Source organism: Centrocercus urophasianus, unplaced genomic scaffold (genome assembly GCF_019232065.1).
Source record: "Centrocercus urophasianus isolate 14NV4802_14NV808 unplaced genomic scaffold, USGS_Curo_1.0 seq_28, whole genome shotgun sequence".
In the NCBI taxonomy this organism is placed as follows: Eukaryota; Metazoa; Chordata; class Aves; order Galliformes; family Phasianidae; genus Centrocercus; species Centrocercus urophasianus.
In genome coordinates this window covers 2,969,503-3,257,860 of record NW_024884844.1, presented here as the reverse complement: position 1 = coordinate 3,257,860, position 288,358 = coordinate 2,969,503, and the positions used below count along the sequence as shown (strand labels likewise).

Below are 288,358 nucleotides of genomic sequence, written 5' to 3'. Positions count from 1 at the left end.
AGAGCAAAGCTGCCACCTCCTTCAGGCCTCCAGCTCAGGCCTCTCATGCAACTGACACAGCCCTGAATTGCCCTAGCAACAGGAGAATATTCCTTATAGAAGTGCCTCAACTTCTGAGGAAAAGCCACTGCTCAGAGATTTAATTCTGACAGCCAAAACTGGAAGAAACAAAATGGAGCAGAGGCCTGGTAGCTAATTGCAAGTTACAAGCTTTGGCTTCTCACAATTACCAAGGTTGGAAGTCATCCACCTACCACCAGTACACTAAACCACATCTCTTTGTACAATCTCATGCAGCCCAAAGAGGCAGTGTGAAGAACAAGACAACCTGGTGCACAACAAGGACAACTCTATCAAATTTCTAAGTTCAAGATAGTCCCTCACATATATGTTTAACACAAAGTCCTAGTCAGACTTCCTAAAAAAAGTAAAACAAAGTGTGCACCTTTTCATCACAGACCTAGTGTTCAAATGCTCCAAGACTATTTAATACCTTGTACTTCACTGGATTTGTGTCTCATGCTGAAAACTGTTCCCTCTGGAGCGTATTTCCCTTTTTCTTTCCAAAAAAGAACAAAAGATAAGTTTTAACTTGGTGTTGATGCAATATTCACCCCACCCAGAACAGTGTAACCAACTTTGAAAGCTCATGTAAAAAACATGAAGAGTAATTTTTTACTTAGCTCTTGTTATGAACAATTCAGAGATAAGAAACAAGGCAAGACACGTCTCAGCTGCAAGTGTGAACATGATCTCAACACTGCAACATTTTCCTTGCCCAGCTAGAGATGGGTTGGCAGCATGAGGTAAATGAAGGTAGGTTACAGGTGACAAGAAGGTAAAAAGCCTGTTATTAAGCTAGGTGTAAGCAGTCCTGAAGCTTCATTAGGGCCAGGGAACTCAACCCTGGACATTGCACCTTCTTGATTTTCTCTGAAAATTAACATTAAACAAATGCTGTAAAGTTGAAGCTAAGTTGGAGAGGATTCAGATGCATCTCTCCCTGCTCTCTGACTAGGCAGTGGCTGGGAAGAGGTGTCATGGACACATATCAAATTCTTTTCTTTAGCAGGGAAGCAAATTCCTATTCACCACCAGTTTCCCCAAAGTGCAGAGGGCACATCATCTGCTGTCCTCCAACCACAGCTGCAGATGATGAGGGAACTGCAGAACTGCAGCACATTAAGAGGTGCACTTGAGCACTGACCTATTTTTGTTCATCTACCACGGGAGAGACATGTGGAAACATTGTGGTTTGATGCGTTTGATTAAAAATATGCTAATGAATAAAGAAAATTAAGTGTATCCCTTGGGCTCCTGGCACGCTGCCAAGGCAAGCACTGGGACCACCAACAGGGGGTCCTTATGCTTCACCTTTTGCAAGCCTTCAGCTTCCAAGTGCAAAGGATGATGACCCAGCAGAAACAGGGCTTAAAGTTAAGCATTGTGTGTCCTGCCTCCAGTTCTCTCCAAATGCCACAATATTTGGAAGATTTATGCCCCAGGTGCTGGAATCAGCAAGTGTAAGAACATCTTTGTTTGCACTGAAAAAAAAAAAAATACTTCTGCCATCACTGCTTGCAGAAAGCAAGCTTGCAGACATGAAGCAAGTGCACTCAAAAGGCTTGGAAACAAAAGACCATGAAAGAGAACTCCAAGTTCATTTTCTAAAGCACCTCATTATTTTTAAACCAAGTGTAGTTTTGGAGGCCTGACTGCTGGTTTTCAGACTCCTGAGGAAAAGCTGCAAGCACGGCCTTCATTCCCACACAGGAGAACCTCTGCCTGCCCTCCTCTCTCTGTGCTGCTCAGGGAAGGGGGAAACTATAAAAGCAAACTCAGCTGGTCACAGTGTTACCCTCTTCTCCACAAGCATTTGCTGTGCTACCATCATCACTCACATGGATTTACTCAAGGTATCCTATAAGAACACTGTAATCTGGCAGCAGGGACAGGCAGATCACCTGCTCTGCTACTGCTCCTCAGGTAGGAAACTACTCTGAAGTCTGAGGTGTCTGGCCCTCCCAGCATTAGTAATCCTTCCATGGGTAGTTCTTCCTAAAAATCTGAGTCACTCTCCATCATACTGCAGCCATCAGAGCTGGAACTGGGCAGCTGGCAGTGCTTGGGAAACAAGTGTCCACAGTCTGGTGGCACTGCTCAGCAACTAGTTAGAGCAGTCACCAGCAGCAAAAGAAAAGGAAAGAAGGGCTCATGTCTAGCTAAGCTACCTCAACCCAAGTAGAATCAGGAAGATTTGAAAGTAAAGATTAACTTCCATGGACAAAAAATAAGCATCTCTATAAAGAAATAAAATTTGGGGCCCAGGAAAGGAATAGGTTCTCCCCCACAGCCCTGCCTAGGGTGGTAGCTAGAACTGCTAGATTTAAAACCACTTACTCCACCCTGCAGGCATCTGTTCAGCAACGGAGCAGGTCTTGGTTTTCGTAACTCCACCTCCCAGCAGGAAGCAAAGTTTAAACTTCAGAATGCTTCCATTCTGCACAAGGATCCTTTTGTCACATTTACATCTGACTTAAATCATTTATCTCGGGTTTTCTTCAATGCTGCTAGAACTGAAGAGCCAAACACCTGGAAGTGAAAGTGCAGGCTGTCTTCGGCGGTGTTGCAATGACGGTTTTCATTTAGAAGCAAGAATTTGGTTATTTTTAAAGATAATTACTCCTTCCCCCAGTCCATAGTTGTTTTCCTTGTTTACATGTATAGCAGTGTAATGGCATCATTTTGTGGGATGGGTAATCATGTTACAGAGCACTCTGAGACCACAGGTTGAGAAATGCTCATCTAAACAGCAAGTTCAGTTTATTGTATTTGTTTTCCTTTCAAATAAAAAACAGCATTATTAAGCAGTAGGGAGTTACTTTCCTTGTCTCTCCGTGCTGCATGTACATACAGGTTTGTCCTTAAATTTGAGTATTCGGCCTATGAAGCCAGCATGCATAAAGCCTCTGATATCCTGAACACTAGACCTTAAAAAACAAATCCTATAAACCCTGATTATATCAAAAACACAATCCTGCCTCAAAGCCAAATAACAAAGCTTATTGAAGGTAACTTGCTGTAAACTCTGAAAATTAATCAACCTTATCTGGAAGGCAACTGCAAAGCACATGGTCTCAGTCATACCTCTGCATCTTACCTCCAACCCCTTAGGAATCACAAGGCTTAGGGAGCTGCCAGTACCGCCCCCTTAGAACCCATTCCCACAGCAGACACTGAGTTTGCAGTTGGGAAGGGAAACTGGGGAACATGAGAATAAGTATTTTTATCTTGATATTCCCACCTCCAAAACTGAGGCTTTATACCAAGAAGAAAGAAATACCATCTTCACTTGACCACAGACACAAAGAGCTTTGTCAAGTACTGCACAGTCCTCTGGAACAACAACTATTCTCTGGCATACAAATTACTACTCAGTGAGCAGAGCATACTAACACTGGCAGTGCAAACAAGCTTAATGCTATTGAAATCACAAAGCCACTGTCCCTTCGAGAAACTGGATGTTCTGTTGCATACTAGAACACTTAGACAAGAGTTGGCTCTTCCATTTGCATGCAAAAGGAAAGCTTTAACTTAGAGCAAGGCCTCCTACTGTTCAAGAAAATAATAGCAGAGCAAGGAGAAGATTCTAGTTCACAGGGATTTCTACATATAATTCCGTAGCAGATAAATAGCAGCTACATATACACTCATCTGAGCATGCTGAACAGCCCTCTCCATGGTAGAGCTGCTAACTCTGAAAGCCACAAGATGGAGCCAACAGTTCTCAGGAAGAGGTTGCCTGTGCCACCCGAGCAGGTGGAGCGCTTAGCACACAGAAGAAACCACACCAGATAAGTGTTCTGATCAAGGCAGAGCACAGGCAGCCTGCCTTCAACCTTTGTGCTTATGTATGTGCAGACACTCACCAGTTTCACATTGCTTTAACTTGAGGAAGGCCACCTTCTTACGAGCACCTTGAGTGCCAACCTGACAGGGCTTGTTCTGGGCTTAGCGCACAGCGAGGCAGCAGCATCCTGCCTCCTATGATTCTTCATGTTACCCCTTTCTCTGCTAAAAAGTATTTTAGAAATAGAGTTAATTGGAAAGGAGAGCTACATAAAACCACATCAATCCAAAACACAGGGCAAACACTACACAAGCACAATATTAGCAAGATTATGTAAACAGCTGTAATCCTTGTCCAGAAGTCAAAAGGAATGTTCTACTTCCAACTTATAGAGCCATGTCAGAGAGTGCACTCATCAGCAGATTTACTGTAAAACCCTTTCAGCATTAAGTGGCATGACAGCACAGTGAGTCTGGCCCAGACCATCCTGTCTACAAGGCATCTCAGCTTAAGTTTGTTCATTACAAACCAACACAATAGCTTCACACTCAGACTTGGCACCAGCTCTTCTGCACAACACTGCTTATTTTGTTATTTGCTCATCAAGATCAATCAAGTAAGGTGAAAAAACTGTTTAGACAGTTGATGCAAGCTGTCTGATCTAGTCAGGTTGCAGAAAGGGAGCTATGGAAGTGAACAAACCATTGCAGCAGCTGAGTTCTGAAACATACATAAGCTATTTCACCAACGCTTACGTGAGAATCTTCAGTCACTTCTTCCTTCCCTCCTTCCTCACAGCCTGTAATATAGCCATGCTGCAACTTTGATTCAAAAACACTAGTTCCAGAAACTGAAAGTCAGTGGTTGTTTGGTTCAAGAATTTAGGAATCAAACTTACAAATACTGTAAAAATCAATAACAAACAAGTGTGGTGCCTGTTTTTCTTTTTATTATCAATGGTAATAAAAATCATTGTATTAGCACAATAATGGAGTGATCTCTTTTATAAACATTGGAAGTGTTTGTGCACATTAGAGACAAAGCTTTGAAGCTATGTAAGAAAAAAGTTGGCAACGCACATGATTTCAAAGCAGTCTTATTAAATCTTGCCATCACAATCACTTCCTCTTTGCTAAACCTCTCCCTTGGTGTTAGAGATAACACCTTCCCCTCCTAAGAGGAACACCTGCCATTCCTATGAAGTGTGGAGACCACAGTGAAAATCAGTTTTTTCTGTTGTTCTTCCTTCATTCTCCCATCTATGAAGTTAACAGGAGGTGAATATAGCAACATATGCTTATAGCAATTAAAGAGAAGCTTCTGTCTACATAAGATTTGCTTAAAGTGAGATGAATTGATGAACGGCATCATCTTTTTGAAGAATTGATAGACCTGTCAGCCTCAAGCACAGGTTTAACACTTTGGAAAGTTTAAAAAAAATATTCATGGTGAGCATTTACTTCATTCCTCCCCCACTGCATTCCAAACAGCAGCTTCGTGCCTTAGACCTAAAGTATTAGCCAGATAGATTTCAACAGGGACTTTGGGTAGGTACTAAAGTCTTGCTAAAGTTTAATACCCAGTAAATGCGTGTACATCTTTCCTCACCAAGCCAAAGGTTTGCCAAGAAACTGCAGTAAAGGAGCTTTGGTCTATATATAACACATGGTATGATGTCACTGTGGATGTTCTTCATGGTGTGTACTCTCATCTAGAGACAGCCTTTCTAATCAGGAAAACTCAGCTTTCACATTCCTGAGTTTAACCTGCTTTTTGAAGTTGCACTTCATAGTGACTTAGCCTCTGTTTGAATGGGAGGCTTGTCTCATACACGTTTACCCATATCTGAAGACTGGAACACTTCAATACCCACAGCTACACCAAATACAAGAAATTACACACCGCAGCAAACAGTGCCCTAACTTTATGTCAAGCCATTATGCAAGAAAAACCCTTGGCTGTGTGCTTGCATTTAGGCAAGCAAGTCTTGCATGACCTCCAGCCTCAAATATCCAGTTACTTGCCTTCAGCCAATTTCAAGGAAGATTCAAGGCAGATTACACTGATGAAGTGAAAACTTAGCTTTTAATTACCTAACATGCAAAGGCTACTAGAAGGTATCAGCTTCAGTGCCTTAAATTGCCTCAGCTAGGCAGCAAGGCTAGCCGGCAGCTATACACACAGAGCTTTTCCTGAAGACCTCCTTGTTCCATATACCTGATCTGTAAATATTTGTTTAGATTAGAAGCCAAAAGATACCTTTGTTCTGTTCACAGGAAACCCCCGAATCCAAAGGAAGCATTTCTTTGCCACTCCACATTCATTCCAGTCAACCCACCTCATAACTGATGTCCACTGAAACACACCTGGAAGTAATTCAGGAACCCACACAAGGGCAATGCACTTTTATAAGAACATGCATTCAGGCACATCCACCATACAAGGTGGAGACAGCAGGATTGCAGTTCAGGGGAACAGTTTTCATTGACTTCCTGGTGCAAGTCAAAGCTTGCTGCCTGCCGTTACAAAGCAGTCAGAGTAGCCACTCTGTTTACCATGTTTTCAGCTGTATCTGGAAAGTTAAATTGAAGCTTTTCAGAAGCACAGAAAAGGATACTGAAAAGCTGCTGAATTTAGCCGTTAGGCCTAGCACTTCTGGTAAGAATGACAAGACCAGAGCACTGAAGAAATGCAGTACCAAGCCATGAAACAGCAAGCAGCTTCTTCCAAGCAAGTCCACCTCAGCACTAGGGCTTTATCTGTTGAGACAAAGTGATCTGATTGAAACCAGCACACACAGTAAAAACACCAGTGGGAGAGTGACTGTTCTGAACAGAAGTTCATCTGTCCTATCCAAATACCGTCACGTATGTTATGATTAGAGAGGTCAAAGGTCAAAGCATGAAAGTCACTTGAGCTAACAGTTGAGGCACTCACTGTTAGCTGTGCTGAGTTCACTATTCATATAGCAAGGAAAGCTTATTCAGTTTTGTGACTCACATTTTACAATCGGCCTCAGAGGGGCTTGACCTAGGTAAGCTTGTAATGTGAACTCAGCCATTGTTTATCCTTTAGGTTAATTAAGGACTTAACCTTTAGGTCTCAACTAAAGCCAAACCTAAGTGAGTGGTCTGCCTCCAGAAGTGGACATTCATGTGCGGTAGATACAGCATACACACAAAAATGGAATCTAAGTTCAAGAGGAAGTTTTGTTAGAAGCTTTGACAGCTTTAAGCGTCCCACTGGGTGTTTAGGCTTCAGACACAGGTGGTACAGTTCATGCAGTTCTATAAGCCATCAGGCTCCCAGCCTCTGCCTCAAAAGCTACCCTCAGTTGGCTTCGTTATACCAATTAATTAAATTATTCAAAGAATTATTTCCAGACTTCCAGAACATTAACAGAAAACGAACTAAACTTGACATGAAGATTACAGCACCTTTTATTTAGTACAGTTTCCCCAGCCCAATGAGTTGCCTGACAAGTTAAACTAGTTATGGAAGACAATGAGCATGATAAATCCCTGTAAAACCTCAGACCAACAGAGGTTCTGATATCTAATGTTTTTTCTCCCCGAAGTTCAGAGGTGGAATGCACAAGAGCAATCTAGTACACGTTAAAAATGTTTTTCATCCTCAAATCACAATACTAAGTACTGAACAGTATTTGCTACTCCTTCACCTCAAGAAACGGTATTTGTTAATTTAGTGCTGCAGTGCGCTTCACTGAACAACCACATAGCATCACCATCATCCCACCAATAGTGCTTTAAGCATCTGGTTAAAAAGCAAGGTACAGTCACTACTTCAAGTCTGTCTACTCCTTTGAAATATCCATAATTCATTGAGAGACTCCACAAACAGAAGAGACAGTTACATTCTACAACAGCAACAGAAGTATTTTTTTTTTGGCAACCACACTTAGTTTAAACTGCATCAGAAAACAGTTCAGTGAGCTGACAAGACCTGCTGAGTACTGACTTCTCTTCCATTTCTAGGCTGGTTTTTGTTGCTTAAAACATGACCACCATTGCATAACTGACAGCAAAACTCAACATGCATCTCCATGTGCTAGGTTGCTATGCATCAGAAACAGTACATATAAAATTAACAGTGAGTAACAGACATGGCAACTGCTTAACTTCATTCACTTCTTGCAAATAAGACTCACTAGCCAATTAATCAGAGAGGTAGCATGTACGCCTCACCTATTCCAAGACATGATTGTGATGTGAGCCATCCTTACTCAGCTTTCATTTTCAGCAGGAAATGGATGCAGATGTTCCCACTTTTCCAACATATTACACATTCTCCAATATAAACAGAACTGATGAACACTGATTTTCACTGTTCCAGTACCAGGAAGGGGATGAATGACCAATGCAGAATGAGCATAACAGCCACAATACATGGAAGAAATCCAGGACAGCACTTCTAGGAGACTGTGGCAACTATTCCTTCTGATGAAAAGCTTAGGCATTTTCTCATCCCATAACTCTAATTTAAGGATGAGAAGACAGAACATCAGGGAATGCCAATATTTAAGTATCTTTTCTGTATTACCTAAATAAGTCCAAATTGAGGCTTGATTCATGAATGCCATATTGACTGAACAGAACATGGAAGGAAGTTTGTTTCAAGTTGACTCAAGTGTCAGTTGCTATTTACATGGAGCGTAAGAAGGAAACCAGCAAATTTCAATCTAACAACTCAGTAACCACTAACAGAAGACAGAGAAACTCTGACTAGTTGTCATCCAGCTTTTCTGCAGTTTGCAACATTAATAAGAGCAACAGTGAAAAAACTGTTTGAACCTGAACAGCTGTGCTTGTTAAGGCCAGGAGAGGTTCAAGAAACATATTCTGAAACATTAAACCAGGAAGTTAATATAAAAGAACTTTGTATAACCAAATTGAGGTTTCAGAACTACAATCATTCTATAGTTTCTAGTTTTGAAAGACACTGGGAAGACAGAGATAATTCAGTTTAAGTAGGCATAGGTTTTGTTGGATACCAGAAATGGTTTCGAAGTTGTTTTCACATTTTGAAGGTATGATATGCAAAGCAAAAGATAAGGGAGTCAATACAGACTTCCTTTCATGAATCCAGCCCTATATCCTTAGTGGTATCTTATCCATGGCATTTGTAGATAGATATACACAGTCTCCAAGCATCACAGTAAGCAACATCTTTCTTTAAAGCTTTTCTTGTTCTTTCCACTCTTCTTGCCATTCTTGTCTTTGTTTTCAGACATTTTCTTTGCTCTGATTTCTCTCATTAAATCAAAGAATACCTAGAGGGGAAAAACAAAAAGATAAAACAAATTCTGGCACCTGAAAACAGATACAGACGACTGTATTGAGCACATAAGTGATGTAGCACAACAAAGTACCTAGCAGCAGAATAAAATCTGGACACCTACCCCAGCAACAAACTCAAGATTAGAATTATGGTACCTAAAGCAGTGGCAAGAAGCAAGACTATTCCATGACTCTATCATAACTTAAGTCATTCAACGGCTCTGTTTCAAGAGCTTTTTGTTGAATATTGCTCTTGCACAAAAGTAGCATTCAGAACTCAAGATAATATTTCACTGTGCTTAGCAAGCATCTCCCAGCAAATAACTCTCATTAACCAAAATATCTAGTTTGGTCCTTCCCATGGGGTTACAAGCACATATCCTGCTGCATAATATTCTGTCTGTTTTATAATTAAAAAGAGCTGCAGCATTCAGAGTAGCAGTATCAGGTACAGGAAGTCCTGCTGCATAGAAGATTCTCAGAAAGTCATTATTCTGATGCCTTCACACAAAATCCTAGATAACCTGACCCACGCAGGTCCTAGACACCACCAGATGGAATAGCTGTTTCACAGAGTTACTAGGAAAAAAAAAAATAAAAAAAAAATCAATATTATAAGACAACTTTGTTTAAGAAGCATAACTGTATGAGGGAAAACAGGGAACTATGCAGATCTGAGATACTTAGAAACAAGCCTCTTTTAAGTTGCGTGTAGCATAGGACAAGGAGCTGTGGCCTAAAGTTTGAACATAGGAAGTTCCACACAAAGATGCAGAAGAACATCTTTATGGTAAGGGTGACAGAGGACTGCAACAGGCTACCTAGATAGGATGTAGAGTCTCCTTCTATGGAAACATTCAAGACCCATGTAGACACCCACCTGTGTGGCCTATTGCAGGGATTCTGCTTTAGCAGGGGGTTGGATTCAATGATCTCTTGATGTCCCTTCCAACCCCTGCAATTCTGGGATTCTATATCATCTATGAAGAAAAGGTCTCAACTCAAGAGAGTTCCATACACTGCTTCAAATCAACACTATGATAAATAAGCTTCTACTAGGTAACTTATGGACCACTCACACCTCTGTTAGTGAGCTAATGGACTAAAAGATCAAGAAACTGTCTGTAACACCTTTGCCTTTAGAGCTTAACAAGCTACATACATCCTTTGGCCAAGGGAAAAAAGCACCTTACACTTTGTAATCTGAGAACAAATGCACATTTCACTCAACTACATCCCTTAGCTCTTAAGAGGGACCAACACTAAGCCTAGGGGCATCTTCTGAAGAATATGGAAGTAAAAGGGTACTCTCTTCAATAAACTGCTTAACTACACAAAGGGAGATTTGAAACTGTTGATTTCTCCTGCTGGGTGAATTTATTTCTCATTAGGAATACCCCATCAATATTTAGTCAAAGCAGCAGCAGAAACACTTTAAGAATGGTTGTCCTAGACCAGCACATGCAAATCGAAACAGGACAGGAACACCACAAGAAGAGTTTTTGGTCAATTCAGAATAATCTTGACAAGAATGCAAGAGTCAAGTTTTTAACATCAACCACGTTACACAGCTTTGCAAGGAAGGATGGAAACAGTTCAACTATAGCTAACAGGCTTTATTGAAAAGCTAGTTCAGGTACAAACAGTTAAAACAACACTGTTAACTTGTACTTGCCCAAGCTGTGTATTTACTTCAGCACACACATTCCATTAAGTTACTTCTTTTGATAACCTATGCTTTTGGAAGCCCAAACGTGGATTTGCTTTTGTTCCAGCAAGAGTCAAGAATTCACTCAGCTGTTAAGCAAGCAGTACCAGTTTAACTGTAGTAAAAACAGGTTATTTGTCTTACCTTATCTACATTTGCTCTAGTTTTGGCAGAGGTCTCTACATACTGTACACCCCACTCTTCTGCCTTACTTCTAGCCTCTTCTACAGGCACTTGTCGGCGCTCTTCCAAGTCAGATTTGTTTCCTACTACCAGTAAAGGTATTTTATCTTCTTCAGCCTTCACACGCAGAATCTGTTCCCTAATGCATTGGGTATTAAAAATAAGCACGTTAGTGATATTAACAAAAACTCCACTCTTAAGATGAATACATCAAGTGGTCTGCACACTACTAGCATTCTGCACACTACTTAAGTCAGTCCCCAAACAGCCAAATACAGCTGAAGTGGTTTCAAGTTTAACACCATGGGCTTCACACTAAGTAAAAGCTACATCTTCAGGAAGGCTATTTCACCATTTAGTTAGAAGTTTTGCTACCCTGGCTTTAGAAGAAAAGTAATGCAGCAGAAGAACAACTTAATAGGAGTTCACATCTGAATGCAAAAAAAGCACAAGTTTGCCAGATTTCAGCCTTGTGTTTAGTTACTACCCTCAATTTCAAGTCTTTACGCCATCTCAGTACAGGTCCAGGCAGCATCAAGACTTTGTCAAAGTAGTAGGTTAAGAACAGGGGAAGTAACTGGCAAAGATTATTTTTAACGGCTACATCAGTCATTATTTACTAGCTCAATACTACACTGAAGGGCTAGCAAGTCTTCCCCCTTCAAAGCCTTCTAAGAAAAAAAATTGATCAATATTAACCTTGCTATCATTTTCCCATTCAAGAAGGGCCTATCAGCACCCGAGAAAGGAGACTGTGAGCACAATGCTATATGCAAGTCTCAAAGCCTGTACTATTACTGGAATAAAACAGGTTGAAACTAGACTGACACATGCTGCTGTCCATCTAGACTTCTGGAAGTGTCATACCAGTATGCAGTTATTTTTAGGCTATCCATTTTCCCTTCTTCCTGAAAAAGTGTTTTCTTCAAACCACCAATTCTTACATCTCCTCTCAACTAAATACCCCATTTAACTTATTTCCATTTTGTTCAATTCAGAACCATTCAGAAAAAACATTCTCCATCTCAAGGCTTTCACATCCTTTTTGTTCACCTTCAAGATTAGCATTGCTTTTTCATTCCTCTGGATGTGCTGGAATATTCAACCAACACACTGTTAATCCACTTACAGAAGTCTAATAAGAAACATCAACAAGAAATATACCTCTACATCTTCTCATCTAAATCCTTAAGCCTTGGGTTTAACCTTATTTCAGTCAAGCATCTAAGCCAAGAGTCAGACTTGGTACTCCTAGAAGTACCTAGTTTTGTACCTGCTTGATTGGTATTGACTTTTCCCCTCCATCTTCCATTATAAAAAGTCTTTGGACTTACTTTCAGCCCAACACCACTTCAGCTATTTCATTCCTTTAACACTCCAAACGGAGCATACCAAACAAAACAGCTCCTGTTGTGTCCCTTGTGACTATCACCCTTTGTCTCGTATGTGACGAAACACTCTTAAGTAACTATGCAGTTCCCTATTACTGCTGGAATGGTAAAATAAATTAAGAACTTGGACAGAAATCCTAGAATGTGAAGGAAATGTTGTAGCTATTATAACATCCTGGAAATAACTGCCTGCCTTGCAAGGTAAGCAGAAGTTTAGAGTGCTGATTGTCTGTTAATCTTGTTTCAACAAAGCAAAGTGAAAACAAATCAGACTGATAAAGAGCAGACAGAACTCTTAAGGAATCTCTGGATTGTCTTCTACACTGAGGCAACAGCTATTAGCAAAAAAAAAAAAAAAAAAAAAAGCCAGAATATCTGTCCTGAAGAACCTGAATACATAAGCTCTAGGACCAGAACAGTTGGTCAAAACTCTTTTACAGTACAGAAGTAGTTTCTGTGCTCAGTTTGGAACTGATTTTTACATTAGAATTACTAATCCTGAGAACAAAAAACAGAAGCATTACCACCACTGTGCGTCTTTCTAGGAACATGTCTGCCTACAATAGTGCTGCTCAGCTGCCAACCCTCGCTTGGCACCAATCCATACCTGAGTGTGGAGGCTAATCCTTCCCTCCCTTAGAGCACCTGCTTCTAGCAGTAAGCAACAGTGTCTGAAACCTGGCCAAAAGGCAGACTTAACTCCAGAACTACTGCTCTCACATAAACTCCACATCCACAAAGACTGAAAACTGGCTTGAATACATAAATTCATAATACATAAATTGAATACATAATACATAAATTGAAAAAATAAATTCTAAGAGTCCGAGAATCTGTTATTTTAGTTACCAAGAACAAAATGGTTGTATTGTCACTTTCAAAGACCAAACAGTAACGGATAAAGGAGAAAGAGCTACAGCTTTTATGAAGAATTGTCAGAGTAGAATATAAACGAAACATATCCCCTTGCCTGTGGGAAGAATGCTTACCGAAATTCTGCAGTAGCTGTGAAGGATTCATGCTCTGTTATTGAGAAGACTAGAAGAAATCCTTCCCCACTGCGGAAATAGTTATCTCTGATTGCAGCATAATCCTCCTGTCCGGCTGTGTCCAGAATGTCTATTTGAACTTCTTCACCATCTAGAACTACTTTCTTTCTGTAACTGTCAGCTTTGGTAGGTTCATAGTCTTCTACAAACTGAAGATAGAAATTAGTGCTTAGAATTATTGTCAGAAGGCCTCACTATTTGCCTATATCCATTCTCTTCCACTTCAGTGACACTTAAATTCCTGAAAGCCTCATCATAATTCAGTCAGTTACTAAGTTCCACCACTTTTTTTTTTTTTTTCTATAAAAAGCAAGCTATTTAAGTACTTAATACATCAAAGAGCCAATCTGCCTACTCAAGAGAAACTGTCTTCCTAAATAAAATACTGTTCAGCAATTTCAGCACAATTTAAGGGACATAGTGTAAGCTACCAGCTCACGAACAGGTTGCATTATCTAGATCTCCCACCTCAAGAACAAAGCATTTCTGATTGTACTTCAGTCACAACTATCCATAGTTTCAACAAGCCCAGATGACAGCAGCCAGTCATTGAACACAAAAAGTTGCTCCATAATTATATGAGCATGTAGCTAAACACATTCAATACTGACCAAACACACAAAGCCACTGACAATTCCACTTGTAATTCTATGCTGACAGTACACACCCAGCATAGGCTCCTTAGTCTTAACAACTAACAGAAGGTTGTGCCATAAGCCTGATTAAGTTGACTGAGTTTCTCTATGAGCCATGCTAGAGGAGGTGTAGCAGAAAGTTCATGCTTTCAAGCTGGTATTGCCACTGATTTCCTTACACCAAACTCAAGCCAGCTGATGCACTGAGTTACCTCAGCATAGGTACCACAACAGTACCTATGGTCATCTCCCCTCAACAATGGGGCCTGTTCAGATACATCACTGCAGTATGTTTGGACAGCCTGCAAATAATGGCCAGTTTCTAAATTAGCAAATCATGAGTTCAATTATGTTAATCTGGACTGCCTGATCTAGCTTTCCATACATCAGTATGGAAGAACTCTAAGCACGCACACTGCTCCACGTGGTTGAGAGCAAGACAGAATGCTTACTTCTGACTTCAACCTTACCTGGCCTAAAACAAATGGCAACCAAATGAATTTCAATTTTAACAGGCTCTGCACACACTCAATCACTGGCACATTTTGAATCTTTCACTAGAAAGAATCAATCCCACCACTCTTGGCCAGAAGTGCTCCTACAGGGCACCTGTCAGATTCCTCTGGTATTCTTGGCCAGTCACTAGACCTTTTCCTACTTAGATGCAGTCCCTTTGCCCCCACCACAAGCATTTAGTAAGCTGTACCCATTCAGACTCCGAAAAGCTAAACCAAAGCTACTTACCTCATCATACATGAACTGGAGAGTGAGCGCAGATTTTCCTACACCTCCACTACCAACCATGATTACTTTATGGAGTGCCAAGGAACTCTGGTTCTTGCCCTTGCTGGCAGCCATTGTCCTGTCTGCAACCGCTGAAGTACCAGACAACCAATCAGACCTGCTGAAAGAAAAACAAAACATCAGTGGCACAGTGGTACCATGCAGGTAAAGCATCTCACTGTTGTGGAAAGACCAGATTAAAACCCTATCAGGAAGCTTGAAGGTCATCCCCATGCACTGGAAATGAAGTCTAGACCCATGTCTAGAACAGAAGTATTTGTCCTAATATCTTGTATTAGGACAACTGCCCTCCCTCTGTCAGGAATAATAGAAAGGTCAAAGGCTTCTCACAGCCACATACTAACTAAGCAAGCTGTTTGTGTTTGTAAACCCATCCCATATGACTGCCACCTAGAGAAGTTTCTAAAGGAAACTACACTTGTACTAAGAGGAAGTTGTGTTCTTCTCTCTTACTATAAGGCTTTACACCTTTCTAAAATATTTCTTTAAAGTTGATACAGCTTAGTTTCAACCTACTAACAGAGCTATACCTTAGATCTGCTTATGAAAGTGACTTTTGATCTTTTCTCTATGTAGGCTAATACAAAAAGCAGAGATTCATAGTAAATTCTGGCAGGAACAAATTGCAAAAGCTTCCAGCAGAAAGTCTTATGACATGGCATTAGCATTTATTTTGATATTCTAGCCTTTGATGCTACAATTTGCTTTTGAAAACATCCTGCTTTACTGCAAGAAATACTCAGTACCTGCTCTTCTCCTGATATTGCAAATCCAGAAAGAGCGAGTTCAATAAATGGCACTTTTTAACAAGCTTTTGTTACATGTAATGCAAACTAAGTACTTAAGTGCAGTAGTGGTTTTTGTTGAATTTTGTTCATTTAGGAGGTCTCCAGCATTTACCAGCAGCTGGATGTAGCAATGCCAGACCCTGATTACCATAGAACAGCAGTTGTAAGAACAGCACGCTGGGAAACAGGGAACAAAAGATGAAGCAACTGAACCAAGTTGTCACCAGACATGATCCCCAGAGTGAGGAGAATAAAAGATGTGTGCTCCAGGCACAAATGCTATACAGGAGATGCAAGGACAGCAAAACCTGTGTCCTCACACAGCAGGACAGCTGAAGACCCCAGCTACTCCTATCCTAGCTGAGTGCTGTAGGAAGGACAGGAGATCACGCAGAGAACACTGCTACAAAAAGCACCTATAGTTGCCCTGACTTATAACAGTTCCACTATCACAGAACAGTAAGCATGAACAGGCCTACCAGGAGTCTCAAGCTAGCCTGACCTGAGATCAGCTCATGCACACAATCCACCCATCATACCATCAACTTCTACCAGACAAGAGTAATGCCTACAACAGAAATTATATAAGCACTACACTGGAAAAGGTTTTCACATGCCCAGCAGTCTTAAAACTAACAGAACTAACCAGGGACTAACAACTTGCCAAGCTCCAAACATTCTAGGATTAGATAGGCTGGGAAGGACCACTGAATATTGCTCAGTTCAAATTGCTCACTCAATAGCAGTTGGCTCCAGGCAAGCCAGGTTACCATGTGCACTGAGATTTGAGGTCAGTAACTCCATCACCAGACTGGGTGACCCATCCTGGTAGACACCAATGGCAAAGAATTCTTCCCCCTTTGCACAACTATGTTCTGAAAAGTAACACCTCAGACTAAGTTGTTGACTAGGATGTGCCATACAAGACCAAACACCCCAACAACGACGCACTCTCAGCAATGCTTTTTCAAGCATCTGAGTTACAGTACAGTCCCCACATAGAGAGAGCTACTCTTATCTGTCTGCTACACCCACTTCGGAAACACTGAATTTAGCCATTACCCTTGAGGTTCCAAACCAGGAGGATTGCAGATTTGGTATAAGGCAGAGGCAGTTTAAAGCAGGTGAGGGAGCTCACCCAGTCCTTTCTAAGGCAAAAAGGAGCAGCCGTGACCTGTGGTAAGGAAGCAGAACCACAGAAGAGCCAAGCAGAACAGAGAAAGACAAGGCTGAAACCATGCAGCACAGGACCGATCCTGACAGTGCCAGTGTGTCAGGCAGGACCAGACCAGTAGCGCATCACTGCTTCAGAAAGGGCACAGTAAGATTTTAAATAGTAATACAGTAATAAAGCAAACAAAACTCACTGAGATCAACTGCTCAGTTCCCTTTCCACCTCCATAGCCCAAAAAACAGTTTACTTTCCTCTGTCAAGGAAAACAATCCAGTCAGTGGCTGGACTTGCATTTCTATCTTATCTACCCTCAGGTGAAACAAGTCATACTGAACTTGGTGTGGAAAATGCTATGACCTGTAAGAATAAAACCTTTTGAAATACCTTTTGAGTTTCTCCAGGCTACTTTTCATCACGCTGTGGATGAAAGTTCTAGACAGATACCAGGACACAGACTTTTCCAGGCAGCCTTTTACGTTTCACAAATTAGAAGCAATTACCTGCTTCATCTGCTTCAAAAGAAAAGGACTGAGTAACTGGGTTTTTGATAATGGGCAACACAAAACTATATACACAGTAGAAGTTTTGTGGTACTATTGAAAATGGATCTTTAGACCAACAAACGAAGGCTCTATCAGACAGGCTGGCCACATGAAACAGTAAGAGTTGTAAATCAAGCCACAGTGGTTACTAAGAAGCTGATTTTATTTAGACCTCTGAAGATCCCTCCTGCGCTACAGACCTAATCCTACCAGAAGTTTTCGCAACCAAACTGTGCCACCCTCAAAATGTAGCCCTAAACACAACTATTTCAGCCTTCCCATCTTACCTGTTCAGATTGCAATTCCTCCAGGTTAACTAAGGCCTCCTACTATAGAGTAACCTGCAGAGTGTTGTTTCATTCTTGGCAGGCATCTGCAAACCAGAGTACTTCACAGCAAGCATTCATTTACAGCTTCATGAAATCCAAATGTAAACATAGCACTGCTAGTTCTTCTACTCTACTCTTCAACCTAAGCAGTCACCCTGCTGCAGAACACTATTAACACACAGGACTGGTTTACTCTATGCCCTGATGCACAGATGACTGCTGAATGGTTTCAGCCAGGTTACACACTCCACCCACAGTTGCAGTCACATAAAGGTAACAGCACTCATCACAAGAAAGGAGCCCCCTTCACTACTGCACACAGACATAGGTGGAAAAAACATGAGAAGCCGCAATAAGTCCAGTTGCTTTCCAGGACATATTCTGTTATAGCAGTAAGAAATTCTAGAGCCATATTGAGGTGTTAATTAGAATCACCTCTAGCTTTTCCAACTCAATTTGAGGTTTAAAAAAAAAAAAAAAAAAAAAAGGAAAGAGCTCTAAGCACAGAGTTGCTGAGACCAGCCCTTGTTCTGCAGTGCAGCTGATATCCTTGGACGTTTCTTTTCATTGCTACCCCACCACTGAAAGCAGCCATTCTTTAGATTTCAAAGAATGATTCTAGAAACACTTCACCCAATAGTTTGACAGAAGAGCTTTGTTAAACCCTTCAGACACCTAGTTTTAAAGGAAAATCTGGGTATTCACCCTATTAAAAAGGCTTAAATGTGATGTCATCCAAAGCAAGCACAGAAAGGACAAAGTTCCACAACAGTATTTTAGTGATCCTCATTTATCAGAACACGAATTAGAGGCTTTGGGGTGTTTGGTTCTGCGATACGCCTACAAGAATGCAGTCACAGAAATTCCCTGGATCACAAAACTAATTAACAATCTCACTGAGCTATGAACTGTGAGAGCTGCTCAGCTGTTCTGAGGTTATCCAGAAAATCTTTAAGCACTGAAATTCCATTAGCTTTCAATGGACTGTAAATGCTCCAACTGGTAGTTCAACTATAAAAACAAGTTCACTTAATCTCAAGTGGCATATTTAATGCTACTAAGAATTTTAGTATATGCACGCTAAAAATAAAAGTGCTGCTTTTTTGGCTGTGCTAATCTTACCTCTTGGAGAGTCTCCAGTTATTGGTTTTCATACTAAAAAGATTATGAAGCGTTCAAGACAAATCCCTTCTCAGGAAGCCCCTGCATCCCTCCCCACTTACTGCTGGATGCTCCTATCTTCAGTCACAGCTATAGATTTTCCAGGCCATGCTTTTATCAGATCAAGGACCTCTTCTGGCCTGAGATGTCTTGCAGAGCAGGATGGGGCAGCAGTTTCACAGTTCCCATTTATACCGCCCTGCCTCTCTCTCCATCCCATCTCCCTTGCACCAGCTGTACAAGCCCACCTCCTACAAGACAGCTATCAGCAAGACCTCACACCTGAGTAGCAAGTACTGATGTGATGGGGAGGATATTTGTAGAAGTAAAGCCAACTATAGCAGTCAGAAGGTTACATACACCACTAAGCAAGCAGGGAAACTTTGCAATCCTGTCCACCCCACCCTCCCTTGAGGTGAGCTGGTGTAGCCAACACCCTGCTGCAGCACAGGGGCTGAGCACTAGAGCTGAAACCCTAGCCTGAGATCTCCTTTTAGTAATTAGACATTTTCTTATCTGTAAGAAATCTATTAGCAGTTTTGTCGTTACTCAGTTAACGACATCAGATGAGAAGCTAAAAACAGATCTAGAAAACACAATACCTAAGAACCAAAGAAAAAGCAAGGTAATCCCATGCCTCAGGAATTCCCTCCAAACAAGAATTTATACAGACTGGATCACTGCAGGAAGAATTAGAAACACCACAATACTCAAAAGTTTGACAAATATTAAATACATTATTTGATGCACTGAAAGCTACAAGCTTGTTACAGTAGTTTCAATCAAAATACATCGTTACTTACAACCAAGAGTCAGAAATATACACATAATTAGCTTGAGTGGCTGTGATGGCCAGTGTCTTCCAGCAGCAGCTATACACAGACCACATATGTACAGTTTAAATCTTACTGTGCTCTCCACTGCATGCAGAAAATCTCAACTTTCACTGAAATAAAATTATTTATTAAAGAGCCAATTTGCTATAAAAGGACTGTAAGTATTTTTCTCAAGTGTACACACCTGAAGCAGTTCTACAGAATAAGAACTTGCTGTGGTCGGGTAATGCAACAATGAGTGGTAGGACCCAGCTACAAGAGCAATCTGCAAGTCCAGCCCCCTATTCTCTTCACCAAGTACTAGCTAGGCTTGGGCAATGCCACCTTTTAAGGCTATCCTCAGATCTGCAGCACCCAGTACTGGGATTAAAACAGATCACTATTTCTCATACACTCAGCACACTGCTCCCATCATCCCTGTCAAGCACAGCCCAGCTTCGCCCACAAGTTTTCTGAAGAAAGATGCATCACCACAGCTTAGAAAGCAAGTCTGAAAGCAGCACTTACTATACAAATTTATCTCATATCATTCAGATGACCCTTCTAACTCATTAACAACAAATAGACAATGCCTCTGCATATCAGCAATAATTTAAAGATAGATTCACTTACAACCATTCTGGTGTCTGAGGAAAACTCAAATGAACTCCAAATCCTACCCAGGCATTCCACCCTGCAGCAGTGCTGTGTATTGGAACAGTCTGTCAAAAGGGCAACATTTAAAATAACTTCAATCAGATCTTACACTGTACTAAAACAAGAACTGCACAGGTATCTCTATCTAAAATTTAAACAAGAAGTTCCTGCAGTGAGGTGAAAAAAAAAAAAAAAAAAAAAAGGTATTGATTAGGGACAAGTTACTCAGTTAAGCAAAGAAAAGACTGCCCATAGGTAGTACTTATAAGCTGCTGCACATCTGGAGAACTGCATATAGCTGTGATACATTAAATAAGGCTGTAAAGCTTAAGATATGAAGTTAATGCTCCAAACAGCCTGATAATGCAGCATACTATCACTGTCATCTTAGAAGTGCTGTTCTGCAGTCACATCTTCATAAAGCACTGCAAATCATTTTAATTGGAGCTCGAATGCAAACACTGGAAAGCAACTACTGCTTCATTTTGGTCTCAGAGTGTCTTTATACAGATCTGTATGAAAATCTCTATTGCAATTATTCTATTTTTGTCACAGACTTGAGGTAGGCATCTCCATTTCCCAGCTTAATAAAGCAATGCCTGTTTTTCTCCCATCAGTCTTCATAAATACAAAGACCAGTCAGCCAACAAAGAGGGATCAGTGAAAGTAGCATTAAGAGACACTGTTGAGAGATACACAGAGCACTTCCAACTCAGCACCAAGCTAGGACTAGCTATGATACCAGGTTCATTCCTGCTCTAAGTATACAGCTCATCTCAAAACTGAGATCATTAAAGGAAGTGCAGCTACTTAGTTGTACAGTGCTGCACCCGTAAATTGCAGCTTCCCAGTCACGCTAGTGGTTCTGTGCAGACAAAAGCCACTAATGCTTTTACTACTTAATTTATGTACACTGAATGCACACACAGTAGTGAAAATGCACGTAAGAACAAAAGTTATTGGTTGTTTCTACTGTTGTTCCACTTGATCTATTGGACCACGCTATCTGAAGGTGAACTCTTCTGGGATCTGATGCACAAGAGCAGTCCAGAGAGCAGTGCCCCACGGCACTCAGATGAGTCATCTCTACCCAGTCTTCCCCACAAAGCAAGGACATAAACTGACAGTTTCCTCTACAGTCCTCCCCACAGCTCTTGAGGGGGGGTCAGAATGAAAACAAACAATGTCATGATGGAAGCCTGCCAGAACTCCAGCACACATCAGTTTCCCAGGGAAAAGCACCAAGCCTGTCAGCAAGCCAACAGCAGCACTGCTTAGTTCGTATACATACAGAGTATGAAAGCACAGCTCCTGGCACCCGCAAGCAGCACAGGCCTAACACAACCCCACGTCTTCAAGGGATCACTGCTATTTGGGAGCTGGAACTTCTGCCTGGCTGCAGTGCTCCAGGGGCACTGAAATACATGGAGAGAACAGCAAAAAGACAGGAAGACCTGGAGTCTCTCTCCTGACTGGTGCATGAGCTGCTTGGTCGCCACAATGCTGGCAGCTAAATACAATCATAGAAGTCATTATATACAACCATCATAGAACAATCTGACTGCTACAGTCATTCATTGTTGTATTCCTTACTAATCAAAGGGGAAATGCCTTCCTCACAGCAACTGGAGCCACACCTGGTAAGCTTCTTTTATGTTCCAGTGGTTAGAGGCTTTTAGCATTATTTTCTCCCATTGGTACACACCTTCTATTTTAATCAAATGGAAGAATTGCTGTTTTAATATTATACTTACCCTTTTAGATTCTAGTAACAGCTCTGCATCCTTCTTGCTCCACGTGGTTCAAGCTGCCTACAAGTGCAGCAGCCTGCCACATGGCATCAGTCCCAAATCAATGAGGAAGGAGATAAGCACAGAACACATTGCTTCCCATTCTTAACAACTGGGATTATTCTTCCCCAGAAGAGACAGCAGGCACATCAGGATTACATTCACACCAGTAGGGACATACAGCATCATTCTGGAGTGAGCTTGGTCCTGAATGGGGACACCCAAAGGGAAAAGTTCTAGTTTATCACACCACCTCAGCTCTATCATAAAACCCTTAGAATTATATACCTGCAGTATATACAGTGCAAGGCCTTTACTAATACTTGAGATTGTCTGACTGTTTCACAGAAGCAAAGTTATTTGTTCCAGAAAGCCAGAGACCACTACCTTATTTACTATACTGCTGTGCAGAGTAACTAGCAAGATATTCTCTTTGCTTTTAAAAGGTAAAGCATTACCTGAAGTACGAACCTGAAGATACTAATGCCAATAGTGCTAGGCAAAATGTAGGAGTAACCCATCCAGCCTTCTCCATGTGCTTTTAGGATGCCAACAGGTCTAGCACCAGGACCCAGAAGACACTTTAGAAAAACTATAGAAGAGATTGATCCACTTCACTGCCCTTATCCTAGCAAGGACACTGATACAAGTCTCCTGCAAGCATAAAGACTGAGCTAATTTGCTCAGTATTGCTATGCAAAGTTTGCCACTGTAGTGGTAACTGTCTGGTTGCCTAATTACCTACAGTGAATTAAAGACAGTATCTCTCACATGATTCAGTGAGGCTCATACCTGATAAATGACACTGCGGAGTTGTACAACAGCCTCAGCTCCCGCACTGACTTGCAAGTGTTTCAGCTTCACTTCCTTGGAAAGCTTCTCAATGTAAGAGCATGCTCACCTTTGATACACAGCACATGCCAGGTCTGCCAGAGCACTGCTAGGCATAATGACACATTTCAGATGTTAATCTAAGACTGCCTTTTAATCAGACCTCTGGAAACATAGCAAGTTGCACAAGCAGAAAGTTTGGCTGGGGTATATCTTAAATAGCACATGAGATTTCAAAAATAATACAACAAATCCTATGTCAGTATGAGATTACAGTACATTTTCAGTAGATAACCTGCAGCAATGTAACCAAAAGGAAACAGATCTACTGAACTGCTATGAAAACACATTTAGTCATGAGGCTGCTACAGAGTCACAGGATTGACTTCTTCAGCCTCAGGAAGCGTTACCAACCCAAGTTCCCCATCCAAGCCAGCCCACTGGCCTTGCAAACGCAGCACAGCAGTCAGCAAGCTGCTTGTTCAGAGGATGAACATGACCATGTCATAGGAACTACCTTCAGGTTCCCCAGTGACTAGGTACCCAGGGGAATGCAGAAGCCCAAACACCATGGCTTAAGTACTACCTGCAGCAGCGACTGGTCCCAACTATGCGCCTGAGTGTCAAGTATTCCTTGCTCCTGAAGTGAAGTTAGAGTTCTGAGTGCTGCTCTCTATCTGTGGATGGGTAAAATACTTAAATACCTGCTAGTATTATTATAATATTATTTATAATAACAATAATATTATTATAATAAATGGATGTAGGTGGGTTATAACCCCTTACTCTAATCATTGACACCCTCCTCCTCAGGGGCACAGGAGAACCACCTCCCCGCAGCCTCTGAAAGCAATCACACTATTTGAACCACAGTAGGGCTCACAGGCACACACAGTCAGAGCTCCTTTTATCAGACACACTGCACTTCTGCTCCAAGCACCCAATTTCCCCATCTTTCAATCAGCACGTTTCCATCACACAAAGCAACAACAGCCACACACTCAGACAATTAGTATTTACCTGCAATTCGGAGGCTGTGTTAAAACTCATCTGAGCAGAAATATCAAGTCTCCCTGATCAGGAACAGCAAATTCCACACCCAGAAGCTACCTTTCTACTGACCTAAAGAGATACCTTAGGTATGTACACAAGTACATGCCCTCCAGCATAGTGCTCTCACATGCTTTGCCTCAAAGCCAACAGTAGTATTTCTACCCGTCTTTAAATGGGAACTGGACTGTCACAACAGCATGGGGCTACATGCAACTTCTTCCCAGCTTTAACAGGAACCAGCTGATTTCAACACAGAACTTCTCATATAGTGTCCAGAACACCTCCTTTTAATACCTAACAAGTGACAGGTCACATGAAAACCACAAAACCAGAGCAGTATGAGCCATACATTTATCCCTGCCTGCTCTTTGAGACATTTGCTCCCTTCTCAGAGCAGAAAACTATGATCTTGATAAATGCCAGCTCACCTCCTGCTCTGTCTTTCCTTGGAAAGAAATGCAACAGGCTGCTTCTATACACAAAAGCATGCAGAGTGAGAAACAAGCAGGAGATGCTGGGGGAAGTCCACATGTAGTCACAGGAACTGCAGTCCTGCCAGGAGCACAGAGACGAGCTAGGATCTCATGATAAGAGATGGATGGCTACAACTCTGCCAGGAAGGTAAGGCAAAGAACTGCGCCTCCATCAGGGCAGCAGGAATGCCTACAGATGGATACTAGGCTAGTAGAGAGATCTGGGGTCAGGATTAGAGTGGGCAGTAAAAAGCTGGACAGAAAGTCTCCTGAAGCTTCGTCCAGCCTCAGCAGTTACAATTTGAGTCTATGCTCCTGAAATACACTTCCCATACATTTTATCTCTGGGAAGCCTTTTCAAACCAAACAGTATTTCATAACTAGCAAAAGTACAGCAGAGCTTAAAATTTACAGTAAGTCCTTCTCAGCTACTTAATTCAGACCCTCATATGACTTTTTTTTTTTTTTTTAAAAAAAGAGGTAAAAAGCAGGCACGCTTACTATCAGAAGACAGTTGTGAACGCTTCAGGAGTGTAGTTGGACTAAACCACTGCTCAATGCCTGCCCTACAAACAAAATGAAGATGTACAGCATCACCACCAACCTACATCTAACAACATTTTAAATTAAGTAAGGTTCTTTCCTTTCCAGCTTCAGCCCATAAAGTCTACTTAAATTTTAGGTTGTCTTACACAGAAGAAAAATTCTCACTGAGCTTGCAGAATTGTGAGAAAATAGATTGGTTCTTAAACCATTTTGAAAATGAAAATAGAATGAGGAATGGCACCAGTTCCAAGCACACACAGGACAGGATGGAGCAGTTGCTCTAGCCTTAAGAAATCTACTCTATTTAGCTGATACTCTGCAATATGGAGTCCAAAGCCCAGGTGGCCCCAAGGGTCTTTTTTTAAGCACTCATGTTTTTAGTAATGCTATATTCTGTCAGCAACCCCTGGCTTACAAAAACCTGTGCCACTAGCTCTAAAAATAACATCCCCTCACTTGGCCATCTAAAGGATGATAAAACCAGGCCCGAAGTCAGAGCATGGCTGAGCCTGCACTATTCTTCTGAGAAGCAACCTTTACTCCAGCTAAAGACATATAGGAAGTGCCATAATCCAAAGCAATGGCAACATCAACAGAACTCAGCACGCTTTCAGCTTTCCAGCCCAACACTGATCAGTTCTGCCACATTCCTAATTTAAGAATATATTAAGTCTCCAGCTTCACCAATACACTTAGCAGCCTGAAGTATTTCATATTAATCACATCAACTGACAGCAACACTAATTCAAGAAGTAACAGCTGACAGGCTTAAAGCTTTAACAAATGCTTATAATCCCAGAACTGATTTTTTCAGTGTTTGATTTGCAATTCCATTTGAGTGAAGCTTTTAGTAGCTACTGTGTTTCCATTAAGTCTCACATTTCAGTAATCAACCATTATTTGCACCTTTCTGGGCCACTTCTGCAGCCATCAGAAAGGCTACTGGGTCAAGGTCCACCTACAAGAGAGCCATAGGTAAGCAGCTACCACCATAAAGCGATTCAAGAACCTACCAACACAGCAACTAAACAGCATTCTCACATTACGTAACTTACAGCTTTCTTTTTGACAGGTCTTAAAGAAACACGTGCACATCTCAAGCACAGACAGAACAGATCCTCTATTAACATTATTGGAGCAGTATTCAGAAGAACACAGACAAAGCAGAAGTTCCATAGCCTTGACTTGCCTAACTAACAAGACATGATATTTCTGAGGCAGGCAGTGATGGAAATTACTTAGTCCTGTACAGTGGGCTACAAGGAGCTACTGATAAAGTGCTCACTCTGAAAGCCATTAACGAATACTTCTTAGACATCTGCTCCTTGGCCTCTGGAAGAGCTAGGTATCGGTTTTATCATAGAACAAAGAGCACAAAATTGATGATTACCAAAGAAAGAGCTAAGGCTGTTTGCTGACATTCCCACTCCATGCAACAGCAGATAAGAAGCATGGGAACCTTATCACCACCAGTGATGGTGGCAGAGAAGTTTCTGAAGATGAAGTGGAAAGAACAAAAAGCCTGAAGTACATAGTTTTTTAACAGAGGAATAGGACATCAGGATAAAAAGTTTGAGAACACAGCTGCCATCTAGCCAGGCTTACAACTGGGATCAGCACCTTTCATAAATCAAGCATGCAAAGGTTAGGGGAAGCAACGCACACAGGGCGTAGGAGGCAAGCACTGGAGCAGTGCTCAACCATTTAAATGGCACCTCCTCCAAACACAGGAGGTCAGTCCAACTCCCACAGACCTTCAACCTCAGCTGAATGCCCCAGGCACAATGCACCTGCTGGCCATCAGGGCCACTTAAATGTTTTCATAGCTCTATGTACTTGCACTCCCTGAACAGTTATCGTCTGCACAGGTGACATGAGAAAAAGGCTCCTTCAGTACCTCTGTTAGCAGAGGCCGTTCAGATGAATTCACTGTGTAACAGAACATAATTTAATCAGTCAGCTGCGTGGAGTCTGGATCTAGTTATTACTGTCTAGTATAACATTGTCATGTATCCACTAAGTGGATAGCAGTTTGTAAACAGAGTTTACAAACCAACAGGATAAGATCAAACTACAAACCAGGTTCCTGAGTATGACAGGAGGGCTGCTCTGCTACATCACCTGTGCTCTGCTCATAGTGTTGCTGGTGAGGCCTGGACACTGACACTTCAAATGGAAGTGAGCTGCTTTATACAGCATTCAGTCAAATCAGTTGGCACTTACTCAGTAAGGACATAACAAAAGAAAGTTTAAAGCACAGAAGAGCCACTAGGCTGCGGAATCCTTGCACCACCCAGGAGGTCAGCTGTATGGGCATCAGCCCATCATTACTGCCTTCATTTCCTCAAAATGCCTAAACTCATCTTCTCCCCAGACATCCAGCACCACTGCACTGACAATTAGAGACAAGCTCAGGAGTTTCAGAGAATGCCTGAGAAGGGACATTGTCTGGTCAAATTAAGCTTTCAGGCAAGAATTTTTATAAAGCATTCCAACTAAGTTCTTTAAACTACACACTTCCCTGCAGCATACATATAACCCCAGTGAAAATAGGTCAGCTTCACCTTTTGCTATGCATGCAAAACAGAATCAAGTCAGCCCTCCCAAGAGGGGTATATAACAAACAATACGCTACTGATACAGCCTAATACAGGAAAATACTTGTTTAAGGAATGGAAAAAGCTTTCAGACTACTCCCCATAAATAAAAGCTATTTAATACTGCAAGTGAATGCAAAGAAACATACTATTGGTAAGCTAATATAATTTTAATCACAAACAAAAAAGTTAAGTTCAGAGTAGAGAGGCAAGAGGTGGCTAGAGCAGTAGATAAAAGGTATGCTAACAAGTCACTATAAGTGATCAAGTTGCAAAGACACTATTGCCAAGTGAAGTCAAGCCACTTGTACTCATTTTCCTGTCATAAGGAAATTACTTCCAGCCACCAAGCAAGCTGCTGGCATCAACCACCACACGTGCGGCCCGGCTATCAGTCCCTACTCTCGGCTTTGAGAAGCACAGCGCAGGTAACAAGTTTGCCTCAGAAGGACTACTGAGGAGCCGTGCCGCCAAGGTGCTCTTCAACAGCGCAGCAGTTCTCTCCCTCTGCCTCAAGGAATCAAGTTCCAGAATGAGGAAAGCAGCGTCGGGACAGCAAGGCCGCCCAGACCACAGAGTTCAGCCCCCCCCCCCCCCCCCTCAGGAAAGCACCTCCGGGACGCGGCCGAAGCTCGGTCAGGCCGCAGCACCGAGCGGAAGGGCGGCCGGGCCGTTCCCCGTCCTGCTCCGGGAAGGTCACGGCCGGCACCGCCGCGCTCCTCCCGCGGGACCTGTCCGGATGAGACCGCAGGGCGAGCGCAGCGCTGGGCCGGCAGCGCAGAGCTCCGCACATAGCCCCGGCTCACCCCTCGGCCCTCCCGCGTCCTTTACACAGCGTAACCGCTCACCTCGGCCCGGCAGCCCCGCTCGGTGCCGGCGCCTCCAGCCCAGCCCGCAGCTACGCGCGTAGCAGCAAAACCTACCCGAGGGACGGCCCCGCGCAGGCCCGAGGGAACGCGGTGACCGACCCCTTCCCCACAGCCCTCCTCGCGAGCAGAACCGGAACGAGTCAACCGGGCCCACGCTCTCACCTAGGAACTACGATCCGGCTCCGCGCCGCGGCTCCCGCCCGCCGCCCGACTTCGCTTTAACCGCCGCCGCCGCCGCCCCCCGCGCTCTCATTGGGGCGCCGCCACCGCCCGCGCGCCCCCGCCGCGCACTTCCGCCCTCGTCGGCGCGCCGCTCCCGCTGGGGCCGGCTCCCCGCGAGCGCGCCCCCGCCCCGCCGTCACGTGACGAGCTGGGGCCAATCGGCGGGGGAGATAGCGGCGGTGGGCGGGGCTAGGCGCGGGGCAGTGGTAGGCGCTAAGCGACCGCCGGCGCTGAGGCGGCGGTAGTCCGTGTGGCGTTGGCCGGGGCTGTGGTTGTGCGGGCGGTCTTCGGCGCCTGGAGAGAACTGTTGGTATATTTACTGCTCTTCTTCCCTCAAAACTTCCATCAGTCCGTAAATACGCGTCCTGTCTGCTCAGCTCTGACGTTACCGAGCAGTTGCACAGGCAGACCTAGTCCTCCCCCAGACCAGCAGTCTGTGTGGTGATGCTCACTCGGGAAGTGGGAAAAGCCATTCCTTCCCCTGACCTCTGTGGGCTGAGATCCTCTGGGGCAAATGTGGAAGAAGTAACAGTGTGAGCGGCTGTGGTAACTCCTGCCTTCTCCTTGGGCTTCCATGCAGCCTGCGACAGCGGAGGAAGACAGAATGACCTTCCACCTCTGTCTGCTAATGTCAGGGTGAAATTGTACTTGGAATAGTTTCCTGCTGTCTTGAAGGAAGCCAAGTACAATCATTTAGACTTGTTTCCCAGTTATTCTGAGTGTCTCCATGGCCATCTCCCACACTGTGCAGGCAGTATGGTGGGACTGATGCTCTGATGTGAGCACATAAAAGAGATTAATTGGGGGTGAAACCCTACCTAAGAGCTGAAGATACCATGCACCTGAGGAGCCAGATCTTGTCAAGCAGACCACAGCGTGCCTGCTGCCCACACCACAGTGCTGACACTTCCTCTTGCTCCATTGCAAAGAAGAGGCTTGAGAAATAAACCACCTTTATCCTGCATCTGCAAATTGTCTAGGGGAAATCTACTTCTTTGTAGTAATCCAGTCATGACAAAGAACATTTATCTGAGGCCGTGTTTGAAAGCATTATGCATATTGCCTGGTTTAATCTCCATGGTAACCATAGGTGTTACAGATATATTTTTGCTTCAATACTTAAGAAGAAAATTTCTATAGAACAATTTAGGGAACAAAATTTCTTTTCATTATCGCTCATATTGCATTTATTTTATTCCAAGTGCCTTGCAGACAATAAATGTTCACTCTCTAAACAGGTAAAATTTCAGCAGAGATGGAAAAATGTATCTCTGGCTGTTGCTTCTTCCTGACCTACTGCTTTAGACTGAAAATTCTTCAAGATGGGGACATCATTTTTGATGCATGTATTTATTTTCTAGTCCACTAAGGATGTAACAAGGCACTCTGATCACTGTTTGGTCATTATGAACATTAAGTGTGGTGGGTAACTGAGCAGCAAATGTTTCTACTTTGCAAAGATCAGGATGCATTCTTTTTTTCTGAGCAATTCTATTTTGTAAGTAGAAAGGTACTCTAGAAGGTTGGCTGAATTAGCTTAAAGTAGTTCTAGAAACTAGTGATGAAAATGATATAAAACCCAGAGAGACAGCTCTATTCAATTGAATTATTTATTGTGGAAGTAATTAGCAAAGAAAATCAAGAACTGAATAAGGAATTAAATGGGAATGTTGTGGATCCCAAATTTAGCTGGAGAGAGGCAGGGATGAGTAGAGCAATGCACAGATCTAGAGAGCAGATTAGCATACCCACTGCTATTGAGAGAGGCCAGACAGATAAAAACGTGCTGGATGGGGCTGGCAGTTGTCTTGAACAGGTTAAAGCAGCAGGAAGGTTTTGTCCCTCTCTGAAGGAACTCATAGTTATACACAGCCAGTACCTTGTAGCCCTGTGCAGCACGAAGCAATAGCTCAGCAATGGTAACCAGACCCTTAAGTCTTCTTGACTTATTAATTCCAAAGCTACGGTGTTATTTTTATCCTACTCATGGGACCACACTTCAATCAAAATGAATGCTAGCATAAAGCTGGGAAAAACAAAAGAAAACTGATTAGAAAAAACAGGAAAAAACAGTTGCATTAGTTAGAATGCTGCCATGTTCTTTTTGTTCTCAAAACATTTTTTGTATGTGAGAGTTCAGCCGTCGGAGTTAATCTAGGCTTAGATAAATTGTCAGGAGTGACACATGTACATAGAGTACACTCAGAGCTTGTACTTAAATGAAAAGAATTTAGTCAAAGACCATTTTCTCTTCAGGCATGGATCATTTAACAAGAACTACATTATATAGATTATTTGTATACTTAGGAGAATGAAAATGACCTCGGCACAATTTATCAATTTCAGCATTCATATACCATAAAGCAATAAATCAAAATGTAACAGAAATAAATGATAGAGAATGAAATATGACTGTGGCTTTGGCCTTGTTGGAGTTTACGGCGTTTTGATTGCATCGCGCACTTTATTTTTGTTGCCAACAGGAGGAAGTCACCATGCTACCGTTCGCTACAAGATCACCTTGCAGCTTCAGGTGCAGCTGAGATTTTGTCAGGATCACAATACAAGGTCATTTTTAAGGAGATTCTTACTGAAATTTTGTGAGGTAAGGAATTTCACATTCCAGTGTTACAGGTGTTGTTTCTATCATCATGATTATTGTCAGCATGAAAGATTTAGGGCCTGTCTTTGGAGCCTTTACAGAAGGAACTAACTTTACTGTAGATATTGATAATCTCAAAGAAAGAGAAAACAAAATAAGGGAGTCATATGAGCTAAGGTAGTCCTTCTCCATGGCCCAAGGCAAGATCAACTATGCATGTGTCAATTCTGGCACGTATTTGTTTTATCTACTGAAGATTGCAGTATTGTAGCAATTTCTTTAGAATTGGATTATTTTATCATAAGAAACATTTTAACAATATTTACCTTACATTACTTTAAATGTCACTCATTACAGTTAAAGCCTGTTAATCAATTGCACACTGGACAGATTTTTCTTTTCCTTTTGCAAGAAAAATCATTATTTTTTCACTCCTCAAATTCTTTTTTTTTCCTACAAAATAACACCTATTTTTTCAGTCATTCCCTGTAGGCCATGTTTCCTAATTGCCAGTCACTCTCCTTCTTTGGCCTTTCTCCAACTAGCCCACATTTCCTTAAGTGCACTGCTGAAGCAGATGCATTAAGGTTTCACCAGATAGAATACATACTTTAGTGTTTTACTGATAAAGTTCGATGTGATGATCAAACTAAAGCCAACTGTGTAAAAACTGGAATTATTCTGGAACAAAGCAAGGCAGGCCAGAATAATAAGGCAACTAACACTGAGAATTTTGCTGAGTTTAGCATTGCTACCTAATTGAGTAACTGCTGTTAGGAAGTGATTTCAGCAGTCATGAAAAAAAAATCAAGTTAACAGATCTCGTGTTACTTCTTTTTTAATCAAATTTTCCACATCAAATTATTGACAAATATATCAAATAAATAATGCAAATTACTGGCTTTGATAGCAACCAATATTCTGTCAGGATGGGATCAATACTTCAGAAAATGCTGTCAATGAAAAAGCTTAGGTTTTTTTCTTAAGTACTTGCTTCTGTTTGCAGTCTCTAACTTAATTTACCAAACTTAGAATGAGGTTAAAATGTTCTTCTATGAATTAAAACAAAATGTATTCTTATGCAATAAAGGTCTTTAACAATTAACCTGCTATTTTTGTTCTTATTAATGCAGCTTTCTCCTTTCAGTGTTTACTTGGAACATCTATTGTAAATATTCAGGAGTCTCAATGCTACCTTTCCACTTATGTGGCACTAGAATTTTTGTTTCCCAAACTACTTACAATCTATGAGACCTGAATTTTTAATATAGTTACTGTTACAATAGCATTTTATCCATGCATCTGTGCTATCTTTTATGGAATTAACCAACTGTGACCAAGTTTCTTGCACTTACAGCACAACTTTGTGAAATTAAAGAAGGTCTGAATGTGAACTTGAATGGGAAATCTCTTTTGGAAATCCAAGTACTGTTCAAAATAGTTTTGATGGTGAAACAAATGGCTACAGATTTCGCCTACCAAAATTTCTCTTTAGCTGCACTCTGCTACAGATTCTTTATTCATAAAAAAACACATTATAACACTGCATTGTTCCTTAGCTGTTGTATTTATACCCAGAAGTAAAAGTCTCAAAAAAGTGGATGCAGTGGTGATTGTAGGAAACCTGCATGAATCTGTTCAGTCAGCAGACGTTCTAAGGACGCTCGTGTGTCCTACAAATACGATGTGTAAGGATCATATTGCTTTGCATTACTAGATTCTCAGTTGCATGGCTTGCTAAGAACATAACGCAGCGATGCGATAATATTGCTACGGTGAGTAAGGTTCTCCCTGTTGAGCTGCATGTTTGTGTATTATTTTACGCAGCATTCCTCTCTTCTAGGAAAGATAAATTCCTTGTGGCTTATAATCCAATACAGTCTACAAACAGCCTCTCCTTTCTTTTCCTCATCTTATTTTTGATCAGAGTACCATGTGCTTTACATTAGAAGATTAAGGAAAGTAATTTCAAAATAAGCACACCCTATATCTCATCTGGATAACCTCCTGGCTCCTGTATTGTCTTTTATCTTTTCAGTCAACATTGCTGCATGTTTAGGATCTGTCAAAAGAATCAGATATTAACTTCTTAAGAAAAGACTATTTGCTAGAAAGTAATTAAGTCAGTAGTAACAATTTACCCTTCAACTAATTAATGGTTCAATTGATATGCAGTCTTTTAACTCATTAATAAGTGCATTGTGAATCAAAAATGAATACATTGCAAGTAATGCATTATTGATGTCTTATTATTCTGATGCTATTTGTGTTAAGCTTCATATTCCTTTGAAAAAGCTTGGGAGGAGCTATACTGGTTTCTGGGGCCCTGAGTCTGCCTTAGAAATGTACCTTGGCCAAGGTATAAGTGTGGGACTACATTAGGCACTGTAAGCCCACAGCTGAAGCATTTCTTCAGCCCCCAGGTTTTGTGATTGCGTTATGGTTTATCTCTGGAAAACCATGAAAATAAAGCAAAAGCATCACATTAAATTAAAACCTGAAATAATTAGCAAGAGCCTGGAAGTTCTGATTTAAAACATCTGATACTGTAGATAATGTGAGCAAGGGAAGGCACAATGTATGGAGAAAAGAACTTTTGAGTCAATATATATGTATAATTTAAAAGTTGAAGCCACTGTGATCACACACATCTGAAGTCACGTTTATGGCCAGAAATCCTGCTTTTTCCCAAATGTCATTGGAGCTGCAGTGATTTACAGCACAGAGAACTGCACTGGGGATTCACAAGCAAATCACCCTTCTACCTCATCTAGTCTTGAAATGACTGGAATCCTTCATTCATCTGATATTTACTGCTGTACAGCAGTGAACATTTGCTCAAACTTGTTTTTTTGTTGTTCTCTTGTTGTTGTGTGTTTTTTCACATTACAGGGCTGTGTTTTAAGACTTTACAAGCTGTGTTACAAGCTTTCTGCCCTAGAGCAGAATGGTGAACGAATGGCTCTTTTTGGCTGTTTTTTTGATCATTTTATTGAATGGAGCTGTATTTTGGCTTTCTCAAATCTTGTTTGCTTGATTTGTCATTATCATAGATGACAGCAGAATCCACGTATATCATACACTGCAAATCTGCATCTGTGCTACGGCTGTACAGACTGTGAATCTTTAATGCAAGTCTTGAACAAATTCTTTTAAGAAGCTCCATCTATTCAGACTGAAAAAAAAAAAGAAATTTACAGTAAATAAGGAACAAGCCCAAACAGTGTCTATATCTTCTAAGGGAATCATGATTGCCCTTAATCATACAGAACACTTTTGTATAACTTTGATATCTTCAGTAAAAAGCTTTACAAAACCTTTCAGAGCACAATAAATCAAACATCTGACTTTTCAAAATTGCTTCTCTTCATTCAGGCATGAATTTCAACCTCATGCTGAATTTCTTGAAGGGCAACAGTAGACCTTTAGTTTCTTTCTTCTTTTTTTTTTTTTTTTTTTTCCCAATTAGACTTTCAGCAAAAGAAAATGAATTTGATCCGACTCACATCACTTTATTCCCTTTATAACCCTTGTTGTCCCTTTATAAGGATTTCCTCTTTTATGCAATGTTCTTCAACATTTAAAATGAAATTATAGCCAGGTCATAAGACATACGAAGTCTGCTTTTCCCAGTATTTTTTTTTCTACCATAGCAATTCGTGACTGTGAAAACATCTGCAAAATGCCAAATGATATTTGATTCAGATATAAACTGTTCTGGAAATGGTCAGATTGTTGGTCTCAGGACAGTTTCTCCAGTGTAAAAATCAACTTCATATTGAATCATTGTGATCATCATCACTTGAACTGAGAAAAAAAAAAGGAAGTAAGGTCCCTTCAAGAAATGGTTTCTGTAGGTAACAAGTGGTAATTGTATATACATTGTATATGCATATATATATAGGGGGGGAAATAATGGGTTTTTTCCTTTCTGCAGATCAATAGAAGTCTTAAGTCTGCAAGTTTTGACTTTAGACTCTCATATGGGTCACCGTAAGTTATTAAAGATGGGCAATGCAGATAATCTAAGCCTGGCCATTTAAACTAGAACTGTGCAGGTGCAGATGCCAGCAGTGCAGTCAGTATAAATTGCTACGCTTTTATGAGAGCAGGGACTATTCAGTGTGTGCTCTAATCATTAGATTAAATCATTCTTGCTTCTACCCTCCTGGTTTAGTGAATATTATTTCATGCAAGCTGAATCAGCTTCAGCAAGAAGGACTAAATACATCCCTTGCCTAGCATAGACAAGGGCTTTATCTTTGGCTTTAGATGCTTGGGATATTTTCCTCCTTGATAAGAGCTACAACCACCTTAAAGGAGAAGGCAACTGATGTCTGGCTTCCTACATACTGTATGGATACTGTATCCCTTCAGACCTCTGATAGAAGGGATGTGTCTTCTTCCTGTGATTTGGAAGATAAGTCTGCTACTCTCTCCTTCCATCCCTCTTTCAATTTATGGAGAAGAGCAGGATTTACAAGATGCCCAGTTCATAAATTATTTCCTATCAGCTTCCCACTGAACCTAGCACAGATTCAGAGAAGGGGTCTGAGAGTCTTACTGAATTTGACTGTAAAGGCTTAAGGTGCTACATGCCCCAGAGTCCTTTTGCCAAAGGTTGTTTCTCCAAAGAGAATGGCAGCTAACGTTTGTTCTGTAACAGTTACTGTTAAAAGGCTGTGAAGCCATTTGATCCAAAATGTGTAATGATTTGTTTTGTTTGTTGTTTTTTTTTTTTTTTTTTTTTTTTGCAAATGTTTTAATCAAACAAGTTATTTTCTTGTAAATTTAGAAAAGATCTTTATATAGAGTAAGCCTGAGATATTATTATTGTAGTCTCATGGCAGATGAAATTTTCCTTTCAAGAAAAGGCAGCCTTTCATGTTCTTTGGAAAGCAAAAATATTATGGATTTGGCCATTGTGCCTGAAGATATCCATTATGTCAAATGCAAAACGCAGTAGTCATGTCATGTCCATGTTACATTCAGTTTGATCTTGTTCTCACTTTTCAGTTTCTTTTCACAGAGCCTAAGCAATGTGGCCACCTGCTGAATCTCTCTTTTGATTAGCATGTAAAGAATTCTTTGTTTGGATCAGCTGGGCTCCCTGGACTTCCCAGCACTGAAGGCTCAGCAACAGTTACCTTGTGGCTTTTCTTTAACCACTCCATGCGCTTTCTGGGGATAATTTGAGAAGCTTTTAGTTCAGGAAGAGATGGGAAAATTCAGTTCACCTTACACTTAGCTGATTTGTATTTTCCTGCTTTTTTAATGTGATATTAATCGTGATATATCAAAGCTGCCATTTTCAAATACTATCAGCTGCCGGAAGAGGTAGGAATGCATGCTAGTCCAGACCTAGGAAATGGTGAGCAGCTTTCAGAGCCACCACACATTAGATGGCACCACACTTGTGACTACCTCTGGTCTTATTTAGATCCACACTACAGGGCAAGTTCCTACTTGTATTTTGGTCAATATGCTCTGTTAGCTCCCTTAGAGTAACGCTTTGCATTCCAGTAGAGTTCAAGTCCATTTGTATGCTAATTGACCAATATTAATTCTAGCTCCATTTTTGTTAGACTCCAGACTTTTTGACCACTGACTTGCCATGAGAGTACCAGTGGTGTGCTACTGCAGGATGTAACTCTTCATATTCTCAATTCTTAACCATTTTCTCCTAACCTTCTGATTACTTCCATATCGACCAAACTAGTTTGCTGAGAGCCTTATTTTCATTGTATAGAGAATATTTTAGTTCCAGTACTTATTCTGTTCCTATATACAAACATTTCATTCCAATTCTGCCAAAACATCACCCCTCTTGTTCTAGTTGTTCATAGCTTCCTGGTCTGCATCCTGTTAGTGCTGACACGGGCTCCTAATATCCAGTAAGGATTCACCCCTCCAAGGGCAGGAAACATTCTGCTTTGCTGATTCAAATCTGAGCAGAAATAGCATAGCCTAAAAAAGTTTTAAGAGGGAAAATCTTAGTAAAGAATATGAGAATTAAGAAAATAATGGTTGGAATTATAAACACAAAAGAGAGAGAAATTTGCCTGGAAATTCCTTGATGCATAGTAATAATAATAGTAATGAAACAGGCTGAGAATTCAGCCTAACACCAGCAACCTTTTTTGTATGTTTTTCCTTTCTAAGGTTTTGTTTTGTTGGTTTTGTTCTTGTTTTAATTTACTCTAATCTGTATGACTTCATTATATACATTGGTTTGAGCAAATTCCAGTGTAATATTATTTAACAAAACTTTTACAAGTGTTTTTGTAATTTAACATTGCTGCTAATAACTTGTGTGTGGAGCTGCCCCTTGGGGATGACAACTTTAAATCTGTGTAAGCTGTCATTTGTGTAAATTTGTCTAAGTGCTGTAAGACAACATAATCTACTAATAAGCGTTTAAAACAACAGACTCTGGTTAGAAGTGGTTAGTTCATGAAAATACTGCTATTTCAAAAACTGCCTGTGGAACTGACAGCTTCTGGACAAGATGCAAGTGACTGAACTGGGATGTTCCCCTCCAGGTCAGTGGCTTTAGCTTAGGGGATATGGTGATTCTGCGGAAGACGGGCCATTGTTTAAACTGTGCTATACAGGGTGATCACCACACTGGATGTAGCTGAATTTCACCAATTAACAAATGGAACATAGCAGTCATTCAGCTTAAAAGAAAGTAATTTTCAGCTGGAGAATTTTACTGGGTGTAATAAAAATACTTATGTAACATACAGAGGTGAAAATGGATCAAGAGTGCTTGATAAAGGGAAACAAAACAAAGACAGATAAGTTCTCAGGTTACTTTCACAGCTTCCCTGAGCAGATTAGGAAGTTGCAGTATGGAGGACTGAAGTTCAGGAGTTCAGGAAGTGCTTTGCACACCTGTATACAAAATCACTGCTTCTCTTTCCTAGACAAACTTGAATTCCTTCTGCTTAAAAAAGGTAGAGCAATGAATTTACTGTGTTTGAGTTTGAGGGATTCTCTAGCTGATTTAGCATGATGAGGCAGGATGATTTCCTTCCTCCGAGTTTGCTAACAGGCAGCAGGAAGCACGGCCTTCCTTCCCCGCTCCCAGCTTGCTGCCTCTGCAACATCCTCTGCCTGTACAGACAGGGCTTCCTTGCCAGATTCCTGCACACTCTGTTAAAAATAAAAATAATAAAAGTAGGTCCAGTTATTCCTGATTGAAGTAATCATCTTATTCCTTTCTTTTAATCTGTTGTATATCATCTGTAAATAACTGCCAGGTTACCAGCAGTGAGTATTCTGCTTACAGTGGAGTAGTGTTTAAAATAGCTTTGTTAACAGTGAGAATTATTATAGCAACATAATATTTTGGGAATACAGATTAATTACAAATGTAAAATGCAATGGTGCTGACACCATTGGACTTGAAATAGGTGATATCAACAGACTGAATGTGTTCCGAGTTGTGAGGATTTTTTCAGTTCTAGCTGTCATGCTCACATGTTTCACTCCTGCAGCAATGGACTTTTCCCTCTGATGACTCAGAGGAAATAGAGTCTCCACCCACCCAGTCTTTGACAGAATAGAAGTTCCCCAAATTTCTCACAGCAGAAAATTACAGAGCTGGTAGAACAAGAATTTAATGCAACCCCAAATACTGGCATAAACACATGATTAGAATGGATTCCATTTGCCTTGGGACCCTACTTGAATTGCTGTGTCCTCACTAGTTATATTAGTGCCTGATTTGGGTGTCACTGCTTTATATGCTGTTAAAGAGCATACCTGTATTTCTGAATCATATTACTACCTTAAAGCACAAAGCAGCACGTCCTCAATACAAGATCTGGGTTATTTAGCCTTTGCATATTCTAAGATACGCATGTTCTAAGATAAGAGGGATTAATCTGCTAGAGGTAACACTACTGACCTCCTCCCCCTATAGCTGCTTCTTTGCACTAAGAGCCATGATCATGCTCCGTTTCAGTGACTTCAGCACCAAATCTGGACTTACACTGGGATGACTACAGTAGAGTTTGACTGCTATTCAAGGCAAGGCTAATTTGTATTATAAAATTAGCTCTTTTCCTTCTTGATTTTCACTGTTCCACATAAAGTTAGACATATATGATGCCTTAAAGGTGCATAAAAACAAACGCCCTTTCCTGTAGAGATTACAATCAATAGTAAGAAATTAAAACACAGTATAAAGAACGACTGCCAGGAGGAAATAGATCTTTTTCCACAGACTAGGCTTTTGTATGTGGCATGCACTCAGTAATTCTTAATCTACAATCAATTCAGGTTAAGTACTTTCTTTCTTTTAAAGCTGTAAATAGCAACGCCTAGTGGATTAGCATTGAAACATTTTATGGAAAAAATGCATCTTATGAAGGATTTGAATGAAGATAGCATTGTGATTTCATCCAGAAGTCTTATCAGAAAAGAATTTACAGCGGAGAAGAATAGCTTCTGCCTTTTCATCACAGTTTCTTTCAGAAAAACAAGTACCGGGGACAGATAAGGAAACTTTTGGTAGATTATTCCCGTTATCAAATGGCAACTTCACTCCACCCTTCCCCTGTATTTGGCTTCTTACAGAGTGCCTGAAGCTACTGTTTTGTTGCAAAACTACCCTCGGAAAAATCCCCTGCCATTATCAGACACGTTAACAAAAGAAAGAAATGCATACTTCTTCCAAAGAGGAAAAATGTAATTAACTGCTATCCATCAAAATTAGGAGAGGTAACTGGAAGTTAATGTACCTTTCCACTGCACCTTAATTGGCTGCGTGTGCAGAAACTGAGCCATGGACACATCCAGTAGCACTTTTCTTCAAGCAAAATTTCAGCTGGAATCTACATCTCCGTCCCTTACTTAGAGAGTTTTCCTGAAGATAAATTGTTTCAACTTGTACTTAAGCTAGAGGTTTTAGTTTTTGTAATTCATACTTTGGTCATGTTAAAACTAAACTAATATTATAATTCTTCCCAGTGGCTTTTATTCTTTAGACTATCTCAGAATGGTACCTATTCCATACCTAAGTGTATGTTTGGTGGCCCTGCTAGGCAGGGGGGTTGGAACTACATGATCCTTGAGGTCCCTTCCAACCCGGGTGATTCTGTGATTCTGTGATTCTGTGATATTCCCACTAGCAAAGGAGCTTTGCTATCAGCTCCAAGGTCAGCAACTCCCTTCACCACTGTGCCTCCTCCACTGAAGGAAAACAGGACCCAGAACCTGTTGGATATGTTAACTTGAATAAAAAGCCTGCAGGATGAATCCATAGATTCTGCAGCTCATATACATACAGAATTCAAACTTACTGTAATTATTTCCTCAATTGCAAATAACTTCTAATTCCTGCAGTTGTTCAGAAAAATTGAGTACATGCATCACACATAGATGACCAAAAAAAAGAAAAAAAGAAAAAGACAAATAAAATCCAAAAAATAGAAAGGCACGTATTGCCATATATTCCATCTCAGTGAGTGCTACCTGCAGCAACACAAAGTATATTAATAGGGTAGCTAAGCCCTACAGGCTGCATGAGTCAGATCCCAGTGGAAGGACAGGCCACTGAGATGACAATAACAACTCAAGACTACAGTTCCATCCCTCCCACCATGCACACATCTATACTTGTAGGTTTTGCGGGAGCTTGGGTGGAGCATTAGGTTGCAGAGGAGCTCCACTCTCTCTTCTTCCCTACTCCTCCCATGACAAGCAAGGAATGGAGGCAGAACTTTCATCATTGCAATGATAATGTGATGCTACTGTTCAGTTTTAGTGAGAAAAAATACTGTCTTTTAAATGTTTATATCAACTGGGAATGTACCTTGTTTGCAAGGTCTCAACAGTGGAGAGTATGTCCATCATTCAACTTCAAAAGACACTTTTTGAAGAAAACCAGCTAGAGTCCTGGCTGCTGACGCTGAGACAAGCAGGACTGAAGGAAGCTGGAATTTAGATCATAGTACTGACAAGAATAGATGACAAAGCAGAGCTTTAAAAAGTCACTCAGAAGGAAAGCTTTGGGCCAGAAAGGAAGTGAGAAGAATGGAGGGTACTGCTTATTGAGGGGAGGAGGTAGGAAACAATAATGCTATTGTGACCGTGGAACTGGTGAAGGTCAGAGAAGATAAGCTCTATTTTGTCCAATTGCAAAACACACGAAGTTGAGGATTTTTAGGAAAACAAAGAGTTGGGCCTAGGAACATTGTGTCCAGGGAGTGTGGTATATTAGTACGAACTGTAATCTACGGTGCTGTAGTTTTACAAATGAAAAGCAGTGCCTCCAGCAACTTTATGCAAAGCATATTTGCTTTGCATTAGACTTACCATACTCCTCCTGAAAAATTAGCTATAAACTTGAAGAAGTGCTCTTTGCTGGAAACTCTGGGAAGGATCTGTTTGAGCTGTAGTAGAAGCCAATTCTGGACATGGCACAAGCAGCACGGCTGTCGGGTCCTGCTCTAAGGAAGAGATACTGAATATTTCCTCCTTGAATACAGACTTTTGTGAGCCCCCAGTTGAAGAGCTGTGCCCAGTCTTTAACCAGACACTGGAGACAAGTGCCACAGGCAGTGCACCACAGCCAGGTCTTGTGAAAGTAACAGGAGCAAGTCCCAAAGGAAACGCCATATTAAGTTTATTTCGCAAAAATTGCTTGTACAAATCTATCTCCTAGGAAACAGTAAGTACTTGTCTGCATTAGCATTCTTTACCTCGCACTAGATGTATAGAATGTGCCTGGGTTTGCTGCTGTTTAGATTTCCCTTCTTTAGCATTCCTACAGCTTGCCAGAAAGTCTGCTTCTGCAGAAACAAAGGTTAATTAAACACATCCGCCCATTAGAGCAAGGAGCAAACATTAACTCCTGGCCCAGAGCTACTGTCTTCAGCTGTCAGCACTGAAAGACACTTGGAACCACAAGCTGGTCCTCAAGCAATACTAGTTTCAGCAGAAACTGCTTGTTTTAATAAAGAAAGAAGTCCTTCCCCATTTGTACTGTTTCAGCTTGTACTTGCCTCGCTGCACTGAACTCCAGCAAGAAACATGCAAGTGGTATTTAGCAAGTTACACGATCCAAGATATTTGGATCTTTACAGTGCCATGATTAACACATAATAAGGAATGTTGGAAAAATGTACCTTGCCTGCATTGCTAACTCCACCTTTTATAATTAGTCCAATTAAGGTAACTGATAGTGGATTTTTTCCGTCACTTGTGGCATTCTTTGGCCTTGTACCATTCATTCTATTTCTATAATGTGATTAAATGGGTTGACTCCCTCAGTATGCATTTCTTTTCACTTTCTTTTCAGTTCCATTTTCAGTTCTAATGTGTAAGAAACATACTTCCACAAATGCTTTCTCAGTTTTGCAAGTGTACGTAATGTATTTATGGTATTAACTCTTCAGAGTTGCTGTATGGCTGTACCTCAGTTTCTTTCTCACTGCCTTATGGGCAGTGAAGAAAGAAGTTATATATTTTTCATAAACATCGCCTGTTACCATGTGTATAATCCCCACCACTGCAAAGAACTGACATTCCTAACATGTTTCCTATCTGTGCTGAATCAGCAGAAGGAGGCTGATAGGCCTATTAAAGAGCAGGGATGAGATTACTGAGATAGGCAGGGCACATGGAGGTTTTCACTGAAAGCAGATTCATGAACTTAACATGCAAAATGCCACGATGTCCATTCAGTCATACAGGCTGGCTTGTTGTCTAAAGTCATGTATTTGATTTCAACTGGTTTTGTTTTGCTCAGACACACAGACCACAAAGACTTCTTTCTATTCCCAACCTGGAAGAGAACACCTAGGCACAGTGCAATTTCAAGCCTGTTCTCAGGAATTTCAGTTTCCCCAAATATTAGCTAATGCTTCATTTGCATTTGCCATTCCTCAGACATTATTACCATTACATTTGGTGGCTTAGTCATAGGAACTATTGATAAAAGGGAACACGAGTGAGCAGCCAGATAAATATTTTTAATAGTTTGCATTGCTTTAGGTTTGGTTTCAAAGTCTATGAAAGTCACAGAGGTCTCTCCTACCAGACCATTCAGGCAATCCATGCCTAGTTTTCAACAACCCCTTGGAGAGGCACCATCTCTGAGGCCTGGTAGATGGGCACCATACTTTCACAAACTGCTTATCCCTTTCCATCAGGCTGTTCTACAAAGTCTGTAAGAAAAACACCTTTATTTCAAACAGAAATGGAAAGCAAAACTGGAGCAACACTGACTAGTGACATCTGACCACTGATAGCAGAGCCCAAATGATGAGAGAGGGTAAACCCAAAGGGAACACAACATGGCCCTGGAGAGGAGACAGGATGGCCTTCTGGAACATATCCCTGTGGTTTGTTACCTGGAACCTTCTGCTTAACTCCAGCTAAATAGTCAGGAAGAGACTCTCACTTCTCTACAATACATCACACTACTTTGGAGTTGTTTCTATAAGTACAGCATGACACCTATAAATACAGCTGATTTAACACCTAGGAGTGTAATTTGCATTCCAAAATTAAGTAGTTGGATTTTTAAGGTACTTTGTTGTTAAACTGCAATGAAGTTGAAAGGCTCTTTGCTCAGCAATGCTCCACTTGTTACATGCAGCAAAAGTCCTTACAGAAATCTAGGAGACGGGCCACAGCCTTGTGCTGCTTGTCTCACATGTAGCAAAAGTGATACAAAGCATTGTGTAAGTCTGTGTAAAAGACAGCTGTGTCCATACTCGGTTTTAATAGGAAACAAGGGATGGTGACAGTATTGCTCTGTTACCCCTCCTGGGCCTTACCTCTCCTCTGCCTTATGCCCAGGTACATATTCCTGGGCTGTTTATTCTTCCCCGTGCTGAAGAATACCATTAAATGGGTAAGACACTGAGGATTGGAAAAAAATATTTTATGTCCCATCAACACAAACAAAAGCATGGACTGCGCTCAAAAAGCTGTAAAGTTGTTGGAGCATGAGATTAGCCTGAACATGGGTACTATTTGTTCAAACAAGTTTTCAAGGATTGTACATCTTTATGCACCAGTTTATTCAGAGATGATACTGTTCAGAATTGCGTGTCTAAGCAGGTTTTTCTGTAGATGCAGTTGCTATTTTGTGCTTCAGGCTACATTTTCATTCACTCATGACAGCATAACTAGCAGCCACTCTTCTTTCTGTGGGGCAATACCTTTACAATGCTGCATTTACTGAAGCTATAGATATTACTAAGTGGAACTGCTGTTGAGAATATGAACAACATCATTCCTGCATTCACATCAATGAGTGTGTTTCAAGTGTGTTCCTTTTTTTTTTTTTTTTTTTTGCAAAATATATGCAGCTGATATCTGAAGCTACATCTGAACAAAAAAGACTAAAAGTCCTAAGCATGGAAGACTTTTGTAAATGTTTCAGTTGTTTACATGAAGTAAAATGTAATAATCCAGTGTGGAACTGAGAATATTTATTTTAATCATTCAAGGAATTTGCTCAACTTTAGAGTCAAGTCTGGTAATGATGATTAAAGCATGGGGCAGGGAACCTGGAGACATAAATTCTATTTTCAGCATTAGCACTGACTCACAGTGTGATATTAGTCAAGTCACTTAATTTAACTGCCTCACTCTCCATCTCACCTGTAAAATGAGGGAACCTACCTCACACGTTCTTTGTGAGATTAATTAAATGTTTGCTGCATACCTAAAAGTTCTTGGATGTAAGGTAGTGGAAAATTTATTATTAAACACATTTATAAACAGGATACAGGAGCAGAGCTGGGTGGTTTCTATAAGGGAAGCTCACTTCTCTTTCATCTCTGAATTTTTTAAGCATGACAACAAAATAATTAGCAACAGGAAAAACTGTGGGTGAAGCCCTTGAAAAGTTTATAAATTGAAAATAAAAAGCATGCAAACAAACTAGACACTGACTAAACTACAACTAAGAAGAAAAATATATGATTCTCTCTTCAATTAAAGACTAAGGTGGCTTTTTCTCTTATGATCCAGAAGTAGATTTGCATTAACGGCAGCAAAAGGCAGAAGATTTAAATCTAGAGAAAGGAAGTCACGTTTCTTAGAGAAAACACATTGTTGCTGAACCCACTGCCATGAAACATTGAAATGAAGGCCTCAGTGAATTCAAGAAACAAACAATTACATGGCAATGTGAGTGTCTGCTGTGATGTTCTATGAAACAGAAGAGTTAAGAATCAGCTGTGTTGCAGAGCACAAGCCAGCTACTAGCTGATAAGCATTAACAAAATGTGCTGTGAAGTCTGTTGGGCAGCTGAGCACCTGGCTTTAACTGCACCTGGCACAGGCCATTCTGCAGGCAGGGAGTTCAGAGTTGTGTGCGGCAGTCCCAGAGCATCATGATCCTAACAACCTTTTACTCTTATAATGAATATGGTGAGAAAAAGCAAGTTTGTTCTGCTGCAAAATTAAATATGTCTGCAACAGAAGAGGGTCCGGCAACTTCTAACTGAAGAGAACTGTGTACCTTCCATTCCCGGCAAGCTCAATGCAGCTGAGGTGATGCAAAGCAACAATTTCTACTGCCATTGTTCTGTAGCCCCAGAAATGAGCCAGGCAAACCCACAATGAGCAAAGGAGAAATGGATAGTGTAGTGCAATCAATGATATATTCACGTTTCTCATAAGGCTGCCTGTACCAAAGACTGTCTGGGGTAAGGATGCAGCTTATTTGCACTTTTCTAAAGCTAGTTGTTGTTATTTTTATATTCCTAAACATCACTGATGCTTTCTGTAGGTTCCACTCAAAACAGACTGAGGTCTGTAGGTAAACCATTATCTTAAGCTTCTTGCCAAGCTCTAGAATGATGGTAGTTTGTTACTCTGGTATGGACAAGTGCCCCTTGGGGTTTCCATCCCTTAAAAAGCAATCTTCCAGATTAAGAAATAACTTGTACAAGACCATTTAGTAAATATAAATGTAAGTGGATCATTTGCTTTCATTATAACACCTCTACAATGTAAATTCCAGAACATACTAAGCTACTCATACACTGTAATCATAAATATATATTTAATATAGCTAATATATCTCTACTCAGCACAGTGGAGATATCCAGACAGAACCTTGGGCCCTCCACCAGGAGTGGCAGAACCTTACAATTTAATCTTCCATTCTTTCTGCATTGTAGAGCTAAAAGGCCAAGATGGAGAAGTGCTGAAGTAACCACAACAGCAAGGGTTATGAAGCTGTATTAAAAGGAATCATTGACTCACTATTCATATGTTTACTTGGCCTGTATGCCCCAAGGATGAGTGGAGACCAGTACAGAAGACTGGTTCTTTTGTTCTCTTCATATATCATTTATTACTAGCTAGCTCTGCATTCATTAGGGCAAACCAGATTAAGAATAAACAAGAGGTGCTTGTCATCTAGCACTAACACAATGCCACGTGCTCACTCTGAAGCTTCTTCTGCATAAATTTCAGCAGCTGTTTTTTCCTGTCTGCCTACACCAGGCTGGCTCACAGGATGCATGCACCTTGTCCTATTCCTGCACTCTGCCCCTATTGTAAGCCAGTCCCTGTACCCCAAAAGCCCTCCCCATTTCTGCTCTCCTTTTTCTCACTCCAGCTGGGCCAGGAAACAGCTTTTGCTTCTCACCTCAGTGTTGGAAAATGCAAGCGAGTTCTCGTTTCACGTGTGTTTGTGTCACCGACTGCACATATACACAAACACAGAGAGCTGATCGTTCTCCAGTGCCACCTCACAAGCTAGTTAGACTGTCTGCTTTCATAGCTGATACTCACCGTGCCAAGGGAGCCTGTCCCAGAGCTGCAGTTCCCCGGGGAGCAGCAGGCAGGGGATGGCAGGAGCAGCTCCAGTGTTCTGAGCAGGGCAATGCTGGCCAGAGCCGGACTCCTCCTCTTGCTTTGCAGAGCTGCATGAAAAGGGAAGGGCTCAGGATATGATATCATGTACTCATTGTGAAAACAAGGAAACTGTTGTAGGTAATTGAAAAAGTAACACCTTCAAAACCCCTGAATGGCCAATAACAGAGAATTGCATTCCTTCTTTGCCTTCCCAACCCTCTCTCAAAACAAACAGTTTCAGTAAATAGAAGTGATAAATTAGGAAAACAATATTTACCTCATTACTAGGAATAGCCTGAGAGATGTTTTACAGATGAGCCACCTTAGAGCACTGCTCAGTTCCCCCTATGGCCTGTGTGTATGACATCTCAAGCCCTGACCTTGCTAAACACAATGATTTCCACAGTCAGCTCCCACAGCCACTGCTTGGAGTGCATAACCAGTAGACTCAAGAGCACCCCCTCTTTGGCACTACCCTCACTTCTTTATTGCCTTTTCCAGTGAAAATACTATCATCTAAAGCACCTAAGTGACTTAGGACTCCAATTAACGTTTTCTAAAGGAACATAAGCAAAAAGGCTTACAAATCTCATGGGAAGTCAATGTGATTTTATGCAGATATGCTGGGATAAGTTTTACTCCCTAGGTCCCTTTCTAATTGTAAGCTTACTTCAGAAATAGTTACCCATCTACAGGACTGTATTGCTATTAATTTATTTCCCAGGTCATCATTTATTTCCCAAGCCTTTAAAGAAGAAATCAGTAAACACTCAAAAGCAAAGCAGATATCCTACCTTGACACAATTGTTCTTAACCTGAATTTATCTTTGAAAATAGCAGTTTCTAGTTCAGACTGAAGAAGCACCTGCAGGCCTGAAAACTTATCTGTTTTGTCCGGTTTTATCAAGTGACTAATACAGAATTATTTTCACATATTGCCAGGGTACTTTTGTTTCTGTTATAGCCTCACAAAACACTGTCAGGGGAAAATTCACTACATTCTTAAGAACACAACATTTTTATGTTGTGTTTGGAATTGCTGAATACTCTGTTAGGCCATTTCGCTTGCCCTTCAGATTTCCTTCTTTGTGTTAAAAAATTCCTGTGATATTTTCATGCAATTAATTCCATTTTCAGCATTAAGATCACCCACTGTAGGTCACTGTCATTTTCAAGCTCCTGCATTGGCTTTCAGTTTAACAGCTTACACTGGGGGGTTCTATATTTTAAAGACAGTAATAGGGAAATAAACTTGAACGCAAAACTGTTTTCTTCATCAAGACTCCAGGAACTTTTCTAATTAGTGCTTGTTCCGATTAAAGGTTTAATCATCCTTTGTTGTCCTGCACAGTGAAGATGGGTTACATCGAAAATTGTGGTCATAATGACTTATTTAGGAGATTGAGGAATGAGGATTAAAATCACTAATACATGTACTTCTGCAGAGTTTGAGAATTCCCCTGCTCTGCTCCCATGGCCTAAAGTTCAGGCAGATAAAGCAAGCCTTAAGTAACCACAGGTATGTTGGTATTCATTCTCTTCTTGGTTCTCTGCTAATTTTAACATTCATCTGATTTCATCCTGAATTACTTCAGTGCAGGCAAGATGAAAAGCAGACCAACTCAGCATGGTTCTGGTTTGTTTTGTGGTGTTCCTTTTTTCTCTTGCCAGAAAACCATCTTTCTCTTAAATTTTTATTTCTTTTCCCTATTTTCCTTCAAGTTAGCATTATGCAATCACAAAATAATTTTGATGAGAAGGAACCTTTGCAGATCACCTAATCCTTTCCCACTTGAAACAGGGCTAACTTCAGAGTTAGATCAGGTTGCAGAGGGCCTTGTTCAGTCTGCCTGTGAATCTCTCTAAGGCAGAAACTTCCAGTTTCGCTGGGCGCCTTGTTGAAGGGTTTGAGCACTTTCTCTGTAAAGTTCATATGAAGTGTTATTCATGTTTCTCTTTGCCTATGTGAGACTGTGGGTTTTCCCCTATGTTAGCATACAGTACTTGATAGTTGGATGGAGAAGTAGCTCAGAGTTTGGGAAAAAAGATGGGAAGAAATTACAGTGTGTGGAAATGAAGAAAAAAAAAAACAAAATAAAACAAAACAGGAGTTTAGTTTTGTAGAAGGCAGTAAGAGAGAAAGAAAGATGCAGAGGGATCGTGGCAGGGAAAGAGAAAATAATGGCATATTTCACAGGCCAGGGTAGGATGTGTGTGAGAGGATAACTTGGGTGATCAGAAAGCATCAAGACTACAGCTGTGGTCATCACCTCCAGATCTGGGTAGCTCACATCCTAAAATAAATTTACCAAAAATACATTTGTCATGTCATGAAGTTAATTACAGATGCTTGCAGATCATTTTGCTTTCTTAGGTTGCCTGTGCAATTTCAGTTGCGTAGAACACTTTGTGTCTGAGGTACTGGAAATATTTTGATCTTCTGCTGTCTTCTGTTCCAGACACAGTTGCCTTTTTGTGGCAAGTGGTAGGACTCCAGCAGCATGCAAAACAGACACATTTGGTATTTGCAGTGGAGTTATGTTTACAGATAACTCTACTTTAGATCACAATTAATCCTCTGAGAGATCTCTCAAATGAAATGTGTTTCATAAATATATGCTAAGATTGTTCCTCATGACATACATTAAGATTGTTTCTCATGATAACACCAAGGAGTCAGAAAAGCCCTGAGAAATTTTAGTCATAAGCACAATGATGAATAAATCATTTCCAACAGTAATGAAAAGGAAAATCAGAAATTGAAGAATTACTTTTCCTTTGCTGATTACTTCATTGCTCAGGAAAATTCAGTCTGACTGTAGAAATTGCTTTCAGGTGTTCAAGTTCAACTCTAGCATCAACTACGTCTTGCAGTAGCAGAAAGCAAAGAAGAATTTGGGTACGAGAAAAGGTCTTTAAGAATGCTGAGATGCTTTTGTGTTCCTAGGAACTGAAGTCTAGGTGATTTAGAATAGGAAATCCCATTCAGTGATGTAAACGTGTTAACTGATGAATCCTCACAATAATGTTGTGAATGAGGGAAGGCTTATGCCGTGTTTTGACAGATGGGGAAACATGGACAGCAAAGGCTAAGTTCTTGCCAGGATCCTTGCCAGCTTCTTTCAAAGTAATTTCCAAGGAAGATCATTCCCTGCAGAAAGCTTGCAGCTACAGACGCCTCTCCAGCTTTCCCTCAGGTGCAATGAGAGAACAAAGAGGGTCAGAGTTGTTGCTACTGGCTTGGCCTTTTTTGGAGCTTGGACTGGACTGTGCTCTGAACAGAGAACAAGCAGGAACAGCTTTTTCTGTACGATGACTCACCTTGCCAGAGGAAGATTAGTTAAAGGAAATTTCTATTTGTCTGTACTAGTTAGAAACATGTACCCATCACTGCCTAAGTCAAAGCAGTAGGGCAGCAGGAGGGGAAACCTGAGTTTAGCAGTCACAGTTTTTTTGCTGTTGGCACTCCAACAAAAGCAGAAGCAAAAGCAGAGGAATTCCAGGCTGATTTCCAGCACAGTAAGAGATCTTATGCTTGAGGGATGTCAGGTCTTGGATCTCAGCTCTCCCATTTACCATTTTCACTCACAGTCCGTGCAAGGCATACTCCAATCTATCCCAAAAATACCCTCTCTTTTCACCTAAGCCTGGGCCAGTACAGGGTTGTTAAACTTTCCTATATCTCTTCACAAGGAAAATTACCCAGGCAGAATTTTATGTAACTTCAGATTTATTTTTTTGTACTGCCCTTTCAATCAACAAAGCAGTAAGATTGTAACCACAACCTTGCAGTGGCAAAGGTGGAGGTTTAAGAAGCCATTACCTTCCCATTCAACAAACATTCATTAAAACAGCAGCCTGCTTCTTTTTCTTCACTCTGATAATAGATCCCACTTGCATCAGGTATTTCATTTGGTCAAGCATACTTCAGCTTTGCCATTCTTTCCCAGAAATGTCTGGAATAGAAAGACTGAATGATTTGTCAGCTAAAATAAATTTGGTTAAATTTTCCATAATACTGGTAAATGCAGTCTGAATGTTGCCAGAAGTAGGGTTTGGTGTATCTATGTTCACATCCAAAATACAGCAATTGCTAAAGGCCCAAACAGTAAAATCTTTCTGGAAGCTCTTTTCATTGTAGCATCTCTGCCCAATTAAGTACTGTTGAAAAATCTGGAGACAAGTGGGACCCCAGCAATATAACACTGTACATTCTAGGGCACTACTGCCTCAGGAGTTTAAAGTTAGGATTTGTATCACAATAATGAAGGTTGCTTACACCTTTGTCCGAAGAAATGCCTTCATTAAACTTAATAATGCAGAAGCTATCAATGTCTTGGTATGTTGCTACTTGCTAATCCCCAAAATTCTATGAAGTCATCACTTTCAGTGAGCCTTGATGAACCAGTGAATTCCATAAATTCAACCCTATTCCACATGAGCCTGAATCAGTGGACTCGTCTCTGGGTCCCAATGTCCTGACACAATCTTGAGCAGTGCTTAGATATCTGCTCCTGTGTCATTTTAAAGACACATAGATGGATTGGGAATCCTTCTCCTCAGTGTAAGACGTGGGCCATCAGAATGGGAGAACTTTCTGCTTGCTTCATGCTGATTTTCTTAGTTCTACCATGGCCTACAAGCTTCTACGTTGCCTGTTCAGAGCAAAAAGGGGAAACAAAAACAAAAGGCACTTGTTTAGCAACAGATTTTCTTAGTCATCACTTTTAAGTGAAAAGAAAAAGCATCTTGAGTTACACATCTTTGCAAAATAGCAAGTGATTAGTTTTTTTAGTCTAATCACACTCCTATGGCTTCCAGGTTTTATCAGCATCTCAGGTGAGACAGAATGCCTCCTGTTGCTCTCTCCAGACTATTTGTCTTAATATTTGGCAATTATTTGCTCTCATCTCATCTGTGAAGAAGCCTCCCTCTTTATATACAGGCTGCATCCTTTTGTCATGTTGCTGCCAACTCTAAATTCCTCTTGTGTAAATTAAACTGGTTATGTTGTGAGGGTGGGATAGGAGTGAGACGTTCTGAGCCAACAGTCCTTGACCATCAGATGTCGATTCTCTCAGTTTCAGTTATAAGGTCAAGAACTGTTTCTGGACTGAGCCATAAAATAGATTGACATCATTCAGGTCAATGTGGACTTTCAGCACTCAATACAAAAAGACAGAATAATAAACCTAAAACAAAGAGGCTCGCAATACAAAGAGATCTTATAAAGTGTTATAGATACTCTTGCTTCTTTGAAGATGTGCATCTCATCTTTTGCAACAAAAGTAATTAAATAACAAATAGTTACTGATTAGAGTAAAGATCAAGGAGGGAAAATCATGAGTCAGACTGGGCTTCTTACTAAAGTAAATAATCAACTACATATTAAAATAGGCAAAGCATTGCAGAAAAAGAGAAATTATCCATTTAGCTAGTTTTTTTGGCAGTTCTTCTTAGTCAGTGAGTGATCAGTCAGTACATGATCAGTTATCGCCTGGTCTAATTAATCACATCCTGAATTCCCATGCATAAAATGATCATGCTCATTTGTTTTAAAAAGAAAAAGAGTTATGTAGAGTCTGTGTTCTTTGTTGTCCATCCATCCCATTACCCAGCTTCTTTCAGTGAATGAAAATATGTCCTCCTCAAAATAGGTAGCAAATACATTTTTAACCTACATACATTTCAGAATCTGCTCATCTTTTCACAGGTAGACAGAAACACAAAAATAAAACGAACCCTACAGTATTATAATCTAAGATAAAGGCATTTAATATATTTAAATTGCACTTCGAGCGCTGGGAAGATCTTCGATAATCGCTGTATTGACTGCTTTGCTGACACACCTTCATGAGCTTAACTACATTTGCTATATTCCACTGAGCCACTAGATGTCCCTCGTTCCTACATAAAGCTCCAGATAAGAGAAAATCCGAAATCAACCAGTGTGACTAAGTTGGAACACAAGCTGCGTAGAAACATTCACAGCATGTAAGATTTCTTCTGTAATTAACGCTGGTTCTTCAATAAACGCCGAGTGTGATTCTATAAAACACAGCAATTCTGAACACTGATATGCCAAACACACAGCCCTAACTGTGCTGAGATACATGCATATGTGCCAAATACAAAGTACAAAAATCAGGTGAAGCTAAAGAGAACAGATGAAGGCAACATTGAGCAAAACAGGCTACAAACCCTTGGATCACAGAGTAAACTGGTACATTCCATTCCCAACTATTCATTGTCAGCAGCATTTTCCATATGCATGTATTGTAGCCCTTTCTTGCTATTCATGAAGTACAACAGCACAGTCCTGGCAGTCAGACCAGATTTTAATTTAATTAAAGAATTCATTTGGCTGCAGTTTAGTTGGGGTATGAGTGGGCCATATCACTATGTGATTTTAGATAAGAACAGACTGGCTGGGGAACAGTCACTTCAGTATCAGACTGAATCAGAGTGCAGAGCAAACTACAACAGACACAAGAACAATGCAGACACTCAACCCTGGCGATGGAGAGAGCAAAGACAAACAATGCTCTAAAGGAAAAAGGTTTCACCAAGTAAATAGTATCAGGAAGCTGCTAGCAACTGCCCACAGGCTATACAACTCTCTTTTCCCTTCCTGCACTCTATCGGCCTTTAGCAAGTTTCCTCTATGCACGTAAGCCTGACCCCAGGAGCTAATTCACACCATCAGCACTTCGCAAGGCCCTGCCACAGAAAGCACTGCATCTCTAATTCCATTTTGGAAACTCAGATGAGGACTCACTTCCTTAGTATTATAATTACAGAGACAATGAAGGGGAAAAGTCACAATTGAGAAAATTCTACTCCCAACTACTTTTGCTTTTCAGGCAAGTGAGTGGTAGCAAATTACATTCAAGAACTATGGCTCCAGTGACCAATAGCACTGCCATTTTGCCTCACCAAAATGCTCATAGCAGAAGGTCACAGAATTTCTTTTTCCAGCTTTTCAAGAATTCTCAGTAAGAATACAGAGTGTTCTCCCACCTCATCTAATAGCTGAATGATACAGATTTTCCTTGGAAATGAAATATCAGATCTCAGCACATGCTTTCAAGACGCTCTTAACGTCTGAAGATTTCAGAGTAAGCTCAAGAGTCTAAATGCCTTTATGAATCTTGGTTCAATTCTTAAAATGAAGGGGGAAACGACGCAATTCTCAATAACATTTGTTTGTCCAAGGCATTGTCAAAGTGCAAAGAGCTGAAATATGGAAGAACTGATGTCTACATAAACACAGTCCTCTCTACTTGATGCCTTTGACTCCTCTTGTGTTTCGCCCCTCAGCTGTTCTCAGTTTGATTCCACTGAAAGGAGCAGCCCTTGAAGGCACAGTGATACAAGGCATCGACCATCTCTGACTCTGCAGCTGCTGCTCTGCCTGCTCCTCTCAGACAAGAGTTGAGAGTTACAACAGCTTTGCAATGAATACACTGAATACTGGTGACCAGCTTCCCCTAGGCCATTGCACTAGAGAGAGCCAAATCCAAAGCCCAGCAACCACAGTGTGAGATTTTCACACTGTTATTCCCACTGATGAATGATAGACCATTACTGGATTAATAAATCTTACAGTTCCATACAGTCCTTGGTGCTCTTTCTAACGCTTGATAGCTCTGCTCTTACCAGTTATTTAACTCAGTCTAAAGCTAAACATTACTTTGGTTTGTTTGTTGTTTGGCTTTGTAGACTAATATGTACATTACAGAGCATCTTTTTTCCCTTACTACTCTCATTGTTGGCCATTGTTTTATTAGGAAACGTAGCACTCAGCAATAGAGAGAACAGACTGACCTATTGAACTGATTTCGCTCCTCGTCATAGCTGACAGGAAAACGGCTGCCTCAGCGCAGGGTTCTGGGAAGGAAAAACCAGATGTTTCTTGGCTGCATTTAACAGATGTTATTCCAGTTTGCAACAACATTTTAAAATGCAGATCCCAAGAGTTTATGCATTTCCAAAGTATTCAAAGAATGGAAAAGTGAAAATTTATTGCAAGTCTTCCAGTAGTGCCAAGCATCCCTTTCTTATCCTTTCTTTCTTTGTGACTATCTCTCATTTTTATTTTTTTTAACCTGAAATGATCTTCCCCAGTTTCAGCATTCCTGTGGTTCACACATACACCAGAACATGCCTTGGTGCCTACATGCATTAGATAATCAGATTGGGTAGATGAACATTGCCATGGATTTAGCATGTGACCTTGGGCAAACGCTTGATTTCTCTGTCCCCCAATCCTCCACTTGTGCTACGTGGAGCTTGTAAGCTCCCTGTGACAGAGCATCTCTCTCAGCTACCAGTATCTAAAATATCTAGTGCAAAGAAACCATAAATAAGAACATAACCCTACGGTATTACCATTAAAAAAAAAAAATCTTTTAAAAAAAGTTAACTACCAGCTCTTCAATAAATGGAAATAGAACATAAAGAAAGTGAGGGGAGATGCATGATCTTTATAGGGTAATTGTAGATCACTCTATCAAATGTGGATGCTGCATGTCCCAGCATTAAGTGGAGAGATAGAAGGGCGGATGAGCTGGAAGTTTCCAGCCTGTTCTCTGAACAGATTGAGGTTGCTGAGTTGTTCAGCCATAAAAGCCATTCCTTAATTTATAGTATCTTCCCTGACTGAACAAATCATGCTAGAGCCATGGAGACTCCCAGAACAAGCCAAAACTAGGAAGGACAGGATAGGTATCCTTCAGTATGCTTACCTGGATCCTGCCAGGTTTCCCTCCGAGCACACTCAGCACAGGTAAGGGAAATCTGCCAAGCATCACAGAAATGGAATCATGGAATTGCTCTGGTTGGAAAAGACCTTGAAGATCAAAAGTCCAACTGCAACCTAACCATATTACCCTAACTAACAACCCTCTGCTAAATCATGTCCCTGAGCACCACACCCAGATGGTTCTTAAACACATCCAGGGATGGTGACTCAACCACCTCCTTGGCACTTCCTTCCCTTACCAGCTCCAAAACAGAAAGTGATTCAACTTATGTTAAATATTGCTCTTTCACTGGTTCTAGAAGAAATGGAAGTAGAAAAAGTGACTTTGCTGAAAGAGCACTTGAACTTACCAGAATTCCTGGTATTCAGAGTGATGTACAGATTCAGATTTGGAAGAACTGGAGATCTTTACAGGGGAAAGAGAGGACCAAGAGAAAAGAAGCAGAAGCACAAATTTCATGACAACATTTCCCTGATCTTCAAAAGTATTTACAGAAAATGCCTGGTATTCTTTCGTGCCCTGCATTGATACACAACACATGTACTGTAAGCTAAGCCAAATGTGTTATCTTTATTAAAGGGTTCTTGTGGCTATGACTCTATTTCACCAGAGTTCTGTGTAAATCACAACTTTTAAAAAATGCAGTTTTAATCCAAAATTTGAATTCTTCTTGTTAAACTAGAATTTATTTTTAATTTAAAAAAAAATAGTGATGTGAAAATAATCGAGACATTTTCTAAATGTTTCAAAATAAAACCCCAGTATTTAGGAGTAGAACATATTGAAACATTCTCCAAACAGAAACTAGAAACTTTAAAACAATGATTTAAAATGTTGACTTTTGGAATTAAGGTAGCTTCTTGTTTTATAGCCAGCCATAAAAGATTTTTCTTCTATCTTTATGGAACGGTGTGTATGATACAGCAGGTTTAGGAGTAAAAACCACTGGCATGTAAAAGTAACAGGGTCAGTTATTAGAACTCAGTGCAGCCTCCAGCAACTCAGAAGAACTGAAGCTGTGCGCCCTTGGTCTTTTCTGACCACAGCCTCTTTGCCTGCTCTTTGAATTTAAGTTTCATAAATTGTTCAAAACTTTACTGGCAGAATCAATAACCAAAATACTGCTTCTCAACATCTGGTTCGCATTCTTCTCTCAGGTACACTGCAATTCTAAATTAAATTGAATGCTTTACGTGAAATCACTCCAAATTTATGACAGCATACAGAAGTGAACTCAGTTCTTTGTCTTTGAAAGACGTCTGCATTTGCAGCCAAATAAAATCACAAATGCTTACATACTCGATGGCACAAGAGTGCCATCCAGCGGATATTCCTAAATGTGTTCTCATGGGTGAAATCTTCAGTGAGCAGACGAGTGACTGGTATGGGTTGCACGTACTGACCTGATGGCTGCACATCCCAAGTGCCGAATAGCACTGCTGGCCTGTGATGAGCACTTCTGTCAAAAATCAGTAACTTCATGGAGAGTTGTGCTTGCTTCAAAGCAGGAACGTGCCCAAGGTGAGCCGCTGGGCTCAGAGGTACCACCACCATCGCAACGCATGCTGACTGCAGCCAATAACCTGCTGCTTGTCAGCCCTCCCTGAAGCCATGGCATTACCCCGTTGTGAACAGTGCTAATGTGAGCATTCTTGTACAGAGCCTCACCAGGCTCACAAATGAGAGTGATGGAGCTTTGAAGCTGGTTTCAGGCGAATACTGATGCACCCAGACATCAATGTGACAACAGATCTCTGATCTGCAAAGAACGGGCCCTGAACTCAGACCTTCCACCTCCCAGATAGACGTTTTATCCACTGTACTATATCACAGAAAAACTCCTTCCAGAGGAAACAGGCACAGCTGCTTTTGTGAAGACCCGGTCCCACTGGCATACATTAGAGAGATTTGAAGATTATCTTCTTGAACTGAGCTGCTCTGGGGATCTGCACAGAGTGACACGTCATTTTTAGTTCCTGACTGAGTTGAGATCCACATCAGTTCCAAGTAGCTTGGCCCTGCTGAACCAGAGCAATTTGGGCACTTGCAGAGAGGCTCTCTACAGCTGAATAGTTTACCTTAAAAAAACATGTCAGCTGACTTGGGAATTGAGGCCTGGTGCAAAGTCAGGCTCAGCTCACTGGGGTTTTTCCACCATTTCTGGTTTAGATTTAGAAGCTCAAGTTCTGCCCTGAGTCCTCACTCTTTGGGCTTGGCCCCTAGCCAGTAAAATAAATTCTGGTTTAACAAACATGTATTTGATGCAGATTTTACTGACCTACCTTGTTGCCCATCTCATCTACCCCCCATCTGTAATGTTTCCCTTTATAGTTAGCTGTATCTCTAGCAATGCAGATGTATATGAGAGATTGTGAGTGATTCATGGATTTGATTGGCCTGATTGCCCACAGATTAAATCATTTTGAAGTGTTCCTGTCTTCTACATTCATCTTGCCTTTAAACAGAAATTAAATTATCTGGGGATCTGTGGTCACCATTGCAGGTAATACCTGCAAGGCAGAGAGCTCATCCCAACAAGCAGCCATTTCTGCAATGGTCTTCTCAGGAGATGCAGAAATAAGAGGAAAGGTATTTTATTTCTGGGTATAATTCCATTCTGAGGCATCTCTTGCACTAATATGTGACCAGATACCGAAGATCCAATTTGCCCCTATGAGCAATACAGCAGCTGAAGAACTTCCTCTAAACCCTGCATATAAAGAAGCTGGTATTTTGCCATGACTTCTATCATCTTCCACTTCTGAGGACATTTTACTCTTGTTAAGAGCAATCAGGCATGCAGTAAAAGAGTAAAAATAAAATATTTTAGTTAGAATTGGCTTACACCAAGTAGTCACATCCCAAAATATCTGAAATAGTAAGAAGCATGAAAAAGAAATTATGTACCAACACTTTCCACTGGAGAACAAGCACATGAATGCTGACAATCATATTCATTCTTTATGTTTAAAACTGATATGAGTTTATCTAAGATTTTAGTGTGGTACAATTGCTCTGAGACTGTGAGAGACCAGTAAAACATAAATGTTTTTGTAGTGATCCTCACACTACAGATATGCAAAAAAAAATGAAACAAAGAAACAAATTTATGTTTCTTTGTTCCATGGTAGATGAAAGCGATATTCAAAATATGATTTGTTTTCTGATAGTGAAACCAATATGAACAATACAACTTTTAAGAAAAATACATCAAGCCTCCAGCTTTGAAACAAAGCAGGAGCTAAAAGCTTACAAGCAGACCCAGGCATTACGTGGTGTCACTGGCAGTGTGATCAGCTTCCCTGTATTTATCCTGTGACAAATCTTTTGCCACTCTTTTCTCAGGTGAGCTGTCCTTCCATAGGTAAGGTTTTACTGCTCCTGTACACTTTATCTGTTTGGGATGGGAGTGCTCTGCCGTTGCAGAAGGCTGCAGAGGGCAGATGCGGTGACAGGATTACCGCCGACTCGTTTTTCAAGAAGAGATTAGGAGCAAAGGTGGGACATGTGGAAAATCACAGTTTCCATTTTCAGACGCCGATTTTGAAACTTACTGTTTAGGAAACAAAAACAGTGATCGTGGGGGTACTACATCTAGGGGTGAGGCCAAGCGAAAACTCAGTACCAGCACAACCACATCATCCTGGGTGCTCACAGACCTCAAGGGATGAGCCAACACGAAGTAACAGAACTGCAGAAAACCAGCAGACACAGAAGGATCTGCCACCTTCTGTTGCTAGTGAGGACGCTATAATGACGGAAATAATTAGTTAATCTTTAGTTTAAATAAAGCATTGGGGGAAAAGGCTAAAAATAAACACTGATTCATTCCTTGTCAGGGAAGTTTCTCCTGTCAATTATCACATTGTTACTGCTGTTTTTAATCTAGTCAGATGGTGAGATTGGCAAATCCCTTCTGCAGGGGCTTCTGGGTGTTATTCTGTAGAGAATCTTGCTTGAAGGACTGATTGCTGCTTTTATGAGAGCCAGTGGGAGTTTGGCCACAGTCCTTCATGCATGTTAATTTGAGGGACTTCCAAATGTTAGCTAATGATCTCAGGCTTCTTTTTATGAAAGATGTGTGGGTATGTTTTGGAGTTTGTTTTTGTTGTTTTTTTGTTCTTAATCCCTAGCAGGAGGCAATTAAGAGGCTGTGGGGAAAGTTCTGTACTGAAGCACTGGATCAGCCTCTCCACAGCTCCTACATACAACCCTATAGCATGAAAAACGGAGAAGCATAATGCTCCGATACTGGAATACACGGGCTCTGAGCACCCTCAGCTGTGGGTGTCACAGAATCACAGAATGGCCAGGGTTGGAAAAGACCTCAAGGATCATGAAACTCCAACCCCCCTGCCACAGGCAGGGCCACCAACCTCCACATTTAAACCAGGCTGCCCAGGGCCCCATCCAATCTGACCTTGTGAACTGCAGAGGAGCTGGACTGGATGACCTTCAAATGTTCCTTCCATCTCAAACGTTTCTATGATTCTATGAAATTGCAGTTGAAGATGCTCGTATTATTATTCACCCAGACCAGACCATACGCCCTGCATTGCTGTGGGCTGGGTGTATTTATTGGTGTCCACTTACGATAACTTGAAAAAACAATTACACTTCTATTTTCTGGGCATAATGCTAACGAAGAGGCGGCAGCCTCCACCCCAGGGCAGGAAAACACGGCAACACAGCAAGGAGAGGCCGTGTAGGTGGGGAGTTTCACTGCTGCCGGTGCTATGGAACCTCGCGTAACTGTGAAGAAGTGGAGAGGAAAAAAAACATTGCAGCAGATAGAAAGCCAAGGGCGTGAGCCCAAGTGAGCAGCAGGACTGCGGCTCTGAAGCTCACAGAGGCTCTGGACTAAACTCTGTTCTGGGAGCTGAGAACAGACAAAAGCCGTCGCCCTCCCCTTTCCCTCCCTAAGACTTCACTCCCGGCCGCGCTCCGGCCACAACCACGCACCGCCCGCCCCGAGCCACCACCAGGCCGCGCCCGTCGGGCCGAATCCCCCGCACCGCGCCGCAGCCGCGCAGGCTCGAGCCGGGCCGCGCCTCCCGCCCGGGCCGCGGCTCCGGAGGTGAGAGGGAGGTGGGGCGGGGGCGGAGGGGACCGCAGGGGGCTCCCGGCCGGGCGGGCGGGCACCAGCCGGGGCTCCCCTCCCGCTGCGGGGCCGGGGCCTGGGGGCTGAGGGACGGCAGACCCCTGGGCGTGCTCCAGGGGAGGCAGAGCGGGCCGGCCGGCCGGGATTCGCTCCCGAGTGAAAGCGGGGCGGTGATGCTGCGGTTTTGTTTTTGTTTTGTGCCCAAATCCAGATGACGCGGTGAGGGGCGGTGCCCAGAGGGGATGCGAGAACGGGCCCGGCGGCGAGGGCAGCGATGCTCAGCAAACACCTCAGTGCACACGGCCATCACCCAGAAGGTACGAAACGAAAGGTTAAGTGCGAGAGGAAGGAAGCGGCTTCCATCACAGGAGGCCTGCAGCGGGGCCGGCTCTGCACTCCCTTCCACTCTGGGACATTCCCCATACATCCCTGCTTTGGCACATTCACTTTTCCACGCTCAAAGAGCGTAAAGTGACAAAATGCCTTCCACCCAGCAGAAGACAAAGAAATGCACCCATCCAAATCTCAGGCCAGAGTCTGTCTGGCCTGGGATGAATGCTGGACCGCAGTACCCGGGAATGGGATTTCTCAGAAAGCCAGGAGCCAGGCAAAAATGGACCCTGTCATTCTGAGTCTGAATATGAAAACAGCTTGCAAAACATTTTTTCAGGCTTTGTAACAAAAGAGTTGGTCTTTCTTTTGCTCTGGTATCTAGGCTACATTGTGCATGCTCACGCCTATCACTGGTTTTATTCACATGAGTAATTCCATTTGAATTTGGACCGAGGACTTGCATGTGTAAAGTTACTCATATGCTTTCTGTCTTCTTTATATATTGAAATTATGTGGGTTTGTACTTCTTCCATTTCCTGGTGCAGCCCAGTAGCTGTTGGCATCAAGGTTATTGTGAAGCAGCAAAGCCATTCTGACTTTGCGTGCCTGACGCCTTTTCTTTCCTCGCCAAACTACAACTGACTACTCCTTTGTGTGTGATCTATTCCAGCTACGCAATCATATCTTGTTTTTATGCAACCATCTTTCATGTGAGTGCTTAAATTATTTTCTCTGTAAAAGATCCTTTTTGTACTGACAGTCTTACCAGTTGTGCCATCTGATTCTTTTTCAACAAAGAAGTCATGATGTCTTTTATGAATTCTACTACAATGTATCATCTAAATTCATTGCAATTCTACCATCATATCTGAATGTTTTAATATTTGCCAGCTGGAATATTTTATTATTCTCATTGTCAAACGCCTTCTCTTTCTGCTTTCTTCAAGCTACAGCTTCTGCAGTTCTGGCAGCCTTGTATATTGTCTCTGTCCCATTGTTCTGTGCTAGTCTTAAGGGCAAAATGTTTCTGGGACAGGAAAAGCACATTGTCTGTCTTCCAGAAAGTATGGTGTTATATTGAGTTCATAACCAAGTGTAACCTTTGATGTTTCTTTTCCTCCATCAGAGACTATAAACAATAAGCAAGTAAAATTATGTGCATACATTTTATTACTAAAATTAACACTTTTTAACTGATGTACCCTCAGCTGTGCATTATATACCATAATACTGTAATTCATGCCCGAGGATAGCAGGCAGACAGTGCAGCCACCAACTCATCTCAACTGCATCTTTTCTTACTAACCTAGAACATTTTGTTGTTCAGTGCAAGTAGAGTCGCCCAGAGGAGATAAATTACCTGGAAGTTGTTTTAATGGCATTTCACGAGTTGTCAAGAAGACACATTCAGTTACACCTGAGTACAGATGTATTACATTGAACCTCCAGGCATCTACCTACTCTATCTTGAAGGAATCCAGCTAGTAAAGTTCTTGTGAAATCCCCACAAGACGCCTTCTAGGAATGCTGAAAGCTGCTGTTTCTGAGTGGTTGGGTGATGACCTGTGCTTTGGAATGGCCTTCTTGCACTGGTGAGAGTACAAGTTGTTTCCAAGGAAAGGGTAAAAGGCCAAATCCCTATTTGTCTGCACTTTGCGGTGGGAGTTTCATCTGTGTGGATGAAAGGAACTGTGTGAGAACCAGGAGCTGTCTTTTCTCCCTGTGCCTTATCTAGAACATGAAGAATTACCTGTTTGTCTCAGCTGATGTCCAAAGGATCATCTTTTTGGTGTGACACTTTACAGTCAGGCCATCTATCCTGGGTACATAGTCAGACCACAAGACAGAACGAGCACTTGCCGTCGCTGCGGATGGAGTGAGCAGCATGACCTTAAATAAAAATCAAAAAAGATAAGACTTCTAAAATTAGCATGCCTTCTAGGTCCAGAAGTAAATAAAACCCATATACACTCACATTTATTACCAGCATAAACTTTTGATCAGGGTTGATTGGGAAATTTATATTTCCATTAAGTGCCAAAACTGTTTCACTTACTGATGCCTGTTTCTGCTACTTTGGGAAGCTCTTTCCCAAAAACTTAACTCAAAAATTGGTTTGCAGTCAAGTGGTTAATTGCAGTTGTGGGAAAACAGATTTAATGGCTTACCTGGGGAGACCTACCACTCAAAATTATATAGTCTTTTTTTTTTCATTTATAAAAACAAATCAGATTCTAATTTACTAAGGAAAATAAACAGAAAATAAGGAGAAATATATGTATTTATGTTTCATCTGTACCAGAAGACTTATTTCAATGGAGTGAAAAAGGTGATTTCTTCTATAAACAAAGATGTAACAATTCCAGAAATATTTTAGTGAATTATTTTTTCCAGATACCACTCCTTCCACAATATTTGGGAAATAGATGAAACATTTACTGCATTATCCCAAACTGAGTTGTGATGGCTTTATTAAAAAATAGGCAATATACTTAGCACACATAAAATATATTAATATTTTTATAAAGGTATTATAAATATATTTATACTGCTTTATTTTACATTATTATATGTGAAGGACTTAAGGACTTGTTTTATAATAGGCAGTAGTGCTACACGCTAATGAAGACAACAGATTTCTTCTGGAAAAAAATACAGAAAGAAGATAACAATAAGGTCAGTTAACAAAAGAAAAACACCACAAAAAAAAAAGAAAGAAAGAAAGAAAAAAAGATAATAAATCTGCAGTGCTGAGCTTTAACATGACTGGGATCTGAGTTAAAGGAAGACGACGGCTTACCCGCAGCGCTCCAGAAGCAGGCAGGCAGCCGCTGTTCTCAGGGACAGATACTGCAGTCTCATCTGCTCTGCAGTAAGGGTGCGTTGCCCTCGGTGCTCCAGGTACACTCCAGGAATAGTAGCTGTGTGCCAGAGAACAGAAGAGATGTTATATACAAGTGCTAATTACATGTGGCTGCTTTGGAGTAGTCGCTTCATTCAGAATACCTCTTCACTACAGAACGCATTCGGGAGCGCTGAAATGTGACAGTGATAAGAAAGTCACCCTGAATTCACTTGTACAAATTCACATAAGAGCTATTTAACATGAAAGCCCTTCAGATGTTCTGTAAATTTTCAGGTCTGTGCAGTCAGCTTTACGAGGAGTACAGGGATGGTACTGTTTGAGCCCAAAGTGCCGGCCTTCCTCCCTGCATCAGAGCAGAGCCGTGCGTCCTGCCGTATCTCCGTGTCTCACAGTACCCTGTCCTTCAGCTGCCAGCTTCCACCTCCTTCCCTGCACCCTGGCTCCTCCGGCTGCACGCTCGGTCACACAGGATCTGCACATTTACAGCACAAAGCAAGGCACTCAGAATTCTAACTAATATGGGAATATTACAGTTATTCTGTACTCCCAGAACAACCCCGCGCTTGTTGGAATGCTGAAATCCTGAAGCTGAGCATCTCTGAGAATTAGTTTCTGTATTATTTCTATTTTATTTTTAACCCAGAGACAGTTCCTAACTACTTCAATTTAGGAAATAACAAAACAGCAAACCTTGAGTTACTGAGAGTTAGCACACATGTTAAAGCAGTGGCAGTACGTGTGATGTGCTGAAAAAAAAACACAAACCCTTCGTTCTAAGCTATTTCAAACAAACAAAACAAGTGGTTTTGTTCAAAACAGGCTTTCATAACTTCCTTACAATTTTTTGCTCCAAGATTTTTCTTATTCGTGCAGTCGTGTTGGAGCAGCTGTTAGAATAAGGCCAGGACGAAAGCAAAGGGTTGACGATAAGTAGAATCAGAAAGACCTGCTCAAATTAATTGTTTTTGAAGAGCACTGAAGCATCCAGAAGAAAATAACGTACTGTGCACAGAAAGGTGCTGAGGGCTGAGCCATTAACAACAGCAGAAATTCCTTTTTTCCCCCAATGAGTGATTCCATTTCTCAGTGTGTTCCAAAAGGCTCGATTCTCTTAAATCTGAAACTTTTCTGTCTATTGAAAACAGATGGAAATGAACGGGGGGACCCAGGTAGAAGAAGAGCTTTAATGAGCGTGTATTTAAGAAATACTTCAATAAACCATTCGTCTGAGAAACCACATCTAATAGAAATATAAATAATTATCTAATGAGCATATAGACTACATTTCCTGGAGTCATTTCTGTCTTTCCACATTTCCTGAATTATTTTCATTATGAAGCAGTAATGTGGCACCATTAATTGATGAGCGCTCTGTGCTGTAGTTACTGTGCTAATTGCAGCTCTCGAGGTCCTCGTCTCCACCGTCTGACAATCGGGATTGATTGCAGGGGGGTTATTTTTAGTGGGAAACGGCAGAAGAGTTTGGAGAGCAGCAGCCATTTCTTGTGCGTTACAGCTGGCTTGGGAAAAGTTGCACAGAAATGTCCCGAGTTGTCTTTTTGGGTTGGATTTTTGTTGTTGTTGTTTTAAATCCTGCTGAATTTAGAGCTTCCTATTGGATAATTAATCTTGCTTTCACAAAGTTGAAGCAGAGAGTATAGCTCATGGCATTGGTTGCAGAAGAAGCGCAGATTTCCTCTGGAAGCAGGACTTGTAATGGGGGCAGACGGTGAACTTTATGAGTCTGGCTCTTTACAAAGGCAATCTAGGAGTCAAGTTTATAATTAAAGATACCATCGATGATTCGAGCTGGCTAACTTATCCAAATTGTGGAATGAAGCAGTTTGTTCATTGATGTGTTCAGTGATTGAGGGTCTGCCTCCACGTGCTCTATGCCCACGCTCAGCAGGTGAGAATGGCAGGAGACCCCTAAAGCCCTTCTGTCCTGCATCCTGCTCGCCCGCCCTACATGGAGCTCAGCCAAGGTTGGCAAACACGTGGATTGCAGTTTGTTGCTGATCTACTGTATGAAATCAGGAGCATCTTCTGTGGATGTTTATATAAGGGGAGTCAAGGTTTGTGTAGGAAGAATAATAGTGAGAAATATTTAGGAAGAGGAATAACCAGTTTTAACTGGGAACAAATAAAAGTCAAGGGGACAAACCCTTTTTACCTTTGTTAAGTATTAATAGCAGATAATAACCTATCACCTTTTTCTTTCCTATTAAATTGTATCAGAAGTAGCAGTAACGCATCAGCAAACTTACAGTGCTTTACCACTGAGGTGTCTTTGTCCCCATTTCTCTGTGGAAGTAGCTGAAAAACAGAGTAACTGGGTATGGCTGCACAGGTTTGGTCGAGTCAGAGAGGAGCTGTATTTCATGGCTTCAGTCTTTTTCCTTTTCAGTGGCATGCCACAAAGCATTATGGACTTAGGCACATATAATGCATCATTGATTCACAACTGCTAGTTTGCCTGGGGAAAAAAATAAAGAGACACACATCATTGTAAATGCTGCCAATCTTGTCTTCTTTCAGACAAAATGCTAAAAGAAAAAAAAAAAATTAATGTCATAAAATGAATTTAGCTCAGTTTGAATAGCTCGCCTTAACAGAATGGCTGCAAGGGATTGTCTTGCAATGAATCTATTCCAGTCTTACAAATGGTAAATCTCAGAGCAAAACCTTACAATAAATGAAACAAAATTAGATAGGATTAGATGCATTCCTCATTAATATGCTGTAGCTATTTTCCATTGCTTGTTTTACCGTAATCTTTCTTTTTCCTCTGATCACATACAGCCTGTCCTGCAGGGATCGGTGCTGTAAGCAATTCCTGGGCACCCTCCTGTCATTGACACTGGGATTGTGAAGTGCAAATTACATCAGCAGTGAAAATACAGTTTTTGCAAATGGAATAGTTAGTTCCTGAAGCTTCTCACTTGTAGCACGCTGTCTAATTTTAGCATTGCGATTTCAGGAGTCAAATAACAGTTCAGACAGGGGCTTTATAAAGTACAGACAGCTGAAACTTGCTACAGGTATCTCTGAGGAGCAGTCAGTGGCATCAGAGGGATGCTGGGCTGTAGGAAAACTGAAGGACCTGGGATAATATGCGTGCTGCTGAAAGCGCTCCCCTGCACTGCCTGGGGACAGCTGAGCTCTGTCACCAGCTCAGCACACCCTGATGGAGTCAATCCCATTTTAAGGAGGCAGCTCAGCAGGTACCACGCCGGCCTCATCCACCAGCACAAGAGGCTGCTGCTGTTTTAACCGTGAGCTTGCATTTGACAAAGGACTCAGCTGAGAGAGGCACAACTAACATTGCCAGGATCAATTCTCAAAAACTTCAGGCTTTGGAAAACAAGGGGACCTTTGAGCATATGAGAAAGCATTTAAAGAAGGGATATGCATTTGTGCTCCTTTGTGTAAGTACCTCCTGAAACAAGGTGTTCATGGGATCAGAGATCAGAGGCAGAAGACTGAAAACTCTTGGAAACAAAACGCTCCCATAAGAAGGGAAGTAGAAGGCCAAAAGAAAGTTTAAATTACCGTTTGCAGGAAACCGTACCCAGGTGTGGTTTCTGATCAGACAAGAAGCATTTCTGCTTTTTTGCCATTTCCTGGTGAATTAACCTGGAAAACAAGCTGTAATTCAAGGCCTTTCCCCAGAGAGGAGAGCCTTTGAGCGCCGCACGGCGGCCATGCTCAGCACACCCACAATCTGAAGACCCAGCACCCCAAGCACCTGCTTACACCTCTGCTCCTGACATGCCAGTGTGCTGCTCTCCCACAGGAAACTCTCCATTGTGACTTCTGTATGCAGGAAGGCTGTGGGTAGCAGAGGCAATAACGTTTCTCTGTGGATGTAAATGGATTTATTGCTGTACATCTGGGGCAAATTTGGTATGCTGTCTTTTCATTATTATTATTATTAGAAATAATTGGGCTAAGTAGCTTTAGGTTCATTATGTTTCCCTTGCAACTAGTCTAAAATCAAAAGAATGGATTGCTGCACATTCATTACACTGAGCTTAGAGTTTATGCACAGGGCTGCTATGCACAGGGTGTGTCTGTACCAACAGATCCTTACCTGTCCTTTTCCAGTCCTGGATCCCAGAGGGGAATCCAGCTCTCATTGAAATTGGGAGTCCCTGTAATCTCACTTGGTGATGTCACCGACACAAATCCCAGAATTTGACCTAGTGTTGATCTGTAATGCTTCATGGGAAAATGTACTTTAAAACACTGGGCATTGCAAATTTTGAAGGGGCTGAGAGATGAGCTGTAGTCCTGGTGTTCCCATCTTCACAGAGCACAGTGACATCTTGTGGCAAATTAAGGGATAGTGCCTTCTTTTTTCTTTCCAGATAGATCCTAATTTCAGCTGTTTCAGGGATGAAAGTCTAAGAAAATTCTGGACAAGTGGTAACGAATTACTTTTAGCTGTGTGTTTGCCCTTTCCCAATTTTGTTTCAAGTACAGCTTACCTGGAACTCACAGAGGAAACAGACAGAAACTTGGTTTCTATCTGCTGCGGGTGCAGGACATTGTAGTTTGTGGCTTCTGCTCACCAGCATGCTTTGGAAAACAGCTCCAAGAACACGGCTGTCCCAGGCTAGCTGACATAAGGCTCTGAATCAGCACTGCACATGCTTTTCTCTGGTTATTACAGACAGCAAAAATGGTCAGGTTGTGATTGATGGGAATGAAAAGAAAATGTTGGAATCTTTTATCATAAAGCAGAAGTTATTTTTCCCTCCTGTCATCTTTTATTTTTATATCTAGTTTTTTTTAATTTATATATATATATATATATATTTGTCTTTTTACAGACCGAGGAGGGTCTAACCCCTGCCTGTGATGCTGTGGACCCTCCCCTGGCACTCTGTGCAGTTGATACTTGGATAGGATCCTACTTGTCAGCATGAAAGGAAAAGCTGCACACTGCGACTGGAAATGTTTAGCCCAGAGGAAGGCCTCTCCCTGCGATCGATACAAACACGCCTGTGCTGTCTGCAGAGGATTTGTTTACCTCTATGGAGGGCGGAACACCACCAGTCTCAGAGATTTTTGGCGGTACAATATAGGTAAGTTTGCCCCTTCGCTTACTGGTCAAAATAAGAGAGAAAAATGCATCTGGTCATCCTGAAACAGGGGACACTCCAGAGCTGACAGCTTCCCTGGTTAGTGTTTCTCCATCAAAATAATGTTGTACCTCAAGCAGCTACCTAAGCTTTGTAAATGTTTTCAGAGATCAAAGGATGCATGAACTACGTTATGATCATTGGGCAAACGGTGGGATTGTTCCTGGTGTAGGTGTCCCAGAAAGCTTGGATTTGAGCTCTTTTGTTTGGCCAGAAATACTGATTCATTTACAACGTCCCATTTCTAGCTAAGGATGTGACAGAGATTTATTGAATCTTTAACATGGGAATAGTTTATTCATGGAAGAGTGCACAAGAGGAGTGCGTGAATACAATACCTTGTAAGACTGCATTAGTAATGCACCATCAAATATGACATTTTCTGAGATTTAATGTATAGTGTTTCCTGTTCAATTGTTGTTAGTAGATAAAACTCAGAACTGCGTTCATGGAATAGCTGGGTTCATGGAATAGCTACCTGCATAGCATTAAAATAACAACCAAACTGCCATTCCACATACGTTTGCTATATGGAAAAATGTACTTAATTGTAGAATTGTGGGGGAGGTGCCTCAGTCTTCTGAACTAACAGGGGAGAGATGACCCAAGGCTTTATTTTAAGATGGCCTGCATCAGAGCAGTAGTTTTTCACTCTTCTTAATAGCAAAGCAGGAAAATGAGGAGATGCTTCTTAACCTTCACGCCTCATTGACCCTGGGTGTGCAGCCACATCCAAAGCTGATCCTTTCACCTTTTTCTTTTTGTCTAAATGTTGCGTTCACCACTGTCCTAACCTGAGCTCTGGTTTATAGCGAGGAATGAATGGGAGCTGCTGGACTGCTCAGGAGATGGACCAGAAGAACTGGAAGAACATTCAATGGTGGCTTACGAGGTAGTAAAGGACAATTTACATTCTCCATATCCTAACATTTATTTTCCTAATGTACAGTAAAATAAAATGCCATCTATTATTATATACTGGAATATTAGACCTCTGTGTCAGTGCCATTCTGGATGTAGCTGTACAGTGTTCTGGACTGTTTCCGTATCAAGTCCCAGCATTTCAGCTTAGCAGCCATGTGCAGCTCCCTGATTTCCTCACTTAACACTCAGTACATAATAGTAATACCAAATACAGACCTTGGCAGCACATTCTTTGACTTAGCTGTACAGTTGTAACAGTTGCTCTGAATTCATTTGCATGATAAGCAACAGCATGAAAACATTCATTTAGGAACTTGCATAGAAAAGGAACGGGGGAGTGAAGGCAAACAAGAATTACAGCTTTACTTGTGAAGGGGAATCAGAATTTAGGGTATCAGGAGCTGCAGTGCAAGGCAATCCTCCTACAATTACACGTAACCTAGTAGTATTACCTGAGCAATTCCAGGTGTGCATCCCTCACGTTTTCCCACACGACGAGGAAGTGTGTGCTTTTCAAACAGCACCATGTTCAGTGGGGCTTCCTACTGGGGAGGATAAAAACATGGCTAAAAGTTGGTGGCTTACAGTTGCCTCAAGAATTCTTAATAGGTTATCCTAAGCATTACTGTTGATTGTATTTTGATGCTGTCAGCCTTTTCATTTCAAAATTATTTTTGCAATTATTTTCATGCTATGTGCCTACCTATACATGGCAAATGTCTTTCCATTTTGCAGGGCACCCTGTACATTTTTGGTGGAATGGTGGATTCTGCTTTCACGCAAGCAAAAACCCCTCTCTGGATATATGACACAGGTATGATACACAATAGCCAGTCTCTTCCTTAGGGCATTCCAAGGCCATAGGTACTAATAAATGGTAAGAACCAAGCTGCTTTCTGCTGCTTGTAACAAGTCTTCCCTAGTTTTACAAGAAGAAATGTGTGTAAAACTGAGGACATAGTTTTCCTCTGAAATTAGGCTGTTAAGCTTTCAAAGAAATCAGCTCTTCCTTTAATTGCAAGGTTATTAGCATTACTATTTAAGAAAGCATCATGTATTTTCATGCCGCTTTTTTCATTCCTCCTCCCTGCCCCAAATTTTCCATTTGACCTCATTGTGGCCTCTGCTACTTCACTACATAACCTTAAGTCAGCGGGTTTATTTTAACCTCTGTTTTCCAACATGGAAATACCTGCTGCTACAGCAGAGATTCTCGGATAGAAGCTCCTGTGTACCATGCATTTAACAGGAGAAAGATTCTTGTTACTCACGGTACTTAGCAGTGGAAATTGTGAACGAGTTCTGCAGAGGTTTTGTACCTTTTTTTCGTGGTCGTTATTTCAGCATTTCCCTGCAAGTATAGCTTTTAATAACATGGACTTGCTTGTAATTCTTCCTTATTCTTACCAGAAGCTGAATATCTGGTCCCTCTGGTCCTTCAGATCAGTGGTTTTTGACTGTTATCCGAGGACTGTTTTTAAGCGATCTGTGAAAAGGAATGAGAAAAGTAAGGCTGTGGTTGTAAGGTTTACATAATAAATAACAGGAGCCATACTTCCACAGGAAAAAATGGAGATTCTTCAGGTCCAGAAAGCCACAGATTATTTTTTACTTTGAAATTTAGCTTTAGGAAACAGAAAAACCAATATGGCATCTCGGTGCTTTGATAGCAGATAAGGATACAGGAGGACTATCAAACTGTCAGCTCCCCGGCGCTGCTGTGTTAGGGGAAGCAGATTTCCTCATCCTTGTCAGTGGAAAACACCGAGATGAGGTTGACTTGAAAATGAGATTCGTAATTTGAAGCACTGGTGCTGGAGGAGCGTCCCCTTGTGGTCTGTGGTATAAACTGCGCTTTATTAAAACAATCCCCCAGACTCTGCGAGATGGACAGAGGGCCGCGACGTAGCAGCAGAGATGGAGGTAAGGAGCCAGGAAGTGGCGAATGTGTGAATCAAATGCCTGTTGCTTTGTTGATTAAACAGATTGCTTTGAAATATGTTCCCCCAAACAGTTCCAAACTAATCTCTTCAGAGACATGTGGCTGCACTTGCAATAATTAAGGCTTTTTCCTTCTTTACAATTACTGCTCTTAACTTTCTATATAGCACTGAAATTTTAAGCCCTCCACCACTTCTTCTGTTTTTCTAAAATCCTTATAAAGAAAAGCAATTTTAAATGATACATTGCTAGCATGAATGCTTTTAAAACAGGGGTCTGAAAACAGATGGGTGGTCACACTAATACATTTTGAAATGTGAAGTGCTGCAGCATTTTTTATTTCTCTAGTCTGAGCACATTGACTCCTTGAGATACTGCTGCTTTTAAATGAAACCTCAGAGTAAGCATTGAGGTGATGGTCTAATGGATTGGTTTTATATCAGTACGTGTAAAGAATGACCCACGGGGTTGCTTCAGCTGTGTGTTTATCCTGCATTTTCAAAGAATTTTAACACGACCCAAAGCAGTGGTTTTCATTACTTGGAAATATTCCCAAGGCAGATTGATATGACTTTGTCTGTTAACATTTCTTCTTGTTTTATTACTAAACTATTTCAGAGTTTGGCACCTACTAACAGAAAAGGCCACAGTGCAGTAGTGTACCGTGCCAGCATGTACATCTATGGGGGATATGTTGGCATCAGAGGCATTTCACAGGAATTTTGGACGTTCCATTTTGGTAAGTTAGAAGTTTGATACCTTTTGATCCAGTACAATCAGTGAAAAATGATGACTGCTGTGGAATAGCATGGCTTGCTCTGTGAAGAAAATTCCTATCAGCAGTAATGTTGCAAGTTAGATTTGGCTTCTGTTCAGCAGCATTTAATTACAAATTCTGTCAATTAAACTAATCCCCAGCTGAAATGAGTTGGACTGAATTATATTGGAGGAAGTTCTGCCAGTTTTTTGCCAGTATTTGCCAGTTTTATTGCTGAGAAATCAGGGAGGATGGGGATGGTTCTATTCACTACGTTCTTCAAGGTTTACCAAAAACTTCCAGTTGCAGAGACCTTCCATGACTTCAGAATCTTAAGTCTAGAACAGACCACGGAGAGCTAAACCTGGCAGGAGATGGTTCCACTGGCATGTTCATCATCAGTCTGGTGGCTGCAAACCCGACGATTCGCAGAGACTTTCTGAAATGGAAAGCTTTTGTTATCTGGTGGCCATTCGGGAGCTGTGTTGAAATGAATGATGGTTTATCTTATCTTTCATTCCCTCTCAGGAAGAATGAACACAGACATTAATGAAAGAATGGTTTAGCTGATTGATTTTCCCTCTTCTACTGAGGAAATTATCTTTCCATGACAGAGCTAACGGATTACCTAAGCTGTAGAAAAAACTCCTCTGTAAATAAAATCCATGGCATCTGCCATACAGCATCTGATGTTTTCATTATAAGTTTACGCACTTTTTTGGTGTCAGAAATTAAACTGTTAACTTCTACCTTAGTAAGGTTTGAGCAGAACGTCCCCATTCTCCAATAAAGTGGTTACTTTGATACTGAAATAAATCCATTCTCAAATATTAGGATGAAATTGGTAAATTTATGAACTAATGCTCTCCTTTCAGATACAAGGCAATGGCTGTATGTTTCCACCCTATCTCACAACACTGGCCCAGGACCTCGGCACGGTCATTCGGCAGTAGTTTATCGTACAGCCATGTACCTCTATGGAGGGCTGGTGGGGCTGAGTGAACAGAAAGATTTATGGAAATGGGACTTTGGAAACAGCAGCTGGTATAACATCAGAACAAGGTACAGAATATTGTTTGTTACACTACGTTGACACAGAAAGAGAATTAATCTTACCATATGATACCGCATGCAGGCAGAGAGGAAAATGTTTCCCTTTTGGGGAAGATAGGGATTACTCAGATTAAGACCTGGTACCACTGCCATCCCTGAGGCTCCGGTTGGCTTTGCTGGGGAGTTGGCAACACGTTGGTGCAGCTGTCAGCAATACCATTTTGATGCCCCACTGCAGCTGTTCAGTGCTCATTCTCTTGAGTCAAAAGAAAAATAGAGGCTAAAGTCAACGTTAGATTCTTGTTGGTCTCCCCATAATTGCTGTTTTTTCTTGTATTTAGCCAAGGACCTCCTCCAGCAGTAGGTCACGCTTCAGTAGTCTTCAAAGACTCAATGCTGGTTTTTGGTGGAGGGATTTCCAACTCCAGTCCTAATGAAGACCTCTGGAAGTACCATTTCCATACACAGACATGGAAGAAGCTAAGTGGCGTTACAAAGGCAAACTTTTCTCCTAAAACATATCACTGCATGCTAGGAATTGGCGTTGGCTTTCAAACTACCTCAGATTTCACTAACGCATTCTCCAGACACTGGAAGAGTAAGAAGGAGCACCACCAGCTGGTGACCATCCCAAAGCACTCCTACTTCTGCAGCTACTTTCGCCAGCAGCCTGCATACCGAGCGTTCAGCAACGAGGACAGTGGTGCCATTGAAATGAAAACCTTTAGCTTCCCTCTGGAGCCAGTGGGTTTTTGTGCATTTCAAACCACTTCAGAGGTGGAAGCAGACCCAAAGAGAGCAACAAGCATTTTGACAAGGGATGGGTCTGCCCCTCTGTTTCTCTCTTCTGAAAAAGAGACTTTTGCTGCTGCTGCACTTGTGGAACAAGAGGAGGGAACCAACTGTCAGCATGCAGCTGCAGGAGATGAAGTTAGCAGCGATGCCAATGTGCTGCTGCTCATTGGAGGCAAACCTTTGTCCAGCTTCTCTGAAATCTCATTGTGGCAAACGGAGTTTGATAGCTTGTCATCTGTTTGAACGCAAAGCAAAAGAACAAATCCCCGCCAATGTGCTTAGGGGGCAACAAACCAACCAAACAGTGTTTTCAGTTTTCTGTCAGCTCACTGGGAAAAGAACAAAACCTTGTCACACATGTTATGCAGAGATTTTTTTTTACAATGTGAACAAAAACCTCTCTATACATGTAAGCCACAACTGACATAAAAATTACAGTTCCCAGGAGGAGCTTGTTGGAACTTAGCTGCCATTGTTACTTTTCCCTTCTGATCACCTAACATCCTGAAGTCACTGTGGCTGAGGCTGCATTGAAAATCAGATCTGCTGTAACCCCTACTGGCTCCGTAACTGCCATTTGAAATGTTTGCTCATCTTGTGGTGTGCCAAGTAAAAGATACACACCTCTAAAACTGCAGTGTAATCCAGTTTGGGCACGTTACTCTCACGTGTGGCTATGAGGGATCTGATGAATCCTAATGGCTTTTTCTTCAGAGAACCCTCTTTGCACAGTGTGTCCACAACAGCAGACAGCATATTGCATTGAGTATTTGAGCCTTTGCATGGTTTATTTTCTTTGTTTAAAACTTCATGAGCATTCACATTCACCAAGAAAGGTGTTTTTTGGAGAGAGAACATCGTCCAGCATTTCAGGTATTTCTGTGTAAGTTACTGAGGTATCTGCCTTCAAGTTATTGGCCTTCTGGTTGAATCCAGCATCCTCTAGGAAGAAATTATGATGTTTGAAAGAAATATTTAATATTTCCAGTTTTTTTAAAAAGTAGTTCTCAAGAGTTTCATAGGAATTTTAAGTGGAAGTATTTACAGATACTTTCTTCATCTTTTCACAAGTTGCTGTCCCATGAAATCGGTACAAAAATTACAGATGGGTTTACAAAAAGTTATTTAAGGATTACTTGGACCTTCAGTGACCTTTGGAAACTGAATTGTATGCTGCCATATAAGTAAAGCATGCTGCACTTCCCATCAGTGTGTTCTTGTTTTCTGTGCTTTCATGAATTTAAAATATATATTTACACTTTCCAAGCAGCAAAGAACTTGCCTCTTGGAACAAACAGCGCACTCCCACAAGCACCAGCTATCTCACAGCAGTCCTGCAGGCCTTATTGCTGCTCAGGCTTTGGATTTCTTCTCCAGGATCATGAATCACCCACTTGGAGGAGGCACATTTGAGAACTTCCTACAGCGTCCAGGCTGAGCACGTGCAGGGCACTGCAGCCTTCACTCAGCAGCAAGCATTTTTCGCTGGCTGATGTGTCTGTTCTGGCATTATCCAGAGAGCTGCTGTAATATACAGACTTCTATCTAGGATTGATGAGGGAGTACAATTTATCTGGAAAGTGTAACAATAAACCAGAGATTTGCCAAGTGATGAGAAGGTCTTCTGGTACATCCACGTATCCTGGGGATGCACAACAGCCCAGGAAAACGCAATCCAACCTCCACCATTCCTTTCGTGCTCCCCCCAGCCTCCCTTCTGGGAACTTTGGCAGCCCCACAGAGGGTGTAGCATTTACTTGGAGCCAATGCAGGCAGGACACGAGCCAGCTCTAAGGAGAAGGCCTGGCATAGGGAGCAAAAAGCAGCTTGCAGGACGTGCCCATCTCCTCCACGTCCTCCCCTCCCCAGAAGGTGAGCAGAGTTGGGGCTGCATCGACACTTCTGATGCAGCTTCAGCTTCTTCCCCAGGAAATCCTGAACATTCACCTCAGCCCACGGGGCCCTGCTGCACCCCAGCCCCTGTACCCCAGAGCTTGGGATGGAGCTGAGATGGAAAGGCACTGCATCCCACAGCCCCTCTGCAGCACGAGCATTCCTCTGCCTGGCACCTCAGTCTTGCTGGTCACGCAGCACTTGTATTTCAGGCCCTATCCTAAACCTGCACACGGTATCCAGGACCCACGCACATAATCCTTGCTCACACCATGGTCTGATACTCCCTGAGACGTCCTGTTTCAGAACTCAGTGCCACCAACTATGCCCAGCAGTGTTCCCATCACCCCAGGTAGTTCCACTCCTGCTTTCCTGGTGCAGTACATTTGTGATTTGATGCAGAGGAACAGCAGAGGCTTTGTGAATGTGCTTCTGCTTTTTCTCCATGCCTGCAGCAGTTCGTGAGAATTCATCCTGGGCCCAAGCCAGTGACTAAAAGCTACAGCCATCTGAATGCTCGGAGGTGGCCTGCATGAAATAATGAATGGAATTAGTCCAGCTGATGGCAGCTACTTAGTAACAAACCAGCACTGATTTTTGGCTGGAAGCAGAGCAGAGGGGCTGTCACTGAAGTGAGTTGTTCGAAGTATCTCTGAAAAAGGGAAGTTTGCAAACCACTTATCACGAGAACAATTCCATCAGCCTTAATTATCTCAAACTCACTGTCTTTAATTACTGCTTGCTTTCTGAACATCAAAAAGAGGATTTTCTCTTAAAATATAGACACTTAATAAACAGGGTGGCTTTCAAATTAAAAAAAAAAGCCCATCTATTTTCAATATATTTTCTTATAAATGCATTTGAAGAACCATTGAGTCACTTACCAGTGGGATCTTAAGTTTGACCTACACAGAAAACATGCCACAAGGGAAATGACTTTCTAGGAGCTTAGCTATTAAGTTGGAACTATTTCACTTCACAGAATCATGGAATGGCCTGGGTTGAAAAGGACCACAATGATCATCTAATTCAATCCCCCTGCTATGTGCAGGGTCACCAATCACCAGACCAGGCTGCCCAGAGCCACATCCAGCCTGGCCTTGAATGCCTCCAGGGATGGGGCATCCACCACATTCCTGGGCAACCTGTTCCAGTGCGTCACCACCCTGAGTGAAATTACTTCCTTGTGACACGTCATTGAGATGATCAGATGGCTTGGATGTCCTCTGCTGCCTTAAGTAGAAATAAAGTTTCCTTTAACCCATGAGTAGCACCGCTGTACTTGGAAGCATAACACCATCCCCTGAACACTGAAAATAAAAGCCAGGTGGCACCGCTTCTGACTGCACTTTGTGGAACTACACGTGGCCCTTCCAACCCTCCTCCTGGGCACCACACCCTGGGCTCATTTTCAACACACCCTGCTGTCTCCTTGGAAAATCTCATCTCATTTGAAAACCACCACTTAACTCTTTACCATCTGCAAGTGTAGCTGTTATCTTACACTTCAATCAGTGGCAAAGCGTTTGTTGGCCACATACCTGGGGCTCTGAGCTCAGGGAGCAGCACTGCCAGCCCCAGTGACCCGCTCCTGTCCCAGGTCTCAGCCCCCCTCCTGCCTGCCACCATAGAGCCCAGAAGTGCTGAAGAATGACTCCACAAGACATTTGCACGGACGTGGTGTATTTCAGACACAACTACAGCATAAACATTTCGAGATCGGGTTGCGGACTACAAACCACAGTCCCTCGTTCCCGTGTACAGTTTCTATAAAGATGGCAGTGCAGTGCCCAAAGCCGCTCATACGTCACTACTGTGAAACAGAAGCAAGAGGGTGCACTTTGTTTTATAAAAAAATCCAAATAAATTATACACTGAGAGCTACCGCCGAGCTTCACATATAAAAAGGTAAAAATACAGTAGTTAGTGTGGCTTTAACAAAAAAAATCTAGCTAAAAAAATACTCTTACGTACTTCAAAAATAGGTTTCTCCAGTTATAGGAAGGGGCATGTGTGTGTTTAGGAAGCAAAGTGCTCAAGCCCAACAATACAAGAGAGGTGCACTTAGCAGGAGAAGCCCCGTGGCTCCCTGCTGTGACACAGCACAGGGAGCAATGCCCACCCCTCGTCCCAGCAGATGGGCACAGCCTGTTCCTTTTGTAGTGCTGACTCTTGGATGTGGATATTACACCTGCATCGCTGGAAGGCCATTAGCATGGAGTTCTACTTTTTTGGTATAAAAGCTACGATTGTCTAGCTGTGACATTAATGCATCTAATAGCTACGTAATTTTACCGCCGCTTTCTAACTAACAAACACTCTGCGCTTCACCTGTGGGAGATTCAGGTTGTCCCAGAACACATTCACAACGTGGAAAATACATCCAGTGCAGTTTGTGGCAGATCTGAACAGTATGGCTTTGCTTTGAGAAACAGAAGCAAGAATTGGGTGCATGGGCTGAAAACAGCATGTGGGAAGACCCAAATGGAACCGAACCTTTCACCTGAGACCTTCATTGTGTGCAGCCAGGTTGTGACCAAAGAGTTGTCCAAAACATACCTCTGGTACAGCTGGCTGTCTCTGACAAGCTCTGCATGGAACTGCAGTTTAAATTGGAGTGCATTCCAACCTGAAAAATTATATATATATATATATATATATATATATGTATATATAATTTTTTAAGGGATCTGGCCTTTTCCAAATGACTGCAACACAGCATGTAGCTGTATTTCTTCATTCCTTTCAGCTCTCAAAGCTTTTAAGTGGTCAGCAGATGTGCCAGCATCCCAACATCAGATTAACACTGAAGTTTCATTTATCAATTTCTTTGAACACATACAAATAAAATAAACCTTTTAGAGGGTGACTGAACCTTCCAGCCAATCAACCAATAGAACAGCCATGTTAGGAAAACTCCTCCTTCTCAGTAACATACTGAGACTCATTGATACTCTACAGCATTAACTGCAAGAACCACGTGTCTACTTACATTTGATAAAGCACAAGTGATAAATAATGCTACGTTACTTGATAGCCAGTCACAGCACAACACGAGGCCTGTAGTTTTAAAGCAAACCAGTGATGCAAAGCTACAGGACCTTCAGACACTGGATTATGTGCCTGTTCAGATCGTATAACTGTGGTGTCTCAGTCTCTTCAGGCTCCCCATACAAACAAATGGAATAGCTAAATAAGCTACGATGAGTTAAATGGACTGTGCATTTCCTTCAGCTACCAGGACACTGCTGGGAAGAGCTAGGTTTGCAGCCTCAATTCCACTGGAAATTGCAGATCTCTAACACAGAAGCTGAAAATTTTGAATTTTTAAGCAAAATTTCAAGTATTTGGCTACTGGAAGTGGAGGAAAACCTTGCCTCTACGAAATTCTCCCATGTGGGAGTTTAAATGCAACATTCCCTCCATCACCAACAGCCCAGCCACACTGGAAGTGTAACAATTGGGACTTGGAACCATTTAGATTTTAGGAGGCCACATTCACCATGTGTTCCTTACTTTTTTTTTGGTTTTTTTGTTTTTTTTTTTTTTTTTTTTTTTTTGCTGTATGTGATTTCCCAGAAGGAATCTAATTATTTAGCACTCAGTACTTTAAAAGTGTAAACTTCTGTTATTTTACTTCTGGGAGAAACTCAAGCTAACAGTTCACAGAGCTCCTGAACCCAATGGGAAGAGTCAAATATCAAACATGCCTTAAAGAAAATGCTTCTGCATTCTGTCTATTTACAAAACCAACACATGTAGTTGGTGAATGCCAGCTCAGCTGCTGAGCAAACAGATCAATAGTGAGTGCCAAGTTTCCCCACACAGTCCTGGCTTTGTGCAGGAAGCAGACTGTCGCAGCCATAGCTTCCCTTTTTTGCTGCAGGAACTTTTCTGGCAACTCTGTTAATCCACACTAAGACATTTGATATTTGAATCGGGTATCTTTCATGTTTTAATATGTAATAAAGCTCAGATTTAAAATATAAAAAAGCCAATACTCTGCTGGAAGCAATGATGGGAGGTAAATGCTGGCCAGCAGAAGTGCACCACGTAGGCCCAAAGAGCAGCTCCCCTTTGGCTGGCAGTGCTGTGAGTGGGGAAGTGTGCCTGAAGCTCCTGCCGTCCATTTCAACTGTAGGTTACATAGGCAAAGGCTGCAGATCACTCTCTGTAGCATAGTCAATCATAATTGCTCCCAATGGTCCCTATGTTTTTCTGTTAAGGCCTCTGAGGTTTTGAGGGGTGGCAGTGGGCTGTGTAATGCCAAGCGGTTCCTTCCTTAAAACTCTCAGTCAGCATCTTATAAAAAATAATGAGAACAGCCATAAGAACACCCAAGACATCCCCTAATCTGAAAGCAGCAGCCTAACAGGACACCAGCTTACCTTGCACAACCCACAGCGCTTTGGTCCAGCTCTTTGTCCACACGGAGTTACGCTCACGCAGCAGGCACGCACAAAGAAAGTTGTGCATACAGGTTTCTAACTCACTTCCACACTTAAAATTGTTCCTAAGAACCCCATGGATATAAATAGTTATAAAGAGCAGCGCTGTGCAGAAAACATCCTCCAAGCCCAGTCATACATACAAACCTCTTCCTGAGTAGGATCCCAGTAGCTTCAACTGTGCTTCCCTGTTTGGAGATGTGGAATTCATCACTGGGCTTCTACACTTCTTCCTCTGACTCTGCACTGGTATTTTCACAGGATATATTCCCAGGGTCCATGTTCTCACCTCTACACAGGGATCCTGAAGCCCAGGACACTCTTCAAATTGTATGTGCTGTATCCTGTACTTTACCTGAGCACCAAAAGGTCTTTACCAGCACTGCAGAGCACGCTCTTGCAAGTGCTCCTACCTTTCTCCTAGAAGCAGGTGAAGTGCTTTTGGGAATGTTTCATCTCTTTTCCCCATTTTCACCTTACTCTGTATTTTGTCCCACACGCTATTGGAACAGGATTCAAGGTGGTATTAAGAACTGACCCAGTTGTACCCTCATGCCTTACGCTGCATGTTAAGTATTCTCCAAAGCACAGGACCTCAAACCAACACCTAGCAACAATGTGAATAGAAAAAATGAAAATCTTGCCCTTCCTAGCCCTGAATGACAACAGAACTAACCAAAAAGCAGCTCCTGAAGTAAGCTGTACTCACAACTTCACTACTTCAATGCTGAAAACAAAAAAATACACCTAGAGCCTAACTACACATCTGTATTTGAGTTACAGAGGAAATGAAATAACCAGTGTCAAAATGTGGGACCTCTGCTGCAATCTACTAATGCTATAAGAGGTTTGGCAGGTTAACTTTCCTGGTTGCAATGAGCAGCTCAAATCCAGTCAAAGTAGTTTGTCACAATAGTTTGTCCTGTAAGAAGAGGTGCAAAGATTACCAAGGGCTTTAAGGCCAAAAGGAGCATGTGTGGCAGTAAAACAAAGGAAACTCAGAGTGACTAATCACACAGAAGAAAATGATCTTGGCCACATGAAACAGTCATTGCCACTGTGAGCCACCATACACAGTGTGGCCACAAGGTGGCCCTAGAAGTTCTCCTAATCTTCCCAGTATTACTCTACAAAGGACAGGGACGTGTTCAAATACTGCAGAGCTAACATCACAGTGATCACTTGCCCGTAACATTTGAGAGGCATGAGACTAAACCAAGTGTGAGTGGAACACAACTACATTTTGTTCCTCATGTTCAGAATTAGCTCCAGTGTGATACTTCACTTCTCTTGAGGGAGAAGATCAAACTTCCATGTGGTTTTACATTTCGGCTCAGACTGTAATTCCAGTTAGATTGCAATAAATGTGAAAGTCTCTTCCTGGATTCTAGCAAACCAGCTGCTGTTTCACTCCCATTCAGTAAGAGCTTCATCCCAAGCAAGTCTTTCAGAAGGATTCCTTGTAGATGTCAGATTTGAGTTTGAGTTTTTACTAGGTGGGAAGTACAGAAGCTCCATCTTCTACAGTTCAGTGGTGAGTAAACATTTCGTCCTTACTGTAGCATCCTCAGCGACTGGGCTAAAAGGGGAAAAAGTGGGGCCTTGTGAATGCACTTCTACAAACAGATCTGCCATGATTTATAAAGTGAAAGGTATTGATAGGAGCAGAACTAAGAACTAAGCATTATTCCAAAGAGCAGCAATAACTGCTGCCTCAATCTAACAAGTCCAAAGAACCACCCTTTCCAACGGCCAACCTGCAGAAGGGCACACAGAACTGACTTCCAATAACACATCACTGCCGTCCACTTTCTGCCCACCAATGCTTTCCCTTTCTTAAGAGGTTCAATAAAAGAACTGGTCATTGCAGCTAATTGTGCCTCACCAGTACAGCAGAATGGAATAGCAAGAGAAAACATTGCTACAAACTCTAATCTCTGACTTCCTTACAGTTTGGAAGAAAAAAAAGAATCGCAAGTACTAGGAAGAGATTTTTCAGAAAATGCATCTGTCCTGTAATCTTAGTCCAGTACTAAAAAGATAGGGAGCCAGATAAAGGAACCAAAGCAAACTGATAATTCAAAAGAACGAATCCACTTTACAGTGGTTAGAATGACAACAGCTTTACATCCATTTTCAGCTGATTGTATTCTTTGTTCCTCTAGCAACTTGAATTTAAAAGTTCTCTTACCCTTATCTAAAATACCCGTACTACACATCAGCAGCTCTACTGACTTATAAAATTTCAAGTGCTGAGAAGTGAGACAGAACTACAGTTTAGAAAATGAAGCAAAATCAGGCAGTGCATCCAAATGACCACTGTAACTACTGAAGTGGAAGGAGGAAGAGTGCACACTTCCCCTCCATCCTACACACGTACTTCTGGAATGTGTGCTGAGAATTTACCTTGCAAGGACTTCAGCTGTCTGCTGGCATGGTGGCAATCCAGCTGATGACAACAGAGCCTCTGCGCTGCCTTTCACTGCTTTCAGAGATAAGGCAACATCATTTCCCAAAGGCCCGTTGGACATCAGTCCAGTCTGAATTGGGGAGAAAGAAAAAGGAAACTGAAACAGAAACCTGCTAGCAGAAGACACACTAACTATTCAACGTGGTTATTTACCACAGGGAATTAAGATCCGTCAAGTTTGAACTAAATGCAAGTTCTTCAACTTCACAGCATTTACCCAATGCAATGTAACACAGCAAAAATGGAGCTTTAAATATATATTTTAATACATTTACAGTTTAACTCAGCTTGAATTGGTTTGCTTTAGTTTTGGTCTGATGCACTGTTGTATGGACTTTCAAATTAGTATAAATTATTATATGTTACTCATGTTCTTGTTTGTTAACAAACCAAAGCTCTCTCTTCTCTCTCTCTCATGACCAAAGCTCTCTTTTCCCCCCCTTCCCCTTTTTTTTTCCCCTGAAGTTGCATTTTACACGCTCCATCTCAAACTGCTAAGTAATGGTTCAGCAACTCACTGGCACTAACCACCTCGGTGTTATTGTGGGCTGGGAAGACACCTACAGAAAGCAAAGAAAAGCTCATTAGAAACAGCTGGAAGAAACGAACAGATCTGACATAATACTGCACACCTAAAACAACACCAGGTATCTGTCAGTCGCTACTCAGAATCTGCCTCACAATATAAGAAGCCTTTGAACCATGTTAGTGAACAGCTGCAGGTGAAGTGACTTCTCACAAGCAGGTAACTCACAGCCACACAGCCAATACATGCTCACTCACAGAAACTCACTGGCAACAGTTTCAGCATAGCTTTCCCTTCCAAAAGGCACCCAAACCCACTGCTATTTTCTGCTTTGCAGATGATATTAACTGAGAGTACTCTTCTGTGAGTAGTCTAAAGGTGCCCCAGACGTATCACCAGTTCACTCTACTGCAGCAGATCCAGCATGATGGACGGACGCCGAAACCAAAACAGAGTTTGTGAGTAAAAGCCATTGTACTTGGGAAGGAAGAAGTTTGGTTTTGAAATACATTTACCCGAGGTGTTGCTTCTGTAAAGTCAATTAGATTCTCTGTCAATGATGATAGGAAAACGTCCTGGTCATCTGGAGCGCTCTATGGAATAAATCAGTTTTGAATTCAATTCCCAATAGCAAATAGATTTGCTGAACACTACAGTGGCTTCCCACGTTACAGAACGGTGTCCATAAAGAACGCTGCCATTCATTAGGACAGTTTCCTCAAATCTTTTTCTATCATCTTTTTCAACAGCCTTTTCATTTCAGTGTTTCCCAGCAGCAAACTGGAAAGAACATCATTGCCACTAAGTTGCAGAACTGCCCTGTTCTCCAGTGCAAAGCTGAGGTATTGCACCATTTGACAAGAAGGTCAGCAAGGCCTGCAAGCTGAGCATCTGAACTCAGAAGATGAGGGTGATAATTATTCAGTGGAATGAACTATATAATACTGGTTTAGAGGGATGACAGACAAAGGGCGTGTTGCTTTAGTCATCCAGCTTAACCCCTCAGCCTGCTGAAACAACAGCCAAGTACAATGTTGGATTCATGTTTTGTTTTGGAGAGGGACAAAGGAAAACTGACCCCTGAGTGCATCACCAAGACTGCTTTGTGCATTTCACGGAGTCCAATAAAAAAACTACCTTAACCTTAAGGCAACCAAAATACAACAATCAAACATGACTATTCAAACTTTTTCCTCTGTCGTTATTTCGATGGAAACTGCATGTGTCAGAATTCCATCCTTGCACCCATCTTCCCCAGAGCCCCAATGACCAACCAGTTAGAAAAATAAGCGTCAGGCACAGAACCTGACACAGAAGAGTCAGAAATGTACTTCAAGAGCGATGCATACAGCAGGCCTCTGCTCCAGAAAGCAGTCTGGCATTCAGCAGTGACTGGCATTCACTGTGTTATGGCAGGCATGCAGTAAGGTCTGCTGTGGTTGCCTGAAGGCATCAGTAGCTCAGAGTGTGACACAGAAACCTTCCAGGCTGACAGGTGGTAGTGATACCTTTGAAACAGCAGCCTCCTCAGCTGGAGCAAGATTAGCTGGAATCAGCAACTCTTCATGGTTAGAGGCAGCATTATCCTCGTTTAATGCATTACTGCAAGGAGAAAACATTCTCATCAGTGGATGTAGCCAGTGTTCAAAAAGACCCAATGCTATCAGCAGCATTTTCAGCACTTATTTCTAACTCACGTACGCAGAACTGAAGTCTTCCCTGCAAGCCTCTTATCTCCCCAGGTAGGGCCAGGGGCAGCAGGATGTCAAATATTTCAGTCAGTTCCAAAGATGAGAGAGATCTCTTACTACTTGATAAGATACTCACCCCGAGGCACGGCCTACACTGATTAACTGTTGCAATGCTAATTAAAGAAGCATCTGTAAACCTGTTTAGTTAGACACAGCCTAACTGCTCAGCAACTGCTCCTCATCTTTTCAAGTTGGTTTCATGGCAATCTTAGTGTGGCTCTCTTATCCCAGAAACACTTTCCTACTGAATCACTTACGGAACGAATGTGTTTGAGGCAGGGGTTGTTTTCAGGTTGTTTTGAAATACTGGACTGCTTGCTGAGGGACTGCTCTGGGTTTTCCCTGATGGGAGGATGTTCCTGTACAGTGACAACAAAACAAAAACAAACACTGAAAGCTCTTCACAGACTACCTGTTACAGCATGTTTTTCAAATTGCTAGCTACTCTTTTTGTTCCATATATTACCACATGCCCTTTGAAATTTGACACACGCTCATCTCCTTCAAAAAATTACACAGTTAAAACAAGTAGCTGTACCTTTTCCAGCCCCTGGAACTCTGCTAGAACTAAAGCTCATATAAGATTCAGTAATCCTAGAAAACCAGCTGCCAGTATGGGAGAATACAGTAAGAGTACCTGAATTATGTTAACGTATCAAAACTTTGTAAACACAGTTTTCAGTGTTTTTCATTCTAAAAACACACCATGCTTACCATGTTAAACAACACTACTACATGGTAAAATGCAACAATCACTGACACTGAGCACTGAGACTCCACAAATACAGGTTCTCAGTGCTGCACTTGGGAAAATACATTGTGCTTTTCTTCCAAACCAAGACAGTACCTGGAAGCAACATCCTGAATGTTGGAATTCTTGTTACCTGTCAGGCTGTCTTCTCTTGCAGCCTATGACAAAAGAAACAAAACAAAACAAGCATATCTGATTCCTGTTTCCATTTTCTATCAGTTCAGAGACTCACAGAAAAGCTGAGCACCTCCCTCCCAGCATGAATCTGTGCTGCTCATTTACTGCTCAGGGCCCTCAACCACCAAACTCCCTGTGAAAATTTCAGTGCAGATAACTTGCTAATGTAACCAAATAAAATACCACTATTTGCTACAGAATTTAGTGGAACGTGCCAAAAGCATGGCCTTAGTGGCGGAACTATGGAACAAATATTTGGTTAGAAGGGATCCTTTGGGGGTTACCTGATTCAATTGCCACTCGAATCATGGCCAAGTGCAAAGGTCATTAGATTGTTCAGGGCTTTCTCCAGCACCAAAAGGGGTGACAATTCCTCCTTGGGCAAACTGCACCCCTGAGACAGCGTAAGGCTGGCAGGCTTCCTTATTCTGCCACTCTTTAGATCTCAGCTCCTGAAGCACCCCTATTTTCAAAGCCCCTTCTCCAACACCACACAATTGCAGAGTCAAACAGGGAAAACGGACACCTCCTGAACGTGGGGGCTCCTCACAACCAGTTCTAAAAAGCCATCTGAGAACACTGTAGCTCTCATCAGCTGAGTATTTACCTTGTGCCCTGCTTCCACCTGGGCCTTCAGGATATTGCTTTTCATGTCAGCTGGAAGCCATGTTGCTGCTGCTATCGGGCTCTCCATTGCATTGTTAAGACATTTATCTGTGAGCTTCACCACTTCATCCTAGGCATGAAAAATACTCATCAGAAGCAGTTCCCACACAAAAACTCTGGGCTGAAATTAAATAACATCTCCAAAGAGCAACAAAGCTCTGAGTGAGAAGAAAAGTAGTGGTTATACTAAAAAGAGAAAGCAAAATCTTTGTTTTGGAACTCAGTTCTAAAATCACAGCAGCAGAAGTATGTTTAAAAAAAAAAAAAATAGAATACAGAAAAAAGCACAAAGCTTAAATGTAGAGAAGCAAAGAGCTGTGCTGAAAGTAGCATGAAAGAACTGAACAGCAGTGGGTTCTATGTACATAGCTGAGCTTACTGATATGAGATTAATACAGCCAGTATCATATAATACTGAACAACGTAACAGCAAATTAATAATTCACTCTCAAAACTAAAATGGGAAGATTTTTGCTCTAAAACTGCTCATAAATTACAAAGTTTAATGTGTTAGCTCCCACTCCCACCACTAATGAGAAGAAACTGGCAGTCAGATACTTGACGAAGACAATTAAAAATATCTTTTCAACACAGTATATTTCACTCTGTGAATTATATTTCTTAATTATAAAATGGTAATTCATTAAATATTGCACCTACTAATTGCTATTTGATTAGTGACAGAAGTTAATTAACTGAGTGGAAACTAAACCTGGTGACCTCTCTTCTCAGGGTAGGACTCAGCAGGGGGAGACAGAGCCCAGCCTTCCCCCATATGCCACGTAATGCCTCGCTCCTGCAACCCCCAATGGAGCAGCAACAACCCTGCTGCACTCTGACTTGCATGAGCTGCATTAAAAACCACTTCAGCTAGCAAATATTAAACAATGCACATTCACCTAATTCACAAAGACCATCGGTTTATTGAACACAAGTCTTATTATACAGAAACTACTGGAATTGGCACAAACCTGGAGCAATTAAAAGGGAATTATTTTCTGTACGGTTGAGGAACCAAGCTGTGAGAAACCTTAAAACCTTACACTTCACCTCCGTGCACTGGATGCTGCATGCAACAGCCTCAGAGCAGAACACCTAACGCATTTCCTCCAGTAGCAGCAGAACAGCGGACTTGATTATTTTAACTGAGAACATCAGCAGAGCAGTGCTTTAAACACCATTTAGTCACTAAATATTAGTGGTCTAACTTCCTCTCCCTCTCCTCCATCTGCACAACTAGCTCTAAGTCACACCAGCCTGCTAGCAATTAAATGCCCAACTCCGAAAAGCTGAGCATTATTCAGAAATACTTTAATGTTATCAAATACAAATTCTGTAACACCAAGGAAATGTTTCTATCAGCACCGAAGATTCTGAGATTTTTCTTAACCATTTCTGTTTTGCTGTTTTCTACGGAAAGCACTTGTAGCTAAAGGGGAAAGCATTTGGCAAGTGGTAAGAGGGCCTCAAGATGTAAACCTTACCATTTAGTTGTCCATATAAAACAGTAAGGCTGGAGTTTGTCAATACTGTAGCTTACTACAAGTGTGTATTGTTTCCATACACTGGGTGAACCATGTGTGTTCTTTATCCTTCAGCCAAAATACAGAGAGCTAAGCAGCAATGTAAGAAGGCAAGACAAAAAGCAGCTAGGGAAAGTTAGCTGCATCCTTGGTTGCTTTTTAGTAGTTATGCTTAAGTCTTAGTCACTCTTTTCAGGACACAGCTCCAAACCATTCAGCCTTCATCTCCAAACACAGCTGGGGGTTCTCATTCGGTTCTACTGTCACCTCCTTGCCTTTGCAGCCTGAAGCATACAGTCTCTAATCCGTCTACCTCGTTAAACAAACATTCTCAAGGCACCTCCTGGCAAGCTGCATCACAAACTGATAAGTTCCATTTCATCTTTTCCACCTGAGGAAAAGCACTTAGGGTACAGTCTTTTCAGTTTTCACGGTGAAATTCACACATACTTCTAGAAAGCTGCTAAGGCTTCATTTCCCAAAGAAAGACTCCACCTGCACACTGTTGATCCAGACACCTATTTCTCAGCTAAGCCAATGTTTCTGCATTCTCATCAGGGCCATATATCCCCCCCACATCTGTGACTGTGATAACCCACCCCCTCAGCTCCTCATACAGTTGGAGAGCCGTGATTGTCCTATATTGGCATCTATAAGATCAGCTTGCCACAGGAACCTTATCTTCCTTACTATATTACAGTCACGATTTAAGAAGCTCTAATACAATTTTGCTCTGTTCTCTCCATTTAACCAACTAGACGGTTTTTGTTCTCTGTTTGAATTAACACAGAGCGCAACAGGCAAAAGTGTTCTGCACTAAGCTGTATTCTTTGCTTTAGTTTATGCAGAGGCAGCGTTTTGGCATAACAAGACCTATAGGCTACAGGCTAATCTTCTTAAAGACTCGGTAATCTTTGTAATGCAGTCACCCAGCAGAAAGGTACACAAAGTATCCCTACAACAGCCCTTAAAGGGGACAGAGCACAGCAGCCTGCAGCACCAAGCACACAGAGCAGCAGCACACACACACAGCAGCCTCTCCACAAGAAAATCTGACCGATTTCATTAAATGGCACAAACGCTCTTGAGCCTCCCCACAACACAGGGCAGTGCCAACAGGTCGAATGCTGTAGATTATTTTAGTCTGTACAAAATGCAGTAAAGCACTTACAGCCTTAACATAGGGAAGCAGGTTGCTTTTTTTTTTCCCCTCTTTAAAACATATGCTTTGTTCACTGTTAAACCCGAAGGGAAAACTAAATTAAATCTAAATTCAAAAATGTTCAGACCAGAATCTGTTGATTTTAAGCACCTCTGCACTCTATATTCTAAAGTGTAGCTGCATGCCCAGGCGTGACTGCAAAGAACATCCTGCATGAGTGCAGCTGTCCAGTAACCAGCGAACTCCTGGTGCAAAGCTCTCTGCTGCCATAAGGAAGGATCCTGTCCTCTCCATCCCTTCTAGTAACACTGCTTATTTTCACTATGGCTCTCTGATCCCCTCATGAGCCTATTTACTTCACACACCCACACAAAACTACTAGTAAAAAAGTTTAAAACTGAAAATGTTTTTAAAACTTTTGAAACTTTCTAAAAAGTTTTGATTTTTGTCACTTTGCAGAATACATTGCTTCACTGCAACATCCAACAGCTATTGCAGGTGACAAAGGAATGAGGGAAATCAAAGAAGGAAAAGCAATGAGGAGCAAGGGAAAAGAGAGCCTTCTCCCTGGTCAGGGAACTGAAGCTGTTATTTCAGCTCAGCTGCCTGCAGAAATGCAGCCCGACTTGCTCCAAAGGAGCAAAGTACTAAATAAATCAAACTCCACCGCTCCCCTCTGTGTAAACACATGTGGAAACCTCTGCTCCCACCAAGCCCAGAGAGCTGGTGAGAACCAGTTACTGACAGGAGGAACTGACCACCAGAACACCTCTTGGAGCAGAATGTCCAAACAAACTTCTGGGAGGGTTATGGAATGCGACTGGAAAACGCTAAGGGAAAAGCTCACCTCCTCAGAACAAGAGAGTGAATGATACAAGGCTGTACAGCTGGCAACCTACAGATAAAGGCAACAGAGGAACTGCTGCAAGTGTTTGAACTTTTTGCTCCAGCAAATATTAGAAAATCTCAGCAGGCTGCAGTGCACGTATCTGCAGGTTCACCTCTGCCCCATCGTATGCACCTCACTTCCTATCACGCACAGGTTTACACATAAATATTTCTATCTGCTTTCCTATTCCCACATATTACTCATGGCTATTCTTAAAAATCTTGCAAACACACCGTGCTGCACAGCATTATCTGAACAGAACGGAGCAACTCTGCCACGAGGCACAGTGCCCACCTACCTGCACGTTGATGTTTATGTTGGGACACTCAGTGGGCACAGGGCTGCCGCACTCTGCCTCCAGCTGCTTCAGTTTTAGGAATGCATCTTCAAATGCTGAAAAAGACAGAGAATCAACAGCTTTACTAACGTCACTGTGAAGCTAACTTGCACTAATTGTGAGGTTGAATGTTTATTACAGGACTTCAGCTGAACTCCTAAACGCACTGCTCCATATGGTAGGAGGGCTGCATTGCACTGGCAGGCAAAACTGTCCTTATGCCTGTGATGTAAGAGAGCTCTCTAGGACACTTCTGGATTCTTGTAAGGAAGCAGCTTCGTAAGTATTTCACCAGTTAACTGACCCTGCACACCACAATAATAGGAAGAAATCTGTAAGTTTGCTTACGGTCAGAGTCTGTTTTTTCAACTGCAACTTCCTTAGTGCCAAGATGAGGGCAGCCCACAGCCTCTCTTGAATCTCCTGTTACCAGGGCAACGACGGGACTGCCTACAGCATCATCCACACAGGTCTCTGGCAAATCCACACTGTCGAGGAGATCAACAAGGGGTATGCTGTGAAGGCACAAAGTTGGGCATAGAGAGGCACAATTCCATTACCAATCTTTCTACATTAAAAAAAAAAAAAAAAAGCTTTAACATGCAGTCTTTTTTCTTCTACCTCCTTTTGGGGCACCAGACACATTCCGGAAAAAGTGTCTGAAGTAAACATTAGCAGCTCTGCAGGGATTTTAAACAAAGAAGCTGCAGTGAAAACCTCTCCACAATGTATAAACACAGCAATTAATTGTGGGAAAGTGAATAGCCCAGCATATTGAGCTAAGCCCTACCCAAAGCACATACTCACTCCTTCTGGAGGCAAAGATGCACCATGACATACCATGTCAGCTCTCCTTCTGCAAGTGACTCCAGTTGTTTTAAGAAAGAGGAAAGTTCTTACCTAGTAAATGCATTCGTTTGAAATAAGTGTTTGGAGATTTTCTAGCAGACTCACACCACATTTTAGCATTTTTAAATGAGAAAAACAAAAGTGCAGGGGAAGACAGCTGATATTCTTCACAAAATGTTATTTCTTGGTGCAGTGCTTCCTCCAACTGTTGTAGAAAGAAGTGGGCAGGAGGGTCCACTGCACAGGCCTGCACCAATGCTGTGCTTTGGTCAGAAGCACCTGGTTTCAGTTTCACTAACTTGGGCAGACACAAATGAAGTCACCATATGCAAGGGAACCATAGCACCCACTCTGTATCCCTTAGGATTGCTTGCTTTCATCTCCTCTGCTTTCCAAAGGAAATGGCTCCTTTTCATTTTGTCCTACCATCTGTATTTACAATGCAAATAGCAAGGTCCAAAACAAACCAAAAAAAAACCACCAAGAAGAACAGAAACTGTATTATGATGCTTATGCTGTGCCAACAGCCAGGAATCTCATCCATCTCTTGGAAGTTGAAGAAATCTGTTTTAACAGCAAACTGACACATACAGACACAGCAGCTGCTGCGGAATGTAATGGTTAAACAGACAACCTGTGGATACAACTGCAGTTTGATTGTCACTTCTTTCAGTCAAAAATCACATTTGCATACAGCACCTCTGTAATACTGGTATCAAAAAATCTATCAATTTTGATGGACCAGTTCCAAAGAGGAGAACAGTGAAACCAAGCAAGTACCCACCACAGAACTTACCATGAGCAGGAACAGACACTCCTTGCAGGACTGCTCAGATCAGCTTCTCACTAATGGGTTTATGCCCCTTTCCCTCCAGCCCCTGGAATTTGGAAGCAGTCCAGTGTTGCCACTAGAGGCTCCAGGAAAACAAACTGCCTTCAGCTGAAGCACCCAAAAGAATCTGTCCAATGTTAAACATACACCTCTGGAGTACGCTGTAGGATACCACCATTTCAGTGCTCAGAATGTCTGAATCACCTTCAGGCAATTAATTGCAGCAAGGCAAACTGAGGTCACTTGCTTGATTCTCGAAGCACTGGAAGGAAAAGCTGCTAGCAAAGCACAAAGTAGGAAAACATCCATTTCAGCAAGAAAATGTATAGCCTCTGTGTGTGTCACTGATGGGAAGAAGCACAAGGCTGTTTACCAAGAGTAGAACGACAGATAGAAAGAACTTATTAGAAGTGAGCTGAAAGGCAGGAATAGATGTTCTTCCAATTAAGGCAACAAAGGAAGCAAGACCAAATCCTGGACCTCGTCATCAGAGAGAATAACCACACGGAAGTGAGAATGTTTTCTAACACTTTTTTTTCTCATTTTCTGACAGATTTTTCTAAGTAGTCACCCAAATGTTTAACAGGACAACCAGCATAGATTTTGCCAGGAGCATATTCAGAGGTGCTGAGGACACGATGTGTTGAAAGAACAATGCCTACATAGGCTCCTAAGAATTCCATGCAACGGAGGTGGTGCAGAGCACCAGTCATTTTGTAATGCCTGTCTGAGTACTGCAGCACAACAGGGAGAAAGCAGATACGAGAGGAGAAAGGATCATCAAAAGGATGAGATCCCCCAAGAACATTGCACTGGTTGAGGCCCCTCACGTCATGATGCTTCATGTCTGCAGCATCAACTGCTACCAGCGTACATGAAGCAAAGCTGACAAATAATACCAGCAGTTCAAATCATAAGAAGAATTACAACACAGAAATTTCCTTTCCCTACGCAGAAATGCACAACACTCCGTAAAAGCACAGAAACCTTATGGATATTAAGCAAAGCTCTGCCACCACCATACTGTTTAGAAAGACACCTGTGCCACTCCTGAAGCACAGGACCTGCTCCATTAAAAAACGCAGCCAAGTACTGCAGGTGTCAGCATGTGCTCATTGGGTACCATTTCTCAGTTTGCTGCTGGGAGTTGTCATCTTGGAAACCAGGCTAATGCTCCTGAAGCCTATGATGCTGCACTACAATAAGCTATGCAACTTCATAAATAATGAAGAAAAAAAACCAAGTAGTTTGCTTTGCTTCATAAATAAACAAATCCACATCGTACATCTAAAGCCAAAATTAGGGCAGCGGGCTGCTGTCATCACCTCTGTAGGTTCCACACATCTTCTGTACAAAGGCTGCATTTCTTCAGCAGGTTTAGAGATAGAGCTTCTATTTCATTAGCAGTCTCCTCAGGTGCAAGGGTAAGGAGACCAAAATACCTCAGGCAATATGCAGCTCTGTGCTAGCTCACACTTATTGGTTTAGTTCTTCAGGGTTGGATACAGGAAAACAATGTTTTTGTATTTCTGGACTCTGAACAACTGGCAATTTTAAAATTATTCAAACACCTTCTTCATGCTAAAAGACAAACAGAAGTGAATTTGACAAGCCCTTCATCGTCATTTTCCTTTTTCTTTTTTTCAGAAAAAGATTACTGCAATTTAAGAGCAACTTATTTCAGAAACCAGATGAGAACACAGAGAGGGTAAAGAAGCCTGTGTTGTTGAAGAGCCACAAGAACAGAGAGAACCACCACGGTGGAGACTTTGACGTCCCAGCAAAGCCAGTGAACCACCTGGCAGGGCTGGTGCGAGTGGCAGGAAACAGTTCTGTTTTGTTTCAGCACAGCACAGCAGCAAGAATGACAGAAGGTTTCCTGGAAAGCAATTAAGACATCCCCTAGAGGGGAACCCCTCCCCAGAAATATTACTCCATGCCTTTTCAGGAGTTCTGCTAATTTTATTCTTAAAAAATTAAAATAATTAATTCTACGTCATTTTCAAACAATGCGTTTCAGCAGTGGACTTCTTCAAAAAAAAAAAAAAGTTAGTTTTCAGATCAGCCACCTATCCTAGATATGTTTAAATAGTCACGGTACAAACGAAGGGGCAGTTGCATCAATTTCTTCAAGATGTTTGAAAGCACATTAAAAGCCACCGGTTGCCATGTGCAGTTGTTACTAATGTGTGCAGCTCGCAGAGTTAAAAACAGCTAAAATTCTTGCTATCATTAAGAAAAATCTTAGCACAATTAAGGAGATACATATTGTAAGATGTAAGAGCGATGGGCGACCTGCAGCCTACTTGTTATCCTTCTGTAAAGAGTAAACACCAACAGCACAATATGCAGAGCCTTCATAAGAAACGCTTTTTTCCTTTCCTAGTCATCTTTGGGACCGGTGGCCTCGTATCACAGACAGCTCTGAATGCAACTTTCCAGCCTCTGCTACCAAGCGGCCTCAAGCTCCCGAAGGGCCGGCATCTCACAGACTGGTCATGGTGGCTTGGACAGCATAGGTGGCAGCACTGCTATGCATTCCTGCATTCTTCACATTGTGCTCATGAACAAAAGCAGAGTACTGTCCATCTGCAGGGTGGGTCCTCGGCAGGGCCCGCGTGTCCCACAGGCTTCCACCACGTTGGCGGTCGGCAGCGTCAAAGGGCCTGGATCATTGGGGAGCGGGAGGGGCACAATTAGTCACTGGGTATGGAGGGGGGGGGAGGAGAGCACAGCAGGAGTAAAGCAAGGAGACTGACAGAAAAAGCCAAGGAAAAATGGTATTGCTGGAAGGTAAATATTGAAGGACAAAGGCATGCAAGAATATGTGCAAATTAAGGCGGTGTCAAACAAAGCCTTTCACTGCTCAGCATCATGCATCTTTTTGCAGAAGTTGGAAGCGAGAAGTTGAGCTACCTCCCGTAGGTACTGCCTACACTTATCAGAAGGAAAATCACTTCATATTTCAAAGCACTTCACAAAGCTGAGCAAGAACCACTGCAAATGTGACAGAGGCCTCCCAAGCATACAAGCACGCTGCATTTCAGGAGCTGAGAGGGTTCAGATGGCAGCTCTAATTGCACAGCCGAGACCAGCACTGAGACCCTGCTTTCTAGTTTTGCATGTGAAGGCATAATGGTACACAAATGCTCAGTTCATAAAATCAAAATCACAGCAGTGACACGCCTGCTCCAGTTGGAACAGAGCTCTCCAAAAGCTAGTTAGAGCACGAGAGAATGCTCAGCACTTCGAAAGCTGTTCAGAAAAACACTTTCATGCAAGTGCCAATAGATAGAAGCAATAAGGCTTTGGGCACAAGCATCTCCAAAGCAGCAGGGATAAAGAATTTACTCAAAGTGCTGAATTTCAGAACATTTTAAAAAACGTTTCTGCTAAGCGCTGTCTATCTTGTACTAGGATCCTTCACTGCAGTGCTTCAGAACACATTGCTGAAAGTTACTATCAGGTACCAAAAAAGAGCTTGAAAAAAAGGGAGCTCTCAAACTACTCAAGAAATTCCTGAAACAAAATTCTCCTTCATTTTCATGTAAAATTCTCTATTTAGTGACCCAAACGTTGCTGTTTTTCATTTAGAGGGCATCTGAGACAGCCCCTCAGTTTAAATTCCATCTTTTCCTGTTCCCAGACCTGCCAGCCCAGCCAAGCAGCCAGTGCATGTGCTGGGAGATCACATGTGCTAAGGCAGGGAAGCAGAAAAGCACGTGGGATTCACAAGTGGTAAATGATTAACGTGCAGCGATAGTCCTTCTTTTGAAAACAGAGAGGATTTGGGTAAAGCTCAGCCACGGGTAAACTCAGAGAACTCAGAGTTTCAGTTTTTGTAAAACATTCTGGAGAAATGACACATGAACATCAAATGCACCACTCCTCTACAGTTCATTAAATTATCTTCCAGTTTCTCCAGCTTAAGCAGTTATGAGAAAACTGCATCCACTAGGAAGGAAAAAATCCCTTGTGTATTCACAATACATGAGCAGTCAGTAATCATTTGTCATCTATTCTAGCTCCAGATAGATTCTTGAGAAAAGGTCAAAGTTGGAAAGATACACATTATGTTTTAGGCTTTGCAGCCTTGCAGCCAATTCCAGGCCATTTTAAGACCATCCAGACCAGTATCATTTTCCAGTGATGACAATTTTATATGAACGGAGAAAAGAAAAGAAAAACATCAGAATCTTTCCTGTCTGGCAGAGTACTTTCTCTGATCTGGCACAAATGCTGTTGGCAGCTGCAGCATTAACATTTCAAATTAAAGGAAACGTTGCCATTAAGAAGGGATCTAATCTGCAACGCAGCCAGCATGGGCATCTGCCAAGGAAAGTACGGAAACGCACAGGGTCGAGACCTCACTTCTAAACCCCTTCAATCCAACCATCAACAAAATCCCCAGTCCGAAATATTTCAGTGCTCTCACCAGTACTTGGCAAGCTCTCTCTAAAAGAAGACTATTTTTCTGACAGGAAGCAAAGATAATCCATGCAGAAACAGGCCAATTAAAGACAGCAGCAGCTGACAAGAGAACTCGTTAGTAGCAGACAGCAAGGCTTAAAGGCAGTACCCAAGCTGCAGCCCCCACACCAGGTAGCTATGCTCCAGACACTGCAAACCTAACCCCACTGCCCAGCTATGAAACAGCATGTAGCTCATCTGCTGACTCAGCTCCAAACTGTTCTCTTCTTCTCACAGCTGGATTTCTCCTTCATTACAGGCAGAACTGCCTCCAATAATCATGCTATGGCTCTTGAAACCTAACACATACACAGTACAAGTATTACTCTCCCGATTAAAACACATTGATTGCCAGGCAGCATGTTTTCTTTATGGGATATTGCTTTGGGTTTCGTGCAGATATACTTTGTATTCTTCCATAGAAAGGCTACACAGTGCAGCAGCTGGGACAGAAGTTGAGATCCTCAGATAGCATTAAGAGTGACAAACTCAGGTTCTAAATCCTAGAGGAGGCATACCAAGACCGAATCTGAAACAGACTGGCTACAGAGTCCTCTCTGGTTCTGAACAAAAGCATTAGGATCTCCAAGAGAAGCAGAAGCCTTATGAATACCAGCACAAATGTCCGCCTAGATCAGATACCAGGAAGAGTTGTTTGGAGCAGGAGTCAAACATTTTCACCAGAAGAAATAATGGCTGTAGCACACTGCTTGCAGTTAGACCAACAAACAAAAAAACAAAACCATTTCGAGAAGGCTGAAGAACAAAGAAACCACCACCTTTCACCCACCACCATGGAGGGAATCAAGTGATCAACAGGATCTCAGCACAAGCACAGATTTCAGCTACTAGATAAATCAAGGGCAAAAGAAAGAAAAAGAGCATTGATCACATATTCGCATGGAATCGTCAACATAATGCAACAGACAAAGCAAAATTATCCTCCCTTTTATAATACAAAATCCATAGTTTTGAAACTCATCAGTATGATATATCAGTATGATTTGCAGAACTTGAGCACGTTTGTCACTGCAGGATTTATTCTTAAGAGGTGCTGAAGCAAATCAGATTCATACGCCATTCAATGGGAGAGGGATCTTTTTTCTCTTGAGGGCAGGAAGAGCTTAGGATAAGAGCTTTACTGTCCATCCACTCCACCACAGCTGATCCTCAGAAGTCTCACAGAAATCAGAACTACCCTTCTAGGATCAGCCCTAACAGGCTGAAGAAGGTCAAAAGTGTGCACACATCAGTTTCGGTTTTGAAATACTTTTGCAATATAAAATTTCTTTTAAAATGATGAATGATACAGAAGTTTACTTTCAAACAAATCAAGCTGGTTTTGAGATGCATCAATTCCTTAAACAATGCTCAGATTACATAAAATCAAAGCTCTTATCTTTAGCTTGTGTCATTTTCCTCAAGCTCCCATTCTCCCTAAGACAAAGAAAAGATCAGCTCGTCCATTTAATAAGGTTTTTCTAAGAGATTCAACAAATACAATGATTTACAAGATTCTGCATTTTATAAAGGACAGAGGTAAGTCTTTGGGCTCCACAATACCAAGCAAAGGGTTAAAAGAAATATTAGGACAAAAGTAAAGAACCCAACTCTTTCCAAGAGTTGAAAATGCTGTTCTGGATGCAGTCACTGCAGCCCTGGAGAAACTGTCTTTTGGTTGGCAGTGACTATGCATGTTGCCTTCAGCTCTCCAGACTACACTCACAGCAACAAATCAGCTCTATCACCCCTAACTTGACTCTCAATTTACGTTAAAGATACCAAGTAGGCAGTTCACTTAAGCACAGAAAAAGAAACAGGCACTTGGATCATGCCTAAGCAAGCAAAATTCATTTCCCAGCAAAGCCAAACGTACCACTTCTTGTCCTGCTGGCTGCCTCCTGGGCTCCTTGGGAGGTTCTCTATTTCCACTAGGACTGGGGCAGAAGGAACTGCTGCTGTTAGGACAGGTAAGTTTGGCTTCACATTCCAACTCTTTGGAGACAGAACGTAAACAAGTAAGTTGCTATACACACTTCAATTAGGCAATGACATGTTTTATGTAAGAAAACATACGACCGCTTTTCCTTAAGCACAAAGCTAAAACAAGGCTGTTTTCTTGCATTACTTCCACAGCACTGGACGCCTATGCCCAATCTTTTCCAGCAATACACAAAACACCAGGATTGGACTGAATTGAAGGCTGCTCAGAAAACTCAGTTTGCATAAAAGCAAAAGCTGGGCAGAGCACCAGCTATCTGTTTGCTTCTAGCTGAGGCTGTGTTCAAGGTTCAAATACACCAGATTTCCAATTCCCACCAATGTGTGACCCTGCACTGACTGAAATGCTCCAGAAAGCATGACAGGGTCTTTCCAAACTCCAAGTCCTATTTTTTGGTACTCAGAATGAGAGCTACCTTACTGTGTTCAGTGAAACAAGGCCTTCTGTGCTAAGGAGGTACTGTAACCAGGAATCAACACTGGTGCTGATGGATTATTCCAGGCCTTTTGTATTACTTAGCATGAGGAATTAATGTGCTCTAGATACTAAAATCTTGTACACAGAAGTACTTTCTGTACCTATGAAAACCTGCATTTATAAGTAGAATAATTTATATAGCACAGAGATATGGTATATCCTCTTCATTCCAGATAAGTTAACCAGCTATCTTGCTTTAAATAAGTAGCTACTACTTCACTTGCAGTTTGGTTAACTGCATGTAACTTTTGATAGAGGGAAGGAAATAATGACATCCTCAGATCTGCTGAAACACATGAAAACTGTCTTTAAAAGATGAAAGAGATAGGCCTTACTTGTGATCCATTGGTGTGAGTAATAACAGCACTGTTTGGGAAACTGAAAGATAAAAAAGGATTCACATCAGAATCAGATCAACAAATTCTTGAAGTCTGACAAAAGTGTAAGAATTTTCAAAAAGAAACAAGATTTAATGAAGACCTTCCAACATTAAACATTCCCAACGAAAAGTTTGAAAACTTATGTTCTGGGTCAACTGCCTCATTTTAGAAGAGTAAGGGTTACCATGTTGGTTTGTTTTGTTGTTTTTGTTTCATCTGTAATTCATCTTTGTTTTGTTATTTCCTCTTCCTTTCCTGACTCAGTTCAGCCCTTCTGATTCAGCAGTAAGGCAGGGCACTTTAAAAGCAAAAATTGTATGATTTTTATTTAAACGCTCAATAAAACACGACATTGTCAAAACCTCACTTACATGCTGTAAGTGCTCTGTCTGCTTCTAAACTATCACACGCCTCTGATTTAAATTCCATACCATAGTTTGGCAGAAAAAAAAAAAATATCAGAGCTTCTTCTGTATACAGGCTCTAATAGACTGAATTACTACTTTGGTCTTAAAAGCAGCTATTCAAAGTTTTACACACAAAAGTTCAGCACGGCATCAACAATTTTATGCTTTTTGTTATTCTACATATTCAAATGTTCGTGTTTTTGTGAGATTTAAAGCACGAACATCCTGTACCATAACTAGGTGTTGTAAATCTTATGCAAAGGTAAGTGTTCAAGAAAAGATTTATGGCATTTTTTTTTCCCTTTTTTTTTTTTTTTAATGGCTCCAGGATCTTACCACTAATTATTCTTTTGATTGATGATCTGGACAACAGCAAACCAATATGGCAAACTGACAATTTAAACAGATCTCTAAGCTCTTCCTTGCCTGCTTCCCAACTTTGCACCTTCTATTCTGAGAGAACGTGGAGGTTACCACAGAAGAGAGCAGAAATATTTAAGAATGCCTTCTGGGCAGCACATTCCCCATTGCTGAGGTAATGCCAAAGAGTGGAACAACATACATCTTTCATGATGCATTTCAATTAGCAACACTGGAGTGTAGAGTTTCAGCAATGGCATTGATTGCTCTGCAGACCAACATAACAATGCCACACCTATGTGGAGATAGAAGGCTGCCCTTATCAGAAGCAAAACTGTATATGGAGTTTCTCCTCCCACTCTCACAATGACCTAAGCAGCACGAAACTCCCATAACCTGTTGTTATGGGAGGCCATAACAACAACAGCATGACGAGAGCACTAATTAATCAGGCCGTCACACGTTTCGTGCAGAGGATATTCAAGCACCCGAATGATAACCAGCATTAAAGAGAACTTTCCAGTGTCATGAAAAAGAAAGCCAGCAAAGGAGGGGACTTGCCTATAAAGTCCCAAAGTCAAAGAGACCTCTGCTAAAGCAACTGCAGCACTGGCCTCACCTTTCCTAGGCTTCCCCCTCTCTCATGGAAGAAGCAGCCTGGACTGAAAGCAAAACTTGGTTCCTCCATTACCAGGGAATTCTTTTAGCCTGGTATCCTCTCTTCCTTGATGGAACATCATAAAACCCAATGATCTGGTTTCATTTCATACTGCAAATATAGTATGAACTTCCACATTCAGAAAGACTCCAGAATAGAAATAGGCATAGAAATGAAGCACCTAAAGGCTCCTCTCTCAGTGCTGGTTGTGACTAATTCGTAACTATCAGTATATAAGAACATTCTCAAAGAATGTACAAATAAATGTAAGTACAGTACAGAATTTAAAGATAAAAGCACTTCAAACACTTACATATCTCAATATATTGCCAGAACAGGCAGATCTCAGCAAGAACCTCCTGTTTTCACTTGATCTTTTTACATGGCAGCACAGGGAACTACAGCTTATAATCTGCAAGTTATCAGCAGCTTATAATCATAGCTAGTCATAAACAAATAATGTTGCCCTCTAGTAAGCAAAATCTTCAAATAGTAGGATTTGTTTAAGGCAAACAAACAGAAAATCCACAGCAAAACTACAGGTAAGAGGTGAATGCCATTTACATTCAACTAATCTTACAACTACCTGCAGACATGCGCTCAAATACAGCTGACAAACATCAAAGAGAAAGGTTTAGAATGCATCTTACCTCGTTTCTTCAAGTTTAGCAACATGTGCTGCAAAAGTATACATAAAATGTTAATTAAAAAATTTGTAATTAACCTGTCAGTTAAATATTACAGTGTATAATTAACATAGTCAAGCACTGACTAAAAGTAGGCAACTAAAGACCAAGCGTTGCATGTATCCCACGTATAACGTGAAAAACAAAGTTTTAAATTGTAAAAATAAATAATCTCAAGAGTAAACCAAAGATGTGGATTTAAGCAAAGATCTGCCTGGAGGTCACTTTTCAAGAAGGAGGAATAAGAGACAAGGTGAGCACTACATGCTGCCAGGCAGCACGTTGTGCTTTGGACACAAACATTTTCTGACAAATCGACATTACCTCCAGAATAAGTACAAAGAAACCTAATTTTGAAAATTCAAGAGAAGCTATAGGAAAATGTCTACACAGAACCTTTTAAGGACATGATCATCTTTAGAGGAGGTCATCACAGTGGACTGTACGCATCTCAAAAAGAAAAGTCACTAGCTTACCTTTCATCTGTAGCGTCCGTCTTGAGTATCTTTTGCTGGGCCTCCTTTCAAAGGATGCTGATCTCCTTGCTTTGTTGGTCTTGGTGGTTTGGTATTCTGTTTTCCCACTAACAGTGCCAAGTAAACAACAACATCACTTTTTATGATGGAAAAGAGACACTGTACACAAAAATATTACATTTCTAACTTAAATTCATACTTCAATAATCAGATCTCAGTTCTATTTTAAAAGTCCCAAACTTAACACTTCAGAAAGTCACAAAAAAAAGAATTTTATGACATCTACCCTTCGTCCATTTTCCCAAAACAAAAAGCTGAAGGAAAGACTTCTTAAGCATTAAGTTGCTGAGAGAGCTAATTTTCCTTTGCTCACTTCTTGGTGATGGTACATACACAGACAGACAGAGGCTGAAAATTCCAGTAGGAAATAAAACTTAAGGTAGCTTGCCAAAACTCATAGAAAAAGACAGTAACAAAGCTAAAATGATAACATCTAGATATTCTAATTCCCAGGCAAGTCTTCTTTCCTCAAGGATTATTTTCCATAAGCATTTTCAGTACATTGTTTTCCTCAGGACTCTGTAAGAAAAGGGCTTGGTGGTGGTGTTTTTTTTTCCTTTTTATTTTTTTTCCCTGTAGTATGTGTTACCAGGGTGATTGCTTGTTGCAGTTATCTCATAATTCTTGTGGCCTCACACTACACACCGAGTTCAGATTGAAAACTGATGGACCCAACAGACCTGTACCGGAACCGGGAGCCCAGCCGAATGAAGCCTGATCTGCTCGAGCTTTTTTGGACAGGACCTCGGAGCCGGAAGAAGGCGTGATGTTCCACTGCACATTTCCACAAGTGTTTGCAAGCCTTGGGGTGATCCAGTCTAAAGACAAAAGTATGCTCCTGCTCCTTCCCCTTAAAACACACAAAGTACGCTAATGATTTGTAAGAGGCTTAAACAAATCAAAGACACAATTACATGCAGGCCAATACTTTTTTTAATAGATACTAAAATTTGTGGTAAAGGAGAAATATTTAAGGCAGAAAAATTAATCTTCTTGGGAGATTTAAAGAATAACTGCTCCAATGTCTTAAGCTGGGAATGGCCAGCACCTGTAAATTTCACAAAGCAAATCTTAACTAACTACAAGTTAGAGACATTATCATTATTGTTGTTATTATTATTATTATTATAGAAAGGGTAAAGTCTATGAGGCTAACTTGGTTTCACTTCCAAATCTGATCTCTTCAAATTAACAATGCTCACATTTTTATCTTCTCAGCTCTGAGCAATTTCTTCCCACGGGAACAACTGTGGCATCTGTCCAAAGAATTCAATCCACTAGAAGTGCTACCTGGCCTTTTGAAAAACTTTCTTGCACAATGCACCAAAACCAGTACATGGTTTCCAAATTATCTGATCTCCAGTAGTTTAATGAGGTGTTCCTCTTTTAAAAACAGGGTGAGAAAAGAAGTGATTTAGCTTTTTTATTTCACATTTAACTCCCTTTATTCCTCACAAAAAGTCACAACCAAAAATCTTGGAAGGCATCCGTGTTAATTCTCAAAACTTACAGATCAGGAGCATATAAACTAGTACTATATAATCAAGATTGAGATGTAACTAAACAGATTGTTATCTACCTGTTCATCATCTTCAACAACAACAAGAGTGAGTTTGTTCTTCTTGAAGTCAAGTCTTGTTATCTTTGGCCTGCAAGATGAACAGAAAAAACAGGTTATGTTCAGCTCTGTCAATAGCAGCTCAGTGAGAGCTAGGTTAGACGTGATGATCCAAGTTTTTCTACCTCCTTCCCTGCTTCCTTTTTTTGTGGGTGGTTTAAGTTCAGGCAGCAGAGCTTCATTATACCAATGGATGGCAATACATTACTTTCAAATTTAACACTTCAGTAGAAACTTTCAAGTAAAAAGCAACTTCCAAACAGTTCAATCTATCAGAATTAAAATAATAATTACTTGAATGGAAATCAGACTTCCCAAATACCACTGCATGCCTCATCTTCCACAAGCACACAAAACTGAACTCATAATGATACAAAGGCAGATCAAACCTTTCTAACGCATCATCAAATGCATTATTAAAAAAACCCAACAGCCTGTAGAGTATACTGTACATCATTTCCAATGCTGGCTGTTTCAGAAAATTCCAAATGCAGACAATACAGTACGACATAAATGTATCCACTTTCCTACCCAACCAGCAAAAAAATACCTAGACAACGATGGAGGGACTCCTGTACTGAGTTGACAAGACACACAACTAGTATTTTTGCCACAAAGTGAGTGTTTCTCTGCAAAATTTATAGGACTGGACTAAAAGTAACTATTCTTATGATGAAATTTTGCTCACCATCTGCCTGCTCATTCTCTGTACATGATAAAAAAAAAAATTGTTTCTGGATGCTGTAAAAATGCTTCACAGGTCTTGCAGGTACCCAGTATTCCCACTTCTATCATGTTAAAAAGAAAAAATAAAAATTGGGTAGTGCAAAAGAAATGAAAGAGTGAAGATATAAATTGTATCTCAATGCACAATTGGAAAACTTACCAGAAAAACAAACCAATCTTTGTGTCTCCTTCAAAGACAAGAACTCCTGTAGGGGTTAGTCCCAGGCTGTAATCATTGCCATCCCTTGCCTAAATGCCACAAAATAAAAATCATGCTCATTTCAGTGTTTGACTACATATCCACATTACCCAGTGATTAATATAGCTTATTTGCCCAGTGTGACAGTTAAACATGTATCTGGTTATTTAGTGCAACAAGGATGTCCTAAGTGTTTCTACATTCAATGATCTTATGCAACGGGTTTTTCTAGATGGCATCCCTTCAGTAAGACAAAAATAAAGTGGAAAACCCAAGTTTCTTGATTTGTCTTTGTAATAAGGACTGCCTTTGTGCGGTCCTTCTCCACAGAACATCTATTTTTACTTGCAGTTTTTCAAGAGGTGACTAACTGGACTCTGGCCACTTTTAATTTAATTACTATGATTTGCACTTAGCTCTCAATCAAAATACAAACAACAGAATGCCACACCAAGTGCACATTTCATACAGAGCAAATATCCTCGGATTTCTATCATCTAGAAAAGCACAATATAAGGCAGAATGTTGATACAAAGTCACATCACTTGTTACATACTTTAGATGAGTACTGTGCTCCATTTTTCTCCCTCAGAGCAAAACCTGTGTTTAAACGCTGGACAAAGCTAACATTATCATTTCAAAAGGTCACCATGCTGTGGTTAAACATACCTTGACTATGTGCATGTCTACACCATACATTTCCAGCCACTTAGCTTTGTTTAAGTAGTTAGTTTCAGCCTGTGCTGGTGTTTGCCCCCTGAAATACATTTTTTGCGTTAGGTTGATGCCTGAAGAAGCACAGAAAGAAAAAACTGGCATATGAGGAAAGAGGAGAAGAAAGCCTGAGAGGTTGTGAAAAACCTAAGCACTGCTGACCCTCCTTCACCTTCACTAACATGAAGGTCACTTTCAAAAGTTTTAACGCAAAATCTTTGCAGCAAAAATTGTTGCATTTCAAGATTCTGCAACCTCATTGTTTTACTCACACCTTTGGAAAGCTTCATTTTTCATATTACATCCTTTAACAAAATATGACAGAAACACATTAGGATTACATTCTTCTATAAGAACAAGAAAAAACATCAGCAGTATCTTCTTAGTATGCTCACTTCGTAGAAAAATGAGTGCAAACTTGGTTGGCATGCACTGGAAAATCTTGTACCTGCATTCCTTCCACTTCTCGAAGATGGCCAGCTCCATCTCCTCAGTCTGAGTAGGCACAAATCTGAACTCAGATACCAGCTCAGGGACATGCTCAGCAGGATCGTAGTCTCCAAGTTCAGCTGTAACAGAACAGCATTATCAGTGTTCACCATAAAGACAGAAAATATGCACAGGAACTGTTGTGTCCTTTTCTAGTTCAGATACTAATGCTTCTTTCTGTGCTCCCCCTTCTCTTCTCAGTCCTCCCTGTAATTGCAGTGTCACCTTTTCTTGACAAGAAAGTTAGGGACACACACAAAAAAACTATTTTACTGTCTACACAAAAGTTTTATTAACTTTTATTAATTATTTATTAATTTTACAACATGTTTTTGATAAAGCAGTATAAAAGCTTCTTATAAGTTGAAGTTATCAACGTCCTTGAAACTATTTTTCTTGTAGAAAATTTTCAACCTTTTTGTCATTGATGTCTCCACTGAGCCAACAGCTGACTCAAGTTACAATGGAATTCTGTATTGAGTTAGTAAAATGTATTCAACTTGTAAAATGCAAAAACGGTTTTTAGCTTTCTGTGAATTATTTGTCCTGCTCTAAAAATTAATTTTTGGTTTTGTGACGATAAATCCGTCCTGCTAAAGTTATTCTGTATCAGGATGTCATCATTCAGGTGGTGGTTTTTCTCTTTCCCTTTCTCAAGGACTGCAATGTCAGTACCAAATGGCTCATCTAGTACCCTGCTGCACGCCCAGCAGGGGCAAGAAATGATGCCACGTAGAGAGCATACTGGAACATAGTAGTCAGTGGGCGCGCTCTGTCAAAGTGCAGCCCTCTTTTTCCACAGATGCTAACGAGTCCTGCTGGAAAGACTGATGTATGCCTAAAATGCTGACATTCAGTTAAGAAACTTTTACAAGGAAGTCCTGATTCCCAGTCACTGCATATTTGCTCCTTCCACTGATTTCAAGTGGCTTCTTGATGTTCAACTTCTATCCAAAAATTCAGAAGTAACTCTAATTTGGAACTTGATCTTCCAATAAATGCTAATAATTATTCTGTCTGCAAAAAGAAACTACGTATGTTATACAGGAAAAAGAAAGAAAGGAATGTATTTGAAAAGCACAGAAAAGTCAAACTTATAAAGTACTCCACAGGTGCACAAACTACACACAACACAATGATGTGTCTTGGATTTCTGAACACAGTGGGTATATTAACAGCCTTTTTGCTCCCCTCCTCCTCTCTTCTTTTCTTTTTGATTATGTTTTTTTCAATGCTGGCAGAGGAAGTCTGTAGTTCCATAATAATTTACTCCCACTAAAACGCCTGCCTCTGTTGAAAGGAATGCTGTCAAAGCCAGCTTGGGTTCCAGCTGATTTAAATGAGAGTACACAGCTGTCAGACAGCAAGATGAAAGCCCTGCTGCAGGCCTCATTGCAGAGGGAGGAAAGAAAAGACCAGCACAAAAAGAAATGTGTATATGGTCCAATTAGATCACTTAGATTTTCCAAAAAGTTACACACTGAACCCGTATCTTTAGGCTCTAACAATGCTAATATTTTTAACTGTAGATTGTATGCTATCTGTTTTTCTTCCATTCAAAAGAACAGGGGAAGAAGACAGGTTTCTTTACAGCTTAACACCAGCTCTCTGTACCTACACGTGATCAGGGCTATTAGTAGCTCCTCCCCTTAAGAAGGCAAAACATGTTTTGGAAAATATCCGTAAGAGGAAGAATTTCAGTGACCTGGCCCTGTTACCTAACTCCTGCTCACCAAGTGCAACAGTACGCTGCTTTACAAGATGAATGCTGCACAGAGGATTTGTGCTGCACAAACACATGGCACATCTCCAAATTCCCTTTTCCGTACCACAGCTTCACAACAGATTCTGGGATGTTTTTGTAGACTCAAACTGGGTTGAACGAGGCCACATTGCTATATCCTCCAAAAAGGATATAATCCAGACACATCTGGAAATTCAAGCCTCCCCTCTTTTGTGGGTTTCTCTGAAACTACAGCAAGCTTCACGTTTGTTAAGATCACATCCTCAAGTAACAGCCACAAAGATCAATGATGCACACCCTACGCAAGTAGGTAAAGGACACACCGCAGCTCTCAGGGAAACCATGGATAGGCAGTTCCCAGGTGGAATCAGAAGTCAAAGGCAACTCATTAATATAGTTAGCACAAAAGTACGTTAAAAAACAAATTGAGGACAAAGCTGTTTATGTTCAGAACCTCCTTGTTCTGTTTTCTAAGGAATCAGTAACTTTCTATACACACAATCATCAAAATTACACTCAAGAGCAGCTCTGTTTCACACTGGATTGCTAATATTTGCACAGAACCTGTTCACTGCATACCAGAACGACAGACTAAAAGAGATAAGAATAGTACATATATATATATATATACATATATATAAAGCTGTTCAGGCAACTTCATCCTTCCCCCTCATACCTACTTACCTTGCATATTATAAGCTGCCAACTGGACGGCTGTGTCAAAAGGACATTCCAACCTGCCAGAAGAGAAATGCCTCATTAAAACCTCTTCTGGCACTATTTAGCAGACAACTCATACACCTGACAGTGAGAAACTACAAACATTTGGCACAAAAGTGAAAAAGGGTTAGTAGATTTTCACCAAATTAATGAGACAAGTACCAAGCTAAATGAGCACTACTCATGCAACAAAAGTAGAGTTCTAAAGAAAAATCAATTACTTAGCAAAACTTACTAGTCATCCAAACATGGAAGTTTAATAAATCCTATGCTAATCACTGTGTAGTTGTCCAAAAGACTGCTTATCAGGAATACTTACTTTCCACTCAGAATATCCAGTTTTAGCTGCAGAACAAATAAATACCTGCAGGATTAAATGAGAAGTCATTGATTAACAGTTCTAATGTGTCACTCAGTTCAGACAAAGCAGTTAGAGCCTGAAAAACTTAAGTTTTCTTCTTACAGAGCTTTTCAAGACAGAAGAAATTGCATTAAGTATGCTTCACCAATTGGGTTAGCATGGCACACATTTCAAATGACATAAGCCCTGAACTGGAAGTTGTCAGAAGATGAACTATACACCTGCATGGAAAAACAAAATGGAATATCTAAGTCTCATCAGGATCAGCAGAAAAGGATGGGGATGCAGGTGACAGCAGGCTCAGTGTGAGTCAACAGCATGTCCTGTCAGCCAAAACTGCATTTTGGGATGTATTCATTCGATAGTTCATGATCAGTTGGTCAAAAGAGATGATTCTCCTGCTATATTCAGTGTTGGTAGATTTTACATCACTGCCTTGGTTATTTAGTATTCTCCTTCTTGTGTAAACCAGGCAAGCATTAAATGAAAAGCGTTTGCCCCCTCCAGCGTGCAGCATCTTCCAATCCAACACCACAGCCTTCTTTCTGTATTATAGCACAGCTTTACATTAACAACAGAAGCAGTCTCACCAGCTGAAAGGATGACTTCAGCAATGGCATCCAGATTGAATTCCACTGCAGTTGAACAGAAGTCTTACGTGAAGGCAAAGATGATGTTTCTGTTTCAGCCCTGACGTTCACTAAGACCATTTGTGTCTTATGTCTGCTCATACCCACATACATGGATGTGAAACTGATGCAGGCAGCTTTTCTGCAGGTCCCTCAGAAATCCACAAGTACTTTGACAAAGCACTCGGTATCCAAACCTGGCCTCTACATAAGGAATGCATTTGTTTAGTAGTGACCCTAGATATCCAAAGAATGAGCACAGACTCCCAATGTGCAGTGGGTGTGACCAACCTGTGCTTATCTGCCACACAACACTTGCAAACACAATTCAAGCACACTTCCCGTGCTCAGGCTGCGTTACATGACCTCTGACTGGTGACAACTAGCAGGAAACCAGCAGAAAATGTGACCAAGCTGCACCTGTGGAAGCTGATGACAACAGTCTCCAGCTGCATGTCCTATCATAAGATAAAGTGGAACTCCTGGAAAGCCATAGTATCACCTGTAACCCAGAGCACAGCTCCTCTTCCCACTGCAGCTTTGTGAAACTGTCTCAAGACAGAAGACAGGCGTGCTGCACTCCTGGTCTGGGGGATTAGCTAAGTAGATAGACAGGGTTTAAAAGCCCTCAGGTTTCAGTTCTGTCATGCTAAAACCTGTACAGTGAGGTCTGACTGGCAGAACTCAGTCAAGACAGATGAAAATGTTTCAGATTGGTAGACAGATACTGGTTTGAACTCTTCCTATTACTATGATTTTTAAAGATAACTATCTGCTGATCTGGGTACATAAAACAGGAAGTAAAACGTTCCTCCCAGGTTACCAAGAAGAAATTTAAACAATTCTAACATGAAATTAACAGATGTGAGTAAGAAGCTGCACAGAGTACATATGGTTGCAAAGGGTAATGCTACTGTAATCTTCCTGGTGGCACTCTGAGGGATTTGGCTGGAGCGCAGATCTACGATTCACACAGACATAAACACCAAGCACACCCACTTTGCACTCTTAAAAATGGCTGGGGGTACGAAGGGTCTACAGCTGTCAAGAAAACATAACAACTTTGTTTTCTCTCCAAAATGGATCATCAGCAGTGGCGACAACAATGCGAAGTAACAGTTTTTCACAACAGATTTATACAGCTGACAGATGGTAAGTTGTGTTCCCTTTCAAAGCACCCCAAATACGTCTCAGTCCAACATGAAATGCAGCACTGTGAACGAGCATATGAAATGCTTTTAACGAGAGAATCATCTGCTCACCTGACAGTACAATCCTCCACAGGCAGTACTGTCAGCTCACCTCAAAGCAGTTCACACTTACACAGCATTTTCTCTTTGTGTAACCACTGCAAAGATGATGGATGCAATGAAACATAACCAACCTTATTTCTACCAAAGAAAAGCCTGCAGGTCAGTGCTTTTCTGCCTAAAAAAAGAGGCAGCTAAAACTAAATGCATTCAGCAGAATACAGACAACTGATAGCACGTCAGTAAAAACGTCTGTCCATTGCATTGTATAAACAGACTGGCTGCTGGAGATGCATAATGAAAAACAATGCATAAACTAATATAGCAAATACTGATACATTTACCAACAGCCAAGTAAACCATCAGCTTTAAGCAGTTCTCCAGAGCACTGCATAATTGTTCAAAGAAATACCCCAAAGCCACACTTCCCTGGCCTTTTTCAGGCTCTCATGGCTGTCCCCTTCACAAAATCCATCCCACCTTGTTAGCTCCTCACGCAGATTGTTGGGTTCTGATGAGTAAAACTTGACACGAAAATGCAGACAGTATGGCGGGCCGACTGTAAAGGAGAATGCATTCAAGACAGAGTTAACATGTACCAGGTGAGACTTTTTTTATTATTATTATTACACAGAATCACATCTCAAACACTGACTGAAATCAGCACTGTCCTACCACAAGATCTTAAGGTAGGAATTTGTCTGTGACATGGAAGCGCAGGGTGAAAGTACACTTAAATATACACACAAAAATGCTGTGTGTGTTACACATCCATCCAGGAGTCATATCACATTAAGTTGATGTGTCCTGCCAAGCACGTGAAAATCCAGGTTAATCCCCCATATTTAAGGGCTCCATCCATTGCCAAGAAAGCTGCGGATCTCGGCTCTGTGGTCAGTCCAATTCCTACACTGCACACTGTGAGCCTCTCCGGTGACTTTCCATAGCTCTGGGAAGCACACACTATTGACAATTTTTATCTGTATATTCCAGTAAATTTTTGACATATTTGAGGGGAGATATAATAGACCCTTCTGTGGAAGAATCATCATCTCTGGAAACTGAATCCAGCAGAAGGATGGTTTAACAGTTCTTTAAAAATGCACAGCCCTCTGTACATTCCTGTATCTTGACATTAGGAATTTTCTTTTGGTGCTTCCAAAATGTTTGTTTTACTAATAAGAGCACTACAAATCCCCAAAGACTTCCTGCATCAGGCAGAAAGGAAGCTGCTGGACTAAATCAGCTGAAATCAGCTGATGTCCCAGATTACCCAAACATGGACCACTCAAGCAGGCCACAGTGAGAGTTGTACTGTAGGTAATGAATGACTGGAGAGATGGACTCAAACAGTGAGGCATTCTGGGCTACTGCAGGGGATGGAGGCTCCAAGACAAGTTTTCCTATAGACTGGATAAAGATCTGTGGTACTAAAGCACCTTCAGCTGCCTTGTGTCTATTTAAACTATAATTAATGAGCCTCTAACATGTTTAATTAAGGGCATTAGATGAAAGTAATATGAGCTGTAGAGGGAAGAGGTCATTAAGCAGTGAGCAGCTACACACTGGGTTTTGTCCCTGTGTTTTCCTTCCTGAGCACGGCCCCTCTCCCACCTCACACTGCTCAACTCTGTGCCTCCTGCTCAGTGTGTGGTTCAAAGAGAAAATGGGAAGGACACTTACTTTTAACTTGCTTTTTGATGCTTTTTGTGTTGTCCAACCAGTGCTGAAAAATAAATGCATTCATCAATAAGGAGAGAAGACAATCAAAAAACCCCTGTATTTTAATTTTAATGAAGACCATGTTGTAAAAACACCTAGTCTATTAAAATGGTCTAGTCCAAATCTTTTACAATTCTCAGTTCTTAGTGCCTACTGAAGATACTTTCAGCCAAAATTTATAATGCAAATGTTAGTAACAGAACCATCCTGACGTACCTTGTTTAAATCCAATTGTCAAGAACGTATCACCCATTTAAAAGTATTCTGCCACTATTTCTTTTTTCAACTACTAAAAAATTCACCCTAAAAAATCCAACCAGAAACTGACCCACACATCAATAATCAGGCAGAGTAATCCAGGGAGGCAGAAACCAGAACCCGACTTTCTGACTCAGCTGAGATCACTTAGATGTGGAGAGGACAAACAAAGTAAATATTGTTGTCTTTTGGTCCTTCTTTCTGGATCACACAGTGCAGTAAATACCAGCAGAGCTGTGGATGTCTGAACAAAGCAGTCAGCTCCACACCATTCTCCAGTCTATTTGCAGCTGACATTTCAGCAATCGTTACATGGGAGTACAGAAGTTAGCGCCTCATTTACTAATGCTAATTCTAAACTCTATACTAGACTTAAAGGCTGACTACTCAAAGCCAAAATAATAGTTTAATTTATACTGCACACAAGAGCATGTGAAAAGTAAGCTGTAGATGGCAGGCCGAGAGAAACTCCTACACGTATATACCATGCTTCCTAACACAACTGCACAAACAGCCACTGCTGAAGTGTTTACACCAGAAATTGAAGTTGGGAAACCAGCACCCAGCTAGCAGAAGAAACCTGCTTTGGAGGGCCATCAACACCTGGACAGCTTGCAGCACCTAAGTGACTCAGTGCAACAGGAATCCTAGCACCCCATGCAATGTAATGGCATGGGCTGAACAAGCTGTCCTGCACCCCGTGTCCTGGGTGCTCGCAGTGCCCAGGTAACACTGCATCACCACCCCAAGCCCAAATGGCACCTCGCAGCTCATACAGGCAAACTCCATAACTAGCAGCACGACTTCGGTTCAGCTGTGTGCCATGAAATTCGGAGCGGGCCCCAAGGAGGGCAGGAAAGCAACAGGACTATGAGACAGAACCGGTACTGCCAGGTTGTGATGCCAAGTGCAAACCTGTTCCTGCACTCGGGGCAGGGCTGTCACACAGCCAGGATGCAGGGACTAATGGATCAGGTGGAGATCAGAACACCACCAACTGCTGCACATGCCCTTAATAGTCATTTAAACAGAGTAGCTACAGAAAGCTATTTAAAATGTTACCTAGTATTTCTAAAATAAAGCAGGAACCTTAAAGAGGAATGAAGTAAATATTTGTCAGCTCTGCTTACAGAGCCATTAAATGGAGTATTTAAAAAAAAAAAAAAAAATGCTAAGATCTCTCTTCCTATTCCACAAACTCATTGCTCTGAGAGAACTGACTTGCTCCTTCCACCGTAACAACATACACTCTCCACCTGAGGCTTGCAGGTGATTTAGACACAGGATAGGCTAAGAGAGCCTCTGCAGACCACCAGAGCAGCTGTGTGCCCGCCTCACTGCCCTTCTGCTTTCTCTCATCTCCTCCACATTCCAGTGCAGGCTCTGGGAGGCCCAAGACAGGCACTGAGCATCCAAGTCTGCTCAGCAGGGCTGCTGCCTGCAGAGCCTGCTTGGGATGGCGGTGCATGGCAGAAGGGAAACAACTGCTTTCCAACGGAGGGCAAGGAAGGAAAAAACCCACCATGTACACAGATGCACACAGACATCAGCAAACTTATGATTTACTTCAAGTGATTAAAATGGAATTCAAGTGGACCTGGCAAAAAGATCCTTTACGTTCACACTGACGAGAGTTTGTACAATGCAGCCTGCTGCTAAAATCCAGAGATAAAGCTCCCTAAACAACAGGCAGCACATGGAGCAAAGTACTGGGAGTCATTACTGAAACAGTCTGCTTCTTCAGAAATAATAATCTAAAAAACAGCAACAGTTCAAGAAGGTAGGGCAAATAAGTTTTTGTTGCTGCTTTGTTCTTAATTAAGATGGTGAGGGTAAAACCTGCCCCTGTTTGTGAACCTCATGGCTGCATACCTGGTGCAATGCTGTACAGCCACTTCCAGCACTGAATGCTACAGATGGCAAAACAGCTGCTGAAGGAACAGAGCTGTGCACTATCACTCCATCAGGAACAGCAAATCTTTGATGCTTGCAACTTAAACAGTTAGTAAATTCCTAAGTTCAGCAGTCAGCACTTCCTTACAAGAAACTTCTTTTCCATGCGGCTAAGGGGAAAGTCAAAAGCCCAGCAAGTTATCCCCAGCCTTTTTAGGTCCCATCACTGGGCATGCTGTGCTGCTCAGCATCAGCCTGAACCAAAGCTGCTCAAATTCAAACACCCTGTTCCCTTGGCTTCAGTAGCACTCAGAGCAAGCCTGGCACGCTGTGGACAAACATGTAAATACGTCCTTTGCCTCTGACTGTGACTATCCTTATCCACCAGACCAGCAATTAACACAGAGATGACATGAAAAAGACAGTTTTTTCACATCACAAATTCTTTCAACAACTATCTGAACGCTCAAGTGCAAAATATCAGGGAGAGCTTGTCTTACATTTTGTTTTGTTTTTCTGAGCACATCATAAATTTGAACGCTGACCTCCTACCAGTCAGTGAAGTTCAGAAGAATCAATAAAAGGCACCTACATATTTGGAATAGTATCCTTTGTATAGACGTGATTTACTGAACATTCATTTGTAATCAAAACAAGCAGTTTCTCTCAGATATTGTTTTTTCCAGCTACCTACACGTTGCAAGCTTTTCAGGGTTTTTATGCTTTTTATTTTTTTAAATATCTTCACGTGCAGCCAGGCAGTGAAGCAATATAATTAGATTTAAATTGGGTAGCAGAAATGATTTCTTCCTTCAGAGTTAATGGATAGTCCTGCTCACTATGAGACTGGGCTCTTGTGCTGTTGATTTAGCACGTCTGCTGAGTAATTGTTGAAAAGTCACTTGGTAGACCCTGCCTTTGTTTCCTGGTTTTCTTTGTGCACCAACCGCATTTCTACCAGAACGTGCCAGCTCCCCTTTGCAAGAAAGCTGCCATCACAATAGCTGCTCAGCTCCTGAAGCAGTTATCTCCTGCGGTGGTGCTCAGCTCTGATGGCACAAAGCAATCCTTCCTGCTTTGTTACAAAGAAAGTATCCTCGATGCCCAGTTTAAACAGACCGTAGCTTCAACCGAGCCTCATACATAGCTAAGAAAAGTAAACAAAACTTCAAAACCGCTTTGTACCTGGTACAGGGTGTGCTATCAGGTACTCATCAGGGCTGTCTGGACAGGAAGCAACAATTCGCTGACAAAAGTGAGCCATAAGCCACTTCTCAGACAGAAAACCTTCACAGGTTTCACAGTTTCAGGACGAACTGACATTGCGTGACAATAATACAGTCCGGGCCGACAGCTTAGCACACAGGTTGTGCCATCAGTTACAACTAACTCCCCACGGGATCCTAGGAGCTCACACAAATGCTTCAGATGCCACAAGTCAGAATATCTAAAGCAAATTACATCTCTTCTGAAGTGGATAAATAGATGCAATGGAGCCATTTACTAACAATACCTACTATCATCACCTCTGACTGTGCATGCTTAACACAGCTAACACGACTTTCATAAATATAAAGAGGTGTGCAGTAGACTGCCTTCTAATTTCTGTTGACAGGAGGTATGCATGGCTCTAAATAACATCCCCCCTCCTCAGAACAAGTCTTTTCCTCCTCAGAGCTACACCTCCCTGCTCTGCAAGAGGCTGACACCCAGCAGCAGCCAGTCCTTCTGGTCACGGAGCTTGCTTCGGGTGCCAAAGAGTCAAATGCTTTCTCCTCAAAAGAGGAATGCACGATTACAGGTTGAACACAAAACTTGACCTCAGTAATTCTGAACAGAAGCCATCAGACTTATAAACACAGGTGCACTAAGATATCCTAACATTCCACTTAAACACAAAAGGAAAAAATAATAAGGAAGTACACAAGGAGCTATCCTTGCAGGCTAAGCCACGAAAAGCACCTATATAAAACCATACAAGTGCATGTGAAAGAAGGGTGGGTGCTCATGACAAGCAATGCTCTCCTGCTGTTTTCAAAAGCAGCTGGATTTTCACAAACTAGCTTCCAAGAGGTTTCCATGAAAAACATCTGGTATGTACACAACCATATCCTCCTAGAGACAACACACAGCTTCAGTTTTCTTTGGGCTTTTTGGTCAATATTGCAATTTAACATTGAGATTGACTGCTACTCACCGCCACTTGTGCAGAATCCATGAACCTTAATCCAAAATAGTCGCTTTCTATAAGGTCCAGATGATACATGATCTGCTCAAACAGGAGCTGGCCTTTGGCTTTTTTCTGAAAAGACAGAAGGATTTAATACCTACTGCACAATCTGCTCTCTTACCTAAGTATGCTTTACATTGTAATTACAAAAGTAAGATGACTCAGAAATTAAGCTTCCTGGAATATAACCTGGAAAAGATTTTTCTCTCACGTTTTGTGATGCCTATTTTTCTGAATGCCAAACGCACACCTCACAAGAAGCATCTGTAATATCCTTGTATGCCATGCATAATTAGGGAGGGAAGAGCTAGGTTGCATGTCGGCGGAATTTCTTTACAGAGAGAGTGGTGAGGTGCTGAAACAGGCTGCCCAGAGAGGCTGTGGACGCCCCGTTCCTGAAGGTGTTCAAGGCGAGGTTGGATGGGGCCCTGGGCAGCCTGGTTTAAATGTGGAGGTTGGTGGCCCTGCCTGTGGCAGAGGGGTTGGAGTTTCACGATCCTCGAGGTCCCTTCCAACCCTGGCCATTCTGTGATTCTGTGATAATGCCCTTTTTCGGAAAGTATTCACATGGACTTGACAAGGCTGACAGTATTAGAATATCATTTAATCACTGTCCCTTTCAGGCTTTCCTTATCCACTGATAAGGAATGGGAAACACAACTGGTGTCACTTGTCAATTGTCACACAATTGGTGACAATATCGAACACAGTGAAACATTTTCAGAGTGAATTATAGGAGAAGTTACCGTAGAAATCACCAGTTTGCTGTCTAGGCAACTCACAAGTGGATAGAAAAGCAGGCTGAATTAGGATATAGCATTCCATTAGCAAGTGCTTCTAGTGACTGCGAGGAAACAGTCTGGGGCAAGGAACTTCAACAAACAGTACTTAAGATAAGGCATTTACATAAAGCTCAACTTGAAGCTGCAAAAAGCCATTGCATATGCTCATACATAATTTATGACAAAACCTTAGCTCCTGTCCCATGTAAACACTGCTTTTAAAGTGATGATCTAAAAAATCAAAAATTAATTAAGCCTTTTAAAGAGAAAGCATGTAAATAACACTAAGCAGGTTTGAATCCACATGCATTTTTCATGGTAAGAACTCCTTCATAAAAATACACCAGGATAAAAAGTACAACGACTACGTTGAGATGTACACCTCATCAAACTCATCCTGGGCAATTTTATCAGTTGATGTGAAATAAAGTGCTTTTTGGACATGAGATAAGTGCTTTTTGGACAGCAGCAGATTTGCTAGACAGCAGCGAGACTCTCCCAGCAGCAGCCTTAAGGCAAATCGCCTGCATGTAAAAACATCTCATCCACGACTTCAGTCAGTGATGTCTATCTGCAAAGGGCAAGGCACTGGTTCTACTGAGATGTTCCTGGCACACACTGTATTTTCTTCTTAAGCACACAATATACAGGCAGAAGTAAAATTAAATCATCATTTGCAACAGCAAAACTAGAAGGCGTCTTCATCTTGCACAAAGCATTTTGCACCTGATTTCAAACTAAAGGGACATTTCCACCTTATTCTGCAGAATATTTTAGATTCTTCTCAATTCTGCATGAAGTCACTCCTTAGGACTGTCATTAACCACTTATCCCAGCCAAACACCACGGCTGATAGCCCTGCTGGGGACAGGCAACGGAGCAGCTTAACTCAGAGCTGAAGCAACAAGTGAAACGCACATCCACAGCGGGTGGATTCCCTGCTGCAGCTCAGCAGGATGCCAGTCTCAGCAGCACACCAAAGGTTCACTGGGAGTGGGCTCAGAGTGAGCAATGCAGGAGAACAGCTTCGAAGCAGCGGCAGGAGGTTTTCCAGGGCCGCTGGCTGCCTTCTGACTTAAATCACCGAGTTGTCAGCACAGAATTAATTATGCAGCACTTTGCATGTGACTGAAACCCTCAGCTGTGTATTCGGTGTAGGTCAGCAAAAGTTTCACACGCTCCCCAGTGTTAAGTTCAAACTCTTCAAGGCTTACTGAAGTCCTCCTTCCTTATTCCATTTTCAAAGATACGCTTCCACTGCGTGATCTGGTGGAAGTTCCCCTAATTCTCCTGTGGCAATACTCAATGTAAATGACATTTTCACCTGGTTGTTACCTTCTGCTCTTCCCTTTTCTCCTCTCCTTGCAGCAGGGTTTGGATTGCTCTCGCAGGACAAATATTTTCAGTCTGCTTAATAGTTGCCAATGAACTACTACTAACCACTCTGCTCAGTGCAGCCAGGGGAGCTGATTTCACACCCGCTGTAACCCTAAATCCATTAGAATACCATACAGAAGGGTTTCAACGCACTGTGCTCAGGCTTACTGAGCCTGTAAGGAGAAGAGTAAAGATTCAAAACACTCCTACCTGCCAGCTTATTTTGGCAGAACTCGTACCTAACCCCCAGCAGAGACCAATTTATGGTCACACATTTGATTTAATCCATTTCTGTCTTCCCTAACGTTTTTTCCTGATATACTCATTTCTGAGTTGCTAGCCCATCATTAAGCCTTAGCAGCTAAACACCTGCCCCAAACACTTTGGGCTGGTGTTGCAGTGCAGGGTTCTCAGCTTGTTAAGAGCAATTGGCCTGAAGTCATCACCGGGCAGTTCAGCAGAAAGCAGCGCTTGGGCCAAAACACACTGTTATGCAGCAAGTCAGGAATGCTAAACCTTTGAGGACAATTGAGCATCCTGCAGCACAGCAAACCCCAAATGCTGGGGTCAGCCCTGAGCATCCAAACTGTCACGGTCTGAATACACACACACAAACAAATGCTATTTATTTACTCACTGTTTTTTACCAGCTGAGATACGGTTTGAAAATTTAAAATCTAGCCTGCTACCAAACTAAATTTTCCAACATCTCTGGTGTTCCTAGATTTTCTCCTTAAGCAGTATCTGTGTTACAGAAAGCAGTCTGTATTTCATATTCACAACCACAAATACTCAAGCAAGGAGCCACAAGTATTTTACGAGCTTAGAAAACCAGACTGGATTATTAAGTAAAAACAACTATCACAACACATCTCTGATCTCACAGCCAGATCAGCACAGATCATTTCCTTCCACACAAAAAGCCAGCAGCACTGCTAACGGTTTGCTGCCACATTCTGTGGTGTTCCACGCAGTTTTGACTGTTTACAAAAGTGGATAGTGATGGGACAAGAGGAAATGGTTTTAAACTGAGACAGGGGAGGTTTAGGTTGGATATTAGGAAGAAGTTTTTCACACAGAGGGAGGTGATGCACTGGAACAGGTTGCCCAAGGAGGCTGTGAATGCCCCATCCCTGGAGGCATTCAAGGCCAGGCTGGATGTGGCTCTGGGCAGCCTCATCTGGTGGTTAGTGACCCTGCACATAGCAGGGGGGTTGAAACTAGGTGATCATTGTGGTCCTTTTCAACCCAGGCCATTCTATGATTCCTTGATTTTAAATAATCAACAAAGCACAGCCCTTTTAATCTTATTTTGTAAGCATTACTCCAAAACCATGAACAGCTTGGCTAAATCCTACAATTCTGCTGTGCTCTGCAGCTGGTTTACATAAGACCTTGTTTTAACCATACTTCGTGAAAACAAGGACAAGGACCATCTCCATGCTGAACAGCACACAGGTGGAAGGAAGGAATATTTAGGGCAGAAAGCTGCTGGGGTTCCAGCTGAGCCATCCTCCCTACCTGGAGCTCACACCTCAAGGAGCTGCCTATAGGTAACTCCTGCCTCAAACTCAGGTTGGATACACAGCAACTGGAACATAATTAATGCTCCATCATCCACCAGAAGATTACGCAAACTGTGGGTTAATAAGTTAAGTGGAATCAGGGTTTCTTTTTTTCTTTTTTGCTTTCTTTTTTGTTTAAACAAAGTCCTTGGTTTCCACAGAGCGTGGATTTCCCATACGCCTGCTGCTGCAGGGCTGCACTCGTTCTCCACATGAATCCATCCACACACTTTTAAAACAAAGCAAAACCAAACCTCAAAATCAACGCCTCCATGTTTTACTACATACGTCGGTCAGACAAAAATTATTGAATGCCTTTGGACAAACATCAGGCTTCAAAAAGAATAATAAAAACAAGCCGTAACAGCCAGGGAGAACCACCAGGTCCCAACACAACCTTAGAATCCGAAATGAAGACTGGGGAAAAAAAGGAACTCTTCCATCTGCTCCAGAGAAACCGTGATAAGCTGTGTGAAGCTCACATTCCCTGTTCTGAACGCACCGAGGTGACAGGAAATAGCACACATAGCACTGAGACTCTTTAATCATTGACACAGCTGCAAAATACGTAGATTCTTCACAAAGAATTCGGTCTACGTAGTGCACAGGGCTGTAGCCTTGAGGAACAGTTCAAGTTAGGCAGTTTTGTAATTAGAATCAACAGAAGAAATAGAAAAGCAGACAGATGAAGGGGCTTGACAGGCACCACAGATAAGATCAGCGGACAAAAAGCAGGGTTACTGCTCAAGCTCTGGCTCTGTTTAATAAATTAAGCTCAACTGCTTCATTTACAACACGATCCTTCTGTTTCATTGTCAATATTTGCCCAAACATCAGCCTCTGCTCCTTAAAAAGGCTCCGAAACATGCTTGGCTTACACAAGAGGCCACAGAGAACGTTACTGAAACAGAAATTCAGCAGTCACCCATGCAGTCAGCCCTAAGAACGGCCACAGTTCTGGAACACTGTTCTTTCGGTGGCAAATTCTTCACAAAGCTACAGCTTAACAAGCCAGCATAAATCTCACGCTGTCTCTAAGTGCTTCTTCACCACATTTGGGGAGGCACACGGGGAACCAGATTGGACAATGGCTCCAGCTGGAAGCGGAACAAAATCACATTGATTATTTTTCACAGCGTTTTCCTGCCTGAACTTACTGCCTGACTGCCAAAAAACCACAGGTCTGTTCTGCCAAGGGGCACAAGGAAACAAGGACAAACGCAATATGGAAAGCAACATCTTCTTTCACTGCGGAAAGCAACATTTGCGGCAGCAGCAAGTCATGCCAGCATCAAGTGTTTCTGTACTGTGGGTTAACAAAGGTGAAGCACTGGCTTTTGCCCTCTCTGTCCTGCCAAGCCAGCTCTTTCTCCAGCTGTGAACTAACTTGTTTGCTGAATGATTCAGTCTTAGGAAACACTTTCTGTTATTTATTTTTTTGGGTAAGATGGTTTTGCAGAACTGAGTTAGACAATAGCACTACGCACGACTGAACTGGCAGATCCCAGGGAGCCTGAGAAAACAAGAGCCCATTCTAAACCAAACCTACTGCCAAAGTAACAGAACCAGTCCTGGAAAATGCCTCAGCTCAAAGGGGCCGATTATTCTCTCAGAAAGTTCTCGTAAAAGGAAAAAAAAACACCTCCATGTGCACATGTGGGCTTTTCATTTAGCTTTAGATTTTAGAAAGAAACTGTTTCTTCAGGATTTTGTACCCTCCACTCCTTCCTCTTCCTGCTCCCAATTCAACCTCCAAATACGAGCAATGTGAGACACAGTCTGAAATTAAACATTTAATTTACTTCTAATTTATTGTATTTTAATCACCAAAGAAACTAGTGTGTCAGCCACTGACAGCGGGCTGTAATTATGGCACCTTACTATGCAGATTTAGCTTGTTTGTTTACTGTTACTCGTGAACCTAGATGTTCCTGGACAAGGCTTTCTATTGGCTTACAAAGAAAAAAACAGCAGTGCAAAAAAAGTGACTGTTTCCTGCAAAAAAGAATAGTTACCACTACACCCTGACCTAAGTCTATAGCCCAGATGGGAGGTCACGACTCCTCTTCAGGCTCAATTTATGCTCCCCGGAGCCTCAGAAATGTTGTTACAGGCACCTAGCAGAGCCAACTTCAGCCCCAAACATCCCTACTCTGGTTATGTGGTGACACTTACTTAAACCTGAGTACTTTTTAAGTGCAACGCTTTCTATCAAGTGTTTGTGGGCATTCCTGGCCTCAAATCAAACATCCTAGGCACTAGGCAGCATTGGACACGTCCATTACGCTGTTTCAGAGATGAACAAATTAGCTTTATTACCCTCTAAATGCCTGTCCATACAGCCACTTGGCAAACAGAGATGTCCAGCTATTCCTTCCACACCGTGTTACTCAGATTTTTGGATACAGCAGGACACAACGCTGCTCAGCTCAGCACCCCTTTGGGCTTTCCTTAGGCTGCCTAGCACTCAATTCTAGAAATGTGTTTGAATTAAGGGAGGAAGGAAAGAAAAATCATGTTAAGAATGGCTGCTCTGCATGCTCTTTCTAGCCAACAGTTCCAACACCAGCACCACTGCTGTCAAAGGCAAAATCCTACAGAACTGCTCAGAAGGCCTCCAAGACACACGGCTTCCTAACTGTGCTATGTGAGCTCTGCATGAGTTGCAGACATGGGACTTGGAAAACCTGAGCACAAGGCTCCTGTTGCTACTGCTTGTCCTGTGGACTAAACCCAAGTTATCATTAAACACAGACACGTGCACATTAAAGGAGCCTTAGAAATGCAAACCAGTGGCTAACACCTCACTCCCAACAAAGCACTACATACAGCAAGGGCAGTCTCATAGCAATCTGCCCTGAGGAGGAGAAGGAAATAGAATTCTTCTTGTCCCCTCCCATGCTGAAGAACTGCATCCTGGCATACACAAAAAAACAGCCCAACAAATAATTCCTGATATTCTGCTGTGTGTCAACAGTGACTGGCTATGCGCACATCCAGTCAAGAACTACTGAATACCTTCTAAAGACCATAGAATCGTTAAGGTTCAAAAAGACATCTCGTTCAACTGTCAGCCCATCCCCACCATGCCTGTTGACCACTACCCTCAGTTGCCACATCTCCATGGTTCTTACTGAACATGTCCAGGGACGGTGCCTCCACCACCTCTCTGGGCAGCCTGTGCCAATACCTCACTAACCTTTCTGAGAAAAAAAGTTTCCTAAAACCCAGTCTGAACCTCGCCGGCACAATTTGAGGCAAACACCTCTCATCTCATTGCTGTTATCTGGGAGAAGAGACCAACCCCCATTTGTTGCAGCCTCCTTTCAGGGAGTTGCAGAGAGTTCTGAGACCTCCCCTGAGCCTCCTCTTCTCCAGACTGAACAATCCCAGTTCCCTCAGCAGCACCCTGGAAGACCTGCGCTCCAGATCACTCACAGTTTCACTGCCCTTCTCTGGACGCACTCCAGGACCTACATGTCTTTCCCTTAGTTCATAAACACCACAGGAAGCACCGACTGAAGGCATAGTGACACCGTGCAAGTTGTGGTGAGCAATGACAGCAGCCGTTTCTCCAATACCTTTAGGTGGCTCAGTATGGAGCCAAGAGTTAGACTCAATGATCCTTACGTTGCTCTTCCAACTCATTCATTCAATGATTGTTTTTGCACCCAGTGACTTAGCAGAACTCAAAGCACAACGCTAATACAGTAACAAACAGATACCCCCTATCTAGCCCACAAAACAACAAAAAGCTCCAACAGCTCAACACAAGCTATCAAGCAGAACCGTCCCAGGATCGTACCGGCAGATCCACGCTGACGTCGGTGCCATCCAGCAGAGCCACACGGCAGGTGATGACCGACCTGGCATCTCCAGCTGCCGGGATGTGGGTCGCAGCCCTCTGGGCTTCACGCAGCCGCTCCCGCTCCGCATGCCTGCGCATGGAGCGGCGCCCCAGCGTCCGGCGGAAGAAGCTCAGCATCTTGGCTGGGAAATACGAGAAAAGGCTTGGGTTAGGTTGTCGTGCGAATGAGAGGCGTAATAATCATGATTATTATTATGATTATTAACTGCTAAGAAAGGATCACGAATAAAAAGACGTCGGGGACTGAAATTTCCTTGTTGGCTGCAGGAAGCTGGGCTAGGTGACTGTAAGGGTCCCTTCCAACTCAAGCGCTTCTAACGAAGCACCAACGGGACGCCCGTAGAGCCGCGCACACCCGCTGTTCGGGGAGCTCCGGCTTCCAGTGACTGCCGGTGACCCCGGAGGACGTGCAGCCGTGCAGGGCGCAGCCCGGCGCCGCGCAGCCCTCGTACAGCCCGCGGCTGACACCAAACGCCTTCTTAACGAGACGCAGCGCTGCTCTCCGAGCCAGAAGACAAACCTCGGAGCTCGCGGCAGCGTCGTGCTCGCGGACCAAAGGGTTTTACACAGATTTTATCGCAGAAACCTCCCCCCGGCCGGGCGGCGGGACGCATAGCTCCCACCCGCGGCCATGGCGCCCGCCTCCGTACGAGGCCGCTCCCGGCGCTCGCCCCGCGGCCCGACCCCGACCCCCGCCTCCCCTCAGGGCCGGACCCCTCACCTGGCGGCGGCGTCGCGCCGGGGCCGTGCGGAGCGGAGGCTGCACGGGGCGGGCCGGGAGCGGGGGGGCGGGCCCGGCAACATGGCGGAGCGATGCGGGAGGACCTCGGGCGGGAAAGAGCCCGCCGCGCCCGGCCGCGTTACTCACTCACCTGCGGGCTGCCGGCGGCGGTTCCGGGCCGAGGAAGGGACGACACGACGACCGCGGCGGGAAGCGACGCGCGGAGGGGACGGACGAGGCCACCGCCCCTTTGGGGGGTGGAGCCGGGGCCGCCCCCGCCCCGAGCCGCCAGGTGGTAGCGGCCGGCGGGGCGCGGCGCTGCGGGGCGGCCCGAGAGGCGCCCGGGGATGGCGAGAGAAGGGCCGGAGAGTGGAATTACTAAAGCACATCTTTATTTTGCAATTAAACAATTAAGATCCACAAGTAAACTATATATATTTTTTCAAGTCTGTACCCAGACAACTATTTGTCAACTGAAATTAAATATATCCACAAAATATGCATAACAGCTTTTTTTTTTTTTTTTTCTTCACATAATAAAATGAGATTTTACCTAAGACTGAAACAAGACCTGTTAATGTTAACTCGCATATCGGTGCTGGGAACTGCTGGTTTTTCGGTAGGACGTCACTGTGTCACTTAATGGCAAGGAATTTCAATTTATCCAACTAAGGACAAATGCCTAAGGCCCTTAATGCATACAGCAGCTGCAGTGACAAAAGCTGAATCCTTTTTACTTCGTCCAGTGTTGACCCATTTCAAGTTTCTATCGTTTCCAATCTGTTGAAGCCAACAAGTGGGTGTTTTAGTGTCCCCCAGCCCACTGCAGGCCTTCATGTCTATAGGCAGAAATCTGCTCAGGGGAACGGACCCTTCTGCCATGCTAATGGGGCAGCAGGCAGCCTTACAGCTGAAGGTGTCCAGCTCCGAGGTGTCCTATTCACAGCCACCCCTCCTTGGGATGATGACACGGAGATGCTGAGAGCCACAGCTGAAGTGGAAGCTAATTAGTAGAAGGAACTAGCAAAAGATATTGCCACCATCTGATTGTTAATAGTGATCTAGGTAATATTCTTCCCTTTGGATTTACACAGAGTATATAGCACCTGTTACAGAAACAGAACAAAACAAAAAACCCCAAACCTTACACAAAGAGCTCTGCCAAGCTGACTGGTGAAAATGGGATCACTGGCAGACAAACCAAACCAAACAGACCAACTTCTGAACGCATCGGATGCAAGAACGAACTTTGTTTTCTTACCTTACTTTTCCTGTGATGGGTTGTTACATGGTGCCCCAGCGTACTGTGATCGCTGCACTGGACAGTTTATAGTCTACTCTTTGTGGATATACTCTCCTTAGAAAAAACAGCTTAATGTAAACAGTTGAAAGCCTTTCGCTTTTGTCTCAGCCCCCCGGCCCAGGCAGAAGAGGGAAGAAGAGACATCTTTAAACTTTGTTGTGCATTACTTTTGGTTATCAAAATCCAAAGTAAAACAAACAAACAGATTTCCAGGCAATTGATCTAATGTTAAAAACAAGGCTTAGCAGAAACATCTACAGTAAACATAGCTAATCTGCAGCTGAGAGAGACCACAGATCAGTGTACCAGTACTCTGTATTTCTATTTGCACTTTTTGGAAATGCAAGCTTTTACGTTCTTACGACAGGACAATCGAAACCATCAGTTGTTAATAATCTGCTTTCTGAAAAGCCCTCAAATACACGAACAGTAACGCAGACGTGGTTGGAGCAGCTGAAAGCATTCGTACCGCGGCGTAACCCAAATCATCTCCGCACAGAAACCCATTGCGCATCTCTCTCCAAACCCAATTTATTTTTTCCGACAGTTCAGTCAGTAGTAAGCATGAGATAAAGTGCTACTATTCAAACATCAAAACACTTTGAGAAAAATCATCCTTTAAAACACAAGCTTGCTAAATATGAAATACCACCAGCAGCAAACTGTCAGCCAACACCTTGAAACCAAACTTCATCTTACAGAATACAGGAATGATGGATATTTTATTACATTTATTAGGCTACATGGCTCAGAGAAAACAAAGAGGATGTACTTTTTATTGAAAAGGTGCGTGTTTTCCTCCTGAAACTCTTACCAACTGAGCTCTCAATGAGCAAGTGATGCTTCAGAGAGCAGCTGGAGCTTGCAGGTTATGCACTGCTGCAGTTTGTAGCTGGAGAAGCCCAACAAACTGAAGATGTTCAGTGGTAGCAGCTAGCACAGAGCTGAAGTGCAGTGGTGATAGAGATAAATGAGATTGGACAAAACACTGCATTAAAACAGACGCTTTTCTCCTTTAACAGCTTCCCCAATCACCATTAATTACAATCTGTGCAATTTCATGCAAGATCTACATTTAACCAATGAGCATCTTCTTATCAGATTTTGATATTTGACCCCAGCATTGAAAGTAGCAATGGAAAACAGCTTTCCAAGTCTCAAGATAAAAGGTGGGTTCTAAAATTAGCAAACACACCCAGCCTGCTGGGGACCTGCACAGTACAAAAACACTGCAAATGCCCTAAGAAGGCACTATTCCTTTTCTGTGTGGAAATCCTAATAAACAGATCTTGAATTTGGACAATATTCAATTCCTCCCTTTATGCTCAGGGCTGATGGTCCTTCAGATGGCCTGCAGTAACAGCTCTACAGTCACAACTAGACCGTAAGTATGGAACAACCTGCTTTTGCGTGGAGATTTGTGGATGGTGCATCTGTAGAGCATTTTTCACGCTCGTACCAATTCCCTGAGCCACCAACTATTGCCCACACACCTACACAAACATAAAAATATCACATAGTTCAGCTCCACAGCATGCCTGGAGGTCTGGCATCACTACGCAGGACCTTCTCTACTTCCCATCTCCCTGGGCAGTACTGCTGGGTCTTGGCCTCCATAGGTACCACACAGCTTTTCAGAAGCTCTCCAAGGAAAGCTGCCAGTTTCCACAAGAAACACCTCACATACCTTCATCTCCCTACTGCTTTCTCACCCCTTCTCTCTCGGGTGGTGCACCAGGACATAATCAGTTATTCTAGATATATTTTAACCTATATGAGATGTAAGCTTCTAAGATTTAACAGAGAAACGCGGAAGAACCTTCAGTTAGCATTAAATGTGGTGTAATAAAACCAAACTGTTAGTCAGAAGTAGGAGAAAATAGCCAAAAACAGAACTTGCAAAAGCAGTGGCTTACTGCTTCAGACACGCACACCGTTTAAACCACCAAATGCTTTCTGGATAAATTAAGTTTTCAGCTCTCCGGTGTATCTAACGCAGCATTTCTCAGAAGGAATTGGCTGACAGTCCGTCGGTGATTTACCTGCATCTTATTTCATATTTAGCAATAGTAAAAACGCCCCCCAAAACACACAAAGCCTTCTCAAGAACCTCATTTTTCTGCTAACAGAAGAACCTTCACATCCACTTTAAACAAGAGATGGTTGTGGTAGTTTTGAATTTGAACTGAAAAGGAAAAAGTCTCGATGTTACACATTGGCAAAAGCTCTCATAATATTGCTCTGATTTACAATGGAAACTTATTCTTGTTTTAAGCTGGATCTGTATATCATGGAAGCATTACAAACATACTCTTTCTCCCCCCACCCAGCATTTTTCCTCATCAATTGGTATGAAAATAATTGTTCGTCAAGTCCAACAGTCGTAACACCAATCACAAACACCAATCACATCCAGTTCATTTTGTCTGAAAGATACATTCATGTTTTGTACAGCATGAAACATACAAAAACTTCTTCAGAAAGTCTGAACGATGATACAGATCTTCATAACCCAAAGTTAAATATTTAGCATTTTGATTTTATTTTCTTTTGGCCGTATAAAAATATTGTGAAGGCCATTTATACCACAACAAATACAAACATCTGAGTGAATGATTTATGGTGCAGGAAGCCTTCAGCCTTCTCTTTCCCAAGCAGCTTTTGGTTCCCATTCTGCTGGCTTTCCAGAAGCCAAAAAGCCATTGATTAACTGACGATCAATTAGCTGAGTTTGCCTTTTTTTTCCCCCCCAGTGCAGCTAGTTAATACATAACAGCAGATCAGCTTAAATCAATGCAGAGGAAGATTCTAAGTTTGTATTCTCGCCTCTATTTGTCATCAGAACAGTAATGACAGATGACCAGTAAATATCCCACATGTAATTGTGGTATAAATGGGTATTTTGAACTCAAACTGCTTTGGCAGCTTCACATAACAATAGTTAAATGTATGACAAACCAACACTATTCACGTTGCTATAAACTTAGTTTCTCATTCCTCTCAGGAAAAAAATGGGGCAAATGATATTTTTCTTTACAATTTGACTGTGAAAAAAGTGTACTTGAATATAATGGATGAATTATTTTACGTTTTAGATATTAAGTGCTGACTTTAAAATAAGCTTCCAGTTAGCTGGCATCTCAGCTAATAATCTCATCATATGAAAGTTAAAGCTTTAAATTTAACACAGATTTTGTTGTTGTTGTTGCAAATGGCTTAAAATGAAACTGAGATTAAAGCTACTTTATCACTCTTTTTCCATTTGTCAGATCCAAAGATACTTGTAAGATTCATTTTTCACTGAGGAAAAACATTGATTTAAGCATCAAATCTAGAAATATAAGTAACAGGGCCACAGGCCACCTAGTATTATTTTGTATTCTAAAAATAATTAAAACTATATTTTCCATTTGGCATTGTGGTTCATGTGTATTACTAAGTCGTAAGCCAGGATTTCACTTTGCCTGAATTCCTTTTCACTTAATATTTCATAGCTGATCTCTTTCAGATGTCCACAGAACACCGTATATTATATAATTATTCAATAGTTAAAAACTTTAGTGTAGAAATTCCCATTCCAGCTCTATGCTTTATATAGCTTATAACAAAAATTACTGGATAGACATTTTCAGGAAACCAATAAATTAAGGTTTTTAAATAGAGGACACAGAGTTATGCTGTTGCAGGGCAGTCAAAGAAGTGACTGATTTTGTTTTCTTACAGTATATTACACTGGACACCTTGCTTCTGACTTGGGTTTCTCCCCATACTGGAAAAAACATGAAAAACTGGGACCTATCTATGTCTTTAGAGTGAGCTCAGATACTGTATCAGACATCTGTTACAAATCTTATACCTACTTAAATAAGAGGCAACCCATACCAACTGGAACAACTTTGCACAAGCATGACAGAGGGTGACTGAGACTATCACGGAATTAAAGGAGTTGTGGGAAAGCATCATAGTGTTTGCCTCCCTTCCCACCCTCCCCAAACAATTAGAAAAATAAAAGGCAGACCTGTACGAAAATGGCTTGAAATCAACTATGAGGATTTAAAAAAATACTCGGTTAGCAAATAATGGAATTAAATCACATCTGACCGTGAGTTCGACTTCATTATCAGTGCTATTAAAGAGTTATGTTCTAATTGAGTAAGACAGCTATTCTCAATAAAAGGATAAAACAAAGTGTCAGCTTCTAATGACCTACTAGCACTTCATAGTAGGCTGCTAGTAAGTTACTAGTCGTAAGGAATAAAGGAATGTGTCAGACTTTTCACGTAACTACAACACAGCAGCAAACAATGCTCATTCGTTAAGTTGGCAGAGGTGCTTTTGCTACTGAGCGTAGCACGCAGGTAATCGTATGAGGAAAGAGGGAATGGTATTTCCATGACCCCTTGCAGTAACATACTCCAAGCACCAAGGGCCGTTTTTAAAATCTGAACCCATTAAGATAAACACAACAGGACAAGACCACCCCCACAGAATCATGAGTGCCTTTCACTGGATGTACGCTGTAAGTCTCAAGGCACTTAAGGGGTTAAGACAATGCATGCACTAGCTCCCATCACATAATCTTAAGTTACATGAATCAGAATACACCAGTGTATGACACACAAGCTGTGTCAAAGAAATGCTGTTTATTTATTTTTTTAAAGTTTTTATTATTACTGTTTTCTTTTTCTTTTTTTTTATTTTTCCTTTTTTTTTTCTTCTTTTTTTCTTTTTTTTTTTTTTTTTTTTTAAACAAGATGCTGGTAAGTGGGCATTATGCAGCTACTGCTGGGTTAACACGGATGCCAGCTCTCCTCTAACAACCAGCTGGTCTCTAAGAAAGGTGTAGGACAAAGTGTGCTGCATCAGTAGGCAGTGTGTATCTATCTAGTATCAGCAATATTGCTAATGTTGTAAAAAACAAAACAGTGAGAGTCTGTACATAGTAAATAAACCTAGCACTGGAGAAAGACCATGGCTTAGTGTATTTTTTCATTTGTTTTTCCATTTTTAAGAGACATGGGTGTAAAACAGAGTGAAATAATTCCAAGCCTTGTTTGTAGCAATTCAACCAGAAGCGCAGTATATGGCACTACAATGAAATCTCGTAGATTACCCTGAACACAATTAGTTCTTTCAGTTTATGGTTTGTTCGGAGCAAAGCACGAAAATAAAGTCTTCAAACAGATGAAGATTAGAAGAGTTTCAGAGACTGATTTTGTTTCAATGTAAAGTGCAACAGTGCTGAAGTTTTCAAAGTCCTTTGTCAATTCTTTGCTGTACTTCACTATCATTTCCTGCAAGCAGTATTATGGCACAAAGAATGCTGCCAGTTCATTATCTAGAGGACAGGGTTCCTCAATTTATATCCTAGGTTTTTTGCTCTTTATTTATGTGGTGATGCTTGTAAAGGTTTAATAAATCCTTCTTCATACACCTTCAGAATAGCTTCACATACAAATCTGTATTGACTCTGAAAAGAAAAGTAGATTCAATTAATTGAAAAGAAACAAATTTAAACAGCAGGTCATTTGAAAGTAGGAGAAGCTTCCAGTGTCTCCTATCCTATTTTCTTAACAGGCCAAGAACTGTGCTTCAAGTTTAGCTTAGGAAATATAGAACATGTGTATAAGAATATCTTGTTTCTCAGCAGAACAGTGGAATGAACAGCACTTAGAAATATATACCAGAAGTCATACCCACCTATCCTGTACTTCCAGCATTCTTTTATTTAGTTATTTCCTGCCCTTCATTTCACTGCTGAAGTTTCACTAACACAGAGTTTCCATATACTTCAGTTTACAAACTATAGCAAAGCACTTTTTCATGCTTGCACCGATTTTGGCATGTTAATGGCACCTCTCTCTCACAATGAGGAAATACACTGCTTCATGTTTTAGAAAGCCCATACCCAATTTCTTAACATTATATGATGTCTAACTGCAATATATTCAAGTCTAGCACTGGCCTGCATAGAAGACACCTTGTTTTAAACAAATAGTAGTTCCAAAAAACAAACAAACAAAACAATCCCAGTCATTAAGCACAGCAAAAAGCATTCCTGCCTTTTCATTTTCAATGCAGTAATTGTTGATTTCAGATCTTAAATGGGCACAGCAACAGATCTAACAATGCAATCACTATGTGCTGCATTGTTACATCTAAATTAAAATACTTAAAGTTAGACAATATTCATGTAGAATACACATTTTGCCTCCAGTGCTCACTAAATGAACCTTTCTGAACTCTCTTCATAGAGCACAGAGGAGAACCACGCATAGAGCCATCTCGTGGACACTGAGGAATATTTCAGAAAATGCAAAAATCAGGAAAAGGCAGCAGCAGAAGTTGTCATAGATAACTCTTACTCCTCACCTCCCCTTCCTTACTAACAAAGGTCTCCTCTCAAAGTATGCCGTAGAGATGTACAAATTCATAACACAGCCATCACAAAAAGCCAAAGCCATCTCCTATTGTTCCTCATGTTTCCTCACATTCCTGAATAATTTTTTTTTTTTTTTTAGTGGAATATGAATACTAGACAGTGCCATACTACAGATGACTGAGAAATGGAGGTTTACATATTTTCCTCTCAACCTGAATACACCCTGAGGAACACTGAAGGTTTCTTCAAATTTAGTCAGAGGAACAGCAACAGGCTGTTGAAATTACTGCAGTGACTAACTAGTTTCTGGTAACTGTGGAAGAGATTGGACACTGAACCCAGTGCCTTTTTTCCTTCAGAATATTTTCTCTTTAAATAGTAAATACACTGAGTAAAACTATACAACCAATGATTGAATTAAAGAAAAAACTAATTGGTCAAAAAAATGGAATAACTAGAACGTTAAGACTTCCTACAAAAGACAGCACAGCTGAGCATTTTGACTCTTTTAATGCACTTTTTAAAAATGTAAAGCAAACAGCTTTCTGAAATAAGCATCATCTGACTGATACAAGTTAAAAAAAAAAATCTCTGTTCTAACTCCACTCTTAACCTGTTAGAATTCAGAAACAGAATGTTAAGGAAGCAGAGCAGTTATCTCAAAAAACAAACAAACATTATCAATGCAGGGGAAATTCTAGCATTTTCAAATGCATGAAGACTCTTCCTCAACACAGAATTGCAAGTATGGTACTCACAGGTGTTTGGATCATCATGGCTCTTTGATCTCTCATGGTTCGTACAATGTCTAATGGATAAACAGGCTGATTGCACTCAATGAGACACATTGCTGTCTCCATGGTGATAAGAACTCCTGTCCGTCCAATCCCAGCACTGTCAAAACAAGAGAACACCCTAATAAAAAGAAGTGTCTGGAACGTAGCTCACATTTAAGGGCTGTACGGTCCTTCCTCCTTAAGGATTCTCATGACTGATCTGTATGATCCCATACTATGAGGACAAAGGTTGGATGAGCCACCTGTCACAGGAAGCTTCCATCCTGCTTGAGAAGAGCAAAAATTAGAGTGGAACTGTCAGTACTGTGGAGAGGAACTTCACCCAGCCATGAACAATTTACAAACATATTTATTCAGGTCCATATTTACAACTGAGTAGAAATCCTTAAAAACTGAATATTTAACCGTGAACATCAATGGTTTGTTTCAAATTCAAATTTTTCACATCCAAGAAATTTGTGCTGCAGTTTTTAAGTAGAAAGCCAATGTTCCCTCATATTTGAGTACAAGACCAAATCCATATTTTCAAACATCATCATTAACTCAGATTGTACGGCTATCATTTCATGCTTTTAAATAACTTAGTTTACATAAATTTCCTGTTTGAAGCTTAATTGTTATGATTTTGAAGCATAACTTCACATTAAATCTGGCCAAGTTAGTACTTCAATCTTTGTCCAGAAGGTGGCATCAAAGCTACTGTGTGTTTCAATGATGTCATGAACATTCCATGACAAGATGTAAAGGTACCAGTTACATAAAATTCAGTGGCATTTTACTTCTCCAGAACTTACACACATGAAATTCATATGTAGATTGTTACATTAAATCTGAGTTCACTTACATTTCATATGAGTAGCACTGAAGTAAATGTAATCTCAAATTACATTTAAATTCAATGTAACAAAAACTTCAGCTTTTTATTGCTTTACATTAGCTTGAAAACTATTTCATAAGAAAAGCAGACACATTAAATTTGGATAGAAATCTGAATAACTTTAATTCACAACAAAAGTGACTTGTTTCAAGAAAAAAAAAACCCGTTATCCTAATGTATTCATTAACAACATGTAGCCTAAAACATCTGCAGACTTGAGGGTGTTATTTCATTGCATTTACTATTCATATTGTCTGCTATGGATTATTTGTACAGCTACTCCAGACCTTTGCAAAGTAATTATCATAAGGAAAAGTTTCCTATGTGTATTTCACCATCTCCTTGAATTTATTATGTAACCTATCAGCATAAGCATTTAAATTAAACAGACAAGACCTCCATACAGACTTATGAATGTAGATACCCCAACTTCTGCTTATGAAAAATGATTATGATTTTGATAAAAATCGCTTAATGTAAGAGTTGAGTTCTCCTGTCACCTGCAAAGCACATTATAGTTACACTTTGACTCGAACAACAAAGCAAAGAAGAACTATTTAACAATAAACAATTTAAATTGTGTGATCTACTGAAGTTGAAAAGAAAAAAAAAAAAAGGGAGAGGGTACCTGCAGTGAACAACAACAGGTTCTTCTCTGCCTGCCCGCTTCTTTCGCACGAGGCACACGAAGTCTAGGAAATCACTGGAATCATCAGGAACCCCGTGGTCAGGCCATGCTACGTACTGAATTTGGGTCAGCTGGCGGCTTTCCTCCTTCTATCAGAAACATAGGATTTATTCAAGGTTTGTTCAGGTTTCACAGAAAGACAGAAAAAAAAAATGGTACATTTACGTCAACTTACACTTGAAAAAATGTAGCTCCTGGAAGCTATCAATCTCTGTAAGTGTTAATTACTACTCATCCTGGATTTTATAATTACATTTTTTAATTAAAAACAGAAAAGGCAAGTAAGAAAAAAGTCACTCCAACAGTAAAACAGTTCAAGGGTACAAATGCTCTAAGCACAAGATGTGCAAGCAAGTAGCCAAATCTTCAGCATCTTTCTGTTAAGTTAGTTTTACTATGGTTCTACCCAATGACAGAACAGGAGTGCAGAGGGGAAAGACTGGACTTCCAAACCTTTGTTCAGACTGTATGAGCACAATGGATTTATCTGCACCTCTAATTTTATCTAGCATACTCCACAAGATGCAAGAGGTTTTCCACTCTCTCCCACATCCCCCTGCTCTAATGTTACCAACATTTATCACACACCTCTGCTTAGCGGAGGGGGCAGGATGCACAATCAGAGTAAAAGCAGCATTTCAAAGAATAGAAGCTACCAAACACCAAATTACTCTTCAGCATGGAATCATTTGCAGAGATGCCACTATTGATAATAAATGAGCAATTGTCTCAACAGCACCCAGGAAAAAAAAAAAATTAACTGAAAACTGAATAAAAGGCAGTTCTATAAACCTGGAATCTCATCTGGAAACCCAAGCGGTGAGAAATGAGTACCTGAACTAAATTCCAGAAAAAGATTTCTGAACATTTCTGAGACCAAAATGATAGCTGGTGAAGTTCTGGAAGCTATACATCCCCTGAAACTAATGCTATGCCTCTTCTGTCTAGAAAGTCCTGGTTTACATCTCAATGCTAATATCAATCAATGAATCTCAGCAGGATTTATCTTCCATATATTTTTACGCAGTGTCTAAGATGGAGAATTATTAAGAACTATTTACCACTATAAAGGCTGATTTTCAGCAGTGATACTGAAATACTGCTATTATCTCTTTGAAAACATGAAGGGAATAGCACATTTCTTGACTTCTTTAATTACTTTTTATTTGGTCAGGCCATGTAAGACACGAGTAATAGTCTTCATGAGAAATGATTTAATCACATTATTTAATCTGACTCGGTACCAATTAATACCATTACGGAAATCAAATCCTTGTAATATTTTGCTAATAAAAGGTTTGTTATTATATAGCAGAACTCATTCACAGTAAGTACATGGCAGTAAGATTAGTCTTCTAAAGGTTGTTAGAAATAATGAGTTCTATTTATGCATACTTGACATCAAGATGTAAAATGTCTGATTAGATAGTTTCATCTGGTCTGTGAGGATTTCATAGGTTTATACTTAAAAATATACATTATGTCTTTACCTCCAGATTAGTCAATGTCATTTCTCGAAAGACGTAAGCAGGATTTCCTTCTTCTGAATGGCAGGTAATCTGGAAATTGCCATACGATGAGCTTCCTGATGGCTCTGGCCAGTATTGATGGCATTTAACCTAAAGCCAACATATGTCTGGGTTTCAATTCAGATTATTTTCATTCCTGCTAATTCCTTATGCCATTGCTCAGTAAAAAATATTTTAACAATTATGTCACTACTATTGATTTACTTACCAAATAGACTACACTATTCAACTATTGCACATAAAATAAGTTATTGTGGAGATCTCCTGCTTCTCTTTAAAAGGACACATGAACCAGCTATTGACCTTAGTGTAATTGTGGATGAATGCATTTCCCTTTCATCACAACTTTTTTTTTTTTTAATGTATCAATAACTTATTTCATCTTAACACTTGAGGGACACAGATGCCGCTTTATAAATACTTCTGACCTCTGGAAACCTCATACAATCTCACAATCTTCTCAAAACACATTTATATGGGAAAAGAACATGTGAAAAAAAAAAAAAAGTAAGCAAGCAACAAAAATGTTGCTGCAGGAATTAGGGGGGTGCAGATGGAACTTTAAAGATATTTTAAAAAAACCTTTAAACGTGAATTAAAAGTTCAAAACCTCAGATTTTTAGATAAATCGCTTAACTGCTGAACTCAAGAGGTCATTTCAGCTCAAGTGTACTTTTGTTTTTCCAACCCACCTGGCGATTCTTTAAGAGCAGCCAGATTTGCAGACTTCCTGCTCCACTGAGACACCCCGGCATGCAGTGGGATAGTGATGTCAGAAGCCTCATGATCAGCTTTAGAGCAGGGAGTCTGCCTATGGGTATAAGACAGATAAGTCCTTTTATTTCATTATTTAGCAGCTCTCTGAAGAGCTCCACAAATGCCATTATTAAGGGGGTGGGAGAACCTCAGAGAACTGCTAGTGCAAGTCTGTTCTTAGCAGATCTGCAAAGAAAATTCAAACTAAAAGGGCACTTGTACTGAAATTCCCTCTAATCATGTTCATTTCGGAACAGGCAGCACCATGCTAACACCGAGTTGCTGAAAAATGGCTCAAAAACACTGCAATTCTTATCCAATTACTTTACTTGCATTTAGAGGCCTTATCTCCCAGCAAATACATGGCTATTAATAAGTAAGAATATATACCGACAGCTAAACTACAGTCTGAGCTGATCAGAACACCCATCACCTTCCATAAATCCACCTTCAAAAGCAATGCTATACTATGAGAAACTCTACTAAACTATTACTCTAGCCTGTCAATTTCTGTCCACATACAGTGCTACTGTGAATGCACCAGGCTATAAACCTGGTAGCTCTGGAATTATGCTCTGTGAATCACTATATTTTATTGTTTTGCTCATCTCTAAGAGACAAAGCTGTATAACAAATGAGACTACAAAGAAAAAGCTATAGCTTTAAAAACAAAATAAAAACAGAACCATTCGTAATTATTTCTAGTAATCTGTAACTCTCCATTTCCACTTTTTTTTTTTATGAAAAAGACTTAAAGGACAATGATTCCTTTGTGCAAGTAAACAGACGTTCAACTCTTCTCAATGTATGAATTTTATTTTTATTTCAATCTTACTAAGGATTCCCTTAAGCACAGCCATTCAGACGTGCTCTCAACAGTACAGAGCTCCATTGGGCTGCATTAAAATTCATCTCTACATATGAAAGAATTAATTACAAAAACTGATGACATTTCTTAGTTTCCTCATTCAAAGATGAGAAAAAAAGACTATTTTAACAACAGAGTCAAAGCAGTAAGTAAAAAATATTTTAAGGAATACTTGGACTTCAGTACATCTCAGCACCAAACAAAGTTTTCATTAAGCTGTTTTAACAATATCAAAAGGTTTAAAATGTAAGAATAATAATCACAACACTATTAAGAATGCACTGCACTTATGAAAAGTTTGTAATATTATCTTCCACTTATCTTTTAGAGAGCAATCATCAACAGATTTTTATGCAAGAGGTATTTAAGAGAATCTTTTACTTACCCTGCCCCGTTCAACTTGAGTTGTTAACATTACAACCATAGATGAGCCTTGTTCCCAAGTCATCTGCCAAAAATCAGGACAAGTGTTTGGCAATGGACCTTGACAGGCAATGTACTGGTTTATTATTGTGGAAGAAGGGATTTCCATCTAAGAGAAGATAAAATGATTGTTTTAATTCTTGCATTTGCCATGAGAATGATATCTGTCAGGCATCGGTGTTCAGTGACTAACACCTTAAAAGAAGTATCACTACATGAAATATATTTATTTTAAGTTAGTCATTTTAAAGAGTATCAACTGGAAGTGTTTCACACTCAAAATTAGTGCGAGGAACCACACACGTTTGGGAGCGTGCAACTAAATTCACTGACAGTTAGTGGTTGAAAATTAAAAGGTAAGGAAATGTCATTCTTTGACTTTCTGACACTGGTTTTTAAACAGTGATTTTGGAATTTAACATCTGTGGTTTTTTTGGTGGTGGTGTTTTTGTGGTGTTTTTTTTGTTTTGTTTTGTTTTGTTTGTTTGTTTGTTATTTTTTTTTTTACACAAGGAAAAGCAAAGTAGGAAGAAGAAAGTACTTTTTTGTTGCTACTGACAATAAGAAATAAATAAGCAAATGTTAATATGTGCTTCTAGATTAGACTTTTCTGGTGTTGACCACTGCAGCCACATTGGCAATCCATTAAGAACTCTGATACTCTGATAGACAGCTACTTTTTCCAAAGGTTTTTTTGCATGTTTATTTTCATTTAGAAAGTATCTGCCACCAAGCATTAGTAAATAAGTAAACCTACAGTACATTTCTAACCATCTGATTACTGGCTTATTATTCTAGCCTGAGCTAGATTTACAGCAAATTTATTTCATTAAAATTCTCCATTGAAAAGTTGCAAATTACTTTATGCCAGAAGCAATTTTTAGAAGCATTACTCACATTTATATAATTTGCATTGATGTAATCTTCATTACTTTTTAAAATAACCCGTGTAGCATCATCTGAAAAAAATTTGTAGAAAAACGTTACTTATTTACTAAGTGCAGTAAAATACTCTTAGAGCACAAAGACACAAATACTTACAAGGCGAAATGTCTCTGTATCTATTTTTGGAAATGTTTTGAGGTAATCTGGCACAAGACATTGTCATCCCAGGCTTTTTCCTATACAGTTGCTGAAGTCAAAAAAAAAAAAAAAAAAAAGAAAAAGAAAAAAGACGAGATCATAAGAGATGCAAAATACCTGCCAGTATGTGCCTTGAAATACTTTTTAGAACATAAATTATTGAACAAAGACAGCTATAAGAAACGTGGAAGCATTTTTCAAAACAAAGCGCTATGAATTATTCTATGGGATCATTTCACCACATCCATACATCTCTTGACTCAAAGCTACACACTGAAGCCATTTATAGAACACTGTTTTGCAAAACTGTAACTTCCACTGGAGGAGCTTCCTGTCTAAGCCTATGCAACTTAATGTACGAGGCATGTATAATGCAAAATGGATTCCAGGTGTAAGAAGTACATGTTACCAAAGGCTTTATAGATACACATTGTAATACATACCTTCAGGTCTCTGATAAGGAATTCACGCTGCAGCGTTTTATAAACCTAATTCTTCCTGCTTTTAGTCATATGACCTCATGTATTAAAGAAGATGGAATATTATCAAAGCTCAAGTTCATGTTAAGGAAAAACTACAAGTATCAGTGCCTTAGGAGACCACAGAAAGGGCACTGCTCTTTTCAAGTATGTCAAAGAATTAACTATTTATGAAGACTTCTGTTACATATGATTAAGGCTGTGTTTTCCATTGGTCATTTTGTATTTGCTCATTGAAATTGTCCATTAAATGTCAAAAGTTCAGCTGTCGCAGCTTCTACACTGATTTTGGAAAGAATGAAGGTCTGAGCACGGAACAGGATTTTTGGTATGCGTTCTTCAGGTCTTCATCCCTATAGAAGTATTACACAAGCATAGGTCCCTGACAATCATAAAAAGATGCAAGCAATCAATAAAGATATTACAAGTGAAACAATTTTTAAGTGTATTGGGATCAGTTATTCTATGCTGTAACTCTTCTGTGTTTCCCTACAAGGCTTGACTTTTTAATTTTTTTTTCTCTGAAAGTGTTAAATCAAATTTTCCTAAAAGATGCTGGCTATACTGAAATTTGACTGACATTTTCTTTGTTTAAAATGATTACTTATCCCAAAAGACTTAGAACTTGCACACAGCTAGCTTCACGTAATGCAGTACTCACATCAAATTGAGCTAAAACAGTTCCAGTGATAAGTCCCTCTGCTAGCTGAATCATGGATTCTCTCAGAGCATTATCATCTTGATGGACACCATCAAGTGGAGATTTCTCAGGGATGTATTGGAAGTCAGGTTCGCTTTCCAGCTTCTCTTCCACAACATCATAGACAGCTGTAACAAATGAAGTTATGGAGATTTTAGACAGATGTGTTTAAATAAAATTGTAATACAATTAAATTTGGATGATTTAATTAAATCATCCAAACGGACATATTCCTCCTATAGAAAAAACTGCATTTATTACCACAGTGATTTTAAGCCCCACTAGCACAGGCAAACAGGCTTTACTGACTACTACCCAGGACGTGACTATTGTGACTTAATTGTCATTTTAAGTAGAAGTAGTTCATTGACTGTTGAAGTTTTGATCAAACCTCCTGTCACCTGCAAACTTATCTGATGCATTCCTTAATCCCAGATCCACACATTACACCTCTATAGTCACTACAGTTGTATTTGTATTTTTTCAGTTTGAACAATTTATTCTTTTAGGCTTCTGTAAACAGGGCAAGACACGTAGATCATCACCAGAAAAAAATGGCACTGCTACACACCATAATAACACCGTCAATGCTACACTCTTGTTTGGTCTATAAACAAATTGAAAAACAATATGAATCATCTACTATACATAACAAGCATACGCTGTCATAAAGTTTCTCTTTAACCAAAATCACGTGACCTTGAAGGAGAGATCTGGCAACTCCTCACTTCTACAACTTGAGTATTTTTATCCGGAATACAAAGATAACCAACATAAGAGGATACTGATTTAATAAGCTGGTAAACAAAACTAATGATTTTATCTGGAAAAAAAGTACATACAAACACTGCAAGAAAACTTGCATGCAGAACAGGAGCACACATAGCTGGGAAGCATTAATCAGTGAATACAGGAAAAATTGTTTATGATGTATCACATTCCAATTATTCTGATTGAGCATCATTATTTTTCATTTTGCCTTTCTTGGTTAATTGTATTATAACTGGGATGCAGAGTAGAATTAAACCCAGTGACCACCTGCTGAAGATTAGCAAATCAAGACAAGATGCCTTTTTTGTTTGTTTTTTGTTTTAGGTACAAATCACTCACCATTGGGTCGAACGAGGAGCACAAGTTCCCCTGAGTGCCTCTCACAGCTAGCTTTAATAAACATAACAACTTGATCATGGGTATGTTCTGCTATATCCCTGCCATTGATAAGTACAACCTGGTCTCCTTCATTCAAACGAGGGACACAAAGATCAGCCTGCAATGTTAAAAAAAAAAAAATGTGTAAAATGAGCTGTTTCCAAGTTTCCACCTTATAACAACAACTTGGTCTATATTCATCTAACTTGAATCCTACAGCCAAGTTGCTATGGTTGCTGCATTGTATTCAGAAAACAAATCTGAGTGTTGCACAATACATGAGATGGTGTCATTCATTCAAACACTCTGATTTGTCACTGGGAAGAAACTGTCATTTTAACATATCTTCAGTAGCTGTTACTCTGTTCCTTCCATTCAAGTAGAAGGCTTAGTTGAGCTTCCCTTTCTGAATTTCATATAGACAACCAAAAAAGCAGGATCTTCTCATCTTAGAAGGGAAGAGAGTAAATTGTCCAAATCAATTTCATAGGCTTAAATGCTTCAGTTATGAAATACTACAGTTGTAATGACAAAACTAAGGCAATGGCTAAAAACAATGCACAAATCCAAATAATCCTGGAAAGATAAAAGAACCAATAAAAATAATACCACAGTTTTACCATGAAATGTAAGAACATTTTTTAAATGTTAGCAAAGAGATGGTCAGATTTACTCTAAAAGGCATAAGCAGAGCTGGCTCCAATCAGCTCAATACCAGGTCAGTATTTCTGGCAGTCAAGTGACAGAACATTGTGCCTACTTTGAAGGACACTACTGATTGTCACCAAACACCAGTAACAACAGTCAGACCTGATGAATGATTCCTGATGCCCAATTTTAAGTTAAGTCTTGGTTTTATTCAGCTCTGTCACTTTAATAAGAGGTGTTTGTATTTGCTGTTTTAGTTATTTTTAACAGAGAAGTCCACGTGTAATTTCTATGGAATTATATTAATGCCTCTACTAAAAAACTGCAAGCATAGGCATTTTTAGGATGACAGCTCAAGAAGCAATGCATAGTGAACATCTGCAGATCCAATTTTCTGGCAGCAAAATAAGCAATTTTTCTGAGGATTAAATAATTTTTATTTGATTTATTAAATATGTTGCACAGACCTAGGAAATAACTACCAGTTTTGAGCTCGCATTTCAAAGACAGCCATAACAACTAGTTTGAATTTGGGTAACTTACGGGTGTTCCTGGAGCTACCCTGGACACTATTACTGGCATCTTCTGATCATATCCACCCTTTAAAAACAAATTACACTTTGTCATAAATCATAAAAGAAATCAGGAAATGAACTTAAACACAAAACAAAAATTGGTGACTGTACCTTTACATTGAAGCCAAACCTTCCGTTTTCATCTGGTTTCATTCTGATCATAACAAGATTGTCATGGGGAACACCACCATTGGGCTAGTAAAAGCAAACAACATAGATATCTGTTACTATATTCTGTGTTCAAAGTTAGCACAGTCTTTGAGGATATTGTATAGAATAATTTTTCCTATTTTTCATAAAGTAATTGCTATTAGGCACTTGAGAAAACATCAAATAACACAAATACCTTTCTTGAGTTTTGCATAGAAAGAAAAAAGAATTACACACCTGAAATCTTGGACACAAATTACAAGTCTGTTCTGTCAAAGCAATCTCAAATAAGAAATCATACTAGAACAGAAAAACAGGCTTCAAACAGTCCTAAGAAAAACAAATTACTAAGTGGAAATAATTTAAATTCATTTTACTTAAGACTGCAGAAAAAAGCCTGCAGTAAAAATGCGATATATTACTACAAAAAAGAGAGAAGAAAATTGAGGTGTTTTTCATCCCTCCCCCCCAACAACAGCAATATGATGGTAGTAAGCAGGAATAAGTTCAGAAACAAAATCTTGGTTCCATATCCCCTGTCCTATTTCCTCCACAGTACAGTATTAGTTTTGTCAAGCTCTGACAACTTGAGTAGGGTTTTTTGGTTATTTTATCAGAAAAACCTTGTCATAGGATCCATTAATATACTGGGGATACTACTTGTATAACCTGTCAAAAATCAAATTATTGTCATTGAAATGATTCTTAGTTTGTTCCACATTACTATTTATTTCACAAGCTGAATACGACCCAGTATTTTTAATAATACTTCACATCCAAACCATAAACACATTGGTTTGGACTAGATGATCTTGTAGATCCTTTCCAACCTTGTGATTCTATGGTTCTATGACATAAGCTTCATTGACATTTAACAGAATCAACTACACAAAATTTAAGATTCATATTCAGGAAGGAAGAAAAATCATCAATTTATTAAAGAAAAACAAGTATTCCTAAGTGTTATGAAAGTTCAAAACAACAACAACAAAAAAAAACTTGGTTTCATGCATTTTGTGCTTTTGTTTAAAATAAAACCACCCCACACCTTCCTCTAACACATTCATAACAATGAAAAAAAAATCGGGGAAGGAGAGGGAAGTAACAGCCTAAAATATGTTGATGAGAAGGTTATTGTTCATTCTGCAAAAGAACCAAGGTGTGGCAAGATCTGTGCCATTCCATTCCTCAGGAAAAAAAAAAAAAGAATAATTACTTCCCACTTTAACAAGCAATTTTGTGGAGCATTTTATAATGAAAAATACAGAGAGAACACTACATATCATCATTAACTTGTCTAATTGAAGAGACTCCTGACCATACCTGTTTGAAAACACATCTGCATATTCTCAGACTGGATGCTTAAGGACTGCTGGTAGAAGAAAATGCTGTCATTTCCATACCTGTCCTGCTAACATATGGGCTCTCCCTATTTTAATAGGCAAAGGAAATCTGACAGCTTAATGAAGTCAAAATGGTGAGGATTATCCTTGAAATATTTGAGATGGAGCAACAGAAGAGATTTCAGTGGTACAGGAACCTGAGGTGCGTTCTGTCAGAAAAAACCCCCACACCCTAAATCCTAAATTTCTAATAGCACGACTCTTGCATTTTGTGAAATGTTCTTCCTTCTCTAGGACCCAAAATAAAAAGCAGTCATCAGACTAAATTATATCTTCAATTACAACAGCGTGCTGCCTTAAGAGCAGCAGGAATGTAACTGGTTGGACCTTAGCAAACAATCACAGTGACAAGGCACATGGAAAAAGCAATCTCATTCTGCAAAACCAACACAGCTGTGTGAGAACTAAAGGGAGTTCCAAAAAAAACACACTACTGAAAGTTATTTCTGTCAATTTGGTACAGATAACTGAATACCAGATGACTTGATGAGTAGTTGTTTTTCAAAACACAACTTCACTATGACTCAGGTAAGCATGAAGAGGAGATGAAGTCGTTAGAAACTATTTAATGATTTAATTAAAGCAAACTTTTCATGACATTCCAAAAGTCCTCGTAACTTTTAAGTTTCACTTCTGTGTCTTTTATTAAAACTCCAGCTATGAAATCAAGTACGGATTTTACGGGAATCTTAACTTTATAACAAGGCCTGAAAGAACATCCTAGGCTTGGAGTTCACAGTACAGTATAAAACTAACTAGAGACATTTCTAAAATATCAATCTTGAGAGCTAACATAATTGTGAGCACCTATGGTTGGTGAAACTGTTTATAAAGTATTTATTACATCTGAAAAATATTTCTTGTCCCATATCGGTATAAAAACCAAAACCCACTTGTAAACTTCTGTTAGGACAAAAATGGTTTTTTACATCACAGAAAAGACAGACAATAAACAACTGACCATTTTAGTTATCTAACACATGCCCAAGAAAAAAAAAAATTTGTGTAGATCTTCACGTTCCTTGCCCTCAGTGCCTTGGTAACATACTCCTTTCTTGTAAATCCTGATCAGAAATACTACCACAGATTCAGTAATCCTCTCCTAACAGAACTACTCTAGAAGCTGGTAGGAAATTTTAGAGTACATTTAGCTTTTTGATAAAAGCCAGATGAAATAATTTTTCAAATTAGCAGTCGTTCAGTTCAGTGTCTTCTTTAAAACTGACAGTAAGTGACTTTCCAAATAAATCAAATAGAAGCATTTACAAGTGGAGAAAATTTGAGCATGCTAATAAAGACTAAAATGCTTTGCACAACCATCTCAGTTTAGTCATTTGGTGACAAAAGACAAAGGACCACTCCAGCAGGTGAAAAATGGTAGCAGCTAGCAAAGAGATGGTACATAAAATGGTGTTTGGAACTTCCAATCTAAGCCATTCTTCATTTCTATGAAATGCTGAAATGTAATGCACAAATGTGGCACATCCCTGAAATCAGAATCAAGCTTACAAGGAGTAGAATTGCTCAGACAAAAAGCAGAATAATTAAACTGGATCTAAAGAACTTACTGTGGACTTTTCAGGAGATGCAGGGACATCAAATGCTTCATTGATGTGGTTATCCAGTCCTTGCTGCGAGTGCGAATGATGAATTTGGTTCCAACTGTTCTTCTTGAATTGTTTGGGTGGTAATGCAGGAGGCTGCCCATCTATGGGAGTTTCTTGAGATCTAAACACCAAAATACAGAAAGTATGAAGTGGAACAATTATTAGATACTGACAGTGCTTTAAGGATTCCAAGTAAACAAAACAAACTGCCTGGAGAAACTATGAGTTGGAGACCTGAACATACATATATACATATATATATACACATATATATATATATATATACATATACATATATATATATACATATATATATATATATATACATATATATATATATATTTAGAATCTCAAAAATTTGCTGCTGTAGTAGAATAGATTGGAAGTGCAGGTTTAGCAACGTTAGTCATTTTTTCTTGAAAAGCAACTGTAGGCAAGCAAACCAGTAAGTTTCACTTTTACATGGCTGTTGTGTTTTGTTTTTTTTGTTTCTTTTTAAACCTGAGGTCCTACCACCTTTTGTGTTTACAAACGATACAATTCACTACATTTATGCTGTATGCTCCAGCTAAAAAATACGTATCTGAAATACATAACACTTACAGTATTTTCCCCAAAAAGATTTTTTTTTTGTCCACTTACAGTTCTTGGAAAAGCTGACTGGAAACAACAGTGTTAAGTTTTTCCATTTAAAACTACACATTCACAGAGATATTTCATGAGATATTTGGTTTTACTCCTTTCTTGAACACATTCCCCTTTAAAAGCTGTGCAGTATTTTAATATTTGCAAGGACTGTATTTGTAGTGTGCATTTTTTCAGTTGAGTTTTAACACCATTGCTGAAGATGAAATGGCAGAAACTTGTTTCTGTTTAGCTCTGCAAGCACTGCACTGTAGATTAACAAAAAAAGTCCTGTGTTTACATGCAATAAGGATAATTTCCTTTATTATTCCCTTTGAAATAAAAGCTTAACTGTACAATTTGTATTACGTAAATTTATGATTCATCTTTCATTACATGGCACTGTATGTTTTTAGAGGCTCAAAAGGGCTCCCATTAACCTCGTCTGAATGCCAGTTTCTAACTACCAACACGGATACGTGCCTTCCTCCCCATGAACCACATTAAAAGATATCATTAAGTAATTTCACTACTTACGACAACAGCCCACTGATACTAGTGGCAAATCCAAAGACCTCAAGGAATGAAGTTACAGGTTACAGCTACCTATGAGAATGCTACCTCCAAAAGCAGGTGCTGCCCTTCTTCCATCTGCTCCTCATGCCCCCTTCCCTGAATTGCTCCAGTGCTCTTCCCTCAGCCAACCCAGCTTACCAAACAAGCAGAAACAGTGACTTTTTGGACAAGCTTGGCTAGCTTGCTGCTGGTTCAACAAGGCGACTAATCTCCAGGTGGAGGGAAGGAATGACACTCCTGCAGGCCAGACATAGGACACTGTTCCTTCCTTAGCAGCAAGCTGTAGCACTGACTCACACCTGAGAGCCCTGTCCTGTGAGGAGTGCTACCTCAGTTACTACTGGGTTTGCTGCAGTAAACTGGTAGCAGAGGGAGACTCATTAGAAGAGAGTACAGCATTTCAAGTTGCTGCAAGTAGTAAAACCTATGGCAGAAATGCATGAAATTCCATGCTGCAGAATGCAAGCACAAAAAAAAAAAAAAAAAAAAAAAAAAAAAAATTTATTTTCCATTTCATGTTAAAAATTTAGGCTGTTTTTTAGAAAACAAAAATACTGATACGGTTCTTTTGGAAACAAATCCTAATACTGTGTTAAATGTTTTCGCTTAACCTCAACTTCTAGAAAATAAATGTATTTTGCAACACAACTATCTTGGGGAATTGACTAAAAAGTTGCCTTTTTTCCCTCAGAATAAGTAGCTTTTCTGAAGATAGTTTATTGGAAAGAGAAAAATATGATTGTCAACATCTGCAAGATGAATTTTTCAAGGCTGCTATAAATTATTTAGACATTCACTCTAAAAGGTCACCCAAAGCTTTTCAACTGCCCGCGTATTTATACATTCAGGTCCAGGCGGCACAGGTTATTCATCCTTTTCAAGACAAGGGCAACATAGTTACATATCTGCCTGAAAACAATTACTCCTGAGAGCTCTAAACGGAATGAAAGAGGAAAACCTTTGTAAAGATACAAAAGCGTCCAGATAAAAGTGAGAGATAGAATCCTATGTTTGACTAGACGCCGGTAGGTATGTCAGCAAACACAAATAAATTCCCAAAGAAAATACAAACTTATACAAAAGATTTGAAAAAGTTACTCAGATGAGCATTTTCGTAGGAGCAAGACAAGCGCTGTAATATATTAGCATAATGAATTGTGAGAACTAACAATCAAGCCTTGGGCAAAAACTTCATTGCTTTGTATTTGCCCAGTCAGCTTTGAATCTCCTTATGAATGCTCAGACAATGGCCATGAAAGCAGCCTGCTTGGCAGGCAAAGGAGCTCTCTGTTACTGCATTCATCCATTTACATAATAATACAATAACCCATAAAACCTCACACTGACAACCTCTGTGTATTTTTGTTACAGATATCCGGTCTGACCTTTCAATATATTAAGCAAACACTTCGTACATGCACCCATAAGGTTATTAAACTATATATCACGTGCCTTTTGAAGTTAAGGTTATAATCAACTCAGTGTGCTCTGAGCAGAAAGATCTCAGTCGAGTTCCAAATAACACACGCAGTTGAAGACAAAAGACCGGATTATCTAAGCAAAAGTCTCCTAATACTCACTGGAGCTCTAATTTCTTTTGCTATATTGACTCCAAATTTCATGAGATCACTACAAGTCAGCTTAGCTCCTCTTCCCTTCTTTTGTATATAAATTTGATATATGAATTCCCAACAGCTTAGCGGATGGACAGCTTGAACCTTCTAACTCAGAAGGGCCAAAATGTTTAAGCAGTCGATTTTTGGACGCCGAAACAATATCATTTTTAATTATATGGTTAATATACATGTCGTTACTCTACTACTTTTATTCATAAATAAAAAAGCTTTAATCAACACCTGAAACTTTCAGAAGACTCTTTGAGGATTCGTATTTTGACAACCAATATCCTTATTCTTAAAAATACCTCATGCTAAGTAATTACAGTGGGAGATTCAATTCCACTTTTCAACTTGTGAATAGAAAAAGCAATATTTTTTTCTATTGGGGAATAAAAAAGCGCAAGCCATGAAAAAGAACACCCGGAGCTGCATAACTAATTTGCAAAAACACTTCCTCTCTTTTTAAGACTCATTTCTATGGTGACTCGTAAAAGTAGTCAGCTATTAAATTAACAAATCCAAAGGACATTCGGGAACACATTCTAGAACTTAATTTAGAATAAAGGCATATGAAGAAAGGAGCATTTTGGAACTTTGCTTATTTTGCTGTGTAACTCTATCACTCAAGATTTTCTCTTAACTAAACTGATTGTCTTAGAAGGGAATGGAAATGACAGCATGGATTCAGTCAGCCAAATTCAAGCATGAAACAAGATTTACAAGTGTTCCAGTTTTTGAGACTCCCTTGTCACAAACAGGTTTCAAAATCCCACCAAGAAAGGGCAAATTTATGTTATTAGGCTAAAATATTTTTTCTACAGCAAACAAATGACGGTCAAAGTCATAATTGTTGCACCTTATAAAAAAAAAAAAGTCTTAGTTTACAAAACCTTCATAAAATTTTTATTCTACCCCTTTCCCAAAGTTATGCAAAGCTGTTGAAAAGGAAGGCATGATCCACTCAAGGTTCTAAAAGCCCTGAATACATTCCCAGGTTCTTTTTTATGGAGATACACCAGTTTTCTTTTATAAAAAAAAATACGTAATTGTGCATGCATTGGTTTGTACTTCTCAAATGGTTTTAAAACAATCTGCACAACATACTTTCTTACAGAGGTTCTACAAAATAGAAAAATAAACTTAGAATTATAGCATACATACGTATAAGACACAGCAGCATGTTCATATGGTCCACAGCATGCAGCTCTTTTCCCCAATTCATTTCTCCTTCTTAGCTTTTTCTGAGTATTTCAAACCTTTGAGCAACTTTGCTTTGCTTGAAAACTTTGTTTGCTTGAAAAATATTATTTCCCACTAGATTCCTTTTCCTTCAAGAGTCTTTTTTTGTTTGCTTCGTGTTGGTTTTTTTTTTTTTAATGCACAAAAACTTTTATTTGTAAACTGGTATAATAATTAATTTTTATTACAACTTTCAGTTAGATGACAACTTTTCCATCAAGAAAAGCTGTTCCATGAAAAAGGAAGATCTAAATTACGCTTCTGAATTTAACAATTCTTCATTTTGATAATTACTAAATGGCACACATTCAGCTTACCAGGAAAAAACAGACAACAGTGCAATCTTAAAAATAGAGATATTCTGTAGCAATAGGCAACATCATATATTACATACAATGTAACAAAGTATACTGAGACCATCAGAAGGCTGGGCTGCTAAATAGACATTCTGGCTAACTTGCAGGGCTCAGACTTCTATGCCTTGACAAAACAAGATTTCCAAATTCATGGGAATTCAAAACTTGTATCATAGAACAACATACTTCAGGTTCTACCAAACTAACTTTTGCATCCACATCCAAACACTGATGGCCACATTACAGCAAGGGCAAAAGTATGGCAAGGGAAAAGGTACGATAGCCCTGCATCAGGAATGTGCTAGATAGAGGTCTGCACTCCTGTATCATCTCATTTTCAGCATGGCTTACCCTAACAGTCCCTAACAACAGGCACCTTTTCATCAGATTTTCTGTCACACCCCCAACCCAAACGTTTAAAACTAAATTCCTTATGGCAAAGACCCATGGCAATCAATAGAAACTTACGGTGATGATTCCAGTATTATGCTGTTAGCCTGGGTGGAAGATGGAGATCTGTGGTTCACAAACACTTCACTTGGTGAAGTGTGAACTACATGGTCCACTAAATGTCCAACCGAGGAGGGTCGTAACCGAGCTCCTTCTTGAGTGAAGGCAGAGTTGCGACTAAAAGGGAAAACATAGCAGTGCAATGTGGAAATAATTTGATTATTAACCTACACTTCCTACATCAACACAAAAGAATAACTTAGGGGAAGCCAGAATAACACTTTTTCTTCTCTGTGCAAGCATACGTTCACAATTCTATGAAACAACTTCATGTCTCAAAGAAAAAACACCAAAACATTTATGTTGTCAGTTAAAATACCGTGCTTCATAACTTTCTTGTTGAAAGTGTTTAAAAATTATTTCCATAAATTCTACTAAATGGCTTTGAAAGATACTGTTTACCATGAACAGGCTACAGGACAGACAGTCCACTCAGTGAGAGTTCACTAAGTTCTTTCATTAAGAAGAACATTTCATCACACCCACTTGCTACTAGAAAGAATCATAAGCATTATATTTTTTTATATACATACATATATGGTTATTTTCCAAAAGAAATACGGATTTTTTCCTAAACGTGAGCCAGAAAGCTCTAACACGTGAGAAGTGAGCTTTGAAAGGAATAAAAGAAAAGGGGAAAAACTGATGGAAATAGATCCACAAGTATTTACGATCAAGTCATTTCCCCAAAAACTTTACAAACCAATTACTTCTAGAATATAGTACAGATTTCATTAGTACAGATTTCATTATTTTTTTCCTTAGCCCAATGGATAATTTGATTTTAACTATGCTTGATAAAACTCAAGCTCTTTGAGTAGCATGCTATCCTTTACACTTTTTATAGGTTGAGTGAAAAGTACTTAAACCTATAAAAGTACTTAAAATACTTATAAATACTTAATTACTTTATAAATACTTATAAAAGTACTTAAAGTTCACCCCACAGACAGTCTCTCGTGTAGAGTTAAATGTTCCAAAGAGCTATTCAGCACACGATTTTGTGAAGTTCTTTTAACCTCCATAAAGCATTATTCCTCTCATAACATACGTGTGTCCCTCACTTCAGAGGAAGACAGTCACTTCCAGGGAGAGATGTGATGCTACTCACTGATTTGGGGTTCCAGGTGGAGACCGTGATGGTAAGCTTTGGGTTTCTAACCTATCGTCAGACAGAGAGTTCCTGCTCACTACTTCCCAGTCCATCCCACTCATGAGTTTCCGTGCCAAGGGTTTACTGGGGGATCTTGGAGGAAAAAAGAAAAATGATCAATCAGAGGTGAGAACAAGATTATATAAATTCCCCCACAATGAAACTCTGGATATTCAATCACAAGAAAACAGAGCTATATGGAAGAAAGGAAATGTAATAATACAAAACTATATTTACATAAGCAGTAATGTACCTATGCAGTTTATTTTCCTCAATATTGTTTTCACTTTGTCTACTCTGCACAAGAACATCAGTGAAACAGTCATACAATACTGCTGGCTAGGAGGGAGGCAGGCAAGGTGTTAAAACTTTACCAGTCAATTCCAGCGCCTCAAGGAGAATCTGACACAAACAGAATATTCATTAAAAGATATGAACATGAGAAGTGGAAAAGCTCTAAGTAACAAAACTGTTCATTCACCTCAGAAAAAAAAATAGTAGTGGAAATATCTGTCCAAAAACAAAAACCTCCCAATGACCGTAAAGAACAGAAAGCAGGGCAATCATCAACACAGTAACCAAGCTGCTGGGCTTTGCCCATACTCAAGGATTTTCATCTAGGTGACAATTCTTCTTTCCAGAATGAGCTGTGACAACAATAAAGCAGACACAATCATGCTCTTTCAAGTTGTTTCTGGGCAACTTTTAGGCTCCGTTTGGCTATGTACCAGAAACATCCTTCAGGTTAAAGGTTGTTATCCCCAGAGTTTCTTAAAAGAAAGCAAACTTTTTTTTTTTCTCATTCTCTGATCACACCAGAACACATATTCTCCTCTCTTCTGCTGCTCCTTACATTTCCTGAGTGCAAATGAGACCATATGTACAACACCTCATGAAATAGAACATCTTCCTTTTATACCACGCACTGCCAAATGAATCATCCAAGAATTGTGGCTGCCTTTTTCTTTGTGGCATCACATTTGATGGTTTAGATGAGAGCATCATTTAGATCCTGTAAGTAAACATACCTGAATTCTTCAGCCAACACCAAAAATGCTTTAAAGCAATCCATAAATAGATGTCCTTGCATTTACTTCTACTGCTCTGATAGTTCTGTGCAACTCAGTTTCTCAACTATTACCCAAATTCCTTTTATTCAAAATATTCCTCAATTTCACGAGTCTTTCATGTTGTGATCATTTCATTCACCTTTATATATTTATATCACCACATCTTCCTCTACTCTCCAATTCAGCATAATAAGGTGACAGCGTATTCCTATATCAGCATAATGCCCTCCATCATTTCTTTCCCCACCCCATAGACCTGTATCAAAAAACAACTTCTGCCTTTCTTGTCCTCTGGAGGATAGTAACTGTTCCTCTTTATCTTCATCTTGGCATTATCACTTTCCAGATTTACTGAAAGTGCAAGTCCGGAAAGGAGGAACCTTGAGAAAATAAGGAACTACTGACACACAAAATTACATCTTACTGGAAACAAGAACTTCAGTTATGATTATATTTTTACTTCTCATAGAACTTAAATTCAATGCAGGCCAACACCTTAAGTAGACTATCCTCAGAATTACCAAGAGTCTAAACAAAAAGCTACCAAATATCACATTGAATAATCTAGCTTCACACACAGAAACACACATCTTATTATTAATGCCAACACTGTTTGGAACTCAAGCAGTAGACATTTGGGTGTGAAGAGTTCTTAAGCATTTGTTTTGTTTTTAATATTATTTTATACCTTCCTTCTGCCCCCATGCAGTTCTGAATACGTACTGCATGCTGTTTTGCTGCTCAGAAGACTTGGTGAATAGCAGCTGACCAATTTCAGAGAGTTAAGCAACATAGGCTGTTCTAAATCCTTCTGAGTTAGGTTTTATTACATCTTTAAAAAACAAAAGTCTAGCAGTATGTTGATAGTGGAAAACAGCAAGTATTTATTTCCTGTGGAATAAGACATTCCTTGAATGCATCACTGTGCTTAAGCAGTATTAATTTGATCCAGAAGTAATTAGTTCAACATCAAGTCAATTAAACCAACATTCTCATTTACATAATTCGCTCCAAATGTGAGCAACTCAAACCACTTTCAAAATCTGAACAGTTAAAACAAAACAAAACCAGCAAAATTGAAAGTCATATCTAATATTATCAGTTCATTATCTTTTACTAATCAAAGGCTATAATTAGCTAGATTTTTGCAAAGTATGTTTGTAGCCAACACACTAACACCAAAGACAGCTCCACCAGCTCTACTAAGAGGTAAACTCTACGGATTAGGGAACTGTCAAGGGGAAAATGCAGACAATCATAACAAAAGTAAACACAGGGCTGAAAATACAGTATTTTCTGACAGACATGTAAGGGCACTTATGGAACCTTATTCATCCATCTCCAGTGGAAAAAAAAAAAAAACAGTGGACTACAGGGAAGTTTTGTGTCATTTTTGTTTTGGTTTTGTTTCTAAATGCACACAAACATTGAAAGGCACTTTTATTTTCTATATTATTCAGGAAATAAACTACGAAGAAAGACATAGAAGCATGGGGACAAGGAAGAAATGCATTTTCCCCAAAAATGTAATTTCTGACTGTTTCAAAAACAACTCACTCCACTGTACCTTCAGTCTGTAACTACATGTTGAACAAACTTCCTCAACCTATGCAAAAAATAAGTACACGTTTGAAATGAGAAAAGCATCACTTCCGTATCAATTTAATCCAATGTTAGGAAAACTCACCTTTTACTGTGGACAGGGTCTGGATCTTTCAGAAATTAAATCAATACCATGACAAACAACTGCAACGTTTATCAGCAAAGGTTCGTTTCAATTATTTTATTAACAGCTCTAACCTCAGAGTCCCACCCACTCATGTTTGCTGCCTCCATTTCCTGTCTTTGCAGAAATTTCAAAGAAAAAGTTACCACAGTGCAGCACTAAACTTCTCAGTGCTGTGGCTTTTTCATACTAGTTCCCTTACCAATACTTAGAAATCTAACAATAAGTTTTGAGGTTTTTTAATTAACATTTAAGATACATTGCAAAATATGCCTGCAAATTTCTCTTTTATTACTCATTCCTTACAATAATCCAATGGCTTCCTTAAAACACTGTGCAGATCAGGAGATGGGAGAAGGGAAAGAAGCCAGGAAAAAAAACCTTTTGAAATGCCTTAATAAGCTTTGAAATTTTAAATTCTGCATCTGTCTGCTCACTCTGGATGCTTCCACTGAGCCCCATCACAAGGGGCTGCTACTTAGTAGAGAAAGTTGCTTTCTAATTTCATGATAATTTTGGTTTATCTACAGAAACACACCTAAAAACATCAGAAGAAGTCCTGCCTATCTGAGAAGGAACAGAAACCAAAAACTTCACCTGCATCCCAAAAATCAGAAATAGTCTTTGGAGCTGCAATACTACATCAAATACAATAACACAGCAGGTGGGATGAAATTACATAACACAACTAAAAATGCATGACACAAGTGGTATTGGCTAAAGCTAAATAAACAAAGCTCACGCTTTCAAAGACAAAATTTGGTTCTGGGTCCAACAGCTGGAGTGCTAAATTCTCACAAGATGGCACAGAGAATGTGATTTGGGAAACACAAGTAGAAATCTTAAATCATTTATATCCCAAAAAGAAATATAAGGTGGAGCCTCTGCTTTCCTTTGTATTTTGACAAAGAGCACAGGGAATGAATTTCTCAGCAAAACTGGTCACTGCAACTTCCAATGAAGAGACTGAAATTGCATGAAAATCTGCAGAAATAACACACAATGACATGCAGTTTGAAGAAAGAGGAATTTAAATGTCCTGAATGACTGGATGGTTGAAACAATTAGATTGGGTTGCTGGAAATAGAGATTATAAGTTCATGATAAAGAGTTAGAAATGCAGACCAACTGAGATGCCCACACACAACCACACAACACACACCAACAACCTCCTCTCATATCCAACAGATCCCACTGGGGCTGAATAAAATCAGAATATTTGCAAGGACCTTTAGATAGAGAGCAATGTTCTTTAAGAAATCACTCAATTCACAACTTGATTGAACTTTTTCACTTCTATAATCTACTTTCACTTTTATTATGCTCCTGGGAATTCTGATGGGTTTTTATGGATTGTGAACATCCTACAACAAATGAAGCCAAGAAAATAGCTGTAATGGAGATTAAAAAAAATGTCAACAACTGCAACAACAGTCCTCTAAATGCTGCAGTTAGTGCAGCATGAAATTGCGTAGCTGCCTCCAAAAAAAGTATTTATCACATCACATACTACTTCCTTTGCTGGAGTTACGGCTCCATTTTAAAATTGATTCTAAAACATTTTATGATAAAAAAAAATAAATCCATGAAGACTACATCAATTAAATTTAATTAAAATCCTGAGGAAAGAGAGATAAGCCTGGAAGCTGTAGGTTAAAAAAGCTTGATTTATTCAAATGAATGTCGGGAAATTTCATTTCCATACCTTGTGCTCTTTCTGTTCTGCTGGGCATGTGAAGGCCAGCTGAATGCTGCAATGGCAGTCACCATTTCCCATCTCAGAACAAGTAGAATGTGCAAGTTACATCTCAGCTTAAGCATCATTTTTGTACAACAAAAGAACTTAAAAGTTTGCTTAGAGAGTATTAGCTCAAACAGAGGGAAACAGAGGGTAAATGTGGACAGTTTTAGAAAAAACATCCAGTACTTTTTCTAGAGATCATAACTGATCTTTAGTAAGTCTTCTTACGTGGTAATAATAATTTTTAAAAAATAATACTGTTGGTTTTAAGTGGCCACCTCACTCTTAAGAAAATCCTGACTGCAAAGCTCAGATGCTTATAGTTTCATATCAAAAGGAAAATGACACCAAAATGAACTTTCAAAACCTTTCAAAACGTGAAACAACTGAAGCAAACCCGCTGCTTGAGAGGTTAAAAAGCTGTTCAACAATGCAATTATTTCGAGAATAACACGCTCAGAAAGAAAAAAGGAGGTTCCAGGAACAAAATCCATGTCATACATGGAAAACTTTAAAACACAATTTACTTTCAGTATGAATTCAGAGGGGCTGAATGGTATTTCAGCCTGAAACTTAAATGTTTAGGAGAAAAGGAATTAAAGATAATAACAATCTTCGCTTAAGCTTTTTGAAGCATGCTTTGTTCTACAAACACTTCACGTTTCTTGCTTTTTTCATCCCTTAAAATACTAAAAATCTTCATAATGGAAAACTCAGGGAAGACAGGAGGGAAAAGTAGATGAACTATTAAAAGCCTTCCAAAGGTGTATTTGTTACAATACACCATTAAATTCAGTCCACTCTGTGACAGATCCATACATGAATCAGCCATTTATCAGTCATTCACTTCAGTAATCGGCCCAAAAGGTAACTGTGATGTATTGCTTTATCTAAAAGCAAGTGAAAAGTGTAATTAGAGAATATAGGAAAGTCAAGTATTTTATTAAGAAGAAAAGACTTGAAAAAACACCATTCGGTTCTAGCCACAGATTTCAGTTTTAGCCAGAGTATATGTTATAAGAGACAAACAACTCCAGCTGCACTTGTTTAGCTTTGATTCGAAGGGAAGAGAGTGCCATCTACTGAATAAGAGTTTCTAAAATGAAGCAAATGCTCCTCAAAAGCCCTTCCTCATCCCACTTCTTCTCATGAAATTGACAAGTTTAGAGCGCAGCATACATTACACAGTTTTTAGCTGATTCATAACTGTTCCTTACATAAATACAGAAAAACATCTTGAATTTGAACTCCAGAGTTCCTTAATGGGTAACCATGTTAAAAGACATTCCTCAGCCCAAAAAAAAAGGCTTAAACAGATAAAAAGTGCAGAGGATGCTCCCTGCTTGTAAGGACTTTTTTCCCCCCTGTATCTACAGCAACAGCATACTTGCAGTCCAGTTTTTTCATCATTCCAACACCTTACTGGGGCCACAGTGGTAAAACTGTTCTCATTCAGTCAGACACTCACCATTACTCTAACAGAAGTACACACGTACAGTCAAAGGTTGTTATCAGGGATTAAACATTCAAATATTGAGATAATGGCTAAAAGAATATTCTCTGCAATAAAAACAGCACAAAGAGGGCATATACATACAACTATTAAGGCAATTTTGACTCTCTTCCACTTCTGACTGCCTGAATAATAACCCACATCAAAATTTAGCTCCTTGATACAATCAAGTCATGCCACCAGCAACAGTGAACAAAAGACTCCCTATTTTGCAAGTTTACAAACAGAAAACAATAACCCCATAGCATCTTAAGATACACAAACAGAACACTTATTGATCCAGTACAAATGTAAATTGCTTACCTTGCAAATACCCTGTCTTTGTTTGCTCTTTCTTTGCCATACTGCACAGACTGGACCTCTGTTCTCCCACTGGAAAAAAAACCAAAATCCATTAAATGCAATCATCTTAGGATAATAATTTATTGCTTGGAACTGAACCATCTCAAGAAAAATTCTACTGCTCAAGCAATGGCACTAGCTTCAGTATAATATAACCTTAGACATTATTGGGTAAGCATAAGTCTTCTCTCACAAAGTTTAACAAAGACCAATTAATACAAAACATAACAAAACTCTTTTCTCCTTTTTCCTTTTATCCAAAGCAACAAGCAAGTTCTGCTTGCATCTTCTGGATAATTCTCTGGACAATCATCTTTTCTGTCACAGACACACAATTAAAAGTAATGCAACTCCACTGTTACATTACTTTCCACATGTTCCAATGTTCCACATTACACTCCTCCTAAACGACTCCCTGAAATGTTTAAAAAGAAAAAAAACTTAACTGCTTCTTAGTTCAGCAAATTATCATTAAGAAACACAGATCAACACATCACAATTGCACTCTGCTTTCTCAAACACAAAACTGGAACTTGCTGACTCTTCCTTTAAGACCACATCTCCCGTGTCAAAGCAAAGATCCTTTATTCCATGGTTGTATTTCATAATTTGCTTTGAAAAACAATACAATGTTTTTTGGAGTGCTTATCAGAGGTTAAGAATTGGTGCCTAGATACCAGCAGAACTTCCTCTTTTTATTACTTCACATGCATGCATGTCCTACAAAGACATTGATACTTTTTTGCTCTTTTCTGTCCCTTACAGGGAACATATACAGTGATATAAAATCAAAAAATAATTAGTTGTTTTCATATGCGTATTACAGAATACATACAACACTAAATACAACGTAATTAGGAAATCAGATGGTGAGTAATTCATGTCTGAATAATCTCCGTCAGAAAACTCAGAATAAGAAATTGGAACTAGATGGAAATATTCATTTATCTCAATAATGCCCAATAGCAGCTGTTTTTAGAGAAAATTATAAAGTATGACTTCAAAAATTATTGTTTCCATTTAAAACTCCATACATAACTGCAGGTCAGACCAGGGACCAATACTGGTCCAAGTTGTGATCACTAGTGGCAATCACAAGACTAAATCTGTTTTCTATGTGCTTTTTGGAGTTAAAGTAGATTTCCAGGCTTTACAATATCCTTTTAGAAAGGAATTTCACCATTTGACTACTGAATGTGTGAATGCACTAACAGAAATTCAGAGAAGGGAAATGCAAAGACCTGCCCCTGGGGAGGAACAGCCCCAGTGACAGGCTGGGGGCCAAGTGGATGGAAAAGTTTACTCAACTCCACAAGAGCACGTTGGGGGTGCTGCGTCCAGTTCTGGGCAGCCCAAAACACATGGCCATACTGGAGCAAGTCAAGCAAAGGGGCTGTGAAAACATTTACAAATCTGGTGCATCTGGTGTGGAGCGGCAGACAGAGCAGAGACCCGGTATCTGATTTCAGCCTCATGAAGGAAAGACTCAGGGGAATCAAATCAGCCTGTATAAACAGTTGTCTGTTAGAGTGAGTCAAAAAGACAACCAGACTCTTCTCAGAAGACCTCAGTGACACGATAAGGGGTAGTATTTAGTGTATATATATATACATATATATATATTTATATATTTTTAGTGTATATATATGTATATATATTTCTTTTCAAAGCTCCTGTCGTTGGTAACTTCTTGGAGTTTTGCATTTTTAACTTTGACAAGCAGTAAGCCATTTGTATTTTTCTTAATCCCTTTCAAGTAACTGTAACATTGTATCTGCATTGATCCCTACTAGTCATGTTTTCACAGAATTACCTAAAAGGTCCAAGACAGTCACATACTAGTTATAATTATGTTCCTCTTTTCACTCTAAACATACACATTGCATTTTTGAACATTCAGCTTCAGCTGCCATTTTATTACCTACTCATTCATCACTCAAGTACCACCAAAACTCTCTGTAGTCAACTCAGGTTTTTACCACAAAAATTTACACAATTTCACTGGCAACTTCCCTTTAACATGAAGACTGGACCTACAATAATATTCAGTAAAAGTCCTAGTGTTTTGGCCACTGGATTTGAGGCTTTGGTGAGGAATGCTGTAAGCACCACTTTGAAAACCCGCAAATAGCTTAAAGAAGTTTGATATTTTCATGAGCAGCTTTCCCCATTCTTTGCAGCAACTTTTTTTTTTTTTTTTTGAACTTGCTCTGAAATTTGCTTCATTAGAAGCTTTCAGCCCAGTAACAGATTGAATATTCAATAGTTGACCAATTCTGTATATATGGCTTCTTTTAGAAATTGAGATAATTCTCTCTTGCCCTGGTAGTTTAAAATTCTGTTAGCTCACTTTAATCATAGAAATGTTGGCTAGGAGGCTCCTATCCAACCATCTGCTAACACTAAATCCTGTCTGGCCATGGCTTTAGTCTAGCCAAGTTTTGAATCTATCCAAAAGGATAGATTCCACAACCTTTCTGGGTGACTTGTTCCAGTAAAGAACTAGTCTCCTTAAAAAATAAACAAATCCCAAAGTCCAGCTTGACTCTTGAAGGTAAATGTGTGGCTGTTGCCCTTTATTCTACCACTTGCCATCACCCACAAAAGTTTGACTCCACCATTACTGAATCTGACCTAGCACTAGCTTTAGGCTTGCTTCTGAAGCCCCCACCTTAGCTTCCTCTTCAGATTAAACAAGCCCAGTGCCCTTAACCTCTCCTTGTACGCCACGTTACTGCTATTATGCAGTCTCTAAACAAGCTCTCAAACTACTTGCACAAATTCTAGCCTTTTGGCTGCTTCATTAACTTTAATGACCTTCCTCATTTTTATGGTTTCCCTTTTCAGCTTACATTACCATAAGTTGAATGTCACCATCAAAGAGCTATTCTGTTATAGCAACCACAATGATTCAAAATCTGCTCAGAAATGAAAAAGCTTCCCCAAATTCATGACAGTAACATTGAACCAACTCTCAAACACTGTTTGGAATTGCAGAATGGTGTTTCTCAAATGGACGCTGTGAATGTTAGTCAAAGAAACAGATGGTACAAAAATTCAGCCTGTGAATTACTTTCCTTTTTATACATTTATGCAATTCACAAGTGAAACAGAAATAGACCGTTATTGTGCTTTCTAGCTTTTTCATCATCTCCCTTTGTACGTCAGAGATACTGTTGCCATTCTAGACAGATGATTAGTAGTAGCTCCATTATTCTCTACTTTAGGCACAATTTAAACCACAGGCATTCTGCCTCGCTTGAAGCGACAGTTAACTCAGTTACTTTACTTTTCTTTCATTTCAAGCATAAAGCACTTTAAAAAACAATACCACCCACTCAGTTGTTACAGTACAAATTATACCCGGGGATCACAGTTACACTACTGTCATTCTCTGGACTTTCAAGCTTTTTGCTCACTAAATTGATAATTTCTAATTATATAAATTCCATCCTTGCTTCCTAAACTTCACGAAGTTCACAAAGTTCACTAAACTGTCCTTTGTGCAGAACTTATATGCCTTTTGTCATCATCTAGGACCTTGTTTGTATGCATCTAACTTAAGTTGGCTTTACTTGCACAAGTTTCTCTTGGCTGATTTTTATATGATCTTTATTAAGGTCCGTTTACTTGCTGCATGCAATGCCCGAGATCCATCACTTCTACAAAACACAGAAAAAACACTTAGAATTTGAGACTTCTAAAATAAATAAACAAACATAATCCTGCAGGTAAGCAGACAAAGAAACACAGTCTGTGAGACAGATATCAGGTGTTAGCTCAATAATGACTGTTAATAATATAGTAATTATATTTCCAAACTTCACCAGAAAATTACTCATATTTGAAACCTACCCCAAGAAGGAAGGTGAAGAAAGTTAGGATTCAAAAAGCGTTTGAATTGACACACTTTTCCAATAAAATTCTAGATAACTGGCTATCTTTACTAATGAGCTGTCAATTCATTTCTGTTCTTCCCTATATGTTTCACATCAGCACTCACCAGTACCGGAACTTTGAACCCAAAGTGAAATAATGTGCAAAAAAGTTCTTCTGAGGGGGGAGCGGTCGGTCCAAACGGAAGAACGTGTGATGTTCAACACAGGCTTTCCACAGGTTCTTACATGCTCGGTAATTCACCATGTTGAAGCCCAGTAATGTTTCTCTGGATTCATGCTAAAAGTGAGAAAAAAGGATTTCAAGCGAAAATCATTCCCAGTCACACTTGAAATCAAGATAAATACTGAGGCCTTTGCAATCTTTTTCCCCCAAAATTATGCCTTTTGATGTAGTTCTCTAATTTTACATTGACTGTATGTATTAGAAAATCTTTGAAAAACACCACTAAGACCTTCTTTAAAGACATTTTAAAGGCTACAGCCATTTTGTTTTTATTTTTCCAGGTGAGCTCGTTCACAGGTGCAATGAAACAAATCTAGATGGGAAGAAATGGTCCCAAAAAACATGACCCAAAATACATTAATAAATGCCTGCGACTGAAGAACTCAAAAGCCAATGTGCCTTTCACTGCTTTTACTTAACAGCAAACTCTTTTTTCCAAGGTAAGCTTTTGCTGGACTGCTCTTCAAATTTGTCGAGATACTGGAGCATTATGACTAATAGCTCAGAAAAACACTGCACTTTTACTCACGTGATGAACCTAGAACAAACTTAGATTAACTGGGTTTTGAAATTGAACAGCAAATTCTGATTATCTATTGATGACAGTCAGTAAATTATAGGCAATAATCTAAAAAGTGATTATGTACTTCAGTTTACAAGAGTTACACAGATAGCTCTTCCTAATTTCCCCTTATTACCAACTGCCCTGGTATTTTCTAGATGTGTTAACCACCACTAAAAAATTAAGCGATAAACTAGTTAACAGAAACTGTCCATTCCCTATTCAGCTTAAAAAAGCTTCCCCCCAAAATGAAAATGCATAGTAGCATTGTAAACAAAATGCATTCCTATCCTAAACGTGAACAATTTTGTAAAATTACAGACCACCTCAGCTCGGTATAAAGGATATGAAGTTATATGAACTGATGTCCGTGCATTTTCTTGTCACTCTTGAAGCATTATAATTATGGGTTAGAGGAAAAAAAACAAAGCAACCTGTTGCTTCCCTTAGTTTATATTCTAGAGAATGAGCTGACATGATTTTCGTGTCACCATCATCACCAGATCAGACAAGTAGCATGAAGGAGGAGTTGGTAAGCATGATGAGAAGGAACTGTGGAGATATCAGCTTAATTGTAATGCGAAACAGCACTTTCACAGGAACTTGGGGTTTCAGAGCTTTAAAGGTACTTCAACAATAGTTCTATTCATAGCTTCTGTGGCTTTCATTGCAGTGTAGCGAGAACAGATTATCAAACCCTGCCCTTCATCTCAGTTACAGCCAGGAATCATTCTTTAGGGTGAAGAAGGGTACCAGACGTGGGCTTAAAGTGCACCACTCTTCTCCCTATCTGCCCTTCTAGGTTCTGTAAAATCCAAACACATCCTGCAACTTATCTTTGCTAGTGCTTCTGTGGTACAAGCCCTAGTTCTGCCGATTAGTAGCAGGGTTTAGAACAGATTGCCCCTCTTTTCCATTAAATTTGGGCTCACCATAAGGTCCAGAGGCAACGCTTGTTAATACCTACAGTATTTCAGCCAAAAGCACGTAAAATACCACAAAGGTTACACTGAAGTCTATGAGAACATTTTCATAGCACAAAGCTCAGGGAAGATTCTGAATGCGCTATAGTATGACATATAGGTATTTCAAGGTTTTAAGTCTGTTGAGATAGTGTTAGAAGACTACCTCAGGGAGTCACAGTTGGATTCTGTTCTGAAATGATTTTCCCACTAATTGTGCCCAGAGATCTTGTTAGAGAGAGTAAGCCAGTTTGCTCGCTGCAGAAGGGGGAAGAGGGAAGCAGCTGGGATGCGACAGAGGTGATCAGAGGCTGGAGCCTGAGGGTGAAACCACTGGGGAGCCAAAAAGCATGTAAATTAATTTAAATCACAACCTTTAAAATGCGCACTACGTGACAGGCTACCTACAGAATCTGAGAAGAAATACTGGAAGGAAAACTGCAAAGTGAAATCTAAGTTATGTTTGTGATGCCTTTTATTAAAAGGACAAAAAAATATAAACAAAAAAATGGATATTAGAGTCCCTCTTGCACACAACAGCTTAGCCCTTGGATATTTGCCTTGGGTAGCAACATTAATTCAAACCCACTTTGCTTATTTTGAAGTAGAGACTTAAAAGCAGATCTCACTCTGCTCAGGAGAAAAATCGGATTAAAAACATTCTCTAGTGAGTCTCCTTCACTTTGTCTAAACAAAGAAAAACCCCCAGAACAAAGCAAAAACTCCCCACCCCCATCTCTGAGAGAACAAAGACTAACACTATAAACAGATGCACCAGAGACTCGACTTTTTAAACAAATAGTGGACAGAAGTCCTTCGGAAGCTTAAAATACAACGAAGATTGTGCTAGACACATCAGATATTCATTAAAAAAAGGCAGAAACATAGGTAGGATTAGGAAACAATTGGCTAGGTACCTAATGAATGCTGGTGTTATTTAAGATCAAGTATGTACTTTGACAGATAAACCCATACAGCATGTTACAAATCTATCTTAAGCTCTTTTTGCAAGTCAGTAAGAATAGTAATTTAAAAAAAGCTTCAGATACATTATTTAAAATAAAATTTTTACTCAAACACTGAAGGCAGGTCTCTGTTAGGGACAAAAAAAATATAATACTGTTTTGCTACAGACTCAATTCATCATTGGATATCTGGGCTCTAAAAGAACAGATGAATGTGCTGAACACTTTGGCTGTCTGGAATCAAGGCTACTGAAGTATGCTAGAGATTGGGTGGACAGTGATAGGACAAGGAGGAATGGTTTTAAACTGAGACAGGGGAGGTTTAGGCTAGATATTGGGAGGGAGCTTTTCACACAGAGGGTGGTGAAGCACTGGAACAGGCTGCCCATCCCTGGAGGTATTCAAGACCAGGCTGGATGCGGCTCTGGGCTGCCTAGTGTGGTGGTTGGGGACCCTGCACATAACAGAGCAGTTGAAACTAAGTGATCATTGTGGTCCTTTTCAATCCAGGCCATTCTATGATTCTATGATTGGGAATCTGATGCTGCAGGCTGGGTGACGAGGAACCTGATAAGGTTCATCAAGGGCAAGGACAATCCTACACCTCAGGAGGAACAACTTCATGCATCAGCACAGCTTAGGCAGTGACACGCTGGAAAGGAGCTTTGCAGAGAAAGACTTAAGAATCCTGGTGGACAACATGTTGGCCATGAGCCAGCCTTCCTAAGGCCAAGAAAGCCAATGGTATCCTGGAGTACATTAAAATGAGCATGGGTGAGGCCAAACGTGGGCTTCTCAGGTCAAGAAAGACCAGGGACTTCTAGAGAGTCCAGCAGAGTACTACAAAGATGGTTAGAAGCCTGGGGCATCTCCCTTATGAAGACAAGCTGGGACACTTGGGACTGTTCAGCCTGGAGAAGAGAACCCTGAGATGGGGTCTTATCAATGCTTACAAGTATCTCAAATCAAGTAGATGGTGCCAGGCTCTTCTCAGTGGTACCCAGCAACATAACAAGAGGCAATGGGCACAAACTGAACACAGGAAGTTCCGTATGAATACAAGGAAAAATTTCTTTACTTTGACGGTGACAGAACACAGGAACAGGATGCTCAGAGAGGTTGTGGAGTCACTTCTGGATATATTCAAAACCTGCCTAGATGCTTTTCCTGTGTAACCTACTTTAGGGAACCTGTTTTAGCAGGAGTTAGACTAGATGATCTCCAGAGGTCCTTTCCAACCCCTATGATTCTGTGACATAACAGCAGTTAAGGCTGCAACCAACCATAATCCACAATGCTTAGGGAAGCATATAGACAAATGAATATATACTGATTAATTCTGGAAGAGCTTCAAAATGAGCAAGGGAAGCAGAATATGGAACAGCCTAAATAAGCAAAAACATGAGAATGCAAAATCCAGTGAAGAATACAGCAACTGAAGTTACAGCTCAGAGGACTTCCGATGCTGTACGAAGAAACTGTACATTATTCTTTCTCCTCACCCCTCAAACTAAATAAAGAGTGAAAAGAAAATCAACTCAAGTTATATAATTGACAGACTATACAACTAACTTTCATTCAAGAATATATTATGCTACCGGTGGAAAATCACTTTGACATAAAACTGCTTCATCTGGCTTCCCTTAAATGATTAATTTACAAGACAGATATAATCTACTAAAAAGCAGTCAAATAATTCTTTTACTTATATTGATGCCTCTAAGCAATGCCAAGATAAAGAATTAATTTAATAGGAGATTGAAAGATAAGGCACTTGCATTTTTAAGGACAACTGCAATTAAAAGCTCTCAATATTCATTAGCAGTATTTGAAAAATATCTGTTTTGGACCACTTAAAAAGTGCACATGAGAGAGTCTGGAAGAAATACTGCAAAATTTCTCTCCCAAGTTCACCACTTTAATATCCTAGAGTATCTCAGCTTTCCATTAGAAAAAAATATGGGCATTCAGCTGTAAAATTCCTTATGTATTTACACTTCGAAACACATCAACATAGCATGAATACATTTTCACTACCATATTATGTAACTATGCTTTTCAATATACACTCAAAGAACTAGACTAGAGACATTTCACATACGGAATGTGCAAACAAAATCATTTCACCTGGCTTCTACTACTGAAAAGAAGCCATTTAGGTTCCTGCTATTGTTAAAGAAGGAAACTAAAAGCAAGCACATACCAGAGAACTTATTCTAAAACACACTTCCAATTTATGCAAAAAGTATCAGTCTTCGCAAGTGTCTTGGTTACACAGAGGAAGTCCAGTGAGTAGCTGATTAAATAGCAATTGGTTCATTAACCATCATGAAACAGAAAATATCATAAAACTTAACTGACACCGAATGTAGGCGAGATGAATCTCTTCCAAAGAGTCTGCCCAGGGAAAATAACTTTGGAAATAACAATTTTAATATTAGATTTGATTAAAAAGTTAAAGTATGCCTTCTTTGGAAGCCAAATTTCTGCTTTGATCTTAAGGTATTCATGACTTGAAATAAATGAAAATGAAGTTCTTGCTGTCAGTTTTCATCTGATACATAAGAGCTTAAAGAAAAACAGAATGAGTCTTCTTAATTTGTTGCCTTAGATAAGTCATCTCAGAGGAGACATAATATTAGTTCATATATCAATTCCACCCTGGTCCAAGTAATATGTGGGGTATTAAAAAATAACAGAAAATACAATACTTATTACCATTTTTCTGCCTGTATCATAGGTAAATTTGTTCATTTCACATAATAGCCAAAGTCCATTTCTTCCCACACAATTTCTCCAAAATCCTTGTTCAGTTTTAACCTCCCCTTTCTAAACTGACAGCGTACTCATGCTGCTCTAAGCAGAAACGTCAACCTCCTCCCATCAGCTAACACAGCAGATCTGTATTTAGTCAGGCAGTTCCATCTGTGAGAACTTCAAACTCCTGGGCCTCCTGCTGTTAAGATGAGCAGCTCAAATTGCTGTTGCTGGTCACAAACCACTGGCCTGTTCTGACGTAACAGGAGTTCCCTCCTACATATTTGTCTCTGAATCTGGAGTAGTTCTATAATATTTAGAATGTATTTCTGTCTAAAATATATCTTTTTTTTTTTTTTTTTCCTCTGGTTAGTAACTCTATACTTAGGTCTTTAAATCCTTTCAGCTGTAAATAAGGACTGCACAAAACCTTTTAACTAATCTAATGAGTTAATCACATACCCGTATTTTAATTAATTCTTTTCCAAGTCTGTAGGGGTTTAGATTCCTATCTCTTGGAGGCATGAAACAATCAATTTCTTGCTGAATTAACTGCTCACTAGTCCTATGGTGCTTCACAGAGTAGGAAACAAATATCACAAGAGAAAAAGTATATTTATTTTTCATGTAAAGCCTCAGTTTTCTTCCAAGAAATGCAGAAGTATGCATAAACCAACTACCCTTGGTACTTCAAAACCGCAAAGGCACTCTTATCTCTTCTGTTTAAGTAAAAGCCACTTTGTATTACTAGATCTGAATAATACCTACCAGCGTATTTTAATCAGAGCACATATGCAAGTGAATCAGCATTAAGTATTACTTTTCATTTTAACTTGGTTTCTTCTGAAATTTAAATTTAATATTGATTTACTTTCAACCTTCAATATTTACATTATATAAGCCATTTTTATTTCCTGCATACATACATAAAACTAAAAGTCTTTTTTGTATAAGGTAGATCAAATGAAATAAGTCTTATTAAACATTGCAACGACTGTTTGGCAACTGAAATAAACAGAAAATTGATGAAACTGGACTTAAGACAAGAATCAATGTGATATTAAAGTATGATGCAGACATCTAGTACAGAGAAGTCTCGTTACTCATTTTTTAGATCAAATTTAAAATAGTACTCACCAATTCTTTTCTAAGTTGAACAAAAAACTGTTTGCATTTAAAAGAAATTTTTACAATCTTCAACCTAAATGAAAAATAAAACCAGACCATTTAAACACTTAGTATAACCATTGTTCATAACTTAAATATTTCTATGAAAATACACTTTTTAGAGCATGGATTTCATTTATATAGATAAAAAATAATATAGAGATTATATAAAACAGATTGTATAATTTAAAATCTGTAATCATAAACTACGTATATATGACCAATGAAATTCATTTGTTTCTATCCTAAGTTAGGGCTGCTGCTAAATTACCTATATTCTCAGATCCAAATTCAAGGACCTTTCGTATTCTGAATTCATCCTAATCTGAAGCCTTCTCTTTTGAGACTGCTTTCATTATCCCCTGGACTATCTAAGAAACACTTTCACCTCCACACAATTCCCAAAAGACATTCACTATGCTCTTACTCAACTCTAGGTATTACCAGAAGTTTTCAAATAGCAAAATCTGAGCCAATAAGTGTGGAGATTAACACTTACACATAACATTGATATTTATAAATAAAGTATTTAAAAAAAAAAAAAAAAAAAGGGAGAAATAATGTGAAAAACCCTCCACATTTCAAGCAGGAAAAGTCATTTAAAACATCACATCACGGGAAAAAAACAGCCTACAGATAGCTTTATCTTGCAGGTTATCTATAAGGCATACAAGACACTACAGTAATTCCAGACAATTTGAGATGTTCAGTTAAATGATAGTTGTGCTAAATAGGAAAAAGACAAGTGATATTTCTATCACAAAAGTAACTGTAACGTGAAAAACCACTGCAAACTCCATGAACACAAGAAGGAAAATCTATGTGATACTAAAAAAAAATACAGAATGCCAAATTCAAGTGTTATCTCACACAAACATGATTTCACTACCGATTTTAATGAAGCTCAAAGGAAATCTCAATAAGAGTTAACTTTTGGTAAATTATAAAGCAAACTCCTCAGGGGTTACAACTAATCTCTTAGACTGCCTGTTTACAGAGAACTCTGTCACTAATCTGAACTGTCATCTCTTACGGTCCCACTATTTCAAGTTACTGTATTGGCTTACTAAAGCTACCAAGGCAAGACAAATTGTGACAGCAAAGATAATACCACAGTTTTTGAGATTAACTGACTCATTAAGAATATACAGGAACCTCAGAAATGACTGAAATTACTGCTTGCATATTAATCACCTTGTTGAAAAAAAAAAAACAAAACCCTCTAACACTTGGAAAGATAAAGAGCAAAAGTATTAACAAACACTTCTCTTGGATGGATGGATATACACACACACACAACCATATATTTATATCCAATACAAATTATCTTCTTAACCAAATCAAATGGAGACATTTTCTCTGGAGCAGTATTTGCAGCAGGAACCAAACCTGGATATCCTTGATTTGTGACGAGAAATTCTCCCAACAATAATGAAGTGGTGGGGAGAGTCTATGAATATCAGTTGTTAAATAATGCTTACATAAATCTTTTTTCTTTCCTGGTTTTGTAATTAGGAAGAGAACTAGTTGTGGCTTTGTTAGGTTACTGATTTGCTGCTGTTGAAAAGCTGATCAAGAATTAGATCCACAAAGTAGATAATTTTGTGGATCTTTACATATCTACTTCATTGGCAACACAGCAGTTATCTTAGCATCTCCTATAACAAACAATTGTGTAAGAATATTTAGGGAGAAGTCCAAGATGTACTAATGGGATATTCACTACTGCTTATAGTAATCCATTTGTGGAAACAGAAAAAAAGTTAACTGCCATTTAAGTAGTCTAACTGAACCAGAAGTCTATCACAATCCGTTTTCTAAAATTTTGAGGTACACTACTATTAAAAGATCATTTAAATGCACGTCTTTTCTAATAATACCTGCACATGCTCTACAAAATACCAGATTTGTTTAACATGCTAACAGAAAGTCTTCAAAAAAAAAAAATCCAAATTACTCAATTTATAAAACCATTTTACTAGCTTTAACTCTATTCCCCTTCTGTTAAAGAAATGACTTCCTTTGATGACTGATGGAGAATCAAGATGAAAGTTAGACACACTTTTTTTAATCCTACCCCATAATTTAGGCAGAGCAAAGTCAGGGGTCAATTAAGCCTGAAACCACTCAACAGGAAAAGACTCAAAACTGTTCTATTAGCCAGTAAGGTCTAACTCAAGCCATAGGAGCCATCCGAACTTCATCTATTTCTGAAAAAATACAGCAGTAAGAGTCCATATGCACTGCTAATAACCTGCTAGGCATTAAGAAAATCCAAACTTGGCTAAAGCAAAAGATGCATCTATCTAAGCCTCCATTTTCTGTTGCCAATGATGCATACCCAACGTAAAGGTTAAGAACAGGCATCTGTAATATTTTCCTGGTATGATTTTCCAGACTCCAATCATCTCAGACATTCTACACCATATAATGAATCTTTGTAAACAAAGAGATATTTACAAGTCCTAACCTAATGTGAAACCTGTACTCAAACATGTGGAAAGCTGTGGTGCTCACTGATGACTTTGCCACTTCCAAACTTTGCTGAGAGGATGACAATGCAGAACGTGAGCAATCCAGCAGACTTGACCAAGATTTCAATTACACAGGTTTTGTGCTGACCAGTTAGGAAAGATGCTCTTGGTAGCACCACTCACAAACATGGAAAGATTGTACAGATTTAGTAGTAAAGGGCACATTTGGCTCCAGCAGTTGTGAGATGGTAGATTTAATGATCCTGAGGAAACTGAGGAGAGAAAGCGGCAGACTCGCAAACTCGACAACCCAGGGAGAAGAAACTTCAGTCTGCTCAGAACTCTGGTACACAAAATCCTTTGGATAAACTTTGCAGGGCCTGGCAACTGAGGAGTGGTGGTCAACCTTCAAGGACAATCCCAATTCAGAATAATCTTAATGTGCTACATAAAGCAGGCCAGCATGGAAGGAGACCAGCTTGGACAAACCCGGAACTTCTGACTGAGCTCCAACAAATGGGAAATATGCAGGAGGTAGAAGCAGGATCAAACTACCAAGAAGGAATACAGAAATACTACCTAGCTACCACTAGTACTACTACCATAGCTCAACTGGTAACCCTGTGAAAGGCAAAGCTTTCCAGGGAACATCAACAGTAAAAGAAAGGCAAAGGAAAGGCAAAGGAAAGTGCATCTCCGCTCTTGAGAAGATGATCCAGTGACAAATGACGTGCTCAGGTACTCTATGCTTTTGTCCCTTGGTCTTCAAGAATCAAAGGATCAGATCCCACTGATTCCCAGGTCTCTGTGACAGGTAGTGCAGCCTGTGGAAAACAGATACTACATCTAATACAGGAAAAGTAATTAGGATGCACTACATAAAAGATACACTCTGCATTTTGCCTTGAGCCTGCCTAGTCTTCGTCCTCTTCCCTCCTCTCCCTATGATCTCTGATAACAAAGACTGCATTACGTAATTTTGACAAAAATTTCAACCCAATTAAGGTAAGTGGTAAAGGACATTCTACTTGATTACAGGTGAATCTATTTCTACATCTACTTCTCCCCACATGCATGCAGGTCTATCCTGTCACATGTCTCAACATCAGCACAGGAGTACTGCAAATGGGATATCTAAACATTCACTTGTAGCCATATAATTGCTAAGCACTGAAAAGACATCTTACACAGGTCCAGTTACGCAGGAGCAAGCAGAAAAACAGTGTCAGATCTGATGTCACTGGAACAGCTGTAGAAAAGAAGAACGATAGAGGTCTACTGCTTTACTCTTAGCCAAAGAAAGGCTATGGTTGGAGGAAACTGTGTGTGTGCACAGAGAGGGGGTGGGGTTCTTCGTTTGCTGTTGTTGTTTTAAGTTATTTTGTAAAGACCAATTATTGTGGTACTACAGTCTTCACAGGAAGAAATTAATAACCCTGATGTCAGCTGATACGGTTGAATACAAAGAAGAACTGTTTAGGTAATTATACACACATACAAACCACAGTAAGAATTTAGATCAGCATCCCTGGCACGCAAATGATATGAAACAGAATTCACAGAAACCTCTAACTTCCAGTAGGGACTTGCAGCTTAATTATGACTTACATTGTACGTACCCAGCAATTTACCGCTGCTTTATACAACGTATTTCTATTATTACTGTTTTCTCCAAGAAAAAAAAGAAAAAGAAAAAAAACACCAAAACAATACCAAAAAAACAATGAACAAACAAACAGAAAAAACAAACAAACAAAAAAAAAAAACAGTAGTAAAAGCAGCCTGAATTAAAACCATCCTGATTATTACAGAACTATATTTATTAACCAGCTCTAATCCAGAAGTGGTTCTAATGTTTCAAAACTCTTGGAGATGAAGGGTTTCTTTCTTAGAGTGAGTAGCTGTTAGAAAGGTAGGCCTGAATATTGCAGTAGTTTCAGACTTGCAATTGCAAGATCAAGTTTTCATTTACCAGACTAACCATGAAGACTGAAAATTTAGATGTTCTGTGTTTGCCTCAGGCTTGCTTTTCTTTAAATGCTTCCAGGTAATATGTTTGTGTGTTCAATTTCATCTGGGTGTAGATAAGGTTTTTGTCATAGCTTTCTACATTTCTTTTCTCTGCGAAAATCTGCTCCAATTTGATCATTCATACTTCTCAACATGGTAAACCACAAATTACATAACATCCTACAACAAAACTAGGGATTAAGCTTTGCAACGTGAACTAAAATGTCTCAAATTCAGTGGGTTGAAGGAAAGATGTCATTAACATCTTGAATCTCACCAAGTGAAAGAGACCATACTGAAGCAAAAACAGGTCACTGATTACACACAGTTGATTTCACCTTATAACTAACAAAAAACAACAAAACCCCAAGAACTTCAGCTACCTGTATCTGTTGGAGCTCAGAAAAGTGGTTCTTCCAGTTTCAGTTGAGGTAATGAATTTAATCCATTTATATGAAGATGAACTTCAGAGAATTTCAATACTGTATTGCCCAAGCACACAAATCAGCAGCCAACAAAAATGTCAAAGTCAGCATTTTTCTAATGTGAAAAGCTTTTTGTGCCTGGTAACTTAATGTCTGTTACAATAATTTTAGATGGATGACTTTGCCCACTCAGAACTTCATTATAGTATACACAAAGTATGTAGTAAGAATGACTGAAGGAGTGGATTTGAAGAATACAAAGGAAACCAAAGAAAACTACTTCACAGTAGCACAAAAAAGCTTTGGTGAAGGTGACATAGTTGTGTACAGCATCAGAATGATGCAACAAAACAGGATTTCTCTTAGACTTTTCCCCTTCTGACATGAATAGGTAAAAAGATAATCCCAATTAAAGAAAATCTGATGATTACCAGAACAATAAGATTATCAAGGGCATTTCCATGATTACTTAACAGAACAGCTTTACAATCTATTTTAGTTAAGAGGAGAAATTAATGACAACCTTTTCTTCAATAAATGCACTTTTTTTTTTATCTTCATCATGAAAACAGCTATCTACAGATGAAGAGATGACAATATCACTGAATACTACACCTCACTTATCCTCCAGTGCTATGCCTAAATTTAACACAAAGTACAATTAAATTACAAAAAAAGATGACAGCAATTATTTTTGTATTTAATATTTTTAAGTTTAGTGGTCCCTATAAAGACTGAGCTAGAATAAAATCAGTATTTCCAGAATGCTAGCCTTTGCTAAACCGTTAATTACACAAAGTATGCTTACAGGTTCCTGAAGAAAAATTATATTAAAATTAATTGTATTTTACACCACAATCACTTAACAGCACAGCATCCAGAACAGGACAAAAACCCTTCATAAAACTATCCATTACCTGGTACAAGGTAAATCATTTCAACTTCACATACTAAAAGTTTAGCCTTTTTTTTTTTTTAAAGCATATAATACTAGTAATAGTAGAAAATATGTTCTGAAATACTAAACAAAATGATTAGCCTTAGCAGCTGTCCTTACCATGGAAAGGTGTTAATTCGTACTCTGTTCTTAAAGATCAGTATTCCACCTGACATCACTCCAATCATTATTTCATTGTTACTCTGATCCTTCAAAAAAGAAAAGAGACAATGAAGTAAAAAACAATATAAATATCTTGGAAGCTCACCAATCTTCCTCCTAACACACAAACAATAGTAAATTAGAACTCAATTTACATGAAAGGAAACATGTTTTAGCAAGAGAAACAGGAATTCACTTTTTCTTCCCCTGTTTCGGAGAGGACTACATGTTTGCTCTGAATCATTTAGAAAATTAAATTCTATGGTAGCTAACTAATTAGATCTTCCATGATATTCAAGCAAACAGAATATTCTAGCAGTTTATTATGAATAACAACACTGCCTCAGCGTATGCTACACTAAAAGCAACCAGCGACTTAAATTCCTACCTGAAAGGAAATTGCAATCTCAGAACACAGAGAGGAGAGATTCTAAAACAAATAATACTGTAAGCATATTTCCTGAAATATTTATGTTTTCCTGAAATATTTATGCACTCTTATCAAACATCTGCTACAGACCTCTCGATTCTTGAGTAAAAATAGGAGATTAGACATAGTAGTGAAGCAGGGTACTTCTAAAATTCTGTTGCACATTTCTTTAACATTAGGGAGTAGAACAGAAATATTAGAAACAGAAATGTCTTGCTAAAAATAAGTACAGTCAATCTTTGAAGAAATGGTAGCACTGTAATGACAAGTTGAGTCAAGACCTCAAGCTACCTGCTTTATTAGATAAAAGTATTTCACTTTACTTACCAGGGAGAAGTAAAATGCTAGATTTCCATACATGCTTAATAACTCTTCATGATCAGAACTTTTCATTTAGAAACTCTGTTTTCAAAATCTATAGCATTCATGATTTTAACCTATATCTGAATTTACAGTGGAAGGTTGTGTATTTATTTTCACACTATATTCACCATACACTACATATTTCATCAAACCATCGTGCGTTCACCTTACACAATAGTTCTAATCTGAACCAAATAAAATACGTTTAAAAGAAAACAGATCCTTAAGTACCAAAAATTCATTCAACATTGACAATTTTCTTTTTCAGCAGTAGTCAGCCAAACTGACATTCAGGCCAATAAGGCTGAACCCGACTAGCACACATAAACTAAGCAGAAGCTAAAGCAAGCAAATAGAATAATCAAATCGTTTATGTTGGAAAAGACCTTTAAGATGATTGAGTAAAATAGTGACCTTTGATACTGCTAAATTGCATTTAGGCAGCTTAAGATAAACTTATTACTTTCTACCTTTTCTCCTGAAAAAAGTGACTAGAAAGGCTCACAATAACAACAAAAAAATTTAGTTTCCCACAAATATCAGAAGAATCCACTTTCACATTAAAATATTAGTTCATCCAAACTTACCCTTGCATAGTGCAATTCAACTCCATAGAGTTCTAAGGTACGTGCTGTATTGAGATAATTGAACTCTGCTTCTGCAGGAGACAACCCTCTGAAAGAAAGAAGCTGTATAAGAAACATTCAGATGCAGCTCCTCAATAGTCTCTTTACTGAGCTCAAGGAGAAAATCTGCCTTGACCTTTCCTCCTTCCCTCCCCCTGAAATCTCAATTTCCTTTCTCACATAAACGCCCTCATTCAAAAATTTTATATTGTGCTTACACAGTCTTGAAACAAACAACTGCTTGCAAATGCACTTTTTTTTTCCTATTTCTAATGTATTGCAACATTTAAATGGCTTTGAAGCTGTGAAAACTGGAAATTACTTTTGAAATACTGAATTTTCTATTCATAATAGCAATCTCTCTCCAAGACCCTCAAAGTTTAAATTACCAACTCACTCTAATTTTATTTACCCTACTTAAGTGGATTTCTTAAGACACTGACTGAAGTGTACAAATGTCATCACAAATTCAGCCTATGTTTTGTTAAATCTTACTCTAACAACGCAGTATTGAAGTTCTAAAATATCAAGGAGCTATCAATGAATAGCATTTACTTAATATTACACATTAAAAAAAAAAAAAAAAAAAAAAAAAAAACAAGCTTCCATTGCTTCATCACCTTTTCCTCTTTAATGAGAGACCAAATAACTGCAAACAGGAAAGACCAGATATCAAAGAAAAGGACTTTGTTACATCTGAAGTGACTCTTGTCTTCTGGTAAAAGCACCATGAAAACAAGGCCTTTATGTGTTGTCAAGGAATGAATGAAGCAAATTAACTAATATCCTCTTAAGTTCACACAGTACCTAACAAACACAAGCACTATTTTCAGCACACCTTTATCAAGTTCATTAATTCACCAACATTTCCTCTCATTCTAACATCAATTGTACTTACAGATATTCTACAAAAAAAAAAAAAAAAAAAACAAACCGAAAAAACACATTTACACATACATCATTTCTCAACAGAAAACTTTAAGACAAAATACTCAGTTTTTATACAATAGGACTGCACCAGCAATCAGGATTTGACAAAGTCAGTCAATGTTTTTCACTGTAAATCCTTACATGTGCTGCTGATGCAGCTTTGCTATCTCTTTTTCAAAGTCTTGAGGCTGGCCAGGGATGAAAGAATAGTCTGAGAGGTAGCCTGGCAGGTTTTCTGAATGGTTGTAGTCTCCCAGCTCAGCTAAAATATTAAGAAGAGAGGTTATTGTTTATCAGTGATTAGTTGGCACTGTGCAACACATTCAAATTCACATGAGTCTGATACCATACATCATGATCTACAGCAAACAGAAGTAGTGACATTTGAATTCCCCTTTTCCCTTTTGAATAAACCACCACATTCTCAGCAAGTACTGTGGAAATCACTTACTGTGAGCTTTGAGTGGGTGTTTATGAAGGAAGTGTATTAACTGTTTAAGTTCTAATACATGAATTAATTCATAAATGCCCTCCTAACAAATAGCACTAAATAATATGCATCAAGGTACTCCAGCTTGTTCTCCCTCTTTTTTTTTTTTTTTAAAAACCCTTGCTTACTTACGTACAATTTCAATATTTAAGCACTACAACTGTTATTTCTTTACTTTGCAAGACCTGCAAAAAACAACCAGTTCATTCTGCACCAAGATACATTCATAAGCATTAGAAAACTGTTTTTTGTCCACAACTGCATGCATGCAGAAGTATGCATACATACACCTACACTGCTTACATGAAACTACTAAAAAGTGCATTTTCATAGCTTCCGATACTTCCTCAAAATCATTTAAAAAAAAAAATCAGAACTAACATAACGTGTCAGAATAAATAAAACAAAAAATAACCAAAGAATTTGCTAAGAATACAAGCATTGAGGCTTTTCAGCTGTAACCCCAAAACAATGCAGCTTTAAATATCTGCAATGCATCTAAGAGATTTACAGTACTAAGTAACATAACGTGTGAGAATTGGAAAGTTCATAGCAAGGTAGCGTGGTGCGGGGTTCTGGGAAGGTCTGTGGACGCTTCTATAGGGCATGGAAGAAACGACTGTAGGGTGGATGAAGGTACACAGGGAATGAGAGGGAAAGCAAGGGAAGTGAAGGCAGAAAAGGCATCTGGGGCACTTGCAGCACAAGAGACAGATCTTATTTAAGGTTAGTTAAAGCCTGGAAAATGCAACCAGGTTTTATAACAGAGTGCAATTCTTGCTTAAACAGACTATAAATACAGGGCTGTCTCTGAGTTCTGGGGTTGCTATTTACGAGGGTGGCTCCAAAAGAATGCCTCCTATTTTATTACGTTGGCCCATGACATCAGAGGTGGATGTTGGTGGTACGGCAGTTAGAGGTTGAACCTTCCTGTCAGTATTCCATTACATGCTGTTGCTGTGTGCCAGGTGGCAGCAGAGGGGCAGCCTGACAAAATGGCACTGACATGGAAGTGCAAATGAAGCAAAGAGGTAGAACTGAATTTCTTCACACAAAAAAAATGTCACCCACTGACATTCATCACCTCTTGAATGCCCATGGAAACAGCGGGTGTGAGCAAAGAGAGGCAGCAGGAGGTGTGTTTCAGCAGTGACGACAGCAACAATGGGTCACCTCCATAGGTGTAGATTTTGATGAGTGCAGCATGCAGGCTCTTGCATCACTTATGAAAATGCATAGCTAATTGCAGTGACCGTATTGAAAAATATTGTTCTGCAGATGAGAAATTGCTCTTTCAAATAACATTACTGTGCTCTACCAGTTGCGCTTTCCATAGAAATAAATAGGAAGCACTACTTTTGGAGCGACCTACTTATTCATGAAGAATTTCAAGACCTGAATCCAAAGGTAATTAGTAATGAGCACACGAAGAAAATCGTTAGACAGATCTGCAGGGTGAAGAACTTAAGGACAGTAACATCTCACATAACAAGTCTAACAGCAATGCTCAATGCATGCCCACTACGTTGTTTTAAAAATGAAAATACTGCATTCTTACAAGCTTAACTGTTACAAAACTTTACATATTGTCTGCTTCACTATCGAACACCTAATCTTTTCCAAGACAAAACCCAAAGCCATGAATTCAACTTTTGTTTTTGACAGCTCTTACGCTAAATACGTTCAGCACCTGAAGTTTGATGCTTTATACAAATTTGTTTGCTTTTCCCTTTTTTTCTGACAATCACTATTTGCAAAACTTCTGTACTGAACTTCTAAGACTTGCTCCATTGAAGAGTTCAGGTTTCACAAAAGAAAAATGAGGAGAATGGAAGAAACATTATACACTGAAGGGCATAAAATTGGCAACACTGGTATGGAACTGCTTGGCAACGTATGACTAGAACTTACTATTTCACACCCATCTGGATGCCTACTGTACTGTATGTTAAAAACGTGCATGTGTCTAAAAACTGCCTTAGTGTTAGCCTTTTCACTTTGTGAAAAAATAACATGTAATCACACTTTGGAATGCAGACAAAAACAAGGGGCTCTTATTTTATTTTTCAAACTGTAGGGGTTTAAAGAAGGAAAATACATTTGCCAGTATTTTTTCTATACCTAATTTAACAAAGTGTGCCGGGAGAAAAAAAAAAAAAAAAACCAACAACCACCAGGTTTGAACAATGATTACAGGCACTTCATGTCCACAAACATCTCATACATAGTATTATACAAATGTGAACTAGATTCTGTAGAAGCAAAACTAGATACAGCTGCATTTTCAAACATAGCAGTACTTACATGAATATGAATACTAGCAGTACTTACATTGAACAGCATAGGAAGCCAGAAGAGCAGCAGTATTATATGGACAGGGCAATCTGTTTTATTTTTAGATGAAAAACAAGTAGAATTACATATTTTATATGAAATGATTTTGAAAAGCCTACTGTTTCCTAATGTACTCATGCACAAGTTGGACAGAATTATTATTAATGTTTATTTTTGCATATTATTAAAATACTTTCATTTTTGCAAGCATAATTCTTCATGATCAAGACAACACCTTTTTCTCAAGTTGCATATAATGTTTAATGGAACAAAAATGTCTTACCTTCCAGTAAGAATGTCCTGTTTAATCTGTAAAAAATACTGGTACCTTAATTTAAAAAAAAAAAAGATATTATTAAAAAACACTTAATTATTTTTCATCAATTTAATGCATCTCCAGTTAGTGCAAAGCTTAAAACTTACATTTGACGTGCTGTTTCTTAAACTCATATGGCAAAGAAACCAAACAGTGATTCGTGAAATAATAACTTCATAAATTGAACAATATTCACTCCAACAAAATTATAAACCGTATTTCACCTGTATGCTGTAAAATTCATTTCCTATATATTTTGTTTTCCAGTATTTATGTTCAGTTCAGTGAATAAGAACACAACTACTCAATATGCAAGCCAAAAGGGGAAGATGGTTTCTATGCGTGCAGGTAGCATGATGAGTTGTACTCCAGGTATACAGAAAGAATTAGTTTATTCTCACTGAGCATTTGACATTACTTTGTTTTCATTTGAACTAAAATAAGTACTCTCCGTTTTACAACTTTTTTGGCATTCCATTCTAAATTAGCAGTTGTGGATCTACTACGATAAAAGCCTTTTGACAGTCTGACTTCCCTTGAACTTCTGTTCTGAACTTTTCTTTAAGTTATGATGTGAGAAAGCTTGTTTTAGTTCTACTCTTCACATGCCCACTCTTTCAAAGCAAGGAAGAAGATGAAAACGGCCAAAGAAATAGACTAACACTTTAAATCAAGAACTGTTTTTCAACCAGTGGCAGCAGAAACACTGTAAATTAAATATATATATATCCAAACAAACCTGAAAGATCAAACAGATTTCTGTCTAACGATTCCCCAGCAAGACCCAAATGCTTTGTTAACTTCAGAATTAATCTTCCGTTCATTCAGTTCAATTCAGTTCCCTCATACTTCACTCAAAGCTTTCGGAGAATTCCACAGTATAAATATTTATAACAAGAGGCAAACTACACCTGCTACAAAACACAGCTGAAACAGACTGAACTGGGTAACACTGAGATGGCAAGATGTTAGCACAAGCTTAAATTTCCACTAAAACCTTCCTCAGTAACATGGCAGTAAAGCAGTCTTAAAAATTTTAGGCTCTGATGCCTTTAATTAAGATAAATAAATAAATAAAATAAGTGGAAATCATTAACATAATTCCTTCTTATAAATCAATTCGATTTTGGAACACCCAGCTTTATTATCGAAGAAATCAGTTACTTTTCCTCTTGCAGTTCTGCTTTGAAACTGTAGCCAGTCGTGCTCATTCATTATAAACAGACAAAATTACAGAAATGTAAATCAGTTTCCTACTGCCAACATCTACTGCTGTAAGAACATGGGGAACAAAATTCTGCATGTGCAGATGCACCTTTGCTTCTTGTTTTTATTTCTTACTTTCGTGAAATGTTGTAATAGAAACACTCCATAATACTCAGGAGACTTAATCATTAAGGTACACTAAGCAGAGTTCATTTTTGGTCCACTGTTTCTGGTAAACAGAGAAGTTAATTACTTGTTAGCTAACCACTGCAGCTCCAACACAAAAGCCTTGCGTATTATTAAGTGAAATGGAAAATCAATAGAAGCTTTATTAACGTGTATCTGAAAACCAACACTGTGAAGATTGTATTGCATTTACAACGTTTTCTTCTACTTCACATATAGGGAAAAGGTAAGATAGAATTATTGTTAACTGGAGTCAGTGTTAATAAACACCCCCTTCTGCAATGAGCTTTGTCCCTCCAGCACTAGCTGAGCTCCCACTGACCTTTTCTCGACCCAGGGCATTCATAAGCTGCCTCCCCCTCTTATGAATTCTCAGAGGTCTAATTTAAAGACACAAGCTTGTATCAAACCTTCCCAGCTGATTCACACTGACACACATATTGACTCACCCCCGTGTCTTCATGAAATTTATAAAAGCTGAGGGTCTTAAAAAAGTCTCATCTTGAATGGGAACAGTGAAAAATATCAGCTTTGTTTGTTTGCTTTGTTTCTGTAGGTTGGCTTTGCTCTAAGAGGGGAAATGCTGATTATGTGAAAGGACCACACAGTAGTGACAAGGCGTCCTAACTTCACTACAGAAACCCCGCAGATAACAACATTCTCTTTACAATAATTCCAAACACAAATGAGTTTTCTCAAGGGCAATTACCCTTATTAGAAAAAAAGGCAGAGTTGACCTAGATACAGCAATCATACATTGCTTGGCTCTAAACGGCTGCTGTATTTATAGTGCTGTATTTACAGCACAATATTCAAGTAAACAGTTGGCTTTTTTCTTCATATACATCCACATTCACTGTTGTTTCCATCTCCTTAGGAGTATCTTACACTGTCCTTTAATTCAAACATCACGCCGTTTTGTTATTCTAACACCAAATCCTCAGTAAATATTTCCATAAAATAAAGACTGATGGAGGATTTCTGGGATTTGTTTTAGTAAATTGTGACTGTTTGTACATTTTTGTCCAAAATTTGACAAATCAGAAGTTATAAACAAATATGGACTCAGATATTTAGTTTTGCTGCTCAGAATTTCTAAAGCTATCTTTAATAACTTCGATCTGTTTTTATGGGGTTGACCTGTTTTCAGGATGGCTGACATCCAAAAATTACAATCTGTCCAATCATGCTATTTAGGAGGAATAGAAAAAAAATCGCAGGCATTTCTTCAAGAGCTAATCACAACTCAATGACCTCCTGACTTGGTCCACATTGAGCATTTTCTTCAACAAGCTTCAACACATTGCTAGCAAAATAAGCTTACAGTGTTTCAAGGACTGCAATCATACAGAGATGAATTTTACCAGTGGCAGGAAGAAAACTGGAAAAACAGATCATTTAAAAATGCAGAAAGCTCAGGATTCTTTTTTTTCAGATCACACAGGAGTGCATAGAAATAAGTTTATATTCACTGATGAACAATGACTAAATATCTTCCTTTTTCTTTTCTGCTGTTTTTCTGTTTCTACTTAGTAGTATTTTCTTTATGTAGTTATTTCACTTTGCACATATATTCGTATATTTTTTCATGAAGGGTTTTTGTTATATGGAATGCATATTTTTTGCCTGCACTTCTCAGGTAAAAATTGGACGCCTACATACACTACACAAAAATTATTCCAAAAAATTTACATGTTATACCTTAAAAAAAAAAAAAAGCCTGTTTCTCCTTAACACATAAGCCTTCTATAAAAATCTTCTACTGATAAATTAACTAGACTTACCTTGTATATTCTTCTTGGAGCTTGTTTGGGTCACTTACAAAAAACTTAACTCTCAAGTTCAAACTGTGAGGAGATCCTCCTATGGTCAAGAGAAGTGTTTCTAATTAATCAGTGTACCTTGATAAAGCAGAATAACAATAATGCATGAATTGACCAAATGCATATACATACTCACTTTTTAATTGTTTCCTGATAGGTTTGTTTGGATCCAACCACCTCTGGAAAGATAAATTATAATACAAGAATCAGATAAATCAAAAATTATATGTTACAGTCTTATGCAACAAGAAACTGTTGCCTTTTAATTTTTTATTTATTTATTAGTTTTTTTGTTTGCTTGTTTGCTTTTTAAGCAAAAATATCCTGCTGGCATACCACAGGCTGTAACAAGACTCCGAAATACCAACATGAGCAGTTGCTTCTTTTTGCCTGATTTTAACTCTACTGTCCTGGTGTCTGCCTGTCACTACCGCAACAGGGTACCAGAGTATGACCACCACTTGTGCCCAACAGAGGCCACATCTCAATCTCCAAGTGTTTAACTATTTTAGCAATACTTTAAACTGATCATCTAAGGTTAGCTAACGGAGACAGGAAAAAGCTGTGAGGCTCATTTATCCTTATATGAAGTTAATTTGCTTAAACCAGTTCAGGTTCTCCTAACTGCAATCCATCAAGTGATCCCAGATCTGACTCTCAGATTCTCTTCCAACTGCCAGAGAATCACCTCTGCTATGTCCTTCATTACCATCCTGTAAATCAGAGACTCAGTTTACTGAATTACGGACTATAGAACACTTGCAGCAAATGCTTATTTTTCAAGAGTCCCCTTCATTTATCTGTCATAGTGGTGAACTGACAGCCCTTATCATGCAGTAAATGGTATCATGGAAAATGGAATCATGATCTAAACACCTACAAAATACCCAGGCTAGAAAAGAAAACAGGACAACCAAAACGCTCCCTCTTTTTAATAGGCCTGAACTTTAGAAAAAACTTATTTCTTATTCCAACTAATGATGATCATTCAATCTAGCAACTAGATGCAACAAAACAAGCAATATTCCTTTAAGGAATTATTTAATGAGCACAACCTCATGATTTTACTCTCCACTTGCAACTTGCAGCATTTAGTTTTTGGTGATACCAACCAAACTCAAACGACAATTGGAGAGGATGCACAACATTGTAAATAATTCTGCCTCTGCAATGACCCACGTAGAGGAGCACAGTGATGCTCCTCTACAGTCCATCATTTCTGGAGTCCTTTATCTCCAATTCAAACTTCATTCCAAATTGTCATTCTTGCAGATACACTTAAATAGTAAACTTTGGACTTCTACTTGTTTAAGAACAGCTAACAACTCTTACCGAAGTGCTGCTCAAGGGAGTACGAACAGCAGTTCACATGAATGCAAAGGTGAATTTATTTTTTTCCCCTCAGGTCACAGACTAAAATAAACCAGCTTAAGAAAAACAAAAACACATTTCCTTTTGCAGTACCAATGACCATAACTCCTGGTTGAGGTAGAGTAGTGTTACTTTATCCAGCCCTGCAGAAAGATGACATACTCAAGAGGCACCACCAAATGCACTAATTGTGGTAATAAAAGCTTGAATATTCATTAAGCTCTCAATTTCTCACTATCTAGGCATCATCTATTCTTTCAGTTTTAACGTTTGTCTATTTTAATATGTTGTTTGAATGTTGATTACTAATCAAGTCAGATAGTTTTCACAACGGCTATTTAATTAATTCACGTCATCTGATTTATTCTTTATGCCAGCTGATTTGACCCTGCCTCCATTGTCTTTATGACACATACTGCTATTTTTCTGCTTAATTCACTCTTTTTCCTCTATCAATATATCTCCCTAATTCAGTTTCTTAATCCTGCTCCACCTTCTTGTAAAAATACTATTCTATTACCATGTCTCTCATCTACCAAATTATCAGTGAAAATACCATTCTCAAATGCATCAAATAAACACATATGAAAATTGATGCATTACTGTCCTGGTTTCAGCTGGAGAGAGTTGATTTTTCCTTCCTAGTGTCTGGTACGATGCTATGTTTCAGCTTTAGGAAAAAAAATGTTGATAACACAATGGTGCTTTTATTTGTTGCTGAGCAGTGCTGCACAGAGCCAAGCATGTTTCAACTTCTTGTACTGTCCTGTCCTGGGTGGGTTAGAGTTGCACAAGGAGCTAGGGGGTGGGGGGAAGAACTGGCTGACCTAAACCAGCCAAAGGGTTATTCCATACAATATGACAGCATGCAGAAACCATAAAACTGAGGGAAGTTGGATGGGGGTGCTGCTCTGGGCCTGCCTGGGTATCAGTCAGTGCGTAGTGAGCAGTTGTGTGGGGTATCACACAAAAAAATCCCACAAGATGCAGTACTTTTCAGTGCATCACATCATGCACCAAATCCATTATATCAAAAATCAATAGTGCTCCTGTAGAAAATCTGACCTACCAAAAGGAACAAATTAAAATTTTACAATTAAGTATCTTGTAAAGAATAAAGCACGACTCCCACATATTAAATTAATGTTATGATTTATAAAATAAATTTGACTTACAGGGTTATCAGTGGGTTCATCCGCCAGCTGTAAACCAAAGTAATCCCTCTCTGTCAAATCGAGATGTTTGAAGACTATATCCAACAGAACTTGTCCCTGATTGTGTTTCTGCAAATAAGACGACATGTATGGGTGTTTAATGGAAAAGTCATTGGACACACAAACCTTACTCTAGTAGAGTACTAACATGTTCTTTCAGATGTGCTCTACAAAGCCACATTTTAAGCATCACGATGTGTATCCTAGCAGTATTCTTTTAAGAAGAACACCATCTCTCTTTCTGAAACACATGTAAGAAATTATCTTCCTTCCTGTTCATTTTCTAATGATGAAAACTTCTAATTTCTCAGCTAGCTACATGGTTATTTCCGAAAGCCGCTCGTAACCGAATTTGATACTTAAAAAGGATTACTGGAGAGAAAAAGAGAAGAGAGGCTGGGATTTGACGAAGGACTTCATAGCCTTGTTAGGCACACCTAATTTTGAAGTAAGGTTTTTCAGGCCTGCACAAGTTATTTTTACTTATTTTTATTTTTACTTATTTACTTAAACCTATTCCTGAATCTAAATGAGCCAACATACTGAAAGTGCTTGCTTCCACAGTTTAATGGCACAGACAGACGAAGCAGACAATGTTACTCTACATTAACTAATTCAAATAAGCTGATTCTGACTGATAGACTTTCCACCCAGGTTTTCTACCTTTCCAGCACCAAGCAAACTTCCAACAGTACTGTAGGTGCCAAACAAGTATTACTGATACTAGAATAGATATCAGAGGCATCTTGCCTTGTTTACTGTAGGCAATAAGGTATTTTGAAAAATAACAGAAAAGATTACTGTCCTACTACCAAATAACCCTGCTCCTGACAAGAGCTAAAATAGTTTACTTTCACAGCATTTATATCTAAACTGTCTAATAAAAAGGTCAGAAGGCTTTAATATCCACAAATGAGAAAAATCTACAGGTCAAATTCAGACATTTGTTCACATCAAAGAACATCCTATCAAAGCCATTTTTTTTTCATTCTGTTGAAAATACACCGAAGCTGAATAATCAGCCTAAGCCATTTATTTGGGAGATAAAAATTCCAAGAAGGCAGACTATTTATTTTTGAATAATTTAAAAAGGAGAGAAAAAGAGAGAGAGAAAATGGTTATCAACAAATTATGCCTGAAATGATGCCAGCAGGGCAAACACAGCTGTAGCGCTGGATATTTAAGTTACACAAGCCATGTATCTCAGATCCATTTATCTAGCTAAGTAGAAGTGATTTAAGTGCTACACTTACCAGAAAAAAAAAAAAAAGAAAAAAGAAAAAAGATAAAGATTTCTTAATGTTTAACAAAACAATCAATACTATCAATGGTGTTAAAAAGTTCGCTAACAAAAAAAATTCCATCTGCAATAAATGAAAACAAGAAAAAACCCACAGATGTCAGCATAACAAATACACGACAATGCAAGTGCACAAGACAATTTCTATGTACAATCCCCAAAACAGTTACATCTTTACTGAATTAAGAGTTTCCGAAACACTTTGAAAACAGTAATCAGTACAATTTTTTCAACAAATTAAACTAATTTTAAAATTACATAGCAGTAGTAATTACTTCTTGGCATCTTTCCCTATTTAGATTTCAATCAGACTCAAACTAAGAAGTTATGTCACTAACAGAAAAGAGGAGACGTTTGGAGTCTGCAGACTTGCATTTACTTCTCTAAGGAACACACAGCTATCCATTCTGTTCTAAAAAAAAAAAAAAATCCAAATGTGAGAATTTACCTTGTTTCTAAACTATCTAACCCCAATTGTTTCTTAATTAAAAAATACTGAAAGACTAGAACCTGCTGGTCACTTTGAATTAGCGGGTACACAAATGTCATTTCATGGCAGCAAAGAAGCCAAACTATGAATGGAGGTGCCCCTAAAAGGCAGAATGAAGAGTGAAAGTCATTTCTCCTGAAATAAAGCAGAAAATTTGCTAAGAAGAGACAAGTTTCAACATGAAGAATTTGTTTTGATGACAATGTTTTACTCTGAGTACAAAACAAAGATAAGCATCTAGTAAAACCAGACCTCAGTTCAACCTGTCTTCGATATTTATACATTGATGTTTGCAGCTTGCCAGAGCAGGGGAAGGTCACAATCCTGTTTGTTGTGAAAGGTACAAAATATTTGCAACAGTATCTCAACAAGTGAACAGCTGCTATAGATAGTAGGAAAATAACTGTCTATTTTTTCCGTTTTTTAATGAAAAATACAAATTTATGCAGGGGGTTTAACAAAGAAACGTGCTTTATTCTTAGGGGTAAACATTAATAGTTCTTAAAACACAGAATAATGGAAAAATATAAAAACAATGAGTGATATCCAGCATTTAACACAACACAGTTCACTATAATGTTATTTCCACAACTGAATGATGAACAGTTAGCCAAAAATAATTACTGAGCAGCTGGATATAAAACACCAACATTTTTGCTGAGCCAAAATATTAGGATTTCATGCATACCTGTTAGAAATTATGAAAGGCAAAATGTCTCACAAATACTGGCCTTTCAGAACAACTCAATACTAGACATCACTAAATACAGTTTAAGAAGTATAACACACTTTTCACACCATCCATCTTGCCTTAGTTTTCCCCCAAGTTTGGTGCGATCAATTTGTACTAATTTTCAGGGAATACTGCAAAGTCAGCCTGCGTGGAAAAGCTACAACTTGAGGTATTTGAACAACGAATCAAAATAAATTAAAAGTAATAAGATCCTGAAGAAGGAGATCTATGCAAATCATTGTCATCAGGTTACTAACTACAGCCATTCTCACTTCACGCAGCTATGCCTTTTAGGCAGTATGCTTTCTGTGGTGGAAGTAGGAGTTCTTCATTTAGTAGGCAGAGCATTTTGTAGAGAAAATTTCTACTCCTCAGCCATACATGCAGGCTAACTTCAACTCAAAAGAACCTTAGGCTAACCATAGTCCACAAGGATTACTTTGATTTGTTATGCTCTGCACATTGTAATGTTGAGCACGCAAAAAATGCCTATTTTGCAGATCAATGGAAAAGGTTGCTTAAAATCTGAACTTAGAACATGTCACACACATTATCGAGAGACAGTGCCTGTGATCAGTACTCTGCTGTTGAAAGAGAAATATCATTTCAGTACATTTTTATTAATACAGCTCTTCATACTTCAGGTAATTAAACTTTAAAACCATTAGCATACCTGTAGCAAACCCCAGGAGAAAAATACTATGCTAATTTATTTGATATTATCTTTGTTCTCCCCACTCTGAAAATAACGCCATTAATATTTATTGTCAAGCACTGTGCCAACCGCAATTCAGTAACACAGCTATAAACCCTGAACATCCACGTACCATCTATGTTAGTGGGATACAAAACTTAAGGGTATTCTTATGGCCTTACTTCTGAAACAAACAAACAGCTAAACAACATCACCAGCAACCAAACAGATGGAGGCTAAGACATGGAACCAAAAGTTAGAGCCTCATATGAAGTTTCTATTCCCTAAACTCCCAGGCTGGTCTAACTAAGCAATAAGCAGTGATCCACGTAACCAAAAAATACAGTACACTAGAATCTCAAGGACTATACACATTCTCAGAAGAGATACTTGACTACACAGGACTGGCTGTTCTCTAGACAACCAGTCCCAGATTGGTGCAGCTTGCTAGCTAGAATTACACAGGTGTTAGCATTCTCTTCAGAGCTGATGTAGATTTTGGATACCTACATCAAAAACAAGCATCAGTGCCCATAACTGTTGTGCAACTATTCCTTATATTACTGAATTTTTATGGGAAAAAATAAAAAAGCAACACAAGAACTTCCATTCCAATATCCATCTTGCAAACACAAGCACTTGAAACACAACATTTCCAATTTCCCATGTACCTTTGATGCTTGTCTTCAATCCCATCCTGCTTTTTAGCAGGTAGCACAGACCAGGAAACTATATTAGCAAGGATGAGAAATTAAGAGGTATAGAATAACAATGAAATATTGCAGAGGAAGGAGGGGAAAAGGGATGAAGCAGTTCAAGGAAATGGTTGCACTTCTATGCGTAAAATATGAACATATTCATTTTTATTTCTTTTACCAATCACAAAATCTGATGAATAATGTATTCCAAGCTCATTTGGAAAAGTATCCACTTTTCCCAGTAACAGCCCTCAGCATTCAACAAGTTTCCTATTTTCCTCCCTGCCATCCTCAGTGCATTAGGAGGTACAGAACAAGAACAAAATCTGAGGAAAGCAAAAGCAAAGAGGTACTATAAGATGGTAACAGTAACTAAATATAACCATCCACATGATTGAACATATTTAGCTTAGCAACACAGTGAAAATAGGATCTGCCATTATATGTTACTGGTTCTCAAAATACAAAAAAGCAAACCAAACCAAACCTTGCTTCTCATTCAACTGGGTGGTAAAGCTAAATTCATTTTCATTGTACAACATTCAGTCCATAAAGAAAACTACCAGAAATAAACTATACATTGCATATCTCATTTTGAAATTAAGATGTTAGTATTACAAAGGATGCCAGAATGACTAAGTCTGCAGTGATCCGGTGTGCACAAGTACGAGCATGTCTGTCTGAACAGAACTTTCCCTTGTATTCCATACTTAATACTATTTTGGAAGTCAAACTCTACCTATACAAATCAAGCAAAGGAAAGCAAGCTCAGTGACACTGCTGTCATCAGATTACTTACATTAACTCTGAAAGCTTGTACAGTGTTATCCAGAAGAAGAATGTTGCAGACCACCTCCGTATGCTGCCTGTCTCGTGCCAGCTCAGATGCTCGTACATTGTAGGTTCTGCCAGCAGGCAATCGGAAACGTGCGGTCATTACTGTCCACACAGGGTCTTTAGGCAAAACAAAAATAAAATTAAAAGGTTAGAAAATGCAAGTCAAGGATGTAGTATGTTGAAGGAAGTCAACACAGTGAGTCTATTGCTAAAATCTCCATTATGTACGAAAGAAAAAATGAATATTAAGTTCACGGTATCTAACAGTGAAAAAACGTTTTACAAATTACAACACAACTTTATTCTAAGAAACTCAGTTCTTTAAGTCCTTCAGCTGCTGTTCATTGTCCACTCCCTCCCTAAGTTCTTTGTTTTGCTTGTGATTGGTGATTTTGTTTCTTTTCTTTTTTATTATTACGAAATGATTCAGAACAGCATTTTCACTTCAAAAAGCTTTTTAATTGCCATGCATCAAGGCTACACTAAGCTCCCACTGTTAGAGGTAATTAAAAATTAATTTCAGTGCAAAAAAGCAAAAAAAACATCTTACATCAGAAGTATAGAGAATGACTTCAAAAAGAACAGAGCATGCACATGAAGACATTGCTGCATTATTCTGCAAGGATTACGTATTCACTGTGTAAGTATCAGACAAGAGTGATAACCAAATTAGCCTTACAATATGAGTAGATAAAGGTTTGTTAAACTACTGCATCTTCCACGTGTCATTTCTTTTCTATTTTTCCAACTGATTGGATTTCTGTGTTTACTTTAAAAGCACAAACTACTCTTATTTTCCACACAATGGGGATCAACTGATGCCTATACCTTGAGCTACGTGCTGATAAACGAAATCCAAGAGTTGAAATGTGACTTTCAGTTTCCAGAACTGAGTTTCTAATGATTATCCTGCAACCCTGGTTCAGCAAAGTGCTTATATGCATGCTTTCAGTATGCTATTAGTCCTGTCCAATGACACCAGTTACATTCTTAAGTACTTGCCAGATTCAGGCCCTGTAATTCACTTAATTACACACTTGGCAAACTATTTCTACATACTTTGATAAGGGTGTAAGCAAACAGAAAGTCCCAGAACTTAAGTCGACAATACATTGAAATAATAAATACCTTTAAAAAATAGTAAAACATTCTCCAAACTGATTGTAAAAGTTTCCCTTATTTTGCAAATATAAAAAAACCATGAAAAATTTTATGCATGTTTGCTTATTATGTATGTTACTCTGAAAGTAATGTTCCTTATTTATTTCCATTGAAACTACAACAAATACAAAGAGCACAGTAACACTAATTGGTAGGGAAAACTCTTCGCTACAGACTAGTATTTTTCAACACAGTCACCACCATTAGCTGTGCACTTTTGCCTGTCATGAACAAGAGCCTACATGCTGCACCAGCAGAGCTGACCCACTGTTGCAGTGCACCACTGTGCACCGCGCTGCTTGGTCTCTACTAATTTTCAGAAGCATTAATGAATGTCAATGGGTGCCATTTTTTCCACACAGAGGAATTCAATTCCATCCCTTTGCTCCATACACACTCCCATGTCAGACTGCCCCTCTGCTGCCATCTATTGCACAGCAGCAAAATATAACAGAGTAGAACCGACGGGGCAGTGAGTTGGGGCTCTCTCTCAACAGGCCACGCCATGCCTCATGGGAACAAAAAGGCAAATCCCATCTTTGCTGCCCATTCTCACCCTACTTTTGATCTGTTTGCTGATTAACCCTGACAGACTTTCTTCCTTCCCCATCACTTAACTCACAGAGAAATGCTCTGGGCTTCAAGCAGAACAGCAAATTCACCCCCATTGAGCATGAAGAAAACCTGTCCTCTGTGATCCTCAGAATCCTTCACTACCAAGCAAACATTCAGTAACCTTCACAGACACAATCTGCAGACCCAGCACAGATGATTTTCAGTCCAACCAAACACTGAACAGTTGCAGACAGTGATGCAGTTCTTACTCCAGTGCACAGAAAGGAAATGGTCAAACAAGTTCTCCAAGGAAACAAGTAGCTATGCTGGTCAGAAGAGAAGCACAACCAACAAGGAAAGCAACATGGCACTGCCTTCTCATTGTTCTTAAGCAATGAAGACGAGCATAGGACACATACAGCGATATTCCTTATACACAGCTCCAAAGTCTGCAATTCCACAGTGGACAGCAGTCATTCATGCATGCTTTCTTCATGTCAAGACTGCATCTTGAAGTTTCAGTGTTTGCAATGAAGTGTGGCCTACACACAGTATGTAGTAGCCTCAACAGCCATTCCATATTGGACAGTCTTCCTCCAGGAAACAACAAAACAGCCTTACAGCTAAGTATAATAACTGATCCTGAACTGCCTTCACTAAATAGAAATGTAACAGCCACAAAAGTAAAAGAGAAGAAGGTGACAAAATACAGACTATTTTCCGCAGATGACATTCAAATGTACCCTTTCTCCACATGTCAGTAAAGAAACTATGCAAGTGTGTAGGATTTACTTTAAAATGCCTTCATCGCCATACAAAATATTCTTTGCATTCTAAGATCTGTAAGATCTGTCAGGGCTATCACATGTAACTGCCCTGTGGTCAAACATATGAACACAAAGCATATTTAAACCTCTGTCAACATATGTACATATAAAAAAGGACACAGCTGTTAAGCACGGACATATCAAGAATACAGAGAATACAGTTTCTCCTGAGCAGCTACTATTGATCTTGCTGGACATTTTGTAAACATACCAGAAAAACACACAGATGGCTACCAGTTCCTTCTGAGGTTACACATCCTAACTCACATTAACTAAAATATTTTTTATACACAGTGAATTGTTTAAACTGGATTTCCTTTGGATTAATTTTTGCATACAAAAAAGGTGTCTGCTTGTAATTTTTCAGGACCTTCTGCTAAGGGTGTAATACTTAGACACTTGAACTAATAATCCAAAGCATGTGCTGCTACAGAAATCGGAGAAGGACAGAACTTGTGCAATGAAACTCCACTTACCTCTCAGGTCTACAGAGGGAGTAAGCTGTGCAGTTCCTGCCTCAGCTCAGGTTTCAAGCAATGAAGCAATTCTAGGGAGTGTTCCCTATCAAAGGGCAGAACATTCCTGTGATACTTGCTTGGTTAGGGCATTAAAGAGCACACAGAAGCTTCCAATGTGAATTTTCAGCATTCTGTATTCTTTTCTATAAAACTGTAAAATGACAACTTGCTTGGCTTACAATAAACTAACCCATTTTAAGCGGCTTAATAATTAAGCAGTTGGTTAAGAAAGTAATTAACTGAAATTTAGTTTATCCAAGAGCGCAACTGATTTGCTGACTCAAAGTAAAAAGTACTTTAAGAGACTTAGCAGCCTGTACTGCACATAAGACAACTACTTTCGTATAGTACAGTATGCCCATATGCATGCAAGGACATGAGAAATTTTCTTTTTCATGGCTAATCTAAAGAACCTACTGCACTGCCAGATTAAGAGCAAAGCTTCTGAAATGCTTTCCAATTTGTTTACAAGTTCTAGTGACCCAGAAGACATCTATTGCCACTGCACAGCCCATCTGCTGATCTGGGACCAGCACGTCACACAAATTGGATACAACAGGTGGAAGAGTAGGCTGGACTTACAGAAAATCCTCGAAATATAATGTAGTGTGGATGTAGTTGATGATGCAGATACTAACATTATCCACATAACTCAATTAGGAGAAAAGAACTACAAGAAGTGCAAAGAAAATATAGAAGATTTATACAACATATTACAACATCTTTCATGTGTGTGGCTTCGGGGGATTGGCTGTGGATTTTGGTACAGGCTTAACAACTAATTTAATAATTACTCTCAGTCCTAAAATTATTTGAAGACAGTCTTTGTAAATGAACCCCTCCTTGGGAAATGCTTTACAATACTACTTGTGATTGGGGTTTCAAATCTGAGCAACTGCTGCACGACATCAAGTGGGATTTTTATAATTGCAACTACAAGATGAAGTGTCTTCCTCCATCACTGCCAATATTGCATTCTTTCCAATATAAAAATAATAAATATAAAAATAAAAAAAATAAATGCAGAAAGTTAGTTCAGTAGCACCACAGCAATCTACTGCTTCATCTGAAAACTAAACCATTCAACTCAACAGTACCCTCTTGCTCTCCTCCCTTCCCCCAAGAACAAGACTGCAGCTAACAGAACAGTCTATTATAAGTGATACTTCTGACTAATTAACATCAATACTCATTGTACTTGAACTGCCATACACCCAGTGCTCTGAAACAAGGCCTCAAACTCAGCTTCTCACTTTCTCTTCTTTGGGTCTGAAACAGGACAGTATGGGAAGCTTGGAAGCTGCTCCAGATTAGGTATGACCTGAGGTGACACTGAAAATTTGCATAGAACGAAAATAAATGGAATTACAAATCTAGACTCCAAATAAGCTCAACGTGGTTCACTTTGAATCCAATCTTAAGTTTCAAATGTATTATCCAAGAATAGTCCATACCACATTCTGACTGGCAACCTGCTACATCCGGTGTACCCGTAGGCACCCTAACGAGCCCAAACAGAGCTGCTATCTCTCTATTAAGCCATTCTGCATTCATAGCTTTCTGTAAACAACAACCTAGAGCCGATCTCTAAGGAGTCACTTGATCATAGTGTGACAGCTTTATGGAACACTTTAGGAAAAGAATAACAGTGCAAGAGGAAGTTGAGCGTGCTGCTGAAGCCAGGAACATCTTAGAGTATATTGGTAGTTTCAAGCCTGTAATATGAAAACAGATGCTGTGAACTTGCAGGAAGTCAAAGAAGGGAAGAGACAAGGTCACAATAAGTAACAGATCATTACCAGATGTTATTGGATGGGTCCCCAGTGGTCATTACAGCCATCAGGGAGGCCAGAACACTAAAACAACCAAATTTTACAGCTGACCGAAGCCAATTGCAAGCCAGGGTGAGGCCCAGCTCACCGCACCTTCCCACACACAATGTTCTTTGTGTAAGGGCAGAAAAGGATAAAGCTGCCTGCACAGAGGACGAGGAAGAAGAGCATTAAGTATCACAGAATGGTAAATTTAACTACTCCTCTATTTTTTAAGTATTAAAAATAAATATGCAAATGTATTAATAAAACAAATCACCTCATTTCTTGGTACGCAGCTGCTAGATTATGATATTTGGAGGCTTTTTATTATTTTAAAAGACTATTAGGAATGAACAGAACAGCTTTCCAAACTCACTTCTACCTCTGATGATTTCAAGTGGATTAGACTCAGAACCTGCCCTTATTTGAAAATATGTTTTAAAATGGCAGTCCATGACCCTAACGCAGATGATTGCTAATACAACACTTCCTATTCCCAAAGCTGGATTTCTTATTTTGGTTTCATGACTCAACTCTATAAAAGGATTTAATAAATTGGGGTTATAGAGAAACATTAACAAAATATTGTCTTGATAGAAACTTCCCAAAATAAACTCTCAGTAAGTTTTTTAACATGTTCCCTAAAATAGGTTAAATAGTTTTAAATTTGATTTTGCATTAAAAAGACATTCTAGTTTCCATGCAACTGTAAGGTTGGGAAGCCTAAACTATTTGCTCACCAAAAGTAAAAAAAAGCTGAAATCACTGCAAGTTCAGATAAACTAAAACCAGAAGCTGCATTTTTAACATAGTTTAAGAAGCCAAAAGAGAAAAAATAAAATACAAACTGCTGGCCTTCAACCACTGGATACAACTGAGTAGATAAAGCAGGGGAAAAACACCTCTGTATGCTACAAAGTTGCATGTTATAACTTGATATGACTGTAGAAGAACAAGTCATGCATTCTCTATACCCAACAAGCCTCATCCACAATTACCAGAAGGCAGCTTTAACAGAAAAGAGCAATGGAGAAAATCAGATCTTCAAACCACTGCAAATCAGTGGTTACCAACCACTGGAATACACACAGATCAATCCATAGCAGCTGGCTGAATGGGCAGCATTGGTTCTAGTCATGGCAGCTGTGTTATGAAGCCTTTGAAGCTGGAGACAGAAAACAAACCGGTAAAATTCAGAAAAAGCTTTTATTCTACTTATAGCCAACTTCAAGTTGAATTTTGGCTGGCACTAGAACTGAAGTATTAGACGAGGGAGGAAAGTTGTCTGCGTATATTCTGTTCAGAATAACTAAACCTGAGCCAAACTACCTTCAATAGACTTAAACACAGCAGATGCTAATTCTGAAGCTGAATGTAACTAATTGGACACTCTCCATCAAACTTAGTTTTTAATCAGAAATGCCACTTCCATAAAACAGAAATTTTCACGTGGAAAATTTCAGTTTTGCCAAAAAAACATCGATTTTCTGTTGGGAACATTCAAATAATGGCTGGCTGGCTACCTGCCTGGAAAACTCCTGTCAACTTTGCTTCTTCCTCCAACAAAGAACAAGCCAAGGAAAGCCTTCCAGCAGCGCTGCCCAGAGCAGTGACCTCACTCCAGCCATGCCCTGGCTCTCAGCTTCCATCCTGCGCTGCCCAGCTCTGCACCAGAGCTCAATGCTCTCTCCCCAAGGAAGAGCAAGTTTGGTGATGGACCTGTGCAGAAACTCAGAGCATCTCAAATACTTTTTTTTTTTTTTTTTTTTTTTAAAAAGAGATTTCACAGTTTTGCTACTTAAAGCCGCTTTTAGATAAGTACTTTTCTGACTCACCTCTGTCTCCTCTGAAAGCTTTTCTTTACAGGAAACAATTTCTATTTTCAAGCCAACCCAAGAGGACTTGAAGTTCACAGAGATTTGACTGAATCTGGCAATGAAAATATTGCTTGTGTTCAAGTAACTTAGCAGTTAAACCTGAAAATCACCCACCTGAAATAAAAATAAAAGAACCTGGAGAGGGGGGAGTTTTGCTTCTCAAGTGATCTCAAAGTGGTCTAAACTTCCCAGATTTGTAAACTACAAAAATCTACTCTGTAAAAGGGTCATTTTCATAGATCCTGTCCAGAAAAAATAGACAGCATGATTCCATCTGTATTTCTTATGAGGTGCAACATGAAGCCAACCCAATGGTTCTCCAAAGCTGTGTCATGCTGACCTCAACCACAGCACTCTGTCAGGGATTATGACCCTCTGAAATTCTAGGCTCAGACCACGGACTCTACACACTTTTCTTCAAACATTTTAAGCTCTACAAACTCAGTAGATAAACAAGTAGAAAGAAAAATTACCCTCACTTTTGGGATGCATTTCCTTCTTTTGAAGGTGACAAACTTACAGAAGCATACAAAAGCTTCTGTAAAAACAGTATTGGGAGAAAACGTAATGCAAGAGGATGGCAATGCCCCAACCTTATTTAAGAGGTTTATAATTCTTAGGGCTTATCAGAGTCGATTTGAAAATACTCAAGTTTTATTGCTTTTATTTCTGAAAATGGCTATTGTTTTTTCCTTGTAGTTTTGTTCTCTGCAGAATTACACAGTATTACTTGGAAGTTTCCACAAAATTAACAAAAACTGCAGTAGTTACCAACGGAGCAGAAAGCAGCAGCGCATGACCAAGGCTAACTGTGAAGATACCGCAACAAAAACATCTCTACATTTCCACCTTCTAAAAGTAAAGGCAAAAATAGCAGGAATGGAACTTAAACAGCCACAAAACTTTGAAAGAGGATATTTTTAAACACAAACCGGCACCAAAATGAAGTCATGCCATGTTACCCAAGTGAAAATAAAATTCAAAGTGGCAAAACTTGTAATTATATTCTATTCATCTCAGCCCAGACAGTTACCTCTCACATAATGATACAAAAGAAGCTGACTTCTAATTAAACATAACAGTGAATTAGTTCTCAGGTAAGGGACACGTGTTTCCTATATGAAAACAGTAAGCATCATTCATTGCATCTAGTAAAACATTCTATTGAGAAAAATGGCCTGAGCATTCTGCTCAGAACTGAAAACTTCTAAAACCAGCACCACTCAAGAAAAGATACTGCTGGTTTGAGATGCAGTCATTCATTTACTCTACATTTGACAGAGTTCTGAGAAGGCAAACAGCTTCTCCTCAAGAGCACTCACGTTCAGCAAAACAGAGACCCCAGAGCTTCTTCAACACATTGGCTAAGCTCAGTATAAAGCTTCACATCCCAAAGAAGCAGGAGCACAACAACACTACAAACCTGTAAGCTAACTAAGCAATAAAACAAATGGATCACAGCTCCAGTTGGAATAAAACAGTTGAGCAGGGCAAGCAAGCACCCACACTTGGAGTTAGCATGTGACAGAGCTCAAAAGCAGCAAGTTATTAAAAGGAGAAAGTACTACAAAACTGTAAAAGACTACGACAAGCTTTATGCCACCCTATTATTTATCATGCTGCTATTAAAAAAAAAAAAAAGAGCTGATACTCTGGCAGCAAACCAACAAGGGAAGAGCTCATCACCTGTGACAACACCTTGCCTGTAATTAAATAATCTCTTATTTGTCTTCAGAAAACATCCAGCAGGCTGCAGCTCTGGCCACTCCTTACTTATAACTTACATTTACTTTTTTGTGATAAAAATCACTTAACCATAAAAGTTCATCTCTAAAGTCTTAATCAAGTGATAAATTTAGCTTTATATGTAAAGTTTAGTTTTAGCAGTGAAGTTAGCTCTACTTAGATGTAAAAGTTTGATGTTAAAAAATGAATATGCGCTATGTTACATAGCATTTGCAGTTCAACTGCCTATCTTAGCCTTTCCTCAGTGTTTAAGAATCAAAGAGAAAAACAATGCTGTATTCCTAAAGTCAAGTGATTGAAGCAGCAGATCGGTTTAAGAGCCTTCAACCCACACTAATTCACCTTCCAGTATACAAAAGATTTACAAAATGCTTAGCAAAAAAGAACACATTTGAATCTTCCTTTCCACTGAAACACGTTGAACAAATACTCTTGCAGCCAACAAAGAGCAGTTCTAATGCCCAGGCTGTCAGTAAAGAGAAAGTCACAATGCGCTACCTTACAGCCAGCCTGGGTGCCATGAGGAACAGCACCACAACGGCTGGGCCTGACCTGCTCTAAGGGCTTACAACTCATTTCCAATGAGGAGGAGCTTTAAGTAATGAGTTACTGTACCCACCAAACGCGTCCCCATTTCAAACTCATAACAGAAGGAACAAGCTCTGGAAGCATACGGTAGTCTATGGAAAACTGACAGTGGAGACCTGATGCTACCCTCGGTGCGCACGTTTCCAGCAGAGCTGCCACATTACAAATACCAGAAGGTAAAACAGTTCGTTTTTTTAAATTAAGACAAGCCTCATTTTGCCATATTCAGCCACATTCATTGACCATAAAATCAATATACTTCTACAATACCAAACATTCAATGTTTGGAAACTCATTAAAAGCTCTCATGGGGACTGCTGACATTTAGCCAAAGCTCCTATCAAAGACAAGGCAAAAGCTCAAACAAATTAAGAAAGAAAATGATGTTACAATGTGTACACTGAGGAAGTAACTACATTCTCAAGCACACTTGTGGCCCAAGCCAAACACAGTGAAGGACTTAAAATTAGACTGCACTTTTTCCGCCCAACTTTTGAGACTATTTTGGAGAATAATTCACTTTTTAGTTGCACATGGACTTGCACTGGTAAAGTAATTGAAATAATCATCATACACAAAAAGCCCCTCTCATCAGCACACTGCACAAATGTCAGTATGCTGAGATGTGAACCTCTGACAGACTGCGAAACTCCTCCAGGCCTCCCTGAAGCTAAAAGGATTGAAGTCCTTCGACAGAGATGGTAAAAGCAAGTGTCTCTAATGAAGAAAGATTTGCAGAGTGAACTCAAGTTTCTCAGCTTCTTGTCCCTTTGGTATGGGTAAGAATTCAAATCTCTACTGTTTTCTACTGAAGTAGTGGAAGAGATGCTATTCTGCCAGCAAATAAAGTCATCGCTTCCTTGAATACCTTTCCTTTGAGGCCATCAGTGAGCGCTTTCTGCTCAAAGCCAAGCAGTCAACATTCTGGGACAGATTCATTTCCTTTTTCTAAAGGGGAACAGAAGCTACTGTGAAAGAACGAACTCAAAATACAGAGCACACATGAGAGCTGCAGTGTCTCCCTCTGAATAATGCCCCAGGCAAGACACTGCTGGTGGCAGGAGGATGGAATATCTGGAATTCATCCTGTTGTCAGCCATCCCAAAGTCACAGGGAGTCTCTGAGGAAAAATTCAACATCAAATCAGGTGTGATCAGATCCAGCAACACTAACATGCACAGAAATTACAAAGAACCACCAAGCTGCATTTGCTTGTTAACCCCTTCTCCATGGTGTAGAGGTGACCAACTGCATAGACCCAAAACACAGTACAGAAGAAATAAGATTAACAAAAGCCAAAAAGAAATCAATCAGATACAACAGACAAAAAAGGAACAATGGAGGAAAGCTTTGACATAAGACAACAAATGAGAAACCATACTGGTGAGATCAAGTAAACTCAAAAGCAATGCACATGAACTTTTTATGAAGAATCTAGCTCAGCTTCCCAAATGCCCAGAGTAAGCTCTTCTAGAGATTTTATGTTTTATCTAAAGGAAAACGCAGTTCTAAAACTCCTCACAATTCTTGCTTATGTTTCATTCTTAAAAATAACTTAAAATAGGCTGGCCACTGTTGCTTCCCCTGGAAAGGCAGACACAAACACAGGGCCTGCACATTACATATTCACAAGCTGATGCAGTTGCCGCGTTGAAGCTACAAGGCTAATTACTGAAACCATCAGCTCTATATCATTTCTCTCCTTTCTTCAAGTTTTCCTGATCCCTTCCATCTCCCTCCTTCACTTCTCAAGGCTGAACAATCCCCTTTCCTACTGTTCAATTCCTTTCACAGTCCAAATCCTTCTCCACATGATGCCTACTTCTTTAATCACCTTTCAACTTTTCTCTCTGGCCTGTTCCACTCTATCTTTGTTGTTCTGTGTCCTACTTACCTGAGGTGGGCACAGAAGACAGAACAGCATTCCATGTGCTTGTGAAAGGACATCACTGTTTACACATCATTACAGAAAATAGCAAAAGGTTTTTAAAAGATTTCCCCCCAGTCAGAAAAATCAGTGAAGGACCTGCATATTCAATGACTTCCACTTAAAGAGCCTCACAGTCACATGAATCTGGGCGTGAGGACATCATCCTTCTTCATTTCCCTACTATCTGTCCAAAGGGAACTAACTCAATGCCTACTAATGCTTAGTGATGATTCTCTTTCAAAATAAAACCTTCGGGAGAGAAAACAACGCAGGAAAACTGATTAATTGCAAGTCTATTCATAATGTAAAAAGCATGTTGACAGTAACAAGATACAGCTTTCCAAAGCTAAGCTTTTTGATATCTAAAACGAGAAAAGAACTTACAGCTTGTATAAGCATTAAGAAACACCATGAAGATAAAAGATCACATTCATTTTTTAAAGTGGATCTACTGCAGAAAGCATGTGGAGAAGGAACAGCATAACCCCAAACAAACGAATCTACAGAGACGGCATTAAAAGGAGACAAGCCCTCCAAGTTGGCACAACCTGCACTGCTCCAGGTGGGCACCACACTTGGAAACTCTTTTCATTCTTGTGCCTCTGCAGTCAGGGCCAACCTGTCTTACACCCACCTCTACAGGCACTCTTACAGTTAAATTAAACATGCCTTCAGCTTCCTCAATTTATTTGCAATCTTCTGACATAAAGTAAAACTTCTGCTTCTTACGGGAATTATTTTTTCCCCTAAAGGACAAAGGTACAACATCCTAAAAATAATGCTATTATGAGACTTTTAATTATAAGGCAGCATCAGTACTGCAGCCATGGACTGCTTCTTCCAAAGCTTTTTCATAAACTAGGACTCAACATCTCTATTGGAGGGGAAAGAAAAAAATAAAAAGGCTATGCCAAACACTTTTTAGCCAATAGATAAGCCGTATTATCTTAGAAGTGCAGCTTATTTATATTGCCTACAGAAAATATTTCTCCCAACTGCAGTAAAGATAGGTTCTCAGGCTTTAAATACAACTCATCAGATTCTCTTATCTAATACCACTACAAAATAATAATTAAAAAAATAAGCTTTACTGGCAGTTTTTTTTTTCTTGTTAATATGAATTATTTTTTCCATACTCTATTAGCAGTAACAGTGCCCTAACATTACTCAAGAACACTGATTGCTAGTTCTGAGCATGAGGCATTTTTCATTAGTCAATTATCTGAGTTCCTTATGGTGTGCCCTCCTGTGCACATCCTGCCCCAGTACCTCAATGCCACAAACTCAATTTCTGCTATAACTAAGCCTTCCAGCACGCATGCAGTCTAATGCTGCCAAAGTGCTTTGGAAGGCATCAATTGTCACATCCCAATATTAAAAGACTAAAAGAAGAGTGACGTATGGCAATGTATAGAATGCACTTGTTAAGAAAGAAATCAAGTAACTGGGTTCCCTCTGTTCTCCAGTTTCTGTTCACATACACACTGCACTGTAGGTGAATTTGAAGCAGTTGCAGGAGCTTTTCTCTGCTCAGCAGAGGGAATAAGGTCTTTGCTGCACTCCCGTAGATGTGCAGAAGAGACATTCTCCCAAAACAGAGACACTAGCAGCACAAACGGCCATCCTCAGTGACAAGATGCAATTACTACTTAAATAGCAATACGTTCTCACCACAATATCACCAATCACAATCAGTTCTGCTTGGAAACCAATTCTTTCATAACAAGTACACAAAGACACAAAGCGTGGTAAGTCAGGAGCAAACCACTACCCAGTTCTGCTAGCCCAGCAGCTCTGACCAGAGAATAAGTACTCACCAGCAAGTATCTGTCGCAAGGGATTGGTAAATAGCAACTAGCCATCTCGAAAAGATGTCGTTGGAATGGGGCTGCCAATATCAGCTCCACAGGCCCAGAATTGTCAGGAAACTGAGTAAATACTGATAACACCCCAGCCTGCTGTGAAATTGTTGACGTTTTCTGTGGAAACGTGTGACAACAGCATGTAATTTGTTCCCTGCAACTCAGGAAGGAGGGTGACCCATTACTAGGAAGGACTGCACAGCTCCAGGAAGCTATGAAGAGTAAAAAAAAACACAGCTCCATGGGTCCTTACACACTCCAATAAATGTTTAAGTCATCCCAGCTTTGGCCAACACTGGAAAGGACCCTCTCTTCTGCGCCAGCATGGTCAGAAACTGGAGACTGGGAAGCCAGAGTACACAAGTGGTGTGATTCCAACTGGATCCCTTGGTATCTGGGCACAGTGATGCTAAGGACAAGTGAAACAGTGGTGGACTGTAACAGGCATCTACTGCTCCTCCAGGCAGTGGAGAAGAGAAAAACGTAAAGAAGAAATGAATCAAAGCTTGTCCTTTTCAGATTCAGGAGCTGGCATCAGGGATTTCTTAATAATGAGTATGACAGACAGAGGCTATATGCTGAAGAGTTTACCACCATCGCAGCCTTACCCCTTTGAAAAGAAGCTCCCACTCTCCAAGGACCAGCACAGCATGTTTATTCAACAGAAGGTCACCCAAAACTTTCTCAAAGAAAAATAACTTTTTTCGCCAGCCAAGAGTACGAGGAATCCACAGTGTCCATCCAAAAACGTGCTGTTCTCTAAGTCACAGCTGGAATCCCAAGAGCAGAAATCCCTGTTATTTAACATAACACTAGCAAGAAGCTTGCGCCTGCTGGTGACAGGCAGGCAGACTGCTAGGAGCTGTGCTGATTCTTTAAGAAGCACTATTAAATAACAGACTTGTCCATCTGTCCTCTCAAAGTATATAAAGAGAAACACAAATTAGAATTTGTTCAGTGTTAGATCATCTGCTTTCCTCTAAGAAAATCTGCTGAAAAAACAGGAGAGAAATGAAGAGGTGCCAAGTAGAGTGAGCAAGTGCTGACAGAGCTCATGGAAGTGCAGAAAAATCTCATCTAGCTCTCAAGAAATCCAAAATAAATAACTGAAGAGGACAGATACCCAAACTCACACAGCTTATGCATTCTTTGTGGTAGGCTTTAAAAAAAAGCAGGTTATGCTGCATGTACATCTCTGGCATATGGTGGTCACTACAGCAAAGTAACTTGCATCTACAAACAACCAGAAATACTTTTGCCACTTTATATTTCGTAAACCATTTTGTAAGCTTGCTGTGACACTTCTGAAACACAATATGGGAAGATGGAGTAGGAGTAGCTATGCCATCTTTACATTGCTAGTTCTAATGATGCCACAAAGCTGGTTTTCACATCTCATCTTGAAATTCCACGGACAGTTCGATTTTTAACCACAGGCGATAGGGAAGGTTTTAACATTATAGTTATTTGAACATTTATCTGAAATTCACCTTTGTTCTTAGCTTGTTTTCCTGATTTGTAGTCTTCATTAAGAAGCCCCTTTCAATTTTCTGCTGGATACGATTGAGAAATTTCAGAGTATACAAACTGTTTTGTAGTGGAACACTATCTGGTTTAATGGAGACTAGAGAGCTTTTACTTAGGTGCCCATTTTCAAAACAGCTGCAGATAAAAGTATGACATCTATGGGAAGTACACAAAATCTATGCAAGGCAACAAGGGAGAGATATTAAGCTGACTGTTTGACAGTAATATTTAGGTAAAGAAAATAAAAATCACCATCTCTGCTAGTAGAAATTCAAGAAAAATATTATCCCAGGAATTAGAGAACAATTCCTGAATGAAGATCATGCCATCTTTTCAGAAGGGTAATGGCTTATGGAGAAGAGCTTGCAGGAGAATCCATGTTACTGGGAGGTACCAGTATCCACTGTATGGATACCACTGTATCCACTGGATGGATACAGACTAAAAAGACGAAATGCAACCATCAAGAATAGGAGGAAGCAGCCAACATTACCTGAGACAGGCAGCACTGTGTGTCCAGGACAGCAGTATCAGCTTGGGGAATGCACACACAGTATCATAAGGCCTTGGTATATTTTGAGGTATGGTATAGAAGTGAGAGGACTAATGCTCAGAAGTCACAGATATTTACATTTTACCTGCCATTGAACAGTGTTTTCATTTTCTGTTTTGGAGTTAAAGAGACCAGAATTCAATAGTTCACCCTTAGCAGGACAGTGCATCAGATGCTGATAATAAATTTATCAGATGCTGATAAATAATGACCTATTTACCAGAAAGAAAAAAATCATAACACCAAATGATCACCTATAGTCTGAGCAAACACACACTTGTTTCTATATTAAACTCAGATTTTTGTTTTACTTCAGAGTTTAATTTTCAAAAGAACCAGATTGACGCTTTTGTCCTAGAAACAAAAGGAAATTCTGAAGGTCAACAATCAGGATTCCAATAGTCAGAAAGAAGGCAAGGACAATGTGATAAACTCTAGCTCATGTGATTTGACCAGAGGATAATTAATATCATCTCTTCCTGAAAGAGCATGCACAACCGAATATCAAAGCAAAGCTTCAGAAAATCTGTATTAATGGAGCATATCACACTGTTCAAGAACATCGAGTTTTGTTTTGTATTTTTCCCAAGATACAAGTAAATAAGGAACAGAAGGAACATAATTGGTGAACTTTTGAGGAACAACAAAAGATATTTTTATTTCAGTTGAAACATTTTGACACTCAAATGCAGGCAGATGCACCATTACATATGGTCTCAGATCCAGCAAGAATGTCTATTTACCTGACAACTGTGGGAGCATGCGATTAAGATGCTATTTTGTATTACTTGCATGTCTCAGCCTAGGCTCAGAACTGAAAATGTCCAGTTTTGTAATTTAAATTAAAGTACGTATTTCAACATTCCAGAATCAGATTCCAGATTTTCTTTTTTGTAATTCTTTTGCTGATGCCCCTATTGATCACTTTTAATGATAAGAATGACGTGAACAAGCAGCTTTGGAAAATGCATTGAACAACATGGGGAAGAGGGAAAGAAGTTAAGGAAAAAAGCCACAGATACCAGGATTTCAAAAAGATGTGATCATGTCAGGGACTATTAGGCATTACTCTGATGAACTCTTTATTTGACATAACCTGGCACTGCTAGCTGAAGCAGCAATCCTGACCTACTCCTGTGTCTGGCCACTTGTCTCCAGCCTTGCATCATCCTCTCCCTACTGCTGACACGGCCATTTGTACAGCCATATGGTAACCCAGAGCGGAGAATTAAGAAACAACACAATTTTGGCAACATTATTTTTCAGACCAACTCCCCGCCATGGTTCACTGTGTGGTTCAAGCACTACGGCAGCACAAGGAAGACAGGAGGGGCCACAGGGAGAGGATGCAGCGCCTTCGTTCAGAATCATGGTCCAAATGGTAAAACAGAGTTGAGGTATTGCATGCAGCCAAGGGAAGATCATTCATTTCATGAAAAGCAATTTCAAAAGAAAAATAAAAGCGTAGATAACAGTCACAATGTGGGGAAAAACGTAAAAGGAAACTCAAAACAGAAGTTTCAGACTGTGCATTCACTGACCGTGGGGCAGGACAGCTGGATAAAATGGGGCGCTAAGCACAGTAATCAATGGGATTTTTATTTATCACAAAGAAGTCGAAGTAGGCACTTGTTGCAAAGAAAGTGTAAGAAATTCAGTAAATTAAAGCAGGATGAAGGATGATTCAATAGAAAGAGATGAAGATGCAGAAATACAAGGGCAATCATTTACAGAATGAGCCAATGGCACATACTCTCCTGCAGCGCCAGAGACCAGACATCTCATGTATCCTCCACCACTTCCAAAGCTATTTACAAGCTATCACAAAAAGCCTGAATTCATTAAATCCAAACCATGCATCAAAGCCAAAAATTAACATCCACTTGTCAGCGCTGAAATAGTGGTGCTCTTTTTATGTTTAGCTAAACCTTCCTCGGTATATTTGAATCCTTAACATCATTTCTCTACTTATCTGCCACTGTCTCCCTTAAAAATTCCTGCATTTTTTAGGTCCCTTTCACCACAGAATACACAAGGACACGCATACAATACAGCAAACAATGACAATGAAGAACAGTTGGGAAGAAACAAGCAGCATGTGATTTGTTTTGTGGTATCTGCATCATTAATTTGTGTTTTGTTTCAGGAGGTGCCAGGAGAGAGATTAAGACTATAAAGCTAACACAGATTGTGCTGGAAAGGTCAAGTATTCCAAAGGATCATGAAAATTGAGTGATACAATAACACAGCCAAAAACATAACATGAAAGAGATGATGAATATTGTGAGAAAACTTCCCTATAAGGCTCCCTGTACTATTTCATCTAAAGGTGGCACAGTGCCTGGCATATAGCAGAAAACTAGATGGTCAATAATCAATGCACACATCAGACATTTTATTGAATCTGTGCTTAGCTAGACAGATAGTGAAACTAAAAGGGCTTGAACAGAATACACACAAGTATGAAATCAGACCTAAACACCTCTTTTGGTTTGTGCTCTAAGGTTTCCAGGAATATGAGATGCTTTAACACAACCCATAATGAACAAGACTCCATCATTCTGTCTGTGCTGGTAAGAGACTTGCACAGAAGCTGGTATTTGCTGCACTTCCCCACTTCAAATTTACGTACTCACGAGGCATAGAAGAAAAATAACCTCTTTTTATCCAAGACTCTCGAATATTTTACTGGGAAGCAGTATTTCTCATTTAAGAAACAGAAGAAGGAGATGCGCAAAACTGAGCAATTTGCCTGTCGTTGCACGGTGAGTCAGTGGCAGCAGCCCACGCTGGTCACACATCTCACTGTTCTTATCAGGTACTGGCATTGGAATAAGGGTTGTTATCTACATGCCATACATTAATAACAACATGATCCTCACATAACTTCAAATTTATGCTTGTTGTTTTTTTTGCCATGACAATGAATGCAGGAATTTACACAACACACTGTAATACACCAGCTGCCTCCTTAGTCAATCCTTGTCTTCACTACCTCAAGGAAAGGAAGAAACACACCAAGGCTTACCAAAAGCATTGAAAATTAGCTATATGTCACACTAAATAAAACCTACAGTCATCCCTATCTACAGTGTTAAAAAGCAAGCAAAACAGAAACCAATTTATTGCCAGTTATTACAAATCTGCACCAGGAAGGTTCAGTATAAACAGGGCCAGCTCCTTACACCTGTTATCACTAACCACTGTCAGCATCACTGTGCTTGCATCCTTAACCAGACCCAACACAGCACTGGACTCCTTTATCTGTGCCAGTCATTCTGATGCAGACTTTTTCTCCTCAAGGTATGAAAATGGATTAATATGTGAGAGGTAAAGAAAAAATGATGACGGTGGTACAAATAAACAAGGAATATCAATATATAAACAAAAGAAATTCTTAGAAGAAAGGTTCATTTATGCAACTCTAAAAGACAAAAAACTCCTTTAGTTAACAAGCAACCCTTAAATCCCACATTACTTGGCACAACGATCCCTATAGCATATCAACTTTGGCACACAATCACACAACACAGCCCAGGAAAGACTGGATTTTATCTTCACCAGTGACCCCAGTAGACCATTCCAGAAAGACAGACCTTCCTGTTTTAACTGGTACCTACACACGTCTACAATTACAACTCTCTAGTAGAAGCCTCCATGTAGCTTTCTTACTGCACAGTCAACTTTACTACTTATGAGAGCACTGCTGAAGTGCAGACCTTTTAAATTAATGCACATTGAAAATACGCATCATTACTTTTGCCAAGAAAACACTAAACATGGCATTTTGCTGTATGAAAAATACATGAAAGATTAAAGTTGTTTTTTGGTTGCTGGGGTTTTTTTTTTTTTTTTGTGACAGAGCATCTAATGTTACTGAAACAAACCAGCAGGAGTAGGCTGGCAAATCCAAGGTGTACTGTGAAGCACCTGAACAAACACACTCCTCTACATGAAATCCGATGTGGTAGGGAGAGATGGATTCTGAAGTTCTTTCTTACAATGTTTCAAATGCAACATCCCAACCTCTCCACGCGCTAAATACTTCGACAATTATCGCCTGACAGTACGGGTGCCTACCCAATCCAAACCACTCTGGCTAGGCTCATAGGTCACTGCCAATGCTGATGGAGGCACAGGAACTGGAAGGTGAAAAGCAACAGAAATATAGGAAAATCTGCTTTAGGAACTGCAGTAGGCTCAGCACAGGTTGAGGGAGTGGCATCAGCTGCACTGTAAGCTCCAAGCACGCATTCACAGATATTCTTGTTGAGAACAAGGTCTGCTATATTAACATAGCTCTTAGGGTGTCCATGAATCTACACCTCCCTTCAAAGGAAATGAATTAATAATGTTTAGAACAACTCCATCATCAATTACGTTTAGGAACCTGCACAACTACAGAGACCCTTATTGCAGAGGGCTATCGGCGCTCAGGAAGGGTTGGACATACACTGCTGCACTCAGGGAGAACTGAGGAAATAAACTGAACTCTGTGTGGCTAAGCTGAAGCGTTTTGGGAAAGCGTTACACAAGGCATTAGTACAGGGCTTGGAACAGTAATTGCTACAGACGTAAACCATTTATATACAGTAGCCAAAGTGTAAAGGCGGATAGGAAAAAGAGAACTATCAACGTATTTGTAAATACGTATTTGTATCTTCATTTATTTCCTTGACAACTTAGCTAGCTTTAAGTTACAAGTTCTAAAGATGCACGTCAAATGGTAAATGAGGTCTTCAAAGCCACTTAACTGATTCAGAAACTCAGGCTTCCCATCTAAAACAAAAGCAAACATTTAGGCACTAAGCGAATTTACCATCCGAGCTGCTGTATGCACTGAAGAACTCAAGTCATGAAAATAATTTTGAACAATCACATGAAATACTAACTTCATATCTATTAATTTTATGCTCTCTATATATTGGTATTTTGTGTTTTCATTCATATTGATGTATAATCAAAGAATTTTAGGATGTTATAGTCTCAAAATAAACAAGAGAGTTAGGCAAAGCAGACTGTGATAATAAAGAGAGTAAGTAGAAAGCTTACCCCTATCCTGGGCTCGCTCACAAAACACCAGCAAAGGTGATCTCCAGCAGAGATCCTTCCCCACTGGTAGCCAGCTCTTCAATAGGTCTAAGAGGGGTGCAGCCAGGCTCCACCTTTTCTGGCAGCACAGGTGAATTGCTTTCACCTGTGCTCCTCTGGCTGATTCATTGCTTGCCTCAGGTGATCAATCAGAGGTTCAGGCCGTGACTCAGCAGTTCCCATACAATTGATTATTAAGATGTTCAAGATTCATAGAAAACTCCACAAAACCCTTTTCCTGGGTGAAGGAAAAAAAGGTTTCTCCCAAAAAGCCTGAGATTCAGATGCTCAGTTCTCAGTACCATTCACTGAAAATCTAGCACATCTTTTCTCTTTTCTTCCTGACCTCCCTCCTTGACATAACCCCAAACAGCACCCACTTATTCAATAATAAGGTTGATTTTATTTCACCACAGGAAAGAATTCAACCAAATGAACTGGACATTCGATAGTGAATGAGAATGACCATGAGTACACTAAGCTTGAAATAATGATTTTGCTTGTTAGCAGAATTTTGTTTTACAACAATTTCCTATGCAGACAAATCCTGTACATTTGTTTTAATATGTATACTGTAATAGATCTAAGCCAAACAAGCTCAGATGAGACAAAACACAAGCAGAACAGAAACTGAAAACACAATTCAGCAAGTAACTAAAACGTGCAAGGTCCATGTGAGACCCTGTTGGTATACACAACACATATACAAACCATCAAAAGCATTCCATTTCTTAGAGTTTACAACACACGATTCAGGTAGCACTAAAAAACTAAAATGTGTTTTTAAGGAGAGACAGATCAGCCCACAGCGTAACGTGTTTAAGTCTTTAACAGACATTATCTGTCTCACAAGAAGTAAAATTACATAAATTGCTGAGAGACAAATGAGGTTTTTGCCTTTTTTTTTTTCTCTCCACTGGAGCACTGGAAATCTGAACTAGGACATAAAGGTTAAGAGCAAGATGTAATTAGCTGCATTACTACATTGGGCTATTTGACAGAACCACATGTTCCCTTTTGTCTGTCCCATCACACCAGCACAGCACTGACTAGCAGCATTCTTTTCGTGAGAAATGGGGAAAAAAACCAACACATTTTTTCTTATGACTTCAGCTGATTTCAGCACGAGTCTCCTGACTTAAGAGGCCATATTTCAGTTTATTGGCACCATCCCAGTAAACCAGTATACCTATTCAGAGTACTCACTATTAAGTTTCTAATATTCATACTTAAATGGTAAATGTGTCTTATGAATTGGGATCCCACTCACATAACTCCTTTTAAAAATTAAGATACTTCAAAGCTCCCAAAGAAGGACATTTGTTTCCAGGCGCGTTCTCATACAACACTAAGGAAGGCCTGGAAAACAATTAGGTGAGATCACCAACTTCTCTAAAAATCAGTACACTTCTTAGAAGATAATTGCTTGAGCATACTTTAAAAAAACATCCTAACTCTATGCTCTACCAGCTGTAATGAATTCTACCACACTCTATCTCAACAGGTTTACAAAAGAACATGAACAAGCCTTGTGTTGAAGCTTTCTCTCCCATGCACTTGCAGTTCCCCTTCTTGGTGCTGTGGATGAAACTCCCCAGTTCTCTGCTGCTACCAAATCAGCCACGAACCCATCTACCAGCACAGGCTGAGTGCGACAGTAACAGCAAAGCACCCATGACAAGTGGCCAGCTGAGCCTTGCTCATTCTTCATATTGGGAACAGTGACTTGAATTACTACCAGTGCAATTGCTAAACCCAAAAAAAAAAATCCTTATGTCTTAAATACTTGATTTTGTATTATTAAATCATGCTCACTTTTGAATGTCCAAATCCATGAGCTTCTCATTTTCCTTACAGAATAATCCAGTCCTCAAAACACTCAATTTTCTGAACTGGGTCGTCTACAGCTTTTAATAAGAACGTGCACACTTCTTGCACCAAGGTTATTAGTAAATGTAATGAGACAGAATTAATTTAAAGACTGATTTTTGAAGAGCATGACTAATAAATAATCTCTCTATCCTGTTACTTGCTCATACAATATAGTCATTTGTAGTCTTCTATATGGTCAGCTTCTGATCCAATTTATGTTTTCTCTACTGATCCCAACAGTTTTCACCTTTAAATAACCCCTCACAGGCAGTGCATTCAGGGATTTATTACATTTAATGATTTACTAACCCTAAGATCCACTACATTCAAAGTAACACAGACATAAATTTAGGAAAAAAAAACTTTATGAAGTGACATCAGTGCTTTCAGATCACAAGACCAACATTTATTCTTAAAAATTTAGACTGTTTTCTGAAAAGCATGCATTTCTTCTGCAAGTTCTGACAATTTCTGTGCTTTGTCAATGAGGAGTAATCAACTACAACAATACAGAGTAGCATACAAACTGGTCAGACATCAATTCTGCTGAAGAGGATCATAGAAGGTAAATGGGAAGGAATGAATATTTTTAGCAGGTCATAAGATACAAATATAAACCAGCTACATCATGCTGTTGTAGAGAGGGAATTCCTCATATGAGGATGCTTAGTCAGGCGCACAGCCCACAGGGTAGATGAAGGTCTGCTCTCATGTCACTTCGTATTGCAAAACCTCAAACAGATTAGCTGATAAGGCCTCCAAAAATATGCAGATCGACTAAGAACAGCCAAGAGATTGTTTCAGCACAAAGAAGTACAAAAATGAAGTATCTTAAAAAGTCCAATAATCACAACATACAGAAAAAAAATCAATTATGTTACCTGAAGTGAAGGTCTAATGGTCCGCAAGAACTTAGAAGCATGATTAATCTCTTCTCCATAGATAGCTGGTGCAATGTTTTTCAAGAAGCTCCACATCTAACATCAATTAGATATTACTTTTTTAAAATAATTGACACAGAGGACAGCAGCACTCCCACAGACAAACTGTCAGGCAGAAGAAAGCACTTCTGCAAACAGAACGGTAAGTACAAAATAGAGTAAATGAAGTGGCCAGGGAAGAATTTAGTCTAAATTTAGGACTATATTTTTGTCTCTGAAGTAAATTTCTAACCACCTGTTCTATAAACAGGCTTAGTTAAGGAGCCTCAGCCAGTTTGAAACGATGTTCAGTAAAACGGATTACGTGTTGGGCAGAACTATAAAACAGCATGCAGCATCGAGCAATAAAATCTACATTGCTCCATACCAGCAGCAAGTTTTAATAATTCCATGCCTCAGGTTTTTGGGGAACTACCCACAATGGCTGAGAAGACTGTTTCTTTTCCAATCTTCCCCATCTTTTACCTCTTTCTTTCCCTTTCTCTTCGTTGCACTCAAAACAAATGCCAGATGCTGTCATCCTTTTCCCTGAGGCATTTAGGGTTGGCTACAGAAAAGAAGCAATGGAAGAGGGAACGGATAATGCCTGGTTTCAACAACATACAGTGTACAGTTTGTATGTCTTGCTCACTGACATAAAAGAAGCAGAAGATCCACACAAATCTAAAATACACGAATGCTTTCTTTCAGAAAGATTCAACAAGCCTATCACATCCCTTAAAAGAACCAAGCTTCTCTAAGAATGTGTGTGTATATATATATATATGAATATGTGTATATTTGTAGATGCCCATTTTTATTTCTTTGACTCCAGCTTAGACTCTAGTTAAATATCAAGTATGAGTATAGAGGAAGGGCTACAGAACGAAATGGCCATTTTCAGGAAGAAAGCCATGTTAAACAGATTTCTGACATCAGGCTAACATATGCCAGCAATATTCTATTATCCTGTTTCCTTAAATGTTGAACAGCCAGGGAAATTAAAAAGAAGCTTCATGCTGCAATGACAAAATAAGATAGGCTTTGGTGTACCTATCAGTCAGCTGAAATGCAGACATTAGCACACTAACATTGCAGATGTCTGGATGACATAAGTGTCAAGTTGAAAGCAGCTGACTCAAATGCAATCTGAAGCGGTAAAAGGAAATGGGGAAGAACTTTGAGGAACTAAGAGCATGTCTGAATTCACTTCCTTTATCACTTAAGATAACACTACAACAGCACTCAAATCTTAAATGCGTGTATTTCTATGTGATAACAAACCTGTTGAGCATTAACGTAACTGCAGTCATGGCACTGTGTGTTACCAGCTGTGCTCTCACCATGCCCTACCAGTGCCTCTCTTCCTCCTCACCACAATCAATGCCTTTCTCAAGGTGCACCAAAAGTATCACCTGTGTAATCTTACCACTCCAACTGTTAGGAGAGAGAAGACCAGAGACGCCCCACTGCTTCCTCACCTCCCCGATAGAAACATTTCTCAGTCAGAACAAGCTTGTGCAGGACCGCACTGCTGATCACTGTCTAGAGGTCACTGGCGCAGTGGTGGGGGAAGTATCAGCACCAGCCTCCTCCAAAACTAAAACTTCAAAAAGCAACTCCTAACCCCAGCTGCATCCTCTTCTTGTAGCATAGGACTGGCTGGTGAGCAGGGATCACATAATCGGAGGGCGTAGGGAAGGCTATTGCCATCTAGAAGCCCTTATTGGTAACTTGATTTCATTTTCCAAAGTATTAGCAACTGTGAAAACCAAAACATCAACGCAGGAAACACCCACTGATGTACAAACGCTCTCCTGACAACCAGAACAAAGCTCCACTTCCCCCTGGGTATGCACTCCACCCAAGGTGATAAAACCATACCATTACCTGCCTCAAGTGGCACACAGGAACTGCCCAAAAGCCACATTCCCAGGCAGCCAGCATGACTGAAGCCACAGCTGGGTTTCACACCATACTTTCCCTATTAGCCATCTCCAACTGCTCCTACAGAAAAAAAGAATCAACTTTAGAGTGCTGAAAGTACCTCAGTGAGGCCATCTGGCTTTCTATAGCCCACCCAGTATCCCAGGACCAGGTCTGTGGGAGCTCCCTCAGCCTGCTCCCAGTGCAGTAAGACCAACACTGGTCTTACTGCAAGCAAAGGCAGCTCCTGACAGCCACGGGCTGAACCTCTGAGGGCAGGAGAAAGCCTCAGGAACAGTTCTGGGTGTGCCGTACATTGCATGAGTTCCGTAAATACAGTCGGAAATACAAAAATTAATTCAGCAACTCATACTTCAAAAATTTCTTTCACAGTTTTCATTACAATACACAAATAGGATACTGTGCTTAACATTTGGTTGACCTTTGAGGAAAAATTTCCGAGTGAATATTTTGCTGGATCTTTGCAGAGCGCTGAACATGCACACAGATGTGAATGTGGCTCCACAGAAAAGATTAAAAATTAAACCACTGTGGAACGCAGGATGTAAATACATCATTTTCAAATGAAACTGTTGAACATCTTGTGGTGGTGGTAAAAACCAAATCACCATGCAAAATGATAATACAAGAAAAGTCAATTGTGTGTTTCTAATAATAAATGCTCTTGTGGCTTTTGAAGTCACAAAAAAAACTCTTGGCTGAATTGGAGCATTGATCTCTGTAGTTATTTATGTGCCGTTCCTATTAGAATTCTATTGAATCCCTTGAATGGTGAATGGAAGTGCTTTTGAAAACACACACAAAAAAACTGTTAAACAAGGGACAAAATAAATGGAAAGCTCAGCATCGCCAAAAGAAGTTTGAGAAGGTCAGCAAAACTTTCAACTTTTTTTTCCTGACGTACATGCATGTAAGATGCTGTTTGGTGGAAATGATTACCTGTAACACAACAGCAATACACAGGATACATTTCCCTGTCACTCCCAAATTGGAAGCAAGAGATGGGGATCTGTTCATCTAACATCGTTTCAAAACTCTTAGCATACTCTTGAAAGGTGTTCTGCTGTAAAATATGAATTGGCTATTAAAGATTTTGAAGTGTTGTCACTCCATCCTTTTATCTACTAGAGATCAGGATGAAACTATTTTATTCAGCATGTGTACAGATATATCTAAATATGCAATATGCAACAATTAGATCAAAGACACTTAAGAAACATACTTCTCAAAACAGAACTCCCTACTGATTTTAGGTCACAACAGTTTTTATTAACAATGCTTACTATATATGTGCTCCTAATAATGATCTGCAAGGACAGGAAATGCATGAAAAGCCTGAGATTGGGGTCCCTAATGCCTTCATTCACATGCATTCATTCCTTTTGTTGTCAATTCTTAACGCACCTTGAGGCAGTGTCAGGGCACTGGAAGGAGCTGGGTCCGCCATCTCACGAGGAACTCCACTCCACCCTCACTGCAGAGATGTGAGGCCTTCAAAGCATGGCTTGTTTTCTATGTACCGCACGCAGCAAAGCGGGCTAAAGGGGAAACCTATTTCCATGCTTTGGAAGCTACAACAAGAATGAAGCTGATTTGTTTTGATAATTATTAGTCAACATTTGTTGTTGGCTTTTCCCCCCCCCCCCACTTAGATGCACAGTTACTATTAATACAATAAACAGCCATTAGGAAAGGCATCTCTTCCCTTTTAGCATTTGTGTTAAAACCTAACAATCGATTGTGTTTTTAATGTTAAATGTTATAAAGATATTCATGCACTGCCAAAGGAAAAGGGTTGACTATGGCTTTTCCTGACTAGTAATTACTGTCATTTAAGTTTGGAAAGCACATTTTTAGAATGAGGTTTTATGTTTTCAACTGAAAAATAGAATAGCATAAAGAAGTTTACCTTCAGAAGCTTCTGTATTAATCTGCCTTCATTTTTGCTGAACATCACATCTATTTTCTCAAGAACTGTAAGAGGAAGGCAATGAGCACCTCTGAAAGAATCTTCAGCACAGCACTCTAATGACTTTAGTAGCATCCTATTCTGAAGCAGCTGCATATAATAGCAGCAGTTGGAACACAAAGATTCCTCTTTTGTACCTTCCTCTTTTCACTTGTGGCACCACAACTCCACTGAACGATGGCAGCTTCGATTCTGAACAGACGGACTGAAAAATGCTTAAGTCATTATACTGCAGAAATAGAAACCAGAAGGTTGAGAAAGAAAGAGCAGTTTTATCAGCAGTGTAAGGTTTATCCAAAGGTGGCTAAATGTCAGCTCCAGTCTCAGATGTTAATCAAGTTCCTCTTTCAAGCTATTCTCACATACATCTCATTAGTATAATTCCTACAAAGCACTTTTATTTCTACTTTCTCAGGACCACATGTGTGTTCCCAATGCCAAACAAGTTATTATCCACAACATCCTCACCCAGAGAGGGATGCTTTTTTATTGAAATCCTTCTGCAAAAACACCCGGCAATAATGAGCTGCACACATAGCTTTCCTGTAAAAGGAGGGAGCACAGAAGTTCCACTGGGGGGTACAACAACAGAACCAGACCACAAGAAGGAGGCAATGCCTCTGCTGGTAACTAAAACTGAGTATTTTAATTGCTTGCTTCAGTTTTATTAAATAGCTCACAGCTATCTAGAGATTTTCTAATCTTTCATTTAATTAATGTCAAGAATTAAGTTCTCCTGGAGGAATTTCCTCTTAGAGGACTTCTTGTCAGATGTTAATTTTCAGCCTATTTTTTCAGTCTTCTCCAGAGGAATTCTGCTGTAAGTGTAACTGTATATACCCTTAGTGATTACCCATGCCTCATTTTCTTATTGTATCTCTTTTAGCTTTCTCTGTGGCATGATCTTGAAAGCAGAGTTAATTCATATATTTATTGCATGAGTTATTCTACCCAACAAAACCTACTTAACTGTGGAGAAATTAGAAAACAATCCAGTCTCAGTCACACACAGGGACTGTGCAAAGCCAGAAGTGCCATTACAAAGGAGCAGAGGGCACCCACTGCACCCTGCCCTGCCCAGCACACACACCGAGCTGGGGCTGCCAACAAAGGCCTGCAACCCACAGCAGGAGCAGGGAGAAAGGCACAGCACCACCACTGCCCTGAGCCCCTGAAGCACTGGCAGATCTGATGGGTGAAAGCGACCAAAGAAACGTAAGCAGGTCAGAACACGCGGGAAAGCAGAGCAAAGAACGTTACATTTTCCTGACAAAATGAAATTAATTCCCAAGTTTATATACCAAAACACTTCAATTCAAGAACACAGAAACAAGAGAAATGCTAGAGTAACTGGAAGGTACCAGTCTGTGGTATTGCTGATTGACCTATTCCCTTGTTCAATCACTGCTGGATTTTAGTTTCCACCTCCTGTGGCTGCATATACCACAGTTATTTCAGCAGAAACCTCCCATGAGATAATGACATTATTTGTTGACGTTAAACAAAAAATATAAACCGCGCTTTCGTAAACCTTTCATAAGCACTGAGAGGAAGTTCTCCTTCTTTCCCAGCTTCCCAGGTCCATCATCCAGGCTCAGACAAAGCCAACACATCCATGCAGTTTATGCAACATGCATACCTTAAACAGAGAAAGTATTATTTGCAGATTAGGGTTTCCAAAACTAACCTACTTTCTCATTTGTGTGCAACTTGTAAAGCAGACAAGGGCGTCAATCCAACAGCAGCCTTCCCCAAAAAGCAGAAAACCTCTTCAAGAAAAGCCTTAATAGAAGTGCACAGCATGGAAGCTACAGGCCACGAGGATTTAAAATGCATATGCCAATTTCTGCAAAATTTCATTTTTAAGAAGTAAAAATAACTAATACATCTCCTTGCTCCTGAAGTACAACTTTTCTAAACAGGGGCACTACAACGAAACTGACCAAAGCAAATCAGGGGCAGCACTGAGGCTGCACACAGCTCAGAGATCCAACACAGAGCTGCAGAGCAGTGCAGACACACCGCTGGACGGCAGAAGGTGACCTGAGAGCAGCAGTGGCATCGCCCCTCGGTGCTGCCCAGCTTCAGCCCCACATACATACCACAGAGAGAAACGTCACGCTGCTTTTTCAGATGACACCAAAGGAGTTTGCTGTAAGTACCACGACAGACAGACACAAAGTGACAGATGTTGATTTTAACTCCCTCCAAAGCCAAAGCAGAAAAGACTGCAGGTTCCCCTCCCTTCATCCCCCCCCTAAAAAAAACCTTTCTGGTTTCTCTACAAAGCTAGTGACAAAAACCCATTTTTACCCTGTGTTTTGCTCTCCAAAATGATTTTGTTGTGTTCCTTAAAGCAAAATCACCAAACCATGCACCAAATCACAGCTGCAAGATCTGGGAAAGCATGTTCTTCTGACCCTGAGATCAACATTGCGTGTTGGAGTATCACAACTCACTTGAACCACTTTCAAAAGACTTATTTCTTCTAGCAGCAACTTTTAGTGTTACATTGAATGATTTTCTCCGGATTGCAAACGTTTGGAAGGGCTTACAACAACATACTGACAAAACAGCATCAGGAAATTATCTGTTCATCCAGACCTGGAGCACTGCTGGTAACACATAACTGCACTCCAACTGACTGGTGTATTTCTGTGTGCTGTTAGGAAAGTGACCATTTCTCAACCTCAGGAGCCAGAGGAAGTAACAAAATCTCCATGACATTCCAGCCTGGATCTCCACTGGCACAGACAAGAGGGAACACAAGCTTCTGAATGTCACGCTCGAATCTGTTCTTTTATAAAACACAGCTATTCAGTGCATCAGATCCACACGCTTGGCTACTTGCAAGAGCCACCTTCCATTGGCAAAAGGAAAGGCAGGAATCCTGGTGGCAGCCTTCTCCCAACACAAAGTACGCTCCCACGTCTCAGAGACAAAGCATCACAGCAGGCTCCTATCTGCTCCCAGCAGCAGCTCTACTTTCCAGGGAGAGCTGTCTCCTACAGCTTCCATTTCTGGTTTTAAACCTGACTGATGCCATCTTAAGAAGATAATCACAAACAAAACTGAAAAATAAAATTGATAAGACTTATTCTGAGAACAACTTTCCCATCAGAAAACATCTGTAGCGTAGCTTTGATCACAGCGATGCAGTTCCACTGTTGCAGTTACAGAATTCCACTTTAAAAGTTACTCATCTTTTAGACACAAAATACATTTAACCCACACACAGTTCATGAACACAAAACCAAACTGTACTGTGTTGTTACTCATACTAAGCATTACGAAAGCAATGCTAAGAGCCTATGTTTAAAGGATTGTTTTTTAAGTAACAGTTTATGAAAATTATCACACAAAATAGCAAAATATCATGCAAGCAGGGCCTCCACATCAGAACATCCTAAAAGCAGCATCAGCTATAAGCAGGTTTTCAGCATTCAATTAAAAATCACTGAGTATTTGCTATTAAAGGTAAAAATCCCAAGTTGACAAAATACCAGAATCTTCTCCAACACGATTCTAGACTAAAAGAATTCAGGTACGGAAATGTTCATCTCGAGCAGCAAGGCACTGATTTCCATTTGAAGATGCAGGCCCTTTGGTCACACAGAATAGCTCAGCCTTTCTCCCAGCAGCTGACCCTGCAGAAGATGAGGGATGGCCGGAACAGCAATGGGAGCACACACATCACCACAGTGCATTATCCATTTCATTTATCGCCCCCATCTGATGGATGGCCTGAGAATCCCTCAGTGGCAACTGTTGTTTCACTCCCCAGTTTGACACTCTTTCCTAAAGCATTCTTCTTCAAAGATCATAAGTACTCATAATTAAAAGACTGCTTATTTATGAATGGATACCAGCTGCTTCTCCCTTCCTCATGGAGCAGCAGAGATGGCAATATCTCAAGAACCACTCACAAAGAATTGCATGTCATTCAACAGCCTCCCTACAACTTCTCCAAGGAGTAATTGCAAGTGCCAAGTGTGCAAACAGAGGTCTAATTGCATCACCTACTATTTCTTTTCTAAAGGTGCAAAAGCCAATGAATTAGAAGCTGGTTCAATTCTCACACATCAGACAAGAAGTCATTTAGTTGTGCCTGTCTGATTTACCTGATAGCGAGTGGTAACATTCTATAGAACACAGTGGGAGAGACCCTATACCATCTGCACAGACCACCATAAAACAGCCATATCCTCCTCAACCAATCCAGACATCTCATTCTTGTATGTCGACACACCAATAAAACTTCTGTGAACACTGTAACTGCTGTAAACTTGAAGTAATTACGTTGTAAGTTATGAACAGCAACATTGTGGTATTCTCCAAAATAAGAATGGAGATTCTGATACGTAATTATACAGTAAAATATATCAGATAACTTTCAGAAATTTTCAAAATATTGGAAATTCAAGAGGCTTTCAGAAACCTGCATAAACTATCTTGTGCTGTGTCAATGGATTACAAGCCCTGAAGGAAAACCAGCTCTGTACCCAAACAAGCGTATGAGAACAGCTGGCCCAGGCAGCGGAGACCTGCTGTCACCCATCAGCGGCTGCTGCGCTCTTTGTGTTCTGCCTCCTGCCCCAGCATCCTCCCCTCCCCTCCCCTTTTTGCACTACCTTCTCACTTCCTTCTGTCCACTCCAAATAAGCCCATGTTATGCACACACAAAAACCATTTTTACGGTTGTTTAGGCTGAAGCACAATAAAACCCGTGAGACCATTTCATGAAAAGTGGCAGCACCACAGGGAAAGCATGGTATTAAAAACAAAACACAAACAGTAGACCATCTGCTGACAGCATCTTGTTTGACCACTCTTACAATTGGTGAGAATGGAAGAGACGTGACACAAAATCCAGGATGTGAAGGCACAGTGTTCATGTGATGGTCACCAAAGGTAAGCTGCCAGAGGACAGGGCACAACAGTAGGGTAGCAGGGCAGATAATCAACGGAAGCAGGAAGGGCCAGGGAGACAGAGCAAAAATCATTTAGTTTAAGAGAAATAATCTAACAGTGACAGAAGAAAAATGGCACACGTCTGCTATTCATTTTAATTGTTTTGATAAACTGAGAAGCTGGAGCAACATTTTTCATTCACCCTTATTTTCAAAAGACACTGCACCCCTGCCTCATACAAATGTCTGGGTGCTGCAAGCAAGTGTTCCAGATTTGCTCCCAGGTACAGGTCAGGACCAAGGGATCCATTCTGAAATGCCACCCCTTCCAGTTTCCTCAAGCCTACCACTTGCATTCAGTTTTCCAGAAGATGTTTGTAGAACATATTCCACTTTCTAAATGCAAGCATAAAGTGACAGAGAACTTCTGTCTGCGTACATTCAGCAAAGCATTTCTAAGATAACTCACCAGGGATAACAGTGAGACACAGCCCCCAAACAATAGTCGAAATCTTCTAGTAGCATCGGGATAAAAGAGGAAGAAGCCATACAGAAACTCCTCACTTTCACAGAACAGTCCCATCCCACTGCCACAACAGGCTGCTGTGGTGCCAACTACATGGCTCTCTGCATTCAGGGAAGCCAGTGTGACACGCCACACACACATGGGGTAACCGACAGAGCACACGACATTCACAGGCAGCCAGTGTTCCTGGTAAGCATTGGCGCAGTACCCACAAACAGTGGAGTCCGGCTCCGGTTCGGCTGCTGGTCCCTCTGCCCAACCAGGGGTCACTGCAGGAACGGAGCCAAGCGATGCACACAGGTATTGGCTGACCGTATTTTCAAAATATGCTAATGGAAATGACATGTAAGTAGTACCAAATGAACTCTATTCATTACAGGGAGTTCACCCACTCAATTGAGCAGCTAGAATTACTCGGAAGATTACAGGATTTTGCTTCTACCGTGGCTGCAAACAATCAGCCCTTCGTTCTGTTCCCAGATACCCAGCACAGCCTCCACTCCCCTGTGACAACACTGTAAGCACACCCAGCCCTAGCAGTATTTTTAGCAGGGGTGTTCAATCAATATCGCTATGCACAACCTAAATTAGGCTTTAGCAGGACAACAGAATTTAAATCTCATTTGTTGCCATGCTTTACATAGAAAACTGTACTGAACAAGAAATAATCACTGAAGTGAACCCTAAGGAGGTGAATCTGACCGCAAGCAAACTTCACAGCAAAGACAAGGAAAGCGTACTAGGAGGTAAAATATTAATGTACTTCTGCTTTTGAAGAAAACACAATTATATTTCAACGCTTGAGTTTAAAAACAACCTACAAATAAAAACATTTAATAAAAATTACATCAACAAGAAACTGCAATGACAACAAAGTTATCTTCAGATATCAGACCAACGCTTACATTTCTGAGTTCGTACAACCTAAACGTGCCTGGGAAATGCAAACAAACACGTGCACGTTAGCTCATCGCCCAGAACCATATTTTATCAACACAGCGCAAACTAAGTTCTGCCAAGATGTAAAAACAACTTTTAGGTCAGTGAAGCAAGAAATCCATTGTGGAAAAAAATGGCATCCGTAAGATTATGATACGAAGTATTTTACATTCAGGCAACGAACCGCAGAACTTCCCTTCAATATCCACATCTAACAAGAAGCCAGTTTCGCCAATTCTAATCTCGTTCACGTGCCCCTGCAGCACACATCGGCGGCGTGACGAACACACGGATGTCTGCGTGTGCGCGAAAGCAGCGGCGGCTCCAGGAGCAGAAAGCAGCGCTCTGCCTCCAGCGCACGGCCGGCACGGTGCCTCCCCACGCGCACCGAGTCGAGTTCAGGGCAGCGGATACCCGCGGACGAGAAATCCATGCGCACGCCGCCCTCCGACAGCGAACCTCCAGCTGAAACCCATTAGCACCTCTGTAATACACAACCGACTCGAATGTTTTCCGTGTCCCAGCCGAAACAACCACCGCGCGGCCACCCCGAAACCTTGCAGGGCGCAAACGGCAGCGCGAAGTTCAGCCGCGTGTACCGCACAGCTGAGCCGCGCGCGCGTCTTGGCACGGAGCGACGCCGCCAGCGCTTCGCCTACACGGCAGGCACGGCGTTCCGACAGCGGCTGCTGGGGAGCGCGGGAGGAGAGGAGCGTCCCTCAGCCGGGTACGTGCGGTTGGTTATACAACCCTTCTGCCGGAGGGAGAGACTGAAAACGGACCGGAGCCACGCGACGACCGCGTTTCCCCGTCCCTATCCGGAGCAACGTGCCTGCGTGTGCCTAGAAAGCGCAGCGATGCCAACTTTCGGGCTGTAATTCGGCCGCGGCTGCTACGCCGCCGTCCCGCAGGGCCCCCGGCTGCAGGAGCCGGGCTCCCGAGCCGCAACGGCGAGGGGGGAAGGAGGGTTTCGCCGGGGGTGACGGCGTCGCGCGGCCCCCCGCCCGCCTTACCTTCATATAACAGCCACGTCCTTGCAGATGGAGCGGGGAAGGGGGCGGCCGCGGGAGCGCGGAGGAGAGAGGCGCGGGGGCTGCGCTCGCCGCCGCTGCCCCGCGACCCCCGCCGCGGGGGCGCGCCCGGGCACGCGCTGAGACGCGCACGCCCCGCACCGCCTTCAGATCCCCCGCAGCGCCCGGCCCGGCCGCGGCCTCGGCAACGGCGCCCGCAGCCGCAGCAGCCGCCCCGCGCCCAGCCGCAGCGGCGAGGACCACATCGTACTGCGGCGGCTGGGCCGAGGGACCGGCTGAGGGGCGGGGGGAGGGACGGGGAAGCCCGAGAGGGAGGGAGGGAAGGAGGGAGGGAGAGAAAGCGGCGGAGCCCCGTCCGGCTTCTCCCTCCCCCGCTCCTCGCGGCAGAGCGTCCCTCACACGGGACGCGGCGCCGCCTCGCGCGGAGCGGCAGCCGGGATGCGGCAGGCAGCGGGGAGGCGACGGGGCCGCGCCGAGGCGCCCTGCCTGCCGGTGGGGGAGCGGACGGACGGGGGAGCGAGGGGGGAGCGGGAGGAGGATCGGCACCGCCTCCCCGTGCGGCCGCCCTCCCGCCTCATGCGGGTAGTAGCGGCAGCATAGCAACCAACATGGCGGCTGCGCAGTCACTAATTGGCGGCCGGCACAGTGAGAGTGGGGGGCGAAACGAGGGGGTAAGCTAGGAAAACTCGCGAGACTTTGTCGCGCACCCTCTTTATGATTGGCCGAGCTGCTCCGCCTGCAAGAGGGAGGGCGGGGCTGGGTGCCTGTTCCGCAAAGTGATTGGATGGGTCTACCATCAATCGAAGTGGGCGGTGCGACTTTTCCGTGCTGGAGCGCGGATTGGCAGTCGGAGCTGTCAGTCACCAGCGGTGTGCCGTGGCGTGCTGCGCTACGCGGTACTGAGCGCTGTCCGAGGCGCTCCCGGTGGCGTCCCGCTGCCCGCGGGGCTCTGGGCTGCCTCCCTGGCGGCGCACAGGGCGGGAGGAGATTGGGAGAGCGGGGCCGTCCTAACGGGGTACGCCCGGCCTCATCCCGCTGTTGTACAGAGCACTGTGATCATTTATAATACGCATAAACGTGGTTGGTTAGAAATTTCTTTAATCTCCGTTTATTAAAGCACAGCCTTTCACAACTTGACCAAGTAATGGGCATGTAGGGAACGAGTTCTTGGATTTCACAATTAAATTCCTAAATAGCAAGTGCATAATAATGCTATGGGAGTTTGCATGCACTCTTCTAATTAGGAAGCTTTCTAAAATCATGTCCTTTTGAAGTTTGGAAACCTCTATGTATCCAGCCTAAATTTATTCCCACTCATTTCATACCCATTTGTTCTTGTGCCAGTTCTCTTCCTTTGCTTCCATAGCCCTCCACTTTGCGCGTTTACTCCCAATTTATTTCTAGAAAGCAGCCGTACCCCTTCGTTTTATTTGGCTAATCATTCCAGCTCCCAGCTGCTCCCATTCTCCAGCACTGAAGCACAGGACTGCCCCATGGCCTGCAGTTGTACTGACAAACCCATTGTGTTTGAATCCAGACACGTCCAATATCCAAATTCTGCAGCTCTGAAATACTGCCAGCAGCAGCAGCAGCAGACAGAATACGCTGTCCTATGCATTAGAGATCCTTAGCTGCAGAGTTACCTTGGTTTCTTGAAAATTCTCCTTCAGATCATGCATTTATTCACAAGTTGCATAGATATGATTTAATCCATTTGCACATAAGCTTCAAAGTGCAGCTCTCACATTTCTGTATAATTCCTTACTCATACCTGGATCATGACAAATATACTGCAGTGTTCAGTTTGAGAATATCAATATTTTATACAGTGTAACAGAGAAACAACCCAAAATACTTGATATAACTGCAGAACTGCACAGTATTTATTTAGCAAATGTAACTTCAAGCTGTTACTAACAGACATGTCTTGCTAATGGGTGAGACACACAGATCCTGAAGGCTGGGCACTTTGCAGCTGTTTCCTCACGTTACCTGATCAGCCCTGACAAGCATCGCTTACAGAGGGCTCCATTCAAAGTCAGTAGAAGAGTCCCGCTGAATGCTCAGGTCAGGCCTACGCTGCAAGAGTGCTTTAAAAATAGACACTAAACTAAGTTCTCCAATTCATGACCTTACAGCACAAATGGAGCAAATTGGCAAGGCGAGATACTAGTATACAGACATTCCTCTCACCTTGCAATGCGGACTTCAGTACAGGAGAACTTTGCAGAATTACGACTTGTTAAACACTGAGTGACCGCATCCCAGAATCATGAATGAAAGAAAGCAAGCAGACTGCAGCATGACTCCATCATTGCTTACCAGAAAGAGAACACAATCCTTTCATACGTAAGATCTGCATTCAGCTTGCTTCTCTTTCAGGGGTTGTTCTGACATCAAAGAGCAATTTTTTTGCTACAGTCTGCCATAAAAAGTGCCTGCTGCATAACTGGTTCATGTGGCCACAGCTTCATACGCACACAGGTGCATGGGGATGGATCTGTATCATCACTGCTACATTTTGGGGGATCTGTTATCTTAATGAGTAGTAAGGTACTGCCAGTAAACACAAGTGAAAACATTTGCTAGAAGTTAAGCCTCACGACTCTGGTATAAAAGTAGGAACAAACAAAAGATTTTCCTTTACTTAGCAGATCTGTGGTATGTGTTTGTGCCAAAACCCTTATTACTCACTCAGGACCTGCCAACCAAGCTGTGGTAATTTATGTGAGAGAAACGCATACTAAAAATGTGAATGGGATTTTTAATGTCTCACTGAAATACCAAATGCAAACTGCTTTGTTGCCACGCTGACACACTTAAACACTGCATTAAAGCAATTCAAGATGAATGACTCTCACCACAAATGGAGTTTAGCTGGGAAAGGGAAGGAGACAAGGCACTTAATCTTAGCACTAAAAGCAAGTATGATGTATGTTTAATGGCAGATGCACTTTCTATACAGCGGGACCCTGATTCAGCACAACACTGAGGCACGCACGCCTTGCTCACTGAAACCCGAGGGGCACAGGCACAGCCCTGCAGCCAGATTGGCCAGATCCCACACGGCGCGTGCCGCTGGCATGTGCACGGCAGGCAAGCTCCTGCTTGAACGTGGCTTTGGGATCGCTGTCAGAATGCAGCAGTGTCAGAAATACTCAGAGTGCTTGCTCAGCAAAGCGCTGTGTAAGCTGTGGGGACAGAATCATTTCTTGTTTGGGGCAGGGAACAACTTTCACTTCACGTTCGTGCAATACTTGGTACAACAAGGCTCCACATGAGCTGGTAAAGTGCAATGTAATAATCATTTGTGTTAATAAACTTGCTGCATGTTTGAAGGCTGCCTGTATTTCTCCTGAAATATAAATTTAAGAGATAGATAACCTTCCAGGGATACACTGACTGAGAATGAAAGCTGAAGGGAACATACGTAGCTATAGCACCTAGACCACGTTTTGCTAAGCCTTTTTTTTTTCCTCCAGCCAACTCTCAACAAACTCCTTTGCCTTTAACGTGCATCCAAGCACCACAAGGCTGCATTTCCATATACACACTGCACATACCTGAGCCTTTTGTGAATGTCATCTGTACATCCACTGGTGGAATACTGGTATTTTCTTCTTCTGCCCAAAACAGGAACTGCACACATTCTGGCAAGTTAAATATAAAGCCATCATAAAGGAGGCCAAAAGATATTTTGAAGCATTAAATCATTTCAAAATAGAAACAGTAAAAGAACAGTAGAACTGCCAAGAAATGTGAACAAGCAGCAGGTAATGGCCTCACACTATGGCCTGAGCAGGACTTCTGCCTCATGCCTTTTGCTTCCTATTGTGCCCTAAAATGTGGATATTGGACACAAGAAGCCCCAGTAAAACACTACAGTGAATGAAACATCAAGTAAACACTTTTAGAACCTTAAAAAGCATTGGATCAAAGTTTTGAGATGAGATCCACAATGATCTTATTTTAGGCAAACCACTTTCATAGATTTAAAGCCAGAAATGCCCATTTAGTTACATGTAGCCCATTTAGTTTGACTTAGCCCAAAGAACCTCACCCAGTAATTTCAGCTGCAAGCCTATAACTTTGGTTTGAGCTATGTTGTGCTTTAAAATAGTTTTTGCCTTTTCTAGGTCCCTCATTAAGCAACCCAGCTACCAATTGCCACTGAAGCCTCTTGGCTTTGTAACTTCTCACCATGAATTCTCATAAGAAATGAGTAATTGTTCCCAGTTCATCTTCCCTCCATCAGATATGATTTCAGTGAAAATACGATAAATGAGAATTTGTCATCTATTTTGCAGGTAGTCCTGGAGCCTGGAATATTGGAGAGGAGTGAGAAAGCAGAAAAGTACTGACGGGCTCAATTTGTAAGGAATTAGCTCCATTCTGCTATTGATTTGTTTTTGTAGTTACAAAGTAAAAAAGAGTGTTCTGAAATGAGCAGCTCAAGCATGGCAATTCCAAGCTTTAATTTTTAATTTTTCCCCCTTCTGTAAGTGTCTCTATTCAGCCCTGTATCTGGCTGAACTCTAAGAACCTTTCAGGAATTTGAGACGGTTTTCCTTCAGAGCCAGAAGTTACAGAGCAGTGACTTTAAAGAAGACAGTGCCTTTGCCCAGGTCGCTGCGTTCTGCACTCAATGCTATTTACATTTCTGTTGCTAAGATGGCCCTTACTGAGCAATGGCTGCACCATATTCTGTAAGTCGATGCAGTCCCTGTAGATAAGGAATACACATTCCACCTCTGTAAAATAACTGTTTTCGTTCATTTTGTTTCTTTGCTCTGAAAGGGAAGTGCCACAATGAGTCCAGATGAACAGTTATCATATTTCAGCTCAGTTGCAAGTTGCATCAGGGAACCTTTTGAGAAACAGAAATACATATAGAAGAGGGGCAGAGAAAATGTCTGCCTTGTCATCTCTTCACCTTTTATTGCAAGGGATTACAAAAAATATTGTAGTGTTTGGTTTCTTTTGCTTTTCACAGGCGTCTTTACAAAAGTTTGCATAGAACTCACTCATGTGAAACACAGAGGGACCATATGTCACCTCTCACTGCCTGGCACATCCTCTGTTGAGGTTCTGAGGTCTACATTGTCTGCCAACAGCAGGCACTGGCAAAAGGCTTTTCCTCAATGTAATCCATAGTCAGACATGCAAGCCTGGCCCTAAAAGCATTGTTCTTTGCTTTGTGTAGCATGATGTATTTCAAAAATAAGTGTTTTTTACAAGTTAATATCTCCAAAGAGAAAAATAAAAGTGTTTATTGAGTGTTATGGTTTGCTTCCACCTTGCATTAATGATCTCCTTGTGGTACAGAAAACTGCCAAATTTGACCTTTCCTAAGAAAGACACAAAAGAGGGCACAGCAGCAAATCAGCTAAACAAAACGTGTGCAAACTGCTTCCTGGTACACCCACACGCTGGCCCCACTGCAAAGTAATTAAAATTGTCAAGAGAGATTTTGACCGGTTAAGTTCTTCCAGGAATGGTACAGCTGGTTCTGAATTCCTGATTCACAGAATGCTCACTTTCTGGCTTACTGAAGTAGTCCCAGAGTTCGTGTCATAAAATAGCAAAAATTGCTAGAAAGTTTAGGCTGATTGGATGGGAATTGGCCAGACTAACTGTAATACAAAGTGTCATCAATTACACACAATTCAGCTCTCTGCATTTTCAAATCAGGGGAAAAAACTTGTTTGCAAATCAAGACAGCAAAATGGTTGCACGCGTTCCTTCTTATTTAAAAAATACACGTAGCCTGAAAGTAGTACAGATGGAGCATCCCAGATGATGTCCTGCCTCAGAAACAGCCAGCAGAGGAGAGGACTAGAGAGCAACTGGCTGCTATCTGGATAACACTCTGAAAAGACCCTCAGCACAGGCACATGTTTGCTTCTGGGTTAGCAGGGAAACAGGCGCAGGGAAGCCAGTAGTGCAGTGTCAGCCCCACTGATCATAGCCTGAGTTAAAAAATGTGAAGATAGCACTGTAGTGCACTCACACTACTATTCTACCTGCACCTATCTCGCTCAGCCACAAAGGGACCACACACTGAGGACAGGGTGGCTCATCGCTTCATCTCTCCAGCAACACCAACAATGAGGCTACCAATTAGTTCCAGTTTTAATGTGGCTTTTATCTGATCTGAACTCTCCATTCTTACAGCATCTCTCTCATGCTGCCCACAGCTCATGAAATTTGCTTATTATCTAAGAATCTTAGCTTTTATGTATTATTTACGAGCAGCAGTAGTACCGATGATAAGAATAATTTTGATGTTTCTAGTCGTAAGAGTCATGGGGACTTGGAAATATGAAAGTGAAAAAAAAAAAAAAGCAAAAAAAAAAAAAAAAAAAAAAAAAACCAGAATGCAAATTAAAATGCAAATATATTTTGTATTTCACAAGTTGGGAACAATTTTGGTTTTGGCAAGAATGTTGCCAAACTCTCAAGTCACCTTTGGGATAGACAAAAGTGCACAAGAACAAATTCCTCTCCACATAACCAAGTAAAAACCTAGAGTCTGTATCTTCCTGCCCTAGCTGCGTCACTTACTTGACCATGAGAGATAGTTTTTTGTTGGTGCTTGCTGCTCTTTCCTGTGTTCTCAGAAAACAGGAGTGTCCTCCTGATTGTGCTGGAGCCACAGGGTGGGACCACCAGCAGGAAAACACTGAGTAATTAGGGACGGGCTGAAAGGCACTGCAAGAGGTGATCCCAAGAGCCACCCTGATCAAAGGCACTCCCTACACCAAGACAGGAAGATAAGGACCCCCACCTTACCTTTCCTGGCTGGCATCCTATGAAGGGATGAAGGAGTAAACATATCTGAACACGTCACCATCTTGTTTAGAAGATTTAGTGAGGACAAACGCAGTGACCCTCGAATCTTGTACTACATACTGGTTGGTGTCACAAGGCTGACACAGATGTTCTGTAACAGCTTGCCAGTGTGCATCAGTGGTGGCACTCAGAGTACTGCAAAGAAATTGCATCTCTGATAATTTGGGATTAATCACAGCGTTCTCTGGAGCTACCCTTAATGAGGCACATATTTACCATCTACTTTGTATTTCTGCCCAAGGCAGCACATTTCCATGCCCTATCATGAGGAACTGGCTCTGCAACCCCATCATTAGTTTCCTAGCTGGATCCCTTCTGCAGCAGTGGTGCTTCCACAGGACTCTTCACCATCAGCTGTGCCCAGAGGCAGGTTTTGGTGAACGGATCTGTGCTCCTTTGTTCACCTCCCCATAAGATACTAAAGACATTATCCACATAATGAAGTCCCAATAACATCCGAATAAAGTAATTGTAAAACAAACCTCTGTTCTTTACTCTGCTAAGTTCTTTGTTATTGAAAATAAAGCTCTTTTTCTCCCCTCATACCTTCTGTCAGGACTGTCCTCCGCCACATCCCACATCCCTGACAGCTCCCATCTGGCAGGGGTTGGGGCAAAATCCATGGTACAGCAGCTTGGGGTCTGTCCTTAGACTGGAGACAGTGTGTGAATGCAAGACAAGCAAGATTGGTAGCAGCAAATCCTGCAATGCACAGGGTTAAAAGCACATTTCTGCTCTCGTTTTTTTTTCTGTTATTTACCCTTTCTCCACTAGATGCTACACTGAGACCATCAAACATTTATTGAGTCAAATAACATAAATTTGAAGACTCAGCACAAAAAAAAGTCTTTAAAACAAAAGCAGTAATAGTGTTACTCTATCCATACATCTGTGGGGTGCATAGATGAGAGTAACGCATTTCCCACTAGAGTAACTGCACTGACTTTAAAGCAGCATCCTTCTGGGAGCTGCGTGGCAGAGGATAAAGCAAGTCTGCTCCTATGCTGTTGTTACTCATGTGCAACTGTATCAGGTAATTACCCAATGAATGAAAGGTTTACCAAGATCATGCCATGAAATATAAAGTTCAGTGAACCATATATGCCAATGCAATGAGTCTTCTTTTCCCTTTACCTTAGGAATCAAAAATTGTGTACCTAACTGAATAAGAAGTATGGTAGATCCTACTTTTAATGACATTTACAGTTCAAATACTATCGCAGATAAGCATTATTTTCCTGTCGTTATGCAAGGTTCTGACCCTGCCAGCTGGGGAAGCACTGAATGGCATGGCTCCCACAGAGCCTGCCAGCCCCTTTCCTAAGCTGTGTTGTGTATTGTGCAACACCTGCTAGTAAACAAACTGGCATCCTCTTACCTTCTGGTGCAGCAGAGCCAGACCAGTACTTCTGCACAGCCCTCCTCACGTGACGAAGTAAATACATCAGGATCTGTCTCAGAGGTTCTATGTAGACAAAGCAAAATGAGGATCAGAACTGTTTCAGTGAAGTCTCAGGGCTGTGTTCTCATCAGGTCCTTTTTACCCCAGACTCCCTGAAGTCTGCTTGCTGTGAATCCCTTGCCTTAAAACACGCTACTTGGAAAGGCTATGAATGTTACAGCTCAATTGCTGGCACTTCTGTGATTTTAGGAAGAGGGAAAATGTGATCTGGGGAAAATTCAGTATGACCTGGTTAAGGTACAACAGCAGTGCTGTGCTTTCTTTCCAGCAAAAAATAATCCCAAAGCATGGCTTCACAACAGTGCCTATCCTGCTGTAATATTTAATTTGCCTATCTAAGCTTACTCTGGGACAACAGTTGGGATAGATAATGATGTTTTGTTAAAGCTGAAACAAGGCCTTATAAAAGTAATTATTTATAGTTTTAGGAACCCAACATGCTGCTGTGATGAGCTTCAAAATATCTGTGATATACAGCAGATTAAGACCAGATGCTCAGCAGTCTGTCACTGAGCCCTGGCCTCCTTATTGGCCATTCACAAGCTCATCTTCAGATTAGTATAGAGAAAGGTGGATTAAGAGACAGAGCGGGGAAAATATCTGCTTTTTTCTCCTTTCTTCTCCATAGATATGGTAAAGCTTAAATCAGTTTAGCCAGTGACAATACACAGCATTATTCTAAGCTATGGACTATTGACTGAGTTTCAGAGATTTAATTTTGGTGGCATTCCCCTCAATACTTCATAGCGAGGTATGGGTGACCTACTGAGGATCAGGAGAAAAATCAAGAGAACTACAGTTACTTACACTGAGAAGCAAGTGTTAAAAATAAACATTTGTCCTCTGGTGCTTCTCTTCTTAGTTTCTCCATCCAAAGAGCTAAAAGCAAACAAAAAAGCTCAGTCGTGAAGTAGGTCACAAATCTCTGAGCACTCAAACAAGAGGTCATAACCTGTATGAAATTGAGTTTGCTTTGCAATGATCCTCGGAAATTAGGGCTGTATCATTGGAGGGATTCTGCATACCTCTGGGAATGGCACACGGGAGCACTGCTGAGTTCCTCAGAGATCCAGTTGTGGGCCCATCACTAGACCTGAAATTAACTTCTGATTTTGCTGGCAGACTTGTAACAGGTCACTGGGTGGGAGCTGATTCTTGTCATTTGTAAGAAGAAAACCCAAATGTTATGTGGACCCTTCTGCTCCAAATAATCATCTGCTAGAAGTGCTACACAAGAAAAAAGCATCAAAAAGAAATGTCACAACATTAGAAAAAGTGCTTAACTGGATTTGAATAGCAATAGGAATAGCAGTAGGAAGGAAGGAAGACATCTTCCGGGGCCAATTCCTTCATCTTGCATGCAATGAATGGTGCTGCCCCCAGCCACGTGCTACAGGTACCAGGGAAATCTCACTAACCCCAAACCCCTACTGTAGAATGCCTGCCTGCCATTTCAGAGGCAAATGAATCCTGAGAAGGCCTGGATAAGTGATGTCACTTTCAGGTAACAAGCACAGGGAACATGTATACTCTCATAAAGTTTGACCCCGTGATATAAAAACTCAACAGCCTTTCACCATCTGTTCTATGTAGCACATTAAAGGAACACTGCACTGCTTTTGTGGCAACTAATCTCATTATCTCCTCCAGCCCTCCCCTTTCTCTCCCAGTTCAACTGCCTTTCACTTACTGTCTTCTTGCCACTCACTGCCTCACAAACTCCCTGAATCCTATTTTACTTTGTGCCAGCATTTCCATCCTTCTTTTGAAAGGTGGCTGTTCCTACAGGTGCTCCTTCTGCTGTCCTTTCTCTTGGCCCCAAGGATCTCTGTGAGGCATCATCCTCATTTTAAGTCAAGTAAGGAATTGTCAAATATCCCTTCAGATATTGACAGACATTGATGAGATCCCCCTCAGCCTCCTTGTCTCCAGGCTGAACAGTCCAGCCCTCTCAGGCTCTCCTACCTCTAAGATAAGTCTGACCCAGGTTGCTTCTACATCAGAAATCACCAACATCTAACTAAGCCAACTGAACCATCGCTTACTGAAGTGTTAATTGTGAAACCACATGCAGAAGTGTGACTTGGCTCAGGTAAGCGCACAAGCCCACATCGGAGTTCAAACCTGTTCAGCTCCACAGTGCAATCTCAAGGCACTCAGCATGAAATCTGCAGCCATTTATTCCTGAGAGCTGCCAGTAGCACCTCATTTTCTCCTTGAGCGAGGGGAAAGGCAGAGCACTACTGGTACTGAGGGGAAGCCATGCGCCTCTGAAGTAAAGCTTTCCAGAGTGAACAGAGTGGAGGGAGGGCAGGCAGTGTGGCGAGCCAGAACACATCAGCCTGAGGCCACATAGTAAGGATATCAAAGAGTACAGACAAGCCTGTGTGAAACCCTTGGTCCTTAAGTGAGATGTTGGATCTCATGTGGTAAAGATCAACAGAGACCTGCTTGACCCCTGGCTGACATATACCAACAAGCACATAGTGCACGAGGATCCCACTCACATTCCTTCCTAGCAGAATAAAAGTGGTCCAGAAGCTGCTACACAAGCCCTGTACTGAATATCTGCACTAAGGAATCTTTCACAGATACCGTTTTTCGGAATTGTCTGCAGATAAGAAAAAAAAATAATCTGTGCTCAAAATTGTCCTTACAGGATACTCTCTAAGTATAATTTGTAACCAACCATTCACATTTACCACTGTTTTCTGGAGGGATGCTTCTTAACAAGTCACAGGATTGTACAGCTAATTCAGCTTTGCCACTTACAGCATGCAGTCTCTTTCTGTGCACCAGCAACATCTTTAATTTACATAACATACATTACTAAGCTGCTCAGGTGTGACTATGCTGTAAAACCTACATGATTCTAGCAGGGCTTTGTGTAAACATTATTTATTTGCTCTACCAGCCTATGTCAGCACAAAATGATAGCAGGCATATAAGGCAAGGTTTTCTTTAGCGTAAAGATCAGTCACAAAATCATGATCTTTTTTCTGCAGTATAGGCTCTAAGCCCATACTCTCTGTCTTGAATTCTTTTCCAGACACAATGCAAGATTGTGCTAGAATTGGATGGAGAAACTGGCATCAGATGGGACGATGAAGGCCTCTGACCTTTGTAGAAGAGCTAAACAATGGCGTTTGAAGAAACACGGCAGCTAATGTTGATGTTCCTTTCATAAGAAAACCAAAATGTATAGTTTCCTGCGTTGCATCCAAATTACAACTGAAGCCTCAAACCAAACACTAGCAATACAACACTAGTGCAAATATGATGAAGAAATATTATTTACGTATGCATACACACAGGGATATCAGATCAATTCACATAGCTAATTCTGAAATAAGGTTCCTGTGCAACTAGTCGGTTTTGTTCCAATCTTGTGCACAATCTAAAGGTGTTTCCACTTGTACTGCCAGTGGACTGCAATAGGCGGTTACACAACTCAACACATGCCCCATTTAGGCCTGAAAACTCATCTTGCCCAGGTCTCAAGATTGCATTTCTCTCACGATCAGTAATTTACTACTTGAGATTTGTGCTCAAGCCTTCTGGCAGTCTTGTGCCTGTTCCTTCCAGGTCTCTGCTGTCACCTTGTGCTAGTACTCCTGGTGCCTGCACAATATCTCCTGCTGTTCTTAGTAGGCTTCAAGATATGGCTAACATTTTATTGCCACAATCTAACAACGCAGAGATCTCTGTTGTCGGGCCATTGGTCAGTCCACTGTACTGAAATAATGGTCTGGTAGGATGTGTACATAGATAAACAGAGAGAGAATGTAATAAACATACATAATGCTTTAGTAACTATCTGTTATTAATATCTGCTGTTTATGGCAATATTACTGTTTTGTTATCAAAATTGCTTAACAACATATGCGAAGCTTTAACCAGACATATGGGCTGATACAGTCTAGAGAGCTTTTTGAAGTCAGAGGGTGAATAATTGAACCAGCTTAGCTTTAAATCCTCTCACAAACCACATATTTTACGGTATCAAACAACCTCAGTTTGCTTTAAAATGAGCTTTCTGAGCAAGAAGTTAAATCTGAAAAAATGTTATTACTGGTTGATATTCTGTTTTTCCCTTAGACATGCCTCATACTCGTCTCTGTGGCTTAGAGCATTTTTTTGGGTTTTTTTTGGTTTTTTTTTTTCAATGCCTGTCCAGAGCTTAACAACAGGATGCCAGACTCGTAGCTGCTTACATTAGTTGACTCCTACTGCCTGCCTAAACGTCAATTATAATGAGACAGAAGTAGATACACAGCAGAGATCTTTCTGCAGTGAGCTCTCTACATCACTGTCTTGTTTTTCTTACTAAAGTTTGCCTTCTTTCATCAAGGTGTCCTGCAACCAGCCTTACCCATCTTTTGCTATTTCCATCAGCAATCTGCTCTGTATCCAAACAGCTTTTAAACATTTAGTTGTACAATTAATTGGGTTAATTGTAACCCATGTACTTTCTATGGAGGAAGAAAGACTACTTAGGGAGAGATCCATACCAAGGTAATTTCACAGAGACCTTCAGAACCCTACGTTACCTTGCAGCTCCCAGTGATGAGCTCCCATGGCCTGATTTATAGACACTGATAGATTTATAGACTTTGCATCTGTAACTTATCATCACATTTAAACTTCTGAGTGGCTCTGCTCCTCTGGAAAGCTGTATCTAATGACATTCTGCACAAAAAAAAGATTGTAAGTATCTATTAGCGTGTAGCAATTTACCTTAACATTTAGAAAGATATGAATAATATGCACAATCATGCCCATGCTTCTAATGCAGGTGGAATTATTCATTGCAAAGCTGGGCAATATTTTTCTGTTGAACACTTATTACAGATAAATGCTTTCTGTATTCAATACCTCAATATATGTTTGAATAATACTCTGAAAATAATATTTCACGCAAATATTGCACTGAAATATTGGTTCTTTCCTCCATTGAATAGTTATTTCCAAATCAACTTCCTTAGGATCAACTGTTGTTTACCCATTCAGCTAGGTTCTGTCTGGGCTAATAAAAAGATACAGCATTGGCCCCCAAATATTTATAATCTTGGCTTCAGACATGTAAGCACATAATTGGATTTCTCTGCTACCAGAGAATTTCTGGGGTTAAAATGAACACAACATAGGAAAAAAAGAATAAAAATGAATCAAAAGTTACAAACAGAAATGGAATTACTGTTATATATTCTTGATATATGAACGTCCTTATTCCACTGACTACCATGCTTCACATTGTTTTTTATCTGCTCTTTTCTTCTCTTAGAATTGTAGAATCATTAAGGTTGGAAAAGACCACTAAGATTATCTAGTCCAATCCTCAACCTATTCCCACCCTGCCCACTGACTATGTCCCCTTTTAACTCCTGTATGCATCCACTCTCATTATTTTCCCAGTCTATTCATTAAAGATCGACTAATTTATATTAATTTGCAATTAATCCTCAAACTCTGAATAAATGTTTTGCTTTCACGACTCTAAAATGCACAATTAAATCCACAGCTACAGAAATATTCTTCAAGATTCTAATCCAAGGCCCATGAACGCCACTCATCTTATTCCCTTTAGTTTTCAAATTTCCACACAGTCACTCTGAACAAAACTCACTTTTATTGTCAGTGTCCAAAAGAAGATCATCATGAGAATTAGTGATGCAAGATCTTACAGAGAGATAGCCTTGTGGTGCAAGACTGCATTCTATGTCACAAAGAAAGTATTTCCTCTTCTAAATAACAGAATAGGTGCATATACTGTGAAATAAAATGTATCCCAGCAATGCTTCCCCATTCCCAGAGGCAAAGGCTGCCTTGTGCCCTCAATGAGCAAGGCTAGCTCCTTCTCAGACAGGTCATGCCATCACTGCATGCTGGCCCCTATTGCTGTGACATACTGTTATTATTATTAGCAACAATAAGATGACAAGAAGCTGGCTTTCTTTCCAATTTGATGTGTGAAATAGCAGGACAGCCATGCCGCAGCCCCCCAGAGAGCAGCTCCACCCCACGCATCAGGCTGCAGGGCTTGGGGGTGGCACAGGACAAGCAGCTCAGGGGACAGCAGACAAACCTGCTTGTCAGAGCACATCCTTTAGGAAACCAGCTGGCACATTTGGAGACCTTGCTGCGATGCATCCCAAAGTATGGGAACATGGCAGCACTGGGAGGTTGGCTGCTAAAGCACAGTCCTGAACAAAGCCCCAGTGCTGGTGCAGAGGCACCCTCAGTACTGTGCACAGCTGTTCTTCTACTGTGGCGCATCAAGCAGTCACTTGCCAGAACAAAATACTGATGTAAAAGAGCTTCTTGCCAAAAACTGGCATTGCAGCTGGCAAGTGTTACAATATATCCGTCTCTACAGAATTTCACCTTGCGTTTCACTTGTGTTTGCTGGTTATGGATGCTGAAGTGAAAGAAAATAAACACATCAAACATATGCACAGACTGCTTAAAAATAATGCAGGCTATAATCTGTTACAGGTGTTTTCTTAGTCCTCAAAACAGAAAAATAAATAAAAACAAGAAAGCAAAAGCATAAAATAGGGGATCTGTCTACTCTGCCTGCTCCATGGTGTCTCTGCCTTGGTTTCTGATCAGATACAATCAGATATTTATGACCTTGCTGTTTTCATGCACACAAAACCCTGATTTGTAACTACTTTTACAAGGAAATTGAAGTGCTTAGAAAAGGAAAACATGGTGACAACATAACTCTTATCCTACTTGTGCACCCAGTGGCTGTCATCAGAGAGTGGATTTGGAGATGGATACCATGGCCCAGTGATGCCCAAGTTAAATAGTGCTTATCCATTTCCAGCTTGGACAATATTGTGTTCACCTGCTTCCTGCCTTCTAGCCTTAGGCAATAACATAAGAATGTATTCACATTTCTTTTTACTGCCATTTTTCTGCTATATATTTGCCTCACTCACTCACATGAAGACTGTGGCAGTTGTCATGCAGTAGGATCGCATAGCTCCAAAATCACAAACAATTTCCTAAGCCCCGGCTTTATTATTTTAATTCTTATCTTGAAATATTGAATGAGAGCAGAATTGCACCTTCAAGATGGGATGTCAGAATAATTTTGTATCTTGTCACTAGGTAATGATTCTAATGGTATCTTTTACTTAGCTGCCCTCATTAACGACTTGATGGCGAGAGCATGTTTCAGCAGTTGTGAACATGTGAAACACTCTGCGTTCTGGGGGAAAAGATTAGCTTAATGAGGAGAAAGCCAATTTCCTGAAGAAGTGTCTTACACAGTTCCTGCTTTTAAAGGAAGGTCTGCGACACGGATAATTTGTCATTACAAGGTATAAAAAACATTTAACTTCACAGTTTGCTGCACTTACAGCTCTCCTGCAAAGGGGAGAGATTAATAGATTTTTCTCAGCCAGTAAAATAGAAGGTGAAATCTGTCCCTCCGAGTCCTTTCACTCAATAGAGAAGCACTCATTACTCAGATTGTGCTCAAGGAGCAGCCCAGCATTCAGCTCCTCGGGTACCACACAAGTTTCACTCGGTGTTCATTACACCCTTGGGCACCTTTGAAAATATGGCCAACAGACACTAAAATCCTGTGACAGAGCTTTGCTAAACGCTGAATCTCTCCTCATATCCTTCAGATACAACATACTTGGGCAAGTATTCTGAACTTCAGCAGTCCAGCAGCACGAGCAACGCGAGGCTTTCAGCAAGCCGAAACTGGAGTGCCCCAGTGCCGCAATCCTCGGCAGAACCAGAGAAGCTGCAGGAAGGAGCAGCTATTAGCATTAGGTCATCCAAACCATCTTGCCAACAAAGGATGTTTCTCTCCAGCCTTGGCAAGCAAACCTGGTAATCAGGCTTGCCAAAATAAAAACTGGCAAGGACCTTGACACCTGATGTGCAAAGAAAAGGGCTGAGCACAAAGCTAATATTTACTTTGTCTGCATCTTTTTTGGAATTTAAGCAGAAAGGCTAGAATGTCCTTGAATGTTCATCCGCAGGAAAAACCTGCACCATATTAGCTGTGTCTCGGCACTTGACAGCTTATGCCATCTTGGATTTTTCCAGCAAATTTAAGTACCGTGCTGGAAAAATTCTACAGAAAAGGTTTAATGTTTTTTGGTTTTGTTTTTTCCTATTTACTAAATATAACATCCATTATTTACCAGCCTACATCAGCAAGTTATGCCAACCTTACCACAGTATAACAAGACTGTGTGTTTAGGGAACAGAGATTTAGCACATTAAAAGATTATAGTTTTAGACAGTCTCAAGCTCTCTCTGCTCTGCAGCAAAAACCTTCCATAAGTGAGCTCTCAAGCTAGCCCTTTCACAGTGCAACCATTCTCCTTCTTTTAAGGTGACTCAGAATAGTAGATTTAAATGAAGAAAGTGGACTCTGCCCATCAAAACCACAAAAGCCTCGTTAATAGTGAAATTAGAAAGATGACAGAAGCTGGACAGCCTTCAGAGAAACAAGCACCTGATGGAGCTGTAGGAGTCCTTGTTCATTGCAGGGAGTTGAACTAGATGGCCTTTAAAGGTCCCTTCCAACTCAAATGATATTATGATTCTAAGACATCCTCACAGAGAAGTGAAGGTAGATGGCATAGCAGGTGACATTGGTGGCAACCAGCTGGGTGATGGATTCCTGTCTTAATTGGATAACTTTGATGGATACCTCTCTTAACTAGGCAAAATGCTTTTCCTAAAAAAATTATTTTTGTTAATGCCAATCACCAAACAAAACAGGCCAAATACGGTGTCTTTAGGCTGATGATAACAAAAACCCTTGTGCCCCGAGGCCAGGGGCTATACTGGTGCCTGTCTGCCTGCCCATCCCACATGAGGCATGTAAGGCACTCTGAAATTCCTCAGGCAGCAGTCAAGATGCTGATGTTTTATCTGCTCCTGTGCTATCCTGCAGTGACAGCCACCACTCTGCGCTTGGAAAAGAATAAAAGGACATCTACTGGCAGTGCTATAGAAAGCTGCCAGCCACCTTGTGAAATCATGATTAGAACAAATCCAAGAAACAGGAATATATGCATAAAATATTCATTATTTGCTCCTTGTCAGCTTGTAAATCCTTCTGTTTAGATTAGCTCTGCTTTCAGGACAGTCAAACCGTCTACCTTTTGGTGACCTATTAAAATACACAGATCTAAAATTCGGGGAGGTATAAAATCATGTAACTGCTGTTTTCAGAGAAGCAATTTTAACTGATAGCAACAATGCTTCTAGCCCATTATTCAAAGTCATCACTAGTTTCTAACATTCACAAAGGTAGAAACACGTTCTTTTTTCTGTATTTTAATAGAAAATACAACTTACAGATGATTTGTGTCCAACGGAGTGCCACTGAACATGCAAAATAAAACTAGAAGGATGAATATTGTCTCCCAAATAAATCATTCATGCCCACATTTATGTGAGTTGTGGTATCATGTGTTGTGACTTATCTTCACTCCTATCACTTTTGCTTAAGAAATCTCAAAAGTTCTCAAATACTGAATAATTGATTGGCTCTGGGAAACTGAGAGAAAAAAAATTATTTTCCCAATGCAAAGATGTTCTCAGAGCATCAAAAAGAAACTGAACACGTTAAAACAAGACAGACTTTCAGAAAAAGTGGATCTTTTTTCCAAATGGTACAGAAAAGTCAAGATTTGTGCATAAGATCCATTTGTTGGATCTGCTCTTGGATCCTTGCTACCATTTACAGCCATTGCCAACAAAAATCCATATTCCCACTGGACACAAATCACCCAAAACAGGGCAGTTATTCCAGTTTTCATCAGCTAGAGATGTGAAAAAGCTGAAGCTTATTGCTGGGATTACACAACATGGCTTTGCCAAAGCAAGTGATGTTTGTGTACTCTTTGCAATTCCTTGAGTTGATAAGCAAAATAGTTATCAGAAGTGAACAATGCCATTTTAATGGAAATTGATGCACTCCTAGCAAAAAGCTTCTTTTAGGATTAAGTGGTCAGGGGATACCAATCAATGGGAAGTTGGCTCAGAGACAGAAAATAAAGAATAGAAACATTTGGTCATTTTTCTTTCTCACATATGGTTGTTTGTATCAGAATAAGACCAACCTGATTTGTTAAATTAATTCATAAGTCACAAAAGTAGTGAGAGGCAGAATTCTGTAAATGGGATCCACAAAAATGCCTTGGAGGAATCTGACAAAACTAGAGAATGGGTCTGCCCATGAAAATCACCACAAAGGAGTGCATGAAAATTTACTGCAGAACTGAAGGGTGGAATTCACCTGCAATAACGACTTATGTGTAACCCAATTTTCACTATAAATATATTAGCAGCACTATTTGGCAATTAGCCTTAGTTGGGCACAACTGCTTTAAACGACTAAGTCCAACTAAGTCCAGCTCCCCATACTCTACTTATACATCCTGTGCTCTAGGACTCTGATCACCTTGGTAACTCCTGCTGGATACTCCCAGGTTCCTGAATGGAGGTATGCATAACTCAAACTGCAAAATAAATTTTTGGGGGTATTCTTTGCTTATGGAAACCCACCCAAAACATGGGCAGCTGCCACAGTAGCTACTCCAACAGTGTGCTCCCCATAGGAAGGCAAAAAGAAAATGACATGCTATGGAACTTCAGGTCAGTAAATCAAAACAGATTTGAAACTTCAGCCTTTTAGGATTTTAGGATGGGCTGAAGGAGAGAATTTCCAGCACGGATAGCACACATGGAAGCAAACTTCATTCTAAACATACCAATGAGGATTCTCTTGTAAACACATGGTTCAAAAGCAGTTTTGACAAAATGTATGGCATCTCTTGTGTAACTTCAATAACAACTCTACATCTGATAAAACCAGCCACCCTGGGCTCTTTCATCTGATAACCTCTCATTATCTTCTCAGTGACAAGGACAGGAGCCTACGCCTTAAAAAAGATAGAAACCACGTCGTTATCATTAAAAATACTTTATAACAACAGCAGGCAACTCTTAATGGTCATTTCACAACACCAGAGCCTAAGAAATGACAAATAATATTTTCACCAAAGACTACCAGGAGAGACTGCGTCTATTCAGATTAAAAATAAAAGATTCTAGTCAAGAATCACCTAAAGTGATGCTGAAAGAGCACAGAAGCTGCAAACACTCAACTTCTGGAGACAATACCCTCAGCAATGACATAACAAATCTGCTTCAATGGTGGTTCTCAAACTTTTCAGATCAAGATCTATTTATTTTCTCTAATGGTTTAAGCCTCTTCCTGATATCTCTACAGAAATTCAGTGGAAACAACATGCTACCATATGGCTTTTGCTAGACACAGGAGCACATTGTTCCTGTGAGATTCTTGGGCAGTACCTCCATAAGCTATAATCATGGCATTTCTTCTGTCCCTGTATGTATAAACTAGAAGGGGAATAAGGAAGACTAGATGTGAAGGAGACTCTTGAGCCAGAGGGACTGAATTTTGTATTTCAGAACAAATCAGGGTTGGATCTTCCTGTCATGGGAATGCCATTGTGCTGATAGTATTAACCCCCAACAGATGTAGATGAAAATTACAAATGCTCTGGTTGAAGCCATGCAGGAGGATGGTGGGATGCTGCAAAAGAGATGAAATTAGCTCAAAGGGGATTCTCTACAAACGGATGCCACTTGGCACAAAACAGAGAACCTTTGGGGGCTTTTCCTCTTGATCAGGGACTGTGCATAGTAGAAACCTTGGATCTATACTCAGTTCTCTGTATGCCACTATTTTCTTGAATGGCAGATTTGGCACAAGTAAAAACTGTGTTACCAATGGGTGATTCAGTTCTTTCTGGAGAAACAGAATGTTGCTAAAGGGCCAGAGTCCACTGGGCCAAAGAAAGCATCTCAGTTGTTGAAATACCCGCAGCATACACCTTACACCAGTCTGTAAACAAAGCCAGACCTCCAATCTGGCCAAAACCCACTGACTCAAATGACATGCCACCTTTTTGTGGTAACTAAATAATTCATAGTTGTGGCAGCACGGAGACTTCAATCTGTTCTAAGAGCTAACAGCACTCTTGGGTCAGTCTCCCTTTTCCTCAGTCGCACTCCCACTTATAAAGCCCTTTGGCTTCAATGGTTTTCCTACCAGGATGGCCCTGGCACTCAGCAAGCCAACAAGGACTATGAGCAGCAGACACAATGCTAACTGGACCACAAAATTCCAGGCTGCAAAGCAACACAGCTGGCTAATTCCACAAAATGCAACCATGTCCTCAAAACTTACGTACTTTACTGAATTTTCATTTCCTGAAAAAAAAGTTATCTTTCTGAGAGAACGTCAAGCAGCCTCCCATTAGGCAGGAACCACTCAAGCACATATGCTCACCATGACTTGCTGCCAATGCTCATGTGACTGCCTGCCAAGAGGTACACAAAGTTCACATCTGACACTAAGACTCTTATGTAGGATGTTCTCTGCCTGATAGATCAACGCTCTTTGGCCCATAAAATCTATTAGCAGAAGCAAAGAGGCATGGAGAAAACTCTGCATTTACTTTCTTTAAGTTACTCACAGGGATACTGAACAGAACAGGCTGCTTCCTAAACTAGGGAATCTCTGGCTTACAACTGGCAGCCTGTGAAGTAATTCATGAGCTGCAAGGTAGAAGAACATTTACTAGCTGAGTTACAAAGCTCTTGATGAGTTTACGATGGCATGATGGATGCACACATCAAGTGACAGCAAATAAAACAGTGACAACGTGATCTTTGCTTTACACATCAGTTTTCAGGCAACCTGTTTTTGCAATTGGAAATGTATATTGCATGTTCTGTGGTAAGCTGCAGAGAGCCTAACTTAAAGGAAGTTACAAAGTGCTAACAAAAAGTTGTAAAGACACAAGACACATGAAGTGATAATACTTCTCTTCTACAGTCCTTGGAAAGATTTTTTTGGATTGTAATGAAATATGTTGCAGTCTCTTTGCCCTCCTTAGCTTCTTTAAATAGCAATAAGAGTAGTTTGGTTGTTTTTTTTTTTTTTTTTTTTTTTTTATTAGAAACCAAAAATAAAAAAAAAAAAAATCAAACACAAAGTAAGACTTGAAAAGCAAGCAGAAAAAACACAGAAAATCACCCGTCCAAATAGCAGTCAGTTATTACTTTATGTTAGGTCATGCTCTTTGGGAGATTACTTGGTTTCAGCCTCTTACTTTGCAAGGACATTTTCCACATTAGATCTAGCAAGCGTATGACGCAAATGTTCCTTGGATTGCATGACACAGACAGCCCAGGCACCCCCCCATTCAGGAACCCATCTCAGTACTCTTCATGTCTTTCCCTTCCAGTCCCACAGTTCCTGCACTTCCTTCACACCATGACACAAAGTGGGGATTCTTATCCTTGCCTACAACACCATTCTCAAACTAATCTCACATAGATCATAATTGAAACCTACAAATCATAAACCCAAAGAGATTATTTAACGTAGGTCTGCAACCACCTTGATATGCACAACAGCACACCATGAGCACACCATGACATCCTCCAGCCATGTGCTGAAGGGACATCCCAGCTGCCCTTTGGGATGGGTTTGATCCTCGCTACACAGCTTTAGGCTGCTCAAAGCAGACAGACAGACAGACAGACAGACCCACCGCCTCCCAGGTCCAGCAGCAGCCCACTGGAGCTGCATACCTAACAGAGTGCTTGAGTGATGCCCACTGATTGACAATCACTGGTTTGTAGCACCACAGAGCCACGTCTGGTTTTACACCAGTGTCTCTATTAGTGCCATCAATATTGACTCATTCTACACATCTAAGGTGAAACTCTGCAAGATTAAAAGCACTGTGACAGCGTTGTAGGTCTGTTTTTTTTTCTCAGAGGCTTTTCACTCCCACAGTTTCAGCTGAAGCCATCCTCCATCTGACACCCACGAAATACCAGGTAAGCACCAACTCTTTCATACCAGATGTCAGCTTTGGAAATTCAAGATGAAAATGCTCAGTGCAAAGGGAAAGAATTTTGAGACATCTATTCCCACAACACACACAGCATTCTGCAGGGTTCAAAGTTGCATCAGCCCTGCTTCCAGTCCCAGAATAAGAGACTTCAAAGCCAGCCATGATGTAATTTGGGAAATTCTCACTTCAGAAAAACTTAGCTCTGTGCTCTCCATGTAACACTTCTACAATACAAGCACTTTATCTGGGTCAAGGAGCAGTAAGTGCGTGTCCCAGCTGAACTGCCTGTTCTGAATGCAGCATCACTTTCGTGCTTCTCTTTCTTCCCCTAAAAAAAGACCTGTCATCCCATGACTCCAGAAGAAAATTTACCTTTTGTGATCCACCCACTCCTAACTTTCAGCTAAGATTTTTTTCCTTTTACACTCACTTAAGGAAATCTCAAATACATTAAAAAATCCCATAAAATATTATAGCCATTTTTATTCTGTTCAGATTTGCAACACAAACTATGTCCTGTGCAAGAAGGTAAGAAAAGCAAACTTTTGCCTTTTCACCTGCTTTGAAGGCTTAAAGCCAACGTGCACACACTGTGTTCATCTGCCCTCCTGCAACTGTGCCAGAGCCAGCTTCGCACATGACGCAAGGGAACATTAAGATCAATAAACTGTGATTACAAAAAGCTGTCTGGATTTACAACCACCATAAAAAGATGGCTTCAGCATTTCCCATTATAAGGTGACAGCATGCTCAATGAAAACTGTATCGATAAAATGTTTGTCTCATTTCTGATTTGACTTTTCCAACACTCAGAACTGCTTCAGTAGATAAAGTGGAAGAACAAGGAGGGAGAGAGGAAAGAAGTGTTAGAGAATGAACACAATTTTCCATATTGCTAAGAAGAATATCTATATATTTTATAGAGAGAGAGAGATAAAAACTTTTGGGAGCATTGACTTTTATTTTCCTATGGCAACTTCTAACCATCACAGGCATATAATGAATATCTGAACATTAAGAATTTATGTGTGCTGCCTTAGATGAGCATAATTCTCAACTATTATTAATGAGGAACTACAAAACACACTTCAAGTTTTATGCCTAAATTACATGAAGTTTCCAAAACCCATAAATACATCTGTCTATTGGTATCTACAGAGAATTACATAACACACTTTTATAACGCAGCCACTGAGGCAGTGGAGCTCATTCCATTTGAGAAAAGATCTTACAAGGAAAACTTTCTACAGAGTAACTCTTCCTCTGCTCTGTTTTCTAAAATATTTATAGATGCCTCCAGTCTAGTCGGGAAATGGAGAAAAAAAAGCATAAAAATCGGCATCATTATTTACAGTGTAGCTTGATCTTAATTTTCAATCTCCCCATTCATTTGTTAAGAATGAATTGAGCTTTACAATAGTAAAAGAGATTATAGTTTTGTCTTTACTTCCTCATTCATCACATTTCTTTATAGCTACAGTGGAGTGATTTACTAATTTTCACTTCTGGGCACACTCTAGTTTTCATATCACAAATTACAGCTTCAGTCTCAGATGATATACAGCAATATTGACAGTTTTATTTGTGGTGAAGGGACTTGGCAAAATTCCATTTTTGTCAGGCTGGAAATAAGAGTAGCACAGGCTGTTTGGACCAGCAGAGCCAGCATGGCACAGAACTGACACAAGCTGTAAGGCCAACACACCTGGACAACATCAGTACAAGCACATAATGGCACAACACCAGCTATTATTTCTCAAGCCAGGTTCTATCACCCAACCACAACAGTACATGAAGTTCCCTGCAACCTTCAGGAACAGGGCTTTACGAGTCCCCTTCTAGGGGCTCAGAGACGACAGCAGCATCTAAAAATTGCCAAATGGCACTAAGATCAAAAGTGAACTAGGTGCCAGTGACTGCAAGCAAGAAATACACGTAAAGTTAAATGTAAAATGTAACGCTAAATGGAAAATTAAAAAGCAAGGTTATTATTTTTTTCATAGCCAAAACATGAAGGTTTTTAACCACATTACTTATTTTTCAGTTAGCTAAAGGCATTTTTCCTTGAAAAAAAAAAAAAAAAAAGTAGTCTAAACCCAATTAAATAAAAGTTCAAGCTGCTGTGGTCTTTGGCTAGCAAGCAGTGTGGGAGCAAGTAGGTAGTGCAAATGAAAGTGCAAGTAGCAAGTGAGAGCTTAATAAGTTCCTAAATTATGTGAATGAGCTGCAGCAGCTTGCAAAATGAGTCAGCAGAGGCAATTAGAGCAGCAGGGCAAGGGGAAATGCAGAGGAACAGAATAAAGCAGCAACAACATTCCCAGTGGAAAATTGTTTCAGCAAACAACAGAAGAAAGGTCTGACTTTCAGAAGATGGAATAAAGATCCCCACATGCGAGGAAGCATGATTTGATGGGGGCTCTCCCTTCAAACTCATGCCCCGTTCTCATGTGAGCTGCAGCACACAGAAAGCTCCTGGTTTCTGTGATCGTGGCAATCTCTGTCTGAGGAAACTGAGAGCATTTCTGGAAAATTCAGATGTTTGGCTGTGAAATTGACAGGTTGCCTTATTAAAAAAAAAAAAAAAAAAATTTTCCTTCTCATATGGGAAACACAGAGTAATTTCTTGAGGTTTTAATAATTTTCTCCCTTTACAGTTGTGGCAGATAGAGCAGCTTGAGTGTACTCTGTTTTGCTAAATAAACCGATACACTCTCAGTGAAAAAAAAGTTCAGCTAATGTCCACCAACATCCACGTTTCACCTCCTCCAGATTTCACTTGTTTAACAATTCCTAGAGAATCAGGACACTGTTTTTAAGTCTAGCTGTCACACCAACCAAATTCAGCTCCTCTCTTTCTCTGCAAGCATTCTCCTTGTCCTGAAATCTTAGTGATGCTTTCCTACATTAGCATCCCTTACCAGTGCATTCTGCCTTTCTCAGACACGTTTCCAGCTGAGATGAATGAAATCAAGGAAGAGCACAGTGCCTGCACACACAACAGGCTGTCTGCAACTGAATCATGTTTATACTAACGTAATCACACCTGTTCCGTGAAGTTTCTAATGAACAAGAGCAGATAACAGTTGCAAGATATGGCCCAAATACTTGCCTCAGTGCTTGCCAGGCATTGCATTCCCACATAGTGGAGATGCCTGCAGTTGTTTTAGTGATGCCTACAACTGCTGTGCATGGCACCACTCACTCTGGGGTAGATTCGCTGCATTTGTTCCTTTAATGAAAGCTGCCTGTGATTCAGTCAGAGGGCGATGACTCGATTCATACATTTTAATTCACTCCCACCCAAGCCACACTTTGTCACAATGGATGTTTCACAACTGCAAAGCAGGAGCCTGGCTCCCAGCCTCACTTTCTTCACCACCAGCAGCACACCCTGTAGGGCAGCGGGCTCCAGTCAGCGCTCATCGTCCTATCTGTCAGGTTCTGGAAGCCACTTTAATGTGAAAAGAGGTGATAACAGTGCTCTGCTGTGATAAGAGGTGCTGTTGTCTAAATTGATACTGCACTTAAATTGAAGCCCTCATAGCAATACCCTGGGCAATGTTATTCGCATGCAAGCTAGAAAGGGGTTTCACCTCAGCCACTTCTGAAGCTGCTTCTCCCTGAAAGCAACATAAGGAGACAATTCAAAACTGACTTTAAATCAGATTATTTCTACTATTTGCCTGGCTATAAGAAAATTGCTCAGCTCTCAGTCTTGCTGTGCTTCCAACAGCTTTACCTTCCTGACTATTAAGCAGGCTAAAGGCACCTCCATGACAAGTAACCATCACTCTTAGTATGGGGGAAAAAAAGCTGCTTTTCTCCATGCCAGGGGGAATTCTGAGCAAAACATCCATGGAGCTCTCATCTCCTGCACTATTATCCTCTAAGGATTTATGTAGCAGTAAACATTACATTTATGTAAAAATTATGTTACAAAGACCATTTTCTCTTCAGTTTCTCTAGTTATCTAGAAATTCGGGACAATAGTCTAAATAAACGTGTCAGGGAAACCTCTCTTTAAAGGAGATTGTGCATATGTTTAAACTAGTGACTCATTGTGGTCATTTTCACCTCATACTTCATGCTCTAATCAATTTACTGCACCAGACAGAAAGAGAGCCTCATTTCTGCAGTCAATATCCATTTTTATGAGAGTTCATTATTTCATTCACACTCTGGCTTTTACAATTGCTTGGCTGAAACTTCTTATATCAGCCTCCTAGCAACTCCCTTTGCTTTACATCTTATGTTGCTTCTCTGCATAAAAACCAGTACCACATCTGTCTCACCTGAGCACTTAAGAGAAGCCAGTTACAACCACAACGTGCTTCCTGAACTCTGAGTTTCAGCTTCATAACTATTGGAGGCTACAATATTACCTGTAAACTGAATCTGGGCCACTGAATAGACTTGCTTTTCCTCATCATTTTTCTATTTCTGCAATACTGCAAGACTTTGCATGAGTATTTTCATGGCCACATACTTGAGTTTGCAAGACAATTCAAGGTTCCCAAAATTATAGGAACTCTTAATTAGCAGTTGTGATTTGGACACTTCTCTTTTGACAGGACTACGCTTCCAGATTTCATGGCTAGCTATAGAATAGGAGCTTAACTACACAAAGATCCAGGCGTGCAAGCCCTTGGTAAGCACATCTCTTAAGAAGGCAAGAGAGTATGTCTCAGAACAACTAGCCTGCAATCCCACACTGACACCAACAGCAAGTTAAAAGGCTAAATCTGACACAGAACCTACGGATATGTGGAGCCGCTTGGACAATCCAGCTGGAAGAGTAACACAAAGAGCACAACTGCAAAATCCATTAGCAGTACTGGGCCTTACAGCCTGAGAATGTCAAATAACAGCACTAGCTGCAGGCGCCCTGATGAAGAGCAGCAAGGACTGGTTGGTTTTTTAAACTAAATTTTGCTTTAAATTGCTACCGCTGTAAATCTCAAATAAGGACTCTATTTCCCCTCTGCACTCGTTATGTAGCAGCAACTCCTTAAGCCAAAGAAGTGGGACAAGTTCTCTCCTGTGTTATTTAATGGAATTCAGACTTAATGGAGTAGCATGAAGATGAATTGAATTCACAGACTACATAAAACAGGAATTATATTCCAGCCTCCAGCCACTACATTACTAAACCAGCAAAACTCTATCTTGACCTTTTATATTGGATTTACCTGGAAGAAAAGGCAAATAAAATTTATCCTGGAGCTTTGAAAACCTGCAGCCTGAAAGTAAAGTCTCTTTATTCCACAGGAGATTCTGCCAAACTCTTTCAGAAAGGTCAAGAGAACAATAAACTTATGTCCCATAGCCAGAAAGAATCTAAGAGACATCTCATGACTTGATGCTTCAAGGACAAACACGAGTGATCAGAAATGGTTCAGAAAAATACCCATCACACAGCAGAAACCCAAACAACTTAGAGATACAACTTAAGCAATGTAAAGCAACACCAGTGCCCCAGCTGTCAGTATATCAACTTTATGTCAATACCCGATTCAAAGCAAAACAGCACTTGGTGATACTTTGAGTAAACATTGGCAAGACTTATTATTGTGATGGATAGAGACTTATTTCTTTGACCTTGTCTTTATTCCTTGACATAAAAGTTGACAAAAAACAAGATGTATTTTAAAATGAAACAAAAGCCATACCAAAGCAAACTGAAATTCCTCTTCTGAACAGCATGATCCCCACTTGTGAGAAAACACCCAACTTACAGCAGATGTTGGTTTCATACTCCTGCTGTTGGGACACTCATCCTCTCTGTAGTCACAGTGACATCCTGATGAAACCAGATTTAAGCTACAGGTGCAGTAATAATCTAGCTGTATTTGTGTAAATGGCAGCACAATTCGCCTGCCCTACTGAAGAATAGTGATTGTAGTGTAAGAATTTACACAGCCTAAGAACATACACAGGGCATAAGTGCTGTGTCTCAGTGTTTATCTAACTGCACAACACAGACTCCCAGTCATTTCAACATGTTAGTGATATAGCATAAGACAAATGGCAAAAATGCACAACACTACCCATGTTTAAATGACAATGATCCCAAAACTCTGTTTGACTTTACCCTTGCCATTTTCCAGCCTGAAACTGGCAGTAAGGGGGAGCAGAACAGCACAAGTTCCAGATTAGCAACTGAGCAGCTCCCTTCCTCAGTGGTCTTGTGATTTAAGATGCACACAGAGCGGAGCACTTTTGAAGCAACTCTTTAATATTTTAAGACAGAATTCTTTATTCACGGAATGTGCAATAACTCCTTCCAAACTATATGCAAAAATAAACCCCAAAATTCTAATGAAGACATAGAGAAGAAAAAAAAAAAACAAAAAACCAGCACAGCAGTGTTCCAAAGAGAATACATAATTTACAAGTATAAAATTCAAGCACTCCCTTCCTATGCCTGGAGCTCTTTTAAAATATTAACAATTAAATCTCTTCGGTAAGTGTATGGGGTATACTTTATTCTGAACCAGTGCCTTGGGAAAAGGTTACCACTTGGGGCATATATTTTTGTCCCTTCTTTGCCCATCAGAGCACGAAGAATCCTGTTGCGGGACAGGATTTTGTCATAAAATTCCACTCCACCTTTGGCATAGTCTTTGGATACAGTAGCTGCATTTCTGTCAGCCTTGCAGTCCAGGTGATAGGTCATAGCATCATAAGAAATGTAATAGAGGATTAGTCCAGCGGCAGCAATTATGAGGTTACAGATGCTGCAAAGTACCCTGGGGCCAGAATACAGACCCAGAGCTATCTTTATACCTGTCCCACAGAGACACGTACCAGCTAAGCACATTGGAGCCACAGCTGCACTCGCTAACGGGCTGCCATTCTGCAAATACACAACTTCTCTGGCAAGTGCAAACTTCTGTGCTTCAAGTGAAAATGTCAGAGCTTCCTTCAAAGCAACACCTTCATTGCTTTCCCAGTCTACTTCCTTGCCACCAATCACAACAACATGATTGACTATTCCTCTTTTATCCTCAATTGTGCTATCAAAATTAGGAGGGATGCCCACCAAAGAACCTGAAGGCAGCCAGGGGATTCCAGCACTGACTGGGTGGAAGCCAGAAGCTGCAAAGGCTTGGCAGTTGGTGGACTTCACTGCAGTATCTTGAAGGACATCCTGAAAAACAGCACAGAGCCTCTGAGAAAGCTCAGCTGGCTGCCCATCTGACCAGCACTCATGCAACAGTTTGAACGTCTGCTTAGGAAATACATGATAGGAAAGGTTAGCGCCAAACAGTCCCACGCAAGAAGTAGCCAACAAGGTGATCTTGTGTTTCTTGAACCACACGGATGTCTTCCGCAGGAACTGCACTCCCATAGTCAAATTCTAACCTGTTTGTAACACAGAATCAGGAATTAAAGTGTGCTTAAAAAGGTCTTGCATCCCTGTAGCATTTTAAAAACAACGTAACAAGCAGCAGAGAACAATAACAGATGAAACAAATCTTCGTATGCATCAACAAAACACAGAATACTTCGACAGAGAAGGCAATACTCACTAATTTTGGGACCTCTGAACAACAAAGGATAACTGAAACAAAGAATTAACTTCTCCCTCTCCTCCAGTAAATCAATTCATTGTGGTAAGGCCAATAATAAAGCCACCACGCTTCCTCCTCTCCCCAGCAATCAATAGACATACTGTATTTACCCGATACACTACTCCTTGCCAGCAGTCCTACTGCTGCACTCCACTACGGCAGCAGTCTGCAGATATTAAGGCCAGAAAGAGACAATAATTAGATGAATCTACCCTAACTTCCTCCACCGTGTATTTCCAAGAATTTTATTTAGTTACCTCAAAATTAAACTCTGTAACTTGAGCTTAATTACAACATCCAAAATGGGATCATATCTTGATTCGAAAATTTCAGGAGACAGAACTTGCCTTTGGAGTTTCCTCTAATGGATAATCAACTTCAAAACACAATGAAAAAGAAAGTACGCCCTTCTTCTAGTTTTTCAGATTTCACCTGACAGGTTGTGGTTCCGTCTTACTTGCAAACAGCTATTTGCAAACACCAGCATCCTTCCTTTCAGGGGCAATTTAAAAAAAAAATTGTCTGAAATAATTTGTCTGACAAATAATTCATGCAATTCAGGGCAGAAACTGAGATAAAAACTGTTTGAGGGCAGATGGCTATGCTGTGACTATTCACATCAGCTGATAAATATAAAAACTTCCCAACCTGCCAGCTCCTTCAGTTCAAGAGTTCCACTTCCCTTGGGGAGTATCAGCTCCTTTTATGGACCAAGCCATATGATGGGTTAGAGCCTAGGAGAGCTCTAATCTCTTAAAAAAATCCCAGTGGCTACAGAATCCTCTCCTAAAATGATGCGACTGTAAAGTCATAACAGTTAATAAATGGTTAATTGCTGGTTAATCCAACCCTGCCTGCAGCAAGGGTGTGGAACTAGATGATTTTCAAGGACCCTTCCAACTTAAGCCATTCTATGATTCTATGAATTAGGTGCCTAAATCCAAAAGAGATCAATGACACTTGGGTGCCCGTTCCCATCTGCATTTTGCAGTGCTTCATCTCTCAGAGCCGTAACACATGTGCTGGGGAGAATCTTGCTGCAGCTGTTTCAGACACTGCTATTTCCAGCTGTCCTCATGGAAAGCCGAGGTAGCAAAAGGAAACTGTTTGGATGGAACTACTGAAGCCTCAGTGTAGAGTACCATCAAAGCTGGGTTTTGCTGAGCTGCTGGGCTTTGTACCACAGCAGCTGAAACTTTGCCATACACTCTTTCCTTCCACTCAGGCTGAGCAATACCCTCCCACAAAGGGCAAAGCAGACAACTGGGGGCTGTAACATCACAAACCAGCACTGTGCAATGTGCCGGGATACACCAGCCATGAGCAATGGCAAATGGGTATCAATCATAGGGGTGCAGAAAGGGATTAAATTAAAGGCGGCGTTTTAACGATAGGTTATTACACCTCCCTCCCATGAAGTCCTTTCTAACTAAATTCACCAGAAGAATCCTTGAACGTTTGTTTATACTGCACCTAACACTCACTGAGCGCTTAACAGCAACAACGATGCATGTAAGTATACAATCATTACATTTGCATTGCTCAGAATAATAACTAGTGGCATTCTAACAGAGGACTGGAGGTGCTGATTTGTTTGACAAAATTATTTAAGAAAAACACTCCAAAGTACTGAAAGCTTGGCTGGAAACCCACTTTTGGGAGAAAACATCCTTGGCAGCGGAGCCAAAAGCAGAAGATGGTAATATTAAACACAAAGGATTCCCTGGGAGTTAAAGACCTCTTGGCAAAGGCAGACTGGTAGGTGGATCTGATGGTAAGGCCATGCCGTTACAGGAAGGGCCAGCCCCAGCTGGATGAGACCCTACTGTTCTGCCATGCACCCAGCGTGACCAGCAGAAATCAGTAATCAATCAGGTCGTGGTGGTCAGCGTCCATGAAAAGAAAAGAGGAAGAAATACCCCCAGGAGCTGTCAGCACCCAGCCCCAGCTCAGAGCCCACACCATCACACCGCAGGCACGTGGTATTCTTAACCTTTGTGCAACTTACTGGTAAGGAAGGCAAGCAGGAGCCACGTGGTGATTTATACTGGAGCATACCCCGCAAACTCTGACTTAACTTACTGAATTCTGATGAAGCCACACCGCGATTTATAGGCCTGTCTCCCTCAAGAGCTGAAATACTCTTTGCCACTGCGTGCACGTACAGAAAAATTCGTGAAAGAACGAGGATCTCAGCTGCAAAAGCAGGGCCGGGGCTGGAGCCGGCCTAGAAGCTGTTCCCTCTCCCTCCCGCCCCGCAGAAGCCCGGTGACCGCTCCGCGCCCAGCTGCAGCGGGGGCCTGGGGCCGGCAGCCCGCCCCGACGGCAGCGAAGGGCGGCAGCGAAGAGCAGCATCGCCTCCCCCCGCCCGCACCTACCGGGGCTCCCGCACCGCGGCTGCAGCCGAGGCGGGGCTCCGACGGGCGGAGGACGGAAGAGGAAGGGGCGGGCGATGGGGCTCGTCTTTTTAACGGGGCCTTTTAAAGCTAGAACGTCCCCCCTTTGCGTTCTGCGCTGTGTGCCGTGCTGCGTGGCTTGGCTACCCTAGGCCTCGTACCCCGGGTCGTGTCGCTTCCCCGCCCTCCGGAGCCCAGAAACCCGCAGCTGCTGCCGCAGGGCCGCGGTGCCAGCTGGAAGAGCTGCAGGCGTGAGGACAGCTGTGCCAGCCCCATCCGGCTCGGCCCTGGTGTGGTGTCAGCACGCCGTGCAGAGGGGTGTTGTGTAAGGGAAGCGTTCCCCTCATTTCAGAAATTAAAGTCACCCTTTCATGCAGAATTCTTCAGGTTTTGGGCAGCCGAGGTTTGCGGCTCAGAAACGTCAGCTGTGTGCTGTGACAGCAAGGGGGGAAAACTGTGTGAATATCACTGGGATTTTAATATGTGTCTTTGTGTTTCAGTGTTACAGTTCCATGGCTTAATCCTGCTTAAATCCCCTCTTTATACATCATTAACAGAGCCCTTCTGCTGCAGAAAGAACGGAGGGCAAAAAGGTGATGGAAGAGCGGATGATCAGGATGAGGGCTGAGGTCCCCTGGTTTGGTCAGTGCAGAGAGGACCATTTTTGAATTTTGGCTTGAGATCTATCTTCAGATAAAAGAGTCGAGACTGTGAACTTAACAGCTTTCATTTGAATTGAAATATTTCGCTACAACTTGTATGAATGTACCCTAATAAACATATCACTCTCATCTTTTTCCTGCTCAGTGATCTCCTGCTGGTCCCCAGCATTATACAAATGCTAGTGCTACAGAGACCCAGCTGGCTAGGCCTAGCCAGCTTATCTCCTTATGTGAACAGAGACTGTTAATGGCATCCTTGGTTTTAACTCCCAATAAGCAAGTTGCTAACTGCTAAGAAAACACCCTCCTTTGTGAGAGGACACAGTTCTAGCCTTAGGTTATAGTTTTATGTGGAATTGCAGGACAGATTAGCAGTTTGCTGCCACCCAAAGGGAGAAGTCAGAGAAAAGATCTTACCTTTCCCACATCTTTCCCCTCTGAACCTCACTTTTTGCCAGGTCTGGCATTCATCAGATCTTTTCATGACCTGCTTTGAACTCTCTGTCAGCAGAAAACTTCCCATAGTGAAAACAAACAAACAGAAAAAGCAACCACAATCATTTTCTACTAGTTACTAACTTGAATGGAATCATGGAAAAGTCTGAAGAGTGACAAGGCAGTGAGAGGCAGCCAGCAAAAAAAGGAGACTAGAGCTTTATCTTCCCCTTTATCAGCAGAGAACTTTAATAGCCATGGGTCTGCAGCCTCAGTGTGAAATTCCATCATCTGCCAAAATTTATCATCTGTAATTAGGTACTGACACTCATCCTCCACGCAGAAGTACAAAGGAAAAGTGCAGATGATGAGGGGCTACTTCAGACTGTGCTCCATACTAATTAAGACACACTGACGATGGATTTTGAAAGCCTGCTTGTTGCTAGGACTCACTCTAGTGGAGAATTTGGATAAATGTTTGGATTGGTTTGTGAAAGGCACTTTCTGAAAGGTGCCTTTCCCAGCTGATGTCTAGTGGCCAATGGTTTCTCATGCAAATACTCAAGGCATTGGTTCAGTTTGCATTAATAGTGTAGGTTCTTTTAAATGCTTCATCATAAATGTGATTATGGAGAGTAAGATCCCAGCTTTTCTAAGCATCAGGCTGACATAATTCTGGTTTTAAGAAGCAGCTGCTACAGAATGGAAGATGGAAGAATGGAATGCAGCCTGTGTCTGTTGTACAAGCAACTCGTGGTCAGGGAGTAAGGGATACAGGCCTCTTTTAAATTAGCCTGCTAGGTGGTGCTACAGGACATGTTCTAAGTCAGTCATTCACAAACAGCGGCTCTATCTGAAGTTTTACCAGAAGAAATATCTACTCTTACCATTATTTGCCTCTCTAATTTACAGTTCTGTGAGTAAAGCCCTATTGCTGCATTAGCAAAAAGGTTGATGTTTTCGTTAAAGTACAGAACTGAAAACCACTGACTTCAGTATCTCTTAATACATGTGTGCTCTCGCAGTCTCCTCTGCATATGTGATCTTCAAAGTAAAAAATGGTCCATCGGTGAATCCACCAATCTGAAAGAGATATTTCTTCTCATAATCCCTTATTCCCTTCTGGAGTCTGTTTATCTGCCCTCTTATAGCCCTCTTTGGGGTCATCTTGCCTCCAGACAAACTGTAATGGGGAGCAACATGAAGAGCTGTGCAATGCTAGCCCAGTTTCATGCAGTGTGGTGTGTCACAAACACTTCTTCCTGTAATTCAGTTTCTGTAGGTGTTGTCAGATGGAGCACACACTGCAGGATTGTGGGACTGGGGAAATGTAGTGCAAGTATGACAGTAGAGTAACATCAACAGCAGAAAGAGAGGGATGAGTTTGCAGAGCAGGGATCATCTGCTAATTATTTACAGAACCAGCCTTGAAAAACAAGGGACTGGGCAGTATGGACATCAGGGGATTCTACAAAATTATTGTCAAAATAAAGAGGAAGATATGTTGTTTGATGAATAACAGGAAACATTAGAGCACAAGAGGTTCCTTGAGATGTGGTAGAAGATCTGGGGAAGATCTTGTCATGGAGGAAGGGTGTGATATGACAGCTTGTTTTTTTATGCAGCTACGTTGCCTGCCTTTCCACAACACTAAGTGCAGTGCTTCAGCAATGGTTTGGGGGACACATGAGGAGCAGTGCAAGGCCCTTAAACAAAACAAGTATGTAGACTGTACCTGTGTTGAAGTGGCTTACAATGACGCATGCTGGAAGTACTTCCAGTTAAAAGACAGCAGAGAGTGCACTGAAAACTGACATATTAAGTGAATGTTAAGGTTCTTGACAAGTGTTGAGGTCAAGACTTCATAGTTAAATAGTCATCTTACTTCACTAGTGGGAAAGAAAAGCTTGTGGCAAAATGGCTTTCCAGTCTGTCTGTCTGAGCAAGCTGCACATCTCCGTGCTGTAGCTAATAGCAAAGTGATGGTGGGACTGAAGTGTACAAAGGGTTGAGCAGGAGCACAAAGGTGCAGCTGCAGAGATCTCAGCAGTTTCAGTTCCTCTGGAGACGTCAGCAATTTCAGTTGGTGAAGAGGGAAAATATCAACCAATACTGAGGATGTGTCTTTGCATGTCCCACCCCTACTGTTCCTCTTATAGTTAAATCCCAAATGATCTAGTGCAAGCTCATAACTGAGCTTAATCTAGCAATAAACAAAATTCATAACTTTGAAGTGATAAGGTAAACTTAGCATTCATACTGTCTAGCTGATTTGGGAGACAGGAGACAGCTATACTCTAGGATTTTGCTGCGTGCTCAGATAGCACAGGCTAGAACCCACATTTCCCCTTTCATCAAGGTCTGGCAGGAATGGCAAAAGCTTTGCCAGTCTTATGCTGGTAATCAAAGCCACATGCAAAAAGTAGTAGGACAAAAAGTTCCCTGTCTCCTTGTTAAGCCTTTCCTGTACAAAAAGATGATCTGTTCCAACTCTTTATCTTAGTCCTTGAAAATAAATACATAGCTTGTACTACCTTCTCAGGAACAGTCGTGTAGGAAAGAAGGAGCAGTGAGAAACACAATTGTGGGAATAGAATAAAGAATCACATTTCTGGTCTCACATGAAGCCTTCAGGCTCCAGTATTCAAGCATGAGTAAAAACATGATGGAGTCATTGGAATGGGCAGGTACATTGATCAAAAAACATCAACAAGTCCTCAGAGGGGCTTGGAAGAGATTTTTTTTTCTCCCATATACAAAGCTTAGAATTGGTTGGGGATCAAAAGCAGCAAAGAAGGCAACAAAGAGGCTGTGAGGCAGTGGACCAGCTACATGGCACTGAGTTGTTTTCACTCAAACACTGTTGGCATCATATTTGGAAGTATTCCTCTACTGGTCCAGATCTACTTAAAACTCAGGCAGATTCTTTGTGGGAAAGGGAAAACATGCATATAATCATGTTTTTAGTGCTTAGCTTCTGCATTTTCAGATTCTGGGACCAAACATACCAGCTCCTTCAGCTCTGGCTGTAGTTAACAGAAGTAGAAAGGTTGATGATAAAGCATTCTGCATAATCAGAGATCTTAAGTGTAATCATTTAAAAAAAAAAAAAAACAACAAACTGATCTGAATGTACATTGCAATGTCTGCTGCAGCTAACAGACATGGATCCAGGTAAGCATAGATGCTGATGGAAAATTGGAATACTGGCAGCAGAGAACTGAGAAAGAAAGCCACTCGTAGATTCTGGGCACATCAATTCATGCTGGACTCCATAGTCTTGCAAATAGACTGTTGCTATTTAAAACTGCTTCAGATCTCTCCACGTTGTGCAGACAGATGCTATACCATATTGTATTTTAAAAGGCATTAGGCTCTAGTCATGTCAGTCATCGTGATACCGTTTGGCAAAATCAGAGCAAAACTCAGAAACATAAGTTGATTGTCTAGCCTGGGATTTCCTGTCAGTGCATATGAGCCATACTTGCTGTATCCAGGATAATTGCACATTGTCTGTAGCAGATAGAATCTTTATCTTCAAGAGCTCTGGTTCTATGATTAGCTAGCTGTAGTGAGGTACCTATAGTGAATTAGAATGTCACGTATCTTCACAATACAGCTACTTAGTGCCATTTCCCTTCAGACTTGGAAGGATGCTGTTTCTTAAAGGCAATACTATAATAATTAACAGAGTTAATCATTATTATCTAGTCTCCATAATAGTTACCCTTCCTGATACCCTTACTCCGAAATCAATGATACTCAACAGGAAGGAGAAATTGGGAATATGTCAGCAAGTCAGTCAGCCCAGGAAGTCACCAGGCACTGCTCTGCAGTGAAAAGACTTCACCAACACTGTGACTTTCCATCACTGCAGATGTATTTTCCTATCTCATTAATAACTGTGGAAGGTACAAACAGGATGTAGGCTATTCATGCAGGAGAGGGGTGGGGAACGAAGGCTTTGTGGACCAAGTCATCGGATTCCATTTTGGAGCAAAACTTTGAAATGTTTATAATTCCAGCCCAGAGGCTGACTTGATCCTGGCTCTTGCTGCTGTTACTGGGAGGCAGAGCATAAGTAAATTCAGAGGCTTTCTCTTCTGTGGAACTGCCATGAAGGGGATTAGTATTAATTACTGTATGCAATGCTAACATTAAAGATCAGATTGTACCAGGAGAGGCTGGATGAAGAAAGTTAGATCAGAGATGCCATACTATCTTCTGTGACAATTCTTTATTTGAAGCCTACAAAAAGCAGTATGTACTTCTGGCACAAGCACAGCTCACCCAATCCAGCCAAGAAGACACCTCAGCTCTGGGGCAGGGTTATCAATAGAAGCAAGTAGATTAAATGCAGAGAAAATGCAACATAACGGTAAAGTGGGAGCTCCTTGGAACATATTGAGTTCACAGAAACCCCCTTGATTTAAGACTTGTCTCATTCAGAGATGAGCTGAACACAGATCCACATCTGTATGATCTAGGAAGACTCATGCTGATAGTAGTAATGAAAGATGTATTCTATTAATGCAGGAATCATTTTCTGTTTCCACTGAAAATCCAACATTTTATTAAACAAACAAACAAACAAAATAACCACAAGAAGATGGGATTGAGACCCAGAGTTTTTTCTTGGACAGTACATTTAACTGAAGGAAAAGGACAGCTTCTGTGTGGGAACATATTCAAGTCTTCTCATTCTTCTACAGCAGATGTCTGGATCGCCAGCAAGATCTCTCACTCCCCTAAGACTCCCCCAGAGTGATTATGTGGTTCCTCTCAATATCCAGGCCACCGCAGTTTTGTTTCCTTTCAACATGCATATTTGATAAGCATTAAGAATCATTTCTAAGGATGTGATCTGTGGCTAATCATTTTAAGCAAAGATCAAGAGCTTACTTACATGCTTAGTACTGTTAGTATAGGAGAAAAAAATTTACTAAAATCCCCAAACCTAAAAACCCTGATAACAATAACCACAGGGACAAAGTAGTGCTGGCTCACCTACTGCCCCGTCGCAGGAGGCCAACACTGCAAGGTTCATCCTGGTCCTTTCGTCTTTTCTTTGTCTCTGCTATTAGCTGCAATATATCTTGTTTGTTATTGTTTTTTTTTTTTCCTGCAAAGCTGCCCATGGTGCAAAATGTGGGCAATGTGCAATCTGAGAAAAAGATGCTCGTTGCACAGAGGATGCCAAAATTAATAGATTTGAACGTTAATGAGGAGATTATTGATTTCTTTTCCAGTAGGACTGCGGGGACTAAGTTAATACACATGGAAATAGGGGAAACATAAATAGAGCACCAACTTTGTTTTTGTAGGAGTTCATCCATTTATAAATGGGTGTAATAAAACCCGGGTGAAATGGACAAAAAACTCTCCAACTGACAGCAGTGGCTGAGCACTGCCTTTACCCTGCCAGGGACCTCAGGAGAGATCTAGAGAGCCTCTGGCTCTTGCCTGAAAGTCTGCTGAGTCTCCGCTGCCCATAAATACTATTTAGCACCCAGTTGCAAGGTTTGTTTTGATTACACATGCTAGCAGTCAGCCTGTGACTAAATGGTTATTGGCAAAGGTGTCGAACAAAAGCCTACAAGAAATAGAAATATTTATTTGACTCTAGTGGGCTTTGGATCAGAGATAAAAAGAATCCAAACATCTCAAGTAAATAAGGCAAAATTCCAGGTTTCATCTAATCTCTTTTAATTGGAGGTGATCATCAGGGTTGTTCAGCTGCTAGCTGCTGTTAATTGCTATCTCAGGCTGTGCTAATTATAGGAGATTTTTGAAAAGCAGTGGAGAACAAAAAACAAAAAGTACATTTGTGTTGACATAATCAGTTCTGGATAAACAGTGCATAGAGCAACTTCAATTCAAAATCTTTTGCTCACTGGAGCTCACTAGGATTGCATGTACTGTTTGGTTCCTGTGTTTGGTGACACCAAACTGAGTTGCACAGTTGGCACGATAGAAGGGAGGGACACCCTCCAGAGGGACCTGGACATGCTCAAAAGGTGTGCATATGAGAATCTAATGAGGTTTTTTACAAGGCCAGGTGCAAGGTGTGGCACTTGGGTGGACACAATCCCAGATACGAGTGCAGACTGGAAGATGAACTCTTGGAGAGCTGCCCTGAGGAGAAGGACTTGTCCTAACACTTGTTTACAGTAGCTCAGGGCTTTGTACAGCAGCCACGTGAGTTCAGCGCTCTGTCCCCAGCCATTTTTCACCCCAGAGCTGATTCTGGTCAAGCTCCCTGGGAAGAGCTGCTGAACAGACCTTTCTTGATTCCTTTCCACTCATCCTTTCCCCAGAGCTCCCCCGCTTCCAAGGATGATGAGAAAATCTTTATCTTCAGCAGCTTTGTCTGGGAAGTGTTATTTTTTGTAACGTTTAATTTTTTTCTACTCAAATTGCTTTCCATTTGAATTTAACTTTAAACTTGGCTGTATGACTGCAGAGTTTCTCTGTAGTGTGCGATAAAACATGTATCCCACTCCTTAATATTGCACAACAGCAAGGCCTGGAAAGCAGAACCTGGACCATTTTGATCCAGGAGTGTCACTTATTTCTGTAAGAGCAGCCTGCAGTATTATATAAGGAGTGACCCTATTCTTGACTGCACAGATGACACAACATATTTAATTTGCAGGCTCAATGCTTCACGAACTGTGTTTTCCTCCAGGAACTGTTGGGGAAAAACGTCAGAGTAGAGAGCCATGTTCCCATACTCTGTTTTCTGAAGCTTTGTGCTGCCCAACTAAGACCTCCAGTTCACTATAAATTTCTTTACAGCTCTGGATCCCTCCAGATTTTACGCAAAACATCTCTATTTGACAGAGGGCAAATCGGTTTCAGGAGATTGTTCTGATTTTGCACTGTACTCAGGTAGTCATTATCAGAAGATTCATCCAACCACTGGTAAAATACTGAAACAAAGTTATGGCAGATCCTAAAAAATGGTCTATTGGTTTAGGAAAACAAAACATCACCATAAAATATATACAAATAACTGAATTTAGCAGCTTGAGCAGACGAATTGGACCAATGGCCTCCTGCAATTCTGTTGTTAACAAGTCAAAAATGAAAAAAGGTCCTCCATCCACCATCCTGCTGCTGTTTTACAGTACTTTGCTTGCATAGTACAGCTGCATGGCTGAGTGCAGGCACCTGCTTTTTACCCACTTTGAGGGACCTTTAGCAACTGTGAGTACTGAACTCAGATAGGAGCTCCCATTTCTGTCTGTCTGGAGGAACTGAACATTGTAAGGACAAATCCTGAGGGAGAAGGTACAATGTTCTCTCCCAGAGATCACCACACCATGCTGTTATGTGTGCTTTGTGTGACTGAACCTCATGTAACTGAAAGCATAATCTTTATCTGGAGAACATTCTGGGTACAGTAAGTCCTTCTGCAAACTTCTACCCAGTGAATTTCTTATGAAACAGCCCACTGTGAATGCAACCATCTGACTTCTGCCAGTAGCCCTGCTACTCCAGTGCTAGCCTTCAAGGGTATGACTAGCACAGAGGAATAGCTTAGAGAAAAGCCCATCTCACCCCACTTAGCACAGGGAGCTTTCCTTACGCTTTAGCAGCTTGGCCTTGCCACATCTTACATGCACGAAACTCAACTCACAGCCCCAACAGAAGAACAGAAGCACACCCAGCATTTCTTTAGCAGCCTATCCCAAACCCAAAACAAATCCTACCTGAACATCCCACCAGCTAATCGAGTTTACTGACCCAGCATTAACAAATCCTCAAGTCGATGGGGCGCTGAAGGTCCGCTTTATTAATCCTCTGCTTCATCTCCCACAGCACAGTCCTCACAAGCGAGAAAGGACAGGCACACTTTGAAGACATTAAGCTACAAGCTGTTTGCAGACAAACTTTCTCTCTTTCTCCAAACAGAGCATATGCCCGGATTTCAATGACCACATCTCTCTCTCCTGCCAGCAGCTTCTGGGGGTAGCTCCCAGCATGGGGCAGAAGTGGTCTAGAGTAGGGGGTAACAGCCTGTGCTCTTTGGCAGAAGGATGCTGCCCCAGCCCAGAGGCTGATGTCCTGCATCACTGGTGGATGACGTGCTTGTGGGAAGGTGTGAGGAAACAGCTCTGCGTGCACAGCCTCTGCATGCAGGGAACCCAGCTAGGGCCTGGAAACCACAAAAACCTGGTGAACCACAGGTTATTACAGCATGAGCCAACACTTGATTAGAAAATGCTTTCTGCAACATATTTCTTATAGCTCAGCTACAAACTCAAGTCTTTTTAGTATAACTCCTGGGTTTCATATGGCAATCTGCATGCTTCCAATTCCGGAGTTTCATAGGAGATGTTGCCATAAAATGAGATCACCTGCCCTCATCGCGTCTCCACTGAAAGATTCAAGCTTGTGAGCTTCACCCAGTTTCGTTCACCAGGGATTTTCTAAATGCTGAGTCTCAAGCAGTGTTTGTGTAAGCTTAGATCAGAAAAAGAAAACAACAACAGTAAAACCCTATGCCAAGGAAACTGAGAAGAAAACAAACAATTAGAACATACAGGGCTTGACTTTTTCCCTTCAGTGAAGCAACAGAGTCATTTTAATAATTAAGCAGTTTCATAATGTTTAGAGAGGGAAATGAAAGTTTATTGTTTCTGCTGTCTCTGTAAAGGCACAGGGTAAAGCGTGGGGACTTGCAGAGTATAAGACAGTGAAGGGAAGGAAAGCAAAAAGTGATGGTGTGATGGGGGCAAAAGATAAATTCCCTGGATAATATTTACAGTGCTGCAGTGGGAGCTTAGCTAAGAAAGGAATGAGGCAGGATATTTTTGCATGCAAGGAACTTGGGTGAGCGCATACTAGATTGTGGTTAAAGAGAGACCCTTCAAGCTTGACCTAGTGAAAGCTGCACTGTGCAATTCTGATTCATATTTTAGGATCACTCACGCTAGAATTTAAATCAATGGGAATTTTTTTTCTGACATGATCTTGCTAAATTATGATTCCCTTGGAGAACGCAGGAAAAGTTAACTGGGATAAAAGTTAACTAGTGACTATTAAAAGGCTCAAAATTTGGCCTGTGAAAGCAAGCAGTCACATCTGCCCCTCAGAAGCATATGAACTGGGAGCAACACATTCATTTAATTTCTTTAGACAGATGTGTACTTGAATTAAACTTCCTCCAAGTTGGGAGGATTGTTCTGCATTTGTATCTACACAAAACAAAGAAGAATTTGATTCAAGACATACAGAGCTAAGAGATTTGAGCTCTGCCAGTTCCTACAAAGTGTTGAAATTGATATGGTATGTCTGGAATTGATTTTTCCTTGGATGCTGCAGACAGATGTGAGAGATGTGTTGGTGGCTGCTTTATAAATGAAGGAGTGACTGTAAGGTTACAGAAAGCCAGTTTGTTCCTGAAGCATTTGGAAACAAAGAGGAAAAGAGAAATCCAAAGTATGAGCTGCAGATAGAATGCCAGACAAGAAATAGAGCCAGCACCGACAGCTTTGGAGGAAATGTAAAAGTTAGTGGGAGTACCACAATGCTCAATATCTGATGAACTGACATGGTATGGGTGGGGAAGGAATGAAATCATCCAGACCCCCCAAAATATGGCTAATGGAGGGAATTTAAAATTTCTCAAGCTTTGCATTTGTTATTGCAATTTCAAGGTTTTTTGGGTAGTCTGATTGGAGCAACTATAGCAAAAGTACAGAAGTACAACTATTCATTTTCAATAAAAGGCAGATTCCATCAAGTTGTCTGTCTGAAGAGCTGGGGGTTGGATGGTCAGATGCACCTCAGGGCTTAATGTCCCTGAATACAGTCCCTCTGCTAATAGGCACAGAGAAAGGGGTTGAGCTAAGTCCTTATTAGATCCTCTCCTGTACCTTAGTGCTCAGTAAATCTGTGCACGGCAGAGTGAACTCCTCTGTAGGCCTTCTGGTCTGGAAAGAAAAATCAGAGAATCTGAAAGGTTGGAAAAGACCTCTAAGATCATCCAGTCCAACCGCCATCCATCCCTACCATGCCCACTGACCACATCCCTCAGTGCCACATCTCCACAGTTCTTGAACACCTGCAGGGATGGTGACTCCACCACTTGGGCAGCCTGTTCCAATATCTCACAGCCTTTCAGAGCAGAAATTTTTCCCACAAAGATACTTCGTTATAGAGCAGGAGGCACTGGAATGAACCCTAATTTAGCCATAATCTAGATCAGCTTCTCCTCCGTCCAAAACTATGCAAAATTACATCACATTTCCTTTTGCTTCTTTGTAGTTAAGTTTGAAGCCCAGTTTTCACTCTATCCATTAATATTTCACAGCACGCAGTAAAAGATACTTTTAGACATTTGGCAAGCGTATTTGGATGTGTGTGACATGCTCTATGGAGGCTTCTCCAGCAGCTAATCCACTTCAAAGAAGTTCAAGGGCACAGACACAGTTAAATTAGCACACCTGAAAGGCCTGAACCAGCCATAGGTGGGAGCTAAACTCCCCCTCCCCCCTGCCATGGGGGGTACTGTGAACTTTCTGTTGTGAAACAGGATGAGGTGACAAAAGTGGTAAGGAAACACAGATTTGCTTGCCTTGCAGCCCTGGTGAGTGAGATTCTGCTTTGATTGTGCTGCCAGATGTCAAAGCAATGGTGGATTACCAACCAGAGATAAGTAACGCACGGGAGGCAGGTTGGGGAGGAAGCGTGAAGTGCTGATATGTATAAGCATCATATAAAATGCACTTGCTTGTTAAGGTCCTGAAAGGCCCATAGCATGTGTATATGGGGTAGAAAAGGAGGAAAGGACTGCCATTGCTCTCACGTGAGAGGAAAGCAGGGAAACAGACCCAGAGAAAGGGATGCACTCAACAATGGTCCCATTGGTGACTGGTGGAAAAAATGAAAATTATAGTCCACATACAAATATACCTCCTCAAGTGCTGAAGTTAAGAAGCATAACAAAAAAGTCAAGCATAATGATGTTGAAGTTGGACTGATAAAACCACAGACACGTTAAATGTTTCCATGCAGACATCACTCACCCCACCCTTCCCTCCAACTGTGAGGCAGCCTGAGGCTCTTACTAGCTTCTTCTCTACTCATTTCATGAAATCTGTGGGCCCTCCATAGGTTTCAGGTCTGTAATTTCCTCCCCTGTCAATTGATTCCAACTTGGATGATGGCTGTGGTAGTGGTGGGACTGCGAGGAGAAGATGGCTGAGAGACAGTGCTGTTGCACAAGCCTGCTTTTTAAATTGTGGTTAAAAATTGGGAACTGTTTTTTTTTTGGTTTTGGTTTTTTTTTTAATATCAGAAAAAAGTGTGAATTATCAGAAGATGTCATCAAACTTCAGCTGATAAAGAGTACCATAAAAACACATGAAAGCAGACCACATTTTTATCATCACAAAATAACAAATCTAAGAGTGACATTAGGCTGTTTCACTTGGGCATCAAAAAAGATTTTACATAAAGGAAGGATGTACAATTAACAAACGTACAGTTAGAAGAGTGGTGTAGTTAGGATGGTATCTTACAGTTTTATAATTAGAAAGATTATCACGGTAGAAAGAGACAATCAAAAATGAAATGCTCACCTGTATCGTAGGCTTGCAGTAGAAAACTCCAAAAGAAGGGATCTCCAGAAAGAGATCCCTGCCCTTCCCTAGTGGCAGTCAGCCATTCAATGGAGTCTAGGAGAGATGCAGCCAGGCTCCACACCTTCCAGGCTGAATTGCCTTCACTTGTGCTCCCAGGGCTGACTGAGTCCTTTCCCCAGGTGCTCAATCAGTGGTTCAGGCCGTGACTCAACAGTTCCCATACAGAGGGATCATGGTTGTAGTTAATTCTTAAGCAGGTTGCATTTGCTTCCTGATCACCCTTGTGGAGAGGTTACTATGAAAGTATCAGTGAGACGTTTTTAAGGCTCGTGACCATGCTGTTTTTCATGTCCTAATTATCTGGCCAAAATCCTACTCTCTACATAGTCATACTTAGCTGAGATTAGTGCAAGTGCTTTTGATTTACAATGAGATACAAATTTGCCAGCATGTACCCCGAGGACAGAAAAAGAATGCAATTTAATATCATTAGAAAATGAGAATAAGAAGATAAAGCAGTTTGTCTCTGTGGCATAATGCTGTTCCCAAAGAGCTGTGACATCTCTGGATCTCCCGAGGCTAGGAAGGAGTGATGTTTTGATATTTCCTCCTTCAAAAAATAAAAACCAACACCCTCCCACCCAAATATTCTCTACTAAGAACCTTTTCTCTGGGCTCTAATATCTCCATATCCTCTCCAAATTGCTTGAAGGCTACTGGAAGCAGACTGTTCCATGAAGGCTGGAGGTCCAGGCAGCACAGGGGTTATCCAGAGGCCAGAGCTGCCTTAGGGATAGCACTGGGGAGGTCAGTACAGGGGGAGCCCGAAGAGAACGGATTTACTGTGTGAGTTTTAGCATGGATTCAGAATAGTTATACCCTGGGAACAAAAGGAGAGAAAGGAGTAAGAACCCTGAAAAGCAAGAATGTGGAGGAGCAGGTGGAATCACCAGCAGTGTGGACACAGTTGGGGCGCACATCACAAAGCAGCAAAACCCACCTTGGTTCACAACAGCAACATCATCCCTCCTGCAGCAGAACCCAGCAGATGCCAACGGGGCTCCCACTGCCTGCAGCCAAGCCACCAGCTGGGTGCTCTGCAGCCCCTGCCACATCCATGGAGGGCTCTGCAGTGCCCAAATCCTGACCGTCCCATAGGCAGCCAGCTTGCATGAGTACAGCTGTGCTGGAGGATTTCAACACCCTGAACCCAGCATTAATTTAAGCAGCAGTCTGTCACAGGGAACACACATTTTTGAGGAGATGCAAATGCTGCCCATAGAGGGAGCAGACTAATTGCAGGCTGGTGCTACTGGTCCCAGAGATAAACACACATCCCAACCTGTAGCAGAGGTTGGACCGCACCATACTGAGGAGAGGTGATAAATGTCAACTCTCTTGCTTCCATTTTATGTACCAGTCTAGGGCATGATGAAAGAGAGGCAAAGCATTGGAACAGGCTGCCCAAGTTGGTGGTGGAGTCACTGGAGCTGTTCAAGAACTGGACTGGGTGATCTTACAGGTCTTTTCTATCTTTAATGTTTCTATGACATCAGCTCTGCTGCCAGTCTTGCCAGCCAAGGAGAGCATGGCTGTGTTTCTACATGTGCATTCGTAAAAGCTGCCAGAGATGCCCTGCTCTGTCAAGGCTGCCTGTGCTGCTGTCACCTATCTGTGCCATGCCTGACACATCTGGCAGCAGACTCAGAGCTCACGCAATTACACAGGAATAAATGGAAGCTCAGAATTAGGGCCCGACCCATTTCCTGAGCTGGCTGCTGGGCTGCGTTGCTGTGTTTCAAGCAGACAGCAAATGAAGAAATAAGAAATGCAAATGATGAAGCTGAAAGGAAAACATCTATATTGAGAAAAAAATCTCAAGGCTCTTCTGCTTTGTTTCTTGCTTTCTGTGAAGAAGGGGAGGCTGTGCAACAGCAGCCTGTCCTCATTTTGTGAGATGCTGGGGGCTATGCAGGAGCAGAGCTGGTTGGAAGCCTCCAGAGAGAGCAGAGGCTGCAGGAGAGGAGCTGGCAGTGACAGGCACAGGGGTGTCAGCTAGAAATGAGAATCACAGCTTAATAACTTCACACATCTTCATTGTTTTTAGGTGAGAGTTTGCCATAGCAAGAGATAAACAACAGAACATGATAGAAATCAGAACTGAAATCAATAAGCACCAAAATGATATGAGTTTCTGCCTCATTTATAGTTTGTAATTACTCTGTTTTGCAGGAATTAATGCCTGTGTTGCACATGAAATATCAGAACTCCAATCCTATATCCATCCATGTGTCCAGAGAAGCTGGTGCAGTTATTCACTCAAGAAATGGAAAATTACCTTATGTTTTCTGACCACTCAATACACCATAAAACTTCCCTTGAAGAGCTCATAACCATGTTCAAGTAGAATATAAACTCCCCTAGTAGTTAACAGCCATTTACCAACCTACTGCACTACACTACAGCTTTACTTCACACTAGCGTTAGGTGAGCCATCAGACAAGCTCACCACGTTCTGTATCAGTGATGCCCCATCACTAGAGGTGATCAAGGCCATATTGGATGGAGCCCTGGGCAGCCTGGTCTAGTAATAAATGGGGAGGTTGGTGGCCCTGGTGACAGGGGGGTTAGAGATTCATGACCCTTGAGGTCCCTTCCAACACTGGCCATTCTGTGATTCTGTGATATTTCCCTCCCCACAGCCCCAGACCCCAGCAGGTGGGTCTCTACTGCCTGGCAGGTGATACCCATTTCCCTCCTTCACCTGTTGAGATTCCAAAGAACTGATTCACCTTTTACTGATGCAACAAAGCTGTGTGAACAAACTTCAGCCACACCTGCGCAGCTTCAATATGGACAGAGGCTCTATGTAAAAACAGTGTTCAAACCATTGCCTTTTTAATGAAACTTCAATGCTGTAGAAATCCATGGAGGGAAAGAAGGAAAAGATCTGAAAAGATACAGGAGAATCTCGCTTGTGTTTGATCTGCCTCTTGTACCCTTTAGAAGCAGACATATTTATTTACAGCACAGTCTCTGCTCTGCTGAAGGCAGCAGGAAGTCTGCCACCAGCTCCGCAGGCAGCAGGCGGATGCCTCCAAGGGGTGTCCTCTGAGTGTGCTCTCTCCCTTTGCTGCAGAACAAACCGCTAATGCGTGCCCTTTGGCTGCTTGCTGCGCTAAACCCATTTATCTGAACCATGACAGCATAAGAAGCAGTTTTTGCGATTAACCCACTTTTGCTGCCATGCAACTAATCGGGCTGCCTCTTTTTATTTGCTAGGGGAGCCTGTTTCAAGTTTCGAGATGCTCACTGTCGGGAACGGGGCGGGGGGGGGGGGAGTGGGAAGCAGTGAGCTTTGCAGATTTAAAATGGAGAATTGCATTCTTTTAAGGAGCAGAAGGGAAAGAATGACGGGTCCTTTCCCTGCCTGAAGACTGCCTGTCTGGTAGCCCCTGGAACTGAAACATTCTGGACCCCCAGGTCTTTCTAGTCAACAGGTCCTGGGCAGATGACATCTGAAAGCCAGGAGACTTTGGAGACCCTGCTGGTTTTAGATACTGAGCATGTCTATAAGGCTGTGGAATGAATCTTCAGAGAAAATAACATAAGAAAGCTATCAGATGGTACGGAGGAGGGTGGTTGGAAGGTACTGCTTCACTTTGAAGTGGGCTAGCAGAATTAAATGTGCTCTTTGAAGATCAATTATAATCTGAAACATGATGTATCCCACCTCCAACCAGTCTTTCCTGGCCAGGAAGATGAAGAGTGGCCGCCAGCAAACCATGAGGTTTGAGAGGCCACTGGGTGAGGATGTCCGGAGCCATTACATTTCTGATGAGTGCCCATCAGAATTGTGAGAAGCAACAACCCCCCTGGTGCTGCAAAGCTCATCTTACCCTTGCTTTACACTGCTGAAGAGCACAGGTGATGTCTATAAAGAGGGTTAGAAATGCCAAGCTGCACTGGACAGCTATGGCAAAACAAGTGCATGACATCTTGTCTGAAAGCACTACAGTTACTACTGGGATTGGGACCTTCCAGAGACGCTGCAGCAAACAAGCTGATGCTGGCTGTTACATTGGTAAAGGCTTGTGAGTGACAAGAGCTCAGGCTTAGAATATGGCTGCCTTGGCCACGCAACTGACCCCGAGTGCACTGTTGGTGGTACTTGCCAATAAAAGAAAGTGAAATGAAAAGACAGTCTGAGTGGAGCAATTCAGACATTAATAGCCCTCCCAGATTTGATACTCTGGAAGTATGGAAGACAAGTGCATTAAACTCTATTTTATTCTGTTTCTCTTAGCAGCAAGTGCCAGCAAAACTAATTAAGAAGATAGTCTAAAGCAGCTTTGCATGTAACACTGACTGGTTCTGAGCTGCTTGATGATGTTAATAGCTTTCAGCTGACTCGGGTGCAAGGGCTGGCTATGAGCTACACAGTGGCAATGCTGAAATAAGATATGGGAGTATAAAAAGGAGATAAACCGTCTAAAGGTAAATGGAGATTTTCCTCACTACAAGCATTAACAGCGTTCTCTTCATCCATGGAGTTCTGCATTGAGCTTTTCACTCAGAGGCCTCCATCTGTTTGCCTCGTGTTTCTATGGCCAAGAAATTCAGGTAGGCAGAGAAACAGGTGGACGGCCTGCGCAGACGCAGTTGTCTCGGGGACCTGTGTTACACAGCTGGAGTTCTGTACTTACGCATACCCAAAAAGAGAAAACAGAAATCTTTATTTATTTATTTGTTTTTACAGACCTCAAAGGAAATATTCCTGGAGAGATGGCAGATAGCAAATAGTTTGATGCCCATCACCAGCTCTTGTGTAGGTGCCCTTAGAGAAACAGTGTGTGTTATTTCCACACGCTCTGTTCACCCTTTGGGAGGCACTTCTTCCTAGAGCTGACATTTCAGTTCTGCTCATTCCCTGAGGCATTTTAGAGGAAAACACAGTGCTGCCTTTGATTACCTGGGAGGTGCTGAACTTTACATAGATGACATTTGAAAACAGAGAGAGATCATGCCTGGGAGCTGCACACTGCTTTGAAAGAAGCAAAGCTGCTGGACTCAGTTATATAGAAATGTGAATGTGCTTTAGCAGAAACACCCTAACAGGAAGAGAAGTTAGTTCTGTGAGGCTGCTCTAACCCCAGCTGCAAAATGTGCTGGAAATTTGCTGTGAAGTTGCTAAAAAGGAAGGGGTAAGAAGAGATTTTGCAGTGAAAGCTCATGTGGGGATCTGCCCAAAGAAGCAGGCTGGGTGTGCTAGGTGGCTGCGTCCAAATGGATACCAAATGTAAAGTCTGTATGAAATTCAGGGTGTTTCCTGGTCCCAATAATGAGCACAAAATGAGATAATCTGCAATATAATAATACAGTAATAATAGTACCTTGGTTTAACTGCAGAGGTGAGAGCATCTTGTAAGGATATGGAGACATAGAGTCATGAAGGTTGGAAAAGACTTCTAATATCTCTTTCTGCATCTACTCATCGGGCTGGGGAGCAAAAAGGAGGGCACAACACAGTGCCATGGCTGCACGGGAACTAGGGCCAGATGAGAGGGGCTCAAGTGTAAAGACATGACAAATCTGCCCAAAGCATGTTTCTCACTCGCACACACGGTCCCTCTCATTCCTGGGTGTACCTTGAAATACGTCTGCCTCCCTTGCAATATCTTGATTCCCTTCTTTTTCCCAGCCAGAGAGTGCCGATGGGTTTGTGAACCTTGGTACATCGCTTACAGCCGTTGTAAATCCAGAGTAGTGCACACTATCAGATGTGCAGGTCTCGCTTATAAAGCAGGATTTATGGTTTCACCTCTCAGATCTGCAGATGGGTTTTATTGTGATTTATGCCTGTGTCGCTGAGGACCATATATAAGAATTACCTGATGTTATCGAGGGACCTATTCTTTTGGGCCCTTATCTCTCTCCTGAAAGCAGAAACTACTTAATCACTGTTAGCTATACACTGAGTGCACTGTCCCCTGTGATTTACCCATCTCTCTGCTTTCAGTATTATTAGCTTGTGATATTAGGACTAACCCTATAAAATACAGCACATGCTGAATTGCAACTATATATACATGTTATAAAGGGCTCTGCAGTGACTGCGTTGGTAAATATAATTACAGTCTTTTTAAAGGAGCCATTACTTTAATACTTATTGAGTGCTAGCGTCAAACTGAGGTACAAAATGGGTTTCTTGGGTCCTCTGAGCTAAATATGTAGGCTTCCAGTATTATTCATCTATGAGGGCTGCTCTTAAAATAATGCCTCCTATTTTATGATGTTGGCCCATGGTGTCAGAGGTTGAACCTTCCCACCAATATTCTGTTACATTTTGTCACGGTGTGACAGATGGCAGCAGAAGGACAGTCTGACAAAATGGAGTCTGACATGGAAGTGTGCATGAAGCAAAGGGGCTCTTTGTGTCTGTCATAGTTTCCATGGAAATGAATAAGACGCATTACTTTTGGAGCAACTTATGTAGATGAAATAAGCATAGCAGCAGCCCTCTTCCCCTTTCCACATCTACCTCAGTGGTCAGAAGCACTCCCAGGGGAGAGGCTGAGGCTCACAGAGCACTGTTAAAATACAAAGCCCACATCAGCATCAGCAGCGCTGTGCTGCAGCAGAATCTCCTCCTGTTGGAGGACAGTGAGCCAACAGCAGCCGTTCCATTCTCCTGCCCACAGCCCCAGCTGCCTGTGGCACTGGCTGGTTGCAGGTAGGGAGGTAGAGGGCTTTCAAGCATCGTCTTCCTCCTGGTGCCCCTTGGGATGTTTCTGTGAGCAATGGGAAAGCAATTGCAGAGAGCATGTTGTTACCCCAGTGTCCATGAGGGTGTGTGCGTAACAGAAGAGGAGCTCAATGGGCACACATCCCTGTCTTGCCTTGCTGCTGAGATGGTCGTGTCTTTTTCTATTGGAGAAAACCCAGTAGATTTCTGGAAATAAAATTGGCAGTTTGGGTCATCTAGAAGATTGCACAAGCTGTGTCAGGGCTTGGTGAGATGGCTTGTTGAAATATATTTGGCTTCAAGAAATGATTCTCGTGATTTGAGTCCAGGCTATTTCTCACATTCACATGAAAGCACAGGATGTGCCAGGACTTTGATCCTGAGGGTGACACACTGGGCACTGGGCTTAACTTCCAGCAAACCGTGCATGGAGGTGAGTGGCTGGGAAGTCCCACTGGGAGCTGTGGAGCTGCCAAATCCATCTGTGGGCACGGCCACCACAACTGGGGCGTTCTTAGCCATGCCTATCGGGCTGAGCTGCTGCAGGGATTTGGAGAAAGGAATGCTGCATTTCTGGGTCCCACCGAGCTGAGGGTGGGAGTGAAAAGTCACAGTCAGAGAATCATTAAGGTTGGAAAAGAGCCCTGAGATCAGTTAGTCCAACTGTGACGTTCACAATGGCTGTGAACATCTATGGGGCTGGGAACAGGGGGTGCCTTTGGGGTTCATGCACCCTGAAAGTCAGCTGAGGGCTGGCATGGGGCTGCTTAGCTGTATTAGACCTTGGCACCTCCATCCCACTTTAATTTCTAAGTCTTTAAGTAAATCATGTTCATGCTACTTGACTCAACTCCAAGAATGTTCTTATTCTCTGCTTGACTTTCAATGAACATTCCATTTGCTTTCAGCTTGACAGCCTGAAGCACCCCAATTTAGATCTTTAAATGTTAAGTAATACATGTTTCCCATCAAAGCACGCAGAAAGCTTAAATGAGGTGCACATTCTTAGCAAAATTTCAGCTTTCAGCAGTTCTTGTTATCTCAGTTTAAAAAGGTGTAGGCAGGAAGGTATTTTTAGAAGCATAGAAATTAATGTCTTCTTCAGGCTCCCATAATTCAAACAGCACTTTAAAAGCGACAAAGTAAGAGCCATCCCCAACGTTACCACAGCTCCCTGTTTTCTCTCAATGGCAGAAATCTGAGCACAGACCTCTCAGCCCCAGAGGAACATCTGAGATGGCACAAGGGTGTGAAAATGGGCCTTGTGCTGCTCGGTGTTTTGTAGCTCTCTAAGTGAAACATTTACAGCCTTAGCTAATCACATTACATTTGCTTAATTAATGGGAAGAGCCTATGCTCTCTGGCTGACAGGCTTTGATAGATGGGTGCAGCTGCCCTGGCTTCCAGGAGCATATGTGAGTGCTTAATGGGAGAGGGGTGGGGGCTGCAGGGGAGGCAAAGCAGTGGAATAAATGTACTCAATGTGAATTAAATGCATTACGTGTGAACCGAGCTCCTATTTGTGCTTACTCTGCACCTGAGATGGAGGGGCAGCTCCAAGCCACTCTGGGGTCTGCTGTTCCCATCCCTGTGCCCAAGGTCAGCACTCATGGGGTGCTCCCATCCTCCTGACATTGCTCAAGAGAAAAATGACCAAAATCATTACAAATCACCCATGTTTTTCAGAGCTTCCCCTGTACTGAACTCAGAAAATCGCTCCTGTCTCTTGAATTGTCTGCTATGCTGCTGCCCAAATGACTTCTCATGTGCTTGTGTTACAGCACACGAGCTGAAACACATGACACCAGCAGCTGCCAGGCCAACTGCTCTGCTGGTAGTGGAGCCAGCCCTGCATACTTTGTACATCTCATACCCTGCCACATCCGACTCTTACTCACTCTGCCACCAACTGCTCCATGTTTGTTTTCTCCAGGCTTTATCAATGCAGTGTGCAAGAAAACAGCCAGATCCCAACTGTAGAAGCCCTGACTCTCCATTGCCATCCACAGGGTGCGCGGTGCCACGGGGCCGAGTAGGACTTCAGGCAGAAAGGGCCTGAAGCAGTGAGAGCCAGCCTTGGGATCAGTGGTGCTTGTGAAATGTTGCTGGCTAGAAAAATAGTGCCTGGGCTGATTGCAGGAACTGTCTCTAACATCAAAATGATCTTAAGAAGCTAGAAGGTTAGGAGCACATGCTGCAGAAAACGATTTCCACACGTTACTCCATCCCCGAGATATCAACCATTTACCAACAGCCAAGTGTGAGAGAACTAACAAGCACCATTACTCACCCCTGTCCTTCTGCATGGTTACTGAAATAGGGCTGAGATACATTCGTTTTGTGTGAGCATCCCAACAATCAGGGTGGTGTTGGTCCACGTATCACAGACTCATAGAATGTGTCGAGCTGGAAGTGACCCACAAGAATCATTGAGTCCAACTCCTGGCTCCATACCTTCACACAGGACCACACAGAAAGCATGATTTTATCCCTGGGTTCTCACATATATTAGCAATAATACAGAATAGCATAATGAGCAATAATAAAATTATGACAAACTGAGAGGCTCTTAGCCACTAAAAAGGAAAAAAAGCCACTAAAAAGTAAAAAAAGGAAACGATGGATTTCCCACTGACCTGTGTGATACTTTGAAGAAATGAAACACATTCCTACATGTCTGTCAGGCTCTGATTTTACTGAAATTTGCTGGCTCATGCTCTGTGTCTGTGTCTGTGCTCAGATTCTACACTGTTAAACCCAAGTCTGTCATTCCTTGCCTGTCTGTCCTCATTGGTCAGTGGCCTTTCAGTGCTGTCCTGGCACATCTCCTGCCAGCTAAGACAGGAAGGGAACAGAAGTGCTTTGGGAAGATGTTGACCCAGATTTAACCTGGCAAGCACCAAAGCAACAGGAATGGCCAGGGGGCAGGCAGTGAGGAGTTGCCAGCTCTGAGCTTGTGAAGGCTGCGTGTCAGCCAGTGTGGGTGGCTGGGCACCCAGCCCTGGCTGTGCTGGTCATCCCCTGTCTGCATAGAGGCTGTTGGGAGTAGTCTGTTTTGGAATGCTGTAATCATACTTTGGGACCCATGCAAGTTGTTAGTTTTGTGTGTACAGGGTGTAACGGGACTGAAGAGCCAAGGATATGGGGTAAGATAATGGCTTGGTGGGATTGGTTGAGGTAGGCTAGCATTTGGCAAGGAGGAGAGAATATAGAATCCTGGATTCATTAAGGTTGGAAAAGACCTCTAAAATCACCTAATCCAACCCCTCCCTGCCATGCCCACTGACCATGACTTTCAGTACTGGTTCCTAAGATGGTGACTCCACCACCTCCCTGGGCAGCCTGTTTCAATGCACTGCAACTCTTTCTGAGAAGAAATTTTGCCTAATTTTTCCAAAATATCCAATCTGAACCTTCCTGGTGCAACTGAAGGCCATCACCTCTTGTCCTATCACTGTTACCTGGGAGAAGAGGCCAACCCCCATCCTTTCAGACAGTTATAAAGAGTCATAAGGTCTACCCTGAGCCTTGTCTTTTTCAAATTGAACAATCCCAGTTCTCTCAGCTGCTCCCCATATGACTTGTGCTCCAGACCCTTCATGGCTCCGTTGCCCTTTTCCATGCTGGACACACTCCAGGGCCTCAATATCATTTTTATAGTGAGGGGTTCAGAGCTGAATACAGCTCTGAGGAGTGCCTTCACTGGTTCAGAGTACATAGGAATGATCACCTCCTGCTCCCACTGACTGCACTATTACTGATACAAGCCAGGATGCCACTGGCCTTCTTGGCCACCTGGGCACACTGCTGGCTCACCTTCAGGCGACTGTCAGCTAACACTCCCACATCTTTTTCCTTTGCACAGCCTTCCGACCCTTCTGGACCAAGCAGAGCTCTTCGAGCAGATTTGTGTTGCTGGAGCAGTGAGATGCAGTCCGATGGGTGCACGGCTAATCACTGACGTTTCATTAAGGACACTGCTGCATGTGGCAATTCATTAGAAAACCCTAGGGAAGGAGAACGAGGTTTTTATTTTAAAAGCTCTCCTCTCCAGGACACACACAGCCCAGATTTGTCACAGCTGCTGCTGCAAAGCCATCCGATATACACTGTCATCATGATCAGCAGCAGATCTTTGCAAGTGACGCTGGAGGAGGATTGGAGGATGACAGCATGTGACAGAGTGACATTATGGTTAGGGAAAGATGGGAAGAGCTGACTCTTCTCGGAGAGCTCACGGTTGTCAGGAGGGGTTTTCTTTTTTGTGTGTGAGATGGGATTAGCCAAAAGGCTCATGGATTTGCTTCCAGTTCTGCAGTGCATGTGTTTGGTGACCCACTGCCAGCCCAGCAGCTTCCTGAGTGGCTCAGCAGAGAGCACTCTCACTGCTCCTTAGGCACTAAAAACATCCCTTTTCAGTTTTGCATGGTGGAAGGGCAGGAATTGATTGTGTCATGGCCTTGGACCCTGACCCTGGTGAATACGAGCTCCTTGGATGAGTGGGACAATTCCCAAAGTACTGTGGGGCTCAGAGCAGGGCTGGACAGAAATGAAGGATGCACACAAGCTGATGTATGCTCCATTCACTCACATAAGCACCCTTCTGCCTTGTGGAAGTGTCACCAGCATGGATAGGAATGAATTACGCAGCAGAAGTGAATGATTTTGGAAGAGGTCAATCTCTTAATCGAAATTGTCTTGTGAGAAGAATGGCTCTGAGTTAGGCACCATTCTGTGCCTTCTGTATGAGGGAAGAAGCTGGCCATGGCTTTTCTGTCCAAGCAACATTCATCTGCAGGTGCATGGGCATATTTTGTCTCTTAAAAGCACATGCTCAGGAACAGAGGGCTCCCTCTGCATACCCTCTCCCCCCATAGGAGCTGTGTGGTGCTTACTCTTCCAACACACTTGCAGAATGGGTTTAAGCCTGCCAGCTGCATGTGTCTGCTGTGCATTATGGATTATATTGTCATGGATTAATGTTAATGACACAGCTAAGCCTCTTGGGCACAGATGAACATGCCTGTGTAACTGTGCCATGCTGTAAGGCAGCATTGGGTGCTACCCCACATTTCTTTGTGACAGGCATGGGGCATCACTGAGGAGCACCCCAGTTCCTCCCAGCACTGTGGGGCACACAGCCAGGCCCCCCGCTGTCCTGCTGCATGGAGAGGTTCCCTGTCCCACTGCGGCCACAATGTGTTCTGTCAGCCTGCAGAGCCAAAGGAGGTGATGTCGGTCACCGCTGCCTCGCAAAAGAATTCATTACGAAATTTCCCTTTAATTAACACAAAGCACCGGCCCCTAATAGCATTTCAGCAGGACATCTGGTAGAAGAACAGGAGCTACAGTTTAGTGGCAGAGCGTGACTGAACAGAGCTCCAGCAGCTGGAAGGAATGGGGCTGCCCTCGGGGCCGGCCCAAAGCCTCAACCCGGAGGAAGCTCCAGCTGCCACCCGCACGGCCCTGGGCTGCTCACCCCATCTACCCTCACCAGGTACCGTCAGCATCCATAATCCCGAATGCAAAGTAACCGCGGCCTTTTGTCCTCGTTTTTTTGAAATGCTAAACGGGCTTTTATAAACCCGTTTTCTTTTGGCTTAACTTTGAGCTCTTTCTGCGCTAATTTTATCTCTGCATAATTGCGTGCTTTAATACTTCTTTGATTATCTGCCTGAATTAATGTCAGAGCAGCAGTGCTCCAAACAGCCGTGCTAAGAGTCGCGCCCAAGCTCAGATTTTCAGCTCTTTGTTTCACAGAGATCTCCCGGAGAACAAAACGTGACCTCGGAGAAGGTTCTGGTTACACTGTCACTGTCACGGTTTGAGTCCAACTAACTGGATTTGGAAGATTAATGCATTTGGAAAAATATTGTGAGCTGTTTGAGATCTGTTTGCTTGGAAGCTGTCTCCTCCACTTTTCCTTTCTTTTTTGTCTGTGTTTTCTCTCCTGTCACAGAACCAGCAGAGAGCACCTCTCACTAATACACATGAAGAGTGCTTAGCTCCCCTTTAACATTCCCCCCTTTTCAATAACTTTCTACCTGCATTTTTGGGCAGTACTGCTCCCACCCTCCAAAGGGACACAAATGATGGAGGAGTTAAAGACAGCTTCTCTGATGTTTGGTTATCTGGGGATTTTTGACTGCTACAACCCCACACTGGTGACAGTAAAAAGAAACCCAGCTGAGCTCATTGCTGGGGCTCACTAAGCCTGCAGTTGGGCAATAAAACATCGAATCATAGAAACATTAAGGTTGGAAAAGACCTCTAAGATCACCCAGTCCAGCCCCAACCCCCCCCCCCCCCCCCCATGCCCACTGACCACTTAGTGCTGCATCTCCGTGACTCTTCAACACCTCCATGGACAATGCCTGCACCTCCTCCTTGGGCAGTCTGTGCCCATCCTGAGCTTCTCCTCGTGCAACTTAAAGCCATTGAAAACACTTTGCCTTCCTCCCCATAGCACCGGTCCGGTTGGTGCTAACCCTGCCCCAAGGGCTAGATGCAGGCTGTGCTGGACAAACGGTGTCCTTCAGCAAGGCCCCCTACCGCACACAGAACCCTTCCAAAAAGAGTTCCCTGCCAAAAAGAGATGGGCAGCCCTCACCGCGCTGCCTAAGAACGTGGGAACAAAACTCTGTGAGCGGCTCTGTGGGAAACTCAGTGCCTGAACACGGCTTGGGCTCTCGGGAAGCTTAGGGAAGCAGGATGAGGGAATGGCAGGAAGCTCCCTGGGAGGGCCGGCCAGCGCCCGTCCCAGCTCACACCATTGTGCTTTGTTCGGCCGCCACAATGGTGCGAGCAGAGCGGGCGCATCAGCCTTCACTTTGAATTTCCTGCTTTTCGTCAGTTCGCATCCTGGGGAATGCTGTTTGAAACACAGCTCATTAAGGAGCTCGCAGAGAAGAATGCCCTGCCATACCAGCATGTGCCTGGGCTGCCCAGCAGCTTCCCGGTGCCAAAGCTCTAGCTCTAAGGAGGCGTGGGCTATTGAGATGCAAAGAGGCGTGCTGTGCTCCTGGCACGCCGATGGTGAGTTTTCCTCCTGCCTCTCCCCGGCAGTACCCGTGCATTTCTCTTGCCCAACCCCACAGCCACCCGTGGGCGAGTTCTGCGGAGCTGCGGGGAGCAGCAGGAATTTCATAAAATCACAGAATCATTGAGGTTGGAAAAGGCCTCTAACATCATCCAGTCCAACCATCATCTCAGCCCCACCATGACCGCTAACCATGACCCTCAGTGGGGTTCATCCTCATGGTTCTCAACACCTCCAGGGACGGTGACCCCACCAGCTCCCTGGACAGTGCACTACCACTTTCTGAGAGAAATTTTGCCCATTTTTGGCTAATATCCAACCTGAACCTTTCGAGGCCATTCCCTCTCATCCTATCACTGTTATCTGTGAGAAAGAGGCTGACCTCCCCCTCACCACAACCTCCTTTAGGCAGTTGTAGAGAGCCATAAGGTCTCCCCTGAGCCTCCTCTTCTCCAGACTGAATAATCCCAGTTCCCTCAGCTGTTCCTCATTTGTCACAGCAGTGGGAACAAAAGCCAGCCCAGAGCACGCTGCTGTGCCACAGCATTGGCTCTCCCCTCTGGGGATCCAAAGCTGTTGCACCACACTGCTGCAGGCAAGTCCCATGTCATCCCAGCAATGCAAAAGCATGCTTGTGGGATCATCCATAAAATATTTACTGCCCTCACATGAAGAAGAAAAAAGCCTGCATAGTATCAGTGGAATCCCTGATAGCCAAACACTGAATTATTCACAAGTGCAAGTGACATCCACACTTGCTTGGGCTGCAAGATGCAGTTAATACAGGTCATGAAATTGATGACTTCTGTTTCAGAATTTGCTCTGATACACTGGTGAGTCCATATAAATCAGGTGAGATGACTTTGCAGAAGAGGAGCTAGAGCACCCACAGACTTTTCTCAGTGCACACAGCTGCCTGAAGATACACCCATAGAGCCATTGCTCATCAGTCTTACCTGGCTGCTGTTCCAGAATGGTATAGACCTCTCTGTTCCATCTGAAAGTCCCAGCAGATGCCTTGGATGTCCCGTGGCATCTCCAGTGATGTGAAATACACACAAGACACAGAATGGAGCCTACCTGACCGCTGGCCCCAGCAGAGCTCCCATCCCCACACAGGGAGCTACATCCCAGTCCTGCAGCGCTCTTCAAGCAGCTGTGTCCTTCGCCTCAGTTCTGCTGCAGAGCTGGATATGTAGATGTGCTGCAGCACTTTCCACATGCACTAAAGCTCTGCCTGTCAGCTAACCTGTAGTCGATAGAGTAGCTTGGCCATTGAACCCCAACTAAAAGAATGTGTGCTTCCAGACAGATCTCTTCTGTCCAATCTGACGTATATCCATTGATGTGATGGTTGTTACTTTGGTTTGGATAGCTTCTGTCCTCTTTAGCCCCCTCTCTAGCCCATACATAGCTGAACATTCAGCATAGCCCACCACATGTGCCTCTTAAACTCCTATATCCCATACTCCACTCTTGAAGCTCTGTGGCAACTGTCTGAAGTTCCCAAACACTGCAGCAGCATTTAGCAACCATCCCTCAAAAATCAGTGCAGCTGAGCAAGGCTCTGGACAGTCTCAGTTCTGGCTGCATTGTGGTAATAATAATTAAAGAAAAAAAAAAAAACAAACACAAAAAAGTCCATGCCAGTACTTCAGTGCTGTCCTCTCCATGCCTACCAGTGCTGTCTGCTCATTTCCTCTTGAGCCCAGATGCACAATGCATGCCTAAAACCTTCAGCCGAGCCCAGTTTACAAATTCTAGTACAGCTGTAGGTTTTAAGAATCAGCCAAAATTAATTATGGCAGATTAAGGAACAGCAATGCAGTGCAATGGCCTCTTGTTTAATGCAAGAATCTGATCCAAACCAAGCAATCCCAGCCTCCCACTAAGCTCTTGCTGTCATCTTGTTCCCTATCTCTGCTGTTCTCCTGCTGAGCACCATCATCTGAACACAGTTTATTCAGATGTAGCACACTCTCGCTCAACAGCTTTGCCTTGGCTGAGACACTGCTCTCTTGAACCATCAGACCGATCAGGTTCCATGTGCTGCAGATGGGGGAAGGGTACTCTTGGACTAGAACAGCCAAGAATGCAAAAGAGTGACGTACATGGCAATAGGCTTTGTATCCCTTCAGTGCTCTAACAATTTGATCAAGGTGGATAAATCAGAGCATGCTCCCCCTGAGCCTTATCATTACACCTATTTGGTTGTTAATTTGCTCCTTTCCCCTCCTCCCTATCTACTCTGCAGTAGCTGTTAGTTGGTAAAGAAGCTGAAGGAACAATTAAGATGCTTCAGAAAAAGCAGACAATTTCCCACATGCAGAGCTGAGTACCCCACAGATGTGACTCAAGATGCTCACATGCTGTTTTCAGGCAAGCGTTCCCAAGGGTCTAGACAAAATTATAAGGATGAGGAGTTTCAGCAGAAATCAGGTTATTTTTAAGTGGAAGGGCTCTAGGGGGTATTAGCAGGGCTCCCTGAAAATGCCATCAACTGCTTGCATGGGGGATCTCACAGGTCAATTGTTTGTAATTAAACAAACTAAGCCTGTACTCAGACTAGACAGGGACTCCGACAGTAAAGCAACAATGGGGCCAATGTCAAGTTGCCTTGGTTGTAAAGCATCTGACGCCTCTCAAAGGCAGAATGTGAACGTGATGCCTGCAGGGAGATCCACCCCCAGAAGACTTTGGCAGGTCCCAAGGGCCAGGGTTTGACCCGGATGCTTCAGTCACTGTGCTTCAGCCAAGGAGAAAACCAGGGAGGGAGAAGTGCTGGATGGGCTGCAGCCAGCTCTCAGCTGACACTGGATGTTGCAGCTTTACTGAAGCATAAGACCTCTGTCCAAAATGAGGGTCCAAGAGAAATCTTTCTTTCCACTGTCCCCGTCCTCAATCTATCCCCAGCATCTGTCATTGCACAGAAGAGGATGGAGGCAGCTGAGCTGGAATTATGCTAAGCAGCTTGCTGAGACAATTGCTGCCTTTTGGCTGTAACAAAGACTGGACAAACGAG

At 40.9% G+C, this 288,358-nt stretch overlaps 5 protein-coding genes and 2 long non-coding RNA genes across 16 annotated transcripts; 1 reads left to right on the top strand and 6 right to left on the bottom strand.

Moving 5' to 3' along the window:
* Positions 1–7,272: 7,272 nt before the first annotated feature.
* Positions 7,273–47,260, bottom strand: RALB (RAS like proto-oncogene B). Of its 3 annotated transcripts, none has more exons than XM_042827440.1 (5): positions 47,141–47,260; positions 14,858–15,014; positions 13,419–13,627; positions 11,000–11,177; positions 7,273–9,140 (listed from the first exon to the last, which is right to left on the bottom strand). In XM_042827440.1, exons 2-5 carry the CDS (start codon positions 14,969–14,971, stop codon positions 9,021–9,023), a joined length of 621 nt encoding a protein of 206 aa, XP_042683374.1. In that variant the 5' UTR covers positions 14,972–15,014; positions 47,141–47,260; the 3' UTR covers positions 7,273–9,020. The 3 variants fall into 3 exon arrangements, with proteins under 3 accessions (XP_042683374.1, XP_042683372.1, XP_042683373.1); XM_042827438.1 differs by lacking the exon at positions 47,141–47,260 and adding an exon at positions 28,705–28,778; XM_042827439.1 differs by lacking the exon at positions 47,141–47,260 and adding an exon at positions 28,705–28,770 and having other exon boundaries at positions 14,858–15,017.
* Positions 47,261–61,170: 13,910 nt separating this feature from the next.
* LOC122164944 (leucine-zipper-like transcriptional regulator 1 homolog) lies at positions 61,171–76,091 on the top strand. The gene is made up of 8 exons (XM_042827437.1): positions 61,171–61,386; positions 69,104–69,358; positions 70,228–70,307; positions 71,075–71,153; positions 72,216–72,262; positions 72,899–73,019; positions 73,913–74,099; positions 74,432–76,091. Exons 2-8 carry the CDS (start codon positions 69,196–69,198, stop codon positions 75,126–75,128), a joined length of 1,374 nt encoding a protein of 457 aa, XP_042683371.1. The 5' UTR covers positions 61,171–61,386; positions 69,104–69,195; the 3' UTR covers positions 75,129–76,091.
* A 2,353-nt stretch (positions 76,092–78,444) lies between these two features.
* EPB41L5 (erythrocyte membrane protein band 4.1 like 5) lies at positions 78,445–126,211 on the bottom strand. Of its 4 annotated transcripts, XM_042827121.1 has the most exons (26): positions 126,153–126,211; positions 125,218–125,402; positions 117,656–117,760; positions 113,269–113,311; positions 112,066–112,144; positions 109,665–109,709; positions 109,310–109,362; positions 106,841–106,961; positions 106,348–106,435; positions 105,640–105,728; positions 104,715–104,784; positions 103,816–103,985; positions 103,076–103,182; positions 102,564–102,591; positions 100,444–100,486; positions 99,506–99,624; positions 91,827–91,993; positions 91,440–91,534; positions 87,509–87,637; positions 86,821–86,882; positions 86,231–86,332; positions 85,731–85,824; positions 84,738–84,815; positions 84,215–84,256; positions 83,633–83,766; positions 78,445–82,805 (listed from the first exon to the last, which is right to left on the bottom strand). In XM_042827121.1, exons 2-26 carry the CDS (start codon positions 125,395–125,397, stop codon positions 82,748–82,750), a joined length of 2,301 nt encoding a protein of 766 aa, XP_042683055.1. In that variant the 5' UTR covers positions 125,398–125,402; positions 126,153–126,211; the 3' UTR covers positions 78,445–82,747. The 4 variants fall into 4 exon arrangements, with proteins under 4 accessions (XP_042683055.1, XP_042683056.1, XP_042683057.1 ...); XM_042827122.1 differs by lacking the exon at positions 84,215–84,256; XM_042827123.1 differs by lacking the exon at positions 84,738–84,815 and having other exon boundaries at positions 126,153–126,210.
* Positions 126,212–127,510: 1,299 nt separating this feature from the next.
* Positions 127,511–226,693, bottom strand: PTPN4 (protein tyrosine phosphatase non-receptor type 4). 3 transcript variants are annotated; one of them, XM_042827369.1, is made up of 27 exons: positions 226,617–226,693; positions 192,434–192,588; positions 187,681–187,788; positions 185,271–185,313; positions 185,096–185,174; positions 181,887–181,931; positions 181,601–181,653; positions 178,921–179,041; positions 177,811–177,898; positions 176,389–176,477; positions 170,393–170,456; positions 163,891–164,063; positions 159,849–159,917; positions 153,454–153,588; positions 152,301–152,459; positions 147,380–147,539; positions 144,370–144,453; positions 144,227–144,283; positions 142,997–143,153; positions 141,848–142,014; positions 140,666–140,756; positions 140,522–140,583; positions 139,587–139,733; positions 137,539–137,667; positions 135,989–136,137; positions 134,445–134,580; positions 127,511–132,774 (listed from the first exon to the last, which is right to left on the bottom strand). In XM_042827369.1, the coding sequence occupies exons 2-27, from the start codon at positions 192,569–192,571 to the stop codon at positions 132,688–132,690; spliced, it is 2,790 nt and encodes a 929-aa protein (XP_042683303.1). In that variant the 5' UTR covers positions 192,572–192,588; positions 226,617–226,693; the 3' UTR covers positions 127,511–132,687. The 3 variants fall into 3 exon arrangements, 2 of the variants coding, with proteins under 2 accessions (XP_042683303.1, XP_042683304.1); XM_042827370.1 differs by lacking the exon at positions 226,617–226,693 and adding an exon at positions 215,274–215,384; XR_006170341.1 differs by lacking the exons at positions 127,511–132,774; positions 134,445–134,580; positions 135,989–136,137; positions 226,617–226,693 and adding an exon at positions 138,270–138,388 and having other exon boundaries at positions 137,581–137,667.
* Positions 226,694–227,726: 1,033 nt separating this feature from the next.
* On the bottom strand, positions 227,727–231,501 carry LOC122164912. The gene is made up of 2 exons (XR_006170343.1): positions 230,198–231,501; positions 227,727–229,825 (listed from the first exon to the last, which is right to left on the bottom strand). It is a non-coding gene; the product is annotated as an uncharacterized LOC122164912 (long non-coding RNA).
* Positions 231,502–231,525: 24 nt separating this feature from the next.
* Positions 231,526–234,121, bottom strand: LOC122164911. The gene is made up of 3 exons (XR_006170342.1): positions 234,033–234,121; positions 233,427–233,621; positions 231,526–231,982 (listed from the first exon to the last, which is right to left on the bottom strand). It is a non-coding gene; the product is annotated as an uncharacterized LOC122164911 (long non-coding RNA).
* A 20,182-nt stretch (positions 234,122–254,303) lies between these two features.
* TMEM177 (transmembrane protein 177) lies at positions 254,304–258,895 on the bottom strand. 3 transcript variants are annotated; one of them, XM_042827371.1, is made up of 3 exons: positions 258,844–258,895; positions 258,474–258,616; positions 254,304–256,256 (listed from the first exon to the last, which is right to left on the bottom strand). In XM_042827371.1, the coding sequence occupies exon 3, from the start codon at positions 256,240–256,242 to the stop codon at positions 255,310–255,312; it is 933 nt and encodes a 310-aa protein (XP_042683305.1). In that variant the 5' UTR covers positions 256,243–256,256; positions 258,474–258,616; positions 258,844–258,895; the 3' UTR covers positions 254,304–255,309. The 3 variants fall into 3 exon arrangements, with proteins under 3 accessions (XP_042683305.1, XP_042683308.1, XP_042683306.1); XM_042827374.1 differs by having other exon boundaries at positions 258,548–258,616; XM_042827372.1 differs by lacking the exon at positions 258,474–258,616 and having other exon boundaries at positions 254,305–256,256; positions 258,844–258,894.
* Between the last annotated feature and the right edge of the window lie 29,463 nt (positions 258,896–288,358).

Bases quoted from the DNA above. Each gene is read 5' to 3' on its own strand.
- LOC122164944 (XM_042827437.1), top strand. From the start codon at position 69,196: ATGAAAGGAAAAGCTGCACACTGCGACTGGAAATGTTTAGCCCAGAGG. The intron at 71,154-72,215 runs GTATGATACACA...ACAATCCCCCAG, and splicing joins TCTCTGGATATATGACACAG to ACTCTGCGAGATGGACAGAG. The intron at 73,020-73,912 runs GTAAGTTAGAAG...CTCTCCTTTCAG, and splicing joins ATTTTGGACGTTCCATTTTG to ATACAAGGCAATGGCTGTAT.
- RALB (XM_042827440.1), bottom strand. From the start codon at position 14,971: ATGGCTGCCAGCAAGGGCAAGAACCAGAGTTCCTTGGCACTCCATAAA. The intron at 13,628-14,857 runs GTAAGTAGCTTT...TTCTATCTTCAG, and splicing joins TCCAGTTCATGTATGATGAG to TTTGTAGAAGACTATGAACC. The intron at 11,178-13,418 runs GTAAGCATTCTT...CCAATGCATTAG, and splicing joins ACAGCTACTGCAGAATTTCG to GGAACAGATTCTGCGTGTGA.
- PTPN4 (XM_042827369.1), bottom strand. From the start codon at position 192,571: ATGACCGCACGTTTCCGATTGCCTGCTGGCAGAACCTACAATGTACGA. The intron at 147,540-152,300 runs GTAAGTTTCTAT...TTTGGTGTTTAG, and splicing joins ATAATACTGGAATCATCACC to ATCTCAAGAAACTCCCATAG. The intron at 137,668-139,586 runs GTAAGTAAAAGA...TGTTGGCTTTAG, and splicing joins CTCAAGTTGAACGGGGCAGG to GTTAAATGCCATCAATACTG.
- EPB41L5 (XM_042827121.1), bottom strand. From the start codon at position 125,397: ATGCTGAGCTTCTTCCGCCGGACGCTGGGGCGCCGCTCCATGCGCAGG. The intron at 86,333-86,820 runs GTACTGTCTTGG...GTCACTGTACAG, and splicing joins ATTCAGGATGTTGCTTCCAG to GAACATCCTCCCATCAGGGA. The intron at 83,767-84,214 runs GTGAGTTGCTGA...TCCCCAATTCAG, and splicing joins CACCGAGGTGGTTAGTGCCA to ACTGGACTGATGTCCAACGG.
- TMEM177 (XM_042827371.1), bottom strand. From the start codon at position 256,242: ATGGGAGTGCAGTTCCTGCGGAAGACATCCGTGTGGTTCAAGAAACAC.